The sequence below is a fragment of the Pseudoliparis swirei genome, chromosome 21 (assembly GCF_029220125.1).
Source record: "Pseudoliparis swirei isolate HS2019 ecotype Mariana Trench chromosome 21, NWPU_hadal_v1, whole genome shotgun sequence".
Lineage (NCBI taxonomy): Eukaryota > Metazoa > Chordata > Actinopteri > Perciformes > Liparidae > Pseudoliparis > Pseudoliparis swirei.
This window is the reverse complement of record NC_079408.1, coordinates 16,295,657-16,539,449: the sequence shown is the minus strand read 5'-3', so window position 1 is coordinate 16,539,449 and position 243,793 is coordinate 16,295,657. Positions and strand designations below refer to the sequence as shown.

The 243,793-nt window shown below is 41.8% G+C and overlaps 3 protein-coding genes and 4 long non-coding RNA genes across 9 annotated transcripts; 4 read left to right on the top strand and 3 right to left on the bottom strand.

The window, feature by feature from the left end:
- The first annotated feature begins 8,556 nt into the window (after positions 1 to 8,556).
- On the top strand, positions 8,557 to 10,093 carry LOC130211777 (uncharacterized). Its single transcript, XR_008835153.1, has 2 exons — positions 8,557 to 8,838; positions 9,408 to 10,093. It is a non-coding gene; the product is annotated as an uncharacterized LOC130211777 (long non-coding RNA).
- On the bottom strand, positions 9,806 to 10,581 carry LOC130211778 (uncharacterized). The gene is made up of 2 exons (XR_008835154.1): positions 10,518 to 10,581; positions 9,806 to 10,012 (listed from the first exon to the last, which is right to left on the bottom strand). It is a non-coding gene; the product is annotated as an uncharacterized LOC130211778 (long non-coding RNA).
- A 7,475-nt stretch (positions 10,582 to 18,056) lies between these two features.
- mad2l1 (MAD2 mitotic arrest deficient-like 1 (yeast)) lies at positions 18,057 to 24,173 on the top strand. Its single transcript, XM_056442699.1, has 5 exons — positions 18,057 to 18,202; positions 21,144 to 21,290; positions 22,837 to 22,957; positions 23,443 to 23,546; positions 23,654 to 24,173. Exons 1-5 carry the CDS (start codon positions 18,139 to 18,141, stop codon positions 23,824 to 23,826), a joined length of 609 nt encoding a protein of 202 aa, XP_056298674.1. The 5' UTR covers positions 18,057 to 18,138; the 3' UTR covers positions 23,827 to 24,173.
- Positions 24,174 to 28,685: 4,512 nt separating this feature from the next.
- LOC130211699 (zinc finger MYM-type protein 1-like) lies at positions 28,686 to 33,002 on the bottom strand. Of its 2 annotated transcripts, XM_056442647.1 has the most exons (6): positions 32,031 to 33,002; positions 31,212 to 31,383; positions 30,879 to 31,100; positions 30,219 to 30,676; positions 29,619 to 29,905; positions 28,686 to 29,524 (listed from the first exon to the last, which is right to left on the bottom strand). In XM_056442647.1, the coding sequence occupies exons 1-5, from the start codon at positions 32,067 to 32,069 to the stop codon at positions 29,621 to 29,623; spliced, it is 1,176 nt and encodes a 391-aa protein (XP_056298622.1). In that variant the 5' UTR covers positions 32,070 to 33,002; the 3' UTR covers positions 28,686 to 29,524; positions 29,619 to 29,620. The 2 variants fall into 2 exon arrangements, with proteins under 2 accessions (XP_056298622.1, XP_056298620.1); XM_056442645.1 differs by having other exon boundaries at positions 31,212 to 33,002.
- Positions 33,003 to 45,117: 12,115 nt separating this feature from the next.
- Positions 45,118 to 234,928, bottom strand: sorcs2 (sortilin-related VPS10 domain containing receptor 2). 2 transcript variants are annotated; one of them, XM_056443212.1, is made up of 27 exons: positions 234,537 to 234,928; positions 160,210 to 160,277; positions 130,560 to 130,659; positions 109,647 to 109,811; positions 107,773 to 107,846; positions 103,916 to 103,980; positions 94,727 to 94,845; positions 91,171 to 91,260; positions 87,223 to 87,402; positions 86,304 to 86,450; positions 80,414 to 80,516; positions 74,837 to 74,913; positions 74,447 to 74,538; positions 73,339 to 73,446; positions 70,694 to 70,814; positions 70,463 to 70,596; positions 67,655 to 67,774; positions 67,039 to 67,210; positions 66,767 to 66,953; positions 66,488 to 66,621; positions 62,501 to 62,624; positions 61,530 to 61,642; positions 56,360 to 56,482; positions 54,029 to 54,128; positions 53,454 to 53,556; positions 51,760 to 51,920; positions 45,118 to 46,661 (listed from the first exon to the last, which is right to left on the bottom strand). In XM_056443212.1, exons 1-27 carry the CDS (start codon positions 234,888 to 234,890, stop codon positions 46,597 to 46,599), a joined length of 3,399 nt encoding a protein of 1,132 aa, XP_056299187.1. In that variant the 5' UTR covers positions 234,891 to 234,928; the 3' UTR covers positions 45,118 to 46,596. The 2 variants fall into 2 exon arrangements, with proteins under 2 accessions (XP_056299187.1, XP_056299188.1); XM_056443213.1 differs by having other exon boundaries at positions 51,772 to 51,920.
- On the top strand, positions 120,772 to 123,482 carry LOC130212076 (uncharacterized). Its single transcript, XR_008835227.1, has 4 exons — positions 120,772 to 120,924; positions 121,222 to 121,330; positions 122,174 to 122,293; positions 122,429 to 123,482. It is a non-coding gene; the product is annotated as an uncharacterized LOC130212076 (long non-coding RNA).
- LOC130212077 (uncharacterized) lies at positions 220,183 to 225,458 on the top strand. Its single transcript, XR_008835228.1, has 2 exons — positions 220,183 to 220,261; positions 224,674 to 225,458. It is a non-coding gene; the product is annotated as an uncharacterized LOC130212077 (long non-coding RNA).
- Positions 234,929 to 243,793: the final 8,865 nt, after the last annotated feature.

The following is a 243,793-nucleotide window of genomic DNA, read 5'->3' as shown; positions in this document are numbered from 1 at the left end:
GGAGAATAAGGTCCATACTGAAGTTATTCTTTAAAGGCTGCCAGTGATATTTTCTCTAAATGTGGTGGTTTATTGATGCTAAAACTCTACATTTGATGTTAATAATAGGTATAGGAAAACTTATAAGTGTAGCTCAGATTGCATTAATGGTTTACACGATGGTCTAGTTTGTGTTGTTGTGGAACCTGATGTGTATCATCCAGTAGTGGTAAAAACAGACATGGATTGGACTCTTTAGTCATCATCACACCATAACACTTTAAAACAAAAAGCAAAATAATAGTCCAGTATATTGGCGCTGTCATAGTTTGTCAAACAATAATTTTAGAAAAAACTGCTGTTTCAGATTTCATTGATATAAAGTGCCACATTTGGCTGTTTGATGCTCGGTCACATAAACATCACTCCATGAAACAAAGGCAGTGCAATGGGAGATCTGGTAATCCACATGCAGGCAGCGTGGCTAAACAGAGCCAGCTGAATGTATATGTGTGTGTGTGTGTGAGATTGCTTCAGCTGCAGGAAGAGGGACAGATGTGCCATAAGTCCAGAGCCCCGCCCCCTCCTCCCCTTCTTTCCCATCCATCAACCCTTCTCTGTCCATCCATCTGTACCCTCAGAGCTCATCAGCTGTCATAATGCCACATTTATTGGGGTCGTCAACATAACACAGGACTTCGTATATAAATCAGTTGTGTTACATATGGAAATATGACTCCCAGTACTCGTGGAAAAGTCCTCTAAGGCAAATATGTACAAATGAATAGCTCCATTCTGAATGTGAGAAGGAAGAGGAGGGTACTCAGCATGTTTATCAAAGCAGATCCTCGTGCAAATATAAACTTAAACTTTATCACATACAGTAAATTTAACTCATCATTATATAGTGTATTTTATATAGCCCAATATCACAAATCAGCAGGGACATGGCAGGAGGCCAGCACACCAGGCAGGAGGCATCAGACCCAGCCAGGTCCAAGGGACCCTATGAGACGTGAAGTCACAAGGACTCCGGGAAAGGAAGGAGAGTGAGAAGAGGAGATAGGAGCTCAGTGTATCCTAAAACATCCCCGAGCAGCAAGTCTATAGCAGCATACGCGTTTGTTACTTCTAGACTAGATCACTGCAACTCCTTATTATCAGGCTGCTCTAATAAGTCTCTTAGGTCCCTCCAGTTGATCCAGTAAAATTAAGAATCACATTTCAAATTATTCTCCTCACCTACAAAGCCTTGATTGGTGATGCACCATCATATCTTAAGGAGCTTGTAGGACCATATGGCACCACTAGAGAGCTGCCTCACTGAATGTGGGGCTACTTGAGGTTCCTAGAGTCTTAAAAAGTAGGATGGGAGCCAGAGCCTTCAGTTATCAAGCTCCTCTTTTATGGAATCAGCTTCACCTTCAGTCCTGGTGGAGGCAGACACAGTCACCTCATGTAGACTGAAGACTTTCCTCTTGATAGTCTTATAGTTCGGGTTGAATCAGGTTCACCTGGTCCAGCCCCTAGATATGCTGCTATAGGCTGCTGGGGCACGTTTTAGGATACACTGAGCACCGATCTCCTCTTCTTTCCCAATGAAAGAAAATAATTATTTCTGGATGAATTTTCATCTCTCCATTGCACATTACTAACTCTGCTTCCTCCCCGGAGTCCTTGTGACTTCACGTCTCACAGGGTCCATTGGACCTGGCTGGGTCTGATGCCATGGCCCTGCTGATGCCCCGCACACTCCTCCTCTCTACCTCCATCTGCCTGATGGATCATGAAGGTCTGGATTGTGGTCCATGCCTACTACCAACTATTAATACAGTCATTGAATGTGTTGTTACTCTGTAATGTTTCCTTCTGTACACATGACATCTATTCTTTTGTCCATCCTGGAGAGGGATCCTCCTCTGTTGCTCTCCTGAAGGTTTCTTCCCTTTTTTCCATGTGAAAGGTTTTTTTCTATTTCTTAGGAGTTTTTCCTGATCCGATGTGAGCTCCTGGGACAGGGATGTCTATGTGTACAGATTGTAAAGCTCTGAGGTAAATTCATAAATGCCGTTTTTAAACTTAACCGAAGAGAAAAATATGTTTTGCCATCTAATAAACATTAGTCCTTGTTTGGGTGAATAACTAAGCTCTATAATGTCTCGCTCCTTGATGAAGTAAGAGAATCTTCTCAACTGGGGAGCGCATCAGCAGGGCCATGGTAGGAGGCATCAGACACAGCCAGGTCTAATGGACCCTATGAGACGTGGAGTCACAAAGACTCCGGGGAGGAAGTTAATAATGTGTGATGTAGAGATTTAAATGCATCCATAAGGAGAGAGAAGAGGAGATAGGAGCTTAGTGTATCCTAAAACGTCACCCAGCAGCAAGCACGTGCACAGACATTTTAGGGGGCAGGTGCTCAAACCAAAAAAAAGGGCACCCAATGCCAAAAAAAAATTCTGACAGAGTTGAAGCATTAGCAGCATTACACTGATGAAGATGTCCTCGACCTGCGTTTCCTCTGGGCAGCATCAGACCGCTAGCTTACATTTTCTTTATGAATAAAGATGAATTATTATATAGCAACAACAGTACAAGCATTCTGATTGGCTAATGGGTCGTCATGCCAGCCACGTATTGCCCTACTCGCTGGTCTGATACGGATCCGGACTGCCCTCTGATGTCATTTTCAAAATGAGCGATATTGATAGACATCAACAGCCAAGAGCAGTGGTCCTCAAACTAAGGCCCGCGGGCCGGATACGGCCCACCACCACATTTAGCCACAATACCAGAGGCCTTATGATTTTGTTTTCAGTCTGACCACGCAAATCCTAGACTAGCCCGTTAAATAGAACGGAATAAGAACTCTCTCTCTCTTCTCTCTCTCTCTCTCTCTCCTCTCTCTCTTCTCTCTCTCTCTATTCTCTAAACATAACTAACGTCAGTAAACAGCTGGACGAGGCTTTGAAATCACGGATTTCGTGAGTTTTTGTTTATCTTTTTAGGAAACGTCGGACCAGTTGTGACGTCATGTTTTCAGCAGCGCTAATGTTGTGGTTGATTTATCACAAAACAACGTCAGGGGACGAACGCCGTCATGATCTGTTTGTCTGGTGCTGCGGGTCAAAGGAGAAGGAGTTTCGTGGCGCGAGGAGCACTGTGCGGAGGAGGAAGTGGAGGAGGAGGAGGGAGGAGCGCGGCGGGGGGAGGGGGGGGGGGGCTCGTGAGCGCCGCGGAGCGGGTCGGGGCGAAATTCTCACAATAACTAAAATAAATGCCCCGTCGGATATTAAAACACATTTTGGGGGACTTGATGACCGAGAGAGTAACTTTTATTCTTAAATACGGATGAATGAAAAAAATGTGTCTCCAGCAAAAAGGGCACTTTTCTCATCCAGGGCAAAGGGGCTGGTGCTTGAGCACCACTACTCTATCTGTGCACGTGCCTGCCCAGCAGCCTATAAGCCTATAGCATGTAGGATGAATGACAGCTGTCCGATGAATCTTCAAGGTCTCGGCTTTCCTTTGCTGAAAGAGAGCAGTGCAGGCGGAAAGGAGAGGAGACTCAAGACCCAGAGTGTCTGCGGATGAATCGAGTGGAGAACGGAGACAGTGAGGGTGAAGCGACGGGGAACAGAGAAGTCTTGAAAGTGTTGAGTAAGCTTTACCGACTGATTATATTGTTGCTGAAATATGTTTGACATGCTTTTCCATTCCCTTTTTCTCTCTCTCCACCTCATGAAAACACAATTTCCATCCAAGTGTGCAGGCACAAATGTCACCCAGCTGACTTTCTGTAAAAAATCTGCATGGCTGAAAACAATGCTTGCTTCATGAGGCAAGATTTATAGGCTGTAAATATGCACCTTTTCTATCAGCCCAAGTTGGACCAAGAGTTGCTTGGATTGGCCGATCTGAAGCCTGCATTATTTGCTTCACTGGTCACATTCTCCTCGCGTCTTGTTCAACTCCTCATAAACAAGGGCAGCTTATCCTGCTCCGACTGGAATTATTGTTGGATTTGGCTTTTCTGAAAGCATTCTTGAGGTGTTTGAATATACTTTGGCATGCTCCATGATGCACTGTACCAATCCAAATATCCTCGTAAATCGCCTGGTTGCAATATAGGTCTTCCAGTTTCCATCGCACTGACTTAGCAATCAGACAGTATGTTTTATGTGAACTCCATCCACCAGATTGCATTTGTGCGTGTTGTTCTTTTTCTTGTTTATGCCCGTTAGCGTGTGATTGAGTATTTCTGCTTTCCCAGAGGATGAAAGCTGAGTCCTTCAATGTCCCCGGACACACTGCCAAGAGAATATGGCAATATACCTCCTCTGTCCAGTTGTGACCCGAGGCAGCTGTTTATGTCCAGCCTGACCACGCACATCCACTCTGATCCTCCATGCTAATAATGCTAGTAAAGGATTTAAAAGTAGTACTATATCAAAAGGAAGAAAACAAATGTATTCATGTATTAATCTGACTGGAAGATAAACAACAATTTGGGCAATCTGGTTTCTTCCTACTGGCCAATCCTATTGTCATTTAATTTATGGATATATTGTACTTGTTTGATGTAAATACTGTGTATTTACTGTGTAGAGTGATGCAGGTATGTCTACATACAGATGTACCAGCTATGTGTATGTTTAGGTACATATGTAGACGTCTGGCTCGGCGATATGAGGTGACCTCTTTGTATCTATTCTTATGCATTCATTTTCCTGTACTCTAGGTGGGTGTGCCAACGGGAGAGGTGTGTTTGTTATCCGTTTGTATATGTCAACAAAAAGAAGAAAAACAATGGAAATATCAGTTAAAATACATGTTTACTGTGTTGTGCACCTATCAATATTTCCAAATAAAAAAATACATGAAAAGAAAAGGAAGAAAGTGGGAAATGCAGCCAGCTCAAACTCTCAAAAGGTACGTCATTTCAAAATGCAGACAACAAAAGACAACAACAATGAATTAATAACAACCGTGAACAACTTGGCCAATTGTTCATACTCACCCATTAAAGATACTATTTCCTGATAGGTTGAAATACCTTTAGCTAATACTCAGGGTTGCTTTTATTGAAGAACATAAATGCATATTGCTGCTCTAAGACTACATCTGCAGGAAACAAAACCATTCCCCTCTTATCTGGTGTGTATGCTGTTTGTTCATGTTATAGCTGGCAGTCATTTCTGGACTGTAACGATCCTCGGAGATCACTGGACATAGTGCAGGTGGCTTGACTGAGTAACTGTATATGCTCTCATCCCACCGACCATCAATCAGAAGGTGTTTACACTGGAGGGCTATCTGTCTATGGTTGGGGCCAGCATGTTTAGATAGGCTCTCGTGGGGCTGGAGGCCCTCATGTAAAAGCAAGGAACTCTGGGTCATTGTCAGACAAACACAACCTGGGACTTTACAAGAGAGTCCTTTTCCGGGTTCCAACCGATGAACTCTATGCGCTTACAATAAACACACATGCTGATAGCTAGATGGGTGTGATGATCCTACAGGCTGCAGATGGGAGGAGCCACGCTCAACGTCATATCTTCATGTTTCGCATGCTCACATTTGGTTTGTACATCTACAAGAATGCAGCAATGTATGCATGCTCGCGTGAGAATGAGATGAAGAAAAGTGCTCTGCAGAGTTGTAGCTGTTTGACGCGGAGCGCCAGGGAACACGAGGCGCGGGTCCAACCAGCTGAAAGCAGCACGCCCATTACAGTCAGATCCAAGTAGGACACACTCGGCGCCTACAGGACAGGAATGTGTGGCAACACCTCATTACACTGCAGAGACGGAAGTTCATATATTCGGTGCTGTCCACGTGTAATTAGCCTCCAGAAACTCCTATGAGTGAGGGTTGAAGGAGTGTTCTGCACTACAGTGGGAAAGTGGAGATGAAGCACATGTCAGTCTGGACCAGCTGACAAGTCTACACACATTTTGACAAATTGTTTGTTTGTACTCACTTCTCAAACCAAACCCACACACTTGCTAATAGTATGTTAACTTTATTATGTCCTGTGATAATGTTCAAATGTAGTATGTGAAATGTTAAAGTTCTACTGAAGGCTTTAGCTGGCTGGAAAAAGTAGGTGTCTGAACCCATTGGTGGTCCTCAGGGCTCCATCTATTGGGCAAATTTGGTAAATTAAACTTAAAAATATATTGTTTGGGTAATTTATGAAGCTAGATATTTTAAATATCTAAATCTGCTCGTGAATTCACATAACTAACTAAAATACATTGTAATTCTAACAAAATTACAAAACAGACATTTAATCTACAAACAGAAGCGTACTCCTTATTAGTAATGTCAATTAAAATATATATATATTTTTTTAGTCCAGAGTCGTAACGTGCTCCTCCTGAAACATGTGACTACGGGCCAGAAGTTTGATTGTCCCTCAGAGCCGGGAGATGTATTCTCAGGACTACTCCTTCACATCCCGTTAGAACAACCACCACCACATTATTAATTCATAGCACATGAGCTCCGCCCCTTCATCCAACTTTTTGTGTTGGCACAAACTTATATAGAACCAATGAATCGCGTAGCAATAAATAAAGACCACAGCACAAAGGACTCTAAAGCCTCTGATAGAGATCCATCAATGTTATTACAATAAGTATCTAACATTCTCTTGTCATATAGCTTGTAGAGGAAAAATTGTAAATCATTATGAACTGTTCTTAGATTTTTAGTGCCAATCGACAGATATTGCATCAATGAAAATTACTAATATGGTCGGCCCTTTTATTAAATTCTAATTTACTCAAATATGTTTTCATATCTGTGAGCTGAGAGCATCATATCCGAGTAAGTTTAATGAAAGGTCAATATGTGTTGGCCTTCTGTATTGCCTAAATTCCTAATTTCTCCTGAACAAGAATAAGTAGACTTGAGGTTTGATGTATGAATTTTAAAAAAGGTACTTACCAAATCCTTTTTAACCACAGAGAATCATAACATAGATGACATATGTTCATGATGCAAGACAGATAGAGAAGCTTTGGTGCCACTATGAGGTTATTATATATCAAACCAGAGAGGTGTTCATTTAGACCAGCAGATACTTTTTAGACATCAGTCGGGTTTCACACTGATCTTCGTCAGTGTTGCAACACCTCGAGCTCAAAAACACTGACTAAAGTAAAAAATGGTACCGACCCTCCTGGAGGGAATACAGATTGCCCAACTTTATGTTGGCGTGTCGGTTTGTCCGAATCACACGCAGTGACGTGAGGTTCATGGTTGGTGAGGCACTGACTCCCATAGTGTCAGATGTAGGCTACAAATATATCAGTGGTGGGCCGTCAGGGCCAGCAAGGCCTTCTCTGCTGGCCTAAACACAGAGCTGCCAACTTTTCAAAAAACCTTGGAGTGAGATTTTGTCGGGGGTGACCAAAATGTTGCCGCGCACGCAGCCACACACGTTGGTGGCTCAAATATCAGGAAATTTGAATTAATTTGGCGTTGTACCCATGTTGTACCCTGCAATCTGGCCTGGCAAAGGTCTTTTACGAGGCATCTTTGCTATCTTAAAAAATTAAAATGTGTTTTAATAACTCTACTCTCATTTACCAAATGTCCTGTCTTTATGTTAAATTCTTTAGAATACATCTTACTTGTTCAAAGTACTGTTTGGACATTTTTTTGAGAGGGTCCTTTTCCTAGGCCTGCAAATAAAGAGATACATGCTATGTGGGCAGTCTTAATAAACAATGCTCTGATGTTTTGAGCATGCAGTATACCAAGAGGTTAACACGGTGCACTCCTGCTGCTTGTTATGACAGCTGAGTTTACATTCACCACACAAAATCACACGCACAAACACAACACATTATTTCTTTCAAGATTTAAAGTTTAAGAGAGCGAGTAGGCTACTTAATTGAACCACATGTCATTAAAACATCATCAGAATATTTGAGGGTTGCGTGGCTTATCTCCGTTACTTTGCTCCGTGGAAAAATATGTTCCGCCATCCGCCACGGAATAATTAACCAATTTGTCTACGTTATACTTCTTGTGGAAATGCCACACACGTCGCAACATCTAGCGCCCCGGTGTGAATGACTTCCGCATCCAGCATCACGAGAGCAGCAACAGCCAATTAGATCCAACAGCGGAGCAGCTCAGCGCTGATTGGCTCTCACAACGCAGCGTTCTGGTTCTGTGCTGTGACGTCGATACTCGCTATAAACTATAGTGATGTCACGGAGCTTTGATCCAGAGTGCGTAAATAGAGAGCAGACTCAAGCACTGTTCAGAGGTCTACTTGAGGATCTGGGAGAGTCCTGGGGAGCAGAATATGGTAACCAGGATGTGTACCCTGGATACTCGTAGACTGGGGGGGATAGAGCAGGCTCAAGCACTGATGGGTGGGGGGGTGGGGGGTTCTCTGATATATACACATGTACATACATAAATACATGGTGAACTAATCTTACATTGGGTTGTTCAGCTGTAGTAAGACGACATTGAAGGCCTAGGTAGTAAATGCACGGCCCGCCACTGGTATGCACACATACCACCGTGTGTCTGTACACATAAACCATGGCTGTGTCTACTACCGCGCACTTGAGCACTTCGAGCACTGACTTTCAGTGTTCGAAGTGCGCCACTGAAAAAACCAGCAGAATTCAGTGCACTGAAAGTACCCGGATGGTGCACTGCAAACGGGCAAAAAATGTAGTGTAAAACGATGGACACTACTCGCACTAAGCGGCCGCCATCTTGGCCACGTAGCGGAAGAGGAGGAGCCATTTCGCCAGCTTTTCATTTTATTTCTAAAACAATGGCGGACAGCACAAGCGGTAGACCACGAAGCTACAGACTGTAAATGTAAGTATCAGCGGTAATTACACATTGTACTGGTATTACAATGTACTACTAACATGCCATTCTCATATTAGTGAGCATACCTAGGTAGCATTAGATGCCATTGGATCTGCATGGCAGTTATGATAAACTAGCTGGCTAATCCACCACCCGGCCAGTCCGACGAAGGTGCACTTTTATCGGACACTTTTCGCTTGACGAGCGGGGCAGGTCGGCTCCAGGCGCTTGCTCCAGCGGCAAGTCCGACGACAGATAGCTATGTCAGTCATCGGACAGTGTTAAACAACGGCTGTTCTGTTAACCAATCGAAATAGCAATTTTAATAATGGATTAACAATGGATATGCTCAGTTTAATAACGGGTTAACATGACACCGCGAACGTTTGCACACACGCCGCCCGATAATTAATACCGTTACGATAGCTATCTAAGCTTGTCCTTCTAGAAATAATTGTAGCTTTCAATCATCGTTGTGTGTTGTTTTTTTAATGTTGTGTATGTATTAATTTAAATGTAATCGTGGTCTGGGACAGAGCACTGAATGGCTATCCTATTTCTGTTTCCTGCCCCAGAGACGTTTCCTGGAGGTGCTGGTGCTGGTCCTCTGCTGCCCTCCCGACATCTGCATCTGGCTCCAATGACCTCTGGCACCTCACATCCACCTCCAGGGCCTTTAAGAAGATGGACCGCCATCGCGTCTTCAGTATCCCGAAGGACCTCTCCACAACACAACACACCTCGCCTTTGACAGGCAGCAGTTGTAGCTTGGAGGTGGTTGCGGACAGGCTGCCTGAAGGGGTTCATGAGGCAGATGGGTTGGGACAGGCAGGGATAGCCACCATCCCCAAGGATACAGTATCCTGGTGGAGGGGATGACTGCTCATAGAAGATGGGGCTGTTATTCAGGACCCTGGCATCATGCACTGAGCCCGGGGCCTGTCGAAGTCCCTGGCCACCACCCGATAGGAGGTGGCGCTGGCAAGCCAAAAAATAAAAACTAGACAGGAGATCTCGGGGCCCCAACCGTGGTCAGTCAGTGCCCAGCACAGCCATGAGGGCGTTGAATGACTCAGGTGAGCCTGAAGTCCACCCTCATGTCACTGTGGCCATCACAATACAACGCCAGCAGTGGCATTGCAACATTGATACGGCAGCGCCGCCTGGGACTGGGTGGCTGCTGTAGAGTGTGTGGAGGGGAGGGGAAGGGAAGATTATATTAATATGTAAGTCATTTTATCAATAAAATGTTGTCATTCTATTTTGTAGTCTTTTATTGCGTTTTCTGATTTATATTAGAATTGATGCATGTTTGTAACAATAATTAATATGCCTGTGTGTTCAATTGCTAATTGATTCCTGTATCAGGGTGAACTTCACTACAACAGAGATGTGTATAAAAGTACAGTCAGTCAAAGTAGGCCTATTACTGTGTGAATTCAAGCAGATGATGCCTATCATTTCAGTGGATAATTCTTAAAACTAATTGGAATCTAGGGACAAACATGTACAGATTTGTCATGTTTTATTTCCATATGGTGTGTATGTGGATTGCAAAGAAGAAGGCTACTTCTGACAAAGATAATTGAGAATTTAGCATACCTAGCGAGGAGAATTTAATTGCAACTACTACATGAAGCTATGCTGTGAAGGTAAGGCAAAATCACAATTAAATTTACATATACCATCTCGACTTCAGCCAGAAGGCGGAGGCTCCTGCCGCGATTGTGGAGGTATCGCAGTTTCCACATAGGGTGGAGAAAGGTAAACAAGGGACAACAAGAGGGCAAGAAGTGCATTCATTTTGTCACTTTAAGGGTTAGGGGATCGCTAGCAGATTTGCATACGTCACTCCCGGCTTAATTTCGCGGGTGCCGTGAACAGATTTGCGTCTGTCACTTCTGCCAAGTGTTAACGTAAGTGTTCCATTTGAGACAGCACTTCATCAGCGACGCAGTGCACTTCGTTAAGTGCGCGGTAGTAGACACAGCCCATGTGTACAAACTAGGGCTGTCAGCGTTAACGCGTTAATCTATGCGATTAATTTGGCCGCGATTAACGCACTAAAATATTTTAACGCAATTAACGCAACTTTGTTTACTTCCGGTGTCGTTGAAGTTGTTGCACTCCTGTGAGTGTCAAACCGCGGCAGTCCGCCTCCTTCCTCCCGTCTGCTCCTCGATATTCACAGAGAAGCAGAGGGCGACGTGTCGGTGACGCGGGGCGGAAGGTGCAGGGGACTTTTTTCTTCTTCTTCTCCGCCACGATGCGCGCGCAGACACGCCGGCATGGAGCTCTGCGGCGCGCGAGACGGAGAGCCGAGAAGAGTGAACGACACGTCGAGACAGAATGACATGCTGCTGGAGAGACGACCAACAACAGACGTTTAGTTTAATAAAAGAACAAAGACGTCTTTAAGGAGATAACCTGACATTACTTCTGCTGTAATCTGGCGCTATAGAGAACATTTCAGGGGGGCGGGGCCTCACCCTGATAGAATGGTGGGGGAAACACTGGGATGTGTCACATGCAAAAGCCTTTAAAAGGTGAATTTACATTTTTTTGTAAAATCGAGAAAATGAGCCCAGACTCCAGAGGGTTAACGTGACATATTTGTCAGTTAACCAAGGCCACTGGTTCTGATGTTGTTCAATGTTAAGATGACAGGACCAATGGGGTCTCAAATGCACTTTTTTTTTTACTAATCTGGATGTTTCACTGAAGAAACAATTTATCATACACGATATTAAATACCTCACTGGCACTTTATAGGTAGGAGCCTCTTTGAAAACACAGCTCTGTGAAGTTTTGTCTTTAAAAAAGAATACAATTAAACAAGTGTCTAAAATACACGCTGTCTGAAGGGATTACTCGAAAACCCTTTTAATCGCGATTAATGATTTTCAAAATGTGCGATTAATTAGTTAATTTTTTTTAATCGATTGACAGCCCTAGTACAGACACATACACAATGGCATACATCTACAAGTGATATATAATACTTATACAATAACTTTGTGACGTCCTACATTTAGAAGGAAAGGCTAATCACAGTCTAAATGTCTTCCGTGTAGATGTTCTGGTCGTCATGTCAGGAGAGGATCATAACAGACGTGCAGTATGACCTTCATACAGGCGATTGTACAGCAGAACACAGGAGACCAGATCAGATGACAGAACATGAGTAGAACCACTGAAAGCCCTCAACGTTCACACAATCTGAGTGATGCACTATTTACAAGAATCAGGTCTTTATTTCATCACTTTATTTTCTTAAATTTATGAAAAATGATTCACAAAATAAAGTTTCCCCTCACAAATTGGGACAAACACAGAGTGTGTAAGTGTTCAACAATATGCATGTACTGCCCTCTGGTGGTAACGGGATTTGCCCCATTGGTTATGAAGGAGCAGTTGGGCTGCAGTGAAGCGCCTGGAGAGCAACTGGGGGTTCAGCGTCTTGCTCAAAGACACTTCGGCATGCGTGAGGGGATCAAAGCGCCGCTCCCCACCGAGCTGCAGACAACCCGATTACTTTGGACTAGTCAAATGTTCCTGCAGGGCAAAATAAATCAAATGTGTGAGAACGCAGAAATTATTAATAACGTGACTGAGACCATGAATGGCAATACGCTTTTTATTTAAACATGAAGGCAGTGTCTTTTTTGTTTTCCATTTTTACACTGCTATCCACAAAGCTTGCTGGTGGGCATGTAGAATTTAACCATGTGAATATTAATTTTATTTTTTTGTAATACCAACCTTGAAGCAAGCCACATAAATATTTACATCTCTTCAGTTTTATATACAATCCTTGCTATTATACAGTGGGTTATAAAAAAAATTCATTATGCACAAAATGGTTGAACAATGTACTGTTTATGACAAACCCACCCCCATTCGACAGTCCAGGGAACACAGAAGCAAATATCTGTCTTTTCACGTTTTGAATGATTACTTAAGAGTTGGGACATGATTGAAAAACTAAACGGAGTTATTTAAAAAATAATTTCAGTATATTAAAAACTATGTATTAGTCCATCATGGGTTCAGGAAACAGCTAGATATGGCTTAGTCTGATTACTTTCACATTCTTAAATTTCATCAGAGGACAAACGATATGCACGCAGAGTGATTCATGTACACAGCCGGGCTGGATTTGTTGCCTCGCCTGATGAAATTACAAAACTCCGTCGGCATTGATCTTCTTTTTTTTAATTACAAAAATCAGACCTAAAACACGCTTTCTGCAGGCGTGGCAGATCGAATGAATGACGAGGGGAGAGGAGGTAGTCCGTTAACAGTCGTGTGTGTGAGTCCCCTGTGACTAAGTGAAGTGCAGAAAGAGGCGAGTCCGAACCATTTCACATCATTTACACAGAGGACCTTTAAAATACTGCAGTAAACTGTGAGAACACGTCAATTAATGTTACACCAAGCTACCAGAATGCTTCCGAACGTCTTCCTGACCCCGACAGACACAAGGCGTGCAATGGAGGGCACTTGAAGGATGCCATGGCCTCATAGTGGAGGCGACAGCGGCCCTGTGATACAGCATCGTCTGGTCTGGAGATAAATGAGTGAAACGGTTAAAAGCTAAGGTTGTGATGGACTTAAAAGCAAAGAAAAAATGCAAACAAAATAAGTTTAAAAAACAAAAACAAAATTATGATGATGTTTTATTTGCTGTTGTGTTTTCAGATGTCCCTGTGTGGACAGTATAAACTCTGCCATGGGGGGGCTAAAAGAAAAATTGTGCGTCACTTGGTAACTTCAGAACTGTATATGTAAAATAAATGGCACTTAACACTAGGAATATCTCATAACTGTACAAAATCTGCTTGGATGAGGAGTTGGGTCTCAGCTCCTGCTCTAGGCAGTAAAAGGTCAGAGGTCAGACCGTCACAACAGCTCCTGGACGAGATTCGGACAGGCCAGCTGAAGCTGACGCCGCCATGGACCACAGGTCATAGAAAGATGGCTTCTTTTTGTCACCTTCAATGCAAACAAACTGTGAGTGACGGTGAGGAGTTTGCCTTTGAGCAACTTAAAGGTCGGTGTGCGCCGGCTCGAAGCGGCTTCGTCATCGTTCACTAAAATGTGATTGTCGCTTTGAGTGTGGGAGCGAGAAAGAATATCGGTGGCAAGATCAAAATAAACCGACGGGTGTTGAAGGAAACCTCCGCAGGTGGAGTCCATTTGTCATCTGCCCCAGGAAACACAGATTCTTAAAAATGCCATTGTGACCAGACAGACAACTAAGTGCTTAATATCCAAAAACTGTTTCAACAAACAGACATGATTAATATAAAAACAGTGAGAAAGTGTCACTTGTTTCACTGCCATCCATCTGGAAAATCATCTCTCACAATGTGTATGGCTGAGGTCAACAGGCCTCCGCTGTTCCTCAGGACCCCCCCCCCCCCTAATATATGACGACATCAGTAATGAACAGCATGTTTACCCTGTAAACCAATGATATGACCCTTCCCCCACAACAATCTCAGACCCCCACCCTCATCCCAAAAAAGATACATCATTTCAGATAATAGACAACAAATGACACCATTAAAAGTTCACCATCGAAATGTACTAAAGGTCTCAGCTCACGTTCCAAACACAGGACTGGACTAACCGACTTTAAAAAGGAGCAAACCAACGAACCAAAACCAGATGTTCATCCTCCTCCCATCGCCCGGCACGTGTTCCTGCACCTGGCGCTCACTTTGGAGAAACGGGAGAGGGCCCACGCTGTGCGCACCACTGTTCTCAGGTCAGATCTGCGGTCATTGGAGCAGCCGTCGTCAGGCTCCTGACCAAACCAACAACATGACCGTGGAGTCCCGGTCAGCAACATTGGAGTACAGGTGCAGGTCAGTGTGTCTATATTGATAAGGCCAGTGAGGAAGAGTAGCAAAGTTAAAAAAAGAAAAGTGATTTGTCCTTTAGAGTAGTCCTGGAGTGAATGCATAACACATAAGTGCAAACATACACACATGCACGCGCAGACACACACACACACACACACACACACACGGAGCAGCAGTCTCTGAGTTCGTTGCTGCTTGGGGTCTCATGTGTGAAAGGCGAAGGACATGATCCTTGCTTGACGACTGTCGGAGGAAATGCAGATTGGAATGGTGTGGGTGGGTTAGCAGATGCCTCACCAGGTAGGTGTGTAGGTGTGTGTGTGTGTGTCTGCAGCAGCGCAGAGCTGGTTGACTGTTAGCGGGTCTCGTACTGAGACATGAGCAGAGGCTTGGGCTCCTCCTCCCAGGACCGACCTTGTCCAGGTCCAGGACCTGGTCCTGGTCCCGGTCCCGGGCCCCCCAGTTGGCCAGAGGAGGGCGAGGGAGCCGACACGGTACCGCTGGGGAAACGCATTATCAACGGGTTACACGGGAAGGGAGTTGGAGTTGAACCTGCACAAAGCAAAGCGACACAATTGTTAGGATGAGTTTGACACATTTGAAGGGGTTATGCTTAGGGCACCAACATGGCTAGCAGCGGCACTGCATCAGTCCCCAAACGGTTCTTTTAAATGCAACTGAGAAGGCAGCACTGTTTCTCAACGGTGCATGATCAGCTCGTGACGTATTACTAGAGCAAAGGAAAGTCCTAACGACATGTTTGATCTGATGTCAGAGATGGATTACTTCAATGTACTTTTCATCTCTCACAGGTTTATATACTCTTGACAAACAACTATAAATCTGAGAAGCAGAACCCAATGTCTCCATCCAGCTCTGCTCGGTCCAAAGAGAACAACTGTGGAGTCACCCGGAGGTCTTCGTGTTTCACAAATCTCCTTTTTAAAGTTGCTAAATTCAACATTTCAAGAGCAACTTCATTCTCTACTCTGGAAAATGTTACTCGACTATCTTTACATAATAATGGTTGTATGATATTAGCTCAGAATATGAAATAGCAAACCTTTTAAATGTCAGACAGCCGAGCTTTTAGACTGGATTACAGAAAGAATCACAAGTGCGGCCAGACGATGAGATTCTGAAACATGCAATTCGGTAGTTCAACCTTGTAAATGATGTTCTTTTATAAAAAAACTTAAAAAAATATATATATATAATTTATATACATATATATAAATATATTTTGTATATCACTACACATACCATGTGTATGCACACATACCACCGTGTGTCTGTACACATAAACCATGTGTATGCACCAGTGGTGGGCCGTCAGGGCCAGCAAGGCCTTCTCTGCTGGCCTAAACACAGAGCTGCCAACTTTTCAAAAAACCTTGGAGTGAGATTTTGTCGGGGGTGACCAAAATGTTGCCGCGCACGCAGCCACACACGTTGGTGGCTCAAATATCAGGAAATTTGAATTAATTTGGCGTTGTACCCATGTTGTACCCTGCAATCTGGCCTGGCAAAGGTCTTTTACGAGGCATCTTTGCTACCGTAAATAATTTTAATGTGTTTTAATAACTCTACTCTCATTTACAAAAACATGCCTAATTCTATTGCACAAATGTCCTGTCTTTATGTTAAATTCTTTAGAATACATCTTACTTGTTCAAAGTACTGTTTGGACATTTTTTTGAGAGGGTCCTTTTCCTAGGCCTGCAAATAAAGAGATAAATGCTATGTGGGCAGCCTTAATAAACAATGCTCTGATGTTTTGAGCATGCAGTATACCAAGAGGTTAACAAGGTGCTCTCCTGCTGCTTGTTATGACAGCTGAGTTTACATTCACCACACAAAATCACACGCACAAACACAACACATTATTTCTTTCAAGATTTAAAGTTTAAGAGAGCGAGTACTTAATTGAACCACGTCATTAAAACATCATCAGAATATTTGAGGGTTGCGTGGCTTATCTCCGTTACTTTGCTCCGTGGAAAAATATGTTCCGCCATCCGCCACGGAATAATTAACCAATTTGTCTACGTTATACTTCTTGTGGAAATGCCACACACGTCGCAACATCTAGCGCCCCGGTGTGAATGACTTCCGCATCCAGCGTCACGAGAGCAGCAACAGCCAATTAGATCCAACAGCGGAGCAGCTCAGCGCTGATTGGCTCTCACAACGCAGCGTTCTGGTTCTGTGCTGTGACGTCGATACTCGCTATAAACTATAGTGACGTCACGGAGCTTTGATCCAGAGTGCGTAAATAGAGAGCAGACTCAAGCACTGTTCAGAGGTCTACTTGAGGATCTGGGAGAGTCCTGGGGAGCAGAATATGGTAACCAGGATGTGTACCCTGGATACTCGTAGACTGGGGGGGATAGAGCAGGCTCAAGCACTGATGGGTGGGGGGTTCTCTGATATATACACATGTACATACATAAATACATGGTGAACTATCTTACATTAGGTTGTTCAGCTGTAGTAAGACGGCATTGAAGGCCTAGGTAGTAAATGCACGGCCCGCCACTGAAATATATAAACCCAAAAGGGTAGCTTATTCAATTGGCTACTGGTTATTTCATGTCTCATCAGCATTCTTCACACAACACACACGCGCACGGTACATATTACAGATACGTAAAGGTAAGAAAAAGTTTTAAGCAAACCTTTTAGCTCCGGCGTTGCAGAGTATTATCTGCCTCATCTTGCGCCTTTTCACTGCGATTTTATTTCCCATCAGCAAAACTAAATATGTCACTTACAAACATTAAACTGAAATGGTTAAAGACCTTAGCCAGACTGTGGAAAATCAGGGCAAATAAACATATCTGCAAACATTATATTGGCGACATGCAGAGATACGGCAACCCGCACGGGCCAATTGCATGCATCAACCCAGCTTGTAATGGATTGCGCAATCAGAGGTGAGGCTCGACTCGTCGCTGCCTCAACTCTCGTTTCATCCTTTATTTGAACAGGAAATAGGCAAATTCAGCGATTTTGACTATAAAATGTTCGAAATAAGTCATACATAAAGATTGGTGGACTAATATTAATATAAATGTGATGTTATCATTATTATTATTTTTATTTTAATTTTAATTTTATTTTTATGATGACCGGTGAGGCTCTGCCTCACCTGCCTCCCCTGACCGCACGTCCCTGATATGCAGGGCTCTCAAGTTTTGAAGACAGGCAAGAGTGACATATCCGTTTAGTTATCAGGCACTGCCCTCTAGTGCAAACCCAAAGGTAGCGCAATTTCCTACGTCATCAACAGTGCGTCGTAATATTTAACGCATGCGCAGGAGTCTGGAGCAGACACATTTCAAACTGGACGGCGGGTAGTTGAACCTGAGACGGGAACAAAAATAAAAAAGTTCAACAGAAGTTCTTTTATCAATAATTTCACTAGATATTGAAGATGACGAGCACATTGAAAGGGATTACTCTCAAGGGAAGCGCCGAGCTGGTGGCCGAGTTCTTCTGTAAGTATTTCTGGTTTTCAACTCTCAGATATGCCGCGCTAACACGCTAACGTCGCCGGGCCGTGTGCAGTGTAACGGGTTAAACACGGCAGCTGGAGCTTCGGTCACATATCCCAACACCTCGTTTAGAGCTGAACGTCGGTAACTTTGTTTAATGTGAGAACACAACCAAGCAAAGTAAAAAGTGTTGTAGGGTGACCAGATTTGAGTTTGTGAAAAAGAGGACACTTCGTCTCGGGAGGGGGGGGGAGGGGCTGAGATTAAACATCTCTCTTGTTCTGCCTGTTTTGTGATATACATGCCTAAAAGCTGCCTAATATTTCTAGACTGAAATAATATCGGCATCATAATTATTATAACTGAGGATTTTTTAGTTGCCTGTTTTGTGGAGACCCCTCAGGACTTGGTGCCCTACGCACAGCGCGTAGTGCGTTATGGGAGCGGCGGCGCTGGTAGTAGTGTAGAGCATGCCGCATAAACAACTATGCAACTAGTGGAAGCGGCAAAGTGCTCAGTGTTGCCAGATTGGAAATGGTGAGGTATCGTACCAAAGGCTCAAAATGGTTGTATTTGGAGGATAATTATCGTGTATCTGGCAACCCTGAGATCGGTCGACCAATGACTGTTCTCTATACTGTCAGAGCTCACGCAAGAAGGTGGAACGTATGGGAGATACCATTTCCAAAACTTGTAAGGGGTAAATACTAGTTTATGAAAACCCAGAGAAACACAAATATCCGACGAAGCAAAATCCCGGACGTTTTTGGAATCCCTGCCGGACACATTTTTTAGGTCTCAAAAGCAGGACATGTCCGGGGAAAACCGGACGTCTGGTGACCCTATGTTAAGACGCTCTCTTTTGTGGCTATAAAGTGTGTACAGCCTTAACAATAAAACAACCGGAAGACGAAACTTTGTTTCAAGAGGTCGGTTTATGTACATGCTTCAGTGTCGGCCAACTGTGTTTATTGCTCCTTTGGAAAATCACACTTGTAACAACGAGCACTCTCATTATATGTGATTGTAAGTAGGTGTGAATGCATCAAACCAATTGCCATTCGTTTCGATAGCATTGTGTGTTTTTTAATAGGCTTTCATGCCTTTAAAAAAACCAGTGGTGCAACGGATCATGCAACTCACGGTTCGGATCGAGTCCTTGATCAAAACAGCAGAACATGGAGAAATTATAACTTTTAGATACCGATCATTGATCCAGGAGGCAGATCCCCTTGTTTGGTTATAGCAGCTGGCCTACAATGCTCTAGTCTACACTATCTTTTTATACATATTTTAGTTGTTTCCCCATTAAAAAACACACTTGAAATAAGGAAATAAACTATTTTTATGGTTTAAAACAAATCCAGTTTTACGGATATAAGCTGCTCAGAGCTAGTTTAAACGGCGACATCATCTGTAATATCTATTTATGTTGTTGTGAAAACATCTTCAAACAGCTGGATTCATTGAAGTTTCTCGCCCACACTACATTTTATGAGATTACATCATTATAACGTTATAAATTACCATCGCTGAATCATTTTTGATGAACAGCCTGAACTACTACCACTTATCAGGCATACTTTGATTCCTAATGTGCAACAGTATTGTATTAATTTGTTGGTTTGTATAAACTCATTTAATTGTGTTCCTCCATCTACACCAGTGGTTCTTAAACTTTTTCTGTCGCGCCCCACTTCGGAGGAAGAAAATGTTTTGTGCCCCACCGCCACAAGAAAATTGTAACTAAATGGTCCATGCCGAATTATTATTGAAATATCAACTTTATGTGAATCCTCCATCTGTGCTTTTTAAAATAATAGAATAAGGAAAATTGCAATCACTTTTAATTAAACCAGATTACTTCGACGAAAACAATGTAAATAAAGTAGTGCAAAAAGTAACTAATATTTAGCAAATAGCTTACTGTGGCTGCAATTAACATGTTTTGCACTGGATATCTTTTCAAGATAATAACAATAAGTGCAAACTGTGAAAAAGTAAACAAAACAAGTTCAAATATTTGTCAGTTTTACACTAAATATCTTTTCAAAACAATAACGTGCAAAACAAAATTAGTGCAGATATGTGTGAGCCATCAAGTTGTAAGAGTATTAGTTCAAATTCACTCAGATTCTCAAAGGAATCGATAATCCCTTGATCAGGTCTCCTGACCCACATCTCAGCTTCAGTGAAACCTGACCTGGTCTGCAACTGAGGAAGCTGCTGCTCTCTGCCTGGAAGATGAAGATTAAACTAATTCAGCTTTCCAAATATGTCATTGAGATATGTCACTTAATCAGAAATTATTCATCAGCAAACTTAATAACTATAATTGAATTATTACATTTGACTCCAAAAGTATATACATGTGTAACGTTACAAAGATAAAATAAATGATGAACATAGTCCACCTCCTCTTAGCAGAATATTATGTCTATTGATAATATGTGTACAATTTCAATTGTATTGTACAGTCCTGTATGACACATGTCTTGCATATGACGATGTTTAATGTCTCTTAGCTCAAAGACTCGCAACAACACTTTTCCTCGTGAGAGCCACCGAGCTTCATGTGAGCAGCCGAAGGCTCCCGCCTCCTCAGAGTGAACACAGTGGTCCTTTCAGGGACCTTGATTTTTACGAAATTGACCACGCTGATGGCATCGGTCAACACCATGTATAGTTCACGGCACATGTAGCACTTCTTTGTGTTTGACAGTGTGTCCATTGCACATTTGGAGAGATTACGCAAGCGTGACCTGTTAACGCCGTAACCGTAGCGTAAATATTTACACGTACTTTTGTATTATGTGAAATTCCCGCACTGCCCCACAGTTTGAGAACCACTGAGCTACACTGAGTCCTGGGCTCTGTCCCACCTCCAATGATTGTAAATGGTTTCCTGTGGTCTGAGCCTTTTGATTGCCCCTCTCCTCCTCAGCTTTTGGCATCAACAGCATCCTATACCAGCGGGGCATCTATCCTCCAGAGACTTTCACCAGAGTGACCCAATACGACATGAGCCTTCACCTCACCACTGATGCAAAACTGAAGACCTACCTGGCAAATGTCGTGTCGCAGCTCAAAGGTAGTCTCTGTGCTTTGCTTCTTTCTAGCCCTGACTGACCCTCATTTGAAGGTTTCTTCCCTTTTTCCCCCGTGAAAGGGTTTTCTATTTCTTGGGAGTTTTTCCTGATCCGATGTGAGGTCCTGGCACCGAGGATGTCACATGTCTACAGATTGTAACGCTAATTTGTGATATCGCGCTTTATAAAATACTTTGAATTAAATTGAATTAAACTTAGTTATTGTTTTGACCCCTGGGAGGACTGTTCTGTTGCCCAGATGTTGTTTATGATTCAGAGTTTTTTTACAGGTGTAACACTAAGACTTGAACCCAGCCCATGCCCAAAATGACTGAATCTGACCTGTAATGCCAAATTCTTGCTTTGTTTCATTCACATGTTGTCATGCTAATGCAACATATTGTCTGAGTTATTGTCTCCGTCACTGTTCTCATTTAGAATTGCTAAACACGTTTAGACAAACTGAAACATTTCTAAATGCATTGCAGTCGGAAGTAACCAAACCGGAAACCACTCTGAGTTTAATTGAACTGACGGGTTTGGGTCAAGTATAGGTCTCCATGAACAGTCATTTTGGTGATCAGTTCATCTGCCAACACAACTATTGATTAATCATTTGGTCCATAGTGTTGAATAAATAAATTGCCATGTTCAACGCCCAGGGTCATGTCTTCATATCATTTGTTTTGGACACAGTCCAAAACCCACACAAATGTATTTCTTTATCATTTAGGATGAGGAAAATCAACACCGTTCACTGAATCAGCGTCAGAAATACACAAGGGCAAAACTGCCCCTAAAAAATATATAATTTGGCCCCTAATATTGAAAATATTGAAAAATGCCCCCATAATTTCGATAATGTTAGTGTTTTTTCTTTTTCTCTGTCCTATCTGTATTGCCTAGATCTAATTTTTAATAATACGAAAAAAAGATGTTATACTTGTAATAACAATAAATAACTACAAAGAAATAAGAATAAAATTGACTGGTTTTCTGATTCATGTTTTCTGTATGTTTTTTGTTTAAAACATCTAAGAAAACACTTTGAATCTGTAGACTACTGCCTAATAGTCCTATTATTGCCATTTTCATGACAATTGCTCATATACTGTAACTAAATAAGTATATTTATTTTTAAACTGGTTAAATGTTATTTCAAATATTTCAAAAAGTGCTCCCAATTTCTTTTTAAATGCCCCTGGATTTCAGTCAGTGGGGGCAAAAATTGCCCCCTAAAAATATGTAGATGTACCCTGCACTAACTATTTGGTAATAAAAAAATTAATTGTTATCACTTAATTTTCTGTTGCTCAATAAATAAACATATTACTTTAGCTGTTGTCATTTTAACTATACTAAACTATTTAATATGATATTCAAAAAACAATGACACGGTGTATGAATGACAAGTGAATGATGACATCATTTTGAGTGGTCGGAAGACTAGAACAGCTCTATTACATGTATTAAAAAGAACCGGAGCAGTGGAGTCCTCAAATGAATGTACGTCTTCATATCTGTTGTACTGTGTTGTCTGTGTTGCAGAGTGGCTGTTTGAGTGCTCCGTGCAGAAGTTTGTGTTGGTCATCACATGTCTGGAAACCCACCAGGTGCTGGAGAGATGGCAGTTTGACATCGAGTGTGACAAGTCAGCCAAGGAAATCAGGTCAGCTGCCGCCGCCTTGCCCTTTTTAAGAATCTTACAATAGTTTACCTTAAGTAATATTCCAGACCACTTTACTCCTGAGTTAAATACAGAATTCAGTGTATATATATATATATATATATAAACATATATAAATAATATATATATAATGTCGTGGAAGCACACGATTTGAAACATTTTATCCCCCACAAAAGCTTTGTATATCATCTTACCTCGGTGTCATAGAGCTCCATTATTCCATTATTGGACCATTTCTGAAAAGGAAACTAAATATTTGTGACCCGTTTTTAAGGATCTACATCTTGGTTAGTTACACACAAGGGAAACAGTCATTGGCCAGAATCCTTTTGTCTTAGTTCAGACATGGCACTGAAGTCCCCCTTCCTGAATGACTCCACTCATAATGTTCCTACCATGACACAGATGTCACTGACGATCATTACTTCAGATCACGTGTTTTAACACACTCCTCCTGTTTCTCCCAGTGCTCCCAGAGAGAAGTCCATTAAGTCCATCCAGGATGAGATCCGCTCAGTCATCAGGCAGGTCACCGCCACAGTGACCTTTCTGCCACTGCTGGAGACGCCGTGTGAGTAACCTCCTCTCTACCTAACTATCGGTTTCAGCTTTCACCAAGTTGTCAGTTTACTAATCCTTTTGACAAGCTGACCTTTGCCCCCCCCCTTTTTTTTTTAGGTGCATTTGACCTCCTTGTCTACACAGACAAAGGCCTGATGGTTCCTGAGAAGTGGGAAGAGTCTGGTCCTCAGATCATCGACCAATCGGAGGAGGTGCGTTTACGTTCGTTCACCACCTCTATCCACAAGGTGAACAGCATGGTGGCGTACAAGAGGACCGACTCCGCTTAGACTTCTAGACCACAGTGCCCCCTCCTCCCTGTGAGCTGTATATACACCACCAAGCACCAATAGTAGAGTCTAGGGTGCCCTGTCCAACCTTACTGTCTTCTTTACCTGGAGACCCGCCATTGTTTTCTGATCTTCACATTGTTTCACTTGACAGCACCTGGTTCTGTCTACACTGATGTAAATAGTTGTTTCATTAGCTGTGATCTGTCTGTAAGAAACCGCTGTCTCTTGTTCTTGGTAGTGCCTTCCCTTTCTCCCAGATGGTCAACGTCGGTTTTAGAAGCTCGTGTTTATATGTTAATCTTTTTTTAACATGTCATGAATAAAAAACGTCTTTCACAAAGGTTTCTGTTTGTGGTTCCTACTGCTTTGGACCAGAAGGTGGCAGTGCAACTGTTTGGTTGGTTGCAGGTCTGTTTCTTTGGTTTTGTAGTGTCAAGTTCTAGAACAATACACATAGAAAATAAGCAGTTATTTAATGGAACACTTTGCTCACGGTGTTCAATGAAGACATCCCCCAAAAGTGTATGATCTCCATCTTTCATGGTCGAAGTAACCACTTTTGCCACTTGCATGTTCTAGAAGTTCCAGTTATCCCGGTAAACTAAACACCATCATGTCTGAGTTCATAACATCTGGAGGCTGGGGGGTGTTCATCGGGAATTCCCCTGCTGTTTTCACTGTACCTAGCCATGCACATGTCGACTGCATGATGACAAAATAAACCGATTTTGCTGTAATTTAATAGCAACAAGCGGATAGGCTTTCGGGCCGCCCGGTACGAATATGCATCTAATCGTGTTTGGTGTGAACACAGCATAAGAATTATTAATGCCTCTGTATTTTTGGGAAATGCTTAAAAACAAAGTTTCCTTCAGGTCTGTCCCTCGACAGATGGTTCCTTCCACCTCCCGGCTTGGTTTCTGGCCGAGCCTCCATTGAACCAAATCATATCCAAGTCAATTGTTTATCTATTCAAGCATCTCAGAGGGGATCAAAACAAAATGGGAGGCACTTGAACTACATTCAAGGTGATGTGATATTCTTCTCTTTTAAAATGAATATAGAAACTAATTCTCATAACTTTTACGCTATCTCATTATGGGATATTGAGTAGATATGAAGAAATCATATTAACAAAAAAAATGTGCAAGAAATTTAAATGATGTGGCTACTACCGAGAGGTGTTTATATACATGTATAGCATTACTGGGAGTAAGATGTGTTAATGAGGTTCGGTTGCTCCTCCACTGACTTACTTCCTTCAGTCCTTCCCTCCATCCATCTTTTCATTTCCTTCCCTCCTTTCATCAGAAGTTGAATAAGACAAAAGTAACAATAACACTTCTTTTATATTCATTCTTCATTAGTCTTTTAGATTTTTCACACTCAATGTTATGCTAGATGGATGTAACAGTGTCAAATTGATGGTCATTTAATATTTTTTCTCTAATGCTAAAATATAGTAAAGTCATATGTGAAAGTATAGCTTAGGTGATCAGTAGTTAATTGGGAGAGTGATTTGGGGTAGCGGGAACATAAGGGATGGACCAGCCTGCCGTCATAAAACTAATGGCTTTTCACTACGGGGGGTTCAGGAACCAGATAGTGTTCGGGGAGCAGATACAAGTTCTCGGGGCCTGATCAAGAAAAGGAGCTGACCTTTCAGGATGTAGGAAAGAGGACTTCTTCTTTGAAGTTGTCATATCATTTAGAATCAACGCTTGTGTTTGTTTGACCGGGGCCAGGAGGTGTAACCTACATCTGTATAAAGAAGGCTGTGACTGTTTGTTGAATCTTGTGTCACAGAGTTCCCTGAGAGCTGTGACGGACTTTTCCTCCTTGCAAGGAATAAAACAGATGAAGGCAATTTTGATTCAGAGACTTCATTTCTCTTGGACCGATTGAAGACAGGAAAACTTCCACAACAACTTGGTGTCAGAAGTGGGATCGTTTGAAGCTCCATCAGGATTCCGAGGGTGTCTAGAAAGAGGCCTTTTCAGAACCAAAAAACTGATTCTGCCCCATACCTCCTGAGACAAAGAGAGAGGGGACTGGCACCCAACGAGCCTGATTGACCTCACAACGATCCAAACAAGGAAGTCATTTTCTTTAAATTGGGTAAGAAGTTGATATTCCAAATTAAAAATGTAGTTCACAGGAAACTGAACAGATTACGAAGACGCAAATTCAGAATTTAGTAATATTATTGATCAAGCCGGAGAATTAAACAAGTTATGTTTAATGATATGGTCTCTTATGATGATAAATTGTCTTACTGTTTAAAAAACAAAAACGGTATTGAATAATAAAATAATTGTAACATATTTCTGATCCATCATCATCCACATTTTTGCTTAAGGAAGATAGGCACCGCTTTGACCCAAGACAGGAAGATGGGAAGAATGACGAATTAACGTTTGCATTCAGGGGTTGACTCTGAAATTGTAGAATTCCGACCTTGACCTGTATAAGAGAGTACTCCTACCTCACCTGAAAGATGGGGGGTACACAGGGAAAAAGTAAATGGGCCCTACGAAGGGAGCCATGGTGTATGTGATGAAAAAGAAATATGTGAATGAATCTTTGGACTGTTTGCCTGAGTCAAACTTGTTCTTGTTTCCAAAAGATGGTTCTTTTAGAATCAAACTGGGGATGCTAAGAAGGGACTTAGAAGAGAAGGACAACGATTTAAAAAGTCAGAAAAAGGTTATGGTCACAGGACTTGGAAACATTTAGAAAAATATGAAATGTTGATTATTATTGGCAGCCACGCTTCCGTCAGTCTGCCCCAGGGCAGCTGTGGTTACTGATGTAGCTTACCACCACCGGTATGACTGTGTGTATGACTACTGGACTCTGTAAAGCGACTTTGGGTGCCTTGAGAAGCGCTATATATAAAATAAATGATTATTATTATTATTATTATGGGAAAAATAATGTGAACTGACCTGTGCTAAAATCATCGTGCCTGAGAAAACAGATCCACATTCTTTTGGTACACATAACCCTTGTTCTGCTCCTTCTGTCATGTATCTGAGTCTCACAGGTGCTGGCGGCCCTCTCCTCAACACATGTCTGCCACCACCGTATCTTGCCCCACCGCAAGACCAACATCACTATAAGACGGCCTACAACAAAGACGAGCCGAAGAAGCAGCGTTAGGAGAGTTGTGGGGACGTGGGAATCACACCGGAAAACTGTCTCCATGAATGGACTGCTGCCCAACATCAAGGTGACCGTTCAACGTTCTGTTGCGGGCATGGAGGATTCACGACTGGTCGAGGTAAAGACACATGCGCAAAGCATTGGGCAGGAGAAAACCAGCGCGGAGGAACAGAACCCTGTGCTTCAACATGAGCAGGCTCAGCTGACGATGCTTCAAGCCATCACTCAACTCACTGAACAACTGCCCATATGACTCTACCCAACGGAACCCATTCAGAAGGCGTGGATGTGACATGGCAAGAAGACAGTCCTGCAACCGCTGACGATGACACATGTTTCCGATGTGGGGAACAGGGACATTGGTCCAAAGACTGTCCACAGGAAGCTGCTCAGCAAAGAGGCTGGAGACATGGACGAGCACAACAAGGCGGATTGAAGGGAGGAGGCTGCATGTGGGGGAGACGGTAACCAACACGCCTGGACCTCATCATGACAAGGGAAGTAAAACAAACACACACACACACTTATGCAAAGTTCTTAGAAAGTTCTTTTAAAGATATGTCCAGCACTATGGTTGAAATTCTAGGGGAAAATTATGATTTTTAGTTGATTCAGGAGCAACACACTCTGGGATACAACAGAGACATGTTTACTCTCAAGGGGCTTCAGGTTTAACAGTTGTTGAAAACTTTACGACTCCTATGACAAGTACACACACTGACTCAACTGACCCTGAACCTGACCTAACGACAAAACATTCATTTCTATTGTCCTCTTCCGTCCCATTAATCTAATGGGCAGAGATCTCATGTGTTGTTGTGGTTCTCCAACTCGACTGATAGACCTACTGAACAGAATGACCACGTCACTAACTCCAGCACATGATACTCTGACCAAGACTTAGGATCTGACTCGATAGTGACACTACCCTCCTTAGATGTGAGAATTAAATGACGACTCCATAGACTTTGATGAGATTTCATCCTCGGATGACAACTCCTACTTGTAAAACAAAGGAAAGAGGACTTCTTCTTTGAAGTTGTCATATCATTTAGAATCAACGCTTGTGTTTGTTTGACCGGGGCCAGGAGGTGTAACCTATATAAAGAAGACTGTGACTGTTTGTTGAATCTCACCACTGAGGAGCTTGTTGCACTACTGTTGGAGCCATATTAATTGGGTTTTGTTACTTTTGACCTCCCACACTAGGTGGCGCATGGCCGACTTAATTTGATGTCTAGGCCTACTGAGGAGAGGCAGAGGCCAGGTGCTGCTCATTTGTGGGAAGCAAACAGTTTGTCGACTGATTCATGAGATAACGGGACAATAGGGCAAGGCAGAAACCGAAATGTTTTTGTGTTATATTATGATTCAAGCATGTGGTGGCAACATTGTTTAAAATTTAGTTAAAAATGGAACAATAAACAAACTGGACCCTAAAATTCAATGAAACGCGTCGGAAATCCAGCAGATGAGCAGCCAAGTAGAGCCTCTGTGTTGAACACAGACCCGGCTGCAGAAACAAATTAGAGGGGGGGCATTACATTTTTTGGGGGGGTCACACTTTTTCATGCTACATTTTATTTGCTTCAACGGCTCTGTGGCTATTCCTACGGTGCTAAAAACTCATATTTGGCTCTCATTAAAAGGGGCAGTTCATCCCCAAATCCAAAAACAAACAAACAGTAGTGTAGTGTTATGTCTATTTATTTAAATGAAACAGACAAAATAGACAAAAAATATAATCTCAATAATATATATATATATATAATTATATTATAATAAATATAATATAATATCAAAAATAAAATCTAGGTAACATAACTTAATTCTTTCATTAACACAAGAAAGAAAACCAATAACTATTTACAAAAAAACTCAACAATACTGCGGCTAGCATTCCTGCAAAGAGGATTAACGATGCGGACGGGAGCGAGCAGGAAACAGCACCATGCAACACCCATTCCACTAGAACGATGATTACGGAAGTCAACACTGAAGTAAGCATTCATGCAAGGAGGGTTAGCTACAGCAACTAGGGAGCACAAGGAGCACCAAGCAGTGTTACCCTTCTGCCTGCACTGCAAAAACTCAAAATGTTACCAAGAATATTTCTCTTTTTTCCAGTCAAAATGTCTAATTTCACTGAAAATAAAACACATTACCCAAAAAGTAAGTTGTTTTTCACTTGTCACTTGCTAATTTTCAATTGAAATAAGTAGAAAAATATGCCAGTTTATTATTAAAAGAAAATAAATAAAGTGAAAAGTGTAATGAGACATTTTGACTAGAAATAAGACAAATATTCTTGGTAAGTTTGTGAGTTTTTGCAGTGTGCAAGAAACGCAAAATATGGAGTATCTATGAGGTCAGAGCTGGTTGATGTGGCCAGGGAGAAGGAAGTATGGGGTCGTCTGCTGGAGCTGCTACATCCATGACCCAACCTCAGAAAAGATGATGAAGATGGATGGATGGATCTGTGAGGTGTTGTCCTCACACATCAGGCAAAGTTCATATGCTGGTGGTAACCCTGTTTGTTGAGAGAGAGAGAGGAAATGAGGTCTAGGTTTTAAAAGCCTGGAGGAGACCTCAGAAATAAAACAGACAAAGGTTTAATAACTCACTTTTAGTAGAGTGGCAGGCGGCGTTTGTGGACTGTGTGAAACCTCCTTAAAACACTGTCCTTCCACTCATTCCTAAATTTCCGAGTCAAGTCCTTCTCAAATGCCAACTGGATCAGATTGGCCTTGCGTTGATGAAGCATAGTTAGGCGATGTTCTGTGTAGACATTTTTGAGCGTGGAAAACGAATTTTCACAGGACGCGGTGCTGGCTCCAAAAGTCAGGCCATGTTTAAATGCTGTGAAGACGGTGGGCATTGCTTCCAGCGGCCTCTGGAACTGTTTCAGAATCTGTAAGGATTGAGAAATTAGGTTGAAATCAATATAATAACCATAATGATTCCCCAGACACCAATATACATTAAAATATGTATGCAGTTGAAAAATTAAATAAATGCTCATCTCATTGAACCTAATCATGTTAGATGTGATGTTTGACTGCTTGATGATGGCTTGATGCCAAAACATATCAGTGTTTTAAAGGTCCCAAATGACCATGCCATGACATTAAAGGCTATTTAATCCTTTTAAAAGGAGCCTTATAGCTTTTGAGATTTTTGAATACAATAAAAACAAAATTGAACTTTCGACTAGCCTTAATCACCTGTTTCATTGTCCACTTCTCCTCATCCGGTGGAGAAGACTCTTTCATTTGTGCCCTGAGGAAGTTGCGGGCCACCTCGAATTCAGAGTCCACAGCAGGTGTCTTGGTGAGGTCAAGTAAAGGCTTCACCTTGCTGGCATCCAAGAATGTCGCTTGTGCAGGATCCAGGGCATTGAGTGCCTCCATCAGGTCACAATTATGTTTCCCGAAGCGATTTTTCATTTCCCCACATACTGAGTCAATACAACTATAATAAATCCTGCGTAGCTCTGTATCATCAGTATCTACTCGTGTGCAGATTTCCTCAACAACATAGTCAGCAAGGGCAGAGTTTTGTGTGCGTTTCCTCTTTGATGGTCTTGTTGTAACATTGTCACAATGTGCCAGGATTGTCTGGAATTCTGTCTCAGTGCGGATATTCTCAAGACAGGTGCATGCACTGCTGATGAGCTGCAAACCTAGAAGAAAATACAAACCTCCTTATTGTTACTGTACAGAATATAACAAAATTAAAAGTGCAGCATTACATGACAAGACGGAGAAATGAAACAAAACAAACACATCCAACAGTAAGTTCTAAAATATTGTGTAAGATACTGTACATAAGTACACTTTTAATTACATTTTTCTAGACTAACAAAAAATATATTCTTTCTTTACCTGTAGCCAGATCCATGTGTTCAGACTGCAACATCTTATTTGGGGGGTCAAGATACGAAAGGATCTTGTGCACCATCTCAGCAATGAACTTAAAGCTGGGCTCAGACATGCTATGCCACAACCCCGTTGCTTCAACGCGCACATCTGCTCCAAATGCCCGGGTGCTGGTGATCTCTTGGAACAGTGTGGATAGGTCATCAAATGATTTCAGAATGACTGAGACTGTAGAATACAAAAAACAACAACTTTAATATCTTCAGGCAGGGAATCACAAACATAGAGCATCATCATTATCAACTATCAACTATGGACCATCAGTCCATATCAACATACCTGTAGCAAAATGTCCACTCCATCGCTGGTCCAGTAGGCGCTTGAGTGTCTCTCCTTTGTAGAGAATGGCAACGGTCGGTCTTCTGCAGAACTTGTACAGCATGTTACACACACTGAAGAAATCCATCACTGCCTTTTCCGCTGCCAGGGCATGGGTGACCACCAAATGCAGCTGATGGTTATAACAGTGGACATATGGTATCTCTCTGTCCAGTTTTTGCTGCAGCAGTTTCTGTACTCCTCCATGTTTACCCGACATGAGTGAGGCACCATCATATACCTGACTGAGGATTTTCTCAGGGCTCAGGCCAGCTGTGGTCAGTTCTTCTATGATGGTGTCAGTCAATGTAACTGCATCTCCCTGGTCAGCAGTGGCTATTGTTAGGAGGCGCTCAGTTGGTTCACACAGTTCATTCACAAAGCGGAGAACTATGGAGATATTCTCTCTCCCTGTTGGGTCTCTGGTTCCATCCGCTTTTAAAGTGTAGTACGAGTCTCCCACTTCTTTTACTATGTGCTCTCTTACTAAAGCACTCATTATGTCTATTAAGTCATTTTGAATGTCGTGACTTGTGTATCTTGCATTGTGAGGAATAGATTTGGCTATCTTTGCTAGTTCTGCATCTTTCCTTAATGCAAACTCAAATAGAGACAAAAATAGCCCACATCCATCCTCATTCATTCCACTGTATGCATCGTGGTCACCTCTAAAGGGCAGTTGGTTCACAGCAAGGAACTCCACAACATCAATAATTGCAGACAGATAATATCTGTTGCGCTGCAGTTGGTCGGTGTTAATTAATGTTGAGATTTCCTTACTTGTGTGAATCCGTCTTTCCTTGTCCCTCCACATGGCATCACAAGTCAGGTGCTCTTTGGATGCAGCGTGCTTGTGGAGTCCTTTTCCAGTTTCCACCGCATGCTTCCAGTCACGGAACCCAGTTAGAGTGAAGGTTGAGTCAGTGGATCTGGGTCCCTGAAACATTCTGCATGGGTAGCAGTATGCAGCATCTGCCTGAACTGAATACTCCATCCATGAAAAGCTTCCATACCAGGAACTGCAAAATGACCTTTTTTTTCCTGAGAAAAGGCGCGGAGGAAAGTTCTGCATGGACGGTCTTTGGGGCTTCTCTGTGCCAAGGTCACTAGGCTGCAATAACCTGTTGCTGTTCCTCGCAGCTGCAGGAATGTTACCGTCAACCGTGTTGTTGTTGTTGTTGTTGTTGTTGACGTCTTCACTCACGTTTCTTGCATGCGGAGTTAATGTTACGCTGCTTGGCGCTCCCAGTCCTTGTGCTCCCTAGTTGCTGTAGCTAACCCTCCTAGCATGAGTGCTTACTTCAGTGTTGACTTCCGTGCTCATCGTTCCAGTGGAATGGGTGTTGTATGGTGCTGCTTCCTGCTCGTTCCCGTCCGCATCGTTAATCCTCTTGGCATGAACGCTAGCCGCCTTATTCTTCTGAAAGAAATTCCGAATATCCATAACGGTTGGTGGCGACGCCGCGACGGCGGGACGTAACGTTACTGATCTGTTGACAGCGATAGTATGATTCAGTGACCCGTGACCCGCCCCCTCTACCTGTAATTGGCTAACACGTTGCTAGGCTGGTTGGATTGGTTGAATTATAGGATCGACGAGTCGAGATAGGAATAATAAGATGATGGCAGGCTACTCCGACGAAAAAAACAAAACCCAAATAAAATAAGATAAAATAAATAGCTTCTAGTCCAGGGCGGGCACGGCTCACTCATTGGGCGGGCACGGCCCCCCAATGCCCGCCCATGCCGCCGGGTCTGGTTGAACAGGCAACGGGGGCACTACAATTAAGTCGAAAAACTCCTTCGTGGAGGCAGAGGTGTCGCGGAGAGAGCATGTTATGGGAACAGCTGGTGCAGGCAGCAATCAGCTGTTGGAGCGGGAGCGGTGCGGCGGAGCGGTGCGACGGCATCAGAGTGGAGTCAAGAAGAGGCGGTGGAGCGGCGCATCTGAGTGGCGGGCAAGAAGCGGTGCGGAAGTTGCGGAGCTGTTTTGGAGCTGCTTTCTTGGAGCTTGTTCTTTGAACTTCACTAAATGTCAACTTGATTAAATATCCCTTGTTGTGTAAACCTGTGTCCTAGTTCGGTTAACTTATATTTGTTAATTGATTAAACTGCTAAGGATGGTCTTCTGGACTTGCAAATGTAATTCAACCGAACTAAAACTTTTTGTTTTAGTTTGGTTGATTTGTATTTGTTAATTGATCGAACTGTTTAGGGTAATTGTTTGAATTTTCAACTCTATTTCAGTTGATTTAAAAAGGTTTGCTCATTTTAATTACATTTAACAATTACTTACTATACTTTTTTTGGAGTCAAATTTATTATTTCAATTATAATTATTAACTTGGAGGCAAGTTTGATGATGATTAATTTCTGATGAAGTCTCAGTGATATATTTGGAAATCTGAATGAATTTAATCTTCATATTCAAGGCAGAGAGGAGCACCTCGGCTGCAGACCACATCAGGTTTCACTGAAGCTGGAGATGTGGGACAGGAGATCTAATCAAGGACATATTGATTTCTTAGAGAATCTGATTTAATTCGAACTAATACTGATACAAATTGATGGCTCATGCATATCTGCACACATTTTGTTTAGGTTGTTATTGTTTTGAAAATATATTTAGTTTACAACTCTTTATTGACAAATATTTGAACTTATTTTGTTTAGTTTTTCACAGGTTGCACTTATTGTTATGATCTTGTAAATAGATTCAATGCCACAATAAGATGTGCTTTTTAGCACAACTTTATTTGCATAGTTCTAACAAAGTGCACTTTTTTTGTTTTTGTCTGATGCAGCAAATAAATTGCAATAACTTTTAATTAACCCTTGTGTTGCCTTAGGGTCATTTTGACCCGAATCAATATTACACCCTCCCCCCGCCGTTGGGTCATTTTGACCCGATTCAATGTTTCACCCTCCTGTTACCTTTATATTTATTAACATATTTTACCCTTTGGGTTCAATTTGACGCCAGCAATTAAAACCTCCAGAAAATTATTAGAATTAATATTGTTTTCCAAGTTTAAGTGTGAGGCACTTTATGTTTGTTTGTTGACTACCGAAAGAACACCGACATTAAACATTGAATGTGGTCAAATTAATCCTAAGGCGGGGGGAGGGTGTAATATTGATTCGGGTCAAAATGACCCTAAGGCAACACAAGGGTTAAAAGTTATTGCAATTTATTTGAAAAAGCACAATAATTCAGCATGGACAATTTAGCTACAATTTTGTTGTGGCGGTGGGGCACGAACATTTTTCTTCCTCCGAAGTGTAACATAGTAACAGTTAATTGTTTTTTATTCTTTTATCGGTTCATTCTGTGACAAATGTCAAAATAAAGAAAGATGTAGCTCCTCCCCAACACCTGACATATGTCACCATTTCTATTAGTAACATATATTTAGTCCATTGGGTCTTTGATTCTTCGGTATTTTTGATTCCTTTAATGGTTCATTCTGTGACAACATTCCGTTCTGGGAATCACGTAAGCTCTCAGTGACATTCCGTTATATCACGTGACCTCTCAGTGACATTCCGTGGCATCTCGTAAACTCTGTGGTATCACAGAACCAGAGTATATACATAGAAGTGACCTCCAATGACCTAGTGTCATTATCCGTAGAGTAAATCATGCTGAAAATGATCATGTACATAGCAGAGGTCTTCATCAACAAGGAATTCGTGTCATTTGTATATACACTTTTAATGATCTGATTTACAAAAATAAATATATATGTTGGAAATTTATGAATACAATTATTTATTTTTAGCTGAATTTGCCTTTGATTATTTCAATATCCGTAGAGTAAATCATGCTGAAAATGATAATGCAGAGATCATCAATAACAAGGAATTAGTCTCATTTGTATATACACTTTTAATGATCTGCTTTAACAAAAAAAAGTATTGTAAATTTATGAATAAAATTATTTATTTTTAGCTGAATTTGCCTTTGATTATTTCAATATCTGTAGAGTAAATCATGCTGAAAAGGATCATGGACATAGCAGAGGTCACCGATAACATGGAAACAGCATTATTTGTATCTAAACCTTTAATGATCTGCCTTAATAAATGTTCAAATATTGGAACATTTTGAATAACTTTATTTATTTTTATCTGACTTTCAGTTTCAATTCAGTTTATTTGTATAGCCCAATTTCACAAATTACAAATTTGTCTCGGAGTGCTTTACAATCTGTACACATAGACATCCCTGCCCCAAAACCTCACATCGGACCAGGAAAAACTCCCAAATAACCCTTCAGGGGGAAAAAAAGGGAAGAAACCTGGAGGAGAGCAACAGAGGAGGATCCCTCTCCAGGATGGACAGATGCAATAGATGTAATGTGTACAGAAGGACAGATTTAGAGTTAAAATACATTCAATGAATATGACAGAGTGTATTAATAGTTCATAGTAGGCATATTCCACGATGGAGACCTCCACGATCCATCAGGCAGATGGCGGTGGGGAGGAGGAGTGGGCGGAGTCTCAACAGTGGGCGGAGTCTCAACAGGACAGTGGCGTAGTCATGAGCAGGAATTCCACGACCCAGACGATCCATCAGGCAGATAGGATCTATGCCGTCTCATAGGGTCCGATGACCCCATGAGACGTGAAGTCAAAAGGACTCCGGGAGAAAGCAGAGGTAGTTACATGTGATTGAGAGATGAACATTCATCCTTAAGGAGAGAAAAAAAGAGGAGATAGGTACTCAGTGCATCCTAAAACGTCCCCCGGCAGCTATAAGCCTATAGCAGCATATCAAGGGGCTGGACCAGGGCAAACCTGATTCAGCCCTAACTATAAGCTCTGTCAAAGAGGAAGGTCTTAAGTCTACTCTTAAACGAGGTGACTGTGTCTGCCTCCCGGACTGAAATTGGAAGCTGGTTCCATAAAGAGGAGCTTGATAACTAAAGGCTCTGGCTCCCATTCTACTTTTTAAGACTCTAGGAACTACAAGTAGTCCCGCATTTAGTGAGCGTAGCTCTCTAGTGGGGCAATATGGTACTACAAGCTCCTTAAGATATGATGGAGCATCACCAATCAAGGCTTTGTAGGTTAAGAGAAGAATTTTAAAAGTGATTCTTGATTTTACTGGGAGCCAGTGCAGAGCAGCTAGTGCAGGAGTGATGTGATCTCTTTTCTTAGTTTTAGTGAGAACACGAGCTGCAGCATTCTGGATCAACTGGAGGGACCTAAGAGATTTATTAGAGCAGCCTGATAATAAGGAGTTGCAGTAATCCAGTCTCAAGTAACGAACGTGAACCAATTTTTCTGCATCTTTTGAGACAAGATGTGCCTGATTTTTGAAATATTACGTAGATGAAAGAATGCAGTCCTTGAGATTTGCTTTACGTGGGAGTTAAAGGACAAGTCGATCAAAGATAACGCCAAGATTCTTTACAGTGGTGTTGGATGCCAGGGCAATGCCGTCTACAGAATCCACATCACCAGATAATTGATCTCTGAGGTGCTCAGGGCGAGTAAAATTACTTGGTTTTGTCTGAGTTTAACATCAAGAAGTTGCAGGTCATCCATGTTTTATGTCTTTAAGACATGCTTGAATTTTACAGAGTTGGTTGCTCTCCTCTGGTTTTATCGATAGATATAGTTGAGTATCATCTGCATAACAATGAAAGTTTATGGAGTGTTTCCTGATAATATTGCCCAAAGGAAGCATGTATAAGGTAAATAAAATTGGTCCAAGCACGGAACCTTGTGGAACTCCGTGATTAACGTTGGTGGTTATCGAGGCGTCATCGTTTACAAATACAAACTGAGATCGATCTGTTAAATAGGATTTAAACCAAATTAGTGCCGTGCCTGAAATGCCAATCGACTGCTCCAGTCTCTGTAACAGGATGTCATGGTCAATGGTGTCGAATGCAGCACTAAGGTCTAACAAGACCAGCACAGAGAGTAGTCCTTTATCTGCTGCCATTAAGAGGTCATTTGTAATTTTCACCAGTGCCGTCTCGGTGCTGTGGTGTTTTCTAAATCCTGATTGAAATTTCTCAAATAAACTATTATGATGTAGAAAGTCGCACAACTGATTTGCGACCACTTTCTCAAGGATCTTGGAGAGGAAGGGGAGGTTAGAGATCGGTCTGTAGTTAGCCAACACCTCTGGATCCAGAGTGGGCTTCTTCAGGAGAGGTTTAATAACAGCCACCTTGAAGGAGTGTGGTACGTGGCCTGTTAGCAGAGACACATTGATAATATCTAATAGAGAGCCGCCAATTAAAGGCAACACGTCTTTAAGCAGCCTCGTCGGGATGGGGTCCAAGAGACAGGTAGACGGGTTAGAAGTAGAAACCGTTGAAGATAATTGGTCACGGTTGATGGGAGAAAAGCCCTCCAAATATACACCAGGGCATACAGCGGTTTCCAAGGCCATTCCACTTGAGGACAGATTGGCACTGGTTATGGGCAAGAGAATATTAATCTTGTCCCTAATAGTTAAAATCTTTTCATTAAAGAAGTTCATAAAGTCATTACCACTAAGGTTTATAGGAATGCTCGGCTCCACAGAGCTGTGACTCTCTGTCAGCCTGGCTACAGTGCTGAAGAGAAACCTGGGGTTGTTTTATTTTTCTATTACTGATGAGTAATAGGCTGCTCTGGCATTACGGAGGGCCTTCTTATATGTTTTAAGACTATCTCGCCAAACTAAGCGGGATTCTTGAGATTAGTTGAACGCCATATGCGTTCAAGCTTTCGTGACGTTGCTTTAGTTTGCGGGTCTGAGGGTTATACCAGGAGCAAACCTCCTCTTCCTCACTGTCTTCTTCTTCAGAGGGGCTATCGAGTCCAGTGTCATTCTCAAGGAGCCTGTGGCACTGTCAACAAGATGATCAATCTGGGACGGACTAAAGTTAGACCAGGAGTCCTCTGTTATATTGAGACGTGGTATCGAATCAAATACAGAAGGAATCGCTTCTTTAAATTTAGCTACAGCACTGTCAGTTAGACATCTGGTGTAGAAACTTTTGACTAACGGAGTACACTCCGGTAGTATAAATTCAAAAGTTATGAGGTTGTGGTCTGACAGAAGAGGATTCTGTGGGAAGGCGTTCAAATGCTCAATGTCAACGCCATAAGTAAGAACAAGATCAAGCGTGTGGCCAAAGCTGTGAGTGGGTTTCTGTACTCTCTGACAGAAGCCAATCGAGTCCAACAATGAGATGAATGCAGCACTAAGGCAATCATTATCAACATCCACATGGATATTAAAATCTCCAACAATAATAACTTTATCGGTTTTAAGAACCAAACTTGATATAAATTCTGAGAATTCAGATATAAACTCTGAATATGGACCTGGTGGCCGGTACAGAATCACAAATCGAATTGGCTGTAGTGTTTTCCAGGTTGGATGTGAAAGACTAAGAACAAGGCTTTCAAATGAGGTGTAGTGTAATTTTGGTTGAGGATTAATTAATAGGCTCGATTCAAAGATGGCTGCTACTCCACCTCCTCGACCGGTGCCTCGAGGAATGTGAGTATTAATATGACTTGGAGGAGTCGATTCATTCAGGCAGACATATTCTTCATGGCTCAGCCAGGTTTCAGTTAGGCAACATAAATCAATGTGATTATCTGATATTAAATCATTTAGTAACACAGCTTTAGATGACAGAGATCGAATATTTAGGAGACCACATTTAATAGACCTATTTTGTTGCACTGCTGAAATAATGGTGTTAACTTGTATAAGGTTATTGTGTACGACTCCTCTTCTGCTTACTTTTAATTTATTTAATTGAAGTGGCCGTGGGACAGACACAGTCTCTACTCTAAAGTCATGGGTGGGTAACTGCTCGAATGGAAGAGCAGAGAAGGGTGTTAAACTACAACTCTGCTCCCGGTTCCTGATCTGAACCCTGGGTTGTCATAGATTAAGTCCGGTGATCAACTTGGTCATATTCGCAGAAATGAGACGCGCTCCGTCCAACGTGGGATGGATGCCGTCTCTCCTCATCAGATCAGGTTTTCCCCAGAAAGTCTTCCAGTTGTCTACGTAGCCCACATTATTCGCTGGGCACCACCTCGACAGCCAGCGGTTGAAAACATCATTTCCCTGAAAATCTCTACAGTAATATCTCATGTAAAAAATCATGGGCATAGCAGAGGTCATCATGAACAAGAAGTGTCATTTCCATATACACTGCTTTAAAGAAATTGTTCAAATATTGGAAAATTATTTTAAAAAATAAATCTTTTTGTCTTTTCTAAAAATCTGTACAGTAATGACTCATGGAAATAATCATGGACATAGCAGAGTTCATCAATAACAAGAAAGAAGTCTCATTTTTATATACACTTTTAATGATCTGCTTTAAATACATTTTCAGTTATTGGAAAATTATGACTACAATTATTTATTTTTAGCTGACTAACTTTAATTTCCTGAAAATCTGTAAAATCTCAAATTTGATGATTTTTTCATTAATACCTGATTAATACCAGTTAATCTCTTAACTGCTTCAAAGATGCAAGTTCTTCTTTTTATATGCTTAAAAGCATTTTCAGGCTAAGCAGATGCCAACAGTGGATTTTCTTAAGGAATTTATAGTTTCTTGACTTTCTACAAGAAAGAGTCTCAGAACAAAACACTTAAACGTTTGATCTTATTTTCATGAATACCTGATGCTTTCATCACTTCACTGATGAATTTACTGCCTAAAAGCTGCATGTTCTTCTATTTATATGTCTAAAAGCATGTTCAGCCTAGACAGAGGCGGAAAGTGGATTTTTTAAAGAATACACAATGTTTTGATTTTCACACGAAAAGTGTCTCATGATATTTTCATAAACACCTGTTTATCACTTTACAGTCTCAATGCTGCATTTACACCTTTTTAATACTCCCAACAATTATTAGATTGTTCAATTTGTTGATTTTGTGAATATATGTTGACCACTTCACTGTCTAAATCTAAACACTTTAGGCCAGACATGGGCAAACTACGGCCCGTTAGGCTTTTTAATCCGGCCCGCCGAACTTGTCCAAATCGCAGTTTTGTTTACTTCCGGTGTGCGTTGGCGCGGAAAGTACTCGTCACACAAAACCATTAACCATGATTTGTCAATCCGTTTGTCTGTCAACATTTTGCGAAAAAAACAACCAATGAACACTCAGTAAATCACAAGGGACCTGCCCACCACACAGGTGAGGCTCATTTAGAAACAGCCGCAGTGATTTTGGCGAGCAGCACGGAGCCTCCGGAGGAGGAGCTACAGAGCCACGAGGAGGAACACGCAGCCAGAAGAGAGCCACTTGGACCGGGTACGTTTCTTTACCAAAGGTTACGTGTGTGTTACGTGTCTGTTTTACAGTGTCTGTTACGTGTCCGTTACGTGTGCGCGCTGCTGACTAGTATTGTATTTTACAGAGAGGATTCACCAGCGCCTGCATCCACCTGCAGCTCCACCTGCAGCTCCACCTGCAGCTCCACCTGCAGCTCCACCTGCCCAGCCAGCAGAGAGGTCTCGTGACAAGATGACATGATGTTATTAAGTGAAGCCATATTGTAAATAGTCGGTGTCAATAGTTCTGTTCTGTTTTCTATTTCTCAACATGTATATAATGTAGATTTATTTATGTACAATACATATTTATTTGAAGAAAAAAAATGTAATGGTCATTTTTTTATTTGCACACACCTCATGAAGCTTTATCTGCAATATGAAGTAATTTCTCAGTCCCATCTTTATCATTTTGGTGAATGTGTGAGACCACATAACTTTTACTCAAAACGATAATACAAAATGTAGTTTTCCACATTTATTTACATGTATCTAGTCAAGTCTTTTATTGTCAGATACACAGAATGACACAGGGTCAGACTGGGCACTGAAATTCTTAGGACAAGGCACCACACAACAACTACCATAGCCTAACATAATATAACATAACATGACATACACACTGTACAAGAACTCTGAACATAGTACTAACATATATACATATAATACACATAATAACTAGACTACAGACAAATGGGAGTAGCAGGAAGTGAAAGCAGGTAGTGCAATAGAAAGTGTGAGTGTAAGTACCAGGCTGAAAGTGACAGTGTATGTAAAGTGACGAGTGTAAAGTGTCGAGTGCAAAAGTGTCGATCGTGTGTCAGTGTCCATTTAGCAGCCTGATGGCTCTCGGGAAGAAACTGTTCTCCAGTCTCTGTGTGCGAGACCGGATGCTACGGTACCGCCTTCCAGAAGGCAGCGGGGTGAACAGGCTGAAGGCTGGATGATGGCAGTCCTTTAGGATCCTGCCAGTCTTCCTGAGGCATCGTGTGCGGTATGTGTCCTGCAGGGCTGGGAGCTCCCTACCGATGATGAACTCCGCAGTCCTGACCACACGACGTAGGGCCTTGCGGTCCTTGGCTGTGCAGCTCCCACACTGTGATGCACCCAGTCAGGATGCTTTCTATTGTGCATCTGTAGAAATTGGTGAGGATGACTGAATCCATGCCAAACTTCTTCAGTCTCCTCAGGAAGAAGAGGCGCTTCCGGGCCGCTTTGACCACCTTGTCTGTGTGAGCAGACCAGGTGAGGTCGTTGCTGATGTTGACCCCGAGGAACCTGAAGCAGCTGACCATTTCCACTGCAGAACCGTTGATATGCAGGGGTGCTCCTCCACCTGCCGTCTCCTAAAGTCCACAATCATCTCCTTTGTCTTGCTGATGTTGAGAGAGGCCATTATCCTGACACCATGTAGTCAGGGTAGCAACCTCCTCTCTGTAGGCTGACTCATCATTGCCAGTGATGAGGCCCACAATGGTTGTGTCATCAGCAAACTTGACAATGAGGTTGGAGCTGTGCGTAGCTACACAGTCATGTGTGAACAAGGAGAACAGGAGGGGGCTGAGCACACAGCCCTGGGGGGTGCCTGTGTTGGTGATGACTGTAGATGAGGTGCGGTCACCGATTCTCACCACCTGTGGCCTCCCCGTCAGGAAGTCGAAGATCCATTTGCATAGGGAGGTGCTGAGTCCCAGGTCTACGAGCTTCGAGACGAGTCTGGAGGGGATGATGGTATTGAATGCTGAACTGTAGTCAATGAACAGCATCCTCACATATGTATTCCCTTTGTCCAGGTGGGTGAGGGCGGTGTGCGTGGTCAGGGCTATGGCATCATCTGTAGACCGGTTGGACCGGTATGCAAACTGCATCGGGTCCAGGGTGGGAGGCAGCAAGGAGCAGATGAATGATTTGACCAGCCGCTCAAAGCACTTCATGATCACAGAGTTCAGTGCTACCGGGCGGTAGTCATTCAAGCAGGTGACCTTGGTGATCTTGGGCACAGGGACGATGGTGGTCCGTTTGAAGCATGTGGGGAGTACAGACAGGCTGAGGGAGAGGTTGAAGATGTCGGTGAAGACCCCCGCTAGCTGGTCAGCGCAACCCCTGAGGGCCCTACCTGATATGCCATCCGGGCCAGGTGCCTTGCGAGGGTTGATCTTATTGAAGCAGCGCCTCACCTCTGCTACAGTTATAGTAGGCACACCACTGGTTGGGCCTTCAGGTAGCTCCGCTGCAGGGGGGTCACTGTCCCTCAAAACGAGCGAAAAAAGCATTCAGCTCGTCTGGAAGAAGGACAGAGGACTGGGTCTCACTGCAGCCCCTCCCCTTGTAGTCTGTAATGGCTCTTAATCCACTCCACATGCGCCTGGGGTCAGAGCCATGGTAGCTAGACTCCACCTTGCTCCTGTATGTCCTCTTTGCAGCTTTGATGGCCCTCAAAAGGTCGTATCTGGACTTCCTGTACTGATCAGGATCCCCGGAGTTAAAGGCAGCAGACAGGGCTCTAAGGTGGGTCCGGACCGCGGCGTCAACCCAGGGCTTCTGATTAGGGAAAGACCGGACAGTCTTCTTCAGGACGATGTCCTCAATGCAATATTGGATGTAACTGGAAACAGTGTCTGTATACTCATTAATGTCCCCGTCTGCTGCTTCCCAAAACATCAGCCAGTCAGTGTTGTCAAAACAGTCCTGGAGAGTCGCCACACTCTCGTCCCTCCATTGATGGACTGTCCTCTCAGCCGGTCTGACCTGTTTTAGCTTTTGTCTATATGCGGGGAGCAGAAGAATGGAGGTGTGATCAGCTTTACCAAAAGCAGGGCGGGGAGGGTTTGTAACTGTCCCGAATGTCGTATAACAATGGTCAAGGGTCTGATCTCCACGTGTGAAGAAGTCAATGTGCTGATAGTATTTAGGCAGGACTTTCTTCATGTTGGCTCTGTTGAAATCACCAACCACAATAAAGGCTGCCTCTGTGTGCACATTCTCCAGACCGTTGATAATTCCATACAGTTCATCCAGAGCAGTAGCCTTATCTACTTGGGGGGGAATGTAGACTACACTCAGAACGACTGCAGTAAACTCCCGCGGTAGATAGAAGGGTCTGATTTTTACAGTCAACAGCTCGAGGACTGGAGAGCAGTGAGATGCTAGTACTGCTATGTCAGTAGCCCAAGAAAAATTAACCATAACACAGACCCCTCCGCCCCTCGCTTGCCTGAATCAGCTGTCCTGTCCTGACGGTGTATGCTGAATCCCAACGGAGTAACTGCCGCGTCGGATATCTCCGGGACGAGCCACGTCTCGACGAATGCCAATACACAGCAGTTCCTGATGTCCCGTTGGAATTTAATACGTGCATTCAGATCATCCATCTTGTTGTCGATGGACTGAACGTTGGCAAGTAGTATGGATGGTAGAGCAGGTTTGAAATACCTTTTCCGATTTCGAACGAGAACTCCAGCACGTCGGCCTCGTTTCTTCCTCCGTCTTGTGGGTATATCCGACGGCGGAACAACAAAGAGCCCGCTGCAGTCCGAACTCGCACTCCGGAAAGTTGAATTAAAGTTCTTGTAGTAGTCCTCTCCGAGTGCAAATCTGATCTCCATAAGTGTCTGCTGGTCGTATTGAATTAACGACACTGCAACATTAACGTAACAAACAACTAACAGTAACAAAACAAACAAAACGCTAGATAGTTTTGGCGGAGCTCTCATCAGTGCGACCATTCTGCGGCGCACCCAAACTTCCTAGCATTGTATTCAGATATTTCACTGCTTTTGTGAACCTATGACCTTTTGGTCAACCAATTACAAAAACAGTTGGTCCACATGAGTAAAGGTGTATTTATTATTTATTGCGATATGAAGAATAAAAATAAAAAAAAACTTCAATTTTTAGCTTTAGGGCCATATTTTCTCTTTCCACTTGTACCTGAGGACAATTGTGCCTCATTATATAGAGAGCTGAGACAATCCGTCCATTATTTTGCGGGGTTTAAAATAATTAGAAATGATTTAGCTTGATTATTTCGTATATGTTTTGAATGTTGAAAGTGCTTCCATTGATCTTTTTCCAGTAAATGTTGATTTCTTTAACTTTGCACCTTTAATTGAAATGTATAAAAATCAGACGCAATCTCCAGGTTTAATAAATTACATTGCTTGTCCAAATGCTCCTGGCCCGGCCCCTCTGTCAGATTTTAGAACCGATTGTGGCCCGCAAGTCAAAAAGTTTGCCCACCCCTGCTTTAGGCTGTGAAGTGATGTTTTCAGGTTTAGCTTAGCCAGCAAATTGTCTGAAAGTGCAACAGCAGATTTTATTTTAAAGTTTTACTTTGTTATGAAACAGGTTTCAAAACTGTAACTGTAACTGTTGTAACATATGTGTATCTACATTTGTGTATACATATGTGCTGGTACCAGTTACTGCCAAAAGCTGCCATTTCTAATTTTAAGGTCCCAAAATACATTTCTGGCTGAGAACTCAAAAGGGGATTTTGTCAAGGAAAACATAACTGCATCTGATAAAAAGAAGAGACAAGTTACGAGAGTGATTTATTCCAGGATGCAGGTTGAGTGCAATAAGCTTCCAGGACACAATTCTTTAAAAAACAAAATCAATACATCAAACAACCCTAAAAAAAGAGAGGAACATAAAAAATGGTGTGGTCAACCTTACTCTTCCCTATATTGGAATATCATAAGTTCTACTTTGTTAAGGTTAGGGGGACTGATACATGACAACCCATCACCAGAAAAATAAGAACAAGTTGAACATGAGCATAATATGTACAAAAGGTGTATATCAGAATGAGTGATTGATCTGAAGGGGTTTGCATTGGTAGTCTGTTAAGGCTTTACACCCGAAGGGTTCAGTTGTTTTGTTTGGTATGTGTCGACAGCAAGTACTTCATCAAAAGTAACATAAGAAAAACTGTAAATGCTTGACATCCAAAGACCTTTTAAATCAGAGTCTGTAAAGTATACAGACTAAATCAAAAGGTCTTTGTTCAGTTGTTTTGTTTATCTATTGACACAGACAAACAAAACAACTGAACAAAGACAAAGACTTAATCGAAAGCCACATCAATAACCATTGAAACTGAGGAATAAGGTCTATCAAATATACAGTATCCATATACATAGTTGTCACCGTGTAGTTGCGAGTATTTTTTATATGAGAAGAAAATTATTTCCAGTTAACAATGAAGACGATACACTTATCTTGAACATGACTTTACACTGGATTATGAAAGGAAAAGGAAACTGGAGATTATTTTCAACCGAGTTAAAACAAATTGCTTGGTAGTAAATCACTCCCAAACTCATGTACAAAGTAGAGATTGCTCATATTTAAACATTTACATACAAACTACCAGATCTTAAAGGAGCCATTATTCCACTGTGGGCTATGCCTAATATAGGCTGATACAGTAAAATACATCAACTACGCTGCCTTCACGATGGTGTATGACTCTAGGGAAACTCTGACGCAGAAAGATTGGGGAGGAGGAATAGTAGGATTCCAGAGAAGCTGTGAAATATGAATTTAAGAAAGTGCAACACCATTATCTTGCATGCCAAAACTGTCATATTATTGTCTATTGGTGGGAAGCAAAGGGTGAATACAATTAAAGAATAAAGATATTTTCTCTCCAATATTCACAACTCAATGCTTGAAAATCATTAAAGTGCACCCATCTTTGGCCATTACCTAATTTCAGTGGCAATGGCCTTTTGGATTACCAAATGGATCAACATTCTCTGACTGAATATTACTGAAAAATAGTTAGTCACTGCTTTTGAGCATTGTAAGAGACTAGGTTATCTGTGTTTTGAAAAGAAAACAACCAAGTGTCCATGTGAGGCCATCAAGACCTCCATACCAAAAATCACATTTTAGCTGCTGAAGTGTTCAGGAAGCCATGGTGTGGTAAAAAAGAGAAGGAGAGGGGAGGACGGCCGAGTGGAGTCACGATGCTGCTTGTTAGTCTAGCTCGTTAGCATTGCCATGGCAGGCATCAGCTGGTCAAGTAAGTGTGTAGTTCTCTGGAGTTGATGCTAAGGACCACACCGGAATGGCTGCCTGGTAACAAGAGGGTAGGAGAAACAGAACAGAAACAAACATGAGCAATGTTCAAAAATGAATAAAAAGTAGAAGGAAATGTTTGACATTTTTCCAGCAACAGTACAGAAACAAAAATGTTGCCGTAACTTGTCACATCCATGACAAGTTTGGGGCAGATTTGAGGAAGTCCAGTGGAGTTCCAAGAGCCTGTTCAATTTGACACATGTATAAAGTTGCATGGGTTTTTGAGCATCCCAAGCCACTAAAATAGGAGTACATCATAGTATAAAATGTGTCCATTCCCTTTTGCCAGTAGGTGATGCTTTGACTGAGTGAATTTAGATGTTGATATCCTCAAGCTTGATAAGTTTGGGGCTGATTCGAGCAAGTCCAGTTGAGCCAGTAGGTGGCGGTTTCACGATGTGAACATATTCATGCATCATGTTTCTCGACGTGAAGTGTAGACCAGCGGTCCCCAATCAAAGTCGGAAAAATATTTTGAATCCAGCCCGTCGAGCCATAAGAAGATCGGCTCGAGAGGGCAAATGACGGTGGCCTTAAAGAGACATTTCAAGCAACAACTCTGCCGGTGTTCTAATGACAGCGACCAGAACTCAATTACGGAGCAGACGTAACAAACACACGTCGGTGTGTTTGTTACGTCTGCTCCGTAATTGCAAGATAAACAAGCGCAGGGCGCACACTGATTCAAAGTTGTATTTTTGCACTTAATGCCGGTCGTATAATTTTGATGACGTCATATTTATATTGCCGGTCCATGAAAATAATTTCTGACACGGAACCGGTCTGTGGCTCAAAAAAGGTTGGGGACCGCTGGTGTAGACCGAGTCATGAAAATTAAATGTTTTAAAAAAAGTGATGCAACATTTTTTGTCCTGGCTTGGAAGTGACCACAGATCTCTAATGCCCCGTTTACACGATGGGAAAACGCATATATTTTCATGCGTTTTGGCCTTACATTTACACAAAAACGGAGGTTTTATCACGGAAAACGATCATTTCTAAAAACTCCGGCCAAAGTGGAGATTTCTGAAAACTCCGTTTTTGTGTTTGCGTGTGAACTAGGTCAAACGGAGTTTTAGGTTGTCAAACGTCACAGTATGCGACTAAAAATACTTCACGTCATGTGAGCGTCCTATGTTTACAGTTAGTTTGGCCGCTCCTACCAGGGTTGCCAGGTCTGTGTGTACCAGCCCAATATCAGAACTCAAAATATGCCCGTGCCAAACCATATACACTGCTTTTAAAGTGTGTGTATGTGGACGTGTCCAATGTCCATGTGTGTACGTGCTGATCTGGAGTCAGTTTGGTAGGATTTGTGTATAAATAAATTATTTCATTTAAAATATGGATTTTTATTTAAAGATATTCATGTAATTTGCATGCAAAATAGGTCTACCCGAACCAGCGGACGTCAAATTCAACCCGCGGCAACACTTCAAAAGTAGCCCAATTCCGCGGGAAAACCGCGGACCTGGCAACACTGGCTCTTACGTCCAGTGTCGACCGGCTTCATTTTCGTTGTCAGGTGCGCCCGAGTTATTTCCTCCTTGACATGAGGATACTTCTCGAAGGTCTCGAGTCTTGAGAATTCTGATTGGTTTGCATGTCTTAATCCTTCTCGTTACACTGCCGACTGCAGGTTTGGCATAGTTATGACGGCGCCCAGGGGCGTATTTATGCGGGTTCATATAAACAGAAACTTTTTTGAAAACGACCTTGTGTGTACAACGTTATTTTCGAAAACGGAGGGGCAGAAATCTTCGTTTCTGTAAATACCCGGCTATGTGTAAACGTGGCCTAAGTCACTGGGCACATGTTTATGATGTTGAGCCACCGATGTGTTGAAAAAACTACACACCGAAGGCGATAACATTATTGTGGAAGTAGAACACTATAGTCATTTGATTTTTTTAGTACGTGTTCCTATGACACATTCTAATGTTTCTTCATGTAAATGTGTTCAGGCCTTGACTGGCATCATGCATGATTATTTTTGGCAGGATTGGATTAGTTGAAGCAATAGTCTACTCTATAACATAACAAAATCACAGAAAGTATATTTAAGTTTATTGGGGTACACATCACGACAAGTAAAGTTAGGTGAGAAATCACCATTCTCCTCCGTATTCATTGTTAAAGCCTTGAGATTATCCTTGAACAAGAGTGAAGTCGAATCGGGCAAGTTTTGTGGTAGAAATCCATAAATGTATAACGGCAAAAACTGACAAATTCAAGCAAGAAACTCCCAACTTTGATGAATTATTGTAGCGCCCCCTATTGTGCAGGTCCCTAGATGCAATGCATATACTGCACGTTTGGAGTGATTAGTCCCAAAAGTGTTGAGGTTATGAGCATTGAAAAACAAGACACGCCCCTAAGAGGTTCATTGGGCCGTATAATCTTAACACAATGACATATCCAAAAACATTTAATACAGAATAGGTGACATGATATCATGATAAAACACAAGTTTGGTATGAATCGGACCCAGCGTGTAGGAGAACTGGCCAATTATGCGTTTTTAAAAAAGTGAAGAAAACCAAGTGAACATGTGTGAACAATTTCAAGTCAATCGAACATTCTGGATGAGGGGCGTCGCTTGTCAAACTTTGAGGGTGCACTCGTGAGCAATTTTTTAAAACCCAATTTTGAAGTCTATATCATACATCTGTTTTCCCCGAGCCTGACAAGCTTGCTACATTTGGTGACTTTTGAAGTAATATGCGCCCAATGTTCAAAAATAAGAACTATCACAAATCTATGATCGACCAAAGAACAATTTCTTCCGCTACTTGCATCAGGAGCTTTGTAAGAAACACTTTTAACTCGTTTCCAAACAAGCCCATAAAATCTCATGTTGACAGCCTCCTAGAACTGAACCCGAACAGTAGAGGATTGATATCCCAAACTTACGGGCTCATTAACGATATCAACCCACACACTCCTTAGAAAATGTAAGAATGGCATCGGACTCAGATCTTGGAGTGGTTATAACGAATAAACAATGGGAATATATTTTAGGGTTAGGGTTACATCTACATCCGCTAAACACAACTTAATACAGCTAAAAGTGGTACACAGGGCGCATTAAACACTAATGCTAGATTGGCAAAAATGTACCCTAACTCTGATCCGTTATGTCCTCGATGTAAAAGCCAGCCAGCAGACTTGTTACACATGTTCTGGCTATGCCAGAAACTCGCCAACTTTTGGTTAAGTATTTTTAAATCTTATGGTGAGATGTTTGCAGCTCAATTTGACCCAGACCCAATCTGCACACTCTTTGGCTTAATTCCAGAGGAAGTCCGTGCCCGTTTACCAAATAATGCCAATGTGATCGTAGCCTTCACATCACATCTTGCTCGTTGTTTGATCCTCCTGAGATGGATCCAGCGTTCTACCACTGGGTAAAAGATGTCATGTATTTCCTGACAGTTAAAAAAATCAAATATACTCTCAGAGTGTCCTCCCAAACCTTTAGTAAATTATGGAGACCTTTTCTAGACTACTACGACTCCTGACAATAACCTCTCGACATAGACTAAGGTGGATCCGCTCGATAACAGCAGTAAGCATCCCTCCCCTTTTTGTTGTTTTTTCTCTTTCGTTTTCTATTATTTTTCATTTTTCCTTTAGCCATTACATGCAACTTCTCACTCTATTATTTTTCATTTCTAAAGTGCTTTACGTTGCCTGATCAATTATTGCAGTTATTTGACTTTGTCTACATTCTGAATGTACCTGGAATTACCTGAATGTACTGTATAAGTTCCATAGCCTGTAACCCTACATATGGTTGGGTTTTACATTTCAATCTGTAATTGCCCTGAGACATGTGTGGATCCTCTACCCTGTTGGGATAAAAACTGTGAAAATCAATAAAACATATATATATTTTTTTAAAGTGTATCATATAATTTTGGATGGTTTGTAATTTATTGTTAAAATCTCAGATTCAATTTATATCCAGAGTAAAAACTGAAGGTCTCAAGTTGTTTGATTAAGATAGGCAGCCATTTGTCAGGGTCCTTTAAATCAGTGGTCCCCAACCTTTTTTGAGCCACGGACCGGTTCCGTGTCAGAAATTATTTTCACGGACCGGCAATATAAATGACGTAATAAATATGACGTCATACAATTATACGAAGGGCATAAAGTGCCAAAACTACAACTCATCATTACGCCGAATTAGTGTGAGCCGTGCGCTTGTTTACCTGCAACGAGTCGCTAATGGAGTCCGCTGCTCCTAACCGAGTTCTGGTCGCTGTCATTAGAACACCCGCAGAGTTGTTGTGTGAAATGTCCCTTAAGGCCACCGTCATTTGCATCTCGAACAAATTTTCTTCTAGCTCGGACGGGCTCGATTCACCGGGTGGGTTTGTTTTCAAATGGGTCGCAGGTCTATTCTTTTGCAGCCGGGTCTTTTGTGGTTGGAGTACCGCTCAAACTCTTTTGAAAGCCTCTTCCACCCGGTCAACGTCTGAAACATGTAGAATATTCCGCTGTTCACTCACCCACACAGCAGCGACTTTATCGGCCAACTTGAAAACAGTTGTCATTTCCCTGAAGTGACAGAATTCATTGAGCAGGTTGAATATGTTTTAAGATTCTTTGTCACTGAAATGTGCCGCCAGCAGAGGGTTCAGCGCGTGAGACTCGCCTGCAGCGATAAACCCGAACTTTAGGACTCCTGAACGCGGCTCAGACGTACACACGGGTGTATCCGGTCCTTTTTCAAAATAATATATTTTTCCGACTGTTAAAAAAAAGAAAAAGTACAAGTTTTTGTATTCACTTTTTTCCGCGGCCCGGTTCCAACCAAGCCGTGGATCGGTACCGGGCCGCGGCCCGGGGGTTGGGGACCCCTACTCTAAGTCACAGATCACATAATCTGCAAAAAGCCGAATGATGTGTTCTTCTTTTCCAACCTTTATCCCTTTACAGTCTTTATTCTGCCTAATTGCTTGTCACTTGACAATAAAAATTCCAAATAGAGTTGGTGAAAGACTGTGTGTTAGCTTCAGGTGTTAGTGGCTGAAGTTTTCGTAGCAGTGGTTAGTGGTACTTATAAGTGAACGGAACGCGGTGCTACCTCCTGTGTTACCTAGAGTCTGCGAGTCCAGGTCATCGTCAATGAACTCCTGACCCTGGATGATGTCCTGGGTGTCCTCGCTATGATTGACAGGGCTGGTCATCTCCTGCTCCTTCTCGTTGTGCATCGGAGCATAGACGTTACGGCTACCTGGGAGCTTCCTGAAAAACAGTGGGGAAAAATAATCCACAGGTTATCCACAGTTGTTATCTGGACCATGCCTAGTACTCATTTAAAAATAATTGCTGTCATATTCATTGAATGTGTTGTAACTCTGTAACTCTGTTCATTCTATACACATGACATATATTCTTCTGTCCATCCGGGGCGAGGGATCCTCTTCTGTTGCTTTGAAGGTTTCTTCCCTTTTTTCCCCCCCGAGAAATTGTTTTCTTCTATTTCTTGGGAGTTTTTCCTGATCCGATGTGAGGTCCTGGGACGGGGATGTCTTATGTGCACAGATTGTAAAGCCCTCTGAAGCAAATTTGTAATTCGTGAATCTGGGCGATATAAAATAAACTGAATTGAATTAATGTATTGAGTATTCTATTTCTTCTGTAAAATGTGGTCAGAATGTGCATGTCCAGAATGTTGAACAATACCAGGAGCTGGGTTGGGATCATTGTAAATAAATACTGGATTCTGGGTAATACCCCCCATTATCTCTAGTGCAGCATCCATTGCTTTAATGCAGGGGTGTCAAATTTTCACTATTGGCCACATCATGGCTGCCCTTAGAGGGCTGGTTGTAACTTTAACACTGTATAACTTTAACTTTAACACTGTATAATTGTACTTACTCCCAAGCATATTGTTAAATAACTGTCTTTATGAAACATGCGCCTCATTCGCGAATGCTGCATTTTCAAACACCGGCGGAAAAAGTGTTTGAGGCTGTGTCAGCCAATCAGCGTTGCGATGCTCCGCTTGACATCACTAACGTCATGCAAGTCTTGAATCAGAAACTATGTAGGCCATAACCACTGCTACTCACTCCACTCTAACCTACTGCCTCACTGGCATTAAATCATGGATGCAAACCAACTGCCTGAACTCAACTGTGTTAAATCTGACATGATCATCATCGGTCCCAAATCCTTCACTAAAACACAACTTCTGCCTCACTATCAACAACTCCCCTTTGTCCCCTCGCCACACATCTGCAACCTTGGAGTCATGTTTGACAGCACCAGAACTGGATTTTTTTAATTTAAAAAACATCGGCCCATCACTCTCCTCATCTGTTGCTGAAACTATGATCCATGCCTTCATCACCTCCAGAATCGACTCCTGCAACCGTATTTTTAATCCCACATCGTCCAAATCCGGAATAAAATCCGGTACATCCAAAACTCTGCTGCTCGTCTGCTCAGCCACTCCCGCTCCTGTGATTACATCACCCCTATTGTCCAGAACCTCCACTGGCTCCCCCATCCCACAACAGATCCAATACAAAGTCCTTCTCCTCACTCACAAAGGCCTCCGTAATTTGGCCCCCTCCTACCAAACCGACCTGCTCCACCACCACTCTCCATCCCATAGGTGTTCATATGATTAAAGGATTTTTTAAAATCTCATCTGCCATTCTGTTGAATAGTGTTGGCCATAATCATAAACTTCAGTGGGAAATCTATCTCGTCCAAGGATTTCATTATTTGACATTTTTACATGGCACAACTTTTGATATGGCTTACCTTTTGAACTTGTAAAGGATGAAGCAGCCAGTGGCGATGATGCTTACTGAGAAAGTCACTGTAAGGGCCCAAAAACCTGGACCTCCAACAGCTCCATGGTAGCCTGGGGAAGTACACAACACATCAACGGAAAGGAATACTATATTTATAATCACATAATTATTCTGATTTATATGAAAAAAGTAGCTATTGGCAAATCCAGAAAGTATAGTGAGCAAGACAAAAACTGGAGTCTGATGTAAGAGCATAGGGACAGATGTGGTAGGAAGAAAACATAGAACTGAACTAAAGATATTGTTTGCACAAAACAGGACCATTCATGGAAAGGATGGTCAGTTGATGAGCACAGAGAAGACAAATTTACAGAAATCAAAGAGCCTTGGGGTTAAGCCTCCAAACAGAAAGCTACAGGTGTATGGCTCATACATGCACCAGTCTCTGCTGCTGTATCTGATGAGCCATTAGCAATTAGATTTAGCCCTGGGAAATGAATCAATAACATGAAATTAAAGAACGTTGAAAAAAAATATTTTTAAAAAGCAGACCAAAGCAAATGATATGCGATAATACCGTACCTGCGTTCGGATCAGCTAGCTTCACCAGCACTTGAAGTCCTCCACGCATAACAAAGCTGACATTGTTGCCATTGAAGAATTGTATGATGGCTGGAATACGCTGTGGATCATTAAAAAAAGAAATTACAAGGAAATACTAAAACCATCTTGGGCAGCCAATCCCAGCATATTTAAACGTGTAAGACAGCTTGGACAAAGTGAAAAATCTAACTGGGTAACCGAACTCTCTGCTTCAAGATAGTCAAGAAGTACAAGGAATACAACAAGTTAAAGAAAGCCTCAAAGGAAAAGGGGATTCGTTCCAAACACCATCCACAAATATCTGTATCCACTGGGATACGGGGACCCGAACATACATCAGTGCACAAGAAGCGCAGTGGGAGCTGAAGACATGCGGATTCCTCGTGGAAGAGCTGGACACTACCAAAGGAGAGAGCAACCTGGAAACACGGCTCTGTGAACTTTTGGTATAGCAGTATCGGGTCGCCGGGAAAAAGGACCAGCCGTGGCACAGAGAGCGAGGGATAAACTCCAGGAGTTCCAGAGGGGACGCACCGAGCAAACATGAACCGGGTCGTGTATATTTGGATGGATTTCTCTCATCAACCTAGACCAACTGTCTTCAACGGTTTCTACTTCTAACACGTCTACCTGTCTCTTGGACCCCGTCTACCTGTCTCTTGGACCCCATCTACCTGTCTCTTGGACCCCGTCTACCTGTCTCTTGGACCCTGTCTACCTGTCTCTTGGACCCCGTCTACCTGTCTCTTGGACCCCATCTACCTGTCTCTTGGACTCGTCTACCTGTCTCTTGGACTCGTCTACCTGTCTCTTCGACCCCGTCTACCTGTCTCTTGGACTCCATCCCGACGAGGCTGCTTAAAGACGTTTTGCCTTTAATTGGCAGCTCTCTAGTAGATATTATCAATGAGTCTTTGCTAACAGGCCATGTACCACATTCCTTCAAAGTAGCTGTCATTAAACCGCTCCTGAAGAAGCTACTCTGGATCCAGAGGTGTTGGCTAACTACAGACCGATCTCTAACCTCCCCTTCCTCTCCAAGAACCTTGAGAAAGTAGTCGCACACCAGTTGTGTGACTTTCTACATCATAATAGTTTATTTGAAGAGTTTCAGTCAGGATTTAGAAAACACCACAGCACCGAGACAGCACTGGTGAAAATTACAAATGACCTCCTAATAGCATCAGATAAAGGAGTTATCTCTGTACTAGTCTTGTTAGACCTTAGTGCTGATAGAGGACTCATCTCTGTACTGGTCTTGTTAGACCTTAGTCCTGATAGAGGACTCCTCTCTGTACTGGTCTTGGTAGACCTTAGTCCTGATAGAGGACTCATCTCTGTACTGGTCTTGTTAGACCTTAGTGCTGATAGAGGACTCATCTCTGTACTGGTCTTGTTAGACCTTAGTGCTGTGTTCAACACTAAATAAAAGACAGGCTACATGGACTACCTCCCCCGTTGAGCTCTCAGTTTTTTTGTCAGCACCATGTCATCAGATGGTCAATTTAATGCAGGGATGAGGTGGAACCATTGCGTGTCATCGACAAACTCCAGGAGCTTAACGGAGGTGGTATCACAGGGAAGAGTGGGTGTGAGGTGGTGTACTAGACTCGAAGAAGAGCAGTTTTTCCAGCTTAACATGCTGCTTCCTGTCAGATAGGAAGTCTGTGATTCACTAGCAGGTGGAGTCGTTTAAGTGCTGCTGCAGCTGCAACAGAGCTTGGATGGTGGTGTTGAAGGCAGAGGTGAATCCACAAACAGGATCTTGGTGTGGTTTCCCTGAGCAGTTCAGATGCTAGTGGATGAATTGGAGATGTTGTGTTAGGCCCTGCGGATTCTACTCTAACAGTGATCTAGAGTGTTCTTCTCTCTGGTTGAGCATTTCATGAATTGTTTATATTTATGAAGTTCCCTTTTGTTAAAGTCACCAAGGACAATAAGAGTCCGGGTTTGTCTGCTCCACACACAGTATCCAGTATCCAGTCGGCAAGCGTGTACTGTGTCTCTAACACAATGGCCTGCGGTGCAATGTAAACACCGACCAGTATGTCTAAAACAAACTCACAATACCACAGAATGCAGTGATTAAAATATCAGTAACAGTGCTGCAGAATCACTGTGAGTTCTTTAGTATTAAAAAAAAATCCTCCAAGCTTTGGTGTGCTCGGTAATTAAATTGTAAAAAAGAAAAAATATATATCGTTATAAAAAAATCTCCCTGGTATGCTCATATGCCTGTTTCCATATTCTGCAGCTTAATTTGTAGGGCTCTTCGTCATACATTCTACTTTTCTCAAAATGTGTCTGTACCTTATCTTGAACCTTGCTTGTCTTGGCTGGTTTCCTGTCCAGTGGCAGGATGTACAAGTCAGCTGTGGTGGGGAGGCCTGGCTTCACCACCGTAACCAGGGACTCCAGAGGGACACCTGTTGTCTGAGTTCAGATGGTCAAAGGTCACTCAGAAGTCAATAAAGCTGCACTAACCAGATGTTTTTTCCCACGAGTTAGTAAAAAAAATAGACAAAAAACACTGAATATTGGATTTAGTATGTGTCAGATAATCCAAAAAAAAACTCAAATAGTTAGACAGCTAAATTCTAATGTTTAACTAAAACATTTGACATTGCAAACTTTATAAGGTAAAATATAATTTTATATTTTTACAACATTTAAACTACATTTAATTTTTTAATCTTCTGAATTATTTCACCAACCAAATGTTGCAGCAAGACTTGCCAGTCTGCTTACATTTGTGGTGTTGAATTAGATTGGATGACAATGCATTTTTAGTCTTTTCATAGAACCATCATCAGGTAAGACCAGGTCAGTGTGTCCAAAATTCAACATGTTACCATTTTATGTGCATTTGCAAATTAGAAAATTATGATATTCAATTCAATTCAGTTTATTTGGATAGCCCATTTTCACAAATTACAAATTTATCTCAGAGTGCTTTACAATCTGTACATATAGACATCTCTGTCCCAAAACATCACATTGGATCAGGAAAAACTCCCAAACAACCCTTCATGGGGAAAAAAAGGGAATACATATACATGTGAGCAATCTACTACTTGTTTTATGTGATAAGCTGCTCCTGAACGCACTTCCGTGAGTTCCTCGTCAGGAACCAGTCATAGCGCCGGAACACACCCTGCGTTGCTCAACCACTTCAAGTTTTGACGTGAAGTTAGATTGTAGCGTTAGCCCAGTAGGGGCGGCCTGGAGAGCCGGGCGACTATAGTCTTGTTGTGAAAATGCTGGAGCCAACGGCCTAATGGCAGGTTATTTGCTCCGCGGAGTCAGGCTGTAAGCTATCTTGGCCCCTTCTCACTTCACTTTACCGGAATTGCCAATATGCTCAGCTGTTGTCGGACACTGGCCAACCGGCCATCTCCTAAATTTGGTAAACTAATGACGTGGTGCGACGTCCTGGCCAGGGCTGCTGGTCGCACCAAGGAAGCCCTGGCCCTCCGGATAACTGAAGGACAGGGAAATTCATTTCACGCGGGACCGGAGACTGGCATTCATCCTGACGTTGACGGAGCTCTCATTTAATATGAGTGAACGATCACGTCAGACTGAACCGGGGCAACTCTGCTCTTCCAAGTAAACCGAGCAGAGTTGGAAAGGACAGAGTCTGCAATGTGCGAAATATGACACCCACCCTTTTTAGATAATACTCTGTGAAGTCCCACGGCCAGGAGAATTAAATAAATCAAAAGTAACAAGAGAGCAAGTACACCGTAATATTAAAGTTAATAACACAAATTTCAGCACAGCACTTCAATATTAATCTTGTAGATCATCCAATAATTCATTTCATGATTGTAAAGCAATTTTCTAACCTGATTTAGTTAACACAAATCACATTTCTGTTGTCTGCCTAACTGAAAATAAACCCTGTCTGAAGAATATTCTCATATGGTTTAATAAGCCTACTAGCGAGGACTGATTTAGTGATCCTCGATCGTAGCAGCATGTTGAGGTGGAGTCACAGCCAAAAACCAACGAGAATATTAATTAATCCTCAAACAAAACCACACTCATTCCACACTGAAATTTGAAAGCTTAAAACTTCATTGTTCCACATCAAACCTGGAACAAAACCCCAATTTTATATCTCAGACCGCCACCTGGTCCACCAGTTTATTAGCCTTCAATTATATCATTTATAACCAGAATGTTATTCAAAGTGATAAAAGTTATTCTTGGGATGTTGATAATGATTGCCTTAGTGTTGCATCTATCTCCTTGTTGTCATTATCATCTCCTGTCAGGAACTCCTTACCCCCACACTTGGCTGAGCCATCACATACTATTCTTACTTAACGAGCTTTAGTCATTTCTTACTTTATCTTCTGACTTTTGGATTGGACCACGTCTTTTTGGTGAAATCCTCACAGTTATTTAGGTTACCGAATAGTTTTTGAATTTATACTACTACGTCTACATTGACAAGTCAAAAGTCTTAAGTTTATACTCTTGATGTGATTGTAGACCAATTAAACTTTGATTTACGATTCCCGCTGGTCTCCGTACCACGCCTCATCCAGATATTGTCCAACTGTCTGTCTTCCTAAATTTACCCCGTCCGATTATTCTGTATTACAGTTGATGCTCGTCTAAGAACGACAGAGGAAGATGCCTCCGAAGAAGAAATATGCTCTCTGAGAGAGGTTGCCGACTGCCAACTCCTCTCGAAGAATGCAAACTGAAGCTAAAGCCCCACGTCTCAAGAATGCACATAGGTTTCAACCATTCTCGAAAGATCCCGCTTAGTTTTGGCGAGATAGTCAAGCAATGCGAAAACACCTCCAAGACAGTTTTAGAAATCTACTGTATGTAAGTTGACAAACAATGCCAGCAGGTACTATTTCAGAGCCAGGATAGTGCAGTAGCTGAGGAGCCGATCAACCTTAGAAAAAAGTGGTTATGACTTAGTGATAATGATTACTGATTAGGCTGATATTAAGTCTTTAATTAACCTCCTGGAATTCATAACCAAACCCAATGCAATCTCTGGGGAAAAGGCTGTAATGACTAGCCTTTAACCCTGGTGTATATTTGAGGAAGTTCACCCATCATTTTCGTACCTGTCTATAACTCCACGGTTTCACTCTTCTCGAACATCAGGAAAAAGCTTCTATTTCCGGCCCTTCTCAGATATTTCAGATTGTCTTATTTAGTGCCTATTATTAGATATTATCAAGTGGTCTTTACCCCTCCTCACGCCTGGCAGATATTAGGTTTCTGTTATTATTGGCTCTCCACCACAGAATCCCCAGGTTACCAAACCTCTTGGCCATCCCCTTCAGGGTCTATCACAGCCTTCCTCTCCAAGATTCTCATCAACCCTATCAGAATCATAGTTGTGTGACTGGATTTAGAATGACTTATTTGCATTAGAAAGTTGTTTTTTAGAACATCCACAGCACACCTCTGAAAAATTACAAACAGTGAGAAACCTCAATCACCTAAGATTCCAGATCAAGGACTCCTTCTGACCTGGTCTTGGCAGACCTAGTGCTGCATTCTGCACACCTGTACACACAGACTGTTACAGAGACTGGATCAGCACCATGGCATGACAGCAACGGCACTCCTTTGGTTCAGATAAATTCTATCAGATACCAGGCAGTTGTAATTTGTATTCGTCAACGCCATCACAATCACCAACGTTAATCAAGGTTCGATGGCCTCGATAACCACCACCGTTTATTTACTTCCTTATAAGTTCATCCTTTGGGCATTATTCAAAACCTCATTGTTATGCAGATGACATATGAGATATTTATCGCAAAAACCAGAGGAGAGCAAAAACCAGAGACATCAAACAAATCAAAATTATGGAGAAGAGGAACATAAACCCACCATGACCTGCAACTGCAACTAAAACCCAAACAAAACCTTTAATGCACTGCAAGCTGACTCTCTCAGAGAGAGATTATCTGCCTGGGTAATCAGATTCTGACCCAAGATTGATGTAAAACATCTTGAGACTGACTTAAAGCGGATCTTTCACGACTTGTCTCAATGGTTACGAAAACAAAATATCAATCTCTGCATTCTTCATATAATAAACACTTCAATCTCAATCAATCTCATCTCAAAAATTTCAATGCACTGGTTCACGCCAATACAGCACTATTAACTTCACTTATGATTCCTCATAAGCATTGGATGCTCTAATAAATCTCTAGGATCTCCCAGTGATCCACTACTGCTGGTCACCTAAATCTCAGAAAGACTCCCTCATCCATCTGCACATCCAAGCCTGAGTCCTCTGCACTGAAAAAAATAAAATCACTTTTTCCCAAGCAAATTTAACTATCACCTCTTGATTGGTGATGTTACTTAAGCTCATATGGGGGTAGTTGCAACCCATTTAAGTACCCCGTCTTCTAAATTCACTAACTGCGGACTACTCCTAGTTCAAATCAGAGGAAAGTAGAGCCAGTTCTAGATTACTACTTTTAGTAATCAGATGGAACCAGCAGCCAAGTTCAGAAGCAGAGAGTCACGGGACCCAGAAGAAGCGAACAGCTTCCTTTTTAGAAGACACTATAGTTAGGCCTTGGAAAGTTTGCCACCCTGCTGAACTTGATGATATGCTGCTCCAGGCTATATGCTGCACGGAGCTTTTTAACTCTGCCGGTACCGTGAGCTCTTTTTTTCTCTCCCATAAGGATGAATTCTAGGATTAATTTCATTCTGCACTCACCTCTTTTTCCTCTTTTTCTTTTTGACTCCGCTGTCCTTGCTCGGGGGCCTCATGGACCCTGTGCATAGATCTGATCCTATATGGTCTGAATGGAGGTCAACACTGCCTCATTGCTACTGATGCCTGCCTTGAGACTCCGCCACTCCCATCCTCCTCCCCCTCCTGCCCTGCTCATCTCTCCCTCGGGTGAGAGGTCCTAATGTGAATATTCCTAATGAACTATTCATACACTCTGTATTATACTCTATTGAATCTTTTTCTATAAAATCATCTGTGTCCACACACATCATATCATCTATCCTCATCATCTGCTCATCCCCTCCTCTGTTGCTCTCTCCTCTTTTTTCCCCTTTTTTGGAGGTTTGTTATTTAAGTTTCTGGTCCCGAGGAGAGGGGAAAGGATTGGATTCATGTGTACAGATCAAAGCACTAGACAAATTTTTTTAATTGAAAATTGGCTATACAATAAGAACAGAATGTTAAAATTATCAGAGTGATTGGTAATGTTTGCATGCTGACAACAGCAAGTATGCAGCCACAGCCTTAGCTAGCATTGCTGTAGTCTCCTAAAAGTATACGTCCTAATATTAGTTTTATTTCCTTATTGTTTTATTATTCCTGTTTTGTGTGCAAAAAATGCAGAGGTAGAGATAAATTAATTGCAATTCCTCTACTATTTCCATTATTTTTGAAAGTGTATTATTAACACACACTTACTTAAAAAGCAAAATGTAAAACTTATTCTTTGAATCCTACCTTAACGAGTATTTTGGTGACAACCTGGCCGATTTCCTCTCGCCACTCTGGAATGTTGGGGTTGAAGTTGTCCAGACTTGTGCTGAAACTCAGAGGGATGACCTGGAAGTTATCTGGGATTGGACGAAACAAAAGAGTAAACAAAAGAGTTCAAAACTCTAAATTCGAACTCTAATACAATTGTATGAGTAGATACAGTAATGCCACACATGTGGTGTATATACATCATCTTTCATTATGAAAGTGTTAGATTTACCTTGATGCAAATATTTACTTGTGTGAAGTCTTTTGAATTTACTATAACAACTAAGGATTGGATGGAATAGTCAAAGAATTATTGACCAATGGAACTAAAGATACATACACTACCGTTCAAAAGTTTGGGGTCATCCAGACAATTTCGTGTCTTCCATGAAAACTCACTTTTATTTATCAAATGAATTGAAAATTGAATAGAAAATATAGTCAATACATTGACAAGGTTAAAAATAATGATTAATATTTGAAGTATTAATTTTGTTCTTCAAACTTCAAGCTCAAAGGAATGCCAGTTGTATAGCTTATATCACCAGCATAACTGTTTTCAGCTGTGCCAACATAATTGCACAAGGGTTTTCTAATCAGATATTAGTCTTCTAAGGCGATTAGCAAACACAATGTACCATTAGAACACTGGAGTGATAGTTGATGGAAATGGGCCTCTATACACCTCTGGAGATATTTCATTAGAAACCAGACGTTTCCACCTAGAATAGTCATTTACCACATTAACAATGTATTGTGTGTATTTTTGATTAATGTTATCTTTATTGAAAAAAGTGCTTTTCTTTGAAAAATAAAGACATTTCTAAGTGACCCCAAACTTTTGAACGGTAGTGTACATTATTTTAGTTTCATTCCTATATTCAGTTAATATCTGCTCCTGCATCGACCCAACTGTACAATTAGATTATTTTGAATTGAATTGTTACCGTAGACTCGAACTGTCCTGGTATCCTGCACCATAGATCGTCCATTAGAAGCCTGGACAGTGACTGAAACCTCTCCTGTCTCAGGAAAACGAGTCAAAAGGCTGTTCTGCAGAGTCAGTGTAGGCTACAGGAGACAGTGATAAAAGGTTGGTTGTTAGGCCAAACTGTGTATTCAGGATGTGTCTGAAAACTCTGGGATCACAAAATGGCTTCTATAATGACATGTTGGAATTGAGCTAAACAGTCATCCTTATTTAATATGGCTATAACTGCTATTTTAAACTAACGCTAACAATGGGAAAGCAATGTGCCAATGTGAAAGGAATGACATTTTTCGCTGACTGCAGTTTCAGCTCATAATTAACTTTCCAGTTGCAACTTAAATGTTTTGGTTCGCTTTCAGCACAAGGTACCAAAAAACCACTACACTACCAGCTCAGCACCAAACTGCAGACAGAAAAAGTAAGCAACTAGCAGGTGAACATAGTGGAATGTTTTGCAGTTAATAGAAGGAACAATGAACATTTAGCAGGTTTAATTGTCAGGAATGGAATATAATATGAACAACAACGTTTTCAATAGTATAAATCAACCTGCAACCTGTTACCTTAAAAAAAGCCAGTAATAATTACAGGGTTCTTACACATTTTGACCATGACTTTTCCATGAGTTTAAACCAAATTTCCATGACTCAACAAATATCAGTGTATACATGAAAAAGTGAGAACATTTTGTATTTAAACAAACAATGAGAATTTCGAAGTATACAGTATACCTTAAATGGCACAAATTAATGAGATAGTTTGATTAATTTTTTTTAATATATTATATTTTATTTATATCAATGTTTATTCTTATAAACATTGATATAAATTACAAAATTACAAATAACCTCCTAATTGCATCAGATACATGACTTATCTCTGTACTGGTCTTGTTTAGACCGTAGTGCTCCGTTCGACACCATTGTGTCATGTCTCGTCGGTTGTGTTAAGTTTTAGGTTTAAGTCCTGTTTTCCATGTCCGCTTTTATTTTGTTGTAACTGTTCTCTCTCATTTCAGAAACTTTATTTCCTGCCCCGGTGTTTCCTCGTTAGTGTGATTGTCTGCTCCACCCCTGATTGTGTCCACCTGTTCCCCATTTCCTCATGTATTTTAAGCCTGTGTCTACCTGTGTCTTGTGTCAGATCGTCTTGTCTCTTGTCTGTAGTCTTTTGTCCTGGATTACTTTTCCAGCATCGTTGTGATTTTGTTTTGTACTTTGTTCAAGTCTTTTTCCAGCATAGCTGTGATTTTCTGTTTTTTTATAAACCCTTTTGATTTCCCTGAACTTTGGAGTCGTGCTTTTGGGTCCTGTTTTTTGAGTCGTGACACATTGACCATGACATCCTATTACAGAGACTGGAGCAGTCGATTGGCATTTCAGTAGTGATTGTGAGATGAAGCCTCATGAGGCATCGAACCACTTCAGCCAATTGGTTCGAGAAAGGGTTCATTTCTCGAAGCTTCATGTGCTCACGAAACCACCTACTGGCCAAGTGTATAATCACAGGCAGCTGTATCTGAACCACATAATGTGATGCATTGAATTTTTGTGTCTGTTATGGCTGTTGGGAATGACTATGAATTACAAAAAGGTATGACCAAATCATTTCTGAACATAAATTATCACATATGTGCATAATAAAATACTTTTTGAATGTATTCTGTGTGTGTAAATGTTCCCAAAATTATGTCCCATTTAGGAAAATGGCATGGGCTTAAGCAGGCAGAGGACGGTGAACGTGTGTGTGTGTAACTAGGAAGAGGGGACTGAATATGCTTGTGTAACTTGGACAGTGATGTACAGGACAAGAGACATTGTATTCATTTTTATTCAGAAATAACAGTTTCTCAACAGTTCCATCTCATCACCTATCCTTCTCTCCTCACTCTCCTAACTCTCCAAACTATCTCTCTCTCCAAACTCTCAACCAACAACCCACATTTTGAATGGAGCCTGAGGGATTTATATTGCTGTCGAACCTCCCGGCAATATCTGAACCACTTCCCGAAGCAGTCACATGGTACAGCCGGCCAGCGAGGCTTCGGACGTCATCATTTTTGGCTCCTCCCCTAAATGAAGCAAGCCTCGTCGCGCTCGAGGAACGCCCTCCATTACTCGACACACGCTTCGAAGCGTCGGCACATCTCGTAACAACACTACATCTCAGGCACCGCACTAAGTTGGTTTAAATCCTATTTATCAGATCGATCTCAGTTTGTATTTGTAAACGATGAAGCCTCGATAACCACCAACGCTAGTCACGGAGTTCCACAAGGTTCTGTGCTTGGACCAATTTTATTTACCTTATATATGCTTACTTTAGGCAATATTATCAGGAAACACTCCATAAACTTTCATTGTTATGCAGATGATACTCAACTATATCTATCGATAAAACCAGAGGAGAGCAACCAACTCGGTAAAATTCATGGATGACCTGCAACTCTAACAAAACTGAAGTTATTTTACTCTGAGCACCCCAGAGATCAATGATCTGGTGATGTGGTTTCTATAGATGGCATTTCCCTGGCACCCAAGACCACTGTAAAGAATCTTGGCATTATCGTTGATCGGGACTTGTCCTTTAACTCCACGTGAAGCAAATCTCAAGGACTGCATTTTTTCATTTCCAAAATCAGACACATCTTGTATCACAAAGATGCAGAAAAACTGGTTCACATGTTCGTTACTTCTCATCAGATCAGGTTTTCAACAGAAAGTCTGTCAATATACCAGTGAAAAACTCCTGAAGACTCCTGTATTAGCTACTCTGCACTAGCTCCCCGTAAAATCAAGAATCACATTTAAAATTCTTCTCCTCACCTACAAAGTCTTGATTAGTGATGCTCCATCATATCTTAAGGAGCTTGTAGTACCATATTGCCCCACTAGAGAGCTGCGCTCACTAAATGCGGGGCTACTTGTGGTTCCTAGAGTCTTAAAAGGTAGGATGGGAGCCAGAGCCTTCAGTTATCAAGCTCCTCCTTTATGGACGTTTTAGGATACACTGAAATAATCCAGTAGCTAATAGTAGTAGTAATAATAAAATCCTCAAGATACCTATCCCAATCTGAACGCCACTGTCGCTCATCGCCATGCTTAGAAGGGAGTGGTGATTGGAGGGCATTTAGTTGTTTGCAAACCGTCGCCCCAACACTTGATGCCATTAAATGTCACACAATGTTCCAGTGAGACATATTTGTATGGAGACCAAAAACATTACTAAACTAGAATGGGCACTCGGTAGAGCGCATACCTTCGCATATCACAATATTGGGCATTGAATTATGAACATTTTGGCATTAGTTGCATGCCAATTGGATACAAATTGACCGTGCTATGGTAAAAAGAAGAGTTTGACCTTTCCATGACCTTGACCTTTGACCCGATTGATCCCAAAATCTAATCAAATGGTCTCCTGATAATAACCAATCATCCCACCAAATTTCATGCAATTCGAGAACATTTTGACCTTTTCATGACCTTGACCTTTGATCCGATCGATCCCAAAATCGAATCAAATTGTCCCCGGATAATAACCAATCATCCCACCAAATTTCATGCGATTCGGTTTAATACTTTTTGTTTTATGCGAGTAACACGCATACAAATAAATAAATAAACTAATAAATAAATACACGGCGATCAAAACATAACCTTCCGCATTTTCAATGCGAAGGTAAAGATTGTGAATATTGGGTTTACATTAAATCTAAGGTGGATATTGGTGCTCTGTATCTACTAAATATGAATAGTATTTGTTTTGCTCATATGTTTCACAAAAACTCTAAAAGCTGATGATACATAAATGTTGTTTTTTCAGATTGTTTTGCCGCCCCGAAGTGGCCAGAAAGATTATGTGATAGTGTTGTTTTGAGGAAAAACAGCTGTAGAACTTGAAGACAAAAGTTAATGGATGAAGTTGGTCATGTGTCCTTTACCCGCTGGTAGTCTCCAATCCACCAGTAGAAGACAGACAGGTTGGCCTCAATGGGAAGGACTATGGCTGTCAGATTAACCTCATGGTTTCTACGAGTGATGGGTACCACTTCCAGGTGCACTTCCTGTAGGGGGGCTGTAATAGAAGAAAACTGTTTTCCAATACTCCTAGAATTAAGACTACCTTGGAAATTCCTTCCAAAGGCTACCTTCCAAAAACAACAAATATGCACAGTTTTCTAATAACCATATACAAAACATTCAGTGACCGGCAGACCGACCTGTGACCTGGATGTACATGGTGGCCTCATCTTGCCCTGCCATGTTCTCTGCCTTTACAGTGACCTTGTAAACGCCTGGATTTTTATAACGATGTTGGATGGGCTCGTCTGTCACTGTCAAATTCTGGTAGATGGCCCAAACCCCGTCGCCGAGGTCCACCTGGTACCTAGTGCTACTGGTGTCACCCTGGTAAGAACAAATGAAGACTTTCAGCCAATTGAAATTTAAAAGAAGGAAGTAAAGGATGAACCAACACAACCTTTGATCCTACCTCTTCCTGGTGGACAATGAAAGTGATGTCATCACCAGGAGCCACGGCCAACATTTGACCTTTGATGCCAACCTGTAGTCCTTTTGGGGGCAACAGAGGGCAGTTGTGCTGTTTGCTACTGTGCTGCTGGTTAAGCCCCCCTTCACACATGTTAGATATCACCTTCCTGTAGCTGGTACACAGTAGAGGACAGTGCAAGTATAAGAATATGGGGCTGTATGCATGTATCTTAAAATTAACACGTCAACATTTTTGGAAATAGGATTATGTTCTTGTTTTTTTAGACTTTGAGATGAGAAGAGCAATATCAATCTTATACCTGTGTCTTCAGATGGAGCTGGAGACAGGTAGAAATAAGCAAAGGAAGTAGTGTGATTACAGCTAGTTGGATTCTCTCTAAAGTTTAAGAATCAAGCCTAAAAATAAATTATTAACTATGGATGGAACGAAACATGTTCATACCGAACCATTTGATAGAAATGCTCCAGCTCCATAATTATCCTAAATATATGAGAATTATATCAATCGACTTATCTCACTCCTAGAAAACACAAGTCTATGTGTGTAGGTGGGTGTTTGTGTGATGAAGATAATGTGCTTGTGCACATGCACAGACCCAGTGCTGGACGTATACGATTGTCCTAGATGGCAGTCTTTGGGTGGTGAATCTGGATCATGCCAGAAGTCAGCGAAGCAGCGATGGCCTCCAGTTGGGGACCGTTCAAAACCATAGTCACTACTCAAACAGAGATATGAAAGAAAAATGATACAAATAATGAGTAAACATCCTATTCACAGGACACTCACATCAGTACAGGAATGTGAGGGTCCTGGAGAAAACAAGGGAGAAACAAAAACAAAAGGAAAACTTAAGGGTGATCAACAGAGGAGGATCCCTCTCCAGGATGGACAGAAGTACAATCGATGTCAGGTGTAGAGAATGAACAACATAACAGATTACAACCTATGAAATGCATACACAGCAGCAGTGGATACAGTATCATAATAATAGAAGCAGTAATGGTAACAGCAATAGTAATACAATTGTGACTAATAATAATTATATTAAATGGTATCGAAAATAGTAACTCAAATTTGACTCATAATAATTATATTAAATCAGTAATGGTATCGACAATAGTAAATAATAATAAAAATGTGACTGATAATACTACTACTAATAATAATAGCAGTGGGTGTCAGGAAGGACCATGCTCCAAATAAGCCCTGGATCACCAGGGACCTGGTCTGGAGACAGGGATGAGCTGAAACCTGAAGGTGAAGCTCAGGGAGGCAAGGACTCCTACAGGAGGAAGCTGGAGGCCAAACTCCAGCTGAACAACAGGTGTGGTCTGGCATGAAGCAGATAACTGGCTGCTGAACTGTTTTTCAATAGGTTCAGTTCACAGCCCACATCACACCTCCCAAACACCTCCCCTCTGTCCCCCTGCTGAGCTGCACATCCACCGAGCCCTCAATAACAATGGGCTCCCCACCCTCCCCTCTCTGTGACGACTGTCCAGGTGAGAAGCCATGTGGAGAACCTACATCAGCGCAGAGCTGAAGGTCCTGATGGCATCGCCACCCAGCTGTCTGGTGTCCTGCTTCAACCTCAGCCTGAGGCTGGGTGCCTGGTCCCTGTCCCAAAGAAGTCAGCACCATCTGGCCTCAACGACAACGGTCGCCCTCACCTCCCATGTGATGAAGGTGCTGGAGAGGCTGGTCTTGGCCCACCTCCGCCGCAGGTGAAATCATCGTTGGACCCTCTGCAATTTGCTTACCAGCCTCATGTGGGAGTGGACGGCGCCATCATCTACCTGCCACCTGGATGGAACCTCCAGTGCATTTAACACCATCCAGCCACTGCTGCTGAGTGAGAAGCTGTGGTGGTGTGGGACGCGTCCACCATCTCCTCGCTCACTGACTACCTCTCAGCCAGACTACAATGTGTCAGAATGGTGCGTCTGCTGTCTGTCACGGTGGTCAGTGATGTTGAGGGAACTGTTCTGTCTCCTTCCTCTTCACCCTGTACAGGCCAAGACCAGAGAGATGGTGGTGGACTTCAGGAGGAAGGCACAGCTCCTACACCTCTGAGTGTCCTGGACATGGTGGAGGAGCAGTACCTGGGCGCCCATCGACAGCCGACTGAACTGGAAGGCCAACATCAACGCTGTGTACAAGGTGCAGCAAGATGCTGGAGTTATTCTACCAGTCGGCCATTGTCTGCTGGGGAGAGCATCGAGCCGGTGACACCAGCCGCATCATGGGCGCCAGCTGGAGCACCTGGAACAGGTGGTGGAGAGGGTTGAAGAGAAAGAAACTGGTGTTGACAACACAACCCGGACCACCTCCACCACCTCCTCCAGGGACAGAGGAGTACTTTCCCAGGCGTCTCCTCACGCATTCTGCCGGACGGCTATGAGGCTAACCCTTCTTATATTTTGTGTTTTGTTTTACAAATTTCCCCTTGGGGATTAATAAAGTATATATCTATCTATCTATCTATCTATCTAAAGAAAAACACACTTTGCAATATGCATGTGGAAATTATAATTATTGTCTACATATTTTGAATGTAAACTTTAATGTGCATCACGCATATTTTGCATAATGTGCTATAGACATATAAATGTATTTTTATTAATTGTATTAATACATTAAATGTATTTTTACTATATAATGCTTTTTAACTGTTCTGCTTTTTAATTGTGTCCATTTTTAAATATGTTGTACGGCGACCTTGAGTGCCTTGAAAGGCGCCTTATAAAATGAATGTATTATTATTATTAAAAATAATGGTCAAGGTAGAGGCACCTGAGGCAAAAGAGATTATGTGTTATTAATATGGTTATCTCAGTTGAAAGCACGTTTTGCACTGATTTAGAACATTCTTTGATTTTAATAGACAATGAGTGTTTTCCGTCATGATAATTTGTCATATTGTTAGGGCTGCAACTAACAATTATTATAATAATCAATTAATCTGAGGATCATTTTTCTCGATTAATCGATGAATCGGATAATTTTGTAAAAATATATTTCCAACCCTTTATTCAAAAACAGAACTTTACTCGCCCAACTGTGTGGATCATCTGCACCTGAAAGGGGGCGTGACTTATCTCTGTTGCTTTGCTCCGTGCAAATGGTTATCATTTCCTTTATGCACCACGGAAGAATTAACCACTAGCTCTGCTTTATACTTGTTGAGGACATCATAACGCCCTCGTGTTTGGGTTCATAACATCACCCGTACGCTAAATTTTCTATAGTTTTGTATGTTTGATCCTTGATTTTTTTATTCATACACAGTATATTATATATTAATATATATCTTTATTTGTACTCAATTTATTACTAAAGTTTTCAGATAAAATATTCCATGATATGCAATCTAAAGTGTGTTCTACATCTGTGGAGTGCTCACCAGTTGAAGTCTCTTTCTGTGCATTGGCAAGCTTTGGTGGTGAGAGCTGATGTGTAGCTTTTCCCTTTGATACAGAACGCTGCATCCTTCCTTTTTCTGAAACTCCGCTCCTGGCCCATAATGCACTTCTCTCCCTGATGGTGACAATGGAAACATTAAAATTTAGTTTCAAACAACACACATGTATTGTTAATTATGTGTGCATCTCCTGTATTTGGAAGTGTGCATTACCTGGAGGTCTTTTAGCCTCCAGAGCCCGTATTCAGACTCTGTACACTGATGCGGGAACGACTGCCTGAAGTCCACTTTGACCAACTCCCAGTCTGACCTGTAGCTGATGTGCCCAAACACACTGCAAACAGACACACAATTAACACATAGCCGCAAGTGGACAGCTGTGTGACACAACTATAATCACAAATATCGAATCCAATCTGTATCGGATTTAGTTCATATGATCTGATGAAAACAGTATAACTGAGACCATGATCAACGATTTAAATCTTTACTTAAACCCGTTAGTTCACATTACAACACTTCCCTCTTTGCAGGAAGTTTAGGGAACTGAGATAGGAAAAAGAGGATGGTCGAAGATAATCTGACTCAAGCACTACCGAGTGAGTCATGTGATTTGCGACTCACTTCACGAACATAACTAACGTCACAAACAAGTCATGTGACCAAGAACTCACATACAAAAAATAAGTGTTGTTTCGCTTAGGATACAAATACCAGTCTCCCGGACGATAGTCCTGTGTTGAATAGTTAGTCAATTGAAATTTATTCTTTCCGGCTCATCTCCTTCAACACAGTCAAAGTACAGCATCTGGTTTGCTGCTGAAGCTGCACCAACCCATCCGTTGATCTCACGCTACATTTTTACTCTCACTTGTGATCACTGCCCTGGACCTCCTTAACTTGCTGCACAACTCACTCCCAACCAGGAGAGAGAGATCTACTGTTTTCCAGGAGCAAACATCTCACCTCCAGACTTGGCGGTTCACACTCCCATTACATGCATATGGTCTGTTCTTGAATAAACCTGTGAAGATGTATGTCAGGAACCATTCATCTCTCTCTGCCAAAATCAACAAACGTTTTGAAGACACATTCTCTGCCATGGGCCTGACGCACTTAGGCATCCAAAAAAAGGAAGTTTGACATGATGCTCCATGTTTATCATGTCCATCATTATATTTGCTCATGTTTATTATAATGTTTTACACAGTTTAACCACAATGTCCAAACGGGGCTCAAAGGGTGTTTTGTGGTCTAGTGGGAGCTCATGTGGTTGTGCAGCCTGACAGCATCTGGAAGGACTTGCGGTACCTCTCCTTCACACACCAGGGGTGAAGCAGCTGTACAGAGTTGCCAGAGTGTCCTCCATGGGGTGGGAGGTGTGGTTCATCATGAATGATAGCTTAGCCACCGTCCTCCTTCCTCCCACCACCTCCACCACTGTATCCAGAGGACACCCCAGCACACTGCTGGCCTTCTTGACTTTGTTCAGCCTCTTCCTGTCAGCCGCTGCCATGCTGCTGCGACAGAAGACCACTCTATTAAAGATGGCTGATGCCACCACAGAGTTAAAGAAGGCCTTCAGGAGTGCTCCCTGTCTCCTCAGAAGAAAGAGTCTGCTCTGTCCCGTTTTATAGAGAGCATGTGTTGTAACTTTGTTCACATGCCATCCATTGCTTCTGTCCATCTGGGGAGAGGGATCCTCCTCTGTTGCTCTCCTGATCCGATGTGAGGTCGTGGGAGAGGGATGTCGTATGTGTATAGATTGTAAAGCCCTCTGAGGCAAATTTGTCATTTTTTATTTTGGGCTATAAAAAAATTAACTGAGTTGAATTGTCCGTATTAAATAACATAAAGGCCATTTATGCATTAATATAAATGCGGCCACTCATGCTAATGCTCATGCAGGTTTTGCTTTACCTTTGTTCATGTTGTCTAAAAAAGCAAAAGACACTGGTAATGGTTCTTCGGTTTTTCTGTGATGGGGTTCGATTCCCTGCAGTGTTTTGCAAGTTTTTGGCATTGACATAAAAGCATTTTTACCTTCGCATTGAAAATGCGGAAGGTAACGTTTTGATCGCCGTGTATTTATTTATTTATTTATTTGTATGCGTGTTATTCGCATAAGTAAAAAAGTATTAAACCGAATCGCATGAAATTTGTTGGGATGATTGGTTATTATCCGGGGACCATTTGATTAGATTTTGGGATCGATCGGGTCAAAGGTCATGAAAAAGGTCAAAATCTTCTTGAATCGCATACAATTTGGTGGGATGATTGGTCATTATCCGGGGACCATTTGATTAGATTTTGGGATCGATCATGGTCAAGGTCATGAAAAGGTCAACATCTTCTTTTTATTATAGCACGGTCAATTTATATCCAATTGGCATGCAAATAATGCCAAAATGTTCATAATCCAATGCCCAATCTTGTGATATGCGAAGGTATGCGCTCTACCGAGTGCCCATTCTAGTTTACTATCTATTATTGTCTGTAGCAGTAGTGAGACATTTTCAAAATATCGTTTTGAACTTGCATTTACTATTAGGTAAGACGGTCTTTATACTGTCATTCAATCAGAAATCTTCTCTTTTTATATTACCACCGATCCTTTGATAGAAAGATGATTTTCCTTCAGCCAATGACTAAATTGTAAAACTCTCCATTGGCATAGCAGTGTGAACCATAGTTTACGTGCATGAACTATGAAAACTACGTCAAACACGGAGATGCGCCGTCCGCCGTCGCAGACATTCTTGGCCATGTGAGCCAGCGTCTTGCCAACACCTCCGTCTAGGAACCGTTTAACGCTGCTTGCAGCTTTCATTTCTTTTTGAAAATTGGATTTTACTCACGTCATAACCAGGGTCTCGTCTCCTGGCTCACTCAGGAGTCCATCAACAAACACTGAGGTGCTGGTGAAGTTGTGAATGGTCCACGTCCGTCCTTCATCAATACTGAACCTGTGGAGAAACCGGCAGTGCTCACAATCAACACATTGATGAATGTCTCTTCAGTTGGAGCCATCATTTTTCTAAAAGAATAGATTTAGTAATGAGTAGGATTTTATTAGATAGAACACTCACAGGGAATTTACAATTGACTAAACCATGCTCAGTGTCAATTAAAACCTTTAAAAAGTTTGGAGCATGGTGTTTTTTTTATAGCCTTTAGAAAACTAAACCCAGTGAAATGAATAATTGAAACAATGTGATCACCTGCTGTTGCATAAGCATGTGGGCTTTGTCTTGAACTTAAAACAATATGGTTTGTAAAACAATGTCAGCGAATGAAAACTGATCGGAATAGTAGCAATTTTAGCCGCTAAAAACGAGAACAAGATGTGCCCATGAAACCAACAGAGGAAATAAAAAATGTTAAGTCTATTTAGGTTATAAAAGATCAAAATTATAGGATTTTCAAAGGAAGTACTTTGATACATAACTTCTTGTGGACAAGTATTTGGAATTTGAGATCTAATCACACAGGCTCCACCCTGGACTCGACTCGACTCTAATCACAAGCATGCATTTTTCACAGAAAAAAAATCAGGAAGTACCAAGAGATTTGTTATTTAATTTTCTATCCTGTTGACACTTTTTATTCACTCATTAATGTTGACTCTCTAGATTGTCTGTGTGCTTTTAATATCTATTCAATTTAATAGTATATAAAGACAAAAATGACAAGATACAGAATTCTTAATTTTGTCAGGGACCTATTAAGTTTATGGACTGCATCAACACAGGAAACATGCAATATAAATAAAGATGTATTGATATGTTCAATGCAAAAGGTTTCTCATGGATAAAAAATGACAGAATACATCATGTTTATTAATCTGCATCAGTAAGTAATGGTTTTAATAAGTTAAACATCTAAAACTAATGTCAATGTTTTAAACAGTGTGTTACAGTACTAAGGGTCGGTAGTGACAGTGGCATACTGTAACAGTGATCTTACTTGAGTATCTTGAGGGGAATGGAGGTGTCCTTGATGGCAACAATGACCCCACCGTGGTCAAGGTACAGGATGTGATGCTCCTCCTCAAAAACCTCAAAAGTAACATACAAATGTTGGGGTCTGAATTAAATAGAAATGATATAACTAATGTCATCATTTATTACTATCAGTACAAATCATTAAAAGCAAAACATTAAAACTAACAAAATGGTACAAGTCTAACTTGGCTGGACAGTTTTTTAGAGATTTTACAGATTGCAAATGTATTTATATACTAACATTATGTAACCTGTATGGGAGCAGATGGGAAGTGTAGAGAAGGATACGAGGGAAACATAAAAAAAAGGGGGTGGGTCGGGGTATTACGATGCAAGGAAGGGCAGAGTGTACCTGTCTCCATGTCTTCCCGCAGTCTGAAGTGATGTACATCTCTTCCTTATACTCTACTAGCTTGGAGCCAAGGTTACCTGAAGGAAAGGTCATGAATTGAAAATGTTATCAGGAACAGAATCTCATATGAGGAAAGCAAACAACAACAAATTCCATTCCTGGCTTCCTGCATCTTCCCCTGGCCTGGCCTCCTTTCCAATGGCCCTCATCAGCAGGGCCATGGCAGGAGTCCGGCCCACCTGGCAGGAGGCATCACGAAAGAGGCCAGCCCAATGAGGTCGACCTTTGAGGCAGGAGGCACAGAGAAGAGGGCAGGGCCATTGGGAAGGATGTCAAGTCCAGGCCAGAGGCTGGATGCAGGAAGCAGGGGCAGGGACCAGCTTCAGAAGGACTCCGGGGAGGAAGAAGAGTTAGTAGTGTGCAATGGAGAGATGTAAATGAATTCATAAGGGAGAGAGAAGAGGGGATAGGAGCTCAGTGTATCCTAAAACGTCCCCAAGCAGCCTATAAGCCTATAGCAGCATCTCTAGGGGCAGAACAAGGGCAAACCTGATTCAGCCCTAAGTATAAGCGCTATTAAAGAGGAAAGTCTTTATGTTTACTCTGAAATGTGGTGACTGTGTCTGCCTCTTAGAATGAAAGTGTAGGCTGGTTCCATAAAAGAGGAGCTTGATAACTGAAGGCTCTGGCTCCCATCCTACTTTTTAAGACTCTTGAAACCACAAGTAGCCCCACATTTAGTGAGCGCAGCTCTCTTGTGGGGCAATATGGTACTACAAGCTCCTTACGTTTTGATGGAGCATCACCAATCAAGGCTTTGTAGGTTAGGATTGACTTGAAATTGGACACACATGTCTATCTCCACCAACTTAGAATTCCCACTATTTTGAATTTTGTATAAAATCCATTATTACAAACCTGTTCTACATGATTCAATTCAATTCAATTCAGTTTATTTGTATAGCCCAATTTCACAAATTACAAATTTGTCTCGGAGTGCTTTACAATCTGTACACATAGACATCCCTGCCCCAAAACCTCGCATCGGATCAGGAAAAACTCCCAAATAACCCTTCAGGGGGAAAAAGGGTTATGATGGGTCTGATTCATGCCACATTTTTTGTGGATCATTATTGGAGTTATATCATCAAAGGCTATAAAAAGCTTGTTGATATTTCATTGCGTTTAGGAGATATGGATCAATGAACGTCTTGTGTTGCCTTCGGGTCATTTTGACCCGATTCAATATTTAACCCTCCTGTCGCCTTCGGGTCAATTTGACCCGAATCAATGTTTAATGTCGGTGTTCTTTCGGGAGTCAACAAACAAACATAAAGTACCTCACACTTAAACTTGGAAAACAATATTAATTCTAATAATTTTCTGGAGATTTTAATAGCTGGGGTCATATTGACCTCAAGGGTAAAATATGTTAGTAAATATAAAGGTAACAGGAGGGTTAAACATTGAATCGGGTCATATTGACCCGAAGGCGACAGGAGGGTGAAACATTGAATCGGGTCAAATTGACCCGAAGGCAACACAAGGGTTAAGTTGCGTTCACACCAAAAGCGAAACTATTTTTTCGCGTGACTGAATCCCATGAAAAGTCAACGTACAGACGCTTGTGGCTGCGATAGACGCGATATTTTCCCGGGCGGCGCGTTTGGGGAGTTTGGGGCGACGCGATGTGGGCGACGCTTAACGTTACATTGACCCCATTACACACTCAAAGTTATTGCAACTCTAAGGTACATCATCCAATCTGCACAAATATGCTCATGCATGATGCTGGTCCAGCCCTATGTGTCACGGGGAGTGTAACAGGGTGAGGCTCAGGCGCAGAGAGACAGAATGGACAAAATATAAGTAACAAAAAGGCGCTCTTTAATGAGGCAAAACAGTTGAAAAATAAACAAGGTCCAAAAGGGGCAGGCAGAGGATCATCGGTCAGGGCAGGCAGGGTCGGATCGGCCAGGGCAGGCAGGCAAGCAGGATCGAAGCAGGCGGTCGCATTTTTTCTCTCCCTCCCCCTTCCCATGATCTTCCCTTCCCTGCTTGGCTTCTCTCGTCATGTCTTGTTTGTCTCTATACTGGAGAGACTCTCTTGTCGCTCTTGAACTAAAAACCATGGACGTAATCAACTGGTCCTTAAACGCACTGACACCATCTTCTGGGAACCTGCCTGTCCTGCTGGGACGAATGTTGCTGGATACGCCAGCGTGGCACGATGGCGGGTCTTGTGCCTAGCACCACTCTCCGTGGAGGACGTGAAGACATCTACCTATTCGAACTATGATTACAGGATTTCTGCTGTTTGGATTTGGCGCTGCCCTGGCTTATCGGAAAATTAAGGAAACGGTGACAGCTGTAAAAGCCCCCTAAGGCTGCCCGACATGATTGCGTGGTAGAGTTGTTGGCACTCAGACTGTGGCATTAAACCGCCAGAATGATAACATCGTGAGAAGCTGACGGCTCTGCAAATGAAAGTGGATCGATTTGAAATTCTATTGGCAAACGGGAGGAAGATGGAGGAATAGTGGTTAAAAAATGCAGCTACTGGAAGACCAAACAATCCCAATCTTATCTGCTTCCTCCCTTTACTCGGACGGCCTTTGCCAAGGCCGTTACTGGAACAACAACTCCCGAAGATCACTGAAACGAGAATCTCTCTCATTCCTTCCCCTATCCACAGACACCTGTGGTTGTTTTCTCCCAGGACCTTTCAAGGCTATCTCCATGGCAACGACCATCTTGCGGACTGAGAACTCTGTCTGTTGTGGCCTGGGGAGGACGACATACCAGAACACGCACACGAACTTTCAATAATACTGATTCGCATTCACTACCCTCCCCCATCCCACGCCTTCGCCTGCTTTTACCCCAGTGTGACCGGACGGGCTGTGCTGGCGCTGCTGTGTTGGCGCCGACCGGCTGGCTGCTTGTCGGTGCTGGTTACCTTCTGCCCCAATGGATGGGCTTAGATCACCCAGTTATTGAATTACCTCAACTACACCCTTCTTACTCGTTGCAAGTCATGTCTAAAATGTATGTGCTTATGTGCTAAGGTGTTTTCCTGCTCCCTGCCCCCACCCTCCGGGCATAGTCGGGGTTGGTGTTTTTTCTCGCCTTCTTCCCTCATGTTATGCTGTAATCTTTCATCCACCCTTTCTTGTAATTTCGATGCTTTTGTACCTGTACTCTGGCAAACGACAAATAAATATATCAATCAATCAATCAATCAATCAATCAATCAATCAATCAATCAATCAGGATCAGGAACACAGACAGGACGACGGGAAAAGGACACGGAACAAGAGACGACAAACCGACAGCAGACAAGGGAAAGACTGACACAATATATAGGGGGGGAAACACAGGTGTACGACATCAGACAGTAACGAGACAAGAGTGGCTGAGGGCAGGTGCAGGGAATTAAACGAGAGAGAAGACACAGAGGAGACATGGAACATAGGAGATACGGAACATAGGAGACACGGAACCGGGTGTTACACTATGCACATTTACATGACGAAATGTTTGGATTGTCATTGCACCACCGACTGGCAAATGTAAATCAGCGTTAAGTGACAAGCGACATCGGATTTACATATAATATACATGATATGAAACATGATAGAAATTGCTTGAATTGCGCCCCCTACACATTTGACATGTTTCCTCACTAAATAAGCTCTTCTAACTCCACTGGACGTTTTCGAATCTTCCACAAACTTGTCTTGCTTGATAAAGGTCACGGCCTGAGGATATGGACAAGCCTATACTATGAAAGCCTATTTTCACTCAACAATGACATGTTTTATACTTTGATCTGGTCATCTGGCTTGACATCAGTCTCAAATCTCATAAGCAAGGACTTAACCTGTTGATGATGCATCATAAATATTGTAACTTCTCATTTAAACGCATCATACGCCATAAACAATAAAGTTGCTTTTGAGGGGATAACTCCCCTTGGCACAGACATTAAAGTCCTGAATGTAGATATAGGATATGATTTTAATGCAAAAATATTGAATTCCTTTGGGAATTCATCAGATGTACTTCAAATTTGGTCAGTACAATTTAAAGACCTTCATGATTTAAAGTAATTAAAAGCTTGAGGTTTCAAGGAACCTCAAGCCACATGTTCTTTGGAAGTGTTATGACGGCCATTTTAGATGGTTAACAACAAATTTACCCCATTTTACCTCTGGAAACCTCTGTAGGAGAACATTCCTGCCGACGGCTATGAGGCTCTATAACAGATCACCTCTTGCCAGATCCTAGTGCAATAACTGTAATAATAACTTAATATTTATACTTTGTTGATCTGCACTTCACACATTTCATTTATTTACACTACACACATACAAATTCATTTTCATTTACACTACACACATACACACACTTTGCATTTTGCACACTCTGTCTATATTTAATATTTTTATATTTAATTTAATTTTACACTGCAGTCATTAGTATTGTATTGTGTATGCATATATGTTGTATATATACATATATATTTTCTTTTATATTTTACTTTGTATACTTCTTGTATACATCTATATCTTTCACTTGTATACATCTATATCTTTCATCCCTGTATTTTATATTTTATATTTTATTTTTTATTCTCGTGTGTTTAGTTTATTGGTGCTGCTACTGTGACGAAAAATGTCCCCTTGGGGATTAATAAAGTATCTATCTATCTATCTATCTATCTATTCCTTTTATGTCTTTTTCTCTTTGACTCCGCACTTGTGTCCCTTGCTAACTTGCATTACTATATTACTGTCAGACCCTCAAGCACAAACACACAGTTGGTTTAGAGACCTGCATTTATCTCATTCTACAATTGTTACAAACACTAAGCACATTCACACATATTACGTATTTATTAACTATTGTTACAGGCTTTGATCTAAAATAATATTCAGACGCCAAGGTTGAAGCCCCTGCAATATCTCGTAACAACCCTGCTGCTCCATGCATGAAATATCGTGCAACCCATGTGCGCAGTGTTAAGGGTGTTAAGTGTTAAGCAAGTGCCAGGATGCGTCAACCAGTGTCCAGCAAGTACCCTTGAGGTGCGAGAGTCTGACCAATGCTGCTTGGTGCTTGCAGCTTTAATGTTCTCTAGCTTTTCTTCCAGTTTTCTTGATCTTGTCATTAAGAAGTTAACATTTTTAATCTATTCTTATCCATTCAAAACAACAAAATGTTTGCAAACCTAAGCGCTCATGTTGTACTTGCTTTCCTTCTTTCGAATATATTTCTTCTTATACGTTTACAATCAAATGTGTTGTCCACACTGTAATTGTATTATGTTGGTTATCTGAACACACAACATTTATTGCATGTGTGTCTTTCCATGGTTATTCCAGACACAAATCAAGGTTTCTAAGAACAGAGGTTACTTCATGCTGTGCATATTGTGAAGCATCTTGAGGCAAATTTGTGATATTGGGCTATATAAATAAAATTGATGTGACTTGAAAAACATTCATAAATGACAGGTGGGTAGAAGTTCCAACATTCAAATAAATGAAAATACATTTCCCCCTAGAGACTCACCAGCACCCATGATGAGACCTGGGGCAGAATCTTTGGTGTGGACTGTCCCAGACACATAGGGGTTGTCTGCCCAGCGGAGGTGGAGGTGGAGGTGACAGTCCGGCTGCAGTGGAAACATTGTCCAGTGATTTTCATGCGAGAATAATTCTTCCACAGTAAATTGGCTAAACTGTTCTATCATTTTTAAACAAACAAAAACTTTTACCTTAAAAAAACCTTATTCTTAGTTCAATTATACCCTGCATAAATTATAGCTGCGACTTACCTTTATTTCTTTCCCTGATGTTAGAAGCTGCAGGCTTTTTGCCCTAAGAAGTAAAGGTCGTACCTGCCACCTTATAAATAGAAGCCGAGGTGAGGCCCTCCTCCTTTTTGTCTCCGAACACCTTCAACTGGACTGATGTTTGGTGATCTTTTCCATGTATCTTTTTAATTACTTTTAATGTTAGTAGCAATTTACTTATATTATTGGGATTTACGATGATTTCATTTCATTTGATTTATTTATTTATTTGTAAAGGGACCATACACATTAATCAACCCATGGGTAAATGTGTTAACGTTAGCTAAGGCTAAATTTCAGCTTTGGTCCCTGTGGCCAGATGTTACAGCCTTCACTAAAGGAGAATGAGGTTAATACATTAACATAATAAAAAAGCAATAAACATACAGGTTACGATAAGACACTGGCCTCCTACCAAAATCATTGGAAAAAAAACAGAAAAAAAAAACCAGACATAAAAACAATAATTATTAACACAATCACTGAGGAGGGAGTCACAATTCATGCTCACACATCTGACTGGTAAAAAGCCAGTTCTTCAGGCCATTTTTTAAAGAGTAAAAAGTTCTGCTAGTGCGTATATTCAGAGGCAGGGTATTCCAGAGCTGTGCTGCTTTTACTGAAAATGCAGACTGACTAAAAGAACTTCTCCTAAATGGGATGACGCAGTCGCCTCTCTCCACAGATCTAGTTTGTCTGCTACTCTGTGTTTTTGTTTAATAAAATCACCAAGTGGGGGAGGAGCCATATCATTAAAAACTTTAAAAACTAGACACATATTGGCGAGTTTAATGAGGTTATCCCAGTTCAGGAGACAGTATTTAGATAAAATGGTACAGTGGTGATAACTCCTGGGCTTCTGATCCAGTATTTTTAGAGCCTGTTTATGGAGGATTTGAATTGGTTTCAGAGTGGTGCTGCTTGCTTGAGCCCAGCTGGTTAAGCAGTAGTTCAGATATGGAATGATGATTGCGTTAAAGTACAGTTTTGCAGTATCTATGTTTAAATTATTTCTTATGTATTTGAAATTCATTAAATGAAATCTGACAACCTTTGCCACGTTTTTTACCTGCTTCTTAAAACAAAGTTTTGAGTCGAGGTAGATACCTTGGTATTTATATTCAGGCACTATGTGGAGGCGCTCACCAGAGACATAGACATCTGGCTCTGGTGAGTTACATGCCGTCTTTGTGAAAAACATGCAGACTGTTTTTTTCACATTTAGTTGTAGACCGGAATCTGAGAGCCATTCTGAGACATGGACCATGGTATCAGTTAGTTGAAGTGCAGCCTGGACTTTGCTTTTTGCATGGACATAGATCACTGTGTCATCAGCGTACATTTGGATACTACATCCCTTACAGACACTGGGGAGGTCATTTATATACAGGCTGAATAATAATGGTCCTAAAATCGAACCCTGAGGGACACCCACTTCATATCCCAGTATAGGCGATACAGCCTCACCTACTCTAACACACTGTGTTCTTCCCTTCAGGTAGGACTTCATTAATGCTAGAGATTCAGCTGAGAGGTTGAAGTCTGACATTTTCCTAATCAGGATATTGTGATTAACCGTGTCAAAAGCCTTCCTGAGGTCAAGAAATACTGCTCCAACTACTCCCCCTTTATCCATTTTAAGTTTTATATTCTCAGGGAGAAAGCAGTTGGCTGTGTCAGTGGAGTGCTTGGCTCGTAAACCAAACTGCATGGGATGTAGCTTATAAGGCGAGTTGTTAAGGTGTTTAATTAGTTGCTCTGCTAGGGATTTCTCAGCTATTTTAGAGATAACTGGGAGGATGCTGATGGGCCGATAGTTGGTAATATCGGTTTTATCACCGAATTTAAAGATAGGTGTTATTATGGCTGATTTCCATCCTTTAGGGAACACACATTGCCTAATGGTGTTATTGATTATGCTGGTGATCGGGAGTGCGAGTGGGTCTTTATGTTTCTTAAGGAGCATGTTGTCTATACCATACATGTCTTTTGCCCTAGAGTTCCTGAGAGAGCCCATGAGGCAATTGACTGTAACATTAGAGACCTCTAGGAAGGAGAAGCTAGGTTCACCCCCAGCTACAGGTGGCAGGTCAACTGAGCCGATGCTGGACCTCGGGGCCAGGGCCTCCACCGAGTCAATAAAATAGGAGTTAAAAGCTGTACACATGATTGTTGCATCTTGTGTAAGGCAACCATTTACCTTAACTTCAAGCCGTTTCATTGAACTACTCTTTTGTTTACCTGACATCTTCTGTAAATTGTCCCATATTCATTTGGAATTACCCTGTGCTTCAGTAATAATCTTAATAACAAAATCTGCCTTTGCTTTTCTAAGTTCTTTTGTCACTTGGTTTCTCAACTTTGTGAATATCTGCCTATCCGTTGCCAATTTAGATTTAAGAGCTACTTTTAGTTTGTAATCCCGCTCTTTCATTAACTTCCAAATATCATCATTTAGCCATGGAAGTGTGTTCTTCTGACTCGGTTTAGTTTTGGCTTTCTTAAGAAAACTACTAATGGTGCTCTGGATTGTGGACAGGAATATTTGGCTATCATCCTCCACATTTATACCGGATAGGAGATTATTCCAATTGATTCCTTTTATAGCATCTTCAAATGCACTTAGGTCACTTTTAGGGATTCTTAATTGGTGTGACTGTCTAGTAGCAGAAATATTAAATTGTTTCTTAGAGAGCTTTCTTGTTAACAAAGTCAGATTATGGTCAGACATTCCATTAACAGATCATCTTTGATTTAATTGATTTTGTAATATTAATTAACATTATGTTTAAGCTAATAGTTATATTTTATATTTGCACATAAAGCATATGGTTTAAAGGCTGACTTTATGATTTGAGCAAGATGTTGTAATCTCTTTATTTCAATGTGTAGAACCATGGCAATAGTCAGCAATACACTTACAAAAATGTCCTGGCTAAATAAGTGACTGTAAGCTTGTCTCCTGGTGATGTTAAATCTGTAACATCTGATGGCACATGTGCAAGTTAAGGGTATGCTACAGGTGTCATCCTCCTTCAATGATTTTTGGGAAATAAAAGATGTGGGAAAACAATTGTTAAATTGTAATAAGCCATTTTGACTTTGCACATGGACATAGGGAAAGTTTTTGCTTTAAATTAATACATATCGCAAGAAATAATAATTAGGAAATATTAGGGAGGATATTAATATGTATTATGAATGCATCATGAAGCATAGGAGAAGGACACTGTATTGACTGTATTGATTGTATTGATTGCATTAGATGATTACATTCCATTACATGTCATTTAGCAGACGCTTTTATCCAAAGCGACTTACAATAAGTGCATTTCAACCTAGAGTACAAACTAAGAACAACAAGAATACAGGAAGTAACATTTCCTCAACATAGTCGAACTACAAAAGTACCATAAGTAAGTGCTATTTAAGTGCCACTGAAGTGCAAATCTGTGTTTTAATTCAGATATAGTCGGAAAAGGTGTGTTTTCAGTCTCCGGCGGAAGATGTAGAGACTTTCTGCTGTCCTGATGTCAGTGGGGAGCTCATTCCACCACTGAGGAGCCAGGACAGCAAACAGTATGGATTTCGAGTGGTTAGTTCGAGGTGGAGGAGTCACAAGTCTGATTAATGGTCATGGCAGAAGTAGTATTTATAATTATATGTATGCCGCATGAGAATGAAAGTTAGTTTATTGTTTCAATGTTGTCACATGAATTGGCAGCCGGTTGAAGTCTGTGACGTTGCTTGAATCCGGAGAGTGACATGTGGGACTTTTATTGTGAAAGGGGACTTTTTCACACAACTGACCATAAGTAATGTCATGACGTTTGACTCGGCTATTTTATTACCTGGCCATAAGCTAACTGAAGTGCAGCATGCTGAACTGACCAATGGAACTAATTTATAAGATTAAGAGGTGTGGTTGCCGTTACTGATAAATACGGGTGTAAAGGGTGAGTTTGTTCTCTAGACGTTCGGAAGGTTACAAGACAGTTCCCTATCTGCTACTTTGCTTTTAGTCTGTGGCGTAATATTCCGTCCGGCCCTACGATCGTAGCTTCAATTTGTTGGTTAAACTTATTGCCATTAAATATTCTTTAAACTTATCCATCGCATTCAGATCATCATTTTCCATCGAGCACGAGACCTCCAGTTTGAATACCCTAATACAGTCAAGCAGGCTAATTTGCTTCTTTGCAGAGAGATGAGAAAAATCCCAGCTTTCATGTTTGTAGGTACAGCAAATATGAATTCACTGCCATCAAGTGTAATCTTTAAAAATCTAGTAGAAACGGTTTTAAAATGACAAAATGCTGTTAAGCAGACTAAACAAACAAGAAGTAATGTGGAGGAGGACACGAACAGAGAGGATCTCCGCTGGGAGAAGACAACAAATATAACAAACTACCCATGTGTGTGATGGGAAAGATTTTAGTGCTGTGAGTTTTGAGTGAAGGCCTTATCCTCTGACTACTGTGCATAAAACAAATTGAAGCTACTATTGTGAATTGTCTAGTTTCCAGACTTTGTGATGAGCTGTTCCTCTCCAGACATATTAATGGAAGAACACAAATAGATGCAGGCCTCCCACCACCACACATCACTCTATCCTTCCGAAAAAAATGCTTAAAATAAGAAAATATATTGCGATTGTTTGAGACACAACTTGCGCGTATATTTACAAAGATTACATTTTTATGACTTAATTATTAAAAAACAATTCGTAAATTAGACAGCTTGTACAACATGCAGATGGTTAAATGATGCTGAAAGCTCTGTTTTCAAAACAGTTTTACATTTTGGGAAATGCATGAATTTGCTTTTATCGCAGAGAGTTGATCATAAGATATATTATTAAATAAGAGCCTACAGCCGGTAGCCGTTTAACTTAGCTTAGCACAAAGTGACAGCTAGCCTGGTTCAGTCTAAAGGTAAGAAAACCCAAATCTGAAGGCCAGATCGTTTGTTACAAAGAACCACCTGTGAAGCTTCAGGGCATTTGGAAAAGGGCCGTTGCTTTCAAAAGGTGCTTGGCAGGATGAACCATCCGTAAATCAAAATCTTGCCACAGCCAGTCGGGAGAAGAGCGAAAACTTATTTTCCATCAAGAAAAGGCTTTAATGTCATAATTTGTTCTGATAAAGGCTTTTTGCCCTAAAAAGTAGTGGTTCATTACACTTATGGTAGTACCTCCCACCTTATGAATAGAAGCCAAGGTGAGGACTTCCTCCTTTTTGTCTCCAAACACCTTCACCTGGATCGAGTGTTTGGTGCTGTTTTCAATTCAATTCAATTCAGTTTATTTGTATAGCCTAATTTCACAAATTACAAATTTGTCTCGGAGTGCTTTACAATCTGTACACATAGACATCCCTGTCCCAAAACCTCACATCGGATCAGGAAAAACTCCCAAATAACCCCTCTAGGGGGGGAAAATGGAAGAAACCTTCAGGAGAGCAACAGAGGAGGATCCCTCTCCAGGATGGACAGGTGCAATAGATGGAATGTGTACAGAAGGACATATTTAGAGTTAAAATACATTCAATGAATATGTTTTCCGTGTGAAAAAAAGTAAAAGTAGCTTTTTGTGAGGTCACTACTTACTGCTTTGCAGCTGATTTGCTTGCCATTCATGTCAGTGGTAGGTGGAACCAACGATTCCCAGTGTTGCCCCTTGTTATAGGTGATGAGAGTTGTCACTTTGCCATTGATCTTCTGATTGGCTAGAAAGACTCCGTTGATTCCACGCACCTAGGAACCAAAGTGGAACAGCTCAGGTTAACTTTGCAAAGACTACATGAATTCAATTCAGTTTATTTGTATAGCCCATTTTCACAAATTACAAATTTGTCTCAGAGTGCTTTACAATCTGTAGAGACAAGATATGAAATGCAGCATTTGTTAAATAGTGGCCACTGTTGCCACAAGTGGAAACACTTTTATTTAATTCTGTGGACTGTAAATACTGAATAGGGAAACTGTGAAATGGTTCCTCATAGGAAACTGCTCTTGTTAAACACAGACAGTGGCAGAACATCAGTCTTAGTATTACTAGATATCAGTGCTGCATTCAACATGGTCTCACCATGACATACTACTAGACAGACTAAAAGTCTGGGTAGGACTTAACTTGTTTAGAATCCTTTTTTTAACGACCAAGCCAAAAAAACACGTTAATTATTTGTTTCCATTACCTTTGAGACAAGTGTAAAGTTGCATGAGTTTTTGAGCATCCCAAGCCACTAAACTAGGAGTAATATATCATAGTATAAAAACATCCAATTCCTTTTGCCATTAGGTGGCGCTATGACAATGTGAACATACACATGCATCTTGTTTCTCTTAGTGAAGTGTAGACCACATTATGTAAATACATGCAAGTTCCGACTAGAATCACTGCTCCACTGCAGTTAAAGAAGCCAGTCCAGGTTGTTCAGGTATCTGATTAAGATGCCTTCTTCGCCTGGTGAAGGTACTTTGGATATAGTAGAATGGCTATTCCACTCCTCCATCCCAAACTTACCTCAAGTATGTCAATGAGGACATTCTCTTCTGGCTGCTTGGTGCTGCGAACATTTTCCAGGACGATAGAGTAGTAGATGCCCTGGGGGTCGGACTGGTACAGGTTATATGTGTCTGACTGGTACCACTCCTGGAGGGCGAGGAAGACTTGGTTCTTGTCCGTACTCACTATCTGAACATCCTTGGGGCAGAAATGGGTGGGGGGGGGGGGAGAAGGAGTGGGGGTCAAAAAGGGACAGTCAGTATTTTACTGCCACCAGAATGGATGCCATTTTGAAAGAGCTTCAGTAATTAGAAGTCAGCCTCCATTTTACAAAGGAGTAGACATACGTGAACAAATTAGGGATCGTAATAAATACAAAAGCAGACTTCCTTGATGCTCAGCCTAGGCCTCTTAATGTGATTATTGATGGAATCATAAAGAATGAGAACAAAAGGTTGTCAGAGTTGGTGTGGGAAATGGATACGGTGCTTTTCTAGTGTTCCGACCACACCAATGGCAGGATCTTCCAGGCAAGGTACCTACCCATAAGGACTATCTAAACAGTGGCACATGGCCATTGGGATTAAGCGTCTTGTCCAAGGACACACCGACATTGGACTAGAGGAGCCAGGGATCAAACCGACAATCTTCTGATTGAGGGCCAACCCGCTCTAACTTCTGAGCCTTCACAAACACCCGAAATTTACTTTCATTCGGGAAAAACTGGATCTGGATCCCCATATCATTGTCATAGAACAAGTTCCTGAGGCTAAAATGTGTTTAAAGAAGTTGGTAGACCTCAACCTCTCATGGTCAAGTTCCTAAGACTCAAGGACAGAGACAGAGTTGTATGAATAATAGATCAGGCATTCTTATACACGAGGACTATCCTGATTTGGTTTGGCAGAGGAGAAAGGAGCTGCTTCCTAAGATGAAAGCTGCCAGAGAGAGAGGACATTGTTTTTCGAAGGTAAGACAAGCAATTCATCCAATTGCTTAATAGTTTGATGCATTTAAGTTGCAACACACTTGCCTCGTGACATTTTAAAATGACTTCCATACCAAACACTGAAATTGCCATACAGACATAAAAAGTGCCAATGGTAAACTGGAAGTGGTGAGCAAATGTAATAGATTTGCGAATGAGTGGAGTTTGCATGAGTTAATGTGTAACTTATCTCAACAGCATGACAAGTGTCAACCCGTTATGGCCCGCATCAAGCCACTGTCAGTGTGTGGACAGACCGAGTATGCAGAAAGTCAACTGAAGATTTAAGCTTCCACAGGAGTTTTCTAGTTGGCTCACTGGAGTACACTGTATCTGTAGAGCATTACTTGGGTAAATAAAGTGATAAAAGACACAGGTGGTTACATCCAGGCTGGGAGACCAAATGGAAGCAGAGCTAAATGCAACAATTATTCCCTGTTATTTCACAGCCAAGCCAGCTGTATACGTGTGTCTGTGCATGAGTGTGTGTGTGTCATCCATAACCCTGGTCAACCCTTATAGGAGAGAGGCAAAGGGTTTTCATTGATGACCTATGCATTTTACATCCTCCATCCTTTCAAATTATACACACTGGAAAAACATGGTGCTCAAAATAGTCCCTCTCAACCGTCTCCTACTCTGTCCTTACTTTATCTATTTCTTGCCTCTGTCCCTCTTCTTCTTCCCTCTCTGTGTTGCTCGACCTAAAAGCTTTGCAGCACGTGACCTATCTGCTCACCCAAGTAAGAAGACACATGTAGAGAGAAGGAGACAAGAAACACACACACACACACACACACACAAACTGATTTACCCACTGCCTTCCTGCCACATTTAATCAAATTGATCCTATTTTCTCTAGGGGAGAAAGACAGAAAGATATAGCGTGTGCATGCGTAATTCAATACTTTTCACCTTTATGGACAACACCGAGTATTGTAGTTGAAATAGTTTAAGCCATTGAGGCATAGGATCTCTCCAAATGGTGGGATAAAGCTAGAGTAATTAAATACATGTCCTGGCAACAGTACGTGTAGGTGTGTGTGTGTGTGTGTCCACGCAGTCCTCTGACAGTGTCAATTGAAGTGATTGTCTTAAGGTTTTGTTTTCGGAGTTTAGGGCTGAAAAATACAAGAAACCTTTACCCGCCATTCAATCAGCGTAGTTCAATAACACTCCAGACTGTAACTCCAGTTACACTAAAATAGCCACCTCCAACACTGACGGCAAAAATGTTCCTTGTCTTGTATTAAGTTGCGTTCACACCAAACGATGTGATTTTTCGCGTCGCCCAAAACGCATGCGTTTACTCGCTCGACCATTTGCCGTGTTCTCGCCATAAGCGTCGAGACGCTCCGCAAGGGGCGGGGCTTATCTCTGTGTCTCGTCTCCGTAAAGACCGTTATCATTTCCTTCATCCACCACAGAATAACTAACCACTAGTTCTGCTTTATATTTGTTGTGGACATCCCACACACTAACGCCCTCGTGTTTGGGTTCATGACATCACCCGTAGGCTCACACAGCTCGGTCACTTTCACCGATGAAGTTACTGTTATGTCTGAAAGACTTCCGCTTCCAGCGCTACGAGAGCGGAACATCTAAACGCGTGTTATTATGTTCATAACATACAGCGATGACGCGCGGAGCAACTCGAGAGCTGATTGGCCCGAGTTGCTAGATTACTGCCTCAAAGTTGAAATATTTCAACTAGGGGCGAAAATTGCGCCGCTGAAAACGCGCCGCTGTAAACGCGTCGCCCCAAACGCCCGAAACGCGCCGCTCGGAAAAATATCGCGTCTATCGCAGCCACACGTGTCTGTACGTTGACTTTTCATGGGATTCGGTCGCGCGAAAAAATCGCATCGCTTTTGGTGTGAACGCACCTTTAGAGTAGGGCTAATTCATTGGCTTCGCCTATGTCAGTGGGACTGACTTAATATTTAGTGGTGAATTTTAAATGGGAGCTATTGTGTATCAAGCCAGTATTAGTTTTCATTTGGGTACTGTTGGACATCTGACCAAACATCAAGTGTAACATGGTGGGTTGTAAAGTTGCAGGGTTAAGTGAAGGTAAAGGCATTTCACATATATATAAGCTTATTGTAAAACTGTCAAAGTAAGTGAAGTTGTTAAGGTAGACAGTTAATGTCATAAATAGTCAAACTGCCTACCATTCTGTGTCCATGACCAAGTCTCTTGGTGTTGAGTTTAAACAAAGTTGTGTGAATGTTAAATTAGTTCTTGCTTAAACACAGAACTCAAGATAGCAAAGAAACTTGGAATGGTCTATGTAGAACCTTTGAAAAAAAAATGTTTGGGGTATTTTCGCCTTTTTTCGGACAGTTGACAAAGAATCAGCCATGACACAACGTGCAAGAAAGGTCCCTGGCTGCAGTGGAAGCAGCATGTCACATGCGCTGTAACCATTCGGATACCAAGGCGCTCCATAAGCAAGACTTATTTGAAGAGCTACTTGAGAGCTAGATATGTGTCCATACATTCAATCAACACTGACTCCAACCTCTGAAACAATCAAATATACAGAACAGACAGTGATTGGACTTACTGTCTTCAATAAAAATGGAATTGCAATAAACTACTGTATTGGCTAGATGAGAAGTATATAAGAAGGAAGCATTATGACTTCCACTTAATGATGCATTTATTGCACCCAATCCCGTTACACAACATCTTAGCCTAAGCGGTGTTTCCTACAAATAGTCAATATCTTTAATCAAAAGCATTTATTGATACATGTTCAATGTTTCTTGGTAAATTATTGCTTCAAAGCCTATGAAATAGATAATCGGGAAACAAACTGACATTCCTCAAAATAATGAAAACAATAATAAAAATTGGCTTTAAAAGAAACATCATAGTTGATTATTTGTACCACCTACATGCAGACATATGTTTATTATGTTAATGTAAAAAGTTTTAAGCAGTGCAAGTAGTGTCAATTTTGTATACTTTACCTTTGGTAATGCGTACTTAGGAAATCTCATCTGGACAAATTCATTGCGCCGATAGGACACAAAGTACTTGGTAGGAACCCCTGTGGTGACCTGAAAAAGAAAGGGGAAAAACACAATTTCAAAGAGCCAACACTTCAATTCCTTTTTTTCTAAACATTAGCTTTGTGTTTTATCTCCATTTTATTATTCGAACTTGGACACACAATTACACTGTCATTGCAAAAAAGCTTAAATGAAGAAAGGGGAATGGAAGAGATGATGTACAAATTAATTTAGTTTAAATACAATAAAGATCAGACGAAGACAAAAAGTGCATGTATGTAAATTATATGAACTGTTTTTATTAAGACTTGTTTATGTCACTTTAACTGAATATCAAGACCAGTTTATGAATTGAAATGAGAGCCAATTAAAAAGGACACGCAGAAACTGCATACAACGCATACATTTAAGGCTCCTCCGCGAATTGCCCCCTTATGTTGTCCAGGGCATCAGCCCCTGGTAGGGTCTCCCAAGCCAAACAGTTTAGGTGTCGGATGCTATGCATAACTGGCTCTGGAACAAGCTCCTGGAGAAAGGTTGGACCTTTTCTGGAGTTCTTGGAGTTGGCTGGAAGGGTCCTGGAAAGAAAGCTTCAAGCCGATCCTCACGTTGACAATGACAGAAACCTGGCGGGGGGTGATTGGGAGGAATGGCTTGCCCGATCTGAACCCGAGTGGTGTCTCGGTATTAGACTCCTATGATAGCCATGGTTTGTCCATAATAAATACTATGTTCGAACACAAGGTGGCTTATAAGGTTTTCTGGTACCAGAACACACGCGGCCGAAGATCAATGATCGACTTTGTAATCGTATCATCTGATCTGCGGCCGTATGTCTTGGACACTCGAATGAAGAGAGGAACAGAGCTGTCAACTGATCACTACCTGGTGGTGAGTTGGATCAGATGGCAGTGGAGCTGGCTAGAAATACCTGGCAAGCCCAAACGTATAGTCTGGCTCAACTGGGAACCTTTGGCGGAGGATCCTATCCGTAAGGTCTTGAACTCTCACCTCCGGAGGAACTTCTCACACATCCCGAGGGAGGTTGGGGACATGGATTCCGAGTGGACCTTGTTCAAATCCTCTTTTCTGGACACAGCCGCTAGGAGTTTTGGTCGGAAGGCCATTTGTGCTTCTCAGCAACCCAAAAACCCGGTGGTAAGAGAAGCTGTCAAACTAAAGAAGGAGGCCTTTCAGGCCTGGTTGGCTCAGGGCTCTCTTGAAGCTGCTGAGAGGTAATGGTATGCCAGACGGGCTGCAGCAGCGGTGGTTGCGGCTAAAACTTGATCATGGGTAGAGTTCGGGGAGACCATGGAGAAGAGCTTTCGGTTGGCCTCCTTGGTGGCAAGGCATCAGATGAGATCAACCCTGAGTTACTGGATATTGTTGGGCTGTCTTGGCTGATACGCCTTTACAATGTCACACGGGGGTCAGGAACAGTTCCCATGGACTTGTAGACCAGGGTGGTGGTTCCCACACTACTCAGCCTCCAGGGGAAAGCTTATGCCAGGGTATTGGAAAGGAGGCTTGGACCGATTGTCAAACCTCAGATTCAAAAGGAATCTCCCTGCTATTCACAGACGATGTGGCCTGGTTAGTCTCTTCGGACTGTGACCTTAAGCATTCAATGGGGCAAGTTAAGGAGTTCAAGTATTTCGGGTCTTGTTCACGAGTGAGGGTAAGATGGAGCAGGAAATCGACAGGCAGATCGATGCGGCTTTAGCAGTAAAACAGGCGCTGCATCGAACCATCTTGGTGAAGAGGGAGCTGCAGGCTCTCAATTTACTAATCGGCCTACGTCTTTGTATCCTCACCTATGGTCACAAACTCTGGGCGGTGACCTTAAGAACGAGGTCGCAGCTACAAGGGGCCAAAATTAGTTTTCTCCGTAGGGTGGCTGGACTCAGCCTTAGAGATGGGGTAAGGAGCTCGGACATCAGGAGGAAACTTGGAGTTGAGGCCCTACTCCTTTGTGTTGAAAGGAGTCAGCTGAGGTGGTTCAGGCATCCAATCAGGATGCCGCCTGGGCGCCTCCCATCGGAGATTTTCCAGGCACGCCCAAATGGTAGGAGATCCTGGAGATGACCCACAACACATGCCTGATGGATTATATCTCCCAGCAGGCCTGGGAGCCATCAGGATCCCCCAGAATGAGCTGGAAAATGTTGTGGGTGAGAAGGAAGTCCAGGTCAGCCATCGCAACCCGAAACCGGATAAGTGGTTGAAAATGGATGGGTGGATTAATCGATACAGTTAAGGCTTTCCTAAAGATATTTAAATAATGTTACCAGAGGTCTGGGGGCAGACCGTCACTACATCTAGGAGTAGACTTAAGATGTTCCTCTTTGACAGCACTTATTGTTAGGGCTGGCTCAGGTTTTCCATGGTCCAGCCCTTAGATATGCTGCTATAGGCCTACACGGCTGCTGAGGGATGTTTTAGGATACACTGAGCACCTCTTTCCACTCTCTCTCCTTATGGACAAAGTCACATCTCTTCATCGCACACTACTAACTCTACTTCTTCCACGGAGTCTTTGTGCCTTCTTGCCTTATAGGGTCCATTGGACCTGGCTGTGTCTGAAGCTTTTTAGGGGGGTCCTGACCCCTCGCCCCTGCATCCAACCCCTGGCCTGGAACTGGCCTCTTTCCTCATTGGCCCTGCCTCCTTCGTGCCTCCTGCCTCAAGGGCCAGGCCTCATGCCTAATTGCCCCCGCTTCTTTCACGATGCCTCCTGCCTCATGGGCCCCCTTCAGCAAGGCCCTACCTCCTGCCATGGCCCTGCTGATGCCCATCCACTCTACCTACTTCTGTTTACATGGATTGTGGAAATCTGGATTATGGTACATGCCGACTACTCATTATTCATGATTTATGTTGTATTCATTAAATGTTTTGTAACTCTGTTCATTCTGTACACATGACATCTATTGCTTCTGTCCATCCAGAGAGTATACCTCTCGGCCTCTCAGAGTGTACTGGACTGTGTGGCAAGTCAAATATAGAAAATATTTATTCTGCACACTTAGCAATTATTTTCCATTTTGAGCCAATAGTACAATATGTTATCCGAACAGTAGTTTCTCAGCAGAAAAGACAAAAGGCAGCAGGCTCAGTTGTGTTTGCAAACAAAACCACGACTGAGTAAGTAGATGGACAGATACAGCATACGCACAAATGCTGAGTGATAACGATTAACAGGGGAAAGTAGGTATCAGGCAGACAAATGTAAAGTTACACTGCTAGGCTTCTACCTACACCCGACAATGAGACCATGCCTAACTGCTTGTTCTTTTCCATTGTAAATGGAACTTGTATTTTCAATCTGTGACAATGACAAAAAGTGTAAACTAAAAATTAAATTTACGTTAGTATCTGATGAAGGATGCTTTTAAGTCCTCACTGAGGTTCCATTCCACTCGAGAAATGGTGAAGTGCCCATTAGGCACTAGGTATTAGTTTCACAAAAAAATGATATAATATCTGTCACATACCCTGTTGTAGATGTATTTACCTTGACAAATATGTAGTCATCCTGCACCAGTAGAGAGTTGTGGTCGATTTTGCCAAGAAACTGAGCAGTCAACATTTTGTCCGAACAGTTCTGGATGAGACAGGTAACATACAGGTAACCTACAGTGGCACAAGGGGGAACAAAGAACAGCTCCTGTTGATTAAATGTACACATATATTCATGCAGTTTCACAGTTTGTGGTGATATATTTCGCATGAAATACGTTAAAATGAAAATTTATTATTCTAACAGATATTACCATTGACTGAATATAACTTAAATTTTTTCAGTGTGATAACGTATTATTCAGCATGTTTGAAACTAAACAATGAGACAGTATAATAGCTTTGTACGCTGTGACAATCCCTTGTTTTCAATTTTATATTCTTCTTTCATTTAAATTCCAACCTTGTTAATAGTAAAAATTTGAACCGTGTTGTTCATGTCATCTGCATGATGCAACACGGTAAGAACACAGTCGAAGTATCTAGATGCGCTTTTTTTGGAGTCCATCTTTGGAACATTGCGGTTTCAAAGCTGCAGATGTCACTAACATCCGCCCGCCGTCGCCTCATAACTACGTAGTTTAGTAAAAGTGGAGTCGTATTCGATGAAAACCACGGTTGTCTTTTCCTAACTACTCATTCATTCTCCTTCCCATCTTTCCTTGACCCTGTGATGTTTTCCACAGAGGTCAAGGAAAAGTAGTTAGGAGGTAATTTTTTTGACTATTTGACCGCATCCATAGTTGGGCTCACCTCCATGCGTAGCACTGGTTCTGGAACCAAATTTGTAGAGGGGCTGGACTCTATTCTTTTTCGGGGTTGCCGAGGGTGAGAAGTCCCGTTCGGGTGTGAGGATACGCACAAGACTAATCTAACTAAAAGTCCTAAAAATAAAAAATAAAATCTATTTCAGTCACGATCCCGAATACAAAACTAGAAAATATAAACTACCTTCGTCGGATAGCTAGCCAACTTACCTGTTTCAACTATAAACAAAGCTCACTCTGGAGATAAGCGACTGACCACCTCTCTTAGCATGTGCCATTAAATCAACTTCTTCTTCTTCTTTTTGGGGCTTTATGGCGGATGGCATCAAACAAAAGGTGCATTTATGCCACCTACTGTCCTGGGGTATGGACCAAAGCTATCCCTCCAAAATAAAAAATAAAACCCAACCTATATCCTTCCACTCAACCCGGTTTCCTTCAGATATTGCAATACCTTTGCTGCCCTCAAGGTTAATGCACCCTTTACCTGAATTTCCTCCACTGCCAGCTTCCTCTTCAACTATTTACTTCTGGCATTGGCAAATGATATGCTCTACGACTGTTTCTGGCATATTGCAGTGTTCACAAAGTCCTGTTGGGTGTTTATTTTTTAATTACATGGTTTTGTTCAGCCTTGTGTGTCCAATCCTTAGTCTGGTTAAGATATTTTCTTCTGCAGTGCTTTTTACATTTCATCACTATCCTCTGAATCTGCTCCTTCCATGTCAATTTATCATCCCTTGAAACCTAAACACTTTCACTTGTGCAATCACTTGTCCATACATCTTTATCTGAGTATCCACTCCTCTCTTTCTAGTAAACCAGATTGTTTTAGTTTTCCCCACCGAAAACTTGAATCCCTATGCATATATAATCACCTTTCTACTTCCTTCACATCCTCTTGCACCTTGCCTTTAATATGGTATATGTTCTTCCCCCTCTTCCACAATGCTCCATCATCAGCAAATAGGGATCGTCCAATATCACAATGAACTCCAAGGAACACACCATTTATCATGATAGAGAACTGGACTACCCTGTCGGTACCATTCTCCACCGGGTATCTTCTTGTCTTCTTGACAGTGCTTTCCCAACTCTGACTTAAATACCACTGTTAAGTAAAAAGTCTTTTATCCAATTGTATACTCTGCCCCCTATTCCCAAATTAAATTTAATCAACAACCTAGTCTCCCCACTTCTCCAACTATTATAAAATGCTAATAATTTCATCATTGCTATCCTACCTAAATGCTTCAGCATTATATAACATAGTTCAACCTTCCCTGGCGATGTCAATCCAGCTCTTTACTGTTAGTATCGTCTCTTCTTTCCAAAAAATACCAAATAACTCCCCTTTCTCCAATACTGGATACTGCCATACCCTTCTAATTCCTCTCATGCTTCAAATCATCCACCAAATCTCTCCCACAGTTGTTGATCTACAGCAGGGGTGCTCAATACGTCGATCGTGATTGACCGTTCTATCGCGGCAATCTACCAGTCGATCGCGGCGTAGTATTGGTAGATCGCATGACCTAAAAAAAAATTGGCCCGACCCCCTGACATTTTCTCTATAGCACGTCTTTGTTCTTTTATTAAACTAAACAGCCGTCTGTTGTTGATCGTATCTACACACGTGTCGCGTTAACACTTCTCGGCTCTCCGTCTCGCGCGCCGCAGAGTGCGCGCATGGGGACGGAGCAGAAAAAAAGTCACTCGCACCCCCCCTTAGGTAGATCATTTTGACCTGGTCATTTTATAAGTAGCTCGCGTGCTGAAAAAGTGTGAGCACCCCTGATCTACAGTATATCCACCAGCTTTCCATTTTTGCTCTCCGAATGGTACCCCGAACTCTTGCTTGTGCTCGTTTGTATTGTATTACATTCTTAAAGTTATGCAAGCTTTTTAATATCTTAAGAGCTTTGTTTCTTTCTTTCACTACTCTCTTACACTCATCTTTCCACCAGGGGACCACCTTTCTTTCCCTCCTTCCTTTACTTCACTTTTTTTCTATTTCTTGGGAGTTTTTCCTGATCCGATGTGAGTTCCTGGGACAGGGATGCCGTATGTGTACAGATTATAAAGCCCTTTGAGGCAAATTTATAATTTGTGATATTGGGCTATACAAAATAAACTGAATTGAATTTACTTATAGTAATTCTTTGATTTGCTGCTTCTCGTATTGTAGATGTCATTCTGCCATCAATCTCGTCAATATCTTTATTTAAGTCTATCTTTGGATACTGCTTGTGCTTGCTACTTTAAACCTCCCCATCTCTTTAATATTGTCTGCTCGTACTCGTTGCTCTTCATTTCTACATACAATCAACAAATTTCCATCCCTCAAAACCTTTGCCATGAGAAGACCTCCAATCTGATTTTTCAACACCGTGGTTAGTTTCACCGGGCTCATGGCGGAAACACCCCCTTGTTCTCCGAACCTCAGAATGATCTTGAACTCCAATCCGTCTGGAAACACCGGTCCTCCACCACTTTCTCCACTCCTGATTTTCTTTGTGTTTGTAGAGCCAAATCTACCATCACTTTTCTCTCCATTCCTCCCAATACCGTGGCTAATTTCAATGTTATCATCACTCTCCACTACATCCGAATCTCCCCACCCTGGTCCATTCCCACCACAGCTGCGCTGATCTGCCCCGGTTTCCTTTAGAGCTCCCCGTTTCCTCATTTTGGAAACTTCCCCTTTTCGCCCTCCACCTTTTCCGTCAAACTCTCGAGTCTCATGCGGCGACGTAACGTCGCGATCTCTGCTTCTCAACCGGTCCTCTCTCCTCCCATACATCAAAGGTTTCAAAGTCCTAGTCACGTACAGGATACATGTGGATCCTACAGAGAAAACACCGCCGACACAAAATACATTTCCCTGATTGACTTAACTCCCTGATGCAGAGATCAGCTCCAGGTGTTCCCACACCCGTTCCCAATGCTCTGATATGAGATTGGGTGAAGGAATAGCAGGAATATTAGTTGAGTGGAAGTAAAATGTGTGGTTAAAAAAGGTGCACAAGCAACAGGGATAACTACAGCCGTGTGAGGATTGTGAAGCAAAGTCCATTCAAGAATTTGGGGGAGATTCACAAGGAGCGGTGCTTCAAGAGTCACTACATTCCCTGTGTCAAGCCACTCCTGAATCGAAGTGAACGTCAGAAGCATCTTACCTGGGCTAAGAAAAAAAGGACTGAACTATTGCTTAGTGGGCCAAAGTTATCTTTTCAGATGTACATTTTGCGTTTAATTTTGAAATCAAGGTCCCGGAGTGGAGAGGCACACAATCCAAGTTGCTTTAGGTCCAGTGTGACGTTTCCAGTCACTGATGATTTGGGGAGCTATGTGTGATCTGCTGGTGTTGGTCCATTGTGTTTTATCAAGTCCAATGTCAACACGGCCATCTACCAGGACAATTTAGAGCACTTCATGCTTCCCTCTGCTGAAAAGCTTTATGAAGATACTGATTTTATTTTCCAGCGGGACTTGGCACCTGCCCAAAATGCCAAAAGTACCAATACCTGATCGGCCAGCAAACTTGCCTGACTTAGAAAATCTATGAGGTATTGTCTAAAGGAAGATGAGACCCCAGACCCAACAATGCAATCGAGCTGAAGGCTGCTATCAAAGCCACCTGGGCTTCCTTTACACAGCAGTATACCACAGGCTGATCGAGGCCGTAATTCATGCAAAAGGAGCCCTGACCCGAGTGCACACTGTATAGTGTACATTTCTGTATTACAAATCCCTTTTTAAATGTTCTTATGTAATATAAAAATGTTCTTAGATACTAATTTTGGGGTTTTCATTAGCTGCAAGCCAAAATAAATATATCACCCTGTGTGTAATGAAACTATATACTATAGGAGTCTATAACTTTTCGATGAGATTCCAATTCATTTAGATGCACCTGTGTGTATATACATAGAACCACAGTGGCAGAAAAGAGGAATTGGAGTATGAACAAATGTAAGACATTGATTTCCAAACGCTATAAGATATGGCAGCTTCTCCATATAAATATATCAATGGCCAGATGGGATTATCCTCACAGAGACACAGGGAGGTTGGTCCATGTTGCAAATCACCCACTATTGAATTACATCCAGCAGCTGCAACATTGTCTGCTGAGGTAAAAGCCAGCAATAGATACAATACTCCCGAACACAACCTGTTTCTTCAAAAGTGTCTTACTGAATCAGAATCCATGTGTTTACACGGAAAAATCCGTATTGACCTGCGATCGACCACATGCAATTCCTAACTTGTTCAACCCAACATTAACCACCATAAAGCATCACACATGAATAGATGCAATTCAAAACCAGCCCTTTATTGGGTGAAACATTTACAAAAAATACTGAAATCGGACCTAAAAGCAAAGGTCAGAATCGCACCAAAATGGGAGAGAGGCTGGACTATGATGTTGTACTGATGGAATAATTGCTGTGGAACAATCTAAAACAGGTAAACATGAAAAGATGAACATGAAGACATCTTAACATACACATTTGACATTAGAGCTTCTCTAATTTTCAGTCCAACTAACTTTGTTTGAGCACCAAGCATTAGTGACATAAATGGAGTACACCTATACGCTAGTCCCAACGGAGTCTCGTGCTTTGGGGTCCGTCAAGAAGGGACATGTCTCTCTAAAAGGTGTCAGTACAACAGTCACCAACCACCCGTTGATAGGTTAGCCAGAATTTTCCTTTGACTAGATATTAGCCAGGAGCAGATTGGTGGTGGAATCATGTTACGTCCAAGTTGGGTGACCTTAGGCTCTCCTCTTTTGCAACTGTCCTTTCAGTGGTGTTTAATCTTGCAGGTCTGGCTGGGTGGTCAGACATGACCGGTGATAGTCTCAAGGTCCGCTCCTAAACCCAGTTTTGCTCCCTGTAGCTCTGTCTATGGTGTATGAATGTAAAATGGAATGTAGCTATGGATAAAAGTGTCAGCTAAATGACATATAATGTAATGTAACTCCCACGTGAAGCAAATCTCAATGACTGCATTTTTTCATCGACAATACATTTAAAAAATCAGGCACATCTTGTCTCAAAAAGATGTTGAAAAACTGGTTTAAACCTTTGTTACTTCTAGACTAGATTACTGCAAATCCTTATTATCAGGCTGCTCTAATAAGTCTCTTAGGTCCCTCCAGTTGATCCAGAATGCTGCAGATTCTGTACTCACTAAAACTAAGAAAAGAGATCACATCACTTCTGCACTAGCTGCTCAACACTGGCTCCGTGTAAAATCAAGAATCACATTTAAAATTCTTCTCATCTATAAAGCCTTGATTAGTGATGCACCATCATATCTTAAGGAGCTTGTAGTACCATATTGCCCCACTAGAGCGCTGCGCTCACTAAATGCGGGACTACTTGTAGTTCCTAGAGCAGGCCTATTCAACTAGCGGCCCGCGGGCCGGATACGGCCCGTTTGAGTTTAACTACGGCCCGCAAGACTGCCTGCAAATCAGTATAGCTTGGTAAGAAAAAATAAAACTGACGGACACGCCTCTTTTATACATTGAGACATCTAACCCAGAGCCATTGAGTTTCACTGTTGCCTCAACCAAATCTGTATGGTTACATCTTTATGTTACGCACCCGTGTTGGTTGCCGGTGTTACACCCCTACTGGTTTTCAAACCTACTGGTTTCCCTACGAGTGCGTGCGTTGTGTTCTCTTCACATCTGCAGCGGGGCTCTGTCTCGCGCACCAGATTCGTCACACATTCACAAACATATTGCTGGAGATCTTTAAGCCACCGTTCATATCCATTTCGGCGATTACGATTGTATAAGTGAGCAGCGCATCACAGCCACGGATGAAGAAATACATTTTCGAAAAAATAAAAATAAAAAGATTGCCCGACCTGGTTTCGATCCCTTTCACGCAAAAGGAGTCTGCACTCAAAGACATGCAGTTTGTGCGCTGTGCCACCAGATATTAGTTTCAGCTCAAGTAATTTATATATTGATGCATTAAGTCACATTTCTTATGTTTTCATGGGAACAGTTTGGTTGAAGGGATCTGAAACAACTGGTTACCTTGAGCGGATATTTACACTTTGAAACATGTTTATAGTGATGCTTGTTCGCAACACTTTTGCCACACAATACCGACGCATTTTCTGAGCACGCATCTCCTCTTCTCTCTCAATTTATGGATGAATTTACATCTCTCCATCACACATTATTAACTGCTTCCTCCCCGTAGTCTTTGTGACTTCACTTCTCCAAAGGGTCCATTGGACCTGGCTGTGTTTGATGCCTCCTGCCTGGTCGGCCGGCCTCAGGGCAGTTCTCCTTGGATCTCAACTCTACTTGACAATATCTTATCCCAGGCTTTCCTCTCGTTGACAAGAGCCTCGCGGCTCAGCTGGTCAGAGATTATGAAGCTAACCCAATAGAATCTGACAGGTACACTCAAAGAAATGACTCATTGGATCAACTCAATTAAATTGTTGGCAGGTTTTCCATCCAATAATCATATGCAACTCCAACTCAAATTTAGCACATCAGTGCAATAAAATGTAATTAAGTTAGTCCAACTCATTTGTATCAAATACATCTAAAATAAAATAACGATATTCATTAAATTAAATTAATTTGTGTTTGTCCAACTCAAAATATAAACTAACTAACTAAAAAAATATGCAAACTCCACACAGAAGGAATGCCCCGACTGGGAATTGAACCCACGGCCCTCTGGCTGTGAGGCAACAGTGCTAGCTACTACACCATCGTACAGCCCTGAAAATGTCTTCACCTCATGCAAACAACTGATTTCCAGAAGGCGCATGCGCAAAGGGTAGTCCCCAACGAAACACATTTATTTTGAGTTGATATGCACACCATCTAACCTAAATAAATCTAAAAAATGAAAGTATTCATACATTTTGTGTTACACCCATTAAATATAAATATCTATTTTTGTAATTGATTTATTTAAATGTATCAAACAATATTTAAATGTGTCACCTCGAAGAAGGGCTTGAATCGTTTTTGTGAGTGTAACCTAAATAAATCTAATAAATGAAAGTATTCCTACATTTTGTGTTACACCCATTCAATATAAATATCTTCGTTTTGTAATTGATTTATTTAAATATATCAAACAATATTTAAATGTGTCACCTCTAAGAAGGGCTTGAATCGTTTTTTTTAGTGTAGATGCAAGAATATTTTGACAAACATCGGGAGTTATTAAGCTAGCCGCAGTTGCAAACAATGTGGGTGTGTTGGGTGTTTCACTGGCATCCCCCTATCTAATGTCTATGCCAGCCATCCCAGGAATGTAATTCTTCGATAGCTCTTTAAAACCAAATTCTGCAATGAACCATCTACATATAACTTTAATGTACTAAGTTTGAATACATCCTTGATAAAGATTGGGGGTGTATTCAAACTTGGTACATAATCAAAAGTGATATGTCGAGAGAGTCTTAAGCCTCCCCTTATCAACAAGTGGGTTCTGCACAGCATTCCCAGAAGATTCAATTAAGCATGTCAGGCATGGCTGCTGGCAGTATCCCATTGCCTCCCATTGTATCCCACGCTGGCCATGTTGCTGCAACGCAACCAGCTCTGGGTCAGCATGGAAAGTGCCGTGGACTCTTGCTGCAGCTTCTGCAGGGGTGAAGGGGGCTTGCTCCTCCTGGCGCAAACTGTCTATAATGCTTCAGGGGTCTTCAGTAATGTTGCCAATCCACCTCGCCCCACTCATCTTGTAACACAGATGCTTTTTGTTTCACATGCTTTGTGGGTGTGACTTTTTTTTAAATTAATTTTTTAAAATCCTTTATTGATCCTCCTGGTGAAATTATTCTCTGCATTTGACCCATTCTTAGTTATTAAGGAGGAGTGGGCTGCAGTGAAGCACCTGGGGAGCGTTTGGGGGTTCAGTGTCTTTCTCAAGGACACTTTGACATGCAACTAGTGGGGAGAGCGGGGATCGAACCAGGTACCCTGTGGTTAATACAGCCGACCCCCTGTGCTGTTATCAGCATTCATATTTATTCAACTAATATTTTTTTGAACTCCTTAATTATGCTCTCAAAGTGCACGAAAATGATGCATTTGAATAAATAAAAAAAGTACTAAATATTCTTCCAAGGGAGCTTGCCGCTGAGGTCCACACACAAAGAGTTGTTTTCCCCACAAATATTTTTTTAAGCTGGTGATTTCTTTCCTGTCATCTCGTATTTGAGTGGTATTTGTATGACAAAGTGAACGTTCCACACTTTTTCTATGCCTTGGTGATTAAATACACCAATCAAGGCAATTATATTAAAATGAATACATTTCAGTCTGAAATCTATTCTTGCCTGTGTGATTAGACCCTACCAGTTTCACAAATTACCATATAAATAGTACATGATCAGATGCAACATCACTCTACCTTCACTTGTGTCTTGCATTTCCATGTGCACCAAATCAGGGTCCACATCCACATTAGATACTGACCTGGAAAACAGATGAGAATTACTCAATGTATCAATGGCATTTCTAATCAGGGAAAATACATGTAATCAGGAATTAAACTGTGTGGTCCACCTTCGAGCCAAGCAACACACAGGCACATCACAGGAATTAAACTGTGGAAAAGTGAAAGTAGCACTTCTCCACCTTTACAAAAAGTACAGATTGGACACCGTGGTGCACGTGTTCCTCCTGGTTCTTGGAGAAGATAAGATAAAATATGGACTTATACCCAGAGGGACATTTCTTTGAAACAGCAGCAAATTTGTTTACAATATATACAAAACAATAAAATAAAATAGCAGGGCAAGACATGTTACATTTAAGAATTTAAATAAAGGTAATTAATTTAAAACCTAAAAAATGATATAAAAATTAAAGCTGCAAGCAGCGTCGAACGGGTCCTCGCTCACCCGCGCCGGTCGGGGGAGCCGGCGCCGAGGACCCGGGCGCGCCGGTCGGACTCGACTCGGGCCGCGACTTGTAACGAGCGCGACAAGATTGGGGCGGATTCGACAAAGTCCAGTTCAGCCACTAGGTGGCGCTTTAACTACGTGAACATATTCATGCGTCGTGTGTCCCTACGTGAAGTATAGACCACGTCATGTAAATTCGATGTAAAAAAAAAAAGTGATGAAAAAAAGCTGCCTTGTCTTGGAATCAAACACACATCTCCCGGTGTCCAGACCAACACTTATCTTGGTGAGCTATGAGCCAGCTGGTTTACAGGCAGCCGTAGCCGCTCACATTATTTTGGGCAGAAAAATTTGGGGCGGACTGAAGGAAGTCCAGTTGAGCCACTAGGTGGCTCTTTGAGTCTGTGAACATATCCATGCATCATGTGTCCCTATAAACAAAAACTCACGAAATCCGTGATTTAAAAGCCTCGTCCAGCTGTTTACTGACGTTCGTTATGTTAGAGTAGAGAGAGGGAGAGAGAGAAGAGAGAGAAGAGGCCTGCAGCCTGTGGTCTCCTTCTTCTTCTTGATGCACTCACAGCGGTTTGCATCCATATATTTGGTGCATTACCGCCACCTGTTGGCCTGGAGTATGAAACGCAGGTGGATGCCTGGAGGTGGAAGTGACTAAATGTGACACAGTGACAGAAATCAATATTGGCGACATCCGGTACAGTTTAGAGCATGGTGCCAAGAGACTTTTCTTTCCGTCTACATGTGTTACATATACCTACCCAGCTTTATAAATGTAGGTCAAACGTAGCACCGGGGCTGCCTAATTGAAAATTTGTAGGTGGCGCTATGGAGCCAAATTACCATTTTTGAAGAATAAAAATCCTATCTGGTAACTACATCTTTGATTCTTAATATGTTTGCCAAGGGTATTTTCACAGGGAGCATGTTTAGTCCCTCCAAAGCCCCTTCGTTGTTTGATGCGAAGAATGGGTTGGCACGGCAATAGTGTAACACCGAACGTAAAATGCTTTGTGGGCTGACATCATGACAATGTTTGGATTGTGTGTTACAAATTTGAAGCCGATCTGATTGACCGACTAAGAGAAGCAAGCCTATCGTGAAAGTGAATAAATTATGGTTATTTTACTTCTCAATAGGTGATCAATAGGTGTTCCTGGAAGAAATGTGCTTGTTTCTTCGTGTGAATGTGTTCAGGCCTTGACTGGCATCACACATGATTTTTTGCGTTAGTATTGGATGAGTTTAAGCAATAGTTTTTAACATAAAGAAATCACAGAAAGTAAAAAATTATTGGCAGTAAAAAACCGAAAATTTCCGACCGACGAAAAGTCCGTTTTTTTCACAGTGTTCATTATTCAAGTCTTGAGATTCTATAAAACTGATTTTTAGCCGATTCTGTTGGCGTTTTGTGGGAGAAATAATCGAAGAGGAAAAAGTGGAAAAGGGCCAAATCAAGCAAAAAACGCCAAAAAACGCCCAAAACGGCCAACTTTGGTGAATTATTGTAGCGCCCCCTACGGTTCAAATTACACGAAATTTGCTGTGAATGTTTCAGGCTCCCTTCTGCACATATCCTGACAGTCTGTTATTTTTTTCCCAATAGTGTTGAAGTTATGAGCATTACAAAACAGGACACGCCCCTAAAATGTTCGCTGGGCCATAGATCCTTACCACAATGATATATTTGAAATAAGATGATAGATCTTAGATGCTATAGCTTCCATGATCATTATCTCCAATAGGTTTGGTTTGAATTGGACCCCGTATGTCGGAGCAAACGCCTCTGATGTGTTTTTCACAACAACAAAATATGGCGGAAAATTTAAGTAGGCGGAGCTTAGGGTCCTGAGAGGCTTTTTTGTAGAGCAGGTCCAAGTGGACTTGTGGAAAAAAAAGCTAGTCATTTGAACAAACTGGGTGAGGGGCGTCGCCGGTCAAACTTCCAGGTGGCGCTAGAGAGCAATTTTTGAAAGCCGAATTTCGAGGTCCATGTCATCTGGCTATTTTCACCAAGCCTGACAAGCTTGCCAAATTTGGTGAGTTTTGGGATATGATACATACCCCTAATATGCCCCCAATGTTCAAAAATAAAAATCAGAAGAATAATTCCCCTAACAATAACAATAGGGTCCTCTCGGACAGACTTCGTCTGTCGCCCCAATGTTCAAAAATAAAAATCAGAAGAATAATTCCCCTAACAATAACAATAGGGTCCTCTCGGACAGACTTCGTCTGTCGCTCGGACCCTAATTAAAGTGTATGCAGTGTGTATAAATTGAAGGCAATGCAAGGAGATTTTGGCCTCATCTCCACCACCTTTTCCAGGTAGTCTTGTTTGCAGCCAATGATGGAGCCGGCCTTCCTCACCAGTTTAGTAAGGCCCACTCCACAAAGTCATACACTACTGCCCTGTACTCCTCCCGTCCATCACTAATACACCCGACCACTACAGAGTCGTCAGACTGTCCATGGCCTCTCTTTCAGGAGCAACACAGAGAGTAGAGGCATCTCTTATGTGGGAACATACCAGGGTAGAGGTCGATCACACAATCATAGGATGGTGGGAAGGCACGGGCGTGGAGTTGGTAAGAAGGAACCCTGTGGTGCGGCATCTTGTTTCAAGTAGACTAGGTGTCAGGAGTGGCTCCAACCCTGAAAAGCCCCCGTAGTCCAGTTGAAGTGGGTGTGTCAACTTTGAGCCTGCAGACTGACCAAACTGCCCACTACCCCCAACTCCCTTGACCAGTGGGCAGGAGGATCGAGTTGTGGAGATTACCCAACAATAACCCTCTCTAATTTGAACAACTTACTTGCTTATTTCATTCATCCTTATTTATATAATTCTTACTACTTAATTTACATCGTTTATTTATGGCTATCACAGCTGCAGATTGGTGCAGATGAAGGGCTGGACTTAAGGGCATAAAACCTCCAACGCAGGGAACAGAGGAGGCTGGAACCTATATACACACTAGAAGGGTAAAAAAAAATCTGGTGGCAGAGCTGGTCAGGGCCGTTTTCATCACCTATTTTTTTCTCTATGTCTAGCTGTTGAATTGGGGATGAACACCAGAGGACAGACTGACGATGGCCCCAAGCAGAGCGAAGAATCCACTCGAGAAGATGGAGGCGAACTGAGGACCTCGGTCGTAGACTACATCGACTGGGATCCTATGCAGGCGGAAGATGTGCAGGGAGATGAGTTCTCCCCTGCTGGCATTCTAGCAGTATGGGCTTTCTGCTGACCCACTTGTTTTTGCTTCTTTTTTTTATATGTCAATGAAGAAGTTATAACCTGAGACACTCGCAACATTGAGTCAAGTCTTCAATAATGAAAAATTACCAAAACACTTTGTCCTTGGTCACCCGCTCTTGAAGCAAAGTCCACTTGCGGCCCAGGTCTGTCGAAGCGAAGAGCTGGATTCAACAAAAAACACAGAAGACCACAGTTAGGCAGAAAACACACACTCAAATTAAAAAGCCGAACTGTGAGCCTAATTACTTGCTGTATCCTTTAAAATGTATTGTGTATTTGTATTCAGTCAATCATTGCAATACAATATTATTATTTTCAAAACAGTTAGACTGAAAAGGTATAGGTAAAAGCAAAAATGCTCATATATTCCTATCTTAAATTATTATTATCAAATAAATCAGAGAATTAATATGAAATAAAGAAAAAGAAGAAAAAAGGGTACATTTGACATGATATCAGGACTAGCGAAACATTTGATATTTTAGGTCTCGAATTTGGGTAAAAAAAATAAATCTTCATAGCGCCCCCAAGACTGTATTTGTGTATGGTCTTTGAGACCTTTGCCGTACAAAATCTTTGTAAGATTTAAAAATATTAAACTATGCGGTCAGCGGACCGGCAAAGAAACACCATTCGCCATGAAAATTCAAGTTGATGAAACTCGGCCATACATTAACTAATCTACTCCATATTTTTGATGTCATGACATACTGACCCTGAAGAAATCCATATTATAATTTTGACTTTTAAGCCATAGCGCCACCTAGTGGCAAAGGCAAATCAGCCTAAAATGAATCGGATTCACATGTAATTTACATGTCGTGGTCTAGACTTCATGTAGATACACATGATTCATGTACATGTTCACATTGTCAGAGCACCACCTCTGGGCTCAGCTGGACTTGCCTGAATCTGCCCCAAACGTGTCATGCTTGTTACAAGTCACGGCCTGAGGATATTGACAAGCCTATTTTCACTCAGAGTTAAAGCGCCACCGACTTCCAAAATAAAATCACTGTCACGGTAAAACACCCGACCGGCGGGTCTGCTCTCTCGGCCGAGGGGGCCGGCGTCCTGCTAACACACCTAACGTGCGAAGGAGGAACGAGGACCCGCACATCGCTGCTCGCAGCTTTAATTCTTCTTTTTATTTTTCTTATTCTCTCCAAAGAAACGTGTACCGGCCGAATTCTGAATTCTCCAACCAAGTGAAATTTCCCATGCTTATCCAGACTGGTGACATTTTTTTGATTTTTCTTATTTTTTATATAGAAATGCCTCGATAGCCCCCTCTAATTTTCGTACTTTCAAAAGCCCACGTTCTTTGTCCCCAATGACCGATTCATTTGAAAATTTGGCATAAATGTCCGCTTGGACCTGCTCTACCTGTTAAAAAACAAATGTTCAGATATTTGGCACTAATTTTTTACTGAATTTTACACAACAACAGCAATGTGTCTAATGTGTATAATTTTAAGGCTTACATAGTTTTTGGGTGCAATGACAGATTGGAACCTACAATTTGGGTTCACTCCTCTGGCTTTACCTCCGAAATAGTTTCGATAACATGGCTACACAGTTTGTTGACAAAATCGGACTGCTCGTGTGAAAATGTTATCACAATTGAAATAAATTATGCAAAAAACTATAAAAACAAATTCCACATTGCACTAAAACCAAATTATCATTTTAAGAGAGTATCTGGAATATTGACATGACTTTTTCAGTAAAGAACTTTTTTATAAAAAGCCAAGTGAAATTGCTAAATGTTGTCACTATGAGATTATATACCAAATAATGTGTTTTAATGTGTCTATATTTGACACTATAGCCCCTGTTCAGTTTATTTGCAATGCGTAAGATTTACTCATTGTATAGCAAATCAAGGTTTCTCTTTGAGTTACTTTGGATCCTGTTCTGCTGATGCATGTGTACAAAACTAGATTTAGTGCAATACCCACCCTGCCATCTTTACAGTAGGCCAGGAGCTTGTCTTCTTCCTTAGGGTGGAAGATGAGCGTGTCCGGTGTAAAGGAGATGGTTTGTCGCTGGAAGGAGGCACCTTCGTCGGTGCTGATGAACAGCATCTGATCCCTTTCATTTACGGATGAACCTACCAACAGTACCTGAAAGAGAGACCGACAGAGGAGGAAGAGAACAAAACAGAGGTCAAAGGACAAATAGTCAAAGGGTAATTTCATGCAACATTGTAGTCACTCAGTAAGCAGTCTGTGGAACAAAATTTGTGCACATCAAATCAGTTTTTTACTTTGAAATTATTTCCAGTTGACACTAAATATTGATATAATTTATTAATCATCTTCAACCCACATAGCATCTCTACCTCAGTTCTCCCTCAACTCCTTGCCAGATCGTCAGTTCACAATCCCTGAACGACTACAGGAGCCTCTTGGATTTATATATATATATACACACACAAATATATATATATATATATATATATACATACATATATATACACACATACATATCTATATATACAAACATACATACATATTTTATGTATGTATGTGTATATATATGCATGTATGTATGTGTATATATATGCATGTATGTATGTATATTATATACACATATATATACACACATATATACATATATATACAGTATGTTTATACATACATATATATATATATATATATATAGACACAAAAATCAGGCACATCATGTCTCAAAGTGAAGCAAAATAACTGGTTCACGCGTTACTTCTAGACTAGATTACTGCAATTCCTTAACAGACTAAGACTCCTGCACTCGCTGCTCTGCACTGGCTCCCTGTAAAATCAAGAATCACTTTCAAATTCTTCTCTTAACCTACAAAGCCTTGATTGGTGATGCTCCATCATATCTTAAGGAGATTGTAGGACCATATTGCCCCACTAGAGCGCTTGTAGTACCATATTGCCCCACTAGAGAGCTGCGCTCACTAAATGTGGGGCTACTTGAGGTTCCTAGAGTCTTAAAAAGTAGGATGGGAGCCAGAGCCTTTAGTTATCAAGCTCCTCTTTTATGGAACCAGCTTCACCTTCAGTCCTGGAGGCAGACACAGTCACCTCATTTAAGAGTAGACTGAAGACTTTCCTCTTTGACAGAGCTTATAGTTAGGGCTGAATCAGGTTTGCCCTGGTCCAGCCCCTGGATATGCTGCTATAGGCTTATAGCTGCTGGGGGACGTTTAGGATACACTGAGCACCTATCTCCTCTTTTGTCTCTCCTTATGGATGAATTTGTATCTCTATTGCACATTACTAACTCTGCTTTCGCCCCGGAGTCCTTTTGACTTTGGCCTATCTGCCCGATGGATCATCGAGGTCTGGATCGTGGAATATGCCTACTACCAACTATGCCATTGCCCTGTTGAGACTCCGCCCACTGTTGAGACTATGCCCACTCCTGCTCTCTACCTCCATCTGCCTGATGGATCGTGGAGGTCTCTATCGTGGAATATGCCTACTATGAACTATTCATACACTCTGTCATGTTCATTGAATGTATTTTAACTCTAAATCTGTCCTTCTGTACACATTACATCTATTGCATCTGTCCATCCTGGAGAGGTTTCTTCCCTATTTTTTCACTGTTTGGGAGTTTTTCCTGATCCGATGTGAGGTTTTGGGACAGGGATGTCTATGTGTACAGATTGTAAAGCACTCTGAGACAAATTTATAATTTGTGAAAATGGGCTATACAAATAAACTGAATTGAATTGAAAGTTATAGGATACACTGAGGTCCTCTCTCTTCTTCGCTCTCTCCTTTGCGATGAAACAAGGTCCTCAGTGACATCAGGACAGCAGAAAGTCTCTACATCTTCTGACGGAAACTAAAACATCTTTTATAACTACACCTTAAAAGAAACAGATTAGCACTTCAGTGGCACTTAAAGCATTTTGTAGTTTGGCTTTCTTGAAGAAATTGTACTTTCTTCATTTTAGTTTTTCTGAGTTTGTCCTCAATGTAATGTAATGTAATGCTATGCATGTACAAGTCCATTTACCATAGGGAATCTGATTAGAGGGCATTGACAAACAATAAATCTTGTTGTTTATTTGGAGGGATTTTTGGATTTGAAACACAGCAAATGTCTTGCTTGAAAGTATTTTATTAAATGTTCAAATTTGCTTTAGGATCTTAAGGAAACAGATTAATTGGGAAACAACTCACTTGTGTAGTTTGTGTCTTCACGCACAATTTGATAACATACAACCATGTTCAGGCAGTGAGGGCATGTTCATGCAGGCCGTGAGACTAGCAGTGGCATTCAGAGATACATCCACACTGAGCTACACTGCGTATTAAGACACACACATTTGCAGTCACGCACACAAACACTAAAGAGACACCAACACTTCCAGGAAGATACACTAACTCATCTTTATCTTTCTCTGCCAACAACCCACACACCCCAACAAATTAACACTCTTCCGCTGTTCATCATCCGATTCAATGAAAGCCATGGAGGCAAAGGGATCAGTTCCCGCGGGACATCATTTTATTTGGCCACAAAACAAATGAGCTGAGGTTCGGCCACTGACATTTAAATGAGTAATGAGTCATGAGCCTGCTTGTCATCGCTACCAGCCAGTGCTCTGTTTTCATTTGTCTGTCTATTGTTCACTCTGTGATATTTTTCTTAATGTTCTCTCCTTCCATCACTCTCTCAGACAATTCTAATTGATGGAACTTTAAAATGCTCCATCAGCCTCACCTTCCCTCCCCAGTCATGAAATTCAATCGTCTTTCATCACAATAATTCATTATCTCTCAATCCTGGCAGAGGAAATGAAATGGTTTGCTCTCAAAACACATGCATCATTGGCTGTTATTTACTCTTCTGTTGGAAAGCACAGACAAGCAATTGCAGGTTATTTGTGAATATAGTCGATGGACTTTTAATCCATTTGTGCATTAAAGTGAACCGTGATCATAAAACTATGCAACCCTTATAGCAAAACCGTTAACTATCAAAAGTTTTGATTTGACAAGTCACTTTTTTCTCAAGCAAGTTTACCCTTTGAAAGGAGATATTACATTTTAGCTAATGAGAAAATCCTCCATCAAGTCTCATTGGGCCAATAAACCATTTAATTCCTGATTAAAAAGGACTAAACTAAACTACTATACAATTCACCCAAGGCCTCTATAGTTAAAAATGGTAAGAAATTACAGTACTTCACATTGTCAAGAGCAACTCATCAGGGTAGTCCCATCAGCCTGCTGCTATTTGCTTTGGCTATAGAGCCCTTATCTATCACACTCAAGTCGTTAACAACAATAAGATGAATTATTCGTGGAGAGAAGGAGTACAACATATCTTTATATGCTGATGATTTAATACCATACGTAAAAAAACCTATTCTAAGTCTACCTCACTTTACCCACACTTTAAGATTTGGTAAATCTTCTGGGTATGAACAGAACTTTTTGTAAAAGTGAATGCTACCCTGTAAATAACTTAGTGCTTCAAATCTAGGATAACGTATTGCCATTCAAAATGTCGAGACATGGCTTTAAATACCTGGGCATTAAGATCATAAGAGATATGCAGAACCTTTACAAAGAAAACGTTTCTTCTTTACTTAAAGTTAAATTGGATCTTAAAAAATGGAAAACAATTCACTTATCCTTAGCAGGGGAAGTAAATTGCATAAAGATGAATGTGCTCCCCAAATTTCCTTCCCTGTTTCAATGCCTTCCACTCTACCTTCCTCAATCTTTTTTTTAATGTATTGACAAAGCTTTCATCTCATTTACATGGAATGGCAAGAACCCTAGAATACGTATGGAGCTCCTACAGAGGCCGAAACTACAGGGAGGGCTTGCTCTTCCTATTGGCTTCATGCTCCAGATACTGACTGGTGTCACTATGAAGCTAGATCAGACATGGGCAAACTACGGCCCGCGGGCCACATCCGGCCCGTTAGGCTTTTTAATCCGGCCCGCCGAACTTGTCCAAATCGCAACTTTGTTTACTTCCGGTGTGCGTTGGCGCGGAAAGTACTCGTCACACAAAACCCTTCACCATGATTTATCAATCAGTTTGTCTGTCAACATTTTTCGAAAAAAACAACCAATGAACACTCAGTAAATCACAAGGGACCCGCCCACCACACAGGTGAAGCTCATTTAGAAACAGCCGCAGTGATTTTGGCGAGCAGCGCGGAGCCTCGGAGGAGCTGCAAAGCCACGAGGAGGAACACGCAGCCAGAAGAGAGCCACTTGGACCGGGTAAGAGTCTTTACTACACGTTATGTGTCACGGTGTCCGTCCCGGTGTCCGTAACTTGTGCGCGGTGCTGACTAGTCTTGTATTTTACAGAGAGGATTCACCAGCGCCTGCAGCGCAGCCTGCAGCTCAACCTGCAGCTCCACCTGCCCGGCCAGCAGAGAGGACTCGTGACACGATGACATGATGTTATTATAGTGAAGCCATATTGTAAATAGTCTGTCAATAGTTGTGTTCTGTTTTCTATTTCACAACATGTATATAATGTGGATTTTTTTATTATTATGTACAATACATATTTATAAAAAAGAAAAAATTAATGGTCATTTTTTATTTGCACACACCCCATGAAACTTTATCTGCAATATGAAGTCATTTCTCAGTCCCATCTTTATCATTTTGGTGAATGTGTGACAGACACATCATTTTTACTAAAAAAACGTTAATACAAAATTTGGTTTTCCTCATTTATTTAATTCAATTCAGTTTATTTGTAATTACAAATTTGTCTCGGAGTGCTTTACAATCTGTACATATAGACAACCCTGACCTTTGACCTTTGACCGCACATCGGATCAGGAACAACTCCCAAATAACCCTTCAGGGGGAAAAGGGAAGAAACCTTCAGGAGAGAACAGAGGAGGATCCCTCTCCAGGATGGACAGGTGCAATTACATGTATCTAGCATTGTATTCAGATATTTCACTGCTTTTGTGAACCTATGACCTTTGGTAAACCAATTTCAAACACCAAAACAGTTCGTCCACATGAGTAAAGGTGTGTTTTCAGAAGAGATATGAATAATTAAAAAAAATCGAACTTCAATTGTCAGCTTTAGGGTCATATTTTCTCGAGTAAAGCGCTGTTTGTCTGTTTGTGACGGGTTCATACACATGCTGACCAGATGACGCCGCACATCGCCCTCAATTTAAAGACCCTTTTCTAGTTTCTGCTGCAGGCAGGATATTTAATACAGTCTGTCTCTCAGGACAATCCGTCCATTATTTTGCGGGGTTTAAAACAATTAGAAATTATTGAGCTTGAGTATGTCGTTGGGTAATAATTTGTTTTGAATGTTGAAAGTGATTCCATTGATCTCTTTCCAGTAAATGTTTTTACTTTAACTTTGCACCTTAAATTGAAATGTAGAAAAAACAGACGCAATCTCCAGGTTTAATAAATTACATTGCGTGTCCAAATGCTCCTGGCCCGGCCCCTCTGCCACATTTTAGAACCGATTGTGGCCCGCAGGTCAAAAAGTTTGCCCACCCCTGAGCTAGATCCTGCAGTTCAACATCTCTTACAGCTCTGGTCACTTCCAGTCTTCCAGTTTCTATAGCTCGGTTCACATTAGCAATGTTAGGCCGTTTAATGTCGATAGTCAAAAAATTGTCTGGCGATGTTTTGGGCAACTCACCATTTTTCTTTGCCTTGTTATGCTGCGTTCTCACCAAAAGCTTTGCAAAGTCAATGCACAGACGTGAATGGAATAGATAGACCAAAGTGAAGTTGCGAAAGCCAATCAGCTAAGTTAGATATGTTTAGAAGAAATCATATTTTATTTTTCCAATTACAAAGGGTTTGGCTAATGCACCGATGAAGCTTGCAGGGTTCAGTACCTCCAATAAGATTAAGAACCACTGTGCTAGAACTTCCATCCGACTCAAAGCGGCTAATTTCAAGAGTACATGACTAAATAACATCTCTTAGAAATGTGACCTTTACGAAGATAAAAGCGGACTGGGAAGGTGAACTAGGGGGTGACAGAAGAAGATATGTGGAACTGTGCTCTACAAAGAGTGAATGACAGCTCTTCTTGTGCAAAACTCGGCATAATCCAATTCAAAGTTCTGCATCAAGCTTTTAAAAAGCAAGATTCGCTAAAATATACCCCAACTCGGATGCTAACTGCAGCAGATGCCATCACACCCCAGCCAACTTGACATATTCTGGTCTGCTCTGACATCTTACTGGTCTGTGGTCTGTAAACACTCTCCTTGGCTCTTAGTATTGAGCTCCAACCCAACGCCGCTTCAGCTATATTTGGTGTAACAGATAGACAACACTTTACAATAACAAAAAAACATCATGGCTTTTTTCTCATAGAAGAATATTATTGCATTGGAAATCAACAAACCCACCCAAGATAACTATGTGGTTTGGTGACCTGATGCACGTCTGGCTCGGCAAAATAAGGTGACCTTTTTTTAATGTATTTATTCTAATGTATTTATTTTCCTGTACTGGTTGTGGGGTAGGTGAGGTGGGTTTGTTGTATGTTTGTATATGTCAAAAAAAATATGGAAAACAATGGAATTGTCAGATGAAGTGCATTTTTGCTTTGTTTTGTGCCCATCAACATTTCCAAATAAAAAATAATATATGAAAAAAAAAGGACTAAACATTATCTAATATTTGGCCCCCAAAGATCACCCCTGTAGGTTACACTGCTGAAACAAACCACATCTGCAAAACTCAATCTGAATATTAATTTAAAAAATATTTTTGCAGGCTGCAATCACTGCTGTATTCCAACATTGAGCATTTGTGTATACAGTACAATGATTCATGACTGAATTGGATGACAATACAGATACACGTTTGATATTATAACCATCAAAAGCTGCACTACCTTTCCTTGCTATAGGCTAGACAACTGCCTTTATTTAGCTAATTTAAATATAGCTCGAATGAAACAGCAACAGAAAAATTGTGTCTCCACTGAGATGGAGTGTAGTTCAATGTAGAGTAAAAAAGATCAGGATTAATCTAAATAATTAATCTTCAATAAAACTCAATGTGACTTTATTTCATTGTATTGGCAAGCGACTCAGATTACAATATGTATTGCGATGCATTTGACACAATATGATATATTGCGATACATTGCAACATATTCCAAATTAAATGGAAAAATAAAGCTGAACAAACGTGTATAACATATTAATAACTCCGCTCACAAATTGCATCAAAACTATGTCAAAAGGTATCAATTAGCAGAGAACACACTGAAATGCACTTGCCATAAAGAAATTAAATAAATACTGTAACATTCTCTCATTGCGTCACTGACCATTCTTAACTTACTTGGATGCCATGAACATCATATGAAATAAAGTTAAATGAAAATGTCAGTCACTATGTCTGGATTCTTCCCATTCCTCCAGGTTCAGTTTTTAGCAACTCTGCAATGTTACTGTCTGTAAGGTTCTCGAGCTGTTATAGGGGTGTAATGTAATCATAACATTCAATGGTCTAGTCGTCTTACATCAGATGTTAGGGATACTCTCTCTCCAAGTAAAGTACTTGTTAAATGAGAATAATGTTCCATCACTGGTATTATCATGAAAAAAGTGGCCAGTTTATAGTATAGTCAGGATATCCTTTATAATCATAATAATACATTTGTCGAGAGCTTTTCTAGAACACAGTCACTTTACACTTAACCCTCCTGTTACCTTTTGGGTCAATTTGACCCCATTCAATGTTTAATGTCGGTGTTCCTTGGGGTCAATTTGACCCCAGGCTGTTTTTCACTGTGTCAAACATATAAGAAATATCAACTTTTTTATATATTCAAAGGGCTATTTAGGTAGTCAACAAACAAACATAAAGTACCTCACACTTAAACTTGGGAAACAATATTAATTCTAATAATTTTCTGGAGGTTTTAATTGCTGGGGTCAAATTGACCCCGAGGGTAAAATATGTTAGTAAATGTAATTAACTGAGTGCCGGTGGAGTTATTTTAGGAATGTGGTGATATGGTGCAAATAAACTCTGGAACAGTTCGCCCATCCATAGATGAAGCTAGCACTGATGCTAGCGAGGAGTGAGTTGCAATAGACAAGATTGCAAAAAATATAGCAGAATTTGACAATTTGGCAGTTATGGGAGTCAAGGCAAAGGGTGGAGTTGAAGATTATCCCAAGATTGCTTGTACTTAATGGAACACTTTTTAGAGTGAGATAAAACCCACTAAAAATCTGTAAACAAATATTAAACTTTGCCCTGAAACCTAGAAGTCATATCATACATGTGACTAAAGAATAATATTCCTGCCTGGTCATGAGGTAATAACATTAGCTAGCTGTATATCTCCACGTTATTACCTCATTCTTTTATTTTGAATGTAACAGAATGTAACAGTTTTTAATATTGTAAATATATAATTACTGCAATACTTTCATCAGTGGGACATAAGCTCACACAACATTGTGCTCTCTTGTTTGGCGATAGTGTCACCTAACAGACATTTATTAAAAGGAATCTTCAATATTGCCTCTTAAGTTGTGACAATTAGCCCAGTCTTTGAGGTCGAAGTGAATAATCAGTTTAGTTCTCCGGACGTAAACCTCCAGTGAGATGTAAAAAAAAAAAATCTTGTGGAACTTAATTCCCAAGTCAATCTAAAAAAAGTAGAGCTGTCAATCGATTAAAAAAAATTAACTAATTAATCGCACATTTTGAAATTGCGATTAATCGCGATTAATCGCAATTAAAAGTTAAAAGTTAAAAGTTCATTCTTTTTAAAGACAACACTTCACACAGAGCTGTGTTTTCAAAGAGGCTCCTACATATACAGTGCCAGCGAGGTATTTAATATCGTGGATGATAAATTGTTTCTTCAGTGAAACATCAGATTAGTAAAAAAAAGAAGTATATTGAGACCCCATTGGTCCTGTCATCTTTAACATTGAACACAGCAGAACCAGTGGCCTTGATAACTGACTGACATTCAAATATGTCACGTTAACCCTCTGGAGGCTGGGCTCATTTTATACATTTTACGAAAAAAATTAAATTCACCGTTTAACCCTTGTGTTGCCTTCGGGTCATTTTGACCCGAATCAATATTACACCCTCCTGCCGCCTTCGGGTTAATTTGACCCCATTCAATGTTTAATGTCGGTGTTCTTTCGGTAGTCAACAAACAAACATAAAGTGCCTCACACATAAACTTGGAAAACAATATTAATTCTAATAATTTTCTGGAGGTTTTAATTGCTGGCGTCAAATTGAACCCAAAGGGTAAAATATGTTAGTAAATATAAAGGTAACAGGAGGGTGAACATTGAATCGGGTCAAAATGACCCAAAGGCGGGAGGTTAAATATTTAACAAAATGAAAGGCAACACAAGGGTTAAAAGTGTTTCCTTTTTTAAAGACAAAACTTCACACAGAGCTGTGTTTTCAAAGAGGCTCCTACATATACAGTGCCAGCGAGGTATTTAATATCGTGGATGATAAATTGTTTCTTCAGTGAAACATCAGATTAGTAAAAAAATGAGGTATATTGAGACCCCATTGGTCCTGTCATCTTTAACATTGAACAGCAGCAGAACCAGTGGCCTTGGTAACTGACTGACATTAAAATATGTCACGTTAACCCTCTGGAGGCTGGGGGCATTTTATACATTTTACAAAATAAATTAAATTCACCGTTTAAAGTCTTTTGCATGTGACACACCCCCACGTGTTATACATCAAACATTCCAGAACAATCTCAGCTCTGAAATGAGCCTCATTGTCCTCGCGCCGTGTTCTCTGGTTCTCTGACTGACAGGCTGCTAAATGAGCCTTACCTGTGAGGTGGGAGTTCCTTTGTGATTTACTGAGTGTTCATTGTTTTTTTCCCCCGAAATGTTGACAGACAAACGGATTGACCAATCACGTTGAAGGTTTCGTGTGTCGAGTTCTTTCCGCGCCGCGTCACCCGACACGTCGCCCCTCTGTTCCTCTGTGTATCAGAGGGGGAGACAGGAGGAAGGAGGAGCAGGAGGAAACCCGACTGATTCATCCACGAGTTAAACTGATTTCTGCTCCTTATTTTCGCGGAGAAATGATTGTTTTAAAAACGGAAACAGTGTCAAACCGTACTGCCGCGGTTTAAAAAAAAAAAAAAAAAAAAAAAATGCGTTAATTGCGTTAAAATATTTTAGTGCGTTAACGCGGCCAAATTAATCGCATAGATTAACGCGTTAACGCTGACAGCCCTAAAAAAAAGACATCATAAAGAGATTAGCAACAATAATTTTTAGAAACTCCACATTTAAACAACTAAACCAGTAAAGTACGACAACAAAGCTGATACAAATTGTTTATACCAGTTGCTGTCTCTACCAGGCATACAAATGACTATTCAAATGATCTTGAATGAGAGATTAATCCCTAGATTTCCTGATGCATTATGTGTAAATAAAAAAACTGAAAGTCATTTGGCTTCCTTTCTGAGGTCTCTGCTCTGATATTCTGCAGTCTTCAGCTGCAGTGAAATATTAACCAAGCCCCATTCATCTCTAGACTACAGCAAACACATACGGCTCTAAAATTCAGAGACAAGCATAGGGCTGCATTTGCAACCTATAGTTCAAAGCGTGGTCTCCCTCCAAGCAGACGGTACGGTGAGTGCTCGCTGCCTATTGATCCATCTTGGTGGATCCTGGTCAGGTCAATTCATAGGCACGGCATTTGAAGGGCTGAGAGCAGGATAGCTGAATACTATGGGCCTCTGTCGTGATACAAGAGGACACCAGAGCCCAGCTGGACGGAGCACATGGACTAATTGCTTTAATCAATGCTCGGTCAGAGATAACAGCTAATGTTATGCTATAATCGGCAGGAACATTGCGGTGGAATATGCTTGGAAATAGTAACATTGCAATAGCAAGTCTCATTTCAATGTTATAATAATAATGACAGATAAACCTATGGGGGCCCCGCAGCAGAAATGAGCTGTCGGCCCCTCACTAGTCAGACCATCAGTGCTGTGCAAGCGCGAAAGAAAGATATGGCTAAACACATTGTTCTGCCCCACATTGTCATGTGTTGCATTTGAGACGTTGAGTGGTCTAGAAGGCAATTGCCTTTTTTGGTTCTTAGATTTATCCCTCCTCTCTCACCGTAGTTAGTTCCCGTTTCACTTCCTACTGAAAGCACAAACTGCAGCTACATTTCACCTTTACTGCTTGATAGCCTCTGAAGTTCTAAGTCTGTAAGTATCTATGTATGTAACTTGTAAATATCTGCTATCTGTGTCATTACTGTTATAAAATAATATTGTGCTGTAGCAGTGGGCGCTAATTAGCGTTTAGCTAATCGCGATTAGCTAGATGCTAATCGCGATTAGCATTTGTCATGTCAGGATTAGCTTGGACTCTGAAGTAGTCAGGATATTCATGTTGATGGATAGGGGAAATTTATGGCATGATGGCTTTGTGTTAATCATAATGTTGTTTATGCATATGTGTGTGGACAGTTTGTGAAGTTATGTTATGTTATGTCTCCACAGTTTTACAATATCCAAGATCAATACTAAAGACCCTAAAACTCAACTCTGGATTCATGAGTCTTCATTTTATGGATCTGCTGTTAGCTATCTGCTAAGCTAACCTAAAGAAGTAAGAGCAGAATAATAATATCTTTCTGGCTTTGGGGGAAACAAATGCTGTGGCTTTTGTTGCTTTTAAACAATTCACCATTCTCTTTGGATGGTGCTGAGCACAGGATACAGAGGTGGTTGCAAAATAGCAGATGGTTGATAGGGAGGAGAATGCCATGTGAAAAACACGGCCAATGGCAGACCTTTACCCAGCTGCGAGTCAGACTTGTCCGAACTGACCACAGTACTGTATGGCGTGTCATATTGAGTTTAACTTCGTCAGATGCCCAGTTTCTATTCATTCCTGTCTATTTGAAAGCCTGCAAGAGATTAGGGGAGCTGATTTGTGAAGTTGAAATGAGGACTTAAACAATATCTGCTCATTTCGCTACAAAATGTTAAGTGGCAGCTGGCTGGATGGAGATTGCTGTGGGCTATTTATATATTACCAGTAAATATATCATAATATTACATTTATTTTCTTTTTGGAAAGTACAAATGTCGGAAGATAGCATGTAGTACTCAGCAATCATCTCCAATCTGATCTTAAGCGCACAGCTGTCAGGTACGTGATTCGGCATGTAAACCATCACAAAAAGGACATTGTAAGTGTGATAACCTATTTAATTCAGCATGTTTGAAACTGAACAAAGAAAAAGTTTAGTAGCTTTGTACTTTGTGACATTCCCTCATTTACAGTTTTATATTCCTTCTATAATTAAAATGTGTAGCTCCGTCACTGCGAGCTGAACTCTCAACAAAGTCAAGACTATTCATACACTCTGTCATACTCATTGAATGTGTTGTAACTCTGTAATGATTCCTTCTGGTCACATGACATCTATTCTTCTGTCCATCTTAGAGAGGGATCCTCCTCGGTTGCTCTCCTGAAGGTTTCTTCACTTTTTTCCCTGTGAAAGGTTTTTTTCTATTTCTTGGGAGTTTTTCCTGATCCGATGTGAGGTCAAAGCTCAGGGATATCGTACGTATACAGATTGTAAAGCCCTCTGAGGGGAATTAGTAATTTGTGATATTGGGCTATACAAAATAAATTGAATAGAATCTGTTCCGTTCCATGTGTTAGTTTGTAATTAGTATCTCTTTTTCATTCATTCAGGATGAGTCTGATGAGCCAGAGCTCGATGGTGTTTCAGTGGGCCTCCTTACCGTCATCAGTGACCATGACACAAGTCCAGTTCAGTACCACACTTTGAGAATCTCTGTCGTTGACATATTTATCTCAGCGCCACCTACTGGCTCCACTGGACTTCCTCAAATCTGCCACAAACTTGTAATGCTGGTCTGTGGATATCGACAAGCCTATTTTCACTATCAGAGCGCCATCTACTGGCGAAAGAAAACCTGGGTTACGTGAAAACGGTAAAACGGCCCACCGGTGGGCATGCGTTCTCTGGCGAGCAGGCCCGCGTCTCGCCAGCGCCCCCGACTGGCGCAAAAGAGCGAGGAACCGTTAATCTCTGCTCCCAGTTTTAATAATGGCTTTTGTTTTGTCACAACACTTGTGCATATGTTGCCAACACATACAGATTGAACTGTTAATATGAGATACAGCAACTTTAAATGACCATCTTGGAATGGTAATGGTTTAAATAACCCGGTTAAGAGAAGCAGAGTAATATCAAAAATGAGAAAGACAAAGCATCAAATTATATTTGAACAGAAAACGCATTTATCTCAAGCTGAACACTAGAAAAAAGGAAAAAAATGTGGCTACATGAACACATTTTATAGCTCAATAAATACCGGAAGAAGAGGAGTTGCGATATTATTACATACATATTTATTTTTCATTGGTTGGGGAGATCAGGGACACTGAAGGCAGATTGAAAGCAAACTGACCCCCACAAAGTGATCAAAGTATAATGAAGAAAATACTCAAATTGATTTCTTCTGAATCACAAGGCACACTGATATGTGCTGGAGACTTTTATACAGTAATAAGTAATAAATGGATAAATCTAATAAGAGAAAAGTGTCCCCTTGCTGAGAAGAGGGTTAGACAAGACGGGCCTACCTGACGTTTGGAGAGACGTACATCAATTTGAAAAAGATTATACTTTTCACTCGGCGCCTCATGCAGTCGTCTCAAGAATAAACTATATTTTTATGTTTCAGAACGACGGACATAAGATCCGTAGCTTCATTTGCATAGTAGAGCAAAGAAAACAATCTGGAGATGTGTGTGTGAGTAATGTGAAAATAATAAATAAGGAAAACAAAAACTCCTGAACTTTGGAACTAAATGAAGGAAATGAGTGAACCCAAATATATATTACAAGACAAGTTATCAGGGATAAATAAAATAATAATATACTCTCTCAGTTCTCATAAAAAGAAGAGAAAGTCAAAAAAAAAAAAAAAAAAAAAAACAACAAAGAGAGACTCACTCATGTTCATGTTATGTTGGCCAAAGTTAAAAATCAGATCTTGGACATTTATAAAGAACAAACTGAGAAAAAAAAAAAAAAAAAAAAACAAACAAATAGGGTCAAAGCTACAAAATTACAAGCCAAGAACATAAAAGGAAAAAACAGATCTCACTCAATAAAAAAATACTTCAGGACAAATCCGTAATAACTTGACAAGATCGACACTGCATTCCAAACATATTACAAAACCCTGTACTCGCAACCAAAACAGGAAACTAAAGAGAATATAGAATCATTCCTGAAGTCTATAGAGCTGCCCTTAATTGGTAAACACCAGAATGACAATTTGACTTCACAGATTACAAAAAAAGATTTGAAGAATGCATTGAATAGATAAAAACAATAAGACACCAGGAAGTGACTGTTTACCAGCTGAATGGTATTAGATCTTTAAGGAAGAGCTGACACCAGTACTTATGAACTCCTATTACACGCCACACCACAACATGAGCACATCTTTAACAGAGCTCTCAATGAAGCAAGAGAAAGCAAGGGTGACATCATCTGTCTGAAGATGATGTCACCTCTGTAATTGCCCCAAATCCTATAGATTACACACCGCTTTGTTCATGTGATAACTTTACGGAGTGTGCAATCCCCTCACATACTGTAGCTTGAATGCCCTCCGGTTTACTGTTTTCTGAGGAGACTAGCAGTGTTGATCAAACTGTGCTCACGTATTTGTGTGTTTGTGTGTGTGCGTGTAGAGGCAACTAATGAACCTGATCACTCATCATTTGAGAATATGAGATGGCAGACCCTGTTGTCCAGAAGTTGCTTGTGGATTGATGAACTCTACCATAGGTAGGAGTGGCACGTGGCTAAAGTTGCAGTTCAAAATCAGCAACATGTTGCAGCACTACATATGCTAATCTTTGTTTGTTTGTTTTATAAATAACAAAATACATCATGTCCCAGCCAGGGAAAGGACACAAGTGCTTTTGAATAAATAGTATTCTTAACTTTAAAATCATACTAACTGGGGTCCCTGCAGACACCAGAAGCATACTTTAGAATATATATATTTACGGTGGAACTTCCGGTTCCGCCACTGAGAGTATGACAGCTTGATGTTCGAGCAACCCAACGGATTTATGAAATAACCCCAAAAAACGGTAGTTTTGTCAACCCCAGTGCAATGTATGCTTACTAATGGCGAAAGGGGTGAATACTAGAAGTAGGACGACCACAAAAATGATGGATTACGATCCCGAAATGGGACAAGACAGCCGAGGCAGCTCTCCGGGTCCACACGACGAGGAAAGCTCCGGGGGTACCCTACGAAGTATTCTCAACGAACTCCGGGACTTCAGAAAGGATAACAGGGTGCAACTCACTGACATTAAACAGGAACTGAAGAGAGTAAATGATAGAATGGACGAAGCAGAGGAGAGAATAGGTGAAGCTGAGACCGTGCTAATCGGGCGGCTGGTGCAGCGCCAAACTAATCTGGAAGCCAGGCTAACAAACCAGGAGGGTCGAGCGCGTAGGGATAATTTAAGGATTTACGGAATACCCGAAGACAAAGAGGGCACCGACATGGCTGGCTTTCTGGATAACCTGCTAAAAAACGCACTCGACCTCCCCAGTGACAAAGATCTCCGAATAGAACGGGCACACCGAGTACCGGCACCTAAGCCCAATGGCCCACAGGCAAAGCCCCGGTCGATAGTGGTCATATTCGGGAGTTACCAGACGAAGGAGGAGGTGCTCCGGAGAGCCTGGCAGAAAAAAGAAGTCTTCTACGACAACACCCGCTTCTACGTTGACCATGACTTCCCCCCCGAAGTGCTGAAGAAACGCGGTGAATACGCCGAAGCTAAGAAAGTCCTGAAAGAAAAACGAATAAAGTTCCAGACGCCGTACCCCGCAAGGATGCGAGTCTTCTACGATAATGGCACTCTGCTGTTCCAAGATGCTGCAGAAGCGACAAGAGATATGGCTTCACGAGGATTTCCAGTTACGGTGGTGAAATCCTCCGCTGCCCCGGACCAGGAGGAGATCCAGCACCTGTCTACCTGGCAGGTGGCCGGGAGACGACAAGACCGGAGTGACGACCAGGAGCCCGGTGCAGCGGACGGCGGCACACAGCCAAACAAACCCCGCCAGCCTCAATATAAGGATATACTCCAGAAATTCAGAAGATGATCCCCCACGACAGGACAATGATGACTCTTCAGAGAAATACAGATAAGTTGTAATGGACTCCAGTGTGATACTCTTTGCTTTTCTTTTTTTTTTGGTTATACCCCCGGAGGTACGCCATGACATTCTAAAAAACTACTCCTACAGTTATATTTTTGGTTAATTAAAACAGTCGGGACTTGTTAATTAACTTGTCACCCATAGTTTATTTTGTGTGGATTTTGGCTAACATGTGGCCACACTTTAGGGCCCCACCACCGACGCGACGTGGGACTTTCCCTTATGGGGGCTTTGGCTTTCCAAGGTCCTCTCAGGCTCATTTGAAACGAGCCTCTATATCTGAAACAGCTGTTTTAAACCGTTTTGGTGACTTTCCGTTAAAAACTGTTTCACGTTCCTTTTTTTCTGTTTTGTGTATTTGTTCCTTGGGAGAGATGTTTTCAGTGTACAACTTTTATGTTATCGGAGATATTGGGAGAGGTTCCACCTGTGATTATCAATGGTTGAAACTATGAATAGAAACGCCCTTAAGGTTATTTCATTTAATGTGAAGGGGATCTTGAATCCAGCTAAAAGAAGTAAAATATTGTCGAAAATGAAAAAGGAAAAGGCAAATGTTGTGCTCTTACAAGAGACACACCTCACCCCTTTAGAGCATGAACAATTAAAGAGAATGGGGCTTTCAAGGGTATATTGTTCATCTTATAAATCAGGCCGTAGGAGAGGCGTAGCCATTTTAATATCACAAACGGTATCATTTGAACTACTCTCTAAAGTAACAGATAAGGAGGGGAGATATATAATAGTCTCTGGAAAAATAGATGGTGTTACAATAACTTTATGTAACATTTATGCCCCCCCTGGAAGTGATTTTAATTTCTACAGAAAGATATTTGATTTAATGATAGAGGCCCCAGGAATTGTCATATGCGGTGGAGATTGGAACATCCGTCTAAACCCAAAACTAGACTTCAAAAAATATGACCGCTACATCGTTGCATAGGAAAATGTATGTTCTAATGACAGAACTGGGCATATTAGATCTATGGAGAGATATTTACCCATCAGGCCGTGAATATACATTTTACTCATGCCCCCATGATACATACTCAAGGATAGACTATTTCTTTGTGCTAAAGAGAGATCGCCATAGAATGCATAGTTGTGATATTGGTAGTATTGACTTATCTGACCATGCACCTCTGTCCTGCACTGTGCATATCAGCGATAAAATAAGAAAAACATTGTGGAGGTTGAATACAAGTATCTTAAACAACCCGAAATTTAAGACCCAAATGAGAAAGGAAATAAAAATGTTTCTGGATGAAAATGATAATGGGGAGGTCGACTCAGCTATAGTATGGGATGCCTTGAAGGCAGTCATCAGAGGGAGAATTATATCTTTCTGTACCCATGAAAAGAAAGAGAAACAACTACGACTACTAAACCTTAATAAAGAATTAAAGGATCTTGAGACACAACATAAGAGAGAACAAAAAAAGAATTTGCTGATAGAAATTAGGAAAGTTAGGAATGAAATAAATCTGTTATACTCACAGGAAATTGGAAAAAAACATGATATTCACAAAACAAATGTTATGAGGCGGGCTCAAAATCAACAAAGCTCTTGGCAAGAAGGCTGCAAAAACAACGAGCGGATAGCACAATATACAAAATAAGAGACCCGGTTTCTAAAACTATACAGGATGAACTGCAAAATACCTTTTAAAAATACTACAAATCTCTATACACACAACCACAACTAGAGGGCGAACAACAAATTAGCGAATTCCTCAAGTCTCTCAATCTCCCTGAACTATCAGAAGAACAAAATCAGATATTAACAGCAGCGATAACTGAGACAGAACTAAACAGCGCCATCTCCAGACTTAAAACCAATAAATCACCTGGTCCGGATGGCTTCCCTTCGGAGTGGTACAAGACATTTCGATTTGAGCTAATATCAAACCTCCTTAGGGCCTGCAATATAACCCTAAAAGATGCCAAGATGCCCCCATCTTGGAGCGAGGCAGTGATCTCTGTTATTCACAAAGAAGGAAAAGATAAACTAGAATGTGGATCTTATAGACCAATTTCAGTGTTGAATGCTGACTACAAATTATATACAGCCATCCTGGCCAAAAGACTGGAACAGACCCTCCCCCAAATTATACATCATGACCAGACTGGCTTTATCTCACAAAGACAAACCCACGATAACATCAGGCGATCGCTGCACATACTAAACCACATCCAACAGAACAATCTTGAAGCCTACCTAGTCAGTCTGGATGCTGAGAAGGCCTTTGATTCAGTGAGCTGGCCTTTCATATTTAAAGTCCTTGAACGACTTGGCATGCACGACACTTTTATCAAAGGCATTCGTACACTATATACTAAACCCTTGGCCTGGATTAAAATAAATGGACATCTCTCGGACACCATTATATTAGAGCGCAGAACAAGACAGGGATGCCCAATCTCTCCACTGCTTTTTGCCCTCTATATAGAGCCTCTGGCGCAATGGATAAGACAGACAGAAAGCATTAAAGGCATTTGTTTAAATGGATCAGACCACAAAGTGGCCCTGTATGCTGACGATATCCTGATTTACTTAACTACCCCCTCTAACTCCCTTCTTGAATTAATGAACCTGTTAAAAACTTTTGGTAGATATGCAGGATATAAATTAAACCTACAAAAAACACAAATCTTGACCTTTAATTGTACACCCCCTAAACACATTAAAGATAAATTCCACCTTAACTGGGACCAGAAGTCCTTGAAATACCTAGGAATACACCTACCAAGAGATATCTCAACATTGGCAGAGATAAACTACACTCCTCTCTCAACAAAAATTAAAGAAGATACATATCGATGGAACTCTATTTCTTTCCTCGGATTAACCCATAGAATTGACTCTGTAAAAATGAACATTCTCCCACGATATCTGTTCCTATTTCAAGCACTCCCTGTAGAAATTCCCCCGAAACAATTCTCTGAATTGGATAAAATCATTTCAAGATTTATCTGGCAAGGGAAAAAACCAAGGATTAAATTTAAAACTCTACAACTTCCAAAAGAAGAAGGAGGAATGGCTCTACCCAATTAAAAAAATTACTTCTATGCTGTTCAGATTAAACCCTTAATTAACATGTGTACCCCATTTTACTGCGCCAGGTGGAAAGATATTGAACTCTCTATTATGAATGACCCCCCAATTCAAGCAGTATTAGCACACAAAAACCTGGGAAAACTTATAGACAATTTATAAAACCCATGGATCAAATTCAATTAAAAAATCTGGAACATGATAAAAAAGAGAATATAAACTAGATCATAAACTACAAATACTTCAATGGTGCGCCTATGACCCGGGGGTCAAACCAAATGAAATGGATCATAGATTTAAATCTTGAATCCCAAAAGGTATAACAACATACTATTCTTTGACAGATAAAGGACAACTAAAGGACTTTGAACACCTAAGGGAAAAATATCGTCTTGAAAAATCTGATTTTTATAGATGTTTCCAGATACGCAACCATTTTGAACATAACATTAGAAATACAAAAGACCTTGATGAACCAATACTAAGAATATTTCTCGGTGCCTACCAAAACGAATTAAACAGAGGTATTATCTCTAAATCCTACAAGGGCCTTATGACAAAAAAATCCCACACTGCAGTATATGTAAAGGAAAAATGGGAAAGAGATGGCAACCTCTCAATATCAAATGAAGACTGGTTAGATGTGTGTAAATTCCAATGGAAATGTACCAACTCTCATATGGTGGGAATTTGCATGGAAGTGTGTTATTCGTTTCTTTATTACACCGAAGCAGAAGGCACGCTTCGCGGGAGGGGATGCCACATGTTGGAGACGGTGTGGGGCTCAAGAAGCAAATCACTGGCACATATTTTGGGAGTGCCCTGTCATAAGGCCTTTCTGGGCAGATTTTCATAAAATATTGAAAGTCATACTTAACACTGACTTGCCCCTGGAATTTGCAACTTTATTCTTAGGAAAATTAGATTTTCAAACAGGGCGACAAGATAAATACATGTTTGGCATTTTAATAACCGCTTGTAAAAAAGCGCTCACCAGACGCTGGCTGCTTCCTGAGCCCCCCACGATTCAGGAGTGGATAGACATAGTAAATGACATCTATGCTATGGAAAGGATCACCTTCTCCCTCCGCCTTCAGAGAAGTATGTTTATTCAACTCTGGGACAAGTGGGTGAAATATGCAAATCCAATACGGACAGATCCTGTGGAGATAATAAATGAATGACCCTGCAACGCTGCTCTAGTTTAGGAAACCTCTCTCTCCCTAGTCTCCCCCTTGTCCGATGTATTTCTCTGTTTGTATGTACACTCTCCCAAAAATGTTCAATGTTATTTAATTTGAAAGACTGGATGGTATATATTGAATACTACACCTGTGCTGATGTATACTTTATAAATTAAGATACTAACCAAAAACGAAAAATAAAAAAGAATAAAAAAAGAATATATATTTACACTGGTAAATAAATATTCAGGCATCCCCCTCATTAGTGACCAGAACACGGGCGAAGAGCTTCTCTTCATTACGATCAGCATTGCTCAGCACAAGCACTCAAGGGAGTCTATCGCATCTTCCTACCTTTTTTTTGTTGTTTGGGCAAATGTAGAAGCTGGTTAACACGATAGTTGTTCCTGGCATCAGGTTGAGTTTGGTGTAGGTGGTGCCATAGTCAGTAGACCTGAAAGCAGACAGACAAAAACAACATTAAGTAGCAGTTGGTCAGATTAGGAACATTTGTTCGTTCATATTCTTTAGCTACGTGCAGATACTCTGCCTTCGGCTGTTGATTTTGATATTGACTAATAAAACATAAGTCAATATCAACAGCCAAAGGCAGTGTGACAGGCCTGACCATCACACCGTTTAAGGTTGTCAAATTTGTTATCGCAGTGGGATAGTGATTTTTTTAAAGGACCGGTGTCCTCTGGTGTTTCATGGCAGCACGACGGCCACGCACGAGCATCCTGGAGCCACCACGTCTTCTCCTGGTGGTACTAAGCAAAGCCGTGTGGACGAGTTCGTCCTGAAGAGAGGCTCATGCACCCCTCAGAGGACACACCTGGAGCAACACCACCTGAGAGGCAGCACGTAATCGGTGGGCGGGACATGTATACCCTCAGATCAAGTGCTTAATCTCTCTCTCTCTTCACCTCCGAGCTGTGGCCATTCTGTGGCATGGTGCCTAAGTGTAGGCCACCATTTGTGTCTTTTTCAGTGAAGCTGTGAAGGGAATCTCTGCCATTTTTGTTGTGTCTGTTTTCTTCTGTTTTGTGGTTTGACAGGGATCTCAGTATTGTTTTTCCTTTTACGACGGTAGTTCAGTGTGACCTTTTATGCGGTTTATTGTGTTGGCCTTGGAGACCCTGATGCCTTTTTGCTTCCGTTTTAGTTTACCTTTGTTAAGCCTTAACGGTGTCAATAAATATTCCTTGTTTGCTTAAGTATTTCACCTGACTTTTTGTTTGCCTCCTTTGTTCCACCTCCTTTGTCAAGGCTGTATCTCTTATATATGTATGTTACTGCCTGTGAACCCCTAGGCAATCGAGAGGGGCCATAACATGAAAATGCTTGCTGTCCGTACTCTTCTGACATTTGTTATTTTGCATATTAAAACAGCAGAAAAACCTCTGTGTCGACAAAAGGAGATTAAAAGGAGATCTGCAGCATGGTAGGGAAAGGGCAGCCTGCTTATTCTCTCCAACTGCCCTGAATGGATTCTATCAGCTCTCTGTTTACCACATACAATAGGAGAACAGCCTACTGGCCAATCCCCAAATCTGGCAGTTTTACACACAGGTCGGACCTCCTGTGTGAGATCGCTGGCTGCTGGATTCTTTCTCTACTACAGCTCAGTCACGCCGGCCAAGCAGAGTAAGGGTTAGTGACACGTTTTGAAAAGTAGCACAGGTTTCAGCTCAGCGAGGCTTCGGAGGGCTATTTGTTGATTGATAATTAATGACTTAAACATGCTCTCAGCCACATAATGAAAGCAAAGGAGATTAAGGCCCCACATACTTATGACAGATTACAAAAATTAATGTAACTGGCACTGAAAAGAGCTTAAATAATGCTAATTTAAACGTCTACTGTTTTTGCAGTTTTGTGTGGGTGTTTTGACAGCTTTCTGGAGATCATTTCAAAAGTAATCAATAGCACAGGAAAAAAAGATTCTTCCCGCATTTAGAACAGGGTCGAGGGTTCAACAGGAGGGAGCCTGGAAGAAGAGGTCTTGATGAAAGAGAATGATGAGCTAGCACGTCAGCCTGGTTAAGGATGAGATGATTGACTCCTTTGCGCAGTGGGACATCAAGCAGTGACAGACACATACACACTCATCACCCCGCCAAGCCATTCAGCAATCAGATCTCCTAGAGTGCTCCGATACAGCTGGAGAAAATGAAGTGATTAAGTCTACTAGGAGGCTGGATGATCAGGGTATTAAAAATGCATTGGGCCATTTGGGCTGTGTTGGACTTGTAAGGAAATTGTCTTAGCAGTTATTTGTGCATAATTAACTTACCCACTACACATTGAAACTTTTACAAGCTCTGTCAAAGCACTCGTAGCTTCCTACCTCTTAAATCCCAGTTACATTGTTGAGTTGTGGAGCACTGTTGCAGCAGCTACCGTTGCATTCGGAGGAAAGAATAAATGATGGATTTATCTTTAGCCGTTGTCGGCGTATTTATTTAGCAAGCTTCTGACACATCAGTCTCACGGTCAGAGCTACTTCAACTGAACAAAGTAACATATGGCACATTGGCCTTTATAGCCTGAGCCCTAGCGCCACCCTGTGGTGTAACCATATATACATACCACAGTACAGCATTACATTACATATACATATACATCTGAGTACATATCTCAACACCCCCACTTGTACTCAGGTTGCTATACTTCAAGCAAAAGAAACACAAAAAAAACAGAATGAATGTGAACCTCTGTCATACACATATCACTCTCCAAAAAGAGCACTTGCAAACCTCTTCAGTTTCAACTTACTTACAGGTTTGGTCATCACATCAGCAATCATGTTATCGGTAGAACAATACATCAAAATCACCCTTCCCTCGATCACAGTTGACCTGATAAAGTGGTACTTTATGTCAAAGTGTTTACACCTCTGTCTGTTTACAGGGTTTTTGGCAAGAGCTATTGTCCCCTGATTGTCCTCATGTACAATAGTTTGTGTGTACTTGTAATTATCTATACCCCCTAATAATTGTTCCAGGTATAGACATTCCTGTATGGTTGAAGCCAGTGCCATGTATTCTGCCTCGCAGGTGGACAGCGCAACTGTGGGTTGTTTTCTAGTCTTCCACGAGACTAGAGAGCTGTTCTGACTAAGACTGACAGTATCCTGTGGTACTGCGTCTGTCACTGGTATCAACCGCCCAGTCAGCATCACTGTAGGCTAGTATTCCTAGCTCCTCACTGTCATTTCTCCTAAAGTTTAACCCTTTCTCTGCAGTGCCTTTGAGATACCTTAGTACGTGCTTCACCGTGACCCACTGCTCCTCTGTAGGCTCTGCAAAGTACTGTGATAATCTGCTCACTACAAAACTCAAATCTGGTCTGGTACAAGTAGTGAGGTATATAAGACTACCCACAGCCTCCCTGTACATCCTGACATCTTCCATCTTTACTGCATCATCAGTATACTCTAGCTTCTGCTCACAGGGTGTTTCTCTGGTCATACAATCTTGCATATTAAAACGCTGTAGTATCTTGTTAGTGTACCTTTCCTGTGACATGTTTACACATCCATCTGATTGACTGAAATCAATACCCAGAAATGTTTTGAGTTTGCCTAAATCTTTCATTTTAAACTTTTCTGCAAGCATTTCTTTCACCTCTTTCAGTCTCTCTTCATTGCTTGCTGCAATGATCAAGTCATCGACCCATATGATTATGATCACCTTTCCTTCTTTTGACTCTTTGGCATAAACACAGTGGTCGGCTGGGTTTTGTGTGAATCCATCCTCAGTAAGGCAATTGTGCAAAACCCTATTCCAATTTCGGCCGGACTGTTTAAGACCGTAAAGGATTTCTAGCTTATAAACTATACCCTCTTTTTCTTCATAACCCTCTGGTGGATTGATGTAGATCTCATAATCTATGGGAGCGTGCAAGTACGCAGTTTTCACGTCCATTTGGTGTAGGAGTAAATTCTCCTGTGCAGCTTTTTGTAGCACCACCCTTACACTCGTCATGTCTGCCGTGGGTGAAAACGTCTCCCCATAGTCTATTCCCATTCTCTGTCTGTAACCCTTGGCCACAAACCTTGCTTTGTATTTGTCTCTCCCATCTGCATCAGTCTTGATGGCGTAAACCCATCTACCCCCCACTGTCTCCTTGCCTATTGGCAGTGATGTCGGGTAAAGGTCTTGTTGTCGTTTAAGGACTGGATGTCCTCATCCATGGCTTGTGTCCATTGTATTGAGTTAGGTGGCCCCATTGGCATCACAAATGTCTGTGGAATGCCACACACCGCTCTACAGCAGTAGTCTACTGTGATATGAAGCGCATCACTGACACCGTTTTCAGTTATGAACTCATCTAAATGACTCGGCTTCCTTCTTTCTCTAGATGGATACCTTTTACTCTCTGGTTCGCCACTTGTCACACTCTGTTGCGTTTGATTATGGTCACTAGACCTCGTTTCTGTACCTGGACTATCACTATTTTCGGTTTTCCTACTCACCCCTGCGTGGTTTCAGTAGTCCTGGGTCTCACAGTGTCATCATAGCTATCGCTTGGATCTGGCTCACCTGTCTGTGTTTGTTTTTCCACAGTTGACTGCCTCACAAACTTTACTAGTCTGTGTTTTTGTACTTTGTTTGTATCTGGATGATACACCAAATACGCTGGGCTGTTCTTGTCGTGACCTACAAAATGCCCTGATCACATCTGGAATCAAGCTTCCTTTGCTCTGTTTGTATGTGTAACATACAGACCCACATTTTTGCATTTTGGATACATTGGGCTTTTTGTCGGTTAGCAGCTCATAAGGAGTCTGCCCTGTACGTTTGTTAAAACATCTGTTCCGTACCATTGCTGCTGTTTGTACAGCGTAGGGCCATAGCTGCTTGGTTAATGCACTTTCAGCTATCATGCACCTACCCATCTCAAAAAGAGTATGCCAACCCCTCTCTGCTGTTCCGTTCTGGTGTGGGGAATAAGGAGCTGACGTTTCATGTCTGATATTATTTTTCCTCAACACTGCTTGGAAATCACTGCATGTAAACTCTGTTCCATTGTCGGATCTGATGCACCTCACCTTCCCATAAGGGAATACATCTGCTAGGAACTTTTCCGTAGCCTGTGTTGTGTCACTTTTCTTCTTTAGAAAATAAACAAACACTGCGCTTGAGTAATCATCAGTAAATGATTGCACATATTTGTAACCTTCTCTCGACTCAGTGGATACAGGACCTGCAAGATCTGTGTGTACCATTTGTAAGGGAGCCTTTGCTCTGGTATCAGGGTCCCTATTTCTGGTTTGGGCAAACTTTCCCTGAATACATACCTCACACTCTTGTTCGGGCCTACCCGTTTTACCTTTGATCTGCATACCTACAACAACATTTTGCAACTTCGCAACATCGTCATAGTTACAATGGCCTAATATTTCATGCCATGTCTGTATGTCGTGACAGGCATTACACTTATCATTAGATTCACATTCAGTATGCAAATAATACAGCTTTCCATACACATGAATGTTAAACCTGGTACCGCCTCTGGTTATCAGGACATCTTTATCTTCTTTGAAGACAACCGTAGCTCCACTCGTGGTAGCTGCCTTCACCGAGAAGATGCTCTGGGGATATGACGGTACAAACAAAGCATCTCTCAGCGTCGCCTTTCGTCGCTGTCCGTTGCTGTCGATGAGGGAAACCTCGGCATTCCCCCTCCGCTGAGCAATTCCGCTGCATCGGATGCCGTCTGCCAGTTCGACAATGTGCGTTTCTTGCTTGAACGCGCTGTCGAAACTTTTGAACCAGGTTATGTCAGTGATGACATGAGAGGTAGCTCCTGTGTCCACCATCAGACCCTTCTCCTGGATACTGCACGCCGGCTGCCGCTGGGTTCTGGTTCCTCCGTCTCTCACCGTGAGCGCGTAGTCCTCGTCGGCATCTTCTGAGACTTTACTCACACCATCTTGTTTGTCCTTACGCCTACACGTGGCATCTTTGTGTGTGTCACTTTTGCAAAAACTACACCATGTCTTCTGTCGACACGCTCTCGCTCTGTGGCCTTTGATGCCACACTTGAAACATGACATTTCTGTGTCTTCTTTGTTCCAGTCACGGGCGACCGTTTTGGCGGGACGCCTTCCACTCTTCCCTTGAGTCTTCATCACACTGTCGCTCGACTCAGCTACGTTTAACTTCTCCGTTTCTTCAAAACTTCGTGGTTTAGTCTTGAATTCTGCAAACGTGATGTTATCGTCCGTATGCGCCACATGTATTGCAAATGGCTTAAAACTCTCAGGCAGTCCTTTTAAAACCATGGCCACTAGCAATCCATCTCCTAACGTTTCACCTGCGTTCCTCAGCGCTGTGATGGCGGTTTCTGCTCTGATGATATAGTCCATTATACTCTCATGGCTTGCCTTCTGAAGCGATGTCAACGTGGTGTACAAGTTGATTATACGGGGCTTTCCCTTCCCTGCATAATACTCTCTCAATATTTTCAGAGCTTTTCTTCCATCATCGGGCGCATCCCTCATTACTAACGAGAGGCTTTTGTCATCCAACAGTAAAATTAGCTCTGCGTATGCGTCAGCATTTTTACCTGCATCTGCTGCTCGCTCTTGCTCTGACGTCGGTTCTCTCAGAATAGTGTCCTTTAGTCCATTCAAATGGAGATATCCCAGCGTTTTGGTTTCCCAAATCTCATACTTGGTTTCGTCTCCGTCGAATGTCGGTCGAGGCAACCTGCTCCTCCCTCGTTGTTCCATCATGCGAGCTTGCTCTTCTTCTTAGCTAGCTGCCCGTTAGCACGCGGTTCGTTGCGACTTTCTAACTGTTAAACTTTTCTTCCGAACGACTCCTGGGCCCATAACCTGTTGAGTTGTGGAGCACTGTTGCAGCAGCTACCGTTGCATTCGGAGGAAAGAATAAATGATGGATTTATCTTTAGCCGTTGTCGGCGTATTTATTTAGCAAGCTTCTGACACATCAGTCTCACGGTCAGAGCTACTTCTACTGAACAAAGTAACATATGGCACATTGGCCTTTATAGCCTGAGCCCTAGCGCCACCCTGTGGTGTAACCATATATACATACCACAGTACAGCATTACATTACATATACATATACATCTGAGTACATATCTCAACATACATATTGTCCAGTTATGCTAGTGTTACACACTGACACAATTACCATTCAGCATTCCAGATGACTTCATTGTGCTGTGAAACACACCAAGACAGCCTCCAATGAATGTCTGCCTCAACATCTCGACTGTCTGTGTCAAACTGGTCTAACTTGCTTCTTTTAGACAGGAGTTGCAGCGCCAGTCATGCCAAAACCCTCTACTGCCACCTATTGGCGAACGTGAGTATCGCCCTGCATCGGCTTTAGGTGAAACCAGGTGAGTTTTAAGTTGAATATAAAGCGGGTAAGGTACTCACACAAATGAATACAATAACAATTCTGAAAGCAATGTTAGCCTTTAAAATGTCCATAGTGCCACACTAACGTTAGCTGCTGTACTTCAGTAGGAAGGAAGGATGACATTATGTATCCCGTGCTCTTTTCCTCAGTACGTCACATGGTTTGCTGTTCCTGTCTTCTTTCGTGACAATGGTACATGGGATAAAAGCAGTTTTCCTGTTCATATTAAAAAGGCATCCTAAATAAGTGTTAATTTGTAGTGTGTTAGAAGCAGAGCTAAAATCAATAAAAAAAATAACATGAGCAAAAGATGTTGGTGTCTCTGCAATGTGGTCTGCTATAGTGAGAGTGGGACCTCTGCACCCTAAGGCCATTTCTCAGCACAATGAAGGGGGTCAAGTTGATTCCCTACAGAGGAATAAGACTGACGCAGACTTTCTCTCCACACAGTCGGCTAATAGTGGAGTGAGTGCAACTGGACCTAAATCTATAAAAAATGTTGCTCCAGAATCTTGAGGCACATGTCCTGTCTGGTGCTGAGCAGGTTGGTTGGAAATGGTTATTAGCTGCTGCTTTTTAAGCATGAAACAAAACAAGTATCGAAAGGGGATTGGCAGAGTTGATGATCATTTTCTGTTGTGTGTCACTGAGCAATTGACATTAGACATAGACAATTATCAATATCTAATATAAAACGTTGAATCGGTGGCACTATAGAGTGAAACCATTGGCTGACTGGAAGGTCTGAAATGACCTATTTGCTTTGGAAAATGGTCTGCAGGGATTTAAAGTAGTGTATAGATATACCCAATACAAATCTGTTGTATGGGAAAGCACATATAATGCAGCAGAAATTATTAATTATTATTTCTTCAAACAACCAAGAACTTGTGCACTAGTTCCCTTGACACAAAGCCAATTCGATCAAACATAAACCAGGGTATGTCCGAGAGCTTTTTACATTTTTTATTTATTTTTTGTCGTTATGACTCCCTTTACTGTAAGACTATACATTTTTGGATAATGTAAATAATCTCATTTAGTCAACATGTATTGGCCAGTGAACAACACAGTCTGTTGGACTATTCCTTTTGCATGTGCAGTGACTGAAATGAATTTAATTGTGAAATGTAGATGCAGCTGCTGTGTTTTCTAAAAACCTTGTCTTGTAGCATATATTAGACAAAGGATTTTGCAGTTACTTTTGTTAAAAACATAAAGAAGGAAAGATGTTCCAGCAATAATAAGGCTATAATTTGGGGGTTTGGCATTGGTGCCCCAGAGCCTTTTATGGCGAGAATAATGATTTTTAGTTTATATGAAAGCTCTTTTTTTTACTGCCTACCTTCCAGACCTTTTGATTAATAGACTGGTTGGGAGTGATAATAAATTAATTAGGTATAATAACTTTGAAACAGAATGGGAAGGAGATGAGGGGGTATGGGTAAGCACTTATATATGTAGCACTCGATTAACACATAACAAATCTTTACCATTGTTATTACCCTTATTTTCATACATTGTATGAAACAGTATTTCATTTGGATGTCTTGATACCAGTCAGTTCAGGAATCTTACACTCAAGCATCATAATCATGACTTAGATGGAGACACAAAGGAGTTAAACAAGTTTCCACAGACAAAACTCATTTGGTACTGGCCATGCAGCTCAATTAATAACAGTTGAAGAATATAAACCACTAGAATACTGAGGTATACAATAATAGTAAGACAATGATAGGCAGGAAAGGGGAAAGAAAGGTGGACATGGAAGTGTCTGCATGAGTGGATGTGACAGAGACAGACTGAGGCTGACATTGTATTTTCCCTAAAGCGCTTGAGAGAACAGAGAATGTGGAAGCACTTTAGGGTGGCTACAGGTGCTGGATCATATTTAATGTCTTCATATGGTCTTCAAGGTTGCTTCAGCACCTGACGTCTCAGGGAAGGCAAATCAAGCATATACGGAGACCAACATATAGAGAAGGGGCTAATAGGGAAAAAGGTTTATGATGATTTTTAAATCCACCGAAATGCCCGTAACATGCTAGCTGTTGATATATTTTTATGAGAAGTGACAGACAGAATTGTAGCCTTTATGAAATGTCTTTCTCACTGTGCATGCATGTCAGGGAAATCTACTGTCAAGAACTAAGTTCAAACTCTGAAATAGGTTAAAACATTGCAAATGGTAGAGAAGAGCAGTGGGTTGGCATGTTAAAGATAAGCCAGGGGACGTATACAGCCGCTAGGTGTGTCCTGTAAGGGAGGAAGGGATAAGGGAGCCAGAGCCACTCGCTAAGAGGATTGAGCTGCTTCTGCCTATGGAGGATGTGTCGAGCCCTTCGATCCTCCATGCTTTGTGTTGCACTGCCACAGAGACACAAGGTGGACCAAAGATGAAGTATCTTGCCAGAATATTGTTTACAAAATTCGTGCCAACTTTTTAAAGAGCAGGGAATAGCATGATAAGGGAGTTAGGGATTTATTGCAAAAAGGTACTTGAGATGACGTGTTCAAAATACTGCCGAAAAGAGGGCTCTCAATAGAATTACATCTTATTTACAGTGGTTAAAAGTAAGGCATCATAAAAAAGACCTAGAGAGTCACACTTAACAAGTGCAATCACATTATAGGCCTTAGCATGGTAAAGTTCAGAAACTATGAGGTATGATGCAAAACTGAAAAAAGGGGTCGATCTGCTGACCCATTTCGGTCTTTTAAAAATGACATTTCTGCTTCACTGCAGCTGCCCTCTATTTCATTTCCCCTACCGTACAGCAGTGCTACGATTGTGGCTGATAAAGCTGGAGGAGGATCAGGTGTACCCTGGACAAAGGCCATCTTCTTTGGCCTAATAGCGCAGAGTTAGACAACACATTTTAACACCCAAATTGTTATGAATGTTTCTTAGCCTCTGGAACTTGAACTTCTCTTTGCCCTCGGATGACAGTAACAGAGGTATCAACCTCACTGATCACAAGTCATCAAAAGGCAAACAGTGTTATGGCTGAGTCAGACTATAAAGCAAAGAAAGAAAACTTGCTTTATGTTGTCACAAATACTTTCTACAACAGAAACAGTCCAAATAAAATCCAAAGTAATTTGTTGTTTCTGTTGATTTATTTAAATGTAATCAAATAACTCAAGCATCACAAATAGAAGTCTGTCCAGGATGTGATTGCTCATTAGCATTCCCCTTTTCCTTCTTCCATGAACAAATGAAGAGCATATTTTGAGTTTTGGATCCTTTTTAACAAAGTACCATTAACAGGGTTCAAACGCATGTTGACAATGGGTCTCCAGGACTTTTCCAGGACTTTAAACCAAATTTCCATGACCAAACATTTTTTTTAAATCTCGGTGAATACATGAAAAAGTGAGAAAATGTAGTATTTAAACTAACAATGAGAAAACAAAGCATACAGTATATAACCTAAAATGACACAAATGAATAAGAGACAATAGTTTAAAAAAAAGAATAAGCGTTTATGTCTTTTCAGTTAAGGTGCGTTCACTTGCAGTGCAAAAAATGTGCGAGTATGAAAGAGTGTATGCCGGCTTATATTTTGAGCGTCATTCTGTTAAAAACATATTTATTCTTAAAACTCAGCGTAAATTAACAACAATATTTCCATGACTTTTCAAAATCTTTGGGGATTTTTTTCCCCAGGACTTTTCCAGGTTTTCCATGACCGTACAAACCATGCATTAACAGTGGCTGAGGGCCTTCAAGGAATCGCCATGTGAAATGCAGCAGAGGACTAATCGCTGTATAGTTGATGTATAGTGATTACTGCAACTCCTTATTATCAGGCTGCTCTAATAAGTCTCTTAGGTCCCTCCAGTTGATCCAGAATGCTGCAGCTCGTATTCTCACTAAAACTAAGAAAAGAGATCACATCACTCCTGCACTAACTGCTCTGCACTGGCTCCCCGTAAAATCAAGAATCACTTTTTAAATTCTTCTCTTAACCTACAAAGCCTTGATTGGTGATGCACCATCATATCTTAAGGAGCTTGTAGTACCATATTGCCCCACTAGAGAGCTGTGCTCACTAAATGCGGGACTACTTGTAGTTCCTAGAGTCTTAAAAAGTAGAATGGGAGCCAGAGCCTTTAGTTATCAAGCTCCTCTTTTATGGAACCAGCTTCCACCTTCAGTCCGGGAGGCAGACACAGTCACCTCATTTAAGAGTCGACTTAAGACTTTCCTCTTTGACAGAGCTCATAGTTAGGGCTGAATCAGGTTTGCCCTGGTCCAGCCCCTTGATATGCTGCTATAGGCTTATAGCTGCCGGGGGACGTTTAGGATGCACTGAGCACCTATCTCCTCTTTTTTCTCTCCTTAAGGATGAATTTTCATCTCTCAATCACACATTACTAACTCTGCTTTCTCCCCGGAGTCCTTTTGACTTCACGTCTCATGGGGTCATCGGACCCTATGAGACGGCATAGATCCTATCTGCCTGATGGATCATCGAGGTCTGGGCCGTGGAATTCCTGCTCCTGACTACGCCACTGTCCTGTTGAGACTCCGCCCACTCCTCCTCCCCACCGCCATCTGCCTGATGGATCGTGGATGTCTCCATCGTGGAATATGCCTACTATGAACTATTCATACACTCTGTCACATTCATTGAATGTATTTAAACTAGGGCTGTGAAACGATTAAAATTTTTAATCTGGTTAATCACAGGTTTTTGTGGATTAATCACATATTACCGATATTCTCGGTATATTTTGTGAGAACATAGAGATTTATGACAAAAGACGGATATATACATTTATACATTCTTTTATACAATGGTGCTGCAACTCAGCAGTTATTTAGCAGTTTTCTTCCATATGGAACATTAATACATCTTCATCCTAAACAGAATGTTTAACCCTCCTGTTACCTTTCGGGTCAATTTGACCCCATTCAATGTTTAATGTCGGTGTTCTTTGGGGTCAATTTGACCCCAGGCTGTTTTTCATTGTCAAAATAAGAAATATCAACTTTTTTATTTATTTAAAGGGCTATTTAGGTAGTCAACAAACAAACAAACATAAAGTACCTCACACTTAAACTTGGGAAGCAATATTAATTCTAATAATTTTCTGGAGGTTTTAATTGCTGGGGTCAAATTGACCCCGAGGGTAAAATATGTTAGTAAATGTAAAGGTAACAGGAGGGTTAAACAGAACATTTTTCTCTTGTTTGTCAACCATTAACTCCACCATGATACAATCTAAAGGCCTCTAGTCTTCCTCTAGCAGCTGCTGAGGCAAACTGACTGTGTGGGTTTTCTTCATGAACTGGGCCGTGATGAAAGGGACGGCGGGGACACCGCTGCAAAGCTGAAACCTCACCGGCCCGGACACGGGGACAGATTGACAAGTGACTTTTATTTTGCTCGGTCCCGATGCGCGCGCACGGAGCTCTGTGGCGCGCGAGACGGAGATCTGCGGAAGGATCATTACCGATGAACAGCACGACCGTCTGCATGAGAGCGGACAGAGTTCAGATTGAAGTGGTGTATTGGAAGCTCATTTTGCAAGTGACTTTTTTTTCGTCCCGACGACCAACAACAGACTGATTGGAAGCTCATTCTGCGCATGCGTTAAATGCGTTAAAAAAAAAAAACTTGTTAAACCTGTAATTGAATTAACTGAGTTAACGCGTTATTTTTCACAGCACTAATTTAAACTCTAAATCTGTCCTTCTGTACACATTACATCTATTGCATCTGTCCATCCTGGAGAGGGATCCTCCTCTGTTGCTCTCCTGAAGGTTTCTTCCCTTTTTTTCCCCCTGAAGGGTTATTTGGGAGTTTTTCCTGGTCCGATGTGAGGTTTTGGGGTAGGGATGTCTATGTGTACAGATTGTAAAGCACTCTGAGACAAATTTGTAATTTGTGAAATTGGGCTATACAAAAAACTGAATTGAATTGAATAGCACTGGTACCACTGTTCAGGGAGTCTGAAGTAGATTCCTACTTTAGTGCATTTGAACGTATCGCGTCCGTTTTAAAGTGGCCAAAGGAGGTTTGGACTTTGCTGCTCCAGTGTAAATTGGTGGGTAAAGCTCAGGAGGTGTGTAACACTCTGACACTGGAGCAGAGTCTTGACTACAATGTGGTTAAGGCTACAGTGCTACGGGCATATGAACTCGTGCCTGAAGCATATAGGCAGAAGTTCAGAGGTGGTGGAAAGGAGGGTAGCCAGACATATGTAGAGTTTGCGCGTGGAAAAGGCATGCTTTTTGATAAGTGGTGTAAATCCAGTAAAGTTCCAGACTTTGCGCAGCTGCGGGAGATGATGCTTTTGGAAGAGTTTAAAAAGTGGCTGCCAGAGCGCATTAGTCTGTATTTAAATGAGCAGAGAGTAACTGCAGTCGCGGAAGCAGCTGTCCTGGCGGATGAGTTCGTCCTGACCCACAAAGGTGTATTTACATCTTCTATGCATCGCGAGCCGGCGGAACCTAGTGTAAATGAAGTGAGGTCGCCTACATTTTTACGTCGCCGTAACTTTTCGGCCCCGAATGAAAACCGTGAGTGTTTTTATTGTCATGAACTAGGCCACTTTGTCGCAGTCTGTCCAGTATTACAGCAAAAAGAAAGGTCTGAGGGGAAAAGCCCTTCTGCCATTGGTCTAATCAGGGTAAGCCAAAGACTAGTGGTCCGTATGAGCTTTGGACAGAGGAATCGCCAAAACCAGGTATTGATGATTCCTTTAAACCCTTTATCTCACGGGGTCACTTGTCTCTGGGTGGCTGTGACGGGGACAAGGTCCCAATTACCATTTTGAGAGATACTGGGGCAAAGCATTCTGTGGCTCGACGTGGTGCAGTGCCGTTCTCTGACCAGTCGTACTGTGGGTCTGACCCGTTGGTGTGGGGAATTAAATTGAGTGTGTTACGTGTGCCACTTCATGCCGTTACCCTCTTCTCCGACCTTGTGTCTGGCCCAGTGCGAGTGGCCGTGAGAGATCAACTGCCCATCGCAGGGATTGACCTCATTCTCGGGAATGATTTAGCTGGGGTTAAAGTTTTTCCCACTACTCCCGAGGTAACTGAGAAACCTACAGCTGGGGTGCCTGTTAGTAATTCTGGGTCGCATAGCAGGATGCCCATTTTTCCGGTCTGTGTGGTAACACGGGCACAGAGTCGCAAACAGGGTGGGTTAGTGTGTTCCAAATCTGAAGATGTGAGTTCATTTAGGGAGAGGTTGCACACGGTGTGCTCACTTTCTCGCCGCTCACTTTCCACCGCACAGTCCGAAAGGAAACAACGATATGACCGGAAAGCTCTCAAGCGTAGTTTTCTGGCCGGAGATCGGGTGTTGGTCTTGCTCCCTGTGGTTGGCTCCTGTCTACAGGCTCAATTCAGTGGGCCTTATGAGGTTGAGCGGCAGTTAAGTGCTACAGATTATGTAATTAGAACGCTGGATCGGAAGAAAAAGTCCCGGGTGTGCCATGTTAACATGCTAAAAGCCTATTTTGTCCGAGAGGGCTCAAACATGCCATCTACGGTTGCTGTGCCAGGGATATCCCCTGTGGTGACTGTGGGGTCACTCCCACGTAGTTCAGGCTAGAGAAGCATTTGTCTTATTTGTCAGCGCCGAGAAAAACTGATATTTGTCACATTAAAGGGACTGATAATGTCGTGGCGGATGCGTTGTCCCGGATAGGGTGTTGAACAAACTTTTCTTTAAATGGAAGAAATGTTTGCTCTTAGGTGGGGGGATGTTATGGCTGAGAGTAAATCCTCCCCTTAATGTTGTTCACCTCCCTGCCTGAGGGGGGTGCTATGATGTTTTGCTTTTCTCTTCCCCTTACAGGTGATTGGACGGAGCACATAAGAGGGAACCTGTGGGGGCCGGCTCGCTCTCTCTCTCCAGCTTCCAACCAGGCCATGCTGCACAGCTCTGATTGTGGGTGGTGGGGGTTATAACGGGTGTCGGTAGGGGTGAGAAGCCCTTTTTGTTTGATACTGTTTTCTCTTGTTTTTCAGAAGGGAGTTAGGTAAGTGATTTGTATTTTTGTTTGTTTCGGTTATGGTCTAGGGAAGGTAGCTGACTTGCTTAGATTGTTTTGTTTGTTGTTTTGGGCCAGGCTCACCCTGAAGAATTGTGGACACCCGAACCAAAATAAACATCATTATTCCTGACTCCGCAACATTGGTCCTAATTTGGGAGGTGGGGAGACCGACCTGGTGCTACGCTCTGGCACCCCTAGGCCGGGCGTAACAGTATTATTACCTTTGCATTGAAAATGCGGAAGGTTATGTTTTGATCGCCATTTATTTATTTATATGTATGCGTGTTATTCGCAAAACTCAAAAAGTATTGAACCGAATCGCATGAAATTTGGTGGGATGATTGGTTATTATCCGGGGACCAGTTGATTAGATTTTGGCATCGATCGGGTCAAAGTTCAAGGTCATGAACAGGTCAAAATCTTCTTGAATCGCATGACATTTGGTGGGATGATTGGTTATTATCCGGGGACCATTTGATTAGATTTTGGGATCAATCGGGTCAAAGGTCGAGGTCAAGGTCATGGAAAGGTCAAAAAAATTTTTTTACCATAGCACGATACATTTTTGTCCAATTCGCATGCAACTAATGCCAAAATGTTCATAATTCAATGCCCAATCTTGTGATATGCGAAGGTATGCGCTCTACCGAGTGCCCATTCTAGTTTACCTCTGTTTCACTGCTATAGTCTCCTTTGAGCGGTCCTCATTTCTGTTTGTAACCGTGAAGTAAACTCCAACTGCCACTTCTTTATAATACATTATAAATCTTCAACCCTTATAATTAATCTAAAATGTATTACGTTATAAAATATATTTAGAAATGTAAGATTTCTCTGATTAATAAATGCCTGTTCTTTGATATTAAAATAGTCATGTTATTTATGATCCTTTGTTTTATTCCCACAGTTTCACTGCCACTGTGTTCAGATCCAATCATTTAATATATTGAACTTTAGATAGACTTTAGATACACTGAACACACTTTAATTTTGCCTTCAGTGTTACCTTCTTTTGTCCAACCAGCGGTCCAAAACCCAATGCTGTTTAATTTACAATGATAGAGTATCATTAAATAATTAATTACTTCTCAAATGATTGGCAATTGATTTTTATTGACTAATCAACAATTGATTATTGATTATTCAAATAATCTTCTAGTTTTTGTAGCCTGAGACATTTTGATCAGACTTCATTCAAGGATGCACATAAAGGCTACAATGAGAAGAAAACAACATGTTCATGAATAAATGAATGTACCCCTTTCATGAATCAAACCGTTATCCCTGTTTCCCTCTCCCGACCTCTCTTTATTCGACAATCTCTTTTTGTCTTTCCACGAATAAATCTACCAGAACGAGAGAAGCCGCTGGCTGAATTCTTCTGGAGGCTCTATCAGGCATCCAATATAGTTCACGCTTTCAATCTTGCACTGAAAACTGTAGCTGAGTGTGTGTTATGGCACCTATAAAAGAGAACATCTTTCAGATAGCTCTGAAATCAATTAGTTGATGCAGGCAGATAGAGAAAGCTGAGAGAAGGAGGTTCAAAAAGAGAGAGAGGGATGTGGACTTAAAGATTGAAGAGTGAACCAGCATGAAATCACAGCATTCTTTCTCAATAATGTTTTAATATTTTGAAATTAGATCTTTGTGTCATACCATCCGTCCACTAATTGTGTTCCGCTTATCTAGAGCCAGATTACAGTGGCAGCAGGTAGTCCAGACATCCATCTGCCTAGCAACAGTGTTAGCTCTACCTGATGGATACCGAGGTGTCTTAACGCCAGATGAGATGTATATAATCCCCCCAGTGTGTTCTGGGTATACCCCCGGGCCTCCTATCATTTGGAATTGCTCAGAAAACCTCAGAAGGAAGGAGCCCAGGCGGATCCTGATCTGAACCCCACACCAACTCAACTGGCTCCTTTTCGCTGTGAAGGAGCATGGGCTCTACTCCCAGCCCTCTCCAGATGTCGAGACTCATAGACCAATAACTTAAAAACAGAGAAAAATGTGTTCAGAAAATGTGTCACAGCAAGAAAGATGAATGGAGGAGCAAGGAATAACTGGGCAGTTTATGATCCCGCTATATCTCTTATTAGCCGTTTAGCTCCGACCAATGGGAAAAGTCCCAAGCCACCAGGAAGCCATATCTATCCATTTCACAAATACAATTTGCTGAATGGGAGCTCGGCTTGGCTCAGTTGGGGTGTCCGAATGCCTGAGCTCACATTTTTCAGTTGGCAGGGGGAGAGAAAGCATTGGGAAAAGAGGATTATCCCAAATCCTTGCTGATTTTTCCTTTCTTTGGGGGTTGAAGAGGAGCTCAATTGGAGCCAAATGTCCCAGCCGCCCGCCAAATGAGCATTACGCAATCTCTCCCTTCGTGTCTGGCGTGTTGGGGCTTTTTGTTTATTTTAAGGCTTCTTGCTCAGAGACGGGAATGAAAATGATATGAGGGCTGCAATAATGTGCTTCAGACCACCTCAGCCATGCAGACGAGTGCTTTCAATGAAAATCCAAATCGAATATCTATTGCAGACTACAATCAATCCATTCATGCTTTACCCGGCACTCCACATAGATGTGTGTCAATCTACTTGTGGTAAGGCAGCAGAGCCTGGTCTCTCTCAGCAGCAATCCCTGCGAGCTTCCATCCACCTTGAAGTGAGAAAGCTGTCATGTCTTGACTATTCCTCTTTCTGCCTCTCTGAAGCAAGAAGGGGAGAAGCATTAACCTTGATGTCTTTCAGATCTGCAGTCTATCTATGCCCTGCATCGGCCATTAAAGAGACAGCAAAGAAATACACCAAAAGAACAGAATATAGTAGATGAAAAGAAAGTTACTACTGTAGGGGACTCGGTTTGGATCACATAATTCACAGGACTAGTAGGGTGGCTTGCAATATACGTGACCAGGTCCCTTTAAGATCTGGTAGCGTAACCAGGGCAACAAGGTTGCGTTGAGGGGTTAAAGGTCACGAGTTGTCAGTGTCACGGGTGATTTGTTTGTGTGAGTGGAATAAACGGCCACAGAGGTGTGCAGCCAAAGTAACCAACTTTGTCCGCAGCGTTCAATCCCCAAGCTCCTACACGACAATGAGTCATGAACCAGCTTCCAATTTCAGTCCGGGAGGCAGACACAGTCACCTCATTTAAGAGTCGACTTAAGACTTTCCTCTTTGACAGAGCTTATAGTTAGGGCTGAATCAGGTTCACCTGGTCCAGCCCCTTGATATGCTGCTATAGGCTTATAGCTGCCGGGGGACGTTTAGGATGCAATGAGCACCTATCTCCTCTTTTTTCTCTCCTTAGGGATGAATTTTCATCTCTCCATGACACATTACTAACTCTGCTTTCTCCCCGGAGTTCTTTTGACTTCACGTCTCATGGGGTCATCGGACCCTATGAGACGGCATAGATCCTATCTGCCTGATGGATCATCGAGGTCTGGGTCGTGGAATTCCTGCTACCAACTACGCCATTGCCCTGTTGAGACTCCGCCCACTGTTGAGACTCCGCCCACTCCTCCTCCCCACCGCCATCTGCCTGATGGATCGTGGAGGTCTCCATCGTGGAATATGCCTTCTATGAACTATTCATACACTCTGTCATATTCATTGAATGTATTTTAACTCTAAATCTGTCCTTCTGTACACATTACATCTATTGTTCTGTCCATCCTGGAGAGGGATCCTCCTCTGTTCCTCTCCTGAAGGTTTCTTCCCTTTTTTTCCCCTGAAGGGTTATTTGGGAGTTTTTCCTGATCCGATGTGAGGTTTTGGGGCAGGGATGTCTATGTGTACAGATTGTAAAGCACTCTGAGACAAATTTGTAATTTGTGAAATTGGGCTATACAAATAAACTGAATTGAATTGAATGACAGATTCTGAAACTGCTTTATGAATGGCGGTCGACTTCAGGAGGAAGATGATGGCTCCACAACTGCCAGTTCTGAGAGATGATGTGGGCGTGGTGGAGGAGTTCAGGTTCCTGGTGTCTCAATCGACAATAGACCGAACTGGAAGGCCAACGTCAACGCTGTGTACAAGAAGGGGATGAGATGTTCTACCAGACTGGTGGACCAGTGCTCTGAGATGTTGGAGATGTTCTACCAGTCCGTTGGACCAGTGCTCGGAGATGTTGGAGATGTTCTACCAGTCTGTTGGACCAGTGCTCTGAGACGTTCTACCAGTCTGTTGGACCAGTGCTCTGAGACGTTCTACCAGTCTGTTGGACCAGTGCTCTGAGACGTTCTACCAGTCTGTTGGACCAGTGCGCTGAGATGTTGGAGATGTTCTACCAGTCAGTTGGACCAGTGTGCTGAGATGTTGGAGATATTCTACCATTCTGTTGGACCAGTGCACAAACAGCTAATACAAAGTAATAAACCGAGTCAAACAGAAACATCTTTCCTGATTCAATTAGGCCCACGACATTAGCTCATGAGCTCATACCATGGTCCCAGCCCGCTTATCTTAACGACATTATTAAGGCGATAATGGCCATTGTTTTATGGTAGTTATCCGTAGCGCGTTGTTGAAAGGCTCATTGTTCTGATGATGGCAAGCTCATAAATAAAGCAGCAATACGACTTTAGGAAGAGCTCTCCACTAACGTGGTACTGATGGAGGGATGGAGATTGCCAAGTCTATTTAGAAACCCAAATTGGTAAGCTGTAGGTTGACAGTGTGGGTGTGTGTGATGTATATATACACACACACACGTGTGGAATGCTGCTTGTCAAGGAATAACCAGTTACAGCTGGAAAATCTATATTTTTTTGTTCCCCATAAATATCCGTCTTAACATTATTCCCCTCCGCCCTTGCCTTCCAAGGACGTCACAATATCCAGTTCAAAGGTCGGCATCACTGACGGATATATTTAGCTGTAAAGCTATTGTGAGGGATTTGCGGTGCTGGAAATCCATCTGTCTTTGTTTTGTTTGTTTTCTGCTAAATTCCCACAGGCAGTAGCACAACCCCCCTAAGCACATTGGATAAAAGGATGAAAGCGGCAACTTGGGCCAGAGAAGAAGTTTGTTAAGCAGGGATTTTGAACTGTGTTCTCATCAATACATCTGGAGAAACTTTGGCCAACAAGATTGATCAGCTGTACGAGAGAAAACAGACTCTTTAAAACCTGGCGTGGCAAGCGCATCCCAGACAATTCAATCCATCTGCTGGGCTTCCAAGTTCTTTGAGAAAACCACTCACGGAGATGAGGAGAGGCACATGTCAGTGAACAGATGTAACAGTGTAGCAATTTGTTTCATAGACTAGTTTTTCTGGTTGGTGTTTAAATCCCACCATGTGTTAGTGAGGGAGAAACACCTGGCGGACCAAAGGACTGATGTGGAGCAAAGTCCTCCAGGCTCCCTGCTCCTCGCACCTTTAGGTGGTTTGGTTTGTGTGTGTGTGTGTGTGTGTGTATCCTTTTGTTTATTCATTCCCAGCTGAGTGTTAAACATGAAACTGGTATACAAACAAACGGATTAGTTACAGTTGTATACGTTTCCTACTGTTCATGCAAACACACAGGAGCTCTGTGTGTGCTTGTGTAGCTCTGTGTGTGCTTGTGTAGCTCTGTGTGTGCTCGTGTAAGCATGTGTATTTTCATCTTCTAACAAAACAGGCTTTTTAACTAATGCAGCCTTTGCTCTGATGCCTTTCCTTAACCACAATATCCAGATTTACTACTTATAATACATGTATAATTTGAGTGGGAAGGGTGAAACAGCTAGCAGGAGGACGACAAGTAGAAAATAAAACATTCAGTATCACCTAATGGCGATTGTACAGATTGTCATAATTGTGTGGCGTAGACGAGGCAATTTCCCACTCTCTTCTCTGTGAAGCTTTGAGATGTTGTTCTATTAAAAAGCGATTAACATTTCACACGCTTGTCTGAACCCTGATGTCCTCCTTTTACTCCTGTCTTCCATCTCTGTCCCCTTGTTCTATCTTCCATGTCCTCAGTGGCTTAGAATAGTATAAACATTGATGATGTGAGGTTACAACACCAATTAATGCTGACTAATGAAAGACGATTATTCTTCTGTTTAATTTGTTCACTCTTTTTTTTCTTTTTTCTTGGCTGCTTCGTCTGTCCAGCCGTAGATCGTCTTGTGTCTTTTTATATGTAATATAATTTTAAACCAATGGTATGCTCTTGGTGGGTTTGTCAGATGTCACTAGTCTATGGAGCTGCGGGCATTCATCCATTTCCTCTATGCGATTAGTAATGTTTTTTATTCATGATATCCATGCCAGTATTTTTATTAAATTAAACAAGAGCTAACATAAACGTTCTATAAAAAAAAGAAGTTAAAATCAAAACATGCTGTGCCAACTGCAAGGATTAGAGACAAATGAGGCCTTATTGAGTGTGTTGTTGTCTAAACCGTCTCCCTTTGTTTAGCCACCTCATTGCCTCACTTTGCATTCCAGTTAACGTTTCAAAACGTCACATTCATTTCATGAGTTAATGGCTACTATGAATATAAATACTCCTAGGCCAACCACATTCAACTCAGACTGAGAAGCTTTGGATCCCCAAAAAATGTATGCCTGCTGGGCTATTGTTGGGCCTTGCTCTGCAGTGAGTGGTCAAGACGTCGGTGTCCTAACAAGGAATAAAGATTTTAATAGGAATGTGAGCGATGTGTGTGTGTATCTCTCATCTAGCCATGTGCAGCTGTGGTCCTGTGTTTCCCTTCACCCCGTCCAGGGTGAAAGTGATCTGATTCCAGGACCGGCACACAGACTCAACCTGTGCACAAACACCCACTGAAGGACATTGTGTAGTATACATGGCAACGTGCTTCCATTTTATCAGTTAATTTCAGGCTCAATGAGATCATAGAATAAGTGCCCGTCCCCATCTGGACATAATCAGTCCTACAGTACTACAGTATAATAGTCAGTACTTTACTTTTACCTTAAAGAAACCTTCTCTTTCAGTGCAAAATGATACATCAATTATCTATAGCTACTTATCCTCTGGAGGGTGGTGGGGCGCTGGAGCCTATCCCAGCTGAGACTGGGCCAAAGGCAGGTCTATCACAGGGCTTAATGACAATGAGGTTTTATGAATGCTCTTGTCTTGAAAGACTATCACAAAAACAGCCATGCTATCAGATTTGTGAGGCGTTGCTTCAGATAAATGCTAACATTAATGTGTTGACATGTTCGCAATGATTATGCTAACATTTAGTTTTTTACCCAGTGTAATTGTGGCAGCTGTGTCTGATTTGGCCTCGGCTGCTGGTGATTGGCAATCAGTCAGCAGCCGAGGCCACCCTTATAAAAGCTCCCACTTGAGAGTGGAGGGGGGGAGGTGAGCAGAGGCACGTGTTTTGCGGTCTGCTCGGTGTCGTGGGTGTGGAAATAAATATGTCATTGAACGAACCCTCTTGCTGTCTGGCGGATCCTTGGTGCTGGGGGGGGAAACCCACGGGTGGCGGCCTCAGGCCTGCTACATTGGAGCCCAACGTGGGGCCCCTGGGGACCCAGTGCCTGAAAGGGATGGAGCCAGACCAGGAGGAAGAGCTGATGAGCAGCTTGGGCCAGATACTGGCCCGGATAGAGGAGATGGGGCGGGCACAGGCGGAGGAGAGCCGCCTGTTCCTCGGAACCCTCCGAAACCCGCCGGCGCTGTGGCAGACTCCCGTTCCCCGTGACCCGTCGGAGCTGCCGACCTCCGAGGCCCAGGAGCCATCGGAGCTGCCGACCCCCGAGGTCCGGGACCCGTCGGAGCTGCCGACTTCAGAGCCCCAGGACCCGTCGGAGCTGCCGACCTCCGAGGCCCAGGAGCCATCGGAGCTGCCGACCCCCGAGGTCCAGGACTCGTCGGAGCTGCCGACCTCCGAGGCCCAGCACCCGTCGGAGCTGCCGACCTCCGAGGTCCAGGACCCGTCGGAGCTGCCGACTCCCGAGGTCCAGGACCCGTCGGAGATGCCGTCGAACCCCGAGGTCCAGGATCCGTCGGAGCTGCCGACCTCCGAGGTCCAGGAGCCGTCGGAGCTGCCGACCTCCGAGGTCCAGGACCCGTCGGAGCTGCCGACCTCCGAGCCCCAGGATCCGTCGGAGCTGCCGACCTCCGAGGTCCAGGAGCCGTCGGAGCTGCCGACCTCCGAGGTCCAGGACCCGTCGGAGCTGCCGACCTCCGAGCCCCAGGACCCGTCGGAGCTGCCGACCCCAGAGCCCCAGGACTCGTCGGAGCTGCCGACCTCCGAGGTCCAGGACCCGTCGGAGCTGCCGACCTCCGAGCCCCAGGACCCGTCGGAGCTGCCGACCCCAGAGCCCCAGGACTCCGAGCCGTCGGAGCTGCCGACCCCCGGGCCCCAGGACCCGGCGGAGCTGCCGACCCCCGGGCCCCAGGACCCGGCGGCGCTGCCGACGACCTGTGGTCCCCGGGACCCGTCGGCGGAAGGCCGACCCTGGTTCCCCAGGACCCGACGCCGCTACCAACCCCTGATCCCCGGGGCCCGTCGGCGGCGCCTGTTACCCCTGCCCCGTCCCCATCTCGGCTGGCTTCAGCTCCCCGTCCTCCCATCCCAGTCGACCACAGAGCCCCCTCCTCCCGAGCCTGGTCCCACAGAGCCCCCTCCTCCCGAGCCCGGTCCCGGTCCCCCAGAGCCCCTCCTCCGCCCAAGCTCTCATGGGGAGAGGCTAGGCCGGATGGAGCCCCGGCCTAAATCGAGTGGTGGGGAGTGTGGCAGCTGTGTCTGATTTGGCCTCGGCTGCTGGTGATTGGCAATCAGTCAGCAGCCGAGGCCACTCTTATAAAAGCTCCCACTTGAGAGTGGAGGGGGAGGTGAGCAGAGGCACGTGTTTTGCGGTCTGCTCGGTGTCGTGGGTGTGGAAATAAATATGTCATTGAACGAACCCTCTTGCTGTCTGGCGGATCCTTGGTGCTGGGGGGGGGAACCCACGGGTGGCGGCCTCAGGCCTGCTACAGTAATGTTTACCATGCTCATCATACAGCTTTAGCATTTTAGTATGCTAATTAGCACTAAGCACAGGGTGCCACTTGAGCTGATCGGAATGTCATTAATTTTGCAGGTATTGGGTCCAAATTCAAAGTAATACATAAATAAATACTGTGGTGGCTGGGGCGTGATTAGGCTCAGCTGCTCAGGGAACAGGTGCCGGGAAGAGGCCTAATTGGCCTCAGCTGTAGGGGATCGGCTGATGAGCCTCTCTGCCCTTTATGAGGTGGGATAGGGGTGGAGGCACGAGAGGAGAGCAGAGGTCAGTCTGCAGGCCAAATAAAGGAGATTATCAAATATCAGTGTGCTCATCCTTTGGTGCTGGGGGGGAAAAAAACCTGCATGTGACGGGCAACAACCCGTTACAAATAGTTTTATATATGAATCAAAGTGATTGTAATTCATCCTTTGGGGACCATGAATGTATGTACCAAATAGTATAGCAATTATGAATTATTATTTTAAGAATAACATATTTTCAAGCACATTGTGTTGGAACATGAGCAAACACATTTAAAGGAAATAGAATTCCAAGACTTAAAGTTAATTTATTTTAGTCTTGAATTAGATTAATTGGGTGTTTCCCTGTGGTCTAATGGTTAAGTCACTGACAATGAACGGCAATCTTAATACCATATCTCATAAAGGTTTAAACTGCCCCGCAAATCAGACTTCACCTGTCTTGTGAGTTTGTGATACAAGTAGAGTCTGTATTAAATGTAACCCGCTCCTGGCCATGGCCCTGCTGATGCCCCTCCTCTCTCCCACCTTCCGTTTCATGGATTGTGGAGGTCTGGATCATGGTCCATGCCTACTACTCATTATTAATAATTCCTGTCATATTCATTGAATGTGTTTATATTAGTGCTGTGAAAAATAACGCGTAAACTCAGTTAATTAAATTACAGGTTTAACTTCTTTTTTTTTTTTTAACGCATTTAACGCATGCGCAGAATGAGCTTCCAATCCGTCTGTTGTTGGTCGTCTCGAACCAGCAGCATGTCATTCTGTCTCTAGTGTCGCGTTAACACGATTCCGATCTCCGTCTCGCGCGCCGCAGAGCTCGGATGCCGGCGCGCGCACTGGTGAGCAATGCAGGGCTCTCAAGTGTCACTCATTGAGCGTGAGACTCACGCATTTCGGTCTTAACTCACGCACTCCCGCCACACATCGTATTTCTCACGCTGAAAAAAACTCTCGGCTCTTTAATGTTTTAATGCAGGGGTGCTCAATATGTCGATCGCGGTCGCCGCAGAGCTTCGATGCCGGCGTATCGCTCTGTCATGTGACAGAATTGTTGACGGGGGTGGGGGGTGACTTTATATATATATTTGCATCTTTACATGTCATTTAGCAGACACTTTTATCTAAAGCGACTTACAATGAGTGCATTCAACCTAGAGTACAAACTAAGAACAACAGCATCTTCAGGAGCAAGCTAAGCTCTCTGGGAGCTGTCTTTATCTCTCACTTTCTTTTTTTGTCTCTTTCTCCAGGCTGCAAAATATGCATGGAAGAGGGAAGTGATGAGGTGGTGGAGGCGGGGAGGATGCTCTTGTCTCCATTAAGTATTTACAGCGCATCAGAACATCTGGACAATGGAAAAACCACTGAGAGAACGAATGGAGACAAATAAGAACAGAAACAACCTGAGAGGGAAATAAATTATTGGGAATCCAGGACGGGGGGGACGGGGATCTCCTGGTTTAATCTGAACCCGAGGGAGGGCTAATCAACATGTTTGTGTGTGTGCATGTGTGTGGTTGTGTATGTGTGTGTGTGTGTGTGTGTGTGTGTGTGTGTGGTTGTGTGTGTTTGTGTGTGTGTGTCCGCGTGCATATAGTCTGAAACGAACTGATTAAGGAAGTGGGAAGTGAACTGTAGATCTGGTGTTACCCTGCAGCTAAAAAGCCTCAAGGCAAAAGATGAAAAAAAAACTGAAACACAGATGATCGACTGCAGCATTAAGTTACTTTTAACATTCACACGATTCAATATATATCTATACTCTGCACTTGTTTCTCTCGGCATACCGTCCTGGCCTTATGTTGCCATTCATTTTAGTACATCATCATCATGTTCCTCATGCTCACTTTAAGCTAACATTAATTTCATCTAAAAGACTTTCATGAACCTATTTATCACTTGCATGTTTGGCTATTTGGTACTCCAAGCTCCTTAAAATATGATGGTTTGGTTTAGTGAGTACACGAGCTGCAGCATTCTGGATTAACTGGAGGGATTTAAGAGACTTATTAGAGCAGCCTGACAAAAAGGAGTTGACTTAACCCTCCTGTTACCTTTAGGGTCAATTTGACCCCATTCAATGTTTAATGTCGGTGTTCTTTGGGGTCAATTTGACCCCAGGCTGTTTTTCAGTGTGTCAAACATAAGAAATATCAACTTTTTAAATATATTTAAAGGGCTATTTAGGTAGTCAACAAACAAACATAAAGTACCTCACACTTAAACTTGGGAAACAATATTAATTCTAATAATTTTCTGGAGGTTTTAATTGCTGGGGTCAAATTAACCCCGAGGGTAAAATATGTTAGTAAATGTAAAGGTAACAGGAGGGTTAAGAGACTTATTAGAGCAGCCTCATAATAAGGAGTTGACCTAAGAGACTTATTAGAGCAGCCTCATAATAAGGAGTTGACTTAAGAGACTTATTAGAGCAGCCTGATAATAAGGAGTTGACCTAAGAGACTTATTAGAGCAGCCTGATAATAAGGAGTTGACCTAAGAGACTTATTAGAGCAGCCTGATAATAAGGAGTTGACCTAAGAGACTTATTAGAGCAGCCTGATAATATGAAGTTGACCTAACAGACTTATTAGAGCAGCTGATAATAAGGAGTTGCAGTAATCTAATCTATTTGTATATTTAAGACGCCTCTTGAACTTGCTTTAACCCTTATATACTGAAATCAATAACGTTACCAAAACATCAGGGTATTATGTGATAATCATTACTCGTAAATTAGTATCAATCAACTCCTTTCATCAAATTTTAAAAAACGCCACTGCCACTTGCCTACTATTTGAACATATGTGCATGCTACATATTGTCTGAAAATAAAAGAAATGTATACACCGAGGACTCAAAGCAAAATATAAAGCACATCTGATGCACTCATTTTGAGGATGAAAAAGGTCCACCAAGTATTTCATGGCTCAACTCGTACCAAGAGAGTCTCAAGAAGTGTTTTTTCAGCCTGAAGTTATCACAGTGTGTAGTAACGCAGTGTCAAATCCTTACATCTTTGCCTAATCTCAAAGCTCCTTTCCCTCTGTTTAGAGACCGAGAGGCCAAATCAGACTAGGTGTCACGAATTCCCCGTCATATTAGTTGTTTTCATTCTGTTTGCTGGTTTAATTAACTCTGATGTCATTTCATATTCCTGATCTGCCTGTTCGGGCCCTGTCTTCATGCCTGCCTGCCTTCCCTGACCCTCGACTCTCTGCTGCCCTTTTTTTTTGACTTGATTGCTTCAGTCAGAACTCATTGTGGGTTTTATGTTCAGCCCTGCTATTTATTTACTCTCCTCCATTGCTAGACACTTTTCTTTTTATCCCAATGTGTCCCTTCACACGGATTCCTCTTCATCATCGGTGTCTATAGACATATTCCTCAGAGGGACAAAACTGAAACTTAATTGTAGGTCACGGGCCAAAAGCAAACACTATTGTATCGTTTCACTAAAATCCTAAATGGTATTCCACTCAGAAGTTACCTGAATTGAAAGACCTTCTATTTCTCTGCCCTTCAATGATGTTGTTACCTGACACCCAAGTGTCGCTCTGCCTGTTGTGCACAGATAATGCAAAAATAATCAATAGATATATATCTTTTTTTTCCTTCAAATTATATTCTTTTTTCATTTCTCGAGAAATATCTGGCCCATGTTGAGCAGCCCTACTCAAAATGTAAACACTTATTATGTTATGCAGATTAGCAATGCTCTGATGGACATTTTATTTCAATGTCAAAAATGTATTGAAATGAACTTTCAAACTTTCTCTCTCCAGATCAAATCTAAACAATGTACCTTGTGTCACAGTAAAGGAATTGGCTCAACAGCGCAATATGCATAACCATTGCAAAATGTATACTGATTTTAGTTTGGCAATTATTAGGTATATTTATGTTCAACTCTCTAGACTAGGAACAACTACAACAAATGTGCAGAATAGAGCTTCAGCGCCTCATCCTATGAACACATGTGTTGTGCCGGTTGCTTGTGATTGGCTAGTCAATAGTGCAGCATTGCAACGTTGCTGTTGGAGACAATGTTGTAAAATCCTCCTGCTTCCCTAAAGTCGCCAGTGTGATAACATCTTACCTTCCCTGTGAGTCAGCAACGTACATATCGTTGATACAAAATACTGAACATATTTTTATAGTCATTGTGCCACACCACCTCAAATATCATATCATAAACAAAAAGATTTGACTAGGAAAAGAAGAGGATATGATGGCTTTTCGCAGGTAAGGAATGTCGAGCTGTAAGTAAAGGACTTTAGTAAAGGACCCTTCCGCCATCTAGTGGATCTTCTTTTTGTTGAGTTGAACAGTTTGTTCCAAATTGACTGGTGTCATTCTTATTGCATTGTCAATACTACTGGGTATTTTGCACTGGATATGTTCCCTCTAAATATACTTAATACCATGTATTCTTCTAGGAAGAATTTAATGTAAAATGACAGTTGTCAGGGAAAACATCCAATGATCTGTGGAACTATAATAATCTAAACTTGATAGTTTAACAATGACAAAGCAGTGTTGAAAAAGTGTTATTCAATTGTCACTTTCATCTAAACCCTGATACAAAAGTAAAAACTGTAAAAACTAAAACATCAACAGGAAAAGCGGAAAAATAGTTTTTTTACTTCATCGATATCTGTTCTAAAGGCGGACAGGCAGAAGCTTTGAGGTCACGGAGCCTGAGTGAGGTGAATGGCATGAATTAAGTACCCCGATTAGACTTGTGTTTTGCCATTTGCTAATGCTTTCTAATTTTACCCAGTAATATGAGCCCAAACATGTCTAATTGTGGTACTTAATTCAAGTTTCCTCCACACCCGTCTCTAGGAGACAGTCAGGCTCAACTGCAGTCCCCCAGGAGCCGGTAGGGTTGATGTAGAATACAGAGAACTTTAATAATCCAAGAGCATATCAACATATACTTGTTGTGAAGTGGAGTGGATGCATTGCCCTGTGTGAAGTGTTCTGACCAAAGGGAGCTTTGCTCTGCCAGACAGACTTCACCCCTCTCCCTGGCACCGTCCCACCCTGTGCCGTGCTGATATGCTATCTGCCCGAGCAGACGCCTGCTCTGGCCTTGCAGCACCACTCGCCAGTCCTCCACTTTACCAACAGCTGCCTGCTGATGTTTTGACCGCCCAAGCACTCTGTAGCACTCTCGTCTCGTTGAGGAAGCACAGCGGAGAGATAACCGAGCCCTACACGAACCTCGCTGTTAAAAGGAAGCTGCTTGTCGGTCAAAGGTCTGCGTGAGTCCGGGACCAACATGACATCAAGACATCGAGCAAGTGCAAAGATGGTGTAAATGTTTGGCCTACCTCCAAAGTGAGCTCTCCAGCACCTTGGTTGAGTCAGCATGGTAGTACTTGGTCAGGATCAGGATGACCTGTAACAAAAGGTGGAGGAGAGAGACATGTAAGCTACTACTGAAGAAAAGGACTGGTTAGTGCAGTGGTTCACCAAGTGTGAGGTGGGTCGTCTAATCATGATCATTAATATTGTTAAAGACGAAAACACAAATCTGTCAACGGAATGATGGGCATGACACTTTTTTTTTTTAAGTGACTGGTTTAGGGAATGAAATCAGGCTTTTCGTATGACTCATAAGTGCAGCAGATGGGAGTTGATGGGCCATGGAGGTCCTGCCCAGAGGCAGCTGCTGAAGGTGGCTGCTCCCACCGAGTCAAGCTGCAAACTCTAGGTACACTCCTGATGCACCTTAATGTCGAATAAAAGCACAGCCTGTATCCCCATATTCTCTGGGGGGGACTCCTTTTTTACGCTGCATCTCTCTCGCTGCAATTTCTGGTGAATGCAGAACAAGTGCATTAACATTTTACAGTCTCGTGGCCTCTAAATAAAATCGAAGACAGCTGTTCAAGAGGTAAATATTTACCTGATATTGGGCTGCAGGCGCAAATATTTTCTGAAATACGTTTTCATTCCGTCAGAACATTTAGCCCAAGAAAATCTAGCATATAGGAGTGGCCAAGGCTTTCACATTGCCCTCTTGTGTCAGAGAGTTAGTAAGTATTCAAAAAGAAAACCTCAAGACCTTCCACTGAGTTGGTGCTGGATTTCAACTGTATCTTAAAAGAGTTTTCTTATGCACACGACTCAGATAAAGCAGTAGAACGAAGCTGGGGACGTACAGAAGGAGCTTGAGAGACCTAGACCACTTGGAACACAAGAGTTCAAAGCCACTCAATAGAGCCTTCAGGCCTTATTGGAGGTACTGAACCCTGCAAGCTTCATCAGTGCATTAGTCGAACTCTTCTTAATTGTAAAAATAAAAGTGTGCTCACGGCAGAGCTCCGATGCGGGCCGAGAAGTGTTCACGGGGGGGGGGACTTCAATGGTAGGTAGACGAAAAGTACAGGGTGGCGGGCGGAGATTTCCCCTACCCTGTTATAATGGTAGGGGAAACACTGATGTATATACACTACCGTTCAAAAGTTTGGGGTCACTTAGAAATGTCTTTATTTTTCAAAGAAAAGCACTGTTTTTTCAATAAAGATAACATTAATCAAAAATACACACTATACATTGTTAATGTGGTAAATGACTATTCTAGGTGGAAACGTCTGGTTTCTAATGAAATATCTCCATAGGTGTATAGAGGCCCATTTCCATCAACTATCACTCCAGTGTTCTAATGGTACATTGTGTTTGCTAATCGCCTTAGAAGACTAATATCTGATTAGAAAACCCTTGTGCAATTATGTTAGCACAGCTGAAAACAGTTATGCTGCTGATATAAGCTATACAACTGGCCTTCCTTTGAGCTTGAAGTTTGAAGAACAAAATTAATACTTCAAATATTAATCATTATTTCTAACCTTGTCAATGTCTTGACTATATTTTCTATTCAATTTTCAATTCATTTGATAAATAAAAGTGAGTTTTCATGGAAGACATGAAATTGTCTGGATGACCCCAAACTTTTGAACGGTAGTGTATATATATATATATATATATATATATATATATACATGACATCACCCGTAGGCTCTACGTCTGAATGACCGTCTCTTCCGGCTCCATTAGAATAGCAGCAGATTCACCAACACGTCGTCTGTGATCACGGGCGGAGCGTCTCAACGCTGATTGCGTCGGTCAAATCTTTGTCTTCGGTCTATTCATTTCATCCACATCTGCGCATGAACTTTGCGACTCTTTTGGTGTGATCGCAGCATAACACAGAGAAGAAAACAAAGAAAAATAGTGTGTTGCCAAAATGTCAGTAGCCAATTCTTTGACAACCGCCAAAATCGGCCCGACATTGCTCGTGTGATCCGGGCTGTAGTGTGTGTTTCTTGACCCCTGCCGAACCCCTGGGGTTCGATTGAACCCAGGTTAAGAACCACTACTCTAGGCACTTGGCTCAAAGATACTGAAACTCAGGAGTTCCGACCCTGGTGGAGCATGGCTTTCTAATGATGTGTATGGAGTCCTGGAAACCAGAACAGAGAGCATGTCCTGGAGCAGTAGCCTGCTTTACAGGGCTGATAACAACTGTGGCAACATATCTAACAGATGCAGCTACAGCGAACACACAGATTGTCATCTTTCTGCCTCTACCTGTCATAAAACTCTCTCTTTTCTGATGAAAAATTAGACAGTATCCATATCTGAACGAGCCTCCGTTCGAGGCTCTCCGAGTCATGCAGCATGTAGAAAGTGTTCCCCAAGTGGTCGTTGGTATGCTATGACTAAACTGGTGTCTCTGGAAATAGGCTGTCCGCCTCTGCACAGCTGTCCTTCTCCTAATGAGATACTGGTGCAGAGCGTGGCACGATACAGTACAGGCAGCGACATCACTGGTCCCTTGACTAAAGGATTAGATCTACCATGCTCCTACATGTGACTCTCAAACCTCATCTTAATGTAAAGACCCAGAGAACTTACAAATAAACGTTCCCTGTTTTAATGGTTCCATTACGTTTTGTTATAGGGCAAATACAAAATATATCCAAAACACTGTGGCTGAAGTTTGATTAATTCATTAGAAACGTTGCAGATGTTCCCTGTCTGTGTGTCACTACAACACAGGCATTACATGCCAAACTCTTCCGGTAGTTTTGCGTTATTGGGCGGATGTTCATCTGCATGTGGTTCACCAGCTGTGCGGTACTGAACAGGCAGTGCACACAAGGTTTAACAAAGAGTTCTTGCTAAAAAACTATCTATAATGATAGCTCTCGAAATGTGCGACACAACAAACGCCATCCTCTGTTTTGTGCATGAAAAAGAGAATGATAAAGAAACGGTGCTCTCCATCAGTTCATCAGCCCCTTGAGAATGACTTATTCATCACTCATCCAAACGCTGATGTCAATAAAATGTTCTGCCTCTCTATCCCCACGTTGAGTCTTCAAGGCCTAAGTTCTGCTCAATTGTAAAATAATGTTTATATGGGGATAAAGAGGAGAGGGCAAGGATGTATCCGTCTATAAATCACTACTGGCAGGAGGCAGAGAGAGCATTATTTGGCATCATCAAACCTCGCCACATTAAAAAAAAATTGCTTAAGAGCACAGAAGCCAGATTTCTCTCTATCGCATCTCTTGTACAGAGCAGAGTGTTAGGACTACACCTCGGCAGCTTCTACCGACAGCTCATTGGACTAGAGGGAACAAATGGCACAGAGTCTCCAACCAAAGAGTTACAAAATATTCTCCTCTTTTTTAGGAAATACCATGTCTTTAAGTTGTAATTTAATGCAAAAAAAGTGTGGGAGAAAATGTGTTGTACAACGGCTGATAACAAGTCCCTGCATTCTAAGTTGATAAAGATAACAAATGGTAAGAAAGTGTGTGATGAACTTTCTGACTAAATCAAACTGTTGTGGAGGAAGTATTGTAGCCTCCTTCATACCACGACCACTTAATCAGCAGCTTTGGGTTTCTTGTTTGTAAGCTAGTTGACGATGGGCCTAATGGCTCTTATTGGGGAAAGGTCAACAGGGCGGTCAGGACCCACAGATGACTTCATACAAGACAAGAGACCCCATTCACAGTCCAGCTCACAGCTGAGCTTCTCGTGAACTCCAGCTTGACAACTGCGGTTTGTTCCGGAGACTTTGTGCTAGAAATCAGCCATTGAATAGAAAGCTTTAAGGAAAGAAAGAGACAAGGGGAAATAAAGACAGAAAAACTCAGAGGCTCTTGAGAAAGAATGAAAATGAATTATACATTTATATTTCAACACTGGTGATGGGGACATTAGAGTGGTTGACGTAAATATTTAAATGTTGCACACAAACAAACTGCCATTCATCGTCAAACAATGAAAGATTTGAAAAAGACATCCTAAAACCTGGACAAACTAAATCTAACTAAACTATTTGCATGGCGGGTTCTCACCAGAGTTAAAGTGAGACGTTTAAAAAATATATATGTATTGGTAAAATATGCTTTTAGAGAAGTACGGTTAAGCATTATTGTCTTATTCCAGATTTGAAGACCCTTACTGTTTAATGAAAAGCACACACACACACACACACACACACACACACATACACCGCATAAGATAAAGTGCTCCAATCATCAACATGGCTCCCCAATACCCTCATCGTTCAATGCTGATGGTTTAGGAGCCCAGCCACCACTGACGAGTCCCATCTGGTCAAAGTCGTTGGACCTTGACCTTGCTCTTTATCGGAGGCCAGTGACCCTCACATGTGTTACCATTTTAAAAGTAGCTTCAGATTGCCACCATATATTAAACCGCTCAGGCAGAGAGGAGAGAAGGGCATGGACCTTTGCTTCTGCTTGTTGCTCTGTCCACACAGAAAGCTCCTGACCTCACTTCAGTCATATACTCAGGTGGACTGGAGGAGAGGAACTGTGTGGGAATTGTTAGGGAAATTATTTCAACTTTGTTATTCTTTTCTATTCTTCACGTACAATTTCTGAAGATTTTTTGTATGTTGTCAATTATTAGCCCTGGACCTCTGTGTCTCATGATCCAGATGTTGCGTTTCAACAGAATGTGACATGTCGACTTGCTCCCTGCTATCTTACGGTTTTAAGACGACCACTCTACCCCATGAGCGAGTCTTTAGAAACTAAATAATTGTTCCCGTAATCTATAAAATGTGCTATTTTTTAAGAAAATGGTCAATGGAACTGAAATGTATCCCCATTTTTAGAATGACTCACCATATTCCATATTTCACATATCTGTACAAAAGAGGCAAAGAGTAAAATGTTACAATGACCATAATGTTAGAGTACGACGTACCAGGATGAGGAACACGCATGTAATCATCAACCCTGAAACCTGCATCATTTTGTGAAATGAGGACAGAAAAGGTTTCATATAATGTTTCCTGCTACTCTCAACTAATGGAACATGTCTGCTTGTTAAGTCCATGTTGGAAATGAACGTGACCGTCATGTCTAAATGTCCCTTTGACCCAACATTCTTTACTAACCTTCTCCTTTTCATTTTCTTTTTCTTTCCCGCGTGTCAAACAGGTCTTTTGTTGATTCCATCTTCTCGATGATCTTATGCGTCTTTGAGTCTCTGCGATTTTCTTTTCTAGCTTCCTCTGTTCTCCCATGAATATCTGAGCAATTGCTATAATTGGGCTCTGATCAAATTGACGGTTTGTTTTCCAAGAAAGAGGCTGAAACATTCAGGACAGGCCATGTTCACGCCTCCCTCTCTGATTCTCTGAAATTATGGGGTGCATCCACAACAACTACAGGCTATCTTTGGTAACACACATTACTGTAATCCACCGCAGACCTGAACACACATTTAACCACAAACCATTCAGCCATGCAAACATATGAGGCCGATTCCTGAACACGACTTTACCTGCGGAGGATTAAATAAAATGGCGATGCTCAATCCGACAACTAATTAGACTGACAGGACTGATGGAGCTGAATTCCTTAGATGTGTGATAATCCCTCGCTGGGAGCCTGAGGCTTTTGAGACGGGAGGGAGTGGAGGACAGGGGGAAAAGAAGCGATAAAGAGAGAGATGAGATTTAGAGGGAGACAGGGAGATAAAAGAAAGATGGCGAGAAACCAAGAGACAAAGAAAAGACATTTTACAATTGATAGGTTGGAGTGAAGACAAAGAGAGGAAAAGTAAAATAATTTATTAAAGAGAGGAAAAGTAAAATAATTAAAGGAGAAGAGAGAAGGGAGGTGCTAGAGATTCATGACTGAGAGGAACAAGAGTGATCCATCAGAAATAAAAGAGGACAGTGAGATTTGGGGTGTGAAGACTGTAAGGCATCGGCAATCGATGACACCGAGGGATTGAGAAGAAGAGCCTTCTGGCCCTCCGATGTGTTCATTGATCCGAGCATCTGACTTGTGAACAGGAGGCGAGGTCCGACGAGGATACTGGACTGCCAACCCAATTTAACCTGGCTCTAAGTAATAAGTGCTGATCTTCTGTTGAGGTTCATGACCTTTCCTAGACGTGCCCTCTAATTCTCCAATGCAAACATAGAAACAGGAGGCTATTAGTCTTTGAAAAGACTCAATAGAATAAAGGCATCCAGTCACGTCCAGAGTATTGTCTGTAACATGAGCTGTGCTGGAAAATACTCGCACAGCCTTTTGAACAGTTTTGGATCTTCTGCAACGTTAGAGATTTTTAAGCGTCTTTGTGTATTCAGAAAAGCGCTATATAAGTTTGAATTATTATTATTGTTATTATTATTATTAAAGATGCTGAAAAATTATTCTAATCCCTTTAGAATTGGCTAAACATGATGGACTTGTTTGGTGTCATGAAAACATCAATTAAAGTAAAAAGGTGCAGTAAATTGACCGCAGATCTCTTCCAGGTCTGCAACAACCTCTGCCCTAAAGCACATGTTTTATATGTATGCAAAAGTACTGAAACAAATAGTGTGAGTACTTACTATATTACATATCGTAACAAACTAATTATAATTATCTTTATTCTGAAGAAGAAATGGCTTGAAATTATTTCTTTTTTTGATGGACAGACTGCAGTGTGGTTCTTTTGGTCTCAATTCAATTCTCATCATGAGTAATACTTGACTTTTGGATAGCAACATATATCCACCCACTCTTTCTTCATTTAGAGTATAATCTTTCTCTTCCAAAACTGACTAGATAATCATAAACTGGGAGTAAACTGTTCCTTTAATCTTGAGAATATATTACCACCATATGCTTAAGAGCTGCTGAAGAGACTCAGAGGCATCACAAAGTACTCTGGAGTCTGGACCAAAGGCATCTGTTGATACAGAATCATTGTTACCAGTGATGGTCCTCGTTCTTTCATGCAGGCTATTGCAGAATGACGAACAGACACCAGCAGTGGACCATCTGAACGTCGGACTTACTAGAAGACTAAATGGGTAAGTGGCTGCGGACGCCTCCTCCCAAGTGGACACACATTGTATTGTGTTCCTAAAGCCTCCAGAAAACCTTCCAGACAGGAACATTTGGAGGAAAAAATACAAATCAGCAAGAGAGGCAAAGGTATTATGATAATAATATATCATTATTATGATAATAATACCTGTGCCTTACTCTTCATACTTCTCATTAGTATATATGATACTCTGTATACATATATATATGACATTGTATCATATTTTTTCCAGAAAGAGAAAGACTAAATAAACATGTATATTTAAATGGCAACCGTATTTTTCCTTCCATATTTTCTCATCATTGTGTCCATGTATTGTTATTTGTCCATATGCATCCATCATGTTTCCATACATCCGTCAGCCGGTCGGTGGATGGTAACAATGTTCTTCTCTTTCCTCTCCCACGGAGTGCATCAATGTTAACAGATGCTATTGCTCACATCGTTAATAGAACCCTTCTTCGTTAGCGGGAGGAACTTTCTTGACTTTATTTGAATGAGTCTGAGCTAAAGAGATTGTTGTTATCATCTGTTTTGTTAAGAATATAAAAATACATACATAGTACCCCATGTCTCTCACTTTGCATTAAGGCCCCGAAGCACCAAACCTTGTGTCCTTTTATGGCTCGATTCCGTTTTCGGGCTCTGACCAGAGAGAACAGCACATACGCATGCTCACCCACATGTTTTGGAACATACTGACACTGCTGGATAAGAAGCACAGATACTGTAGGAACAAACACTTCTTGACCTCGTCCAGAAGATGACACATCCACACAGGGAAGATAATCAGGAACTCTGTGCAACCCTTGGCTCTGACCTCATCCTGACTGCTCAGTCGTAGAATTGAGATTTAAATAAGAGCCACACCTGTCACCGTCAAATAACTTGTCTATGTAAGCAACAGATAGTTTCAATGCCTTTTAGTTTCTATTATATGAAAGAAACTGCACAGCTCCTGCTTTAGATGGAGAACAACACACACACACACTGATTATGATGATGACGAGAAGATCGTGAGCCAAGAGGGTGGGACCACCCTGAGCTCCATCAGAAGGTGTTCAAAGTCTAAACCAGGAACACCTCCATCTGTTTTAACCAACCAGTGCTGCTGTCGTGAGCCCAGAGGGTGGGACCACCCTGAGCTCCAACGATGAGACGGACAAAGATTAAACCGAGTGACGTCTCCATCTATATTATCTAATCACGCTGGCTCTTAAAGATATAAAAAGTCATGTTCTCCCAGAGAACTGCAGTCTGTTACTGAACGATGCTTTGAGCTGACTTCATCCAGGCCCGTGCTGCACGTTAAATGTTTTGTGTCTTTGAGACTTTTGTTCTACCACACTTAATTAAATCCACTTTGTTTTGAATTTTACTTTGCCGTCCTGGTCATCTTTTCCCAACCTTCAACAGTTTACTTTCAGCACACACTTGCACGCAGCTCTGTTTTCTCCATGTGTCTGTCCTGGCTCCCTCTACTGCAGTGGTGGCCTGGACAGGGGCTCCCGGGGGCTCTCCACAGGTGAACAGCTGTTATCTCGGCATTATCATAATATCCGTCCTTCTCCCTCTTTCTGTCTCCCTCCTTCTTTAATGTTCCTGTTGGTGCTTTGTCATACACCTCCATCTCCTCTCCCCACCCTCAGCCCGTCACATAATACTTGTAAACACATCTCAGGCATCGCTCTTTGGTTAATAGTGAGATTTGGTAATGAGACGTTGTGGTTGTAGACTTCTGTTTGTTTTTTTGTAAATGGAAGTTAAAGAGGACTTGGGTGAGTGTAGCGGAACAACTTTTAAAGAACATTTTAGTGAAAATACTCTCAGGGTCTAATTTGGGTTCATGTATTCATGAAGCACTAATTACACTCAGGATATACATTATTTATGCAAGTAATGTAGCATACACAGTGTTGTCACAGTTTCCAACAAGTGCCTTTCATGGCCAGCTCATCTTACATATTGGGCCTTCATGTGTAAATGAGCTGTAAAGGAATTGTTCACGTTATGGTTGTTATTTAGCATGTTTCCAAATCTGCTGACTCTTGAGGACACTGGAGGATTTCATTGCTCCATGTTTCATCTCGTCATCGGGTATCGTTGATGCTATTTTATAGAGCAGTGTGTAATCACCTGGAAATATATACAGGGTTAATACGATACCATCAGTTAACACTGGAAGGAAATATTATTCCAAAAGTCATTCAAAATAACTTTTCAACATAAATAGTCGTCTGTAAAAGCACATTTTAACGAGAGACAACCTTGGCTCTTTCAAAAAGAATCCCAAATTCATCCCAAAGATGCTCCAGGTTTACACTGATCAGTGGATATGAAACCTTAGTTTGATTGATTACATATTGATTGTAGACTATTAATGCCAGTTGTAGATGGAATTTTCGGAAATGTATTGATTCTAATTAGAACATTACCAAAATGCACAAGAACCTGTTTGAAATCATCTAGATCTACTAATACCGTCTCATTATTTAATGTTAAATGTTTTTAGGTATTCTTTATACTTTCTATTAAGCTTAATACTTTTTGTTCCGTATACAATGAGGTTTAATGTGTTATTACTGAACCCGTTGGTGCAGGAAGTTTTTCAATGTGTGACATCCTCTCGGTACGTCAATGTTCATACAGCGGTTAATAATTAATACTGGCAGACACGGAGCAGAAATGGACCTGGGGAAGGTCATGTCAGCTGGAGCATGCGAGTCGGTTCAGATCCATTTGTCCAAGTAACAATATTTTCATTAGACATTTGTTATTTATTTGTATTTATTAATTTTCTATTAATAATATGCCATTATTTAAGTAATAAGTAAGCCCACTGGGCAACTATTGAATGTGTTGATAGTTTTTCTATTTAGCCATACAGTAGCAGTCTCATCTTTAAAAAAAAAACTATTTTAAAGTGTTATTAACTGCTGCTCCCTCACTCCTACATGGATAAACACACATCTGAAGTAATTCTAGACTGAAAATAACATTTAATAATAATTTATAATAATAATAAATAAACAACAACAAAAGTGTGAAAATCCAAGAACAGCTCATTAGGCCATATTTCATTATTGTACATAAAAAACTAAGAAAAAAGAAAAAGGCCCTCATGAATGAAAACAAAGTTGTTCTCAATTGGTTTTACTGCATGGAATGGGAGGAGATAAACATGTATGAAAGATTTAAAGTGTCCTTATTGCCATTTTGCATGGAATTTAAAGATGGTCTGATACCTTGTACCCTTCCAATAAACACACTTTACATTCAACCCCCAGTTCCCTTTGGCAGAAACCCCCAGAGCTTACCCTTCAGTTAGCCTCTCAGAAGAAAGAGGGATTGAGTGTGATGTGGCTGCAGGAGTTAACACATATATTGCAGCAGCATCTAAATATACCTGTGCACGGACACACACGCATTAAGTCACAAGCTCATTGTGCTACTTTAAGCACTCTTAGAAACTCTGCACACAACCACAATCCGCTCAGTTTCAAGGTGTTGTGGCTGTTCTCCATGTTCCATCTCTTTGTTTTGCTCTGAGACCACCCAGCGAGAGAAGGAGGTCAGAGAAAGTGTTCAGATCCAAACACGTAGAATCCCCCTGGCTGCTTCGCCCATTGAGGGACGCAGCTGCCCTGTGACACATGGCCAGGCAGCTCTGTTCCTCAAACGGCAACAGAAGAAAAGTCCTGAAAGGGTGTTCGGAGCCGGTGACACCAGCCGTCTTAACAAACTGGTTAGGAAGGCTGGCTCCATCATCGGCTGCCAGCTGGAGCACCTGGAACAGGTGGTGGAGAGGAGGACGTTGAAGAAACTGGTGTCCATATTGGACAACCCGGACCACCCTCTCCACCACCTCCTACAGGGACAGAGGAGTACTTTCTCCAAACGTCTCCTCACGCTCCGCTGCCACAAGGAGAGATACAGGAGAACATTCCTGCCGACGGCTATGAGGCTCTACAACAGTTCACCTCTTGCCAGATCACCCTAACCCTTCTTATATTTGTGTTTTTTATTTTTATTTTTATTCTTGTGTGTTGCTGCTACTGGCTCGACAAATTTCCCCTTGGGGATTAATAAAGTATATATCTATCTATCTATCTATCTTATACTTTGTAACCTTTGTTCCAGGTTCAAGTCAGTAAAGTTAGCAAGGTGCTGCATCGGCAAACCGTAGAAGGTGTTGCGTAAGCCAAGGCTGATGATGTAACCGGTTGGATGCATGGCACTCGTGGCAATGCTCGCTGTGTGGTGAGCTCTAGAAGTTCACTCTTCAAAAGGAGACAGCGAAATAAAATATGATGATGGCTGTTTAGGTTTTTTTTAAAGAAGCACACTTGGTGTAATATGAATAACACTGTGTAAAAAATACCAATTTAACGTAACTTAGTGTTAACCCAAAACCAGGAGCACTATGCAAAAAAAGAAACTAGAACCTGTAACAGAATCTTATTTCTTGAACAAGAAGATGTAAGTTTAGACATTTTCTGGTCCATCAACTAAGAACCCTAAATATATATATATGCATATATAAATGCATATACAGGACTGTCTCAGAAAATTAGAATATTGTGATAAAGTTCTTTATTTTCTGTAATGCAATTAAAAAAACAAAAATGTCATGCATTCTGGATTCATTACAAATCAACTGAAATATTGCAAGCCTTTTATTCTTTTAATATTGCTGATTATGGCTTACAGCTTAAGAAAACTCTAAAATCCTATCTCATAAAATTTTAATATTTCCTCAGACCAAGTAAAAAAAAAGATTTATAACAGATGAGTGTTTGTCAAGGCTCAGGAAACCCTTGCAGGTGTTTCGAGTTAATTAGACAATTCAAGTGATTTGTTTAATACCCTACTAGTATACTTTTTCATGATATTCTAATATTTAGAGATAGGATATTTGAGTTTTCTTAAGCTGTAAACCATAATCAGCAATAAATCAGAATAAAAGGCTTGCAATATTTCAGTTGATTTGTAATGAATCCAGAATGCATGACATTTTTGTTTTTTTAATTGCATTACAGAAAATAAAGAACTTCATCACAATATTCTAATTTTCTGAGACAGTCCTGTATATACTACCGTTCAAAAGTTTGGGATCACTTAGAAATGACTTTATTTTTCAAAGAAAAGCACTGTTTTTTCAATAAAGATAACATTAAATTAATCAGAAATACACTCTCTACAATTCAGGGCTATTCAACTTCAGTAGCAAGTGGGCCGAATAAGAAAATCACGGGGGGTGTGAGGGCCGCACAGAATATTGATCAAATAATGGCTAAAAATTAAAAACAGTAATGTATATTTCCACAGGTAAACAGTCACACACGAAATGCGTCGGTATTGTGTGGCAAAAGTGGTGCGAACAAGCATCACTATAAACATGTTTCAAAGTGTAAATATCCGCTCAAGGTAACCAGTTGTTTCAGATCCCTTCAACCAAACTGTTCCCATGAAAACATAAGAAATGTGACTTAATGGATCAATATAATAATATACACTTTTACTAATCCCCAAGGGGAAATTAGTTCTCTGCATTTAACCCATCCTTAGTTATTAAGGAGCAGTGGGCTGCGGTGAAGCGCCCGGGAAGCAACTGGGGGTTCAGTGCCTTGCTCAAGGACACTTCAACTTGCAACTAATGGGGAGAGCGGGGATCGAACACACAACCTTGCGGTTGAGGGACGGCCCTCTTACCCCACTGAGCTACAGCCACCAATATTTAAATGACTTGGGATGAAACTAATATCTGGTGGCGCAGTGCACAGACTGAGTGTCTTTCAGTGCAGACTCCTTTTGCGTGAAAGGGATCTTGGCGTTATCTTTGATCGGGACTTATCCTTTAACTCCCACGTAAAGCAAATCTCAAGGACTGCATTCTTTCATCTACGTAATATTTCAAAAATCAGGCACATCTTGTCTCAAAAAGATGCAGAAAAATTGGTTCACGCGTTCGTTACTTCGAGACTGGATTACTGCAACTCCTTATTATCAGGCTGCTCTAATAAGTCTCTTAGGTCCCTCCAGTTGATCCAGAATGCTGCAGCTCGTGTTCTCACTAAAACTAAGAAAAGAGATCACATCACTCCTGCACTAGCTGCTCTGCACTGGCTCCCAGTAAAATCAAGAATCACTTTTAAAATTCTTCTCTTAACGTACAAAGCCTTGATTGGTGATGCACCATCATATCTTAAGGAGCTTGTAGTACCATATTGCCCACTAGAGAGCTACGCTCACTAAATGCGGGACTACTTGTAGTTCCTAGAGTCTTAAAAAGTAGAATGGGAGCCAGAGCCTTTAGTTATCAAGCTCCTCTTTATGGAACCAGCTTCCAATTTCAGTCCGGGAGGCAGACACAGTCACCTCGTTTAAGAGTAGACTTAAGACCTTCCTCTTTGACAGAGCTTATAGTTAGGGCTGAATCAGGTTTGCCCTGGTCCAGCCCCTTGATATGCTGCTATAGGCTTATAGCTGCCGGGGGACGTCTTAGGATGCACTGAGTACCTATCTCCTCTTTTCTCTCCTTAAGGATGAATTTTCATCTCTCAATCACACGTTACTAACTCTGCTTTCTCCCGGAGTCCTTTTGACTTCACGTCTCATGGGGTCATCGGACCCTATGAGACGACATAGATCCTATCTGCCTGATGGATCATTGAGGTCTGGGTCGTGGAATTCCTGCTCCTGACTACGCCACTGTCCTGTTGAGACTCCGCCTACTGTTGAGACTCCGCCACTCCTCCTCCCCACCGCCATCTGCCTGATGGATCGTGGAGGTCTCCATCGTGGAATATGCCTACTATGAACTATTCATACACTCTGTCATATTCATTGAATGTATTTTAACTCAAAATCTGTCCTTCTGTACACATTACATCTATTGCATCTGTCCATCCTGGAGAGGGATCCTCCTCTGTTGCTCTCCTCCAGGTTTCTTCCCTTTTTTTCCCCCTGAAGGGTTATTTGGGAGTTTTTCCTGGTCCGATGTGAGGTTTTGGGGCAGGGATGTCTATGTGTACAGATTGTAAAGCACTCCGAGACAAATTAGTAATTTGTGAAATTGGGCTATACAAATAAACTGAATTGAATTGAATTGAAACCAGGTCGGGCGATCTTTTTATTTTTATTTTTTCGAAAATGTATTTCTTCCTCCGTGGCTGTGATGCACTGCTCACTTATACAATCGTAATCGCCCAAATGGATATGAACGGTGGCTTGAAGATCTCCAGCAATATGTTTGTGAATGTGTGACGAATCTGGTGAGCGAGACAGAGCCCCGCTGCAGATGTGAAGAGAACACAACGCACGCGCAGGGAAACCAGTAGGTCTGAAAACCAGTAGGGGTGTAACACCGGCAACCAACACGGGTGCGTAACATAAAGATGTAACCATACAGGTTTGGTTGAGGCAACAGTGAAACTCAATGGCTCTGGGTTAGATGTCTCAATGTATAAAAGAGGCGTGTCCGTCAGTTTTATTTTTTCTTACCAAGCTATACTGATTTGCAGGCAGTCTTGCGGGCCATAGTTAAACTCAAACGGGCCGCATCCGGCCCGCGGGCCGCTAGTTGAATAGGCCTGCTCTACATTGTTAATGTGGTAAATGACTATTCTAGGTGGAAGTGTCTGGTTTCTAATGAAATATCTCCATAGGTGTATAGAGGCCCTTTTACAGCAACTATCACTCCAGTGTTCTAATGGTACATCGTGTTTTCTAATCGCCTTAGAAGACTAATGTCTGATTAGAAAACCCGTGCAATTACGTTAGCACAGCTGAAAACAGTTATGCTGGTGATATAAGCTATACAACTGGCCTTCCTTTGAGCTTGAAGTTTGTAGAACAAAATTAATATTTCAAATATTAATTATTATTTCTAACCTTGTCAATGTCTTGACTATATTTTATATTCATTTGATAAATAAAAGTGTGATTTTTCATGGAAGACACAAAATTGGCTGGGTGATCCCAAACTTTTGAACGGTAGTGTACATATACAAATATATGTATATATATATGCATATATATACATATATATGTATATATAAATGCATACTGTATATATATACATATACAAATATATGTATATGCATATATAAATATGCATACTGTATATATATATTTATATATATGTATATATATGCATACTGTATATATGTTTAAACTGGTCGTCTTTTATTCCTCCCGGTTCATGTGGTGGAGGCCTCTGGAGTTTAAGGCTATTCAATTGAAATTCAACGAGGTTCTGTTCCAGAGAATTTACTCATCCACGGTCCGGGACATTACGGTCCAACATGCGAGTTAGTGCCATTTATTGAAGTAGCCAAGCAGTTGACCAATGTGTGTACGTAGTGGACAGCTGAAGAATGTTCGATTTAGAGATATCTCAATTGAACTGGAGGAAGTATGATGATACATGTTTTCATTTCAAGTCAAATAAAGGATGCATTTCAAGATTACAATACATAATGGGAAGCTTTTGGAAAATGTGCATCTTAAAAAAGAGGAATGCGTGTACTGTGGTTAAGAAAAGCACTTGGTTAAGCTCTATTCCGTTTCTGTCCACTGTATTGTTGTACGTGAGGATTCTGATCACATTGGGCTCATATGTGGTGCCTTCCTGCTGCTTTGGTTTTGTGCTTCGTATCCTCGTGGCGCTTCACCTTGCTGCCACAGTCTCTGCGGTTATGAGACACACTGGTTTAAAGTGCTGAACTTTAAGAGTCTGTCCAGTATTGGGTCAAGGCTGATCTGTAGGAGGCGTGGGGGTGTTGAGCAGGGGAGTAATCGGAGTAGTGGAGAGAAGCCCCCTCTGTTCCACTTGTTTTCTCCTGTTTTACAGTTCGGGAGGTTGGTAAGACTATCAGAGCACTGTTCCATCCTTGGAGACTCATCGTTATGTTTCCCATGTGTTGTCCTGTAGGCACATGAATGTCTGTACCATTCACTCATCTAATAGGTTCTGAGATATTTTAGTCTGGACCAAACAGGTGTACTGACCGAGAGGATCAACACTGCTATATCTAAATATAAAATGTAAGATGACATTCTTGCATTGACAGCATCTGGCAATCCAACCCAGTTGGGCGTCATTTTAAATCTACATATAAGATTGGCGCCATGCCAACCTTCTGTGCATGCACAGCAAATATAGTAAAAATATACTAAAGGTGGAAAATAAAAATAAAAAGTTCCACACAGATCATCAAATAAATGAAGTCAGTCCATCCTGGATGGTCAAGGCAGAGCTGAGTATCAAGGCACACATACACACTGAACAGGATAGTCCAACTGTATTCTACATGTGGCTCACACTGCATACAGAACCACATGGTGGGACAACAAATTAAAACCCTGTAGCAGCCGGGGGGGGGGGGGGGTGAACACCAGATGCTCACGCTCGCTCACGGCCATGGGGCATGTCAGAGCTGCAGAAGGCAGAGTTTCTTTTTGATTCGGCGGTCCGGCTGTGACCTGTCCCTGTGGTACGACGTGTCATCCATAAACATGGTGGAGAGCAGGCTGCTACTGTACAGGCCTTTCATTATTCAGAGCAGGGCTGTCCTTTATTTAAAAAGCAACACAGATGTGAGAAGTAGTTTAAAGCTTACTCTTGCTACGACAGTCGACCTAATGTAATGTTACAGAAGGTAAATACAAATGTGGCTTCTTCTTATTCAATTTAATTCAGTTTATTTTGTATAGCCCATTCTCACAAATTCCAAATTCCCCTCAGAGGGCTTTAGAATCCATACAAATAGACATCCCTGTCCCAGGACCTCACATCCGATCAGGAACAACTCCCAAAACAACCTTCCACAGGGAAACAAGTGAATAAACCTTCAGGAGAGCAACAAAGGAGGATCCCTCTCTGGACAGATGAATAGATGTCATGTGACCAGAAGGAATCTTTACAGAGTAACAACACATTCAATGAATGAATATGTGTACGTTATTTTCTTAATCAGTTGTTTGATGCTTGTTTCTATGATTCTAACAGTTGAATGTGGTCTCACTCTCATGTATGACATGTTTTTAAATTGAGGTTCATGACGAGACCACAATTAAAGGACAGTACACTTAGGCCTTCAAAAACACATTGGCCATAAATACATTATCAATGTCCAGGCATTAAATTATATATATTTTTAAAAAATATAGTACGTTTGATGACTCGTTTATCAAGATATGGACCAAGGATCAAGTCTAATGAAGATACAATTCATTGTAAAGGTTCATAACAAATGGACATTACAAGCTGCTGCAATAAAGTCAGAGCGTGTTGGTTGAGCTCCACACATATAAAGCTAAAGGGACTTTAAAGGGTAACTGTCAAAGTTATTCACCAACAGAAGATAGAACTCTTGTGTAACGACCTGTTTGTCTATACAGTCCACACCGTACGTTGCGAGGTCAAGGACATTGGAAACTACATCATGTTGGCTCTTACCACGCCTCACTATGTCTCTGCAGCAGATATGTGATGACACAAAGGCAGAAAAGATGATAATGGGAAAAGAACAAAGAAGGAAATGGTAGAATACTGGGAAAGAGGCATAAAAGAGAGTATGAGGGTAGTTCCTAGTCAATAGATTCATTTATTCACTTTGTTTCACAAAAAGCTGATCAATTCCAAATGAATGCTCAGTTTTGGAAAACGCAGTAATGTCCAAACACAATGTGTCCATGACATGAGTGACAGCGGCCACCTTCTCAAACGCACAGTGTCATGTCAGCTCAGGCTTCTGGAATCTGTCACTTTTCTGAGCCAATTCTTTGAAAGATTAACCCTACAAGTAACAACCTCATTAGAGAACATGTGCTTTGATTTCAACCAGAAGAAATGTATGTGAGGCCTTTGAAAGCATTTGTCCTCCAGGGCTGACCAGTCGCAGCTCAAACGCAAACTATATGTTGAGTCATGTTTCTTTAAATGTAAAGCCACTTGAATCACTTCACCCAGACTTAGAAAGGCACATGAGAACCAGAATAGCATTGTACGTGTTGTTGTGGCTGCTCAACCTTTTTTTGTCTTTTGTCTAACTAGGAACATTTTCGTTCAGATATATATATTTTAATCATTCCCAAATTGAATTTAATGCCATTTCAGTCCTAAACTAACTCTTAAAACGTATTACATGTTATATGGATTAATTTGTTTGAATGGACAATACATTTGAACACTTTTTTTCCAAATTATTTTCACATCACATTACATTTCATTTAGCAGACACTTTAATCCAAAGTGATTTACAATAATACAGCGTAGACACAGTTCTGGGGGGCAATTCAGGGTTCAGTGTCTTGCTCAAGGACACATCGAATAGGGCTAACACAGCTGGGGATTGAACCGTCGATCCTCTGATTGAAAGACAGAGCTGCTAACCACTGACCCACGGTCACCATGAGGTACCTCAGCAACCACACGGAGAACTAACTGGTGCGGACGGAGAAATGAGTCAGTGCTCCATTCCTGTACTCTGCTTTTGTTGGGCAGAAAGACTTTGTTCACGATACTGAGTCTCAGTCGTGTTCTTTACAGACATGTCTCTGCGTAACAAGATGTCCGAGTTGCCGAACAACACCACATTCTCGACAGTTTGAAGCTTTGTCAGAAAGCTCAACGCTGAGATGTCCACATTTGGGTTCTGGGCTAAAAGATGAAACATTCCCACATAAACTGAGTAGTTCCTCTCCGTGGGGCAGTGCTAGGGTCTCACTCACTGGAACAGTATGTGGGAAAATGCTAAACTGCATCTGAGAGTGACTGCTTGATTCAGATTAGCCAAGGCCTGCAATTACGAATCATTGGCCAGAAGTAGCAAGAAAGAGATGGATGCCGGGGTTTATTATGGGCTGTTCAACGGCAGCGATGAAGCTCTGGCATTGCCATCCAAACCTCAACCATCATTCTATCTCTCCCCGTCTTTTTGGTCTGCAGCCATGCTGCCATTCTTGCTTTGTGCTTTTGGATTTGTGAAGAAGAGCGAGTGGGAGTGTTATAGACTGAGAAAAGAGAGAGAGGGGGGGGGGGGGAGTAGCAACACGCAGCAGGCGGTGAGGGGAAGGAAGATTGCAGATATGATGCTATAATGAGAAAACATAAAAGAGAAGATGGATTACAGATTAACAAATCTCAACAGAAGGAAAGATGAACCAGTAACAGGGTCTTTGGGAAACTTCAGGCAGTCAGGAGGCAGAGACAAAGACAAACAAGGGGATGAAAGAGGAATACAGTGAGGGAGAACAGTGCACTAATGGGACCCCCTGTTCCCCCCAAGGCCCTCTCCCCTCTAATCTGACGCTTCCACACTTCCAGAGTTCAGGTACGCACACATTAGACACTCGTACTGACGTGTGTGCCTGACACGCACAGATGGGACTCAAATGGGAGGTGCCTGTGGTATTGAATGTGAGTCAAAGTGGGTTCATTAAGGCTACATTGGACTCATCAAATCTGAAAATCTAATTGTTGGTACACGGTTATGGAATTCAGACGGATTCCTTTGAAGCTGTAGATTTCAATCGAAACATTGCAAAACAACTTGTTTGTGTTGTTGGTTTAGATGTCGTAATTTGGCATCCTTTTTTTCTTGGACGAGATTTCACAGAGATCACATCACTCCTGCACTAGCTGCTCTGCACTGGCTCCCTTTAAAATCAAGAATCACATTTAAAATGCTTCTCTTAACCTACAAAGCCTTGATTGGTGATGCTCCATCATATCTTAAGGAGCTACCATATTGCCCCACTAGAGAGCTGCGCTCACTAAATGTGGGGTTACTTGTGGTTCCTAGAGTCTTAAAAAGTAGAATGGGAGCCAGAGCCTTTAGTTATCAAGCTCCTCTTTTATGGAACCAGCTTCACCTTCAGTCCTGGAGGCAGACACAGTCACCTCATTTAGACTGAAGACTTTCCTCTTTAGTCTTATAGTTCGGGCTGAATCAGGTTCACCTGGTCCAGACCTAGAGATGCTGCTATAGGCTTATAGCTGCTGGGGGACGTTTAGGATACACTGAGCACTCTACTTCTTCTCGCTCTATTTATGGATGAATTTACATCTCTCTATCACACATTACTAACTCTGCTTCCTCTCCGGAGTCCTTGTGACTTCACGTCTCATAGGGTCCATTTGACCTGCTGGGTCTGATGCCATAGCCCTGTTGATGCTCCGCCCACTCCTCCTCTACTTCCATCTGCCTGATGGATCATGGAGGTCTGGATCGTGGTCCATGCCTTCTACCAACTATTCATACACTCTGTCATACTCATTGAATGTGTTGCTACTCTGTAATGATTCCTTCTGGTCACATGACATCTATTCTTCTGTCCATCTTACTAACTCTGCTTTCTCCCCGGAGTCCTTTTGACTTCACGTCTCATTGGGTCATCGGACCCTATGAGACGGCATAGATCCTATCTGCCTGATGGATCGTCTGGGTCGTGGAATTCCTGCTCATGACTACGCCACTGTCCTGTTGAGACTCCGCCCACTGTTGAGACTCCGCCCACTCCTCCTCCCCACCGCCATCTGCCTGATGGATCGTGGAGGTCTCCATCGTGGAATATGCCTACTATGAACTATTCATACACTCTGTCATATTCATTGAATGTATTTTAACTCTAAATCTGTCCTTCTGTACACATTACATCTATTGCATCTGTCCATCCTGGAGAGGGATCCTCCTCTGTTGCTCTCCTCCAGGTTTCTTCCCTTTTTTTCCCCCAGAAGGGTTATTTGGGAGTTTTTCCTGGTCCGATGTGAGGTTTTGGGGCAGGGATGTCTATGTGTACAGATTGTAAAGCACTCCGAGACAAATTTGTAATTTGTGAAATTGGGCTATACAAATAAACTGAATTGAATTGAATTGAATCCTCCTCTGTTGCTCTCCTGAAGGGTTCTTCACTTTTTTCCCTTTGAATTTTTTTCTTCTATTTCTTGGGAGTTGTTCCTGATCTGATGTCAGGTCAAAGGTCAGGGATGTCTATGTGTACATATTGTAAAGCCCTCTGAGAGGAATTTATAATTTGTGATATTGGGCTTTAAATAATAAACTGAATTGAATTTCGATGGAAACATACCTGGAGACGAGTTACGAGTTAATAGTAGACTATTATTGTTATTATCTTCTTCTATATGTCCGGCGTAATTTACGCAAAAGAGGATTAGTTATACGTGAAAAATGTCTTTGAGTTTGGCCATGTGTGAACAATTTACTTAATTTCTGAGTATAAGGTCGAATTCTGAAGATAAAGTCATTCTGGCTTCATCAGCTGTAACCGCCGTGTGAGCACAGAGCTCACATGGGGCCATGGAGGCTTGGTTTAAAACACAGACGGGGAAGAGTGATTTCATACTTTACTCATGTCGACATTACCCTAATATATCTTTACACTGCAAATAGTTTGATGCTGTAATTATGCTCTAAATGTCAAATATAGAATCTAACTGAAATGCATGTGGAATGGTAAATGGACCTGTAATTGTAGAGAGATCTGTTCTAGTCTCCTGACCACTCCAAGCGCTTTAACACTGCATGACATCATTCACACGCTGATGGTACTATAGGTTTAGGCTTAGGTTCCAACTGCACATCAGCAGTAACTAATATTCACACCCATTCATACACAGTCGAGCAGCTACAGGAGACATTTGGGGTTTAGTGTCTTGCCCAAGGACACATCGACATGGGCTAGCGGAGCCGGGGATCGAACTGCCGGTCCTCTGATTGAAGGACGACCTGCTCACCAGTGAGCCACAGTCGAACTAAACCTCTTCCATTGTCATTTGAAGTCCTGTTAACAGAATAATATGAACCATCGTGTGTGATACTTGTATGATTCTTGAAAGTAGCAGCAGCCACCTTGTGACGCAGGATAGATGAGTTTGAGTTTCAGGAATTCGCCTCACAAGGAAACTCCGGGCCACACAGTGTGATAGACGATCACAAATGTTTCCTCTGTCTCAGACAGACCAAAGGCTTTTGGAAAGGGGCCTTACGTTGCAGTGTATTGAGGAACACATGTGATATGTCCTTTCCTCCAGAATCAGCTTCAGTAGAAACAATAACACCTTGAACTGCAATTTCTTTGCACTGCAATTCTTCTAAACTAATTTAACCCCTAGTTATATTATAATGTATGATTCAAGCAGTTGTATATTACTTGTTTTCTATATAAATTAAACAGGAACATTTCAATTAAAATGAATTGGCATGCCCCTATAATATGTCTAATATCAGCCAGGTTTGGAGTGGTAGTCGCGTGGCTCCAGTTTATGCCAGATAACAGCATGTCATACCGCCACAATGTTCTGTACTGAATGAAAAATGCCAAGATCACTACAAAAGAAGAAGAAAATGTAATATATCGGTTAAATCAAGTCATCAGTCCACAGTGTCACCATGAAACCTTACGTATGGATCATTTGAACCTGTAGCTGCACGCACAATGATGTGTGTGTGCGTCTCATCCACAGTGCGTTTGTTTATCTGTGAATAGGCAGCGCATGTTTATGTGTGGGTGAATGTCTCATATGCATCCATGCATGTCTAAGAAGGTCATCTTTAATCAGGCAGCAGTTTGGATGGACAGACAGAGCCTGACCAGAGCTCGCCTCGTCTTCTCTGCATTAGCATTACGATAAAGAAACCCACGCGCTGGAATCATCACTTATTTACCTGCTTCCTCAGGCTGTTTCGTGACCTTGAATGCAGCTATATGCCCGAGTGTGTGAATAAAAAGCAGATTGTGTGTCTGTACCAGCCTGTGTACAGACACACACACACAAGTACAAGAAGTAAAGAAACATGGCAGAAATGAGGCAGCCGGCATGTCGGGTCTGTTCCGATTGGCTGGGTAGCATTTGAAGGTTATTCTAGCTAACAAACATATCACACCAACCTTGGTAGCATGCACACACGCACACACACACGCGCACACACACACATGCACACCCACACCCACACACACACAGGTGAACACACCCATACAGCCTTCCAGCCTTTTATGACCAAACAATAGTGTGTAACCTTCAGTTGTGTGGCAGTGACATACAAGGTGGATCAAACAAAGTGAGTTCTTACTCAGGCAGCTTGCAAAGGTGTACAAACTGTAACAACCACGGAAATGGAATGAAAGTCAATTCAATTCAGTTTATTTTGTATCGTCCAATATCACAAATTACAAATCAGCCTCAGAGGGCTTTACAGTCTGTACACCAATGTGTCTGAGTCATCGTGTCTCAGTCCTCTCTATGGCTGTAGAGCCTTGGCCCCGCCGTCGAGTGTGGCCAATCAGAACAGCAACATTGTTGTATAACATCCTGTGCACCTATAGTTCATTTTAATGACCTCCTCATTTTCATGTACAGCTACTGTTATTAATATGCTTTCATGTAAAAAAACAAAAACATAATTTCGTTCATACTGTCTGTGCTGCAGACCCTCTTTTAACTATTACCCCCCCCCCCCCCACCTCCACACACACACACACCACCCCCACCCGCGAAAAGCCCAGTCTGCTCTGATTGGTTGGTGTTTTCCGTCTTCCATGTCTGCTCTGTCAGAGTCTTTGCAGCAAGGGAAGTACTGTAATCAATAAAGTCTGTGCATTTTATAAAAAAAGTTAGATCAATGATCATGGTCAATGATTAATAAGTACCATTGATCAGCATACATCACAGCCTACATTGATCCTGTGGTGGTTTGTGATGCCTTTCATCATTTCTTTTTGAAAATATCTATTTGATGAAATAGATTCCGGAGATGACACATGCTATTACAGCTGCATCAGTGGCATCAGTGTTCTCTAACACCACAGGACACGTACTGCTAAATAACACAATTCCCAAAAGCTTTTACAGAATAAAGGACTTTTATTTAAAGCAAGTGTAATGGTAATTTAAATTCACTGAAAACTGTCAGAGGCACGGCCTGCCACTGAGCCTGGAATAACAGTATGAACATGTTCACACTGCATTATTTTTGGTTAATAAAGTGGCAACTCACACACACCCACACAAACACACACTCTGATCAGTAGAGATTGATGGTCCATGTCACAAACTGGTACTCAGTTCAATAGTCGGCAATTCAAAGTGCTTTACATAAAACCTGAAAGGCACAAGAAGACAAAAAACACACTTTCTGTCTTTCTATGTAACAAAAAACAATGTATGGAATCAGAAATAGATAATATCTCCGGTTCTTTGTTTTGTTCTTTTCATTTAAAAAATCAGGCACATCTTGTCTTAAAAAAACGGATCAAACTGATTCACGCGTTTGTTACTTCGAGACTAGATTACTGAAACTCCTTATTATCAGGCTGCTCTAATAAGTCTCTTAAGTCAACTCCTTATTATCAGGCTGCTCTAATAAGTCTCTTAGGTCCCTCCAGTTGATCCAGAATGCTGCAGCTTGTGTGATCACTAACTCTAAGAACATAGATCACATTACTCCCGTATTAGCTGCTCTTGCACTGGCTCCCAATAAAATCAAGAATCACATTTAAAGTTCTTCTCCTCACCTACAAAGCCTTGATTGGTCAGATGTTTACAGATTGTAAACCCTCTATACATTGTAATTTGTGATTTTGGGCTCTACAAAATAAACTCAATTGAATATGGGTGTCCATTCCCTGTCCGCCTGTCTCTCCGCCGGTCCCTCTCTCTGATGGTTGATTTCAAGCGGAGCTATTTCATGTCACACTTGACTAAAACCGGCAGTCACAATGAATTAGGGAAAGATGGGCAGGTTTTGGTGCGGAGGGCAGCGGTGGGGCAGATTCGACCTGTCAGGATTTAACCTGATCTACCGTGCCGGCAACAATGCTGCCATGAATGATTTAGAGCTGGTGAGCGAGAGCACAAAGCTTTTCTTTGGCTGTCCTATGGGACTCATCCTCCATTTCACTCTCCCAAAAGCAAAAAGCTGGGGGTAACTGACTGTAAAAAGGGTGTGGCTCGGGAGATGCATCCGCACATTTCATTCTTTTTCAGCAGTGCAACAAAAGCTCAAGGTGCACAGGTCGGTACAACCATGAGGTGATTAATTGAAATGCCTTTGGCCATGATTTGTGATCAATGTGTTTTTTTTCTTAACACACAACTCAAGGCTTGGTGTCAGTGTTTAGTGATGGCAATAAATTGCACACAATAATAATTCACTCCAGTGTGTGAAGCAAAATAAAATATCCGAGCAATTAGTCAATTAAATTTGAGATTACACAAGTTGGTTTAACACAATAATGCAGCCAATCATTGGATTGTGATCATCAAAGGGCATTCTGGGAAAAGCTCCAGAGGAATTAGTTTTTGGGTTGAAAAGCAGGCTTCTTCTTTTTCACCCTTAATCGTTCCATTAGCTCTCTATCTTACCTTAGGTATGAAGAGCTCTACTCAACCTGTGTAAACAGTTATGTCTTGCTCTGGAGGAGCTTCGGGTTTAAGTAAATATAACCCAGATGATGGGTAATTCAAATGCAATTTGAATGGGAAAAATCTTTTCAGCCATTGTGGAGATTGCAATGTCTAAATTCAAGAAAGATCTCTTGCCAGCAAATTTGAAGGCATGGGTTTGAAGTAGTTTAACATCCGGAGGCTTTTAGTTGTAGGTCTATGGAGCCAAATCCAGACCAATAGTTTTGTTTGTTTGAAAAAAATATTTGAACCTGAAAATTCAAGAAAAATTCAACAAATGTATTCGAAATAAAAATAAGTGTCTGACAAGTTCTGTTAAGTTAAATTATTTAGATTCAGTTCCGTTTAAAACGGTTCTGTTCATTTTTCAGGAGCAGATTGTTTCTGTTCAACTTTCAATGTTTTTTTACAGTTTTGAATCTTATTGTTTCGGGTTCAAATCTTTTCAGGTTCAGTTATTTTTTTCACTTTCAGATCGTTTTTTTTCAAGTTCAGGCTTTTTTGCCGGGATCTAGCGTGGTATCAACTACAGGTGCGTGGTATCAACTAGAGGGGCGTGGTATCAACTAGAGGGGCGTGGTATCAGGAGTGACAGCGGAACAGAGAAGGCTGAGGACCTGCCTCTACGTTGCCTTCAGGAAGTGTAGGTAACCAGATCTAGAACTTTTAACTCATCCTCTGCGGCTCAAGTCAACACTGCCTTTTACACTTCCCTACTAGTTTCTCTGCCTTCCCTTTATCTGCAAGCTGAATGCATGTTCCTCCATCTTAGATTATATTGTGATCATCAAGACCAGGGGTCCCCAAACTTTTTCCTGAGAGGGCCACATAACGTTTCCCTTGTCTGCTGGAGGGCCAGCCAGGGGGGGGGGGGTGAGTGAGTGTGCTCACCTGTGAGAGTGTGCTCACCTGTGAGCGTGCATCACAGCTGAGTGATGCGCGCGCCACTCGCTGTCTGTGAGCGCTGCGCGTGCAGACAGCATTTAACGGAGCGGAGCAGCGCGTGCGCCCTGATCGCTCTTTTAATGAGGTATCGATACAAAAAATATGCTAAATCACATCGTTTTTAACGTACGGGTACTTTGTTAGTATTGATACACCGTGCAGCGTGACAGCAGTAGATGTAGCAGACTAACATTCAAGCTAACCAAGCAAACGCTGTGGACATCTGAACGCTGATTGGCCGAGATGCGACACGTCCCATCAAAGATGTTTTATTGCGAAGAGCACCACTTCACATTTTCTCCGCGTCTCACTGCAATCTCAACGGCAGCGGGCCAGGTGAAAAAAATAATAAATCGGAACGCGTCTCTGGTATTGTTCAGGGGGCCGGTCCAAATGTGGAGGCGGGCCGGATCCGGCCCTCGGGCCGTAGTTTGGGGACCACTGCTATAGGCTAACCGCTACGAGGAGGTGAGGCTTCCCGAAAAAGATCGCTAGCTTTCCCAACTTCCGTTTTTTAGAAAACCACTTCCGAAAAATTAACTCTGTTCATTTTGTAGACTTATTAGAGTAGCCGTAGTTTGGGGACCACTGATCAAGACTAAAGAATTCAGTTGCATCTCAATGATCTGGATAAATTAAAATAGATGGTATTAGATATTGTTCAGAGATCGAGGTGAAATTACCAGAATCCCCAACAGTCTTTGTTCTCTGTCCCATTCATTAACTCAGCATCACAGAAATTGTGGTGTCATAACCTCAAATTTAATTAAATCAACACATTAAATATATGGTTAATCTCAAACAATTCAAGTATTGGAACATTTCTTTCTTCCAAAAATCTGTAAACCATCAACCATACCTTCATAATTAGTTGATTAGATTACTGTAAATGCTTGATCCCTGGCATCAGCAAAATAATCACTCTCTCCCCTCCAGCTCATCCAAAACTGCTAAAAATATTTATCAGACACTAACCAATCTTGGCCTCCTCACACTGGCTGCTGGTTGCTGTTAGAATTGATTTTGGAATATTATTGATTATAAACAAAGCACTGGAATGACCTACCTAAGGATATGAGGGCTGTAAATTGCTTTTCTCTTTATGTTTTAAATAAGTTTTGTTTGAAGAATTGTGGAGCTGTACAAATGAAGTGTATTAATATCTCCATCTGTGATATTTGTTCACATTTAGCATGTTGCTATTTCCGGTTGATCACGTAAAGAATCTAACGTGTCATTGTGATAAGGCCTGCCGTCTGTTGTCTGTCTGCTTGTATGCCAAACACACCTTTGGATCTGTTACGCTGCGTTCACACCAAAAGCGTTGCACATTTTAACGCGAGTAGATCCCATAAGCAAAGTCAATGCGCACACACGAATAATTGCGTTTGACAAGAATTTTCGGCGTGCGGCACGTTTGACACGAATTGCGCAGCACGAAAAATGTGTCCCATTTTCTCCTCAAGTTGAAATATTTAAACTTTGCCGAAAAACTCGCCCCACGGCGAGTTGCGAAAGCCAATCAGTGTTGAGAAGCTCGCCGTTGGTGAACCAACTGCTGCTGTTCATGTTAATGTTATGAACCCAAACACGAGGGTGTTAGATGTTATCTATTCCATGGCTTATGGCGGAAAAGATAACAGTTTCCACGGAGAGAAGCCCCGCCCCCTCTGAGGCGTGAATGAAGGCAATGGCGCGAAAAGCCACAAATAGTCAATATTCGCAACACTTTTGGTGTGGACGCTGGATTATGAGGAAAAGAGCTGACTGACTGCATAATTGTTTTCGTTTATATAAATATAAGGATAATAAGTATTTCAATATTACTGATTTAAAGGATATCGCTTGTCTTTGTAGCTTTCTAGCCCTTTGTAGGAATTAAGAGCTTAAATATGTTGGTCTTCGTTTCTCAATTTAGACCATTCTTTTTCAATCACTCTTGTGAGTCAAACAACTTCATGGAAGAGATATAAATGATAGCGACAGTTAGGGCTGGCTCAGGTTTGCCCTGGTCCAGCCCCGAGATGCATATTGATATGCTATCAACCTAGGCAGCTGGTTTTTATTTTTGTATTAAGCCATTAATCCTTTCATGTAAAGCTAAAATAAACTGTAAAATGTCTTCAATGTAAAATCCCTTTACTGGCCTCTCATTTAGCTCACTCTTGTTTCTTCTACCTCACCACTCCCCTCCTCCCTTGTGTCTGTCTTTGTTTTCTCTCCATCATTTACACGCTTCCCTCTCCGTTTCTCCCCACGTGGGTGAGGAAATCAGTGACTGATTAGTCGATTCTCATTGCAACACCTCACACCCAGACAGGACCAGATCCTCCCTGCCAAGATCCAAAGGTTTGTAGGAAGACTGGGTGAAGTAAGTGAGTGAGTGTGTGAGTGTGTGTGTGTGTGTGTTTGCCATTTCAAATAGGTGTTCAAACAATGGGGGAAGACGAGCATCTTCCTCCCTCTCTCCCTAAGGATAGACTCTTATCTCCTTTTTTCTCTGTCTCTTTGTTTCCTATGTAACACACAAACACACACTATTTTAGTTGCCTGTGTTATTATTTAGGAAGCCCTTGTGTCGATGGAGAATTCTAATGATAGGGCTGGGTTAGTTGTGCTGTTTATTTTAATTTTACAGGATGCGAACACACAGGAAAAACACAAACACAAACACATTGTCCTGTCAAAGCTGCAATTTATTTTTGGAAACCTTTCCCACAGCCATCAATGCAATTGCCCTCCCTGCCTCTCTTCCTAAAGCACCTGTCACCATGCCAGCCAATCAGAGCAGCTCTGACAGGAAATAAAGCTGACAGCCTACCAATCAACTAATAAGTACTCTCGTTGACGAGGCTCATTGTTGATATGGATGCAGTACTTATAGTTATTTATAGTATAATTACAGCTTGATTACATGACTTTGCTGTGATAGGAGACTGGCGAATGACACGCTCATCGGAAATGAGAAGAAAAACAGATTCTTAGATGCATTATGATTGTGCTTCATGTCTTTTTTTAATGAGGAATATGCAGTAAGCAATTATGTTACATTACTGAATACATACTAATTAATAATTGACTACAGCAAGTGATTGTTTGAACCAACTAGACTGTGAATGTTTTTACTGGCGAGCTTTCATGCAAAGCAGCTCAAAGATGGCCGCTGCCAGTTGCGGCTGGCCTATAGAGGGCCACGGGGTCGGGCCAAACTAAAAAATATTTTTAAAAGTATACAAAAACTCTAAATAATATTAAGAATATTTATAAATTATACAAATTGTTAATATTTGTGTTTTGAAAATATGGAATATAGTTATATTTGTAAATTGGTTATCGGCTCAAAATGTATGCTTTTCCTGCACTTCCTCTCCGCCTAGCTGCATGTCTCAGCTGGAAAAAAAGTCAAAAAGCACTATGGAAACAATTCAGTGTCCTGAGGAGCAGTTTTTATACATTAACTCTAGGGCTGCAACTAACGATTATTTTGATAATCAATTAATCTGTTGATTATTTTTTCGATTAATCGGATAAAAAAACAAAAAAACTGTAATTTGTAACCCTTTATTCAAAACAGGGATCGTACGGTCATGGAAAATGGCTATTTCCAGGCCTAGAAAAGTAATTTCAAAAAATAAAATCCCAACATTTTTGGAAAAGTAATGCAAATGTGTTATATTCAAATGTTAATTGGAACATGGAATATATACTGTAAGCTTTGGAATTCTCATTGTTCGTTTAAATACTACATATTCTCACTTGTTCATGTATACACAGTTTTGACAACATGTTTAATCATGGAAATTTGGTTTAAAGTCCTGGAAAGGTCCTGGAGATCCATTGGTCGACAGTGCTTTACTCGCCTGAGTTTACTCAGCCGACAATATGTGGGTTAAACGCGTCATACGCGTCGGTGAGGAGGCGTGGCTTATCTCCTTTGCAAAATATTTTACGCCAATATTTCGCCACGGAATAAATGACCACTTTTTCTACGTTAAACTTCTTGTGGAAATGCCACACACGTCGTAACATCGAACACACTGGTGTCTGGGTTCATAACGTCACCCGTAGGCGCACACTACTACGTGAATGACTTCCGCTTCCAGCACCACGAGAGCAGCAGCAGCAGCCAGTTAGATTCATCAACAGCGGAGCAGCTCAGCGCTGATTGGCTCTCACAACGCAGCGTTCTGTCCTCTCCCTCCGCTCCGCTCTTGTTTCTCCTGCGCCGCTCTACGCTCAACTCAACTTTTTTTATACTCCGCGACTTATTGAGTGCCGTAATAATCGCGTCACACAACGAATCGATAATGAAATTCGTTGCCAACTATTTTAATAATCGATTTTTATTGATTTTAGCGATTCGTTGTTGCAGCCCTAAAATATACCCAGCGAGGCATCAAACGATTGGTGAAATAACCAGTTAAACAAATAGATAGCGTCACAAATAGATCAAAACAAGCAACACAGCAATACTAGTCTACCATATAACGGCGGTGATATGTTGTCAAGACACTGTTGTCATAGAAACAATAAATAAGCAGCTGCTTTTCTGCTATGTAGACAAAGGCCAAGGATGCCAAGGGATGATGGTGAAAAGTGATCATTAAAGACTTATTTTCTCTCCCAACTTTTAGCTTGGTACCAGAAAGCAGATCAGGCAAAAGAACACCCCGTTCCCACCACAGTCCTCTCCACTTCGCCCAATAGCAGCTGATGAGCTGATTGGATGAAACCTAAAGAAGGAGCCACAAAAGGAAATGGACAGAGCGAGGGGGGGAAATAAAAAGACAAAGAGGAAGAGGAAAAGATGGGGCAGAGAAGGAGAAAGATCGAATTGAAAATATCATGTAATTACAGTGCCGTTTCATTATTAATGGTTCCCAGTGCACATAGGACTTGCATGAGAGTTGTATACATAATTAATAATGAGGACTGCAGCATCCTTTTCTTTCTATTCCATCATGGATGAGTGGATGACAGAGGAAGGGTGAATGTTGAACATATTCAAATCAACCCAAATACACTGCATTTCATTTACAGTGATGATTTTTGATGTTTTTTTGCTTAAATAAAGTGCTTTGAATTAGGATCACATATTAAATTAAAGGAGAGCTCATGAAGAAACAAATGATTGCTATATCGTTTCTCAAAATGTTGTTGCCTAAATAGCATCACCAATAATCCCATGAAGCATCGGATTAGCCCATCGGTCTTCTCAGTGGTTGCAAAGAGGTCCCTGTTGGTTGTGAACACACAATATTCAATACAATTAACTGCACTGACACTATTATTGCACTATTGATGGTATTAAAACAGGAACCCTCTTCCCTGAGACAGAAAATGAATGTGCTAATAAGAGTCAGTGCACTATAACGTCATCGCCTCAAAAGGCATGTATTCATACAGTATGTCATGTATGTTATCCGTGGGCCAGCACGCACACACGTGCACACCCTGCAATTCTCTTTCTTGGTAAATATTCTTGTGATTGCATTAGCCTGGTGACCCCTGACCTCCAGGAGGACTAGCCAGAGCTTACATCCACACAAACACACTCTGCTGTCTGTAACAAAGGCTTTTATTACTGCTCTCCTGGTGTGGGTCATGAGGTGACTAATAACTGCTTTCTGTTTGCTTATTGATCACCATAAAACATCTCTTTCACTTTGGCTGGCACTACATGAGGCTTTTCTTTCAGTTTCAGTTTATTTGTATAGCCCATTTTCACAAATTTGTCTTTAAAGTTACCTGGTCATTAGCCATGAACCTTGATACCAAGATTAATAAAACAATTTCTTGAAGACTATGTAATACTCGCTTGGCGGCTGGATTCAGGAAATCACAGGAGAGTTGTAGGATCCCAAGATGTCATCATGTAAGGCTTCCAGCAATGTGTGTGTATCTAAATCACAGTGGGCACCATGTGACCCATGTGACCCATATGACCCATGTCTACTCACAGCTACAGGCCGGATTTAGGTGTAAGAGGCGGATCATTTCTCAGAGAAAAGAATGGCACTGCAGGCTTTCCTCAAACCTTAACGGTAGTGTTTCTAACTGCAATAAAGTCAATATGAATTCAGTCTTCTTCCCTTGGAATAACCAAACACTGAGTCTAATCGTAAGGTGCACCAAAAACACTGATGACACTGCACATGGACCACATTCTAACTAGGGTTAGTTATTAAAGAGCATTGCATGAAATCAGACTGCGGTAAAGAGTGCTGCTTTGATGCTTTACTGAAGCAGGCATGAATATGCATACAGTATGTAGAAATGCTGAGTTGCTATTTCATGGAGAGGGTCATGTGACCCTCGGGGAATTCAGCTCGGTATCGGGGTTGGTAGAGCTGTTGTTTGGTCTGAAGCTGACAACCAGTGGCGGTGCGTCCATAGAGGGCGCTAGGGCGCCGCCCCTCTTAAAATTTTGAGATGGAAAAAAAAAAAAAAAAAAAAAATACATCCTGTCAAAAACATGATATGCCAAATCATTTAAATAGTAAATATACCATATTGACGCGCTAAATGTGTGTGGGAGACCATCAGCCTGTCAACAACCACTTAAGTTAATGTGAAAAAATATAATATATCGCCACTCATTATCACGGCGAGAAGCCCCGCCCCCTTTACGGGACACCGGCCAAACGTGTGTGCGGGGAGCGAGTAAACATTTCAGTCGTTTCGGCAGTGACGGCTTCTCATTGGCGGATGAAACGTGAATCTTGGGCCACGAAAATGTGCGCTCATTGGCTAATGACATCGTTTTATTATTTCACAAGGTTGGACTATTCGGCAGATCAGCGACCGGTATCGTTCCCTCAGTCCAGAGAGCTCCACGGAGCTACGGGAGCAGGTTGCTAACGGAGCTGGTCAGCTGGAGCTCAGTGAGTAATGCACTGTTTAGTTTCCCCTGTCTGTTGTTCCAAAGTCCTGGGACTGAAACTCTCTGGACTACAACGGGGGGAGGGATCTAAAGAGCTGCAGACAAGTGTAAAGCACGAATCTTGCCGCAGTTATCTAGCTAAGATCATGGAGCTAACTCGCTAACAGCATGAAGCTAACCCTGTCTGCAGAGCAGAGCAGCAGAAGGAGACCGAACTGGCATCGAAACACAATGAAGAAGTTCTGAAAAACAGACACATTCCCTCCAGAATAATGGAAACAGGCTGGTTACAGACATGATTGACTTTAACCAGAGAGTTATTGAGAAGTTTGACCACTTTAAAGAGAGGAGGCTACTTTTCTTTACACGTAGTGGGGCTACTCTGTCAAACACCCAACGTAACATGTGATCTCTTTCTGACTCTATTCTGCTCTGAACCTCTTTCATGTGAGGGTGAAACTCTTTTGTTTTGCAAACCTCTGAAACCCAACCCAATGTTCCTTAAAGCTGCTCTGAACCTCTCATGCCCAAAGTTACAGTGTGTTGATAGTTGTTATTGGACAGTGTTGAGCACGCTGTGTTCTTGATATAAAGCTTTGTTTTTTACAATATTCTACTCAAAACCTCTTTTCTTCTCATCGTTGAGTGCTATTTAAACTGCGCCCCCCCCCAAAAAAATTTCACCAGCCGCCACTGCTGACAACGTAGATAATCTCCCAGTGAGCAAGAAACGGGTTGCCATTTCTGAAGATGTGCACACACACACACACACACACAAAGGCGTGGCTTCCCTCAGAAGCCCAAAACCTGCTGGCGGGATTCAAAAGCATGTTTTCTTCAAACACTAAATTGTTTATCACAGCCAGAAGCTCTGGATTTCCATCTTTCCGACGGCCCTTGAACATATCATGTAGGACAAATGCTTTTGTCAACAAAAACAAAAAGCTGATGATATTCATGAAACACATTTTGTTCTTCATTTCAAATCTCACTCTAAAGAAGTGGTATTGTAACCTTCCTGTCAAATCCATACAGAACATACGCTTCTGCGCTGCTCTGTGGAGACACACGGTCACGTGACCGCAGGCTGCTGAACACGCTGCATTTAGGAAACGAGGAAAGGTTGTACGTATAGGCTGAAACAAATGAAGAGTTAAATGGGAATGCAGCACGTAGAGCCTCCATTTCTTTTCCAACATTGGTAACACTTGTGGAAAATGTTGTATGAATGGATTTAAGTGTTTTCCAATTTTGTAAAAAAAAAGATCTGAGAAATTAACCCTCCTGTTACCTTAGGGTCAATTTGACCCCATTCAATGTTTAACCCTCCTGTTACCTTTATATTTACTGACATATTTTACCCTCGGGGTCAATTTGACCCCAGCAATTAAAACCTCCAGAAATTATTAGAATTAATATTGTTTTCCAAGTTTAAGTGTGAGGTACTTATGTTTGTTTGTTGACTACCTAAATAGCCCTTTAAATATATAAAAAAGTTGATATTTCTTAAATGTTTGACAGTGAAAAACAGCCTGGGGTCAAATTGACCCGAAAGAACACCGACATTAATCTTTGAATCGGGTCAAATTGACCCTAAAGGTAACAGGAGGGTTAAACTGACTGGTGTACTGCACAGAATACATTTATTAGTGGTCTATACATCTAATGATGATTTAGCTGTTTCAATTAAGGTGCATGACTTTTATGTTGAACTGAAAATCAAGGCCACAGAGAGAACAATTAAACTGGAGCAAACAATCACTCTGAAACTGTGTGTGGTTCAGTGAGTTAAGAGAAGGGGCAGAAACCACCACAGATACCCCAGAACTAGTTGAATCTGTATGGATTGTTATATCAGCAACATTTACTGATAAAATGTCATGAACGTTAATCCAGTCTGAAGATAGTATTACCTAATCAAGCATTTGTCACATTAGTAGCTTATATGACGTGTTTTACCCATTTACAGGACATTAGATCACATGTGGAGGCACCATTACATACACAGCTCCTTTAATCAATCTCCATCTCCCTAATCACACACCTCATTCTCCACCACGGCCCTCCTCCTTTCATGTGGAGCTAATTAAGTGACAGTGTTGCTGTTACTTAATTACAAGCCCACGTTCAAGGCCCCCCCCCCCCCCCCGCTCGTTTCATCTAATTAACGACGTCCTCATGATTGTTGCAGTCTAAGGAGTGCCTTGGGTTTAGGTGTGTGTGTGTGTGTGTGTGTTGCAGGTGTGCTAGTATTGTTGAGATCTGTTCTAGTCTTCCGACTCCTCACAGCTCTGCAACACTACTTCCTCATAATTCACCCATTCACGCCGACTGTGGCTCAGTGGTGAGCAGGGCGTCATTTAATTAGAGGGTCGGCGGTTCGATCCCCGGCTCCGCTTGCCCATGTCGATGTGTCCTTGGGCAAGGCACTTAACCCCAAATTGCCGCTGTAGCTGTTCCTAATGTGTGTAAATGTGTGTATGCATGCTAGTGAGTCCTGGTGGAGAGGTGGCTCCTCCCATCAGGGTGTGAATGGGTGAATGATGTCATGTCGTGTTAAAGCGCTTTGAGTGGTCGGAAGACTAGAAACGATCTCTACAAGTACAGGTCCATTTACACTGATGGGAGGGGCTAACGTGCCACCTGCTATGTTTCTTGCCCATCGACCGGCCATGTTCTGATTGGAAGACGACCCAATGGACCTGAGCAACAGCCAAGTGCAGACCGGAAGACTGATTTAAAGACTTTAAACTGTTTTTCATATATCTGAATCTCTCTGACAGACAACTTCTAAAACAATGCCTTTGACGACAGCAAGAAAATATGACTTTTATGATGCATCCACGTCTCCAGCGCACTCGGACCTTTCGGCTCCCGGGCCTCCGGTGTATTTCTACTGACGTGTCTTGCCACTGCTGCATGTCAACAGGATTTGTCCAACAGATCTAAATCAAGTAGAATGCATGTTGTATTAATGCGTGGTGGTGTTTCCAGCCCATATAATGAGTCATCAATGCTGAAGGGTTTAACTCATCTACGTCTCTCAACACATTTCACTGACTGTTGGCTTCGGCTTGCTCTCACCTCAGACTTCAACCCTCAACCCTTTAAGTGAACATACCACCGCTTTTTTGTCCTTATAATAGCTGCTATAGAAGGCTTTCGACAAATATACAAAAGGCATCCTGGAAAGCTTTCAATAAGGACTGATATAAACCTTCAGGTTTCCTTTTGAGACTGCACCCTTTAGAAGCAGATACAAAACATCAACACTTTGCTCCGAGTACAACATAATAATATTCTGTCTGACCATGAACTGATGAGAGGATTTAGGGTCACATCAGGACCACCAACACAGAACCGTATGCAGACAGGCACATGCCAGGTCTACGGACAAGAGGCAATGACCCAGGGTGGAAGTGGGTTCACACGAGTGCAGACAAAAGGAGGCCGGCAGTGGGTGTTAGTCTCGGTCTGCTTTGGACTTAGACTCAGCTGGTTTTGGAACTGAATTAAGAATGCTGGTGTTGATACCAGCCCTTAAGGTACTGAAGAGGATAAGTGTCCTGGTTGGGGAAGAATACGAATAATTCTAGTATTTCTAATGCAGTCGGCATGTTGAGCTGTCAGTCACTACTTCTCTTATTTCACTCTAACCACAACCTTTTGTCAAATGCAAACAACTTCTGTAATGTATGTCAATGTGTTGGTGCTTTTGCTGCAGAGCTGACCGATAAATACATCGATCACTCTTCTTCATGTCTCTCTGTCGCTTGCCTTCCTCTGTTCATCGTCCACTCACATGCACTTATCACATGCCATTTCCATATATGAACGTCAAAGTTTTGTGTTGGTGTCGTCTTCACTGAGAAGGCGGTGACGACCGTGTGCTAATGCTGTGCTAATGCTGTGCTAATGCTACATGACGATGCATCCGCCTGCCTGAGGACAGAATCAAAGCTTTCTCTAGAACTGTTGGCCGTTGTGTGACATCTATTTATTCATCAGGGTCAGTGCTTTTCTGCAGCAGCCCTCCTCCGGTCCTGACAGCCATGATTCATTAGTGGAAAGCAGAACTTCCGGTGACATCCAGTTATTTGTTCGGAGCATCAAGAAGATCACAACGAGGATCATTATTCTTTTCCCATGAGTTAGCAGTAACCCTCCACACTCGATACAAAGATGGAGAGAATATTATTGTGGTTTATTCATGCAGACTGTGAGATTCAATCACAGAGCAGCAGAGTTGAGTGTAAAAAGATGATCCTTAATAAACCTTGTGGTGTATGGTTCCTTCATAGCCACTGTTAACCGTGAACCCAGAGAGAGGAGATCTTTGGAAAAAGCCAACACTTCACATGTTACTTTAAAAACTCAGTTTTTTTCTGTTTATTTTGACAGATGAGTTATGATCAGTTCCATTTATCCCTGTCATGTCTGATGGACGGCATCATGTTCCAGCAGTTCAGAAATAGGGAGCTAATACCCTAATAGACATAACCAGGAACAGAAAGTAGTAGGAGAGAGAGAGAGAGAGAGGATGTCCAGATTCAGCACTTCCTGTGGCCTCACACATGCACTCATTTCTATTGTTCAGCCAGCTGAACACAATGCAGTCAAGGCTCCTACGCCACAGCTTGATGCACACTAACATATAAACATATATACAGGACTGTCTCAGAAAATTAGAATATTGTGATAAAGTTCTTTATTTTCTGTAATGCAATTAAAAAAACAAAAATGTCATGCATTCTGGATTCATTACAAATCAACTGAAATATTGCAAGCCTTTTATTCTTTTAATATCACGGACTGCAGAAAGAGAAGTGGGAGGCCCCGATGCACTACTCAGCAAGAAGACAAGTACATTAGAGTCTCTAGTTTGAGAAATAGACGCCTCACAGGTCCTCAACTGGCAGCTTCTTTAAATGGTACCCGCGAAACGCCAGTGTCAACGTCGACAGTGAAGAGGCGACTCCGGGATGCTGGCCTTCTAGGCAGAGTGGCAAAGAAAAAGCCATATCTGAGACTGGCCAATGAAAAGAAAAGATTGGTATGGGCAAAAGAACACAGGCATTGGACAGAGGAAGATTGGAAAAAGGTGTTATGGACAGATGAATCCAAGTTTGAGGTGTTTGGATCACACAGAAGAACATTTGTGAGATGCAGAACAGGTGAAAAGATGCTGGAAGAGTGCCTGACACCATCTGTCAAGCATGGTGGAGGTCATGTGATGGTCTGGGGCTGCTTTGGTGCTGGTAAAGTGGGAGATTTGTACCAGGTAAAAGGGATTTTAAATAAGGAAGGCTATCACTCCATTTTGCAACGCCATGCCATACCCTGTGGGCAGCGCTTGATTGGAGCCAATTTCCTCCTCCAACAGGACAATGACCCAAAGCACACCTCCAAATTGTGCAAGAACTATTTAGGGAAGAAGCAGGCAGCTGGTATGCTGTCTGTAATGGAGTGGCCAGCACAGTCACCAGATCTCAACCCCATTGAGCTGTTGTGGGAGCAGCTTGACCGCAAGAAGTGTCCATCAAGCCAATCCAACTTGTGGCGGTGCTTCAGGAAGCGTGGGGTGAAATTTCAACAGATTACCTCAACAAATTAACAGCTAGAATGCCAAAGGTCTGCAATGCTGGAATTGCTGCAAAAGGAGCATTCTTTGACGAAAGCAAAGTTTGAAGAAAAAAATGTATACTTCAAATACAAATCATTATTTCTAACCTTGTCAATGTCTTGACTATATTTTCTATACATTTTGCAACTCATTTGATAAATAAAAGTGTGAGTTTTCATGGAAAACACGAAATTGTCTGGGTGATCCCAAACTTTTGAACGGTAGTGTATATATATGCACACTTGTGGGTACACTAGCATGTCGTGCATGTGAGATTGTTCGACTGCTTCCTATAGAACACACTGTTCTTCTGGGCTGTTTAAAGCTGGTAACTGTTGTTCTGGAATCAGTTCATAGTAAAACATGATGTTTATAAAATGTGATACAGCTCTGTGGTTGTGGGTTACAATATCTTTGTTTCATCGTTCCCATGAAATTCTGTAAGATTTAGGGTGAAGACTAAAGATGAAGACTGTCATTAAAATACTAAACCCACCAAATACTGACAAATCATTGGCTTCTCAAACTTGTGAAACTCCATTTTGAACCTTGCAACTTGGACTTAATAATAAAAGAAATCATGATGCTGGAAAAGGGCACTCAAAAATATGAATTAAAAAAGTTTCCTTGTCAGCATCATACAAAAACAATGCATCAGAAACTAGATAAAACATGGACAAATCTTTCCATCATATATTTTTAAATACTCTACGTATCTATAGTGTCTGTCATACTAATCTTCATCATCAACAAAAACTACACAAAGATTTACCACGAATTGATGCACACTTTGCCCTACACAGCAATACAGAGCCAAGTGTATCCCACAATGCACCACAGTCTCCTGCACAGCACCAGTGCAGCTGACAGCAGCAATCGATAGACAAGTACAAGTGTAGTTTATGACACGTGAGAATATTAAATACTAAACAGCTATGTTTCGATACTTACTGATGCTTTTCACTTATAAACTATCAAATGATAAACGATAAGAGGAGATTGATTTAATTGCAGAAACAGGCACTTGAATTCTTGCAAATACTGTGTGTGCAAGTCAAAGAATTGGAACAGGCTCAAAGTCTAGAGTTAGTCAAACAAACAGCGACCAGATTCCTGAGAGTATTTATCGCTTCTTCTAAAAAAACAGGATTGCTTAATCATTGATCGGTCTGAGGAAGAGGAGCTAAGCTCAAACCACATTGCCAAAACAAATCGGCATATTTCTGATGTTCATCTTCAGGTCTTTTTGCAAAATTTCAATATAAGAAGGGTACCTCCACACTCCTGGCCCGGCCAAAGCCGGCTCCGTGGCCAGCACCCCTCCCTCGGGTCCCCGATCCACTGACCATGGCCAGCAGCGCCACCCTTCTTGACCTTGGGTTTCTCAACCATCAGGGCAGGAGCGTTCCGGCAAGAATCCAGAGGGGTACATGCCAGGCGATGGTGGATTCGGGCTGTAAGCAGTCTCTGATCCAGCAGAGCCTGGTTCGGCCCTGGGCGTTGGTGGAGGCGTTGTGGGTGAGATCCAGTATGTCCTGGACCTGCGAGCAAAGCTCCACACACTGGGAAGGATTCCACATGAGAATCCTCTGGAGGATGGATGTTGTTCAGCTATGATTTTGGCAACTTGTACTTTAATTAAACACCCATGTATTATGCTTTTGTACGGGTAAATGCACTTTATTACCCACAATGTTAGGTTAACCCTCCTGTTACCTTAGGGTCAATTTGACCCCATTCAATGTTTAACCCTCCTGTTACCTTAGGGTCAATTTGACCCCATTCAATGTTTAACCCTCCTGTTACCTTAGGGTCAATGTGACCCCATTCAATGTTTAACCCTCCTGTTACCTTAGGGTCAATTTGACCCCATTCAATGTTTAACCCTCCTGTTACCTTAGGGTCAATTTGACCCCATTCAATGTTTAATGTCGGTGTTCTTTCAGGTCAATTTGACCCCAGGCTGTTTTTCACTGTGTCAAACATATAAGAAATATCAACTTTTTTTATATATTTAAAGGGCTATTTAGGTAGTCAACAAACAAACATAAAGTACCTCACACTTAAACTTGGAAAACAATATTAATTCTAATAATTTTCTGGAGGTTTTAATTGCTGGGGTCAAATTGACCCCAAGGGTAAAATATGTCAGTAAATATAAAGGTAACAGGAGGGTTAAACATTGAATGGGGTCAAATTGACCCTAAGGTAACAGGAGGGTTAAGCCATATTATTCTACAATCTACATGATGCTAAGCGTGGAATAAATAGCATGGAAAGAGGCCTTTTGCTGGCTACTCTGCTGCAGCACAATGAAACACAAAAACACTGTCGAAGCAGAATCATGATAGAAACCCGTATTTATGTAAATAAGTAGAGTTTGGCAACTCCAACAGTTGGTGGCCCTGAGGGTATGACAGCGAATGAATGAGATCATGAATTTGATGTGACAGTTGTGTCGTCACTAAATACATATATTTCTTTTTTTTCTTTTCTTTTTTGTAGATGCTGTTCCAAAACATCAGTCTAGGTGATAAACAGAAAAAGTCAAAAAATCATGCAGCAGAACAAGAGATATCTGCTTTTTCATTCGTTCCCAGTGTTTCCCATTAGATCACCGTAGCCGCCCACCAAAGTGCATTTTGCCCCAACAGTTTCATAATGAACCAACATATGTGAACACTTCTTAACAGGTAGGCTGACTGACTGACTATAGATTTCCTCGACTGCGATGCACAACGAAGTGAAAGCCCTGGATTAAAAAATGCCACTTCTGTAAAAGCATCAAAATATACTTGAAGTAAAAAAAGTAAAAGTCTAGTCATTGGGCATAACTGCCCATTTCAAATATAAACATTGAACTACATATATTGAAGCATTAATATGTCCATTACTTTAATGTTGAAGCTGTTTATTTTTTTATTCTCGTTTTAGTAAGGCTATAAACTAATAAATAAAATATCATAGATTTAGTTGATTTCCTTTTTTTGTGTAAATAATCAGAATCTGCACATTTGCAAAGTAGCCAAACAAGTAAGTAATATTGTCAAATAAATGTTAAAAGCACAACATTTCACACTGAGATGTCATGGAGTAGAAGTAAAGTACATCAAATGGAAACAGTCAGGTAAAGTAGGTGACCAGTACCTTCCTATTGTGGTAGTTTGAAATAAATCAAGCTGGGAAAGGACTGCTGTTAACCAGCTGCCTTTGTGCGCTGATCCATCATATTAAAAGAGACTGAACAAGTCGATTGGCATTTCAGGCATCGCACTAAATTGGTTTAAATCCTATTTATCAGATCGATCTCAGTTTCTATTTGTAAATGATGAAGCCTCGATGACCACCAACGTTAGTCATGGAGTTCCACAAGGTTCTGTACTTGGACCAATTTTATTTTCCTTATCTATGCTTCCTTTGGGCAATATTATCAGGAAACACTCCATAAACTTTCATTGTTATGCAGATGATACTCAACTATATCTATCGATTAAACCAGAGGAGACTAACCAGCTCACTAAAATTCAAGCATGTCTTAAAGACATAAACACATGGATGACCTGCAACTTCCTGATGTTAAACTCAGTTTATTTTACTCTGAACACTTCAGAGATCTGGTGATGTGGTTTCAGTAGATGGCATTGCCCTGGCATCCAACACCACTGTAAAAAATATCAACGTTATCTTTGATCAGGACATGTGAAGCAAATCTCACGGACTGCATTCTTTCATCGACGTAACATTTCAAAAATCAGACACATCTCGTCTCAAAAAGATGCAGAAAAACTGGTTCACGCGTTTGTTACTTCTCGACTAGATTACTGCAACTGCTTATTATTAGGCTGCTCTAATAAGTCTCTTAAATAAACTCCTTATTATCAGGCTGCTCTAATAAGTCTACAAAATGAACAGAGTTAATTTTTCGGAAGTGGTTTTCCAAAAAACGTAAGTTGGGAAAGCTAGCGATCTTTTTCGGGAAGCCTCACCTCCTCGTAGCGGTTAGCCTATAGCATGCTGTGTCATTGAAAGGTGCCTGCATGGTGCCTAGCCTAACCAATGGTGGTGGCCTTAAGTCCAGCGGTAGGGAGTATTTAACCAAGGCGGGACATGTGTACAGGGCTTAATCGCTCTTCTCGTGGTTTCAGTGCGACAGAAGCTGTTAGATGAGCTAAGAGCCTGCGGTCACTGAGACCACAGGACGCCCTCGACCGAGAACATATATGCTCATGATCCTTGATCTCTTATTATTAAAGATGTTTCATTATACATCTCTGGATTCGGGACCTCTTTTTACACGCACGGGGGGCTCAGGATTTCATAGATCCTTACGATAAGGACAAGAAAGTCAAGGAGAAAATGAAAATGACCAAATGAAGAAGACCCATGAGGATAAATAAAAAGTCTGTGGAAGAAAACAAAATGGTGTGAGCAGCAATGTGATGAAGAGATGATTCTGTTAGAAAAGAGCAAAAGTGGAGAGGAGTCACTGTGGAGCCGGTGGAATGAAAAGAATAGAAACGGAGCTAGGAAGTAGGAGGGTTCAAAGGAAAATAAAAAGGGCATAGAGAGCTACAGATTGAGAATGAGTGTGAGCTCAGATGTTATTGGCTATCTGTGGATTGAGTTTGCAAGTGAATCCAGTATAACAGTTCTTGATAAAAAATATTGCTTCTATTAAAATATATTCACTGCATTATCTGCTTAGTTCTTTGCTAACACATCAATACTAGCGTAAAGACACACACACACACACACACACACACACATTTGAAACCAGTTGCTCCACTGCCAAATCATGTGGAGGATAGTGCTCTGAATTGCCTTTTAACAGGCACACACATTGTGATTGGGACAGAATGATGTGGAATAAGGGAAGAGAAGCCACTAAATTGGAGATAATCGTTGACCCTCTTGTCCCATGCAGAGGTCATCACTGTGACCTGAAGATAAGCAGGTCTATATCCAGCTGCTCTTCATGGTATCTCTGAGCAAGAGGACAAGTAGCTTCATGGCAAACAATGTCTGTGCCAACAAGTAATGTAGACTTGAAGTGAGTCTCAGGAAGAGCTGCTTACTTTTTACAAAACCTGCCAGTGTGGGCGAAATAATTTCACGCTTCATGTGACTGCAAATGAGGCATAATTCTCTACGAGTATAAGATGTAACACAATGCTTGAAACCAATAGCATTTTATCATAACATACCGTCTTTTGGGATTGGACTTTTCAACATGTAGTCAACACACACTCTGACTGCATTTAATATCGGAATTAGGGGAGAATCTTTCAGAACTGACACATTTGAAACTTTTCAATCCTCACATGGACGACACAAGCCATTGATTTTGGAGGCATCCATTTTCAACGGACTTGCAGTCGGGCACTGCAAGATAGCTCTATCCATCTCCTGTAACAAGTGCTTTCTGTAACCTCTGGGGCACCCTTATCCTCTTCCAGCCCCTCAGTAAAATAATTACCATGTGTTAATCACAGCCGGTACACCTGAGCCCCGAGGCTGCCGGTGCAGGGCTTTAATCAAACACTAGTGACAGTCATTAGCTTCATTATTAGGCCTCCGAGAGACGAATGCCACTGGAGAGTCCATCAGAACTAGCAGCCTCTGAAAGACCCAAAGACTCATAACACCTCAATCCACGTTCAACATTTAATAATGAGCATTTAATAATGGGATGGACAGTACGGAATGTTGTAAAGCTGTGCTGTGCCTGTACTTCATATACTCCTGTATATAGAAAAAGAAAAAGTGTGTCAACATGGTTTTTGGTGGAAGACACTTTATATTTCTCGAGAAATAAATCGAACCAGTATATCTCTGTTTGTGAAGTGACAGCTTCTAAATCAGTTTTAGCTCACTGCATTTGATGAGGTCGTTTGTACAATCTATTGTTCCACACAACATGGTCTACTCAACACTTACACTGCAGCTGCACGCTGTAATTTCTATTAGCATATTCATACTGTTTGAACATCAGCAGGACTGTGCGCAGGTAATGCTGATTTTTTTTTAATCCAGGTGTATTATTCATGTCAGATACTTCCACTCTCTTCCACATCCTCCTTGTTTTCTCAATTTCTGCAATTATCACAGTTGACCGGTACAATATTCCAGTTTGCTTCTTCACACGAACAACTGAACAATTGACATGCATGGCAGGATACAGTATCATTCACATACTTAGACATGTTCATGCTGGCCAACACACCACAGAGGGCACGGCACAACCATCTCAAGGTTCAATTGCTGAAAGTGTTCGTCTGCAACAACTTGTTACACTTTCAGGATCAAGCAAGGGAATTGAAAACACTTCCAGTCTTCAATGGATGGTGTTTATTTATCAGCTTTTGCTGAGATATATATATATATATATATATGTGTAGTTTTCTTCAGTGATATTAAAAAAATATTTTTGTTGTGGGTATTATACATGAACATAACTCCACATGAGTGTGGATGTCTTTTTCTGCTTGGATGCGAGTGATGACCCTCCGGAGAGTTGTAAGTTGTTGAGGAGGAAGAAGGAACCAAAAGAAAAGTGCAGGAAAAGCTTCCGCCCACAGAGAAGACATCAAAGACAACGAGCAGACTGAAGAAGTGCAGCCTACAGATTCCCTTTCAGGTGTTTCCACCTAACAAGCTTAGGGAACACACTCATTTAACAAAACATTACAAAACTTATTAGCAAAACTAATTCAGCATCTAAACCCAGAGAGGAATCTGCCTCATATAACCCCTTCAATACAACATTGAAAGGTAGAAAATATCTTTCACTATCTCTCCACAGGTGCTATCATCACAGCTCAGTTATAATTACCAATAACCCCCAAGGCCTCCCACTCTAATTACAGGTGTTACTGGAGAGGTAGGCTTTTAAAGGTGGAGCCGTTTCAACCTCGACAAAGAGCCACTGTCCGAAGGGGTTCTCCTCCCAAGGGATTGAAGGTGCACTACCTCGCCTCATGATGTCATCATAAACAATGCCCCTCTGCATGAACTGGTTCATCTGAACGACATAGACAGAGAGTGGATTCTTGATGTTGTCAACGTGGTGCAGAGTTGAGGCTGTTGACCGCTGAGGGCAAAACAACTGTTCCTGAGCCTGCTAGTCCTGGAACAGAGGTTCCTGTCGAGCCTCCCAGAGGGAAGGAGGGCAAGCAGTCTGTTGCTGGCGTGTGTGGCGTCCTGGACGATGCTGTGAGCCCTCTGCAGGCAGCGCTTGAGGTGGATGGACTCAATGTCAGGGAGTGAGGTACCGGTGATGCGTTGGGCAGATTTATCCATCCTCTGCAGTAGTTTGCAGTCAGAGCCAGAGCAGTTGCCATACCAAACTGTGATGTAGTTGGTGAGGATGCTCTCGATGGTGCAGTGGTAGAAGTTTACCAGGATCTGAGGAGACATGTGGATATTCTTAACCCTTGTGTTGCCTTCGGGTCAATTTGACCCGATTCAATGTTTCACCCTCCTGTCACCTTCGGGTCAATATGACCCCATTCAATGTTTAACCCTCCTGTTACCTTTATATTTACTAACATATTTTACCCTTGAGGTCAATATGACCCCAGCTATTAAAATCTCCAGAAAATTATTAGAATTAATATTGTTTTCCAAGTTTAAGTGTGAGGTACTTTATGTTTGTTTGTTGACTCCCGAAAGAACACCGACATTAAACATTGAATCGGGTCAAATTGACCCGAAGGCGACAGGAGGGTTAAATATTGAATCGGGTCAAAATGACCCGAAGGCAACACAAGGGTTAAGTCTCCGCAGGAAGACGAGACACTGGTGTGCCTTCTTGACCAGTGTTGAGGTGTTGCGGGGCCAAGAGAGGTCCTCGGAGATGTGGACGCCAAGAAACCTGAAGCTGGACATACGCTCAACCTCCGTTCCATTGATATGGATGGGGGCGTGTGTGCAGCGCTTGGAAATGGCACAAACCCTAACTTTTAACAAAGACATATAAACTTTGTATTCTAAAATTGAGTGACTAATTTTACACCAATTACTAAAAAATATATATATATGGCTTTTATTTACCACAGTTTCCCTTTTTAAGCAGGTCATTTGTCACTGTACCATAAACTAAAGTCAAACCACATCTGTTTTCTACTTCACACTTCCCTAGTAGTCTGGATGCGTCCAAAGACCCAAGGACCTCAACATTCTCCTGGTAAAGTATTTCTCGTTTAACCAAGATTGAATGTTCATGTCTGCTTTATGGGATTAGCTCAGATGTACTGAATGCTCCCTTAAAGAGCAGACTAGAGCTATTGCTGCCCAATAGAACTGGATACCAGACAGTGTATATATATATATATATATATATATATATATACACACACACACAATATATATTATAAAGGAATGCACCTTCAGTGAAGAGACTATTGTATAGTCTTGGTAAAGCAAATTTATAATCATAGGTTTAACAAAGAATTTAATTGAACTGCACAAGGAAGACTTTAACTCCTAGTACAACAGAAACAAAGGTTAAATTGTCTACACATGCTATATATAATATAACAAGATGCTTCCATTTGTGTTTGATTCCATCGGTGTGACTGCACTGACCACAGACGGTAAATGTCAGACAGGGTTCAGTTTCCAAGTGGTTATGAAAGCAGCCAAAGGTCAAGACTGACGCTTTCACTTCTTCTCACAAAGCTCACCAACGAGAGCCCAGACCGTAAATCACTAACGTACCAAGGCCTCAGCGGCCCAACAGCTCCACAAAAGTCCTGGAAGCAACAAAGTGTATCTTTATATTAACACTGAATAAGTGCATGGTCCTTACTAACACCGAGCCCCCTACAGAGGGGGCTATTGACACTATATGACACATTATACTGTATAAAACATTAAAATAATCATGAGAAAATAGATTTATGTTACACATCAAATTAAACAACAGAACCTGCGCTACAAGAATTAGTCAGCCATTTCAACACAACTTAAACCGCAACTAAAAGAATTATTAAAATATGGGCACTTTCCGGAACTAGCACCACGTAGCTCGGTGCTATCAGATAAAGACCATTCCACACAGATCTCCCAATATCCCTCTGCACCAAAGATCACTGAGATATGAGCCATTTAGTTTCAACATTCAGTTCATTTGTGTTCTTGTCTTTTGATTGTCTTTGATTTTATTTCATTAAAGAAAGAAAGAAAGCCAGAAACTGCTGTATTTGGATGTATTGAACACCATAAGTAATATACGATTAAAATATATGGTACATGAGAAAATTTAAATTTTGGAGACCTCGTCTGGACTCTCCGTACTAAACCCACTAACTTTTTTCTGGCTCACTTTCTCAAAGTCAAAGTGTTCACATATTGTGCTCTGATCTATGGTTTAGACCTTTCAGCTGCATCATTCCAAGAGATAATCATCTTGAAAGGGCTTTTTATCTGAGGCCAACCTGAAACTTTCATTTTAGCTGTGTTTTATCTTTATTTACAACCAGTAAGATATCGACTGATATTTACACATCTGAACAAAAGCTCACATGGGTTACCTTTATTATAACTCCAAGATTATTCAAATAGACCCTTGTGGTTGCAGAGACACACCCTTTTTAGTTTGGGTATCTTATTTTGAACGGAGGCCTACAAAAAACGTCTAAAAGTCAAGGAAACCAATGTGGAAATGTTCAGATGCTAGGATGGTTTGTATTATCTTATACAGTGCACGAGCAGCCAAAAAGAGTTGCACAGAGATTATTTCAAAAATATTCCTCGAAATAAATACATGTTTTCAGCTGAGATGATTCAACCAACACACCTGGATGAGATGGGGAGAGAGAGTCATCCCGTGAAGAACACAATCTGCTTCTCATGACATCATCCTCCACATCTGCTTTGGAGACTATCTATAAATAGTAGGGCTGTGAAACGATTACAATTTTTAATCGGATTAATCACAGGTTTTTGTGGATTAATCATGATTAATCACATATTACCGATATTCTCGGTATATTTTGTGAGAACATAGAGATTTATGACAAAAGACGGATATATACATTTATACATTCTTCTATACAATGGTGCTGCAACTCAGCAGTTATTTAGCAGTTTTCTTCCATATGGAACATTAATACATCTTCATCCTAAACAGAATGTTTAACCCTCCTGTTACCTTTCGGGTCAATTTGACCCCATTCAATGTTTAATGTCGGTGTTCTTTGGGGTCAATTTGACCCCAGGCTGTTTTTCATTGTGTCAAACATATCAGAAATATCAACTTTTTTATTTATTTAAAGGGCTATTTAGGTAGTCAACAAACAAACATAAAGTACCTCACACTTAAACTTGGGAAGCAATATTAATTCTAATAATTTTCTGGAGGTTTTAATTGCTGGGGTCAAATTGACCCCGAGGGTAAAATATGTTCGTAAATGTAAAGGTAACAGGAGGGTTAAACAGAACATTTTTCTCTTGTTTGTCAACCATTAACTCCACCATGATACAATCTAAAGATGGACAGATTGACAAGTGACTTTTTTTTTGCTCGGTCCCGATGGAGATCGATAAGTGTTACCGCAACGCGAAGAGACAGAAATGACATGCTGCTGTGGAGATACGATCAACAACAGACGTTTAGTTTAATAAAAGAACAAAGACGTGCGATAGAGAACATGTCAGGGGGCGGGCCAATCTTTTTAATGTCATGCGATCTACCAACACTACGCGATCGACTGGCAGGTCGCGATCGACGTGTTGAGACCCTGATCTACAGGAAGTAAAAGTCGTAACAAGGTTTCCGTAGGTGAACCTGCGGAAGGATCATTACCGATGAACAGCACGACCGTCTGCATGAGAGCGGACATAGTTCAGATTGAAGTGGTGTATTGGAAGCTCATTTTGCAAGTGACTTTTTTTTCGTCCCGACGACCAACAACAGACAGATTGGAAGCTCATTCTGCGCATGCGTTAAACCTGTAATTGAATTAACTGAGTTAACGCGTTATTTTTCACAGCACTAATAAATAGCTTATTTTTATTTCAGTACAAATCAAGCTGGGCATGAATTATTCAGGTAGACACTTGCAGAGAAAGCGATGCGAGAAACAAAAAGGCTGTCTTTGAACTTTTCAATAGTCAATTACGACTTCAAAGTTTGTCCATCTGATCACAACTTCCTGGCGGCTCTCATTTGAGACGCATGTTACCAGAAGGCTTGTGGTTGGTTCTCTAACGAGTCAATCATCCCTCCACAGCCAGGGTCACACCCCCTGACCCCTCAGAGGTGAACAGTCTAGAATCCTCCATATACAACAATCCGGCTCCTCTGTGTTGCAGCTTGTGGGCTGTATCTGACCCCTGCAGACCAGTCCACAAAGAGGAGTCAGTCTCCTCCAGGATGTGCACCCATTAAGGGTCGCACACAAAGCTCTACACACAAGCTTGTGCTGTGGCTGTGAGATGGACCCGCCCGACTTGGCCACACTAAATGAGGTTTGCAGAAACTTTTTTATGTGATGCCGGTTGGCAAAAGGAGTCTACGGATCTACACTTTCTCTGACACATTTACAAATCATAAAGATGTATAAACAAAAATACATAAAGAATTATAAAAATATTATATTTATTTCAATTCAATTCAGTTTTTTGGATAGCACAATATCACAAATTACAAATTTGCCTCAGAGGGCTTTAAAATCTATACACATAAGACATCCCTGACCTTTGACCTCACATCGGATCAGGAAAAAGTCCCAAGAAATATAAACAACCCTTTCACAGGGAAAAAAAGGGAAGAACCCTTCAGGAGAGCAACAGAGGAGGATCCCTCTCCAGGATAGACAGAAGAAAAGATGTCATGTGACAAGAAGGAATCATGAGATAGATTTTTCGTGTCGATCCTAAATACTCGGAGTTTCCAATACTTCTTACCTTATATGTATACAGGACTGTCTCAGAAAATTAGAATATTGTGATGAAGTTCTTTATTTTCTGTAATGCAATTAAAAAAACAAAAATGTCATGCATTCTGGATTCATTACAAATCAACTGAAATATTGCAAGCCTTTTATTCTGATTTATTGCTGATTATGGCTTACAGCTTAAGAAAACTCAAATATCCTATCTCTAAATATTAGAATATCATGAAAAAGTATACTAGTAGGGTATTAAACAAATCACTTGAATTGTCTAATTAACTCGAAACACCTGCAAGGGTTTCCTGAGCCTTGACAAACACTCAGCTGTTATAAATCTTTTTTTTTACTTGGTCTGAGGAAATATTAAAATTTTATGAGATAGGATTTTAGAGTTTTCTTAAGCTGTAAGCCATAATCAGCAATATTAAAAGAATAAAAGGCTTGCAATATTTCAGTTGATTTGTAATGAATCCAGAATGCATGACATTTTTGTTTTTTTAATTGCATTACAGAAAATAAAGAACTTTATCACAATATTCTAATTTTCTGAGACAGTCCTGTATATATATTTTTTTCTTACATCATTGACAAAATTACGACTTCGCATTTATCTTTCAAATGTACTCCTTTCCACATTACCTGACTGCCCCATCCATCTTTCCCAGCTGGTATTGTCACTGTGGTGGTTGGGACGTCGTTAGGCTCAGCTGTGGAGGGGTTTGGGGGAGTGGCTCAGGGAACAGGTGCCGGGAAGAGGCCTAATTGGCCTCAGATGCAGGGGATCAGCTGATGAGTGTCTCTGCCCTTTATGACGTGGCATAGGGATGGCGGCGAGAGGAGAGCAGAGGATAGTCTGCAGTCCAAATAAAGATATTACCAAATATCATCCTTGTATGCTGATCCTTTGGTGATGGGGGAGAAACCTTCATGCGACAGGCAAGGAGATGTTACAGACACCTAGTGAGTTTCTGCGTGTCATCATGGCAAAACTGTTACCCGTCTTATGCAACTTTAATATGAAAATAAAATAAAACCACGTAGAAAAGAAGAGGTAAAAGGAGAAAAATAATTGAAAGAACAGGAATGTAAATTCAGAGATCAATCAAGAGTCTAACATGTCACACACACAAATAACAGTCTGGAAGTCTGTCATTAGCTACTACTAGAGATACACCGATCAGATTTTTTGGTGCCGATCACCGATCACTGAAATCAGTATCTGCCGATCCGATAATACTGATCACCGATCACTGAAATCAGTATCTGCCGATCCGATAATACAGATCACGGTGTCGATTGAAGCATTCTATTTATTGTGTAGCATTATTGCCTAGGACTATGAGGAAATACATATATAAAGCACTTCAAACATTAAAGAAATTACCGATTTCTTTAAACATTTAGGACTTTTAATTTGAAAAATCTCTTGATTGCGAGAGTAAATATGTTTGATTGCAAGGGAAATCTATATACAGGACTTTTTTTAACATACAAAAGTCTGACATTTACATAAACTCTTCCTTGGTCCAGTAAAAATGTTTTAATGTTAGCATAATTTAAGCTAAATCTCAGAAACAATCTATAAAGATACAAAGTCAGTTCATTGTTTACTTGTATATGTTAGTGTATGATTTGTCGACATCTTATTTTGATAAACGGATGTTGTTTCACGTGGTTCTTTCCGCTAACTTTTCAAACCGGATGTTGTCACATGAATCCTTCCGCTAACTTTATCAAAACCCTCGCGCGCTCCCGATCGAATGCGTTTACCGTCAACATCAGTCTATAGGGGCTCAGACATGTAAGTGTCGTCTGAGTTGACCGCAGTGATTCAACTCGGGGACGCCGCTCGGTGCGTGAGGATCCCCTCGTTGACCTCTGCACTCTGCCGGCCCTCGCCGGGTGCATCTATTCCGTTGCGATGCGCCGCAATTGAAACGTCTCTGATAGTTCTCGCAGATTTTATGTCATCTGATCGGCCGAGTTTGATCGGCTGTTTTGAGAACGCCGAGCAAAACCGATAATGGGAATATCGGCCGATATGGATCGGCGCCGATCAGATCGGTGCATCCCTAGCTACTACTATCCAGTCAATACATTAACTGAAGGATTGGTTCAACAGTAACAGCCGTCACATTTGTAGGAGTCAAACATTCATCATCATGTCCAACATTACAACTCAAGTTCATCTGAGGCGCTGCCAAAGTGAAGGTCATATGGGAAACTAAATGCATCCAGCTCGACCACAAAAGAAGGGCATCTGAAAGCAGTGAAATCCTGTCCTGTCTTATCTTCGTGCGAACACAAAGGGTTGGCTACAGAACCTACCTCGTCCTCTTTCTCTCTCTCCCTCTTTCACATACCTTAAAGCCTTCAAAGTAAAATAAATCCCTCTTTTGATACTTTCCCAGTCCTGCCATGCCTCAATGTGCTGACCAGCCTGCTCCCCCTGTTGTATCCACATGAAGGATATCCTTACAGGAAAGTTCAGGCCTGATGACTGTGTGTGAAGCCACAAGCAGCCCAGAAAGAGTCCTTCATTACCAACCCCTTCTTCTTCTATTCAAAGATCTCCTCAGGGTGTTTGACTCCCTTTTGTATGGGATGCATTCCCGCCTCTCTCTCCATTGTTGTCCCACTAGTCTCCCAGACATGCAATGTCACATGTTATTGACATGTACAAGCCCACAACTGGAAAAAGATACATCTGTGATCAAAAGGGCAGATGGAAGTGTACATTGCCATCTATCTGGAAGTCACAAAAGTGCTGGGCAGTTGCGCAAAGTCCATAAATTATATGAAATGTCCTTTTGAGTTGTTCTGCTACTAATATTTGGAAAAGCTGGTGGAACGATAATGATCGGATATTATGTGGGTTTGCGAAGCCAAGTTCATTTTCAGTGTCATATTGTTTTTTGGTGGCTACATCCAAATGTTGAGTTCCCAGGCTTATGGTGGTTTATTCTGATTGTCCACTCAGCCAATCAAACACCAACACAGTGACATGACGTTTCTCAAACTCCTGTGGGAATATATTGAGTTTCACCCTTGTGGAGGTTCACTTCTCATAAGGAAAAGATGTAAGCCACCATCGTTTTCCGGGCATTTAAAAAGGGCCTGAAATGTCACACAGCGGTGTCCTGTTATTAAGAATGTTAGAGAACAAAAAGAGGGAGAGGTTAGAAAACTATATGGATGTCTATATTCTCCTGAAACATTGATAAAATTAAAGCTGCAAGCAGCGATGAACGGGTCCTCGTTCCTGCTTTGCACATCGGGGGTGCGGGCCGGACGCCGGCCCCCTCGGCCGAGAACGCAGGCCCGCCATTCGGACGTTTTACCGTTTGTCACGCGACACTGATTTTACTTTGCAAGTGGGTGGCGCTTTGACTCTGAGTGAAAAAAGGCTTGTTGATATCCTCAGGCCGTGAATTCTATGAAGCATGAGAAGTTTGGAGTAGATTCGAGCGAGTCCAGTGAAGCCAGCAGGGGGCGCTGTGACAATTTGAACATATACATCCATCATGTGTATCCAAGTGAAGTCTAGACCTTGTCATGTAAATTACATGTGAATGTGATGCTTTTTAGGCTGATTTGCTTTGGCCACTCGGTGGTGCTATGACTAGAATTTAAAATTAGCATATGGATGTCTTCAGGGTCAGTATTTTATGACATACGAGGAATATGGAGCAGATTGGATAATGTATGGCAGAGTTACATCAACTTACATTTTAATGGCCAATGGTGTTTATTTGCCGGTCCGGAGAATGCACAAACTTTAATATTTTTCAAATCTTTCAAAGATTTCTCAAGACAAAGGTCTCAAACCTATACTGGCCTAGTTTGGAATGAATCGGGTTTAATCTCTAGGAGGAGTTAACTGTTTTACAACCCCCCAAAACGTGAGAAAATAATGCAAAAAAGGCATATATTGAGGGATTGATTGTAGTGTCCCCTAATGTTCAAATATGAAAAAATTAGAGTCCTTTAAGGGATGTCATGTGAACATAGCCTCTTAATTTGGTGAGGATTGGCCAAGTGATTTGGAAGTTAGGTGTCTTTAAATATCAGGCCACACCCCTTGGATGTTCATTGGTTCATATTATCTGAACGCAATGAGATATCAGCAATCTTTTAAAGACTTTTGATTGCATTGAAACAATAATGAACCACAACAAGTCGTGTATGAATAGCAACTATCGTTTTGTAGGAGTTCAAGAATGTGTTTTTTACAAAATTCAAAATGGCGGAAAATGTAAGTGGGCGGAGCTTATGGTCATAATGTATTTTTTTTTAGAGCAGGTCTAAGGGGACATGTATGATGAATTTTCAGGTAATCGGTCATCGGGGGCAAATAACGTAGCCTTTGGAACATAAAATACAGTCTAGGGGGCGCTATTGAGCCATATTAGCATTTCAAAGCTTTCAAATCATATCAGGTAACTACATCTTTGACTTTAAATGTGTGTGCTAAGTTTAGTTACGTTTCGAGCATTTTAAGTCCTTCTAAAGCCCCTTCATTGTTTGACGTGAAGAATGGGTTGCCACGGCAACAGTGTTAGACGAAACATAAAATGCTTCGTCTTCTGGCATCATGAAAGTCTAACCTTCATGTGGAACAAATTTGATGTTGATCTGATGTACCTTCTCAGAGAAGGAAGCCAAAGAATAAACAATGTTTGTTCCCGTTGCCACTAGGTGGTGCTAAGACCATAATTATAAATTAGCATATGGATCTCTTCAGGGTCAGTATGTCATGACATATGATAAATATGGAGCAGATTACATAATGTATGGTCGAGATACAACAACATACATTTTCATGGCGAATGGCGTTTCTTTGCCGGTCCGGCAAACGCACATAGTTTAATATTTTTGAAATCCTTCAAACACTTTTCAAGACAAAGGTCTCAAGACCATACTGGCCAAGTTTGGAATCAATCGGGTTTAAGCTCTAGGAGGAGTTAACTGTTTTACAACCCCTTAAATCATGAAAAAAGGCCAAAAAGGCATATTTTGAGGGATTGATTGTAGCGCCCCCTAACGTTCAAATATTATGAAAAAATCAAGGTAGGTTAAGTGTGTCCTTGTGGACATAGGCTACCAATTTGGTGAGGATAGTCAAAGTGATTTGGAAGTTAGGTGTCTTTATATATTAGGCCACACCCCTTGGATGTTCATTGGTCCATATCTTCTGAACGCAATAAGATATCAACAATTCCTGAAAATTATTCCTTTAAGTTGAACCAATAGTGGACCTCAGAAATTCTGGTATGAATCGGAACAAGCGTTTTGAAGAAAAGTGCAAAAAAACTGTTTTTTACAAAATTCTAAATGGCGGAGAATCTAAGTTGACGTAGTTTATGGTCATAATAATATTTTTTGTAGAGCAGGTCCAAGCGGAGATGTTTGCTGAATTACGAGTCAATTAGTCATTGAAGGCAAAAAACGTGGGCTTTTGAAAAAAAAATCATTCTTGGGGGCGCTATCGAGCCATATTGTCATTCCGAAGCATTCAAATCATATCAGGTAACTAGATATTTGACTTTAAATGTGTGTGCCAAGTTTAGTCACGTTTCAAGCATGTTAGATTGTTTATTTGTTCACGGCGAAGGATCAAGTTTGCTGATGCTACGACTCGCCACACTTCAACGTGTCATTACGACCTTCACAGGGAAGCATTATCACGGTCTTACATCTATTCTGGTATATTTTGAGAGGGATCTGAATAATCTGTGAGAAGGGTAGAAAAGTAGAAAACATGTAACTTCCTGTTGCCACTAGGTGGCGCTAAGACCAGAATTAAAAATGAGCATATGGATGTCTTCAGGGTCAGTATGTCATGACATATGAGAAATATGGAGCAGATTAGACAATGTATGGCCGAGTTACAACAACGTACATTTTCATGGCGAATGGCGTTTCTTTGCCGGTCCGGCAAACGCACATAGTTTAATATTTTTGAAATCCTTCAAAGACTTTTCAAGACAAAGGTCTCAAGACCATACTGCCCAAGTTTGGAATGAATCGGGTTTAAGATCTAGGAGGAGTTAACTGTTTTACAACCCCTAAAATCATGAAAAAAGGCTTAAAAAGGCATATTTTGAGGGATTGATTGTAGCGCCCCCTAATGTTCAAATATTATGAAATAATTAAGGTAGGTTAAGTGTGTCCTTGTTGACATAGGCTACCAATTCGGTGAAGTTAGTCAAAGTGATTTGGAAGTTAGGTGTCTTTATATATTAGGCCACACCCTTTGGATGTTCATTGGTCCATATCCTCTGAACGCAATGAGATATCAACAATCTTTTAAATTGAACCAATAATGGACCTCAGAAATGTTGGTATGAATCGGAACAAGCGTTTTGAATTAAAGTGCAAAAAAACTGTTTTTTACTAAATTCAAAATGGCGGAAAATATAAGTAGGCGGAGTTTAGGGGTTACATTGGCAATTTTGTTGAGCAGGTCCAAACAGACCTGTATGCAAAATTTCAGGTCAATCCGTCATAGGCGAAAAAAAACCGTGGGTACGAACACTCTAGGGGGCGCTAGACATTTTTTTATAAACAAATATGAAAACTCAATAATCAATCATAGTCTGCTTGTCCATATGGAATTTCAGTTTGCTGGGGCATACAGTGTGCAGCCAGACAACGTTTGAAGACGACAAAGGATAATAAACCTTTGAAAAACAATAGGTTCCTCTACGACGAAGTCGACAAGGACCCTAATAAGCACTAAAGAAAATGTTGTGGATGTATATATGGTAAAGGAATCATGGGGCTGATGTATTCATATTTCTATGAACTCATGAGGGAATCGTTGCCCTTCATTTCAAATTTGACATTCAGGTCTGTCAAGTTACACTTGGTAAAACCTGTGCCACGGGCTCAGTTCACTCCTCAAGCATGATGATTGGCATTTGAATCTGCTTTGGGTGACGTTGAAAAAGAGGAACCTGCAGCAGCGTAGAAAGCGGTTCTCTTCATACATATTTAATCTGGACTGGATGTGTGCGTTTAACCCAGAGGAAGACACTTCAAAAGATTTGCTTAACTGGAAGAAACAAGTAAGAGCTCCCCAGTAGAGGGAGTGTGACTGTCACAGTTCAGCTCCACACCCTCCTCACTCTGTTCAGCCACTCCCACCTCGTTAGTCCAACTCCCTTCACCTGTTCACTCGCCTGCCTCTGACCACTCCCAGCTCGTCAGTCTCATTCCCTTCACCTGTTCACTCACCTGCCTCTGACCACTCCCACCTCATCAGTCTCATTCCCTTCACCTGGCCCTCACGCCGTTTCCACTGCAGCGCATTCCCTCCTTAGTCCCTCCCTATTTAGGTCCCCTCACTTGTCCTCTGACAGATCGTCTTGTATTTTCCGACCGAGCCTTCCGTACAGTGTTTCCCTGTGCCTACTGGTTCTGTTCCCGCCGGTAGTCCAGTAAAAGATTATTATTTGCAGCTCAGTCTCGTGAGTGGTGCTTTGGGCCCCTCGTTATCGGTCCGTGACAGTGATCCGTGATGGTGTATGTTCCCTGGTAGAGGTGTCACAGCACCTGCAGAAACAAACACTGAAGATCCTTTCAGACCGTAAACCAGTAAGACTCCTGCTGCCCAAGCCCCTCGGCGACAGACAATCTATAATATGCCTATCTCGTTTAACTTTTGTGTAGCTTAATGGAGCTAGATGTAGTTCAAAAGTGTGAATAGCAATGTGATATGAAGAAAGTTTACCAAACTGATAAACATTGTTCATTAGCTCACACTAGATCATAAACTATGTGTTGAATATGTTCATGGGAATAAGTATTCCATTGTCAACCAAGACTAAAGCTGACATTGCTGTAGCAATTTGTTTGACATATACTGTGTATTTTAAATATAAATGACATTTCAACAAAAAATCCAAATAAATTTAAAGGACTTCTTTTTCCACCTTAAAGAATCCCAAATCTATGCATGTGCAAAACTCTAAATTTCAAAAGTTGTCTCCTACTTCACTGAGAAGTACAATCTCAGCCTGTGTTGGAGGCTTCGAGTCTCCACATCACACTTGTATTAATAAGCATGTGCATGTATGATGGCATATTGGACCATGACTATCTCCTAAACTATTTGTGAAGTTTGACTCATACTTTAGATTATTTTTGTAGATTTATGGAGCACAGATACACTTTCCCCCCTTGAGCAGATGAATGTGACAACATACACTTCCATCTTTCAGCACAGTGACGGTCGAACATCACACACATAGAGAAGACCTATCAGAGTGTGTGTGTGTGTGTGTGTGTGTGTGTGTGTGTGTGTGTGTGTAATGGGGCAGCTGAAAAGGTTCAACCATTGTTAGCTCAGCTGCTGCAAATAACACGAGTGGTGGCCAAGAAAGGGAAGGCTCGCTGCCTGGAAGCACCTTTAGAGCGCCATATTATATATATATATGCACAATGTGAGGGAGAAAGGAGAAGTCGAATCTAAAAGGACAACAGAGATCACATATTAATAATGCAAGTTTCAATAGTGGCCAGAGAGCGACTACTGGACAGGCCTCTATGTGAAATACAGAGCCACAAATAGTGAGGATGATTGAATCTATACAATTAAAGCATGGCTATAAATCTAATCTGTCATTCATAATTGGACTTTTGACTGTATTCTTTTGATCTAGGTTGAAATAATGTGTCGAAAGAAATTCTTATGGGATATATTGTTGTAGTGCACATGTGGATGGAAATGCCGATAAATGATGTCAAAGTGTTTCCTCTCTCCAGCTCTCTCTTTTAATTATATCCATAGTAAAAGTTTTGGAGGAAAATGGAAGATAAAGAAAAGACCATTATTTCTAATAGATGAAGAAAGTTGTTCGTAGTCCTTTTGTTATTTAGACCTACAATGAACAAAACAAATATAAGATATAACTAATAGAGTTTAATCTGTGATCCGTCTTCACTCTGGCATGAAACTCTAGCGATCATCTGCAGCGTCCAATCACTTGACTGATGAACAATGAGGGGGGCGTTAACACTTCCTGGAAGCCTTTACTCTCGTGTGTCCTCGCTCGTGGCTCCTCCCTCCTCCCTCCTCCCTCCTCCGAGCAGAAATAAGAGCTTTGGGGTGGCCGTCAATATGCCGGCGCAGAACAACTTCCAACGAGGGAATTCAAAGTGCGGGACTTGGGATGTGCGCAATGCGTGAGAGTTGACAGACCTACACAAACAGGTGTGCGTTTATCGTTTGTGTGTCTACTAAAGTATCTGTGTGTCTGGTGTATGTGCATGCGTCATCATCATATGCACGTGTGACCCATCCACCAGCCAACGTCTGACATGGCATGAGCTTGTCTGAAGTACGTGATATCGGCTCGCTGCAGAGGGGCGTGGAGGACAGAGGAAATGACCACATGAGCCTCCTTTGTGTAAAAGACAGAAACGCACTGAGCATGATGGCGTGATGCTGGAGGTGTGTGGTGTTACACTAGAAGCCCACAAGTGGTTGGTAAATGTGTCATTGAAGAGAGCGGTGGAGAGAGGGCAACAGCATCTACACAAGAATACACAACACACACACACACACATGTTCAGCAGGTTGTGGCCGGGCGACCTGGACACACACACACACACACACACGTGCTGGCAGCTGCTGCTGGTGTGTGACTCCTGGGGTTTCCTTTCTTCTAAGCGTGTCATCACATAAATGGCGTGTGTGTGTGTGTGTGTGTGTGTGTGTGTGTGTGTGTGTGTGTGCTTGCCTTTGCAGCTGTCGCGAGCATCACCTTCTGTGTTCACCCTTCCAGGATTAGCTGCCGGGCACATGGCGGCCAATCCTGTATTCATGGGAAATGTCATTCCTCCGACACACTGGGAGGATTTGCATTCTGACACGGGGCTCTATCTCGCTTCAAATTGCTCAAATTGAAAAAGCGAGTAGAGGACGTATTTTACAACGAGGCACGAGTGGAGCAAAACATGTCGTGGGAATAAATAGTTGCAGCGTGAATATTCTAGTTCACAGTATTTGCAATACCCTGTGGCGCCAGGGAAATGTATCTGCATATCAATGCTTTTGTACAACTTTATTAACTATTTCAACTTGCAAATAACTATTTATATGGATCTGAACCAACAGGGAGGCTGCCCTCTCCAGTCCTATCCTACAGAGGCTTTGCAAACCCCCTCTCTCGTACATTGATTTGATCCTGGTGTTTAACCCCCTATTGGCAACATTAACATCTGTTTAAAGATACTCTGAGAAGGAACCGTCATAGCACTTATGGAGGTGGCACCCTTGGGACTCAGATGTTGTGCCAACGAAGGCACTCACATAATGAGGTTGTTCCCTCTAAAGTTTCCCATTGCGCTTCCCTCACTTGTCCTCCCTGCTCTTTCACTTTTCCTCGTGGTGATGGCCTGAATATGCAGACCTGGCATATGGTCGGGTCACAGGTCAGGAAGAAGAGGTGCATGGTGGGAGTTCAGGGGAGGGTTTGCCGCCACTTCTCATCGAGATGGATCACACCCCCACGTACGGCTCTCTCACGCAGGAGCAGAACATCGAATGAGATTGGCTGGAAATGCGAGGATTCTTCCTTCAAAGAAAAGAGATTGGGATTGAAAATAAGGAGCCTTGAAAATGTAGATCTTTCTAAAAGATAATCTCCTCTCCGAGTGAGGTACACATTTGTATCATCTTCAACAGATCATTGCATTCAGACGTATCCGTCTATGAAGTTGTGTGTCTGCTAACCTTGACTCCACAGCTCTGCGGTCATCCTCAAGCTAACACTTATTAGAATGACATATCTGTGTAAACATTACACCTGACTGCACTCCTCCAAGGTGCATCTCTTCTCAGTGTCCACTGCTCGGTTTAATGGATTCAAGGGACATCCACAGAGTCCTGTAGCTCCCGCTAAGACAACAGATAATAATCCACCATGTTCACAGGCCACCGACACGGTGGGAGCCTGGAAGATGCAGCGGGCGTCTTCCATTCATCGCCGATGAGCCACAGCTCCATTTAGCCGAAGCAGTGCTCTAATGAGATGAGGTCATGGGGACATTGGCAGCCATTGTGACGGATGTGGAGAGAGACACATGCCAGAACCAGAACAGCCCTGTTCTACAACACAACACACACTCTCCACCAGTGTTGGCCAGGGTCAGCAGCTCCTTGGCAACACACCAGTGTCATGTTTTATCATCCAGCATACCTCCTGCTGTGATGTCACTCTGGTGCACCTGTGCACTGTCCATTACAAACTAGATCAAGTCCATCAGAGAACACACATCTGATGAGATGTCATTTAAAAAGCATCGCAGATATACTCACTCAGTTTGAATGACTGGACTTAATGCAAGCCTCCTGTTAAGGAAACAGGTCCAAGCACCGTAACCTAGCGTACTAATGTTGCTTCACATTAGTTCAATAAGATATGGACATGCATCATTTCAATAAGGCAGTATGGTTAATATTTGATAACCATTCGTTAAACTGACTGGATAAATGTACATACATAATTCAAGGTTACCTCACCTTAAGTACATGTGATTATGTGTAGGCCAAACCATATCTACATATCTGGGCTCAACCTTTTCTAAATGTGGTCTAGATTAGAAGATGTCTTGATGACGTTTCAATGACTTTCTTTTAGTCTGAAGAAAGTATTTAAAATGTTCAATCAACTGACAGAACAATCCGAATTCATGGCACATAGCATCGTCTCCTTTATCATTCATTCACACCATTTCCAAGGTTGGTAATGTTAACAGCTACTGAGCTACAATGTCACATGAAGACCACGTGGTATTGTGGAAAGTAGGGCTGCAACTAACGATTATTTTGATAATCGATTAATCTGTTGATTATTTTATCGATTAATCGATTAATCGGATAAAAAAACAAAAACACTGTAATTTTCAACCCTTTATTCAAAACAGGGTCCGTACGGTCATGGAAAACCTGGAAAAGTCATGGCATTTTTAAATGGCTATTAGCAGGCCTAGAAAAGTAATTGAAAAAAATAAAATCCCAAAATATTTGGAAAAGTAATGCAAATTTGTTTTATTCAAATGTTAATTTACACGGTATATATACGGTATGCTTTGGAATTCTCATTGTTATTTTAAATACTACATCTTCTCACTTGTTCATGTCTACACAGTTTTCATTAAATGTTTAATCATGGAAATTTGGTTTAAAGTCATGGAAAGGTCCTGGAGACCCACTGGTCAGCATGTGGATGAACCCTGTTCACTGGTCATGTGGATGAACCCGTCATAAACAGACTGACAGCGGTTTACTCTCCTGAGTTGGCTATTTATGGGTTAAACGCCTAATTCGGTGAGGGGGCGTGGCTTATCTCTGTTGCCTTTCTCCGTGGAAAAATATTTTCAGCCATCCGCCACGGAATAAATAACCATGTTCTCTACGTTATACTCTTGTGGAAATGCCACACACGTCGTGACATGTAGCGCCCTGGTGTCTGGGGTCATAACGTCACCCGGAGGCGCACTCAGCTCCGTGAATGTCTCCGACTACGTGAAGGACTTCCGCATCCAGCGCCACGTGAGCAGCAGCAGCCAATTAGATTCATCAACAGCGGAGCGCTGAGCGTTCCGTCTCTCCCTCCACTCTGGTTTCTCCTGCGCCGCTCTGCGCTCAAATCTACTTTGTTTATACTCCGTGACTTATTGAGCGCCGTAATAATCGCGCGACACAACGAATCGATAATGAAATTCGTTGCCAACTATATTAATCATCGATTTTATCGATTCGTTGTTGCAGCCCTAGTGGAAAGCACCAGACACTTTAGTGAATTATCGTATTTATTCATGGTCCCTTGTACCTCCCTTCTGTGAAAGTATGGATGTCCAAATCGTTTGTTTAATATTAATGCCGCTGGTCTTGTTATGCGGTTGTTCGTCGTCCATCGTCCCCTCTAACAGCAGCACATCCCGTGGTGGCCTGCCTCGTGCGTTCTTCAGAGTGTGTGAGGTTTAAACGTTACAGGTTGTGTCGCGTGTGAATCTGTTCAGATTATTTGTGTGTCTGACACCTGATCTTTACTGGATATATTTAGTCATCAAATGCTTTTGTTCCAGTGCATCGCAACACAAAGACCTCGACACAGACACAAGACAAGTCTAACAATGACCTCCACGTGGTCTTTAGAGACGTCTCACAGAGAGAGGGAGAAACACCACTCCCCGGAAATCGGCTTGTGTTGAGCAGCATTTCGTGCTTAGCTGTTTCAGAGGGAACTGAAAAGAAAAGGATGATAATGAAAAAGGGGATTAACCAGAGAAAGAGAGAAAGAACCAGTTGGGCCTGTTGTTGAATACACACAAGGAATTAAAAAAACGGCCAACGAGCTTTCCTCTACTGCTCTACTGAAGTGTCGCTCACAGCACGCCAGCTCTGAACCGGTGTGTGTGTGTGTGTGTGTGATAAAAAGCATTGGGAAGGGTTTTCTTTGTCCACCTCAGGTGCGGAGAGGCTTGTGATTTAAGCAGAGGAGAATCTCATTACCCGAGTGATGCACTTCCTGTGTTTACATACGTTATTCACTCCATCACTCCACCTTTCTCTCTCTCTCTACCTCTCTCGTTCTCTCGGGTGAAACACACAAACAGGGCGACTATCACAGAAGAGGCCGAGGCATCAAATGGCTCTCGTCGCAGGCTGTATATCTGGTAAGATCTCCATGGTGTCCAGAACACCAGTCCTCATGTCTTTGGTGATCCCACGACATCACATCACATTTAGCAGACGCTTTAATCCAAAGAGACTTACAATAAGTGAATTCAACCATGAGTACAAACTCAGAACATCAAGAAAGTAAAATTTCTTCAAGAAAGGCAAACTACAAAATACCACCAGTACTACCACCAGTACTACCACCAGTAAGTGTCATTCAAATGCCACTGAAGTGCTAATCTGTTTTAATTCAAGTTATAGCCAGAAAAGATGCGTTTTAGGAGCTCGTTCCTAAACGAGGAGCTCGGCGGATGTCCGCTACATTATTAACCTGCATATTGAAAACCACATAATCAGCCCTTTGGTTTAAATTGAAGTGGATGACTGTCGCCTTGTCTTTGTAATCCACTCTGCCTCGCTCCCTTTTTACAGCAGAAGACCAAAATCACCTGACGTTCTGACGAGCAGCACTCCAAACAATAATTCAATTTGTCAGCGCTTTGCATCTCTGTTCTCGCTCACAAGCACACGTCTACTTTCAATCAAGCCAAAGCAAACCACACGGAGAGAGCAGGAGGCACAGAGGCAGAGAGAGGAGGAGGGAGGAAACCGTCTCCGAGCCCAGCAGCGTACACTACATTCATGCAGCTTCACATCTTTTCATGTACAACCATGTTTTTGACAGGAAGTCGGTTTAAAAACATAAACCAGAGTTTAGCTTGTTGAGTTTCTTCTTGAATTGTACATCTTTTCCCACACTTCACCGTTGAAACCTTCCTCCTGATTAAATGGTGCTCAAACTGTGAGTCACAAACATTCAGCCTTTTTTATCGGGGAGAAGAATTATTACTGGCAAGCTTCCTGTATGTCAACACATGCTCATTTCCATTTCACTGCTTCCAGTTGCCTCGTGTGTGTCGCTGTGTGTGAGGTTGGCACATCACTCCAGACAGAACTTGGGGAGCAGAGCTCTCTTTGAACTGCACACAGGGCTGACGGAGTCTGAGCTCCGGGACAAACTTCACCCAACAGCAAAAACTACAGCTTTAAAGAAATAAAAAAATGGTTTACTAAATAACAGAAAGGTTCTCTTCAACACAACACTCAAATGGATTTGCAGAATCACATTTTAAATGTTTCTCACCTGCAAAGCCTTGATTGGTGATTGTGGCTCGGGGGTGTGTTTAGGCTCGGCTGCAGAGTGGGTGGAGCGGGGGTGTGGTTCAGTTATGATATATTATTCTATATGAATAAATAAGCTGTGATCCAACGGCTTTGTGTGTTTACTGTGTATTGTTGTACTTGCCTCAGCCAATCATAACCGAGGACACAGACTCAATCGATTGTATACCCGGTATTCCTGTTCTGACTCCTGACTTGTGTGGTGGGCTCCAAGCTGTTGTGCAATTAATTGGCTTAAGATGGAAACTGAACATACCCTGGTCCCTATGAGAGGTTGGGTTCAGATGGGGGGGAGGGGGGGGGTTGATAGAAATTGGTGACAGATTATCACGGAGCGAAGAAGATCCACTCTCGAAATGTGTTGTCTGCTGGGCCACATTTCACAACTCTTTTGGGGCTCTATAGGCAGAGCTTACTGCTCCTATAGTTGGAGTTGGCCGGCACACACATCACCCCCCCCACACACACACACACACACACACACACACACACACACACACACACACACACACACAGAAGCTTTTCCTCGAGCCGACTACTGCAAGCCCACACCAACTCCAATCTTAGTAACTTTAAGAATATAGTAATCTTCTTTGACATTTACAAGTATGACAGAGATGAACAAACCTAATATTATAGAATTCACCAGAATTATTCATAGATCCACATTAAAAATGTCATGGCAATAAGTGGTTGTCTAAATATCTTTCTCCTGGAGAGACTAATGTGTGGCAGTCTACCTCCATAACAGGGCAAGCTAAATATAGGATAAATGCAAACGTGCATGATGGTCAGCAAGGATTTCACTTTAATACAATATAATATATTAATATATGAGCATATATTAATGCCAGAGCAGGACCTGGGAGGAGTGTGAGGCGTGACGACGGGCCAAACCACTGTCAGACCCCAACAGGAGTCCAGTGTGGGTTGCCAGGGCAACACGAGCAAGAACTTTCAACCATGCAGACGACGATGAGGAGAGCATGAAGAAACATGGGAGGAAATAACGCAGCTCTGTGTTTACAGGGACAACAACAGGGACAACAAGGAACGCATGCCGAGTGCAGCGGAACAAAATAATGGAAGTTTGGAGAATGTCGGGGATGCTCAAGCAGATGAGGGAGGGGCTTGTGTGCCACTGCCTGCCAACCAGTTGTTTTCACTGTTGCTTGGTAACTAGTACCCCCCCCCACCCCCCAGCTGAATGCCACACACTAAAATACACACATGCCTTCCTGTGTGTAAAAGTGGAAACAGAATTGGAAGGTAGTTAGAAATAGACCCCCCAGCACACACACACACACACACACAGACAACAATCTCTGTCATGCTGCCGGAATCTGGACAACAAGCATGTCTTGATGCTTTCATTTAGCCGTCTGGCAACCGGCATTCATCTGGTACCACGAGACGCTCATCTGGTACCACGAGACGCTCATCTGGTACCACGAGACACTCATCTGGTACCACGAGACGCTCATCTGGTACCACGGGACGCTCATCTGGTACCACGAGACGCTCATCTGGTACCACGAGACGCTCATCTGGTACCACGAGACACTCATCTGGTACCACGGGACACTCATCTGGTACCACGAGACACTCATCTGGTACCACGGGACGCTCATCTGGTCCCACGAGACACTCATCTGGTACCACGAGACGCTCATCTGGTACCACGGGACGCTCATCTGGTACCACGAGACGCTCATCTGGTACCACGAGACACTCATCTGGTACCACGGGACACTCATCTGGTACCACGAGACACTCATCTGGTACCACGGGACGCTCATCTGGTCCCACGAGACACTCATCTGGTCCCACGAGACGCTCATCTGGTACCACGGGACGCTCATCTGGTACCATGAGACGCTCATCTGGTACCGAGTCAACTCTTCAGAAGTGATGGTCAGTCAGAAGCATCAGTGTTTTACTCTGGCAGGTAGCCAGATTACATTTGAGTGATATGGGTTATGAAAGCCATCAATCATCTTCATGGCTAAAATAACTACAATTCTGTTTATTACCACATATTTGTGTCACTGTTATGAAAGTGTCTGAGCGTCTGAAGAAGGCTGTTATCTGTCCTGAACGACTCACACGACCACTTTGACCAGTTTGGTGCAGGATTCCTTTCACTGGAAATGACTCATGCATCTTTTTTTTATCTGAAGGCCAATGTCGGCTGGATACGATCTCTTTCAAGCCTTCATAACGACGTGAGGCGGCGGCTTCTTCAACAGGCAGCCTCTGCATCCGGATGGCCATCCTGCATGTCAGACATGCCGAGCCATGCGATTTCAAGACAGTGCTGTCTGCACATTGAAAAGAGAGAGAGGAGAACCAGGCAGACCAGTCTGGTGATGCACCGTCTGGGTTGTGTCTCTTTACGCAGGACGAACGAGGATGGACGAGATAAAAGAAAGCCTCTCTTCACATGTGCAAACAATGTTCCGCCGCAGAACAACCAGAGGCCAAACCAATAGTCTGCTCGCTCCCCAAGCGTGAAGAAATGCCTTTCATTAAGGCAGGACCGTGAAGACCTAGACAGTGTGTGTGTGTGTGTGTGTGTGTGTGTCTCCGGAGGCACAGAGCACACGGCTCTGCTTTGTTACAGCTTTTATATGTGTGTGTACATACCTGCATGAGCCATGATCTACCTTGCAAATAAATAAAGGACCGTATTTTAAAATAATATTGTTAATTTTAAAGACTCAATTTGAATTCAACCACTGCCGTGTTTTGAATAGAAATCCTTTGACCTGATGCTCAAACAGTGTCTGAAGGTGGCGTTGGCAAGGTAACCACGATGAGGGTTAAAGGTCGTATCACCTGACATTGTCGACAGACAAAGATAAATAATCTGTGAAGAACCCTCAACCCAACAAAGGAGGCGAAAGATGAGAAGGAGGAATGGTGATGACACGTATATAGAGACCAATGATTCCCCACCAGTCCGGTGTCATATCTCAAACTACTGGACGGACTGGCACAACATTTGGAACATGAGTCATTGATGCCCTCAACTTTCATAACTGCACCAGCAGGTTGACTTGTATCAAGTCATTCAATTAAAATGGCATTTGGGTCAGACGGTCATGTTCTCAGGATTAAATCTAATAATCATAAGATTCCTCATCTTTTCATCGGGTCCACATCTCAGTTTGTTTCCCTGCATAACTAATAATATTCCCAACAGCCTTCACTGATATCAACTTTGTATATCATGCTAATTGGAATGTATAAGCATGACAAACTAAAAAGGGCAAACATAGTACAAATGATACTTACAACACGTTAACATTGTCATTGTGAGAATGTTAGCATGCTAAATGAGCTAAATACTTATGGTATTCGCCTCAAAATGAACATAAATACAGCTGAGAGATCCGCTGTTACATCATGTTCTCTTCCTCAGCCACGTGCAGGACTCTTAATTACACTTGTGCCGTCAAGATGACTCCTGTATACGAATGGCTTCCAGGTCACACGACACAACAACACAGCTTGCACTTTTGTCTTGTTATTGAATATGAATATTAAGATTGATATCATATTCTAACTACATCATTTACGTGATACGCTGCATGGTTATATCCACTGATGCTTATACATACAATGGTTAAAGGGATTCCAGTTTACTTTTATAGTGTTTATATATTTGGAATCCCTAAACATGTATGGGTCAATTAATTAAGTGTTCTTCTTCATTTCCACACAGGAGGGCTCTTAAAGTGACAGGAATTACCCACAATTCCCCTGTGGCATCAGAGGGTATGATGAGTTTGGACTGTCGGAGCCCCTTCTGCCACTCATTAATCACTTAGGCTACTGTGGGACTGAGACCGCCCACCAGGGATCAGCAAAACACACACACACACACACACGTGTGAGCGCAACACAAATATAATCGGTCTTTCCATGGAACAATCGATACATGCAAAACCTTATTAAATGTGGAGCACACACACGCACACACACACACACACACACGCACACGCACTATAGAGAGGAGATAGAACTAGAGGCAAGACGACCAGAGCTCAGAGGTGCCTGGGGCTAATCACCAGAGAGGAGAGAGGGGAACAAAGGGGGTCGGGGCTCATAGTATCATGTCATATGGCCTCATCTCAGGAAGTCTTCTGGGAGTCACACTCTCTATGTGCATGCATGGATGTTTAAGTCTGTCAGTGAAAAGTTTCAGTAAATTATGTTATTCTATTGGAAGTATTTAACTTGCTGAAATGTCTGTAGACCTATTATATTGAAATCAATGTTGAAGGTCCCATACGTAGACGTCTCTGTTTGTGAGTAAAGAAACGAGACAATCCAAGTGGACATTGGTGCAGTCCATTGCCCAGTCCCACTGGCCCCTAACCCCAAGCCCTGGACCCTCAGGGGCCGAACTGAGGGTACGAAATGGTCCGAAAAAGATTTCGAAACATTTGTCTAAACATATCATATTGCATTGTCAACGGAAAACCATGTTCGGTATCATTTTAGGTTTGGGACTTTTTTTTCCCCTTGCTTCACGACTACGACACTTCAGGGAATCACTTATTTAAACGAGGCTCTTATCAAATAGTGTACAGAAGTTAATTGTCCAAAAATGTATTTACACATTGAAAAAATAAATAGTGATACTGTTTATACTTGAAGCCGTTTGTAGCCCTTTCAGTTGAGCGTCCATTCAGACTTTACCACAAAGTCAGGTGTCATTTACTGCTGCGCTTGTATTTTGATCTAGAGTACACAAACACACACAATCACCTCTTCTCTTCAAGGACACGTCTGGGGAGTGCCGAAGGGAAAGCGGTTTCTAAGCCATCAATTGTCCAATCAAGGCTTGCCAAAGTGTCTGCCGTCTTCTTTGCTAGAGGGACAGAGGGGAGTGCACAAGAGCTACTTTCAATAACGGGACTTTCACTAGAACGCTAGATGAACCATTCATCCGCTTGTCAAAACACTTTGTAGCCTGGCTTCAAAGTGTCTCCTACACGCATACACATTTTACAATAAAGATGGAAAGATGTAGCAATTGGCCTGAATCACCGTAAGTTAATCAACGGAAAAACTAAGTTAAGAGTGTTTTCGTAAACAAAGCTATATTCAGGTGGTCTCTAGACAACCGATCAAAGCAGATGTGAAAACAGAAGTTATATACGACCCTCTAATTAGTGACTTACATTTCATACCTCAAAGACTCGAAAACAAAATGATAAAACAAGAGTAGGCATTTACCCACCAGTCAATCTGTGTGCCACTCATAAATGTCGGCCCAAGGGAAATTGCACAGCACCATTCTTCTGTGTTTATTAAGCTGGGATGAACTCTGTCTCATTGACCTTTCAGAGTACATACCAACGGCAAGTTATTTGAACATAAGTCAAACTTCCTATGGCTGTCAGAGCTGGAGCACTAGGATTCATTGCCTCAATTAAAACAAATTTAAAAAAGGGGAGAAGTCGACAGCGATGTTCATCACTAAAAAGGTCAGAGTCCATTTAGAGGATGACATGTTTTACTACTGGAATGAGAACTTCTAAACCGTCTACTTTTCTCTTAGACCCCGTCTACCTATCTCTTGGACCCTGTCTACCTGTCTCTTAGACCCCGTCTACCTGTCTCTTGGACTCCATCCCGACGAGGCTGCTTAAAGACGTTTTGCCTTTAATTGGCAGCTCTCTAGTAGATATTATCAATGTGTCTTTGCTAACAGGCCACGTACCACATTCCTTCAAAGTAGCTGTAATTAAACCTCTCCTGAAAAATCTACTCTGGATCCAGAGGTGTTGGCTAACTACAGACCGATCTCTAACCTCCCCTTCCTCTCCAAGATCCTTGAGAAAGTAGTCGCAAATTAGTTGTGCGACTTTCTACATCATAATAGTTTATTTGAGGAGTTTGTCATGACTTAGAAAACACCACAGCACCGAGACAGCACTGGTGAAAATTACAAATGAGCTCCTAATGCATCAGATAAAGGACTCATCTCTGTACTCTGAGGCAAATTTGTAGTTTGTGATATCTGGCTTTACAAAATGAACTGAATTGTCTTTTAAGAGAGCTCCAGCGTGCTCACAGTTTGGTCTGCGAGCCTGATTGGCCAACTGGGTAGCTATCGACCCCCTCACTGTTGTCCGGACCAGATAGCCTCCCTTCGGACTATGTGCCATGGCTGAGCCCCTTGTGCCTGTCTATTTAGGGTAGGCAGTACCACAAGGTACCTGGTTCCATCCCCGCTCTCCCCATAGTTAATGTTGAAGTGTCGTTGACCTCCGGGCGTTTCACTGCAGCCCATTACTCCTTAACAACTAAGAAATGGTTAAATTTAAACAATTTCCCAACTGTGGATCAATATATTCATTGACATTCACATTCAAGGATTGGGTACTGACCTTGCCAACTATTTGACTGAAAGTAGCTCGCACTAGCACAGTAAAAAGTCACCAGATGCTCTCGTTTGCATATGGATAATATCATTATGCATTCATTTGCATAAGACTTTGAGATTGTGTTGATTGCACAACCACAAAGAAAAGCAATAGAGACTGCCTGGACATAACGAGAGGAAAAGACCCCATGCTGTTGGCTGAAGAGCCATGCGCTGGGATTTATACACGGAGCATCATCGGATTTCATCTTGCCTACAACAAAGCACATTTGAATATATTTATTGCTCTCAATTTGTTGCTAGTTGCTTTTTAGAAATATAGTCGCTAAGAGCTTCTGAAAACGAAATCTAGCAAAAAAGAGGACAAGTTGGCAAAACTGCTCTCAGAGGCTCCAGGCTGTTTCCACAAAGGCTTTATGCAAACAAAGTAAATAAATAAAAAACACTAAGTGCAGTATCTTCAAAGCTTATATTCCCTCATACTTCAGTTCAGTTCAACTTTAAAGCTTCAGAGTTTAAAATGTGCTCCTGGCACACACAAAAAGTGATACCAATGTGTCACAGTGACTCCAGCAGCTTTAACCCTCCTGTTACCCTTGGGTCAATTTAACCCCAGCAATTAAAACCTCCAGAAAATTATTAGAATTAATATTGTTTTCCAAGTTTAAGTGTGAGGTACTTTATGTTTGTTTGTTGACTACCTAAATAGCCCTTTAAATATATAAAAAAGTTGATATTTCTTATATGTTTGACACAGTGAAAAACAGCCTGGGGTCAAATTGACCCGAAAGAACACCGACATTAAACATTGAATGGGGTCGAATTGACCCTAAGGTAACAGGAGGGTTCATCATTGAATGGGGTCAAATTGACCCTAAGGTAACAGGAGGGTTAAGTTAAATCTCTCTGGCCTCTGATGCCAATACAATAAATAAAATGTTACCTGCAAATGTCACATTGACATTATTTACCAAATAATGTGTCTTGAAACTCCAAATGTGATGCAAAAGAGGTCACATTAAGTTCTCTCTTATGTCATTGACTTGCCAGTACAACAGCGATGTGTCCCTAACAACAGGCTGTGGGTGTAGGTGGGGTCCCCGCCCAGCACCACCACTGACACCACACTGGCATCCATCACAATCCTCTTGTAGCTGCTACACTTGACCCCCAGGAACATCACTGACCATGACACATCCGGAAGAAATAAAGGTATCACTTAAACATCCCTTTGTAGGAGCTTCATTCAGTGTCTCAGCAATCTTAGTGATGACTTCCGAAGGTTACAGATGTGCTTTGGTTGTCTCCGCTGACATCACCGCTCAGTCCCAGTAGGACATGTCTTCCGATATCAGTATCTGTCTGAACTCCATGTTGGTGTCACAGCCCGTTATTAGCATGAGTACATAGCATAGCATAGCATAGCATAGGCAGACAGTGGTGGTTGAGGCATAACAGTAGGCTACATCCGGCTCAGTGGCTCCTTATCTCCTTGTATCCAAACCAGTTCTGTGGTTCCTTGTCTCCTTGCATCGACAACAGCTCTGTGGCTCTTTGCCTCCTAGTCTCCATAATTGCTCTGTGGCTCCTCGTCTCCTAGTCTCCACACTAGCTCTGTGGTTCCTCGTCTCCACAACAGCTCTGTGATTCCTCGTCTCCTTGCCTCGACAACAGCTCTGTGGCTCCTTGTCTCCTCGTCTCCACACCAGCTCTGTCTTGTCTCCACACCTGCTCTGTGGCTCCTTGGACTTCTGAATGTCTCACTACACTGTGGCATGACATCTTTTCATTGTGCTGCTCACAGTGGGCCACTTCCCCAGGACCCACAACAAGTTCAAACCCAGGTGCTCTCAGCAGCACCATGCTGTCCCTCACAGCTCAGGTTAAACAGACAACAACAACAACAACAACAACAACAACGCTCATGCCCTGGGCCGCCATGTGATGTCATGGGAGTGAGGGGCGTCAGCGTGACTCCTGCGGGTCTCATTGTGGAGCCGCTGACATGAACACGTTTTAAAAGTCACAATCAAAGCCTGAAAACATGCACCGCGCGCACAGCTCGATGCGTAAACACGCCGCGTGGAGCTGCGCAGTGTGTGCGTGTGCTGTGAGAACAATCACTTGTTCCTGGGCATGTGAATGGTGGAAGGTGACAAAGAGGGACGTTTAGGATGGAGCATGAACCATGTGTGTGTGTGTGGGGGGGGTACTTACGCTGCTGTTCTCTCCTGTCCAGTGGACCATCGCCTGGTTGTGGGTCGCATCCCCTTTGAGCACGAACGAGCTGCTCAGCAGGGTCATTGGTTTTTCCCGGGACAGCGCTCTCCTGAAGCGGGGTGAACTCTCCCCGCCAGCGGCTTCCTCGTCACCGTCTGTCGGTGAGCCCGGCGAGGAGCCTCCGTCTGCGCTGCCCGTGCCAAACAGAGGGTCTTCCCCGCCGCGCCGGGTTATAACCCCGTTGTCACCGCGCACGGGTCCCGGCCCGGTCATCCAGGCCGAGGCGATCAACAGAAAGACGCAGAGATGCGCGGCGGCGGAGAGCGGCTCTTCGGGGCGCAGACACGCCATGTTTTGCGCCGCAGTAGCGCCGAGTATCACAGAGACTGATGGAGAGACTGCTGATGCTCGTGTGAGAGAGGTGTACACTGTAAGCCGAGGGAGAGACAGAGGGGGGGGGGGGGGGTGGAACCAAAGCGGAGGCAGACAGTGGGACCAACGTGGACGCGTCTCTTTGCCAAGCGGCATGCACACAACGGCGCAGTGGCGCCACCTGCTGTCCTCCAACTACAGCTCATTGAGACAGTCTAACGTCATGAGGGGTCCCACGCGAGGAATTTACTTTTTAAATATGACATCTGATCAGGTTATAGCACACGTTCCACGTGCAGACTGTCCTCTCGTGCCTCCACCCCTATGCAGGGTTGCCAGGTCTGTGTGACAAAACCAACCCAATGGCCAATTAAAACCAGCCCAATATCAGAACTCAAAATATGCCCGTGCCAAACCATATACACTGCTTTTAAAGTCCATGTCCAGTACCGCTGCTAACCATGTTGGTGTCCTAAGCATAACTCCTTCATGATGGCGGGGGGGGGGGGGGGGGGGCAGGGGGGGCGCAAGTGACTTTTTTTCGTCAGGCGCCGACTATGGAGGACTTAAAATGACTAAAGTATAAATAAATAAATAAATAAATGCATGAATAAATACAAGAATAAATAAATAAATGCTTAAATAAATGTATAAATGAATAAATAAATGCTTAAATAAATGTATACATAAATAAATAAATGTATAAATAAATAAATAAATGTATATATAAATACAGGAATGAATAAATAAGTTATAAATCAACAAGACATCATTAAATAAATATATTTCTGCATTTCTGTATTTCTTCATTTATTTATTTATCTATTTATGTGTCCACACGTATTTCTTCATTTATATATGTGTGACATTTACGTGTCCGTATATTCAAATGAGCTGGGCGGTCCGAACCTCTGTCTAAAGCATGATTGGTCACAGGAGTGAAATGCACCTGGTGTGTTGTGCTCTACTACTTCTGCCTGGCACATGATGCTGAAGTTGACTCGCTCAGCTCACCGTTAGCAGAATTTAGCCTAGACAGCTTTTTGACTTCAGCCGTTTATCAATTCCAAGAACACTGAGTACAGACTTGTGTTCTTTTGGAGTCTGGTCTTTGGAATCTGGTCTTGGGAGTCTGGTTTTGGGAGTCCAGACTCAGGACGGTCTTTCTGGTCTTGTGACGTCACCACATCAACTGTTCTTGCGCATGAATTTACTCCAATTATTCACTGTAAAATACTTTACAGTGGAGTAGAATGTGTTGCGGTGTCCACTGTTGTTTGGCGTAGGCTACGAATAAACGATAATAAATATACAACGTCTCGTAGCTTTCCTGACCCAGGGTCGCTACAATATGAAATTATGAATCTTAACCCTCAGTCAAATTGACGTAACGTTATCTTTTAGTAAATAATGAACTCGTTGTGCTCTTTAGATCCTCCAAAACCTAATTATATCTTATGTTTAGCCGCTACGGAGACGTCAGAGCCAGCGGAGCATTTCAAAAAGTCCTGCCGAGATCAGGCTTCTCTCGGCGGCCACACAGCGCGCTGAGCAGGACCTCAAATCTCCGTCGCATATCCTTATTAGGCTGAATCTCGATAAACCGACCACAGATTTGATGCTTAAACTACTAACTTCTCGGCTGAAAACATCCTTAAATTACATTCCGTGACTCAACAACTGTAGTATTTAGAATGTACAGACAAGAATGCATAATAAACGCTGTTCGTCTACAGATCCAAGTGCTAGGGATCGATTGCTTCTGTCTTGCTCCCTGACTTGACCAATCCTGTTCAACAATGAGGTTCGGACCGCCCAGCTCATTTGAATATACGGACACGTAAATGTCACACATAAATAAATGAAGAAATACGTGTGGACACATAAATAGAGATATAAATAAATGAAGAAATACAGAAATGTAGAAATACATTTATTTAATGATGTCCTGTTGAGTTATAACTTATATTTATTAATTTCTGTATTTATTTATGTATTTATACATTTATTCTTGTATTTACTTATTTATTTATACATTTATTTAAGCATTTATTTATTTATTCTTGTATTTATTCATGCATTCATTTATTTATTTATTTATACTTAAGTCATTTTGAGTCCTCCATACCGGAGCTCTGCTGCGCGCGCGAGACGGAGATCGGAGTCGTGTTAACGCGACACGAAGAGACATAATGACATGCTGCTGTAGAGACGACCAACAACAGACGTATTGGAAGCTCATTCTGCACATGCGTTAAATGCGTTAAAAAAATTTAACTAATTAATCCTGTAATTTAATCATAACGCGTTAACGCGTTATTTTTCACAGCACTAATATATATATATATATATATATGGTTCTTTGAAATAAGTTTTTTTGAGAAATCATAGGTTAGGGCACTTATAAGCTAGATAGCTTCAGCCTCGACCCTTTCGGTCAGCCACTTTCTTCTTTTGTTGAATTCTGATTGTTGTATATTTTGCTGATCGAAATAAACTAAACTAAACTAAACTAAAATAAACTAAACTAAGGGGTTAAAAGGGCCCCATTTGTGAATCCCACAGAACCAAACCCACCCCGGGATGGGGTGTAGGAGTAATCACACGAGGTGATTCTCGCCAAACCGTCCCACCCCGTTGGGGAGGTCGGCGATTCATAATCATACTCGCCTATGAATCGCTCCTCCCGTGTAGGCGATTCTGAACCGCCTATCGCCCACCGCTTCTGTGAGATTCACAAATCCCTGCTGCTTTGCTGGAAATCACTTCTACTTACAGACTCTGGTTCGGGGCTCCGTGACGTCACTAGCACCAAAGTGCTTACACAGCAAAATCGAAAGTGTGGATTTAACTCGCATAGTGTTAAAAACAACACTTTGCTGGTGTTTATATAATCCACCCCGGCTCCGAGTTAAATTTACACTTTGCATAGTGTTAATATTTTAACTCATTAATAGTGTTAATATTTAACACCTATAGTGTTGTTAAAAGACACGCAAAAGTGTACTTTTAACACTAAATTGTTGTTGATTTCTAACACTCTTGGTGTTATTTAATGACACATTGCAGTGTATTTTTAACTCTAAATTGTTGTTGATTTCTAACACTCTTGGTGTTATTTAATACCCCACTGCAGTGTGGTATAGACACTAAATTGTTGTTGATTTCTAACACTCTTAGTGTACTTGCAGTGTACTTTTAACACTAAATTGTGTTGTTTGCTTTCAGTAAGAGTGTTGATTTCTAACACTCGTCATGTTTAATGCTATGTAAAATTTACTATTAACACTAAAATTGTATATCTACATGCTTACATCCCAAAAACAGTGAACTTCAATAAATTATTGATACAATTCTTTTATTTTATTCAGAAAATATCTTCAAAGCACCATCATGCACATTTACAAAATCAACTCCTGGCAGGCCGCATGTACAACACCACAAATGAAACACTTCATTTTAAACCACGTGCAAGACCTTTCGCCGGAACTCACGTACTCTTGGAGACTGCTCTGTTGTTGTAATATCGATGTTGTAGACTGTTGTCTGCACAAAGGTGAAGAGTGGGACCAAAGTTTCATCGTAAGACAGGTTGAACACGGTGGGATTTAAATAGTTCATCAAAGCACCCAACAAGCTCGTAGCTTGGCAGGGGATGAGCCGTTATCCACAACGATGTAGAAGGCATCAATTCTGTTTTTGTTTCGGCCAACAGCAAGGAGGTCCGGTTGTTTAGCCTCTCTTCCCAGCAGGTGTTCACTGATGCTGCAGCATGACTGAAAACACAACATCAAAACTTAGCTCAAGTTATTAGCCATGCAGTGGTACTTGTTGCTCCATGAGTTTAATAGATCCTCCAATTTGAGCAGTCATCTGGCCCTGTGTTGCAAAATGAAATGTGAGCTTCACTGGAAGTGTCTTCCTCCCAAATTAAGTCCCACTTTATTTTGAAAAAGGAACACTCAGTGAAGCGTGTATAAGAATTCGAATGATCACTTTAAAGCAGTGTAGGAAAATGAAGAGTTAGCAAGCTTTCAACTGCTCACTGCATAGTTGAGTCTGTTAGATAAAATAAATGTTGATTTGCTCCTGTGTCGAAAAAGTCTTTGCTGTTGAAGAACTGTTGTAAAGATTGCAACATTGAGATGTTCAGATTAGTTGTTATTTTCAAGCTTAAATCACTTTTTTATTGAGTTAATATAACTGAAAAACTGGCTTGTGGGATTTACGCAGATGAGACACACATACCTTGTGACAATGCAACATTTTTCCCACTGCATCACTGGGACTTATTTTGATCCTCTTCCGTCCAGCTGTGGGTGGCAAGAGATGGAGAAGCAGCAGCAGAGAAGCCATGTCACTGTCCCGTCTACCAGGAGTAAATGAGGCAAAACAAATCATGTATATGTACTTGGAATGCACAAAGTTAATAGCACCAGCCATTTGGATAATAAATTAAGGATATCATGTAGCTTACCGGTATGATCATCTTCTGGAAGGTTCTCTGCAGCTGTCAGAAGTTGGCACAGCTCAGTTGACTGAGTCAGGTGTTTGGCCTCTTTGATGACCGTGGGCTTGAATGCTGTATCCCACTTCTCGAGCATCTTGGAAGCCGTCTCAGCACCAAACAGCAGTGTGAAGTCTTGATTCAGCTGTTGATCATACAGATGCCAAAAATAATAATAATTAAGCAAAAGGTGTGTGTGCTGATAACTACTTACATCCAACCAAATTAAGGACTAGAGTTTAAATAAAAGATGTGCACAACTCACGAGTCCTTTGACGTCTAAAACGTGGAAATAAATTCTACAATATTTTGAAGAAACACTTACCCATCCATTTCAGTCATATGGCTAGCCAATATGTTGACAAGCTGTCTACGGGTGCGGTGCTTCAGCGAATTTCCTGATTTGTACTCTTCAAGGACATCTTCACCTCCAGGTTTGGTGAGCAAGGCATTTTCTACCATCTACTGACATAAGATTTTAAAAAATTTAGTGTATAATTCAATTCAGTTTATTTGTATAGCCCAATTTCACAAATTAGTCTCGGAGTGCTTTACAATCTGTACACATTGACATCCCTGCCCCAAAACCTCACATCGGACCAGGAAAAACTCCCAAATAATTTTCAGTCTTAATCAAACAAACAAATTGGTCAGGTAACGTAGAAACATCTTTTCAGGATATGCATGCTGAAGCCAAAACAAGCAATATAGTCTACACTACAAAAGACATGGCACCGTTCCATGTATGTAAATTAACCTAATTGAATAAATATGTATGGAAAGAAGAGTTACATAATACAAAGCTACACAACAGCTAAACCCTGGGTTAATTATTAATTTACACTAAACTAAGTTTCGTAACTTTCTCAATCTGGCACTCACCATTCTAAATTTAATTATAGTCCAATTGGTGAGAATCATAATTCAGTTAAACAATTTTCTTGATGATATTGTGAGTAAAAATGTTAACTGACATCTACTGCTCTCAAGTACCTCTTTTGCAGCCTCTGAATCCGAAACCTTTTTGTAGACCTGTCCATGACCTCAGAGCTCAAAATCCCCCTTTGTCTTTGACCGGAGAGGTCATTGTCACTTGAAGAAAGCGTCATGTATCCGTGAGAGAAGATGGTGTTGAATGATCTAAAGGAGAAAAATCTTATTTTTTATTACAAAATTAAAATTAAAATATATCCAGTTACCCGATTGAAATGTGAAAAAATTACAACCAAACACACATTTACTAAATTTTGGGCAATTAGATGCTGATTTGTCTTTTACGTAAATATTATTTCTTTGTTCATCAAATTTATCACTGTAGTCAGACAGTTAGGGACATAAAAGGCTTCAAAATGCAGATTTAATAATGAAACCTACCTTTATCTGAAATGCTGTCACGCACGATCAGGCAAAGGTCTGGATTGGACTCTTATCAGTTCAAGAAGAATGTCTTCCTCCACTGCAGTGTCAGTTTCATCAAATATGTGAAGTTCAGCTGCATCATGGAGTCCAAATTTGTTTTTGACTACAGGATGAAAAGCATGACAACATAAAGATAAAAAACAGGTTTTAACTGCACATAATGACTGATCAACCATATTATCTATATAACATATCTGAAATTACATGCTTTGACTTAACAGCAGTATTACAATGTTGTGTTGTCGCCATTACTGTACAAAAAACAATAACTTTCAGAAGCAAGTTGAAAACTAAAAACACCATCAGTTATCTACTGTTGTGTATAGCTGCAATAGCAGACGACCTGTTTTCCAGTTGTGGCAAGACTTGAATGTGTAGCCAAGCAACCAAGATAATCCAGATATGGAATTTAAACAAAGTAACAATGAGAGGTAGAAGCTACATAATTGTCAATGTTTGCTGTATTTAGAATGTCAAAATAAACCAAAAAAAGGCCTGGCTATTCACGCCATAAGACGGACAGCACCAAGTAAAAGTAAAATAATAAAAACCCATTAGGATTATGACAATCCTATGAACAATGCCACTTAAACATTGTGTATTTGTTGTTAAACCAGCAATAATTTGTTTTTTACATAATATGTTACTCACCTGCAGTGATGAATTCCAAATAGGTGAAACCTAGCTGTAATCGGATGTACTTCTTGGTACTCTGGTATCTCACCTTCAGCAGCATGGTGATATCTTGCAGAAACTGTACAGTGGAAAAAGATAGCTGTTCAACTTTCTCGAGGCAAGGAGTTATTAAACATGTATTAAGTCCAACAAGTGGCTAAAGTTAACAGGGTATCGCTAAGTTAACGTTAGAACCTTCGTCTCAGAGATGTTGGGAGTCTATAATTACCGTTTTGGTATCAATTAGGCACTCGCTTTTCCTCTTTAGTCCCTGTCGCAGTTTAGCATATGCCTGCGATAAAAGTCAGCCAATTAAACCATACGCCGGTGAAATGCAAGACAGCGAGACAGCAGTTCCGCGAAATTAACGTTAACCCTCGACACAGCAGTACCGCGAAACTACAGTTAGCCCTCGACACAGCAGTACCGCGAAACTACCGTTAGTAACGTTAGCCCTCGACACAGCAGTCAGCGAAACTACCGTTAGCCCTCGACACAGCTGTACCGCGAAACTACCGTTAGTAACGTTAGCCCTCGACACAGCAGTACCGCGAAACTACCGTTAATAATGTTAGCGAGACAGCAGTACCGCGAAACTACCGTTAGTAACGTTAGCCCTCGACACAGCAGTACCGCGAAACTCCCGTTAGTAAAGCTAGCCCTCGAGGCAGAAGTACCGGAAACTCTCGTTTATGTCCTGTCATGGTGGATCGTCGAATTTCTGATGGCAAAATAATGTGGCATAATTAAGTTAAATATTCTTCAAGAAATTTACTGAAAGAAAAAAAGTATATTTATTATATTGGCCTGGAATTAAATATGCTCGGCCGGTTTGAACAGGTTCATACATAGACTGATGTTACACTTCCTGGCTTATTTCTCCTCCCTTCAACCAACTAACGTTAGCAAACGTTAAGTTAGCTATTAGTCACAAGCTTCACTAAAATATAAAACACGTCTCACCACACTTGAAGTTAACACATCATTTCATATGAAGATGAACAGCCTGTAGAAGTAAATATAATGTGTACTTACCTTCTGAAATAACTGCTAAATATCTTCCTGACCACGGGTTTTCTTCACCGTGACTTCAAGAAGAAAGAGCGCGTTGAAACCGGATGTGCAAGTAACTCGGTCAGGAGAGCATCACTTAACTCGCCGCAATAACTCCGCCCCCAGAGCTGTTTTAACACTGTAAGTGCTAAAAGAACACCACGATCAACACGGATCAACTCAGAATATTTGACACTGGGAAATCAACACTACCAATTTTGCTGTGTAGATGCACGTGACAATGTTTCCATGGTGACGGACAAGGTCGCGGAGATCGAAGGCACTGCGCGGATGTGTCGGCGTGTACGTGCTGATCTGGAGTCAGTTTGGTAGGATTTGGGTATAAATAAATTATTTCATTTAAAATATGGATTTTTATTTAAAGATATTCATGTAATTTGCATGCAAAATAGGTCTACCCGAACCAGCGGACAACAAATTCAACCCGCAACACTTCAAAAGTAGCCCAATTCCGCGGGAAAACCGCGGACCTGGCAACACTGCCCCTATGCCACGTCATAAAGGGCAGAGACACTCATCAGCTGATCCCCTGCAGCTGAAGCCAATTAGGCCTCTTTCCAGCACCTGTTCCCTGAGCCACTCCCCAACAGAGCTGAGCCTAATGATGCCCCAACCACCACACTACTTTCAGTTGTCAAGCTCCTCTTTTATGGAACCAGCTTCAACTTCAGTCCTGGAGGCAGACACAGTCACCTCCTGTAGAGTAGACTGAAGACTTTCCTCTTGATAGTCTTATAGTTCGGGCTGAATCAGGTTCACCTGGTACAGCCCCTTGATATGCTGCTATAGGCTGCTAGGGGACGTCTTAGGATACACTAAGCACCTATCTCCTCTTTTCTCTCTCCTTATGGATGAATTTTCATCTCTCAATCACACATTACTAACTCTGCTTTCTCCCCAGAGTCCTTTTGACTTCACGTCTCATAGGGTCATCGGACCCTATGAGACGTGAAGATGGACCATCGAGGTCTGGATTGTGGAATTCCTGCTGCCAACTACGCCACTGCCCTGTTGAGACTCCGCCCACTGTTGAGACTCCGCCCACTCCTCCTCTCTACCCCCATCTGCCTGATGGATCGTGGAGGTCTCCATCGTCGAATATGCCTACTATGAACTTTTCATACACTCTGTCATATTCATTGAATGTATTTTAACTCTAAATCTGTCCTTCTGTACACATTACATCTATTGTTCTGTCCATCCTGGA

Bases quoted from the DNA above. Each gene is read 5' to 3' on its own strand.
- mad2l1 (XM_056442699.1), top strand. From the start codon at position 18,139: ATGACGAGCACATTGAAAGGGATTACTCTCAAGGGAAGCGCCGAGCTG. The intron at 18,203-21,143 runs GTAAGTATTTCT...TCTCCTCCTCAG, and splicing joins GCTGGTGGCCGAGTTCTTCT to CTTTTGGCATCAACAGCATC. The intron at 21,291-22,836 runs GTAGTCTCTGTG...TCTGTGTTGCAG, and splicing joins TGTCGTGTCGCAGCTCAAAG to AGTGGCTGTTTGAGTGCTCC.
- LOC130211699 (XM_056442645.1), bottom strand. From the start codon at position 32,322: ATGCAGAACTTTCCTCCGCGCCTTTTCTCAGGAAAAAAAAGGTCATTT. The intron at 30,677-30,878 runs GTAAAGAAAGAA...ATTTTCTTCTAG, and splicing joins ACACATGGATCTGGCTACAG to GTTTGCAGCTCATCAGCAGT. The intron at 29,906-30,218 runs GTGATTAAGGCT...CAATCCTTACAG, and splicing joins AGAAGTGGACAATGAAACAG to ATTCTGAAACAGTTCCAGAG.
- sorcs2 (XM_056443212.1), bottom strand. From the start codon at position 234,890: ATGGCGTGTCTGCGCCCCGAAGAGCCGCTCTCCGCCGCCGCGCATCTC. The intron at 107,847-109,646 runs GTGGGTATTGCA...TGTTGAATCCAG, and splicing joins CCTACTGTAAAGATGGCAGG to CTCTTCGCTTCGACAGACCT. The intron at 74,539-74,836 runs GTACACTCTGCC...GTTACTTTTGAG, and splicing joins GCGGGAAGACATGGAGACAG to GTTTTTGAGGAGGAGCATCA.